General features: G+C 44.4%; 1 protein-coding gene across 1 annotated transcript; it reads right to left on the bottom strand.

Moving 5' to 3' along the window:
* Positions 1 to 59,761: 59,761 nt before the first annotated feature.
* On the bottom strand, positions 59,762 to 245,392 carry IGSF8 (immunoglobulin superfamily member 8). Its single transcript, XM_078671220.1, has 7 exons — positions 244,982 to 245,392; positions 169,096 to 169,470; positions 112,163 to 112,624; positions 106,684 to 107,106; positions 78,472 to 78,873; positions 73,681 to 73,835; positions 59,762 to 62,644 (listed from the first exon to the last, which is right to left on the bottom strand). Exons 1-6 carry the CDS (start codon positions 245,031 to 245,033, stop codon positions 73,714 to 73,716), a joined length of 1,836 nt encoding a protein of 611 aa, XP_078527346.1. The 5' UTR covers positions 245,034 to 245,392; the 3' UTR covers positions 59,762 to 62,644; positions 73,681 to 73,713.
* Between the last annotated feature and the right edge of the window lie 42,966 nt (positions 245,393 to 288,358).

Raw genomic sequence — 288,358 nt, 5'->3', positions numbered from 1 at the left:
TTTACTAACTGTGCATGTTGATTTATGTAACTCGTGCCTAACTTCAAAGCAATATAGTGCTGTACTTTTTTTGTTTTTTACAATTTAAATAGCACAGCCTCAACCCACGGGCATTGCATTGCTTTGCACAAGCACCAATTACATTACACTAGGTGAGATTCATTTTTTAAAATATTGTTTTTTTACTCCGGGGAGATTAAGTGGAATTATAGGATGTTTGAGGGGGACCGTTTACGTATCGAGGAGTGAGTGAGGGCGGGATGTGGGCAGGAGACTGCAGACAGGTGGAAAGAAGGCCTCGTCCACCGTGGGAAGCGTTGTAGAGTTAGCATCGGACTTCTCATGCTTGGAAGGTGCCCTGGGTGCACATGTAGTATTGTGAATGTTTGGAATGTTCGTTCAGTGTTGTGATTCAGTTGTGTACCCGCGCATGGAGCGAACGCTGGTAGAAAGGTTCGAATGGCATGGGCAGTTGCGGTTCGACCTTCAGACCAGAGAGTCGTTCCATGTCGTGGGTGAAGGCTATTAAGAAGAAAACACATTTGAAGCAGATAATGGTGTGAGCCTACTACTCTTACTGCATTTGGCAACGATTAGGGAATTTGCTTCACCCACCGACGGACCTCACACTGATCAAAACAGCCTGAGGATTCCTGGTGAGCTGCGGCCGGGCACAGGAGGTCAAGTGCTGCCCCGCGCGTCAAGAATCAATGGGATACAGGAGAAATACCTCCCGCTCCTGCTTTTGGTGAGGGACACAGATTCCGTAGTTCCCGCATTTATGACGGCCTGAATGCGCTCCTTGTGTGTCAGTTCAAGCACCTGCATGTGGAGAAGCCTGGCTGAGGTCTGATGTATCTGTGGCTCCGACGCTGCGGTTGCCGAACGTCAGTTTGCCGGCAGGGAGGAAAACAGAGACTTTTAACAAGTCAGAGAGAGCAACAAAATATCTAATTAGTCCCTTCCAGGAAGGTCGTGAGAGGTGTCTGATGGGTCAATTACCTACAGGTGCAACACAGAAGGAAGGGTGAGTGCTTCAGTGGTGTGGTGGAATCGGCACACTTAAGTGAGGCTTCTGGTTTAATCTTCACGTGGCGCTGTTCAAGATTTTAAGCAAAACAAGTAATCTGAGACGACAATGCTAAAGAAAATACGGCTGTGAAAGTAATATCACGCGCTGTAAGGGTGCCTGAAAATGAAGCTGACGAAGACGGAGGAGGAGAAGGGAGGGGGTAGTGAGAGCAGAGAGACAGAGGGGGTGAAGGAGCATTGTAAGGCTACATGAGCGATTACAAAAGCCAGATGGCCTGTGCACTTTCACACGCGTGTGCCGGCAAGCTTGAGGCCAGCAAAAGCCTCTCTGGTAGCACTTTGAAAAACCGCCTACTAAATTTCTCACAGAGCAGCGCATGCGCTGGCTTGGCGAGACCTAAAAACACGCATCTCCTCACTGGATGCCAGGATATTGTTCCTGCAGCCTGGACCATAGGACTTCAAAGATGAGTGCACGCCCACACTTACAGGTATGCTTGACTATAGTCCAAAGTTTTAAAAATGCGAAACACTTTAATTGCTGCGTTTGCTTAATCGCCCATTCTCTCGCTCGCTGTGTCATAATGTAATTATACTGTAAATATTAGTTGTTAATATCACTCAACGTATTGGCACTCAAATGTTCATTTGTTTGGTGTCACCCATACCATAGTATTGATGCGAGTGTCTCGGCCTCAATTAAATCGATAAATTTGACAAATGGTTGAAAACAATATACAAACAGGCAGATTAAATAAAGTTACTGCTTTAGCAGATACATATGTGGCTCAGCATTACCAGAAATGTTTGTTGTAACTCTTTGGTAGCTCTAGGTCTGTGAGTGCATTTTGTTATATTCAGTTCAGTGTAAAACCACGCCATTATAATCAATGAAAATCAAATTAATTTATCATCAGGTCACAGATTTGTCAGTGAAGAAGACAAGACCTGGGCGTGAAGTATAACTACTGCTTTTGTGTCTTCGTTATTGCTTTGTAGTGGGACAGAGCGTGCAGCGCCAAACATGCCTGACAATTGCAGCTTCTGCGCACTCTGCACCCAGACAGTGGATGTCTTTTACTACTGCCTCCCACTCCTTCCGTGGGGGCAGTGAGGCCCGCTGTCTGGCTTGTTCTAGGGACTGTGACATCCTGCATGATAGAAAAGGGGCGGGTGCTGTTCCTCTGCAGAATAGGTGCCTCTGAGGTTTATCTTTGCGAGCAGCATCTGGGAAGTGCTAAGTTCACCCAGCTGTCACGCCCTGTGTGGGTTTTATGTGTCACAGCAGAACAAGGAGGAGCTGATGTGGGCCCTCAGGTCGAAGTCCAGCAGTAAAAGGAACAGCTGTGCACTTGTATTGAACAGTGATGCACCTGCTACAAATGTTTATGAATGCAAAAAGAACAGTTGATGGACAGAATGCTGATCAATGTCAAACATTCACCCTAGTACAGAGATCCGGGCCTAAATACATCATTTTTTTGCTCACCATGCCATTCCAGTTTGGACCCAGCCATATGCAAATCAGTCTTGACCCTGTGCCCAATGGGAAGAGTCCATCCGGAACTGCCAGGCCAGGTTCTCGCTGGACTGGAAACAAGCATCCTGGGACTGGTTTCGGGGCATCACCTCTCATCAGCCAGGCTAGCTTGAATCCAGTGGCATGGAGAGCACGGGACCCACGTCTGGGCATACCCGTCCCACTCAGGGTGACAAATGCAAAAAGAACAATTGATGGACGGAATGCAGAACAATGTCAAACATTCACCCCAGTGCAGAGATGTGGGCCAAATGTTTATGGAGCATGCCTATAACTGGTTGAAATCCAGATGATATTGACTTTAGCTTAAATGCCTCTGTGGTCAACCAATAAAGTAATATTTAACATAGTGTTATTAACACCTACACATGGCTATGAGAGGGAGTAAAATAAGGATATCTTGTGCTCGGTGCTGTACAGTGTGGCAAAGTGCAACTTCCAGTTGTGTTTCTGACTGACCTTGACGGGGAGGTATCAGCAAAGCCTCTCAGTGGCTCTGCTCCTTGGAAAGACGTTGCACTCAGCAAAACCATCCTCGTCGTCCAGCACCTTGGCCAGTATCCACTGCGAACAAGCAGACATTTAGGGTAAAAGTTTGGCCGCATCAGCCCCCTGATCATTGGTTTTCGCTTACGAGCCGAGTCTTAAAAATGTTTTGTCTGAATTACTGGAATGGCTAGAGACTTGCATTCATATTCTTAAAATATAAAAGCCTCCCTCCGTGAAATGTTTAGTGTCCCATTTGAGATTGCCGTTTTAGGCGGGAAAATCATTCAAAATGTGGACATACGGTCCAAAAGGAGGCTACCAATCACTTGCAAAGGACAAAAATAAGCACGCGGTACCTGTCTGAGCCCTGGCTGAATCAGACTTACTCAACCAAATGCTCTTTTCGGCCTGATGGCCTAGACGTGTAACTCTAGAATGTGACTGCTTTCTCCACTCTCCACGTTCACAATGGGGAAACATCTTTTACCCCGCATTTTTTACTCTGCAATAACGTTTACCACGCAGGGCTTTACACCGCAAAACTGTTACAACGCATTCCTCAAACTAACGTCCCCCCTTGGAGTTAGAATAGTAATTGCGTTAGAATGAGGAATGCGTTGTAATGAATTGCATTGTAAAGCCCTGCGTTGTAAAAGATTTTGCGGAGTAAAAACTGGGGCGTAAAAGCATGCGAGGTAAATGCATGCGGGGTAACGTGACATAACCTCACAATGCCATCATAGACACTGTGCATGAGGGGAAAAGCATGCCCATCATGTCTCATGGCCAATCACTGTGTGGCTTCAAAACAAAGCCACACAGTGATTGGTCATGTGTGTCTTTCCATCCCGCCTCTCACTCTGCCTTGAAAGCATGGGCTGGCGCTAGGACAGACTACCCTGTTTGGAACCAATCCAAGCATTGCTCTCATGCTTTTATTATCAAAGCGGCATGAGAGCAAAGCAAGGTTTGGTGTGGACAGGTGAAGCCATCGCTCCAAAAGAGACCAGGGGTACAGTGTTGTGTTCTCCCTGGCTCACTAACAGAGCGCTGAGCCATAGTCTGAAGTGTGCATGACTGGTTGGCTTCAGTCAGAGACATGTTCACTTGGATTGGCCATCCCACTGCACCAGTAAGTAAGTAAGGGTCAAAAAGCTAGGGGGCGGAGCACGTAGCGTTTGCGGTATGGCCTAGAAATAATCCCGCCAACCCATGAGTGTGGTCAACTGGGATTACTCGTGACTAATTGCGCACAGCCCTGTCTTTATTTTCATACCCCCACGTTACGTCACTTTGGGGCAAACCACAAACCATGGTAGGTGGTGTGTACTCCCGCCACCCTTACTTCCACCTCAACAGTGGAACACTACAGGGAACAGTCCTTGATAGGATAGGAGGCGTACCTCATTTTAAATTATTCTCTGGCACAGCCTCTCACACTGGGGGCTACGCTGCGCCCCAATACTCTAGAGAAGGAACCGCCACTGAGTCATTGGTCGAAAACAGACTAGACAGCCTTGGTATTCAGGAGCTTCAATATATACCGGCATCATCGGCTCCAGTCTTCTGAGAAAAGGTTTGGCGACTGGTACTTTTTATTCACAAATTAGGCACTGATCATGCTAGCATGGCCTAGACTTTCTACAATGGAAAATCTAGTAATGTCTTCATTTATTCATTTTGCACTTATATTTGGCCCATTCCTACCCTCCAGATATATGGATCAGTGCTCCATCCCACAGAACTACGGTCAAGCAACTCATGTTGCATAAAGAGTTTGAAATATTTTGCAATCATGAAAGCCTGAAGCACATCTTAACAAGATAAAAATGCATGAAGTAAAAAGATCCCGACAGGCCGTGTACAGTTTCAGAAATCATCCACTCCCATATTTGTAAACCACATTTTTTACTTTTCTTAAAACGCAACTATGTGGGCGAAAACTGTCGCTGTGTGGGAAGAGCATTTGGTTTCTTGATTTAAAATGGATGGCTCATGAATTAGTTTCATTTCCAGAGGGAGGTCTTTGCTTCATGTCCTCCTTTGACCTTGATCTTTTCTGCAAGATACCCAAGAGAGCAGTTAAGTGGTGCTCAAAAGCATAGTTTTAAATGGAAGTGTTCCTCTGGGCTCATCCCTCAGGAGGGATTCTCCCAACCATTACGTTTCTCCTCTGGCCCCGTTGATCCGCTCTCATGGTCTAAATTTTATGAGTGATGCAGACAACATGCAGGTTGTGGTTTCTTTGCATGAGTCTTCACCCTACCCTGTTAATTGCTGTATGCTGGCGGGAGTGCATTGGACATGTAGGGGGAGAGGATGTAGCCTAACAGGCTAGGGTGGTCGATCTCAAATCGATGGAACCGGCTGCGAGTCTCGACAATGACGCTCAACATCCTGTGATTCTGGTCAAATCACTTAATATCCCCCTACCTATCAAGATACAAAAGTGTCCTTGTGTAACGTAACAAGTGCTCTGATACCTTAGGGTCAAGTTCATGCTATATAAAAATCCTAAGAAAAAGAAAACCAAGTCCTAGGGCTTGATTTCAAGTTTGTTGGACAAGCACTTTGTCACTAACATGATGGATATCCAAGCTACTGAAAATATGAGATGCTGTGTCCTATCCCGCATAGTTATGGATTTTCTACATAGTCCATCACCTGCTGCATAATTTACAGATTTTACCCCAAAAAATGGCTTCTATTTCCAATGGATCCAAAGTTATTAAAACTTTTGTGATATGTCTGGAAGTTCAGAGTAAGGGCTTTTGTTAAGGGGTGACTTGCCATTTGTATTTCGGTGTTAAAGTGGTACTAATAACTGCATCCGTAGCCCAGAAACTGTTAGCATGTGACAAAATGATAAAGTAACGAAGTAACACTGCTACAAAAGGTGCTGCAATATGCTGCATGATTTGCCTTTCCTTGCCAAATAATTTCGTCTTCACCTGTCGCATAATTTGGTCTTCCCTGCTGCATTTTGTGAGTGGTCCTGCGGATATCCCCTCTACCTTATTGCAAGTGAATTATCTCCTAATGCACCTGTAATACGACGGTAGGGGTTATCCCTCACGTTTATGAAGGAGTACCCGTCCGCCTAACTCAAAATCTGGTCCTTAGTCATTCCTATACAAAGCTCGGCTTCTATTCGACCTAGGGCATTCTGGCCATTCCAGATTGGTAGGGCCCCTAGTTCAAAGCTGTCCGTCTGGAAATTCAGCTTCCAGTTTGATCATGATCTGCCAACAAAGCTAGCTTCCACCAGATTTCTTATGATGAAGTTACCTTGTAAGATCTTAACTTGTATACCGGCGCACACCAGAACTTAAGTGGTTCAAGCCAACATTTTAGGTCCGAGGTCATCAATTTTCTACAGAAAATTGATTTCTTAGCAGGTACAAAAAATAATTCCAAATGTAAATTATATTGCACCTTCTGTTGAATAATCTTTATCTAAGGCCTAACAGTGACCTCATATGCCATTTTTATAGACTTTTCCTTCTACGCATATTCTTGTGTTTTCCTGGATTTCAAGCATGAAAATTGCTCTATATTTCTATCTTCAATCATCTTCAGCATTTTCAAAACCAGCAACTCATGTTGCCTTGGAGCTTTCAAGCTGCTCCTCTGCATGGTCATCCCTACGGGCATAACACTGGCAGCCGGGTTGGAGAGAGGACTCTTGTAAAAGCCTTGTGTGTTGTTTTCAGAGCTTTCCATTGCTATGGTTCCTTCTACCTGCTAAAAGCAGTTAATAATTTTCCGTCTGCCAGGAATCTTTTATCATCTGGTGACTGCCTTGTGGCTGTTCCAAGGATTTGATGTGTTCATTTTGGTGGCAGAGTATTCACAGTCAGGGTGGCCAGGACTTGGAACTCACTGCCACTTTATCTTCATCTTACCAAGTACTTACTGCCTTTTTGTAAAGCACTAAAAACATGCTTTTTCCTCCAACTTCATGTACCTACTAATTAAAGCCGGGTGCCACTTCTTGTTAACAGGGCGTTCTACAAGTCTTCTTTTTTACATTATTTTACAATACTGTAAGAGACCGGATTATTATTTGGGGTGGGTAATTACCCACCTCAAGGAAAAATGACAGTCCTTGTCAGGGTGAACTCAAACCCGCTAAATTAACATGATTTCAACCATCTCACATCATGTATCTATGCACAGAGCAGACAGGCTTAACTTGGGCGATGTGTAAAGTTTTATGCAGTTTAGTGCATAAATTAGTAGTAAAGTCAAAATGCAAAACAATAAAAATCCTAAACTGAATTAAAAAAATGGTGTAAAATGTAATAAACTGACACAAAAATTACAAAAATACTATAAGTTTAACAGGAGATATGAATTAAAAAAAATATGTAAGTAGGAATAATGCCCAGAAACACAAAATGCTAATGATAGTCAATGGTTGTGGTATACTGGAGCCTAGTCACACTATGAGACTGGCCAGAATAGATCATGGGTCAAAACACCAAATACGTTTGTCCTGGTCAAAGATGTTACCTTCTGACTTTATTTCTTTCAGTTGCCATCCACCACAGGAGTACACCTCTAAAGCCTGCAGGACCCCAGGGGAGGCACTAAGATATTTAGAGGGTGTCAGGCTGAGGACAACAGCAGGGTTCAGTCCAGTTTTAATTGCCACTGGTCAGCTGGGTAGGTGCAGAAAAGACCTCTTGTGGTTGATGTATCCTTATAAGTTGAACTGGAGGCCAGCCACTGACCCTGGGAGTTCACTTCTCTGTTCTGCGTACAAGAGGGAAGAGAAGGCAGGTTCCATTCTTCAGGGCTCCTCTCAGGCCACAGACAGCAGATCCATTACTCTTCTGTTCTTTCTCAGGTCCAACAGTGTTCTGAAGTGGTTGTCGGGGTGCCACAATTATGCCTGCCACTAGCTAGTGGGTTGGAATGATTTCTGGACACGCCTTAACCAATGTGGTAAAAGTTCCCAGGGCCAACCCTATCCACTTCGGCCATTTTCAATATGGCGAAAGTCTTCGTCCACACCAAACGTGCACTCAAAGGGTTAGTGGTGTGTGTTGAGAGTGTACCAGGGCATTCCTAGTGTCCTCTCACATCGAACAGTAAAATATGGTTTGAGGTAGCCAATGAATCCACAATGGGAGACAGCATTTACAACGCTGTGAGTACAACACGCGTTGGTAACAATGTGGATGTTACATAGTCAGCGTTGTTACCACGCATGGCATTACATTGCAAGTCGTTTCTACGACTTGCGCTAGATGGCGCGCAACACCAGGAGATGTGCTGGATTTTAAGTCCAACACATTCCCTGCTGTTGCGCTAAGTGGAGTAGGAATAGTAAATTATACTATTCCTAATTCCAGCGTGCCATCTAGTGCAAGTCATAGAAACGACTTGCGCTGTAATGCCATGCGTAGTAACAACGCGGACGATGTAACGTCCGCGTTGTTACCTACCGCGATGAAATATGTGGTGTTGTAGCGTCACATATTCATCCACAATAAACCCAGAGACAGAGATCTGGTAGAAAAACAACAGGATTCTTTAGGAACCAGACTGTGAATACACAAGAATCATCCTTCTACTGTTCCCTTTCTTTCAAGTGCTCCCAAGAGTTAAAAGTAAAAACCAGAGGGAGAACTCTAGTACTACAAAGGCAGGGGTTTCCAGCACCCAGACAGTAGATGCACAAGAATTTTCACAAACAACTGTATGTGTCAAAACCAATTAAATAAGGCATCGTTCCATCTCAGCATTAGGCTGGGGGAATTTAATTTAACTTATGTCTTCACTGGAACTTTGTTTTTGTGCCTTTCTCCTTTAAACATGGGTAAATGTCTCAAAACAAATTGTCATATTTAACTTACCATAAGTCCCTAGTGAAGTTGTACTACATGCATCCAGGGCTTGTAAATTAAATGCTACTAGTGTGCATGCAGCACTTTTTGTGCGACCACTTAAGTAGCCCTTTAAGCATGTACCAGGCCTGCCATTACAGTCTGGGTGTGCAAATTTAAACAGGCATTGGGACCTGGCAATATTTCAGCACAACATAAATAATCTATCACGCATTGTACCACCATGCTGTGGGTGCCAGGTTTATGTAGGTATATATTCCAAAAGTCCTTAAGCCTGATGTTAAGGTTTAGAAGCATGGCTGCTGTAATGACATGCTGATTGCTACAATATTCAGCGTGGCATATATAACTGACAGAGTACTGTGTAAACAGGTATCAGGGATAGTTTTGTGTTTGGGTTTGCTGTATGTATAGTAAGATCAGAAACCCACAGATGTAAAGAAGGGTAAACCTTTTGGATTTTCTCCTTCAAGACATATGAAGCTGGGTTTATTGAAGAAATCGAATGGGTTGAAACTCCTCAGATCAATCGAACGATCGATCTATCTATCTATATCTATATCTATCTATCTATATCTATATCTATATCTATATCTATCTATATCTATATCTATATCTATATCTATCTATCTATCTATCTATCTATCTATCTATCTATCTATCTATCTATCTATATCTATCTATCTATCTATCTATCTATCTATCTATCTATCTATCTATCTATATCTATATCTATATCTATATCTATATCTATATCTATATCTATCTATATCTATATCTATATCTATATCTATCTATCTATCTATCTATCTATCTATCTATCTATCTATCTATCTATCTATCTATCTATCTATCTATCTATCTATCTATCTATCTATCTATCTATCTATCTATCTATCTATCTATCTATCTATCTATCTATCTATCCATACATACATACATACATACATACATACATACATACATACATACATACATATATATATATATATATATATATATGTTGGACAGGCCTCGTAGCCGGGCCGTCCCCCCCCCCTACGCACAACAGGGCCCGGACCCCGGCTCTCCCTGAATCCCCAGCAAGAGCCACCCCGGCAACCCCCCGAGGTAATCCACAACCCGTCCACACCGGGACTCCAGCTCCTGAACCCTCCCGTACCGGCTGGCCGGGTCCCCGTCAGCACCATGGCCCCGGCCCGGCAGCCATCTTTGGACACTACAACACGAGGCCACGTGGCCTCGACTCGACCCCAACCCTGGGCCTGGCCCGGCCCCGACATCGTGGCACCAACCTCCACACAGGAGGTAAAGAGACCACTTGGCAGGTCAATGGAAGAAGAAGGCGTCAACGGCTCTCCTCCGCCGGGTGTCGATCACCCCCGGCCTCCCTGGGCGCTGGCTCCAACCCCCTGCTGGGTGTCGGGACTCCCTCATTCCGGACCTCCCGACCTCAAGGCGCGAGGGTCCGGACATCAAAGGGAACCAGACCTATAACTGGGGCAGCCCCAGACCAGGAAGGGAGTTGTATCCTGGAGTCGAGAGACACCGAGAAGAACTCATCCTTGGCGGACTGCTGGCGCTGCCGCAGCCCTGCTCTGTGAACCCTTCGTCTTGGCCTGCTGGCGCTGCCGCGGCCCTCTGCAGTGTGAACCATCATCTTGGCCTGTTGGCGCTGCCGCGGCCCCCTGCTACGTGAACCATCATCTTGGCCTGCTGGCGCTGCCGCGGCCCCCTGTTACGTGAACCATCATCTTGGCCTGCTGGCGCTGCCGCGGCCCTCTGCAACTTGAACCATCATCTTGGCCTGCTGGCGCTGCCGCGGCCCTCCGCCATTTGAACCATCGCCTCGGCCTGCTGGCGCTGCCGCGGCCCAACCTTGCAGACTCTTAAGCTCGAGGATTGTGAGCTTCCCTCCTGCCACCTCCTGTACCGATCCGGTACCAAGACTGTCCCGCTACCCCCTTTTCCCTACAGAGACTAGAATTGAGAGGACCCTCGAGTCCTGAATCTCCTGTACCGCTGATAACCTTGCCGCAAGAACCCTATATAAAGAGTGTTGATCTCATCCTTGTGTGGTGTCTATCTGTGGGGAGGGAAGTGACTTGTCTGTACGATCGCCGGAGACGGCCCTCATCGGAGGCCTCTCCCCCAGTATTCGGCCGACCCTCTGGGTCCCCGTCTAACATTGGTGGCCAGCGGCGCGATCCGAACCTACGCATAATCGTACAGAGGGTCACTCGCCCCACGACACACAACCACCATGACAACAAAAGAGAGCGGAGCAACGGAAAAATTCCAGATGGAAAAGCTGGAAGAATACAACCACAGAGAACTGAAACAATTTTGCATAGAATTAGGCATTTCAACCACAGGACTGAGCACGAAAGAGGACTTCAAACGAGCCCTGGAATCTTGGGCGGAGACGGGTACGACCGTACCCCAAACACGAAGCCACGAGACACCCGAAACAAGCCCCACGCCGACGGAAGAAAGAAGATCGGGTCTCTCCCCAGAAGAGGTCCGGAAACGGGAAAAAAGCAGGCTCCATGAATTAGAACTGGCACGACTTCCCTTAGATGGAGAGCTCAAATTGGCGGAACAAAAAAGAACGTTGGAACACTTACGGCTCCGAGAGGAGCGAGAAGAGAAACAAAGGCAGAGAGAGCTAGAAGAGAAGAAGCTAACCTACGAACATGAGCGCAACCTCAAAGAACTAGAGATTCGGAAGCAGAACAAGGAACTCGGGGTCCCCAAGCGCACGAACACTCCTGCCCCTACAGACCCCAAAGTCCACATACCCAAAGATGTCGTCAGAGAGTACTACAAGAACGATGATATCCAGCAATGGTTCAAAGCGTACGAGGTAGCCATGACCTCCCACCGGATTCCCCGGAGCGACTGGGGAGCCGGGTTATGGGGGAGGTTAGTCAACGAAGGGCGAGACGCCCTGCTGCAACTCCCGGACCATCTGATGACATCCTACGACCACATGAAAGCCGCCCTCCTCACTCGATACGGACTCACACCCGAGATGTACCGCCAGCGGTTCCGCGACTGCAAACGGATCCCGGGTACAACTTGGGTGGAGTACGTGAACTTCTTTAGCCAGGCCTTCGAGGGGTGGATCAAGGGCAGCAACGTGACCACCTACGAGCAGCTCTTTGACCTTGTTGTGTGGGATCACCTTTCTAACAACTGCTTCATCGAACTCAGGCAGCACCTCCTGGACAGTAAACTAACGGAACCTCGGCAACTCGCCGCCGAAGCTGACCGATGGGAAAGCACCTGAGTTGGCCGAAACGGACCCAGCGAAGCGCACAGAACTGCCCAAGGGCCCCATCGCCCCCGTGGAGGAGGAGGCCAGGGTCGGGGTAGGGACACCGGCCCGGTGACTCCCGCCAGCAACCCCCCGCCCCCGGCCGGCAGGGGAAACCCCCCGATGCGACCCGGCTTCCGAGCCAACATTACTTGCCACCGGTGCCAGCGACCCGGCCACTACGCAAATGATCCCAATTGCCCAAAGAACCTGAACCCTTTACCCCGCCAGGTCGCTGCTGCAGCCCTGGGGGAAGAGCAAACCCCAGAAGACAAAGAAGAGTACGAAACCGACCAGCCTGAGTGGGAACCGGCCGCCATGTCCCTGGTTTGCTTAGGGGAACGAGACCTGATCCCTCGGGCCCCCCTTCCCGCCAACACGCAGAAGTACAGCCAGTGGGTCAACATTAATGGCCGCCGGGCTGAAGCCCTCCGCGACACAGGGGCCAGTGTGACCGCAGTCCGCTGTCATCTGGTGGCCCCGGACCAGATCTTGCCGAACATTCTTTGCCCTGTCCGGTCGGCCGACAACTCAGAAAGTCTATGTCAAATGGCCTACGTCCCCTTCGAATGGGGAGGAGTATCAGGGATGCTGAAAGTGACTGTCCGCGATGATGCCCCCGTGGACTGCCTCCTGGGGAACGATCTCGAAAGTTCTCCCTGGGCAGCAGTCGAACGGAGAGAGCACCTGGGGATGCTGGGCCTCCCCGAATGGGTCTGTGACACGACCCGGTCCATGTCCGCCCGTGCCGTCCCCAGTCCAGAGGAACCGAGTGGCCGGAGCCTCCTCCCGCGATTGTCCCAGAGGAGGCCACCCCAGAAGCAAGTCCCCCGGTTCAAACCAAAGAAGGACCCGGTCGGCTCCCGGACCTCCCCGACCTGGCCCAGTGGCGTCAAGAGGGGGGTCCCACCAAGGAACAATTCCAACAAGAACAAAGAACCTGTCCCTCCCTCGAGGGACTCCGGCAGCAAGCCCTTGCCCAGAGCGCAGGGGACACCTCGGGGGCCCACTGGATCTACTGGGACAATGACCTGCTCTACAGTGAGCAAAGGATTGCAGAACTGGGGGCCAGTCGGGTGCTGGTGGTGCCCCTCCGCTTCAGAGATTTCCTCTTGAACTTAGCCCAAGATATACCCCTTGCCGGACACCTGGGACAGGACAAAACGTACGACCGCCTGGTGACCCACTTTTACTGGCCCCGAATGCAAAAAGATGTCACCAACCACTGCAAGGCCTGCCCCACCTGCCAGGCCAGCGGAAAAAGTGGCCGAAAAACCAAAGCACCCTTGCAGCCTTTTCCCGTCGTCACCACCCCGTTCGAACGGGTGGGAATAGACATTGTGGGGCCCCTGGACCCCCGAACCGCCCAAGGACACCGGTTCATCCTGGTCCTGGTGGACCACGCCACCCGCTATCCCGAGGCTATCCCTCTTCGAACCGTGACGGCGCCTGTGGTAGGCCGAGCCCTGATGGGGATCTTCTCCCGGGTGGGCTTTCCCCGGGAGGTCGTCAGCGACAGGGGCACGAACTTCATCTCGAAATACATGAAGTCTCTCTGGCAACAGTGCGGGGTCACCTACAAATTCACGACCCCCTATCACCCACAAGGAAATGGATTGGTCGAGCGGTTTAACCGCACTCTCAAAGGAATGATCATGGGCCTAGAAGAGCCCCTCCATCGCCAGTGGGACGTGCTACTCCCGTGCCTCCTGTTCGCCTACCGAGAGGTCCCTCAAAAATCCCTAGGCTTCAGGCCATTTGAACTCCTGTACGGGCACCCCGTCCGGGGTCCCCTCAGCCTAGTCAAAGAAGGTTGGGAGAGGCCCCCCCAGGAAACTCCCCCGGATGTATACAAATACCTCTTGGCCCTTCGCAACCAGACCCGGCGATTCAGGGAGATCGCCAAAGTCAACCTTGAAGCCAGTCAGGAAGACATGAAGAAATGATATGATCAGCACGCCTCCTCCCTCGAGTTCGAGCCGGGACAGCAGGTCTGGGTGATGTCCCCGGTTGAACCCTGTGCCCTACAGGACAAATGGTCCGGACCCTTCAAGGTGATCGAACGCAAGGGGCCCGTCACCTACTTAATCGACATGGAAACTTCCCGGAACCCCCTACGGGTCCTCCACGCCAACAGACTCAAGCCCCATTTTGTACGCTCAGAACTCAGTCTCCTGATGGCTACCGATAATGGGGCGGAAGAAGACTCCGAGCCCCTTCCGGACCTGCTGAGGACCCTCGAGCAGGATGGCTCCGCGGAAGGGGTCAGACTCTCCGAGGCCTTGTCCCCGGAGCAACGCCAAGACTGTCAAGCTCTCCTGACACGATTCGCATCCTTGTTCTCTCTCACCCCTGGGGTCACCCCCTGGTGCCTTCACGATGTGGACACCGGGGACAGCCCCCCTATTCGCCACAGGGCGTACCGCGTACCAGATCGGGTGCGCGCCTGCATCCAGACCGAGGTGTCCAAGATGCTGACACTGGGAGTGATCGAACCCTCGGACAGCCCCTGGGCCAGCCCCGTCGTCCTGGTCCCCAAGGCCGCCGCCCCGGGCGTTGCCCCTGAGCTCCGGTTCTGTGTGGACTACCGGGGACTGAATGCCGTTACCAGGACCGACGCTCACCCTATCCCCGGGCAGATGAGCTAATTGACCGTATGGGGGCCGCCCGCTACCTGAGCATCTTCGATTTAACAGCGGGCTACTGGCAAATCGGCCTTACCCCCAGGGCCCAAGAACGATCCGCCTTCTCTACCCCGGACGGTCACTACCACTTCAGGGTGATGCCATTCGGCATGAAAAACGCTCCGGCAACATTTCAACGACTCGTGAACCAGGTACTGGCGGGCCTCGAAGGATTCAGCGCCGCCTACCTGGACGACATCGCTGTGTACAGTCACCACTGGACCGACCACCTCCGCCACCTGCGGGAAGTTCTACACGCCCTCCAGCAGGCCGGGCTCACCCTCAAGGCCAGCAAATGTCAGGTGGGCCAAGGGTCCGTGACCTACCTAGGACACCAAGTGGGAAGCGGTCTGGTGGCCCCCCTCCAGCTCAAGATCGCTGCCATCCAGGCCTGGCAACCCCCTTACGACCCAAACCGAGGTCCGGGCCTTCCTGGGGCTCACCGGGTACTACCGGCGGTTTGTGAAGGACTATGGCTGCATCGTGGGTCCCCTCACGGAGCTCACATCCAAGAAGAACCCCAAAACAGTCAACTGGACTCCGGACTGCCAATCGGCCTACGAGAAGCTGAAGGCCGCCATGTGCACTGCCCCCGTGCTCCAGGCTCCCGACTACGGCCGGGAATTCATCGTACAGACGGACGCCTCCGATCATGGCGTGGGGGCCGTCCTCTCCCAACTCAACACCGAGGGAGTCGATCAGCCAGTGGCATTCATCAGCCGACGCCTGCTGGCCCGGGAACAGCGCTGGAGCACCATCGAGAGGGAGGCCTTCGCCGTAGTATGGGCCCTCAAGAAGCTCCGGCCCTACCTCTTCGGCACCCCCTTTCGGGTGCAGACAAACCACCGACCCCTGCAATGGCTGATGCAGATGCGGGGGGAGAACCCAAAACTGTTGCGCTGGTCCATCTCCTTACAGGGGATGGACTTCACTGTGGAGCATCGTCCAGGCCAGGACCACGCCAACGCAGACGGCCTGTCACGCTTTTTCAGCCTCGGCGAGGAGAGTCCCCAAGAGGATGGCTGACTCTCCCTGCCTTCAGCTGGGGGGGACGCATGTTGGACAGGCCTCGTAGCCGGGCCGTCCCCCCCCTACGCACAACAGGGCCCGGACCCCGGCTCTCCCTGAATCCCCAGCAAGAGCCACCCCGGCAACCCCCCGAGGTAATCCACAACCCGTCCACACCGGGACTCCAGCTCCTGAACCCTCCCGTACCGGCTGGCCGGGTCCCCGTCAGCACCATGGCCCCGGCCCGGCAGCCATCTTTGGACACTACAACACGAGGCCACGTGGCCTCGACTCGACCCCGACCCTGGGCCTGGCCCGGCCCCGACATCGTGGCACCAACCTCCACACAGGAGGTAAAGAGACCACTTGGCAGGTCAATGGAAGAAGAAGGCGTCAACGGCTCTCCTCCGCCGGGTGTCGATCACCCCGGCCTCCCTGGGCGCTGGCTCCAACCCCCTGCTGGGTGTCGGGACTCCCTCATTCCGGACCTCCCGACCTTAAGGCGCGAGGGTCCGGACATCAAAGGGAACCAGACCTATAACTGGGGCAGCCCCAGACCAGGAAGGGAGTTGTATCCTGGAGTCGAGAGACACCGAGAAGAACTCATCCTTGGCGGACTGCTGGCGCTGCCGCAGCCCTGCTCTGTGAACCCTTCGTCTTGGCCTGCTGGCGCTGCCGCGGCCCTCTGCAACGTGAACCATCATCTTGGCCTGCTGGCGCTGCCGCGGCCCCCTGCTACGTGAACCATCATCTTGGCCTGCTGGCGCTGCCGCGGCCCCCTGTTACGTGAACCATCATCTTGGCCTGCTGGCGCTGCCGCGGCCCTCTGCAACTTGAACCATCATCTTGGCCTGCTGGCGCTGCCGCGGCCCTCCGCCATTTGAACCATCGCCTCGGCCTGCTGGCGCTGCCGCGGCCCGACCTTGCAGACTCTTAAGCTCGAGGATTGTGAGCTTCCCTCCTGCCACCTCCTGTACCGATCCGGTACCAAGACTGTCCCGCTACCCCCTTTTCCCTACAGAGACTAGAATTGAGAGGACCCTCGAGTCCTGAATCTCCTGTACCGCTGATAACCTTGCCGCAAGAACCCTATATAAAGAGTGTTGATCTCATCCTTGTGTGGTGTCTATCTGTGGGGAGGGAAGTGACTTGTCTGTACGATCGCCGGAGACGGCCCTCATCGGAGGCCTCTCCCCCAGTATTCGGCCGACCCTCTGGGTCCCCGTCTAACAATATATATATATATCCCACCACTTCCGGCGTGCGGCGAGGAAGGAACTCAAACCACCACAGCGAGTCAGGCAAAATGCAGATTTTATTTGCGCTTCTTCTCCAGCCTGCAACAAATATATATATTACCTACTGGCGGTCGCCAGTAGGTATATATAGTTAGGATTTTTTCTCTATGGGATTTTTGAAAATTCTATGTCTAATAACTTTGGCGTTTGTGGACGGAATTGGCTGAAATTTTCAGGAAAATTGAACATTTTGTTTCCGAGCAGCCCCTGAAAATTTGGGGGGGTTTCGTCAAGGGGGGGCCGAGAAAAAAGGGGGGTCCCAAAACGTGTTTTTAACATTGAGTTTTCCATAGGGCGGTTGGCCTCACTTTTAGCCCGAACGGCTGAATGGATTTGCACGAAACTTGGCAAAATTGTAGGGACTGGTAGCCCGATGTGCCTTTGCTAGGTCTCAGTATATGTGCTCCAGTGGATTTTGAGAAATTAACGTTAAAAAAAAGATATATATCTGTAACAGCGGACCAGGCAGCTCTCCAGTTCGCGTACTTTTCGCGTTACGGAGCTTTGTGAAGCGAAGCTGATTGGTTCTCCGGCGTCTGTAAACATTCCAAACAGTCCGTAGCGGCCGCCATCTTGTCTCTCGGTAGGATCGAGAGACAAGAGGAGGCCAAAGCGAAGGGGCAAATGACCATAAGGGGGCATAGTAGATCCTCCCTGACCCTCTAGGTTTGATGTGGAGGTTTTAAAAGGGCCCCGCGGGGCAAAAAATAAAAATAATAATAATAATCGAACGGCTGAATGGATTTGCACGAAACTTGGCAAAATTGTAGGGACTGGTAGCCCGATGTGCCTTTGCTAGGTCTCAATATATGTGCTCCAGTGGATTTTGAGAAATTAACATTCAAAAAAAGATATATATCTGTAACAGCGCTCCGCTTCGCGTACTTTTCGCGTAACGGAGCTTTGCGAAGCTGATTGGTTCTCCGGCGTCTGTAAACATTGCAAACAGTCCGTAGCGGCCGCCATCTTGTCTCTCGGTAGGATCGAGAGACAAGAGGAGGCCAAAGCGAAGGGGCAAATGACCATAAGGGGGCATAGTAGATCCTCCCTGACCTCTTAGGTTTGATTGTTCCCCAGGGCTCCTCGCTAAGCCCGACGCTGTTTAATATCTATGCGTCAGACTTGGCGAGGGTGATAAAATCTTATGGAATTGCCCTCACTACCTACGCCGATGATACCCAATATCTATGCGTCGGACTTGGCGAGGGTGATAAAATCTTATGGAATTGCCCTCACTACCTACGCCGATGATACCCAACTTGTATTATCGGTGCATAATAATGGAACATCCATAGCAGCCAACTTCCAGGAGGGAATGAAGGCGATAAGCTCCTGGATGTCATCAAATTGCCTCAAGCTTAACTCTGATAAAACGGAGGTGATGACATTCGGGAGCTTGCGCCCAGCATGGTCTCCTCAGTGGTGGCCACCTCAGTTGGGGCCCCCACCCCAGCCGGTGGCAAAGGTCCGCAACTTGGGAGTCATCTTTGACAACAAGCTGACGTTTTACCACCATGCCAACGCCGCTGTCTCATCTGCTTTCTATACCCTCAAAAAAATAAAAAAATTGCTTCCTTACCTTCCAAAATCAGCAGGAAAAACTCTCATCAGCACATTAGTGTTCTTGAGAACCGATTACTGCAATTCACTTCTCTTGAATGCGCAGGAAGGAGTTCTCAATAAATTACAAACAGTACAAAATGCTGCAGCCAGAACGCTACTGTCTATCCCTAAATTCTCATCCGTTTCCCCATATATCAGAAAACTCCACTGGCTCCCCATCAGGAGCCGAATCAAATTTAAAGCTATGTGTATAGCTTATAAGACCCTGAACAACACAGGACCACAGTTTTTAAAAGAATCTCTCCGTCCACCTGAACAACATAGGATTCTACGGTCATCTTCAGCCTCTCTGTTGAAAGTCCATCGAACAAGGAGGGTTAACTGGGGAGACAGACGATTCACTATTGCCACGGCCAAACTGTGGAACACTCTACCTCTCCACATCAAAACTGCCCCCACGCTTCTAAAATTTCGTAAAAACCTCAAGACATGGCTATTCTCCTCCTCCTAAACCCCCTGTCTCAGACACCGCTATCCTCCTCCTAACTCCCCTAACACCTCCTAGTGAGTTCTGTGAATTTAGCGCCGAGACACCCTTATGGGTATTTGTTTGCGCTTTAAAAATTGCTATAAATAAATAAATAAATAAAATGTACCATTTTGCCAAGTTTGGTGTAATTCCGTTCAGCCATTCAGGCTGTAGACGTATCTAAATGTCCTATGGAAAATTGCATGGGGAAAACACATTTGAAAGTGTTGAAATTTAGAACCAATTAAAATGTTACTTTGGTTTTGTATTTGTGTGTGATGAAAGTTAATTGGTTATGTATATATCTAAAATGAGAGGAAACCACAGCCATTTTGTGATACTACTGTCTGAGGTACATTTGTGAGGAATTTTTGGTGCTCAATTTCTGGTGTTTGGTTTACACAGTACTAACACTTCTCCTACTTTTAAAAAGGTGAGTTGTTAATTTGTAAGGGGAACTATGTTGTACACTTTAAGATAATTTGAAAAATGTTTTCTGTTATTTATTTACAGTCCTTCTGTTATACTAAATACTTGATAAAGTTAGTTTTATATTATGTATTACTAAAAACGATAAATGAAAGTGATTATTTTTTTCTGCAATTTACAGCAAGCAATTTCAAAATAAAATGGCTCACAATGAAGAGACCGTGGCAATTTCTTTTGAATTATCCACTACATTTATTGAAATTGACAGCACCAATAATGAAATATTCTCACAAGGAGGAGATGACTTGAATGATTTTTTTTATCAATCTCTTGATGGCGAATTTATCGAATGTTTGGAGACCATAGAGTTACAAGAATCATCATTGCAGACTTTTCATGAGGAGATTCCAGATGAGATGATTGAAGAGGAAATTCCTGATGAGGACATGTTACTAGTTCTTTCAAATTTTGAAAATTCAGAAGAATAAATTTATATTTAGAAATACAAAAATTGTTTGAGACATTATTCATTTTTAATTTATGAGGTTGTAGCGAAGTGATTGTAGTATAAAATGAGACTTATAGTATAGAGTGGAACATTTTTATGTTACATGGTAAGTTTACTCATATTTACTTCCCTTCTTCCACTATATTATCTCCAATGTGTATTTGACATCTCTTCTTCATCTCCGGCCTCCTTTCTCTCACTGTCTGTCTCTGATGCATCTTATCGCTGCCATTTTGTGTAATTACAGAAGAGCGTAAAATAAAATAGTTCGGAACGTGAAAAGGGGGCAAAGTAGAGTACCCCTCACCCCCTAGGCCTTCTCAGGCGGTCCCAAAAGGATCAGTTTCTGCTTTCCTGAGAGATTATGGTATGAGTTCCATATACCACAATAACTTGCATTACAACATGCAAGATATCTATCTCCTATTACCAACTTTTGGAGATATTCGCGCTAAGCGCGAATATCTCCAAAAACTAACACCTGCCCTGAGCAGTTCTTAGCCATGTTATCCAATGGGAGGTGGATAACATGGCTAAGAGCATTAGCTCGGTAATGCATGAATATCGCTGACTTTTTAGCGATATTCATGCATTGCGGCCGTTTTTTATCGCATTTGCGATAAACCTTGATAATAGCAAGGTTTATCTTCAATAATTTCTGACGATGCTTAGCGGTAAAAAAATTCGTTGCTAAGCATCGTTAGCGATAAATATCGCTTAACTTTGGCATTATGCACCAACGTCTGTTAACGTTCGATTCGAAGGAAATGAGGAAGTGTTGAAAAACATTGTCTGCGCCATCTTGCCTTTTTTGAAATGCCACACTTTTGTTGTGCACGGCAGCCATTTTAGATGCCTTGACCAGACCCACTCTCTGCACGCTGTCGATTCGTAGCATGGCTCCCCACCCTCGCAAGCATCTTCCCCAGGCACTGCTCACCCCCGCTCTCTGTCTTATGCATGGGCAATAAACCTCCCCCCATCTGCGCTGCTCTTCCCTGAGAATCACACTCTGTGCCCGCCCGACACCTCCCTTTCGCCCTATTCACTACCGCACCCTCTGACACTCCTCTTCCTCTGTGTCCGATTGTCCAGGCCGGTCCTAGGCTATCAGCTAGGCCTGCAGATGTAGTTTATGGCCCCAGCTGTAAAGAATCACCCCTCTTCAAAGGAGTTATAGTAGATCAAGGCCCACACCCGATGAGATCCGTCACACCACACGTGTTCATACTATCTGAAAACCATCCTGTATTGTGATTGGGGAGGGGACCGAGCCTGAAGCGGAAGATTCCAGGGATGACTCTTTGTACATCAAAGTTTTTACAATTATGTGTCACATTAAAAATATATAGCACTCCAACAAAGTAGTAGGAATATAAAACTTTAATAACTTATAAATATATACAACAAAACAAAAACAGTAAAAACATTTAAACAATGAAGAGACCGTGGCAATTTCTTTTGAATTATCCACTACATTTAATGAAATTGACAGCACCAATAATGAAATATTCTCACAAGGAGGAGATGACTTGAATGATTTTTTTGATCAATCTCTTGATGGCGAATTTATCGAATGTTTGGAGACCATAGAGTTACAAGAATCATCATTGCAGACTTTTCATGAGGAGATTCCTGATGAGATGATTGAAGAGGAAATTCCTGATGAGGACATGTTACTAGTTCTTTCAAATTATGAAAATTCAGAAGATGTTGCCTGGGGGTGGGTCGTCAGTAGCAGTCTGTTGTGCGAATAGTTCCAAGGCAGCAGAACGCGCTGAAATCTAGATGGCACGAAGGTGATGTCTAGTAAGTTGCCGCCCAGCAAATAACGGCGTGGGGCGCCGCGGGGGGGGGGGGGAGGCAGTCCAAAGTTCTGTTAAAAGGGCAAAGGAAAGGATCGGTGGTTTGAACCATCAGTCAAAAAGGGGAGGGGGTGCAACAATTTTTCCTACCTGGTCACACTGTGCTTTCACCGGAACTGAGGTCTGCAGGATTCTAGTCATTCAAACTGAGGCTGGCGCCAGCATGGGAGCGCCGACGTCCCGCGGCTACAGTTTCGTCACTCCACGGGCGATCATGGCAGTCATTCCCCATCGGGGGTGTCTGCGGGGGTCGGGGACTCCCGCGGCTCCTCTAGAATCTTCAAGGTCGTGGAGGACTACGGTGGTGGAGTCAACCAGTGACCGGGCCATTTCTTTATGCTGGGCCCGCTCTTGCCAGGTCGACCGCCATTTTGAGAGTTCCGTAGCTACTGGCGATCGCGGGGTCAAATGAGCGGACGGGCTCCACCCTGCCGGGCGAGACGTTGCAGCATCGCCACAGTGGAAGAACCCTTTTCCGGGCGCCTGGAGCGCTGAGGGTGCAGGTGGGAAGCCTCCACCTGGGGAGGCGGGAGAGGCCTGTTCGCACCGTCTCTCCCTCCCAGTGCACCCCACGGCGTCTCGCTTGAGATTTGTTATGGCCGGACCAGGCGATGAGGACGAGAGGGGGGGGGGGTCGGAGGCATGTGCAAGACATCCCCCCCCCAGGGTTGTTGCAGCAATTATTCAAGAAAGAAGAAATGTCCCGTCCGTCTTTGGGCCGGACCTCCGGTGGATGGCGGCCGGACGCCCTTTGCTCTGGCCCCATGAACGGGTTCCTTGGCTCATCGGCTGCAGCCGGATCCCGTCGGCCCCAGCCCCCGGCCGTTGGTGGCCGGACCGGGAGAGAGTGTGGAGGGACAACCTGCAACTCTCAAGGGCCACCGCGGCCGGACTGGGAGAGAGAGGGGAGGGTCGAGGACACGGGCATTCCCCCCCTAAAACTCTCCAGTGTTGTCAATCCCCCTGGCCGGGTCCCGCTGGCCTCGGCCTCTCCTCCGGCTACACCCTACGTGATGATCTCCTGGCCGAGGCGTGGCAGCAGGACCCGCCTTATATGTGTTGCTTCCGGCTGGGCGTAGCAGAAAACTTGTTGCCCTTTGGAAGTTTCTAGAATGGGGCGGATGTCTGCTGACTTCTATCTTTCCCAGTTTGCCGTTATTTGGCCGTGGCAGGCGGTGGGACAGACACGTTTTGGGGCAGTGAGGGGCGATGTTTTCAGGTTTCTTATTACGGGCTTACTTCTAACGTTTCTTGTTTCTAGGACAATAATAGGTTTTATCATTACGTATTGTTATCGTTTCTTTGTTTGTTATTTAATAAAAAGTTCATCAGTGGCCTACTGATTTTCGTTTTCCTATTCTTTTCTTTCCAGGTTGTTTCATGCTAAAGTTTCTGTTAACAGGATACAGTGATCACTTCGTTATTATTGCATATGTCCTTTTCACTAGGGGTGCTCTCTTGTCGGGCCAGATGACCTATCTCTAGCAAATGGTCCGGGTGAAACAGGTGCATCAATCAGTGGGGAGTAGATAGGCATGACAGATTACAACGGGGGAGAAAGGTCTGCATTACGTACCCTTTCACTACTTGCAAAGATTTTCCTACGTTTATTTGCAAACAGGGAATACCTCCAAAAAGAACTAATTCCCAAACAGTCAATGTTCGGACAATCAATCAATCAATGAGGAATGAAATAGGTACGACGTGTTAAAGGCTTGCGTTACCTACCCTTCACTATCTGCAAAGGGAGAGAGAATATTCCTATTCTTCCTCGTTTGCAGGCAGAGAAGATCCTTAAGAGAACCAACTTCGAACAATTCAATGCTCGATTCAAACAATCAACAAGGGGTACTGTGAACACAAATGAACTCCGCTTATGTACATACACATTGCTATTTTCAACAGGTTGTTCCTAATGTTTCTATTTTAGCGAGGTCAAAAAGAGATCCCATTAGTGGCCTACTGATTTTGCTCGATTCCTTTTGTTTTTTTACACGATTTTTCGCTATCTGCAAAGACTAAACAGAGTATTGCGACTCTGTGCGTGTTTGTAAATAGAGAATGAACCAAAGAGAACAATCAATCAAATGGAGAGAGAAGCAGGCACGACGGATTACAACGGGGGCAAAGGCCTGTGTTAACTACCCTTCACTATCTGCAAAGAGAGAGTACTCCTAATACAAATGAGGGGTGGGGGGCAGCATTCAAAGCAGATCAGTGTGCATAAACACGAAAATGTTTTTACTTACCACGTACTTGACATTCGACAGCTTATGATATTTGCTATTAAAAAACCATTGAAATTCACTGAAAAAACCATAGGTTATAGACCATATATAGTTAGGAATTAGCATTTACAAAACCTTGAAAATTCACTGAAAAAACCATAGGTTATAGACCATATATAGTTAGGAATTAGCATTTACAAAACCTTGAAAATTCACTGAAAAAACCATAGGTTATAGACCATATATCGTTAGGAATTAGCATTTAAAAAACCTTATTTTACTCACACAAAACCATTGAAATTCCATATATAGTTAGTTGCACTAACTATATATCGCGCACCCGCAATCCACTGCTGATGATGTCACATATTACATCATTCATGACATGGTCAGTGACATCACTGATGACATCACTGATGACATCTCAAATGACATCACTGATGACATCACTGATGACATCTCATTTGACATCAATGACCACATCACTGATGATATCATTCATGTGACAATACAATGCATCTCCTCACATTTTAATATAACCTTTGTTACACCCAGTGTTAAATACAGAGTATAATTTTTGAAACCATTCACACACCAATACTAGTTACTACATACGCACTCACTGATTCCTACGTCTACACACACATTCACTTATTCACCCATACAATCATTCATACATACAATCACTCATCTTTACAACACTATCATATGCACTCATACACCTATACAGATACTCACACTCTGCCACTCATCCATGGAGTTACTCACACACCTAGTCAGTCCTGTAAAGAATCAATCACACTTCCATTTTTTAATCTATACAGTTAAACATAGAGCACCTTACATTTTCAAACACATACTTACTCTCTTATACAATCATTGATACAAGTACACATTGATCTGCACAGAGTCACACACCTCCCAGCCAGCCACACACACACTCAGTCTCCCATACAAATACTTGAGCAATCAATCAATAACCCATATAGTTACTCATATAGCTACTGATCAACACATGCAGCAGTTTACAGAACAACAGACATAATGATGCACAAATTAAGACAGTTTAGTCACTAACCTATGCACTCAGTGAGACACATTTAATCACTCACTCATACAGTCAGTCACGCACCTACTAAATCCTTCATCCAGACACTTCTACATCTACTCATTCTTCAATATGTAAAACATATTTAAACTTTACAGAAACACACAGTCACTGGATGATGTCATCAGTGATGTCATCAGTGATGTCATTTGAGATGTCATCAGTGATGTCACTGACCATGTCATGAATGATGTAATATGTGACATCATCAGCAGTGGATTGCGGGTGCGTGATATATAGTTAGTGCAACTAACTATATATGGAATTTCAATGGTTTTGTGTGAGTAAAATAAGGTTTTTTAAATGCTAATTCCTAACGATATATGGTCTATAACCTATGGTTTTTTCAGTGAATTTTCAAGGTTTTGTAAATGCTAATTCCTAACTATATATGGTCTATAACCTATGGTTTTTTCAGTGAATATATATATATATATGTTAAACATGAATAGTATCAAAGAAATAACCAGAAATTAAGCATACTGTACATATACTCCTGTACAGTGTGGTTCCTTTCAAGGGAGTTGAATTAATAATCTATTCGTTCTGTTGTTCTCCAGATGCTGAACACAATTAAAGTTTGACATACCAATTTCGAGCGGATTTAGATTGCAAAAGCAAAAGTTATCCTCACAACAAATATTTTAAATCAAAAAGCACAAACGTCAACTTGTACAGTAGCCTCAAATGCACTTGGCACAGGATTTATAAAAAAATATGCTCACGGCACAAAATATGGAGAATAAATACAAAAGCAACGTTTCGCAAAGTTTTAATTCCTTTTGAAAGGTTTAAATTATAGCTAAATTTGATATTCACTTCATAAATTACCCGACACATCAAGCAAAATAAAACCGACAGATTTACAAATGTAAACAAGCATACAGTATTTAGCATTTTTACTGGAGTTGTTATCAACAGCTTGCAAGGTTTATTTGTTGCTGCTATGGAAGCTGTTCTGGTTAATTAAAGAACACTAGTCCCACCTGGGGGATTAGGGAAGCATTTTTAGCTGTCTTTACCTCTAAGGACTGGTCTGTGGCAGCAAATCACGTATACCAGATAATGCGAAATTGAAGAGTTCTTTCTCTTAAGTTTTTCTTTATTTTTTTCATCTGTTTTTTAAACTGTATTTTTCATGACAATATTATGAAAATTTAGGTAAAAAAGAAGGCCACAAACAACAAATCACTTCGAGAGGAATTTGTCTATTTTTAACATGCCTGATCTGAAATATTGGCTTTGTTACTCAGAGGCACGATTTAAGTTTACAAAACCGGGTCTAGTCAGGTAGTTACGTTCTTATATTTTTTATATGACAGCAAATACTTGTAAATTTAGCTTCGTACCTTTCAAGCTTTGGATTCTAGAGTTGTTTTAGGGCTCCTGTTTTATGTGCATGAATAGTAAATTCTAATGAAAACGAAACATACCTCATTACAGTATGTCATTGATAGTAATAAACTCACAAACATTCTAAGTTCCAAATTATACAGATACTTTTCAGTATGCCATCTCCTCCAATCTCAATCCAATTCAAACTTAAATGTATCGCACTTATCCACCACTCAAATTACTTTCATATTTCACTATACTAATTCAACACTAATCCTAAATGGGTTCCGGAGAAGCGTGCTACTCGCCGAAAAAGCGCTTTGATGCCTTGTCAGGGGTAGTAAGCGCTATACAAATACAATTACAATACCAGAAACACACATAGGAGGATTTTTGGGCTATGTTGATTCTGGCAAGAAAGGCATTTCAGAAAAAGTGAGATGGATCGCTACCGCCCAGACTTTAGGACTGAAAGAGCAAAATGTTTCAGATCCTTTCTGAAAGACACTGTAGAATGGCAGAGACCATGACTCCAAAGGCCCTGCCACCACCTCTGGCCTTCTTAGTTCGTGAAATTTGAAGACTGCAAGCACTGGCAAGGTCAATAGGCATAGGCCGTGAAACTGGTCACAGACCTATCGGCTGTGCCAGTATTTTTTTTCCATGGTTGCCTTGATTGTGTACGTCCATCTTGCAACGATTTTTTTTCACATGTAGAAGTAGCGTTCCATGATGGCAGTCAAGCGTATGCATGTATACATGCCTGGTGGACATCTAGGAATAGTGTGACTTTTGCTTTACGAAAAAACATTCCAAGGTGGCCACTGTGCATGGGCAGTGGCCATCTTGGAATCCCCTTGCAATTCCTCATTATTAAATGTACACAAGATAAGGGATCCTGATTTAACCTCTGGTAGCTTCCCCCCTCCCGATTTACCAGTACGATGCCTCTGGAATTTTACCTGCATGTGGCCCAGTTACAGGGCATAACTTCAGGTTACTTGTAGTGAAGCACATTGGCTTAAAAAGTCTATCTTTACTGGCAGAGAGACAGTACAAATGGTCTAGGATGCACAAACCAAGCAGAAGCTGTTCAGTGGCATTTTGAAAACATTGCCTTAAAACTCACAAAAGTCTGAAAATATATGCTATTGCCGTAGTCCAGAGCAAGCTTGAAAGAAAACATTTCCTGCCGGTACTCGATGAACAGTCTCTAGCTGATGGATGATCTTGCTAGGGAGATCTCAGAGTACAAAGGAGTTTTTACCACCAGTGAAACGCGTATTTCCATGGAAATGTCCTTGTCCACAAAGATCCTCATATTTCTTGCAACTTCCACTGGAGCAGGAAAAACAGTCAAGGAAGTGAGCAAGCCATCTAGGACCCAAACCAGAGAGATCAAGGTGGTAAGCAACATTTTTGAATACTACTAGTCGAATTTTCTCTTGGATCAGATGGAGAAATGACTGGAGGCCCTCTCTAAGACAGGTCAGGGATGGACAGAATAGGAGTTCTCCCGCAAACACCAACAGGAAGACTACTTCAAAAGGAATGCATGTTGAAACAATCATCAAAGAGAGCAATCTGCCGCAAAAATCAAGGGCGTCCACAATAAAACAGAATAGACCTACTTCTCATATGCGTAGTCTGAGACATGCCAAATGATGCTGTCTCACCACCTTGAAGCAATGCATCTTTTCAACAATGCTGTTTCTCCTTATTATTCAGTGCAAACATTGGGTCGTTGCTGTCAACAATGAAAATTGAGTCTTGTAAGCCAGCCTGAATGTTCAGTTATTTATACTCACAATTACTATTGGCCTTCAACGTGTCCCCATACCCAAAATTGACAGATATGGAAGCTGAGGGAAAGAGAAATAAAGCTATTTGCTTAGGATTGATTCTGAGCTTGACTTTGTGCTCAGCCTGGTTTGGGATAGTGCTGGCCTGACTGAGCTTAGAGAAAGAGGAATAATGCAGGATCTTGGCTAGACTGGATTTTTGGTTGAGCTCCAGGTTGGACTAAGCCCAAGTCATGGAAGACTTTCTTTGAGCTCTTGGCTTGCCGTAGATGCATTATGGGATGAGCATGGCTGAGCGGGCTGCTAATATTGATCATGAGCTGGGCTTTTGGGAAGACGGCTAGACAAAATTTGGTTCCAACTGAACCTGTCTCTGGGTTGGAATAGTTACCATTAGGCAGACTTGGGTATGGAAATGGTTTGGCCATCATTAATGAATGGGTGTTATTTTTTTTCTTAATCACACGTTAAACATAAAATCAGGTGACATACTTCAATCGGGGCCTTCATTTACGTTTTGGCGGGTGGCATGACAGCCCACCAATTCAGCTGAGGCGGTAGTCAGAGCTCCAATGGGAGAGAACCAACTGGCCACAATCTCTTTGCCTTCCATGCACCTGCTTGTAAGGTAATGCAGTGAATACACAGAATAATACAGAGCAGGCACAGTGTTTGTTTAAAACACAGCAGGAAAATGTAGAGAGGGTCCAAGGGAAAATATTTATAGACCTGCAAGAAGTGTATCCCCATTTACAGTAATCAAAAACACAGAACTTCCCGGGTCTTCAGAAAAAGTGTGATGAAAAGAGTGTCTCTCAGAATAGGCCCTCTGGGGAGCAATCCCTTTTAGGACGAATGCCCTCACTCACCATAGGTGACATGCTTCATCATATGGGCATCTCCTCCCAGTGGAAAAACCTACTTCCACTGAGGGCTACAACTACCTCACTGTAGGAGCTCTGGGATGTTTTATCAATGTACACTAAGCATCCTTAGTCCAACATAGGGTACATTGATAAAACATCCTCAGAGGGCCTTTTCTGAGAAACACTCTTTTTATCACATTTTTTCTGAAGACCCGAGAAGTTCTGTATTTTTGATTACAGTGTTTGTTTAGCCTGCTCATCATCATTTTATTCTGAAACTAACTCCCAAATCTGGGGTCAGTTTCATAAAAATAAAAACGTGGCGGTTTTGAAACACAGGGAGTTGTACCCCTACATATCAGGGGTATTGCTTGTTTGACTTGCCTGGCTCCATCATGCATCATATGACAAACCAGAGAATGGAAAATCCATGGCTATGTCCCCACCCTAACTAAAACTGGCTTTGGTACTGTGACTAAGTGGTACTGTGGCAGACAGGTAGCCAGGTCACGTGTTTCTGCCATAAGAGCCCCAGCGGCCCCCCAATCCTATATGAGGCGGAGAACCTGCAAGTTTGGAAGAGCAGAAGGACTGCAAGCTTCTGCTCGGCCAAACATTAAACGAGGAATGAAGTGTCCACCCATTGACCCAAACGTCACAGATGTCGTGAGAGGTGCCAAATTAGTGTCTCATCTTTCAAAGGGCAGTAGAATGAGAACAATTCATTTGGGTAATGATGTCACACACTAAATGGGTAATAATGTACTATGCCCGTTATGAAGTTCTCAATGTGTTCCTTATGATTAATATTATTATGGAAAGTAAAATGAGAAATAAAATTCTCATTAATCAAGTCAAACAAGATATGGGAGTGGATCTTTGTAGCATCACATTTTAATTATCCATGGCAATGCACCTGTGCATAAGGCCTGCATCCAATTATGCTTGATGTATTAATCAAATTTCAGCTTTGACATTTAGGTTGTAAAAGATTTTGAAGGTACCAAACTTCAGAGATGATAAAAGTCACTGGGCTGTCTGTTCTCAGGCTTCTTCATCCTCTGGCAGCTCTGTCATAGAGACCTTCTGTGAAAAGGCAAAGTCTATCAAACTCATGCTAGCTCGTCTCTGCTTTACAGAGTCCCTACAATCTATTAGGATTGCGGGCACTCAAGAAAGTTCTGAGTGCATGAGTCTGCCTTTGGTATCAACATACGTTTACCTCAGTGAACATGCATGCCACTTGACGTCAATTTGGACTATCGTTGTAAATAAACAACTGAATCCTACAATTATAATAATTGTGTGCCACTGCCCTGGAGGGGTTGTCCTCCTTACTAAAGGACTGGGTTCAATCAGTTGCTCTTCCCCCACATAGCTCTTCTACGGTTCAATTAGATTGCGATGTACCACAGGGATCTTCCATATCCCCTAATTTGTTTAAGCTATACATTCCTCCTCTAATACATTCCCTCTGGGAGCAAAAGGTGAAAATATATAATTATGCTGATGACATGCAGCTGCTTTTCACTATCGACAACAACACGGAATCCAAGGCATTCTTTCAAACCACCATACTTTATATATGGGACTTGATGAATTTTCATCAGATGAAGTTAAACTCCGATAAAACAAAATTTGTGGCTACTTGGGCAGAATTTGCGTAATTTCTTGTTGGCAATGCTTTTTTACTGTTCGAAATGGCTGTTTGCTTGCTCGGGGGGATATATCTCACGAACACGCATTTGAGAATGCGAACAAGCAAAAAATGTTGCGAAGTGGCTGAATGAAGAATTTTGGGCAATTTTGCGTTCTCCGCGGAACGCCAAATTACCCAAATTCCGCAAACAGAACACAATTTTACACCCAGGCCTACTAATAACCTGATTCCATGGAATCCCTCCATTTGGAGCCCCTGAATCCCTCCTACGCTCACGAAAGCAGTGAAAAGCCCTTGGATTCTTTTGGTGAGGGCCTATCCCTCAAACATCAGATTGGAGGTGTGTCATCCTCTTTCTACTTCCAACTTCGGAGAATAAGGCCAATCGGGAGAGATTTTACGGAGGAAGCTGTCATCCAAATTCATAACGCTCTTGTGCTACATCGGATTGATTATGCCAACACTCTTTACTTGGGACTTCCTACTGACTTAACCAACAGGCTGCAACTAGTGCAAAATCAGGCAGCCCGGCTGGTGTTTCACCAGCCACAACACTGTCATACTGGAAGCCACTGATGAAAAAGATCCACTGCTTCCAGTGGTTCAGAGGAACATCTTTAAAACAGCTTGAACTATTTTTAAGGCTCTTCATGGGAAAGAGCCTGCCTTTGTATCCGCCAGAATTCAGCGCTACACCCCCACTCGCCATCTTAGATCGGCTCACCACAATTTACTTACGGTGCCAAGAAGCAAAAGAAAAAGATTAGGAGGGGTTAGATTTTCCGCACTAGCCCCCCTCAAGTAGAACACTCTCCCCCTGGAGATCAGATCATCATCCAACTTTGTGAGTTTCAGAAAACTTTTAAAAACCTAGTTGTTTTGAGAAGCTTATGTCTAACCCAGATGCTAGTTGCTGTCTTTTGCTACATAGCGCTAAGAGCCCTTACGCTCTACAAGATTCCTACAACTTAACATAGCATAATTGGAATTAAAATGCTAACATAGAAAAAAGATGTATAGAGGCTTTTCTCCCAGATTGGTTAAGTTGTAGGGACCACCCAGCAATATAAAAGGTGAGATTACACGTGTTCCATGCTTTGCAGTTTGCTAGGCACTTAGTCTGAGACAAAGTTGACTTCCAAAGTCTCTATGACTCTCCGGGTTAGCTTGATGGAGCCGTCAAGTCCCAGCTTAAAGGAGGAGGTGTGCAGGTTGTGACTATATGCATTATGATACAATTATCAAAACCTGAGTAAAGATTTGGGGTCCACAGACTTGCAACTTAGTTATCATAACAACGCTTTAATAACACTTTACACTTTGCATGGGAAAGATCAATCAACCAAACAATAGGAAATTACTCAAGATAAACACAAAAAGGACCAGTAACGAATACACAGTGTCATTCCTTGGTAAGCATTTAAAAAAAAAATCATTAATAGGATACGCAATCCTTTAGCCTCAGTAGGACTTAGAATGTATGCTGTAACAGAAATCCAAACTAAAAGAAGGATTTTTAATCGATTGGGCTGTGTATAATCTTTATTGTCTTTAATATGATAGAAATAGGATTTATGAACAGATTAAAATTTGGTGGACAGATACTCCTGCCTTATTACAAGTGCATTAGGATATCCCGTCCATCTTATTTCAAGTGCACGAGGATGCCACCTAAATCAATTCCGAGTCCTATGATGTTAATGCATTATTTATAGATGAGAAGAGGACGGGTATATTTTTAATTTCAGCTTTTACCAAAAACCAGTACAATATTTTTTTTTGCTGTGACATGAGATTCCTTCACTTTTCTTAAAAAGCCGCATTGTTTTTGTTAGTTGTTGCACATATACTATAAATATTCCACAGAGGAAAGTCTAGCTTCTTGTGCCAAGCTCACAAGTGTGAGTCTACTCTCTAGGATCAGATTGCAGTGGTACCTCAGACACAGCAATAACAGGACTTTGGTCAACATCCTTCCTTTATTTAGCAATCACTATTTGCAGAAAATAATGTTTAGAATCAGCCATTACAAAAATGGGGTTACCCAATTATGGTCCTGGACCTAGGTTCAATGTGGTACAAAAGACAATGGTCCTAGACCTTTTCTTTTAAACGATATGTATTATACCTATACTTAATGTTAAAAAACAGTTTCTTGAGCATGCACAATGTTAGCTCGCAGTAGTTAATACAGTAAATAGACCAAAGTGCAACAACCAAAGGGTATTTTACCAAGGATTTATTCCAAATCATAATCAGATGAACTGTAGATTACTTACTGAAACAGACAAAGGGGAAGGGAAGGGGGAAGGTTGCTCCAGTGGAACGTGCGGAAAGAGAGAGTGCTCTGGTGTAGAAGCGGTGAAAAAGAATTTCAGGTAGTGTAATAGGGGAAACAAAAAAAACATTCATATGCTGGACTGATAGACAAATATCGGTCTACGGCAGAATCAGCCAGGGGTAATCATAGAGACTGCTGTACATGATAGAGAGCATTGATACCCTTTTCAAGTTAGAGCCTAATTTAATGGACATATCAGTCACCGTCTTAAAGCAATGAGGTGAGGAGGGCATTTATGGTCTCGAAAGGTGGCTTTGGTGTGCCTTATATTCCGGCTTTGGAAGGCACTTAGATTTTGGACCTCTTAAACGTACTCAAACAGTGGAAAATGCAGTGGAACATGTAGGAACATGGAAAAAAGGAATGCATGGCCAGGTAGAGGAGACATAGCGCATGTCAGAGGTGGGTCCCCGGCTAAGGCAGCGGAGTGTCACCCACTGCTCTCAGAGCAGTCGAAAATGGAAAAATAAAATGATAACAACGTTATTATCAATGTACTTTTCGTAGCTACAGGGCTAGGTTAGGGTGGGATGGGCTGGTGTCATAGGGAGGAGGAGTTGTTTGTGCACAATAAGTACGCATGATGGTTTGGCCGGCCGTCTTGGGCTGACCAAACAGTCATGCGCACTTGGTATGTTCTCCACCAGCTGTACTGCACAGCCGGGGTGTAGAACATGCACAGGCTCATAGTCCCCGTCTGAGCGCCGAACCACAGCGCTCAGAGCGTTCACAACGCTGCTGTCATGGTGACAGTAGCGTCGTAATTGGCTTAGGGGAGCCTGTGAGCTTCCGGACTCAGAGTCAGGAAGAGAAGTGGAGAGACGACGGGGGAGGGACGGTGGAAGAGGTAAGTGTTTTAATTTTTAAAAAGATATATTATGTTGTTTTCAACCCCCTTGCCTCCATCCCCGTTCCCTACCTCCCGCCACTGACACATGGCTGGGGACGCTACTCCTAACAAGCGTTATAGGGGCTCTTGTTTTCAATAGGCGAAGCCTGAAGCAACTCATCGCCATGCCCTCCCTGATTATTTTTATTGTTGTCTTCTAGACATGGGCTATTTGAACTTCTGGGGAGGTGGTGCCTTCTAGCTAGCTCCAAATTGCAGGTGTATTTTCCTAAAAATCCAAAATTATGTTGAGATTAAATATATATATTTGGTACTTTGATAAGTCAGCTATAATGTATGTACAAGTTTGATGCAAAGGCACATGGGCCAAATCACAGATGTTTGCACGAAGTGGTTCACCGCTTATATCTAGAGAAAATGTAGAATGGGCTGAAGCAGCAGCTGTGGGTGTAGGAGTCTGAAGGTATGTGTTTAAAAGACAAAAGAACCGTGTGCACTGCAAGATTTAACGCTTTAGTAAGAGAGCTTTAAATGGGCTTAAAACATTTACATTAGATGGATATGTTTCAAATCTATAGATGTGAACTCAGAAACATTTAAAAAGAGAACATACCTGAAAATGACATTTTGTCTTAACACGTTTTATATTTTTCGACACATAAAAATACAAGCTCAGCTTTTGAAGAGTATAAGTAAATAAGAATGGAAAAAGAGGAACGCGTCAAGGCAGAAGGTTTTGATTATCAACACAGGAGCGTTATAAGCTGCCATATTGAATGCTTCGGCTTTATCTACTGCTAACAGGACGTATAATCTCTTTTCATGGGAAAAGCCCATGTGGATGACATCTAATTATTTATTACTAGAGTTTTATATAGCGCCGGCTAGACCCAGAGGTATCAGAGCGCTTTACATGAGGAAAGTTACATCGGTTACAAAAAACATTGTTTCCAATCTGTTGATTAGTGGTGCGTAGAAGGGTGAGGGGGGTAAACTAAAAGGGTAAACTAAAAGGGTAACCGGACGGGGATATGGAAGAGAGACGAAGGAAAGTCAGCCCAATGTCCGGCTGGGTAGTGACAGTCGAGGGGGAAGTCCGCAGGCCATCTCCTCTATAGCTAACAAGGTAGCTCCACCGGGCAACATACCTCTCCTTGTCTCTTCAGGGACCTTTCCGGTTAGCCAAATATAGCAAAAAAGTGATTTAGCATTTGGTACATTTCCTCTTACCTAGCAACCACTGCCTATTGCACATGCAACAATGTGCAACATTGAGTGTCTGCCAATGTTTATTGCTTAGACCCTCATTACTAGTAGAACGAGATATTCAGAACTTTGCGGTAAATACAGTTTCACAGGTATCTTACTTACTTCACACCACATTGTCTCAGGGGTCCTGTATCCAACTGTCCAGCTTCAAATCCTTGCAGTACAATGGGCTCAAGCAAGGCATGCCCCACACACCAGCCACATCTCCATGTGAACAGAAACTGTGGCTCTTGTTCCCTTTGAGCGAAAACTCCTTCCGGCCAACAGATAAGAGGCAAATGTGTCTTGGAGAAGTGGGGATTCCTTTTACCCTTTAGGAGGCAGGAGTAGACTGGCCGCAGCTGAAGTTAGGAGAGCGGGAGAGAAATTTGAGAAAAAAACATTGTGCCGCCATCTTTGTTCGCTGGAGGATAAAAGATACAGGGATACCTCTTACAATGAAGTAACTATTTGAAACATAAACTATGTCATACTTTGGTAAAACATGAACGGGGAAGCTGCAAGAATTTTATTTTGATTTGCTTGGGAGTGGTGACAAATTACAGCTGCATTTTAAAACAGAAACACTTTAAACATACTCCAAGAAAAGAAGGAGGCAGGAAGAGAAACTAAAATGGCAGGAAACAGCTTTTACAAGGAGGTTTTTACCACATTGTGCCTTTACCACGCTTTTTTTGGCACATGTTTTTACCATGTGTATGTTTTTACAACACATGTCTTTACCACACATTTAAGGTAAGTTGGGGTTCGGGGGTCTCCGCCTACAAATGCATTGTTTTTATTTATATTAACAATGTGTGGTAATGGCATACGTTGTAAAAGAATAAGCATTGTAAAAAATGTGGGGTCAAAAATACTTGGTTACGGCATGCAATGTATTTCCCTGCGTTGTTCAGTCATACAATCAAAATGGCTGACTGCTCGGTACTGCTGTACAGAGTACTGTGGCAAGAATTGAACTTGAGTTTTATCCTGAGTGTTTGGGCTGAAGGGCAGCTCCAATGTCAAAGGGCTCCAGCTGCTGGCCAGAGGAGCCTGCTTATCTGTTAAAACGTATCTTGTCAAGTGGGAGAGGGGACAAGGAGCTGAATACAAAGGTGGTAATTTCTTTTATCCCTTAGGAGGCAGGAGTCATCTGCAAATGAACCACCAAACCAGTTGCAACTTGACATTTGGCTCTGGAAATGAGTGGGAGTTGTGGAAAGCCTCTCTGCAACTTGGACCCAGGGCCTGGTACACAAAAATATTTTTTTGAAAGTTTGGTGACATTCACAGTATCAAGTAAGAATTTCGAAACCTAGTAAAGCATGTACCGCATGTTCCATTGATGATTCTTATTCAGCCCATTAATGCAAGTAACAAGTACTCCGTGGGGATCCCTAACGCGTTATTAGGCTCATTGAGGCTTGCACTGTAGGGACTCCTAGAGCATGTCACTGCATGAATGAAAGCACGCACTCTGGGACCATTGGTGCTTCCTTTACTAATGGCATTGATGCATGCACTGTGTGGGGCAAGTGACGTATCAGTGGGTGGGGAAATCGATTGTCATTACTCAGCCCAGTGACGCATATCCTATGTGGGGCCTCTCGTAATGGAGTGACTAAGGCAGGTCACCAGGCTAATTGATGCATGTTCTGTGGCCAGCCATGGGTGCTTATTTCTAAGCCAATTAATACATGCACGGTGTGGGGCTAATGATGCTAATTTCAAAGTGCACTGATGCATGCACTGTGTGGGCCCACTGTCATTCATTACCAGACCCATTGAGTTATGCACTTTGGGTGTTACTGATGCTCATTACTGGCCTATTGATTAATATACAGTGTCCGTCCACTGTTACATGTTACCTGACCCAGTAAAGCATGCACTGTGTGTGGCCATTGATGCTTCTCACTAGGCCCATCAATACGAGAACAGACACCTAGCACTTGTTACTAGGCCCATTGAGGCTTGCACTGCGTGGGTCTACAAAAGTGTGTTACTACGTGAATGAAAGCATGCACTCTTTGGGGCCAGTGATGCTCTGGTCACTAGTTGCAATAATGCATATACTGTGTGGAGCCACTGATGCTCCTCATCAGGACTATTGATGCATGTACCATGTGGAATCAGTAATGTTCATTACTGGCCTACTGATGTATGCACTGGACGGGGACACTGATTGTCATTACTAGGTCCATTGATGCATGGCATGTGTAAGGCCATTGACACCCTTTATTATTCTCACTGATGCACAAGTTGGGTAGATGGCCTCGTTGCTTGCTACTACGCCAATGAAACTACTCTGTTGGGCACATTAATTGGCCCAATAATGCATGTACTGTGTTGGACCACTGATGTTTTTTACTAGGCCATTTAATGAATGTACTATGTGAGGCGATTGATGATTTTAACTAGGTCCAGACATTTATTAACTGCATGTACCAAATATGTTCATTATCAAGCTGAAAAATAGATGTGTGACTATGAGTAATTTGGCACAAAAATCCTACTTCGGGAGCAAAGGAACACCAAACTTAGTGAGTGTGAATGGCTACTGCTCTTAATGTTCTGTTGCATTTAGAGTAAAAGGCATTCCTCGGGTCCTTTGTGCATGCAAGAGTTCAATTTGTGAAAACAGCGCTAAATGTTGAGTTATGCTCCTTGCCTAGTTCTGTGTAATCTCGCATAATTTTGCTGTAAATTTGTGTAATTATGCTACAGCAAATGATGTGAGTTACGCCCACCCCTAGATAGCAACAGATTTTCCTAATTTACTGTGCCTAAGCCAACAATTCAAAGAGAGAGGCGGTAGGGCAGTGTGCTGAACCATTGGTGGGGTGATTGTTGCAGCTTTCATTACACAAATGACTGCAAAGTCTACAGGCTCAAAATAAGACAGCCCTATTGGTTTTGACAATGCAGTTTATCAAACAGTGTCACCGCCATGAGAGCTCACAGCCTTAAACAAAATGTACAGCCTCTCTCTCTCTCTTTCTTGGTGTTAGCTTCATTAGCACATAATTCACTGCAACATTTGAATGTAGCTAAGAGGGATAAATGTCCCAGAGGCCTTTCTGATGAGGCTGTGGGAGGGAGCGGAAGATTAGTTCTGCTCTGTCTAGATAAACGAGGACTTTAAGAAGCAAATCCCAACACTGTCCCTAACCAAGCCTATGTGCTGGAGAAATCTAGCAATGCATATATAAAATACAATTTTCCAACATGCATAGTTGCAGGTATTCCCATCAATGCTGGGAAGGAATCTTGTCCTGGCCACCATGGGGTGATGCATAATGCACAATTCCAGCACATGAAAATATAGATCTGTAAATTAATGTGCATGTCCACTTGCTTATTTATTATGTACTTCCAGAATTCACCCAGTTTCTAAGCATGCCCACTATTGGTAAATGTGTTAACTAAGGCACACTGCTGGGGTGGAGCACTGGGCTGAGTGCTGGGCTGGGCAAATCCTGTGCTGGTGACATCAGCTAAAAAATGTTATTACACAAATTGCCCCAGGGGTGCAATGGATGTTTTTGCCCACTTTGCATGCCCCGGGGCACTTTGGTATTACAGAAGGGGTCGCTGATACTTGTTTGGCCCCTTCTGTAATACTGAACGTGCTGGCGCACATACACTGCCAGCGCTTTCTCAAGAGTGTGTTCCCTCATTTGCATGGGGGTGTGGCCCATATGCAAATGAATGAATTCCTTTGCCTCTGAGCCGGCACCATATTATAGACGTGGGCACAGAAACAAATAAGCTGTAAGGGGGGCACTGACAGTGTGCCACCTAAAAGGTGGCACTCTGTCAGTACGCCCCCGATAGCAGCCCTCTGGGGGGCGTAAGGGGGTCCTTTGGAACCCCCAGACATCTCCTTGCTGACAGTGCAGTCACTCACAGCATCCCCCTGCAAGTGGCTCTCTAATCCACTTTAAAAGTGCCTCCTGCAAAGTGAAAACACAGAGAGGCTGCTTCCAAGCTGCTCTGTTTTTCACCTGAATGCGCTGCCCCCAGGGGAGTGCGAGTTTGCGGCTGCCCTAGGGCCAGCGCATTATATGTTAGAGGGCACACTTTCCCTGTTTGCACCTGGCGCACCCATTTTAAGGTAAGGGAAAGTGCGCCCCATACATAATAGGGCCGCTGGTATGTGCATGGGTTCATGCTTTGTTATAAAAAGTGGAAGACAAACACAAATATATTCTGAAACTTTCTTTGTTATCATCTCCACCAGACATTGGGTCAAAACACTAGAAGCTTTCTTTGCATGAGGTAATGATAATTATGATGCAAGGGCTGTGCAATCAATTTGAGCAGGGGGAAATATTAATAAGTTAAAGATATTACACTGGCAGCAGAAGCAGCAATGTACTTGTAGTTCAATCAGCCTGTCATAGGTAACGGTGGGCGGTGAACTCCGCTTCGCTGGCGGAGTTAGCGGAGTTTTGCCACTCTGCGCTCCGCTTTAAGTAATGGAGTTCAGCAGAAAAAACTCTGCCACCCGCCGACGAAGCAGACTTTTCCGGCGTGCTACTGCTAACCCCTTTTACCTTACATTGCTCTTGCAGCTGGTTCTTGTCTGGGTTGATCAGGATCTGATGCCCCACTACCTTCATTTTCAGCCTGAAATCTTTCATCTGAAAGGGGATAAAAAAAAACTCAAGAAAAAAATGGCTGTGTCAGCACGCGCCAATAAGAGCATAAAATGGAGGCATGTGATAAATGCACAGCGCAAGGAGCTGAAACAGTTAAACTCATGTCTTCATTGCTAGGGGGCTTGGCTTTGAAAAAAGGGCCAGCTCTGGAGGGATCAATGGAAGGGGTTAGGTTTGCTATGAAAGAAGAAAAAAAGCGCTTGAGAAAACGACAAGCAGCGGGTCCCTTCCCTTTGCCCTACCGTGAGTCACCCAGACAATAGCAGGGCTGGGAGGCAGCCTGTGCTAGAACCCAGGGCACGCTCTGGATGGAGAGGGAGATGGAGGGAAGAAAAGGGCGAGAAGCTCCCAGCACGAAGAAGAGGCTCCCTTCTCGCCCCCTCATGGGCAGGGCCTGGTCTTATAAGAGCCCTGCTGGAGGAACCGTGATGGAGGGGCTGCTCCAGTCCCAACTCTGGTGGACCAAGGCTAGTTCATTCGTTAAAGTGTAGTGCTTTAGCAGGTCGCTTGAGTGATTTGAGTGTACCATGGCATGAACGTCTTCAGGAGGGGAAGGGGGGTAAAGGTCATAAGAGTTTATTAATGGGGGATGGGACCAGAATGCTGCACAAAGGCCTGGTTGGCCTTCTAGAATGTTCAGGCATGTGGGGTGGTGACCCCGTCTGCATACGGAACTCTGCGGAAGTTCACAGAGTATTTTGGGCACTCCGTGGAACTCTGCGGAATGGAACTCCATGAGCTCCGCCCACCGAAGGCTATTTTTGTTTTCCTAATAACTTTGGCACAGTTTGATGAATCTACTCTACCCCTTTTTTGCTCTTTCAAGTTTTGCACTGATCAAGAAAAAGGGGATCCCAAAAGTGTGATTTCCCATTTTAATTCCCATTGGAAAGTGTGCTCTCCGATACAGAAAAAAGGATGAAAAAAATTACAGAATATATGGCAAAAAGTTAGCACTTTATCCAAAAAGCATGCATTTTGGTATTTGGTGTCAGTGAGTTCAGTAGTTTTTTCAAAATTTGCTTTAGAAAGGTGCTCAATGAGCATAAAGGGGCTAACTTTGCCAAAAGTTACAGATATCTGGACTGTTAGCTAAATGTAAAAACATAAGAAGAGTCTGCTCGTAGAATGGCCCCTGCAGCCAAGCCTTATGCAGGCTCAGGCCATGCGCAGTGGGTTGACCCCGCCGCACACATCAGCCATAGGGTTTGCAGCAGCTGAATAGCTTTGACAGTGTACTAAAGCACTTTTATGAGTTAGGACGCACTCTGACATTGCATATATGTTTGATCTAATTGTTCTTTGACAACTTGGAACGGTATTATTTGGTGCAAATTTGATTGTCTTGTAAAATCACACTGAAATGAGTAAATCCTAGATCTGTGGGGGTCTTATACGAAGACGCGTCCGTGATTCTTGTACTACATGGGGTAAAAATACGATTGAAGAGGGTAGCTTCTTCGGCAATAACAATTGGTAAAAATATGTTTTGTCCAATTTAGAGTTTGTCAGACTGATGATTTAATCATGGTGGCTACCACTTCAGCCGCATAGTGATTTGGGGATATGGTGGGAGAATAAACTAAGATCCATCTAATCAAGATCTATTAAACATAAATAACATTTTAACCTACATAAATGACATTTAAATTCTATAAGAACTAACCATTTTACTGCTTTTAAGAGAAAATCCTATGAGTGCGTTTCAATCCCTTAAAGCTCTCACAGCCACTTTGCCGACAAGTAGGCTGAGATATATTTCATGTTAAGTTCAATTGGCAAACAGGTAACAGAACCTAAATGTAGGCTGTAGAGGACCCCAGACTAGGTCATACGTGCTAATTTTCTTGTTTAATATTTGCACACAAAGCTCACATTTTATGCCTTCGAACATAACCATTAATTTGCCTTGCAGTGTCTCATTGCACATGAATAAGACAACCTCTAATCACAGAATGTCCATAATTAGAGCAATTACTACCTTTCTTTTTGGCCTGACAATTTTACTGTGCCTCTCAGTGCCTCCTTCAAAAGCAGTTGAAGTCTAAATTTAAATTAAAAATGGCATTGCTGTGGCTCAAAAGAAAGTAAAGAAGCTTGCTCAAAGAACACTTAACTCAGCATGCCACAATTTGGTCTAATTATGCTTCCAAGGGGGTCAACAGCCCTACCTCATAATGACAGATAAAGAAAAGCGCTGACGATTTAGCTAAGTACATCTTGGCTTTTTCTAGCTGAAGACAAAATTAGGAAAAAAAACATTTCTTTTTGGAATATATTTGTATTGAGTTTTAAATTTACAAAGTTGACCAACTGACATTGCAACCCAAAAAAAACTGTAATAAAACAAATCAAATCGGTCACAGAGATATCCGGTCTCATTTCTCCTGTTTTCTCCCACGCACCCCTCTCATACACTACGCTCCGCATAAGTCACACCATTCCAACATGTTTTCCCTCCATCTTATCTCCAGTATGAGAGTTGGTTCCCCCATTTGTCTTTGGGGATTCTGCTGAGTGGGGGGTAAATCTCTCAGTTGACCCTAAGGGTATGGTTCTAGATCTCACATCTTGCTTGTCCCCAGTGGTCCACCCTCATTCCTTTTCAAATTTGTGGGGAAGGCCACCCTCATACACTTTTTTCCTTCTTGTTCTACATATCCATGCCCCTTGTCCAGTCTCGACGTCCTTGGCATATCGCGCTTCCCTATTTCCTATCAATTTCCCTTTTAGCTAGTAGGAAGCTAGGGACTGATGAGTGGTCTCTTGTAGTATGTGGCCTCAGATTCCTGCCACATTCCCAGTAAAACCAGTGGGTCTTGGGTTCCATAGTCACTCCTGTGGCTTCTTCCAGTTTAGTTGTCACTACTTCCCAGAAGGGTTGGAGATAGGGGCATTCCCACAATGTGTGTAGGAAGGTTTCCCTCTGTCCACACGGCCTCAGGCATGAGTCATCCCTTGTTCTGCCTGTTTTGAGTTGTAGTGTTCTGGAGTAGTGCGTTCTATGCAATATTTTGAGTTCGATGAAGCTGGACGTTGCTTTTATGGCAACTTCTCTAGGGAATTGTAGTGCATCACTCTAGTCGTCAACGTTCAGTTCCCCTATATCTGTTTGCCCTCAAGCCCATATTCGCTCAAGGTTGCCCTGCATGTTCTCAATAAGAGTGGAGTGTGAAAGGGAAGAAATAGCTTTGACTGTCATGTGGCCGTCCAAGAGTCTCTGCTCCAGCGGGGAGTCCTCTTGGGTTTCCGCCCCTTCTGGTATTGTTGCCTGTAGTGCGTGTCGTAGTTGGAGATATTTAAAAGTTTGTGTTGTTACCATTTTATATTCAATTGCCACGGCTGCTTTGGGTTCCCAGTCCGGCGTTTCGTGATTTTATGATAAATGTTTGTTCCATTTCTTTGAATATGTTAATATTTTCACGTGTATGCACCACAACCAGTTCATGATTTAAAAAGTTCATTGTGCATGTGCTATAGGTATAAAGAAGTCTAAGCAATGTCTTGTACTTAGAATTGTGCATAAGTTTTGTCTCACTATGTTAATTTTGTTATGTTTTCAACTAAATGATTTCATGACATTTTTAGGCCCAGATATAGGTGTGTGAGTACCATGAAACCACCTTTTGAAGAATGCAAATTGCACTGTTGAGTAATTATGTAGCAACTGCAACTATCAAAGAATCTATGGTGTAGAGGGTGACTTCTGTTTGTATAGTATTAACAGCGTAGGCCACTCAGAGAAGACAACCTTATTTGCCACAAGGGCAAGATGGAGGGAAGCAGGAAGCACAAATGCACATCAGAAGTAAAGTGGTTGCTTAGAAAAAGCATAGCAGGATACCGCAGCAATGTTGGCTGGCAGCCTAAAACAGTATATGCAGCAGGGGAAGAGACCACAGTGCATTAGAGAAACAAATGAGCTATCCAAATGAATCAGAGGTGCCCTCCTCTCCGAGTTGTTTTATACCGATTTTCTTGCTGCGCCAGACAAGCTGTTTAAGTTTCCACATGAAAGCCAGTGATTCATTTTCTCATAAAACAGGTTGGTGCTACAAAATTTTACAAGCCTTTAGAGAGGAAGGGATGTCATGGAGCTAGAAAAAAGAGTAAGATCAATTTTATTGGACTCTGGTATTTTCATATGAATCTAAACCTGTGGGAAGATTGAAAAGGTTTTTCCTTGCACAGCCATTTCGCATCAAATACATGATTATACTTTCACGTATTACATAAATGTTTTTCTTTTATTTTTTTACGTCAAATACGTATTTTTCCTTTTGATAATTGGCTGTATTTTTTTTTTAAATGCTCGAAGAAAGACAAGTGGTTTGTCATGTACAATAGGTTACATACTGCTGTTGCAGTTGTCTGATTTTACAGGAAGACCTTGAGTGTAGGAAACTGAGACATACTGCCAGGGCAATAAAATTACAAGCATTTGCAATGCAATCGGTCTCGCATTTATGAGAGTTTGAGCTATTGGCATTGTAAATGAAAATGCCTTTTATTTATGTGTCGTTTTTAAAACAGAAAATGAAAAGGCATTGTCATTTACAATGCCAATAGCTTGAACTCCTCGCAAATGTGAGACCTATTGATTTACAAATGCATGCTATAATTTTTTAAAAAGCGTTAGGAGAGGCCGTGTCCTGCCTGAAACACCAGGCAGGACAACGCTGTTTGAGAAAATAGTGCTCGGAGGCTGTAATTAAAGCCTACAGAGCAACAACACACATAAGAGGGTGTATTGCCATGGGAGGTTACAAAATGAGACAAGGCGGTACTAAGGAGGAACTACTAAGCCCTCTGACCAATAAACAGCCACAGTTTACAGTGGACAATGACACAAGCCAATAAAAAATGTGGGTGGAGAGTGGGCGGGGCTTCCAGACCCTACCTCAAAACAGCATGCCTCGCAGAGCAGCACACATGCAGCCCAGGCTCGACCTAAAAAGGGTACACCGTTATAGGTGGGATAGGAATGGCTGTTTCGCACCCTTCAACTAACAAAGTTACCACTGAACAATAAGTAACATTATTGGCAAAATCTATTTTGATAGCTTGCGGTTCTGTGCAGTAGCAGGTGTTGGTGGGTATGTTTACTTTGTTATGGCTGGGCGAGGGCCTGCGAGATTGCTGAGAAGGAAGAGTAAGCCATTGGTTGGTAATAGAGACCAAGATGTCAGGCCATGGACTTACCTTTGAAAAGGCATCAGGGAAATTGTGAGGACATCCCCTTGCAGTGAAGTTACCAAAAAGAAGGGGGAACTAAGTGATCTAATGTTGAATTGTAACATGTATTGTGGCGCTCCATCAGGAATCAGGGAGAATGAAGAAGAGGTTGGTCGTAATAAGTGGTATTCTTCTTGGGTCTCAGACCTTCCAGTATTTACCTTAAACATGAACAAAACGCGAACCTCAAAATGTCTGGTTCTGACATGAGTGGTTTATGACATTACTCCATCAGCACTGAAATCCAGTTAGGGATCAGGCATTACCACCACCAGTGAAATCCTGTTAGGGATCACAACACTGGGCAGAGTTGGAGGTGGGGCTCATTTTCAAGGGGTATACTTCAGGAACAAAGAATGAAGATGTGAGACAATAGAATGCATTGTATGAAATGTTAGACAGTTGGACCCAGGCACAGTGTGCGACCCGCACCGCCTCCTTCTTATCCTGTACACATCCTGCCTGAGTAAACACTTTAGTATTTAATTTTGTCCTTAACTTCTCTTCACTGGCAATCAGCGAGGACTTCAATTGATCCAGGAAAAAACAAAATTTGACAAGTCGATTGAGTCTCGCGAGTGCATTTAAAGGGAGAAGCTGCAGAAAAACTTAAGACCTACTGGCTTAGGACCTCACTTCAAATGAGGTGGTTGATGGAGGCTTGGACGGGTGCCATACGTGCCACCCCCCAAGCAGCTACAAAAGGGGTCAAGCTTCCACGGTTTTGGGCAGATGTATTGTACTGCCACATTGCGCTCCTGTTTGTCGACTCTGAGTGACCACCCAATAAAGGTACGAATAGTTTGAAGTGACAGCAATCTAGCAGTAACAATGCAAACAATTAAAGGTCTAATACACTATTCCATGGAGAAAAGGAATACTCATCCAACTAATAGGAAAGTTGCTCGCATTATTTGTGAAGTGAAAGAAAATGTGGGAAAAGGAGCAACAGGAACGGTTTTGGTAATGCATTTTTAGAAGTGAAATACAACTATCTACACTACTGCAGCACCAAAAGGGTATTTTCTTTAACAGGAATACTATTTCACACATAATTTTCAAAATGTTTAACATCACTGCAACACTGCCTTTTATGATAACTCCAGGTAAACCTAACAAACTGGTGCAAGTGGACAACATGTTTTTTACACTGTCCAAGGGTGGGTGACACTAGTCACTGACCTGAAAGGCAAACATTTTTACTAATGCACTGTTTCAGAGTAGATGGGGCAAAACCCTTTTAAAAATCTGTTGGATCCAGGCCCAAACTAGGTGCTAGTATTGAAAGGTTATGAAAGTGTGTAAGCTCAAACTAAACAAGCACTATTTACCTAAAGTGTGCACAAGGATAGGGAGACATCACGTTGGCATACAAAATCAAAGGGAAGGCAAGGGGCGTTGAACAATTTCTGACTGCATTGAGGAAACTAGCCTCAATTTGGAAATTTGGATCAGCCATGGATAAGAGAATTAAGAGTCAGTTTTTGTTCAAAAGCAGGAGTGACGGTCACAGTGGAGACGTGGTTAAAAGATGACTCACTGTCCAGTTAAGTTCTAGTGGTGGCAAAAAATTAACATTCTCTGGCATGCACAGAGGAAATTAAGAAAGCAAATAACAGCAAAGATCTGGGTTCAATAAGTGCAAAATGAGGATAGGTGATACAAATTTTGGAGAGTAAACAGCATTACATTGAAAGCCAAAGAGAGTATGAGGTCAAGTGAAGGTGACAGAGTGGCTAGTCCCAGTGGTTGTAGCTTACAGCATAGAAGAGAGACATCTCTGCATAATGTGGATTATTTGACTTTGCAAATACTTATAGACAGGTAACCCTCACCAAATAATTTGGATGGAAACAGTGACACTTTCACAAGAGGGAAAACATATTTTGCATGTTTGATATGACTTCGGCATACGTTCAGGCAGAATTCCATTTGGTCTTCTGACAGCAGACTCAGGGATTCTAAGGATCACAGAAGTTAAAGAAATTGACAAGAAATCTTTAGCTGTGACACGAGGAATCAGAAAGTTTAAGAATGTTGTATGGGGAAATATATTTAGGGCCACATGCATCAAGCATTTTACCACTCGCAAACGGACCGATTCGCAGAATCAGCCAGTTTGCGACCGGTAAAATGCCTTTTCCAATGCATCAAAGGGAATGCATTTATTACGATAACCTAATTTGCGAATGCATTTAGGGAATCACAAATTGCGGTTCCCTATTTGAGATGCATAAAGCCTTTCCTAAATGCGACTTCGCATTTAGGAAACACTAATTACCATCAACTTCAAATAGATGGTAATTTGCAAAATCTTTGAAAAATGCGCAAAAGTGAATTTTTCAAAGAGAAATGTGCAGCACACACATGCTCTTATGGCATATGTGTGCGCCACATGTGCACACTTTCCTTTTGGGGGGTGAATCGGGGGGGCCTTAGGCCCCCAGGCACCCTTGTAATTGTATTTGCAGTTACCAATTTTGTAATCGCAAATTGCGAATGCATTCCCATTAACTCCTATGGGCCTACAGTGAATGGAATGACATTAGCTAATAGCGATTGACAATTTGCGAATTGCTATTAGGTAAAGTGTAGGAATCACAATTTATTTTGCGATTCCTACATGCATAGGCAATTGTTATTCCTTTTAAGCGATTCCTTAAAAATCGCTATTTAGGAATCGCAATCCCTTAGCGTACAAATGTATCATAAACCTGTGAGAGAGATATTTTGCAAGAAAAGTCTCAACAATAATTCATTAAGTATTTCAAAGTGATAGCGTCCATGCAATAATACATGTTTGATGTTGGCTATCTTTCTGGAATCAAGAATGGAACAGCAGACTGTTTAAGCAGATTACCAGGTGGATTTGAGGAAATAGATGAGTTAAAGATGATGTGGTGCAATGTCAAAGTTTGTTAAGAAGCAGAATGGTGCATCAGAGATGAGAAAACACAGCAGGAGATGGAGAAGGGTACACTACTTAAGAGGGCAAGACAGTGGATTGGAATTAAGTGGCCCACTTGAAAAGAATTTAGAACGAATGATATTAGATTTTGCAAGGTGTGGCTTGCTGTTTAGGGGAATGAGACTAATACTGCAGATGAGCTCAACAGCAAGATTACGTGAAGCAGTTCACAAACGACATTTAAGCATGAGTAACACAAAAGAGGGAATAGGGCATATATCAGACACCATAAGACATAGAAGAGAATATATTGTGAGTTTTGGTAGCTAGGACAAAACCTGATGGTAGAAAGAAACATTAGATAATGTAGGGTATGCCAATGAGTGTTTAAAAAAAAGTAAGGGCACCTCAATGGTGTGCAGAGAACATCGTCAAAGGCCATGGGAAGAAGTACGTCTGGACATTTTAAGATCAATACAAATGTGAGAGTATCTAAGCTATTTAACTGCATTAAAAGACTTCTTTGCACGGGGGCCAGTAATGGAGAAAGTGTCTGAGTTAAGTACTGGCATACTGATATCGTTTATGGATCAGATGTTTATTTATTAGGGATTTCCCAGTGTGTAACTCACTGACAAAGGGGGGTAACTGACCTCGAAAGAAATGGAAACGTTTAAGGGAAAGACAGATATAAAATAGAAGAAGGCCTTATCGTACCAAAAACAGATGAATCATGTAGCAATAGAATTCAATTGCACAGTAAAAGAAGTGGGATGAAAAAGAGATCTTACGTTTTGAAACAACTGTAGACTTACAGAGTGGACCCTCACAGTACAAGGGAAAGCAGCGCCTTAAAACTTTTCAATGGGAGGAAACCAAACATAACACTGTATCCAAGCTGGATGGATATATGGGAACAAGTGCTGGTGATGGATTGGTATACATGGTGAGCAGATGAAGAGAGAATTGCTGGAGCAAAGATAAGTACTGCTTTAACACTCTGAAGCAGTTGGATTCGCAAAGATTGTTGAGGGGGATATTGTGGTCCTGAAAGTCCCCAATGGAGGTAGACTACTCCCCAAGTTTACAGAGCATCTGAGAGCAGTGAAAGAGTACAGTAGTGCTGACAAAACAAAAGATGGAAGGATCTGAAATTTGAATACATTTGTCAACTATAATTTCCAAGTTGGGTAAGAACAATAGGATCTTGAAAAGGGGAATACTCAGTGCAGTTTCGGATCATATTACTGTCTGTACCTGGTTAGTATTCTCCCTAAGATTAGAATTCACTCACCAGGTGGCAGTCATTGAAACCTAAATATCTAGAAAACTATAGGCGTCATGTACCAAAAATACATCCTGAAAAAGTGGTTGCAATCTGCACAATGCTTCTTACCGAATGATTTTCTATTTTGTGAACTGACATATATTCTCAGATTGGTTCACAAAATACAGAATCGCAGTGAACTGCAATTCGACCTACCTCATAAATATTAACGAGGTAGGCCGCAAATTGCAACCCACTACGACTGGCTACTGGGGTTAGCAGACCACCATGTCTGTGATTGCTTTTAAATAAAGCAATCTTGTTTTTGTTAAATGCAGCCTGTTTTACCGAATGGAAGACGAGATGCGTTTAAAAAAACATCTTATTAGTAACAGTGGTACAGTAGACCACAGCCTACTACTCATAAAAAAAATTTTTTAAACATTCGAAAGGGGAATGGGCCCCATGGGGATGTTTCCACTTGCATATGGATTAACACTTCCTTTGAGGTGGTGGTAAAATATGAATGATTTGCAACTGGATTTGGGTCACAAAACATCAATACATACCATAAGGAATCCCTATTTGGAAGGGACCCCCTTAGCACGCCCCTTTCAAATAGCAATTAGTAAGGATTTCGAAAACTAACGATTCTGAAAATATTTTTCAAATCGTTTTAAAAATAGTGTCAGCATTCGCAAATCCTCTGATTTACCGAATCGGAGGGTTTGCAAATGCTAAAAGAGTTAGTTCTTCAGGCCCAATGTTTGAATGTAGTTCACATACTGTCGCTGCGAAGCTGTGCACCGACGTGCCTGTTTTAAGTCAGCTGAATGCTATTTAAGAGATGTAGGTCTTTCAATATTTGTGTTAAGTAACGACGAAGGAGTGTGGTATTCACATTCATTCTGGAACATAGAATCTAGATTTGAGACAGCCGAATACATTGCAAGGAATGATAGGCAGTTGGATGCAGGCAGAGTGTGCAACCTGGACTGCCCTCGCTGCTCCTGTATGCATCTGGCTTGAATAAACCTTTTGATACCTAACTCTATTCATGACGTCTCTTTCAATGCCCTCGTGCAACTGATAACTCGTAGCAGACACCCATACTCGGTGGTGTATTGCTCTGATAAAGTTTCCCAAGCAGCAGACCTCGCGCCTGCCTCTGGCTACTCCTCTGAAATGGGCAGTACAGCATAGGAGTCTTTGTTTAATCAAATTCCAAAAACTTCAAAAGCACAGTTGAGAAACTACACATGGGGTAAGTAATGGCAAAAGTCACAAATCTAAATTCAATAACCTAGCACAGTGACCACATAAGGGATTGTATAATAAGGTTGGGTTAGCGACACAATCTGGGATCTAACACAAACATTTCTGAACGTTATGAAATTAACTTAGCTTTAAATTGAAGATATAGAACTCACATACATGCAGTTATTCATTATGATGGGCATGTGCAATATTGCCAACCCACTTGTCATTGCTGGCAACCATGATAATCTTCAGGTCATATGATTGGCTTTGGATCTCACCCACTAACACCTTTTGCTTCTCCTTACGCCATGTGACCCGCCTCTTGTTCCTTACACTCCGCTGAACACGTTACTCACCATTTCACTTTTGAGTGAAATTTAAATTCTCCCCCTCTATTCTCTGTAACGTCCAGAACTACCCAAGCCTCACTCTGCCACTTCTTGTGTTGCCAAATACTAAATCACGTACTTGATGGTTTGTCCTATCCCGGCTGCTTTTACATTCGAGTCCTTCTGCCCACATATCTACCTATGAACAATTACTACTCTAGGTAGAAGCTTTACCTAACCTATTATTAAGTATGTCTTCCACTGGAAGCCTCTATAGTGAATATTAATTTCTAAAGTTGGCTATTTACTGCAATGATGTAGGAACATAGGGAAATAAAAGTTACTTCCCACTGTTAGTCCATCATAAAGAATTTCAAGGTCACTCTGACAGGGATCTTTGAGAGACGTTCAGTGCAGGCTCTAACACAGCTTTGGGAAGAGGGTTTTTAAAAATTTTTTTTACATTTGGGACCATGAAGAGAGGCCATGTTTTGCATAGTTTCCCTATTACTGCTCTAGCCCGTAAAAAGTGAATAACTTGCTTTTTCCCACCTTGGGGTTCTGAGTAAACATTACAGACAACTTGAGCTACGCTCTCATCTATTTGTCATCACTCAGAATCCCTATGTGTAACTTCCTATCTATTCATTGGCACACATCTATGATTCTATATGTTATATATAGGTTGCATACCAATCCAGTATCATGACCAAGCCTTTCAAAACACTTATCAGCTTTGGCTCCATCAAAGGAATGAGAAACACAGCTTCTTTTCCACTTCTGTGGTATAAAAATGCTTAGCACTTAAGACTGCATCATTCAGTCCAAGTTTATTTCTCGGTTTAATATGCCAAATTTCAACGAGCATATTCTGAGGATTGGACGGGTTTAGTACCCATAGATAACATAAAATAATAGATGGATGACGGAGTAAGAAGGATGATATTACTTCAGGGTTCTAACTGACAAACAATTCATGCCTTGCTCTCGTTGTCTATTTGACTCACAACCACTCGTTGGAAAACATCCATCAACCTTTACCTATTTATAATTCTACAAATATCTTTATAGTTCCTTTTAAATCTGCACCTCTTTTCAACAGTTTTCGTAAGTGGGTTACTTCTAACAATCTCAGTAGTAGAGCCCAATCCCCTTCTTTCATCTATTCAATCAGGATTTCGTTTATGCCATTCTCTGGTGAAAGAGCTTCCTGTGTAACCGATCATCTGCAGAATACAAACATTAATCTCCTATAATAATTCACGGACACTAGAGGAATTAGATATCAAACAATTACATTTTACATCTCTTTTATGCACACAGCCACCCATGCATGCAACCATAACCACAGTTTAAACCTACCTTATTTTTATCCCCACTCTATCCTTCTCCGCTTCATCATTCTGAAAAGAAAAGATGTTCATTGGATGGATGGCGCCCAAAAAACACCAATGCTATTCTTGCCATTCATCAAAGATTTGTTTCTTCCTTTACTTCATTTCTTCAAGGGATCACTTGAAACTTTGAAAATACAATTTCATCTCATGAACATGTTCCACTTTCAACATAATTTACTCATGGCTTATGGTTCTGTACACATACTAAACAACCCCATTCTCAGCTATTATATCTTAGACTGATTTTATATCTCTTGTAAACAATGGGATTCTATCAATGTGAGTGGTGACTAATTTTATATGATAATGTGTATTCTCTAAACTGGTGAAAACACTACAATGTGAAAATTAGGCCTCTCTGCGGGTGGCAGAGTGAGGGCACTGTGTGTTTTTCAAATACCCCTCACACACTATGAATCCCATAGTGTAATTCTCCCATCATTGGGGTCTTCCCGTCCCTCTACGGGGCGGGGCGTGCTTCAACCTACGAGTGACGCGGGAGCACTTATATTTTTTGATAATAGGCTATGTGATGTGATGAGGATAGTGGTATGTGTTAGGGAGTGTAGGGACCTATTTAAGTGAATGGTGGTGTAAAAAACAGTTAAAAATTCCCAGGCTAGTTGAAAAAATTCATTTTAATGGCTTCGCAGGCTGGGAACATCATTAAAAAGGGGGTTAGCAAGTAGAATTACAAGTGTGGTCTACTTTGTCGACATGACACGTTTCATAGGCAGACCCCTCCTGCCTACTCATCAGGACCTCTGTTGATCCCTACAAAAAACTCAATTCTAAACTAAATGTTAAATGCCTATAGTCCTAAACCTTAACGGAAAAAATCAGCTGCTAGGTTTTGCCTCTGGGCTTGAGTTGGCCCTTAGTGAGGCATTATCATGAAAGAATTTTCAAGAAAAATGACCTAATATGGTCTCTGTGGAAAGACAAAAGGGAGAAAAAGGGTACATGGTTGCAGAATTACAATTTGTCAAGCACAATTCATACATGGCTCATTTATGCGTGAGTCACAATGTGGCTTAGTATCCCCAATTATTCTCAACATTAATTATGTATATGACCTGATGAACTGCTATTCGCCATCGTGGCCAAAGGGTATGAACCCTTGGAAAACTTCAACACAAAGCGTGATACACACTTCAGACACAAACACATATTCACAATCCAAAACAACCCATCTGGTGGTGGGTTTTTAAACAAGCAAGGGTGTGGGCCTTGCAGTTCCAGGACAAGTGTCTAATCAAGAAAAACGTCTCACTAGCGGCGTGACATCAAAACATCCACTCATGATACTAATCAGTGGGTCATTTATCACACATGCCGGTTGATGTATTATTCGTGAATAAAAACGGCAAATTATGGCTTAATGCCTCCTAGACATCAGCCTAATAAACTCCCAAAATGCGCCGTAGTCAAACATGCTGGTTGAAATAATGATCGTAAAGACGAGCAAAACCAAATGATGGCATGCTACAGTTGATACATACATTTGAAGCCTGTTGATATGACCTCATGAGCCTGCGTCTTAGGGTGATTAGTTGACTGGTTACTAAGGAGGAAAATTTAAACATAGTCACTCACGCTGTTTTTGGGCGGCAGAATCTCACTGTCAGAGACGCACCCCTCCGCTATCACAAGACCAAGTTTTTAAAGACCCATGGTCAGGGTCTCACTTACGTGACCGCATGCCTAATCTGGCTTTATTCCATACCCTTCAGCAGCTCCGTGGATGTGACCGGAGTACTGTCTCGGCTTGTGTTCTTATGCCGGAAAAAGCCTAGTCATGATTGCCTCTGGAGAAAGACTAGAGAGCTGACCCAAAATGGCGGCCCCCATCAGGACACTGCTGGTCTATAGTCTGTCATCTATTTTTTCTTCTCTCAATCGTGTTTTTTTGGAAAATTTACACAGTACTTTCTAAATGCATCTCATTCATGCCGCAACATCTTAAATTAATTTAGAAGCGATTTTTGTTTTTATTTCATTATTAAGTAGTCTGCCAGGGGGCTCACTGAATGTGATAGGCGGGCTCGAACTTTGTTAAATGTGAAAGGTGTTTTATTGAATGCATGAACCATATTCCCATGGTGGTCAGAGTCTATGCACTGTCTTTGAGCAATGGGTAGCTATTCATGGGTCCTTCCGCAAGATATGTTGCACTATGTTCGTCAATATTATGCTGAGTCTCACATTAGCCCATATTCCAATTGTTTTTTTTCTATCTGCTGAAACTATAATACGGATAGCCTAATAGTTTAGGATCTCAAGGTATCATCGTTCACGTGTCATCATGATTACTGTTGCTGTGGCATTCCATACGGTGGGTATCTGGCGCAATCATTCATGTGGTGGATGGCCGTGCCAAACGTGAGAGTTGGCCCCATGGGATATCATCATTAAGGCCGCAGTTGTTAGAACAAAGGTGGGTGTTCCGCTTGGACACTTTCTCCAAGAGCATATGTTCCCTGGATACCTGCTCTATCACTGTCCATGAGATATCATCAGGCCTGTGTCCCTTTTCAAAAAAAGTGAGCGGTCAGCTTAGTACTAGCTCTTTGGCATCTGATTGTGCTCTTGTGTTCCCCTATCCTGGTCTTGATTGCCCTGCTCGTCAAATGTGCTCCCCATGCTGGTCCCATGTTTTTGTAAGTACAGAGTCCCGTCATATTCGAAGAAATTCTCCTTCAAGGCGAGGGGGCGATGGTGCAACGAACGCACTAGTACATACCTCAGGGATACTAAGGATGTACTGAATTTGCTGGAAGACCTCCCTTTTGATCCAAATTGCCAACTAATGATCAGTTGTGATGTGGAGAGTCTCTACACGAGTCTCCCCCACAATGAGACGCTCAGTATCATTGAAGACGTCCTATTTGATGACGACTGGGAATACCAGACACCAAGGAACATCGTGATGGAGTGCTGCTCCCTCGCCTTGAAGGAGAATTTCTTTGAATATGACGGGACTCTGTACTTACAAAAACATGGGACCAGCATGGGGAGCACATTTGCTCCCAGCATAGCTGGTCTTTACGTACACAATTTGGAAACCAGGAGGATCCTACACCCCAACAACCCATTCAGACAAAGGATAAAAGTCTGGAAGAGATACATCGACGATATTCTGATCATTTGGGATGGGGATGAGGATACATCAAAACAATTCCTAACATGGTTGAACTTCCAAGACGATTTTCTCAAGTTCACCAGCACGGTCTCCAGAACCAGTCTGGTGTTCCTTGACCTGAACATCTTCCCAAGAGATGGAAGGCTAATGACGACAACACATTTCAAAAGTACAGCCAGGAACTGCCTCCTCTTGTACCAGAGTTTCCACCCCAAACATCTCCGAGATAACCTACCCTACGGACAATTCCTCCGTCTAAGACGGAATTGCACGGAAATTGAGAGTTTCAAGGTCCAATCAAAGGATCTGAAGAAGAAACTAGCAGTCTGCCAATATCCAGAAAGGATAATAGATCAGGCATGTAAGAGGGCACGGAATAATTGCAGGGAGAGCCTCCTGGAAGAAAAGACACCCAAAGAAGAGGAACAGAGACCCATATGCATTACCACATTCAATACCTGTTCAGATAGGGTTTCGAAAGTCATCAAAAAACATTGGAGTATTCTAAACAGTGGGGGACTCCAGTTACCTAAACCTATGTTCTCCCACAGGAGGGGGAGGAGCATACGGGACATCCTTGTACACACTAGACCAAAGACCAACAACAATAACCAAGGACGGAACACTAACTTTGTGAAAGGCCACCATCCATGTGGTCAATGTAAAGTATGTTGCCTGACAAAGAAGACCAACAACCTGGTTTTTAGAAATGGATCTACCTGGGAACAGCGAAACTTCACAACGTGCAACAGTTGCAACGTAGTGTACCTCATCACGTGCCCCTGCCGCCTCGAATATGTGGGAATGACGAGCAGGGCAATCAAGACCAGGATAGGGGAACACAAGAGCACAATCAGATGCCAAAGAGCTAGTACTAAGCTGACCGCTCACTTTTTGGACAAGGGACACAGGCCTGATGATATCTCATGGACAGTGATAGAGCAGGTATCCAGGGAACATATGCTCTTGGAGAAAGTGTCCAAGCGGAACACCCACCTTTGTTCTAACAACTGCGGCCTTAATGATGATATCCCATGGGGCCAACTCTGACGTTTGGCACGGCCATCCACCACATCAATGATTGCGCCAGATACCCACCGTATGGAATGCCACAGCAACAGTAATCATGATGACACGTGAACGATGATACCTTGAGATCCTAAACTATTAGGCTATCCGTATTATAGTTTCAGCAGATAGAAAAAAACCAATTGGAATATGGGCTAATGTGAGACTCAGCATAATATTGACGAACATAGTGCAACATATCTTGCGGAAGGACCCATGAATAGCTACCCATTGCTCAAAGACAGTGCATAGACTCTGACCACCCTGGGAATATGGTTCATGCATTCAATAAAACACCTTTCACATTTAACAAAGTTCGAGCCCGCCTATCACATTCAGTGAGCCCCCTGGCAGACTAATTAATAATGAAATAAAAACAAAAATCGCTTCTAAATTAATTTAAGATGTTGCGGCATGAATGAGATGCATTTAGAAAGTACTGTGTAAATTTTCCAAAAAACACGATCGAGAGAAGAAAAAATAGATGACAGACTATAGACCAGCAGTGTCCTGATGGGGGCCGCCATTTTGGGTCAGCTCTCTAGTCTTTCTCCAGAGGCAATCATGACTAGGCTTTTTTCCGGCATAAGAACACAAGCCGAGACAGTACTCCGGTCACATCCACGGAGCTGCTGAAGGGTATGGAATAAAGCCAGATTAGGCATGCGGTCACGTAAGTGAGACCCTGACCATGGGTCTTTAAAAACTTGGTCTTGTGATAGCGGAGGGGTGCGTCTCTGACAGTGAGACTCTGCCGCCCAAAAACAGCGTGAGTGACTATGTTTAAATTTTCCTCCTTAGTAACCAGTCAACTAATCACCCTAAGACGCAGGCTCATGAGGTCATATCAACAGGCTTCAAATGTATGTATCAACTGTAGCATGCTTGCACATTTGGAGGCATTTGCCATCATTTGGTTTTGCTCGTCTTTACGATCATTATTTCAACCAGCATGTTTGACTACGGCGCATTTTGGGAGTTTATTAGGCTGATGTCTAGGAGGCATTAAGCCATAATTAGCCGTTTTTATTCACGAATAATACATCAACCGGCATGTGTGATAAATGACCCACTGATTAGTATCATGAGTGGATGTTTTGATGTCACGCCGCTAGTGAGACGTTTTTCTTGATTAGACACTTGTCCTGGAACTGCAAGGCCCACACCCTTGCTTGTTTAAAAACCCACCACCAGATGGGTCGTTTTGGATTGTGAATATGTGTTTGTGTCTGAAGTGTGTATCACGCTTTGTGTTGAAGTTTTCCAAGGGTTCATACCCTTTGGCCACGATGGCGAATAGCAGTTTATCAGGTCATATACATAATTAATGTTGAGAATACTTGGGGATACTAAGCCACATTGTGACTCACGCATAAATGAGCCATGTATGAATTGTGCTTGACAAATTGTAATTCTACAACCATGTACCCTTTTTCTCTCTTTTGTCTTTCCACAGAGACCATATTAGGTCATTTTTCTTGAAAATTCTTTCATGATAATGCCTCACTAAGGGCCAACTCAAGCCCAGAGGCAAAACCTAGCAGCTGATTTTTGCTGTTAAGGTTTAGGACTATAGGCATTTAACATTTAGTTTAGAATTGAGTTTTTTGTAGGGATCAACAGAGGTCCTGATGAGTAGGCAGGAGGGGTCTGCCTAGGAAACATGTCATGTCGACAAAGTAGACCACACTTGAAATTCTACTTACTAACCCCCTTTTTAATGTTCCCAGCCTGCGAAGCCATTAAAATAAATTTTTTCGACTAGCCTGGGAATTTTTAACTTTTTTTACACCACCATTCACTTAAATAGGTCCCTACACTCCCTAACACATACCACTATCCTCATCACATCACATAGCCTATTATCAAAAAATATAAGTGCTCCCGCGTCACTCGTAGGTTGAAGCACGCCCCGCCCCGTAGAGGGACGGGAAGACCCCAATGATGGGAGAATGACACTATGGGATTCATAGTGTGTGAGGGGTATTTTAAAAACACACAGTGCCCTCACTCGCCACCCGCAGAGAGGCCTAATTTTCACATTGTAGTGTTTTCACCAGTTTAGAGAATACACATTATCATATAAAATTAGTCACCACTCACATTGATAGAATCCCATTGTTTACAAGTCTAGTTCAGGAGGGTGATTCTATCATTTCCTCTTCACTTCCCCAATTGATTTTTTGATTTTATATCTCACCAAATTCAACTGTAAGAAATGTATGTTGTTTCCTCCAATAATGAAAAAACAACACCATTTCTTCTGTCTAGAATTACACTTCTTGCCTCTTACTTTAACCTTTATATCCCATCCTACACTTTATCATTCACTCCACACATTACTCTATTTCTTAAGCATAAGCGTAATTTTGGCTCATTAACGTATCAACCTCTGTTATTACTTAAATCTTTGAAAAATCATTAAATTTCTGTCCTGCTGAGAATACTCACACATATACTTTCGTCTGTATCCACTAAATCCCTAATCTGCATCTTGGGCAGTATATTTTACTTCATCTGATACTTAACTCAGCAGTCCAGTTCCTGATACCTCCATTCCATTTGTGCCTTTAATTAGTTCGACTCACCTGCCTTCGACACATTGTTTTTTTCCTAGTATGTCTATTTTTGCTTCCACTTTCCTGATCCAGCACGGTTTTCAACATTATCTCTGGTTCACTCTTGCATGTAGTCACTGAGCTCTGAAAGTGTTTTAACTTCATACGCCCGTTCTTCAACTGCTCTCATGTGTTTTATTCTCCCCTCAAACCCTACCCACTAGCTCAGGTAATTCCTTCTTCTCCCTCAAATCACAATTTTTAGCTGAGGTGTTTCATGGGGTTAGGATGTGTTAAACTGCTTTTAATGGGCTTTGCTCAAAAGTGGTACCATGAGTAAAAATCTAAATAAAAAATAAATTTTACTACGCAGACGTGAACATTGACTTTCTTTACTGTATTGCTCCATACACATGTCAAACATTTACGACACCAACAGTTGCTTGGCGATGCATTTTAGGTCAAGACTCAATGCTCCACAAAAAATAAAACCAGAAGAGAGACTCTGTTGATCTTTCCATGAATGCTGGTGGCAATAGGGAGCGGAGATAAAAGTAAATTATAATTCTATGTGTCATGCGCAGTGTTTTCAAGCTTCCAAACAACAAACTTCCCTTTGTTGGAACAAACAATAAGTTCAGCATGTGCCTCATATATTCTACTTAAGTAGCAGCTTGTCATGTTGCTATTTTCAACCAGAAAATTATTTTTTAATTTCCTCTCTAACTAAAATAGGGGTAAGTCCACACACACACAGTTTAGTACAATTTACTAAGGTACAGCCAATTTAGAACCATTTAAGAAACTCCTATTGATCACTTCCAGAAAACTGGTACATTTGTGGAATGTTCCATTTAACTGCTACTCTTACGCGGAGAAAATGTGGAGCACCAAGCCCTTTGAGATTAGTCCTTTTTTGTCCTGGGTGATGAAAATATACACCAATATCTTGTCTTGGCTTAGCTTTTAGCTCTCATTCACATTATTCCAAAGCGTGTTTGGTCTGAGCGGCTCTGATATGTTAAAGAGAATAGGTGTGATTTCCAAGGATTATTCTTACAAGTGAAAAAGTGGACTCTCTGGACAAAAAGTCCCAGATCAGGTTTGCAAAATTAGGACCTGAAGTAATTTCTGTGTGGAGAATGTTCCAAAAATGGCAGAAAATATGCAAGATTCTCCCGTTGTAGATGAAATCAAACAGGAAGGAAATCACTTTCTCCTGTGGAGTGTCATGTTACTGTGCTATGCAAATGTTGTGAACATCCACATAGACAGAAATCTATTTGAATTCAGAAATATTTTCAATGACCTTACACACTTAATGCAGTTCTAAATTTATACCTCAAAGTAGTAATAAGTGCATGTGGGCATGTGCTATTAAAGTACTACTTTTCAGGAGTAAAGTGCAAGGTATTATTTATTATTCACAAGTTAAAATAAACTGGACTGGAAAATAAGAATGAAAACTGGCTCAAATGCACTTATTTATTAACCCTACACCTTCTGATTGTCCACTAGTCAGTCACCAAATAATCATATGGTAGCCATTTCTCTAACCCTGCATCAGCATTTCAGGGATAGCAAATAAAATACATAAAAATGTGTGTCATGTGTAGATGAAATTATACCTACTGGGCATGTTGATATTTTATGTCAATAGGCCAAATAATAATGTTAATTAAATATAATGTAGGAGGCCTATAATTCAGGTTGTAAAAAAGCTCTATCAATGCACCGCCCCTCTTGAGAATATTCCTTCCTGGTCATAACAAACTGAGTTGGATTAAAGATGACTGGATAGTAAGATAGGGGGAGGTGTGGCGCCACGGCCAGGGTGACTGACTCCAGAATCACGGTTCGATCCCCGGGGCCGGTGGCAGATTAGCCCAGCACCATGTGACTCTGGGCAATAGCTTGCTTAATCTTCCCGACGGCCCCCAGCACCTAGAGACCCTAACGGGTGATGGTTCGCACTTTACAAATGTAGATCATTATTATTAACCGCAATGGTGCGGCGCATTTTTCCGCTGTGCGCTAAGGAAGGTAGAATCCCACGGTTCATGACGAGCTCAGCTCGTCATGAGCGTACAAGAGGTGTACTTCATGACGAGCTGAGCTCGTCATGATCGTCGAAGGGGTTAAGATACGTTTTGACATTTGTACAGGCCTTTATACAAGTATGGCATCACACCTCGATCTTTGTCTAAGAACTCTTTCGTAGGTTCTAGATATGCAAAAATGTGAATATGAAGGTTGTTAATCAGTGTTCAGGTTGAGTAATGCCAGAAGAGTGCTTGTTGAATGCTTAGCTTAAACAAGTTTTTCTGGTTTGGCGTGGAAGTAAAATTAGCTTGATGAAGCGAAGGATTATGTTGTAGTGTTTTATGTTTAATGGTAGGTGTGACTGGAGTTTTGTCTTGTAAACTTAGAGGAGGTAGGTACCAAAATGACCCGGGCTGTAGACAATCTACCTGTTAACTGTTTGCTTACCCATGTAAAAAAATAAAATAAAACAAATCCTGTTATAAAAATCATGGGTCCATCAAGGTTTAAATTACAAACATTTCAAATTAAATATTGCAAAACTGGCTTCTTCATCTTTTGCACTTAGCTGGAGTAATTTAGTTGAGCCGGTCTCATGAAATGTTAGCCACATTATGAAAAATGTCCAGAATGTAGTATTCTAGTATTGAGTAGATATGGGGCAGCGCCACATTGCCCCTTGTGCTAGCTTCTCTTTCATTAACAAAGAAACCAAACCTATACAAATGATGCAATAACAAATACAAAACTACTTTCTTCAAGAACATGTTCAAAATAAATTTCACAATCAGTGTTTGGTTTCCACAGTTTCTGTGCTGCAGATATCCGCCAAGTACTCTTCAGTGCAGCAGGTGAATGAATTGAGAATTCAAAGGTTGCTTGCAGAGAGTCATATCTACAGGCGTTGGCGGGAAAAAACTCAGATGGCTGAGCGCATCATGAAATATGGCTTTCAGTTCTTCCTGGTTCCGTGTTTTTCTTGCAGTTTTTGTTGAATGTTGTCCTTCATGCCATCCCAGGGAAGCAGAGACCATTGTAAACTCAGGACGTACCACGTAATTATTAATTTCAAGTCCTTCAAATAAGTGACCACTGAAGAAAGAACAGCGGCGTTCTCCAAAAAGTTGAAATGACGTCACCATCAACTGGGTAGGACTCGCAGGCAAAAATAAATAAGGGGGCTGTCTTTGGGCAGGATTAGGAAGAGCAGACACAACTGTGGAGAAAAAACAAAAAGCTTTTATATGACATCTGAACTACCATTACAAGCTATGTTGATACACGTTCAATTATAAAACTGAGATATGTTAATACATATGCCACTTATAAGATGACTTTGGTTTAGGGTGACATTCATTATTCTTTTACCCCATTTCCCTTCAAATTAAGTTGCACTTGTATGAGATTGGAGATATTTTAAAGTCAAGGCATGAACTATTACTATCTTCTCAGTTTAACGGTTCATTTTTAAAATGGCGTGGTTTAACCTTAACCCTGTGCTTCTTCACCAATCTAAGGTTTTAGCAGTAAATGAATATGACAGTGTAAACCACTTGTAGCTGCTCTATCCAGCTAGGTCATATCTCCATCTCTGGCACTCTCATTAGACAAAGACATCCACCATGACCCGGGGATAATAAAATGCCACTCTGTTGCACGCGTACGTTTCTGAATGTGTATATGTCAAGCATCAGTACATTTATGCTGAAGAGCAGTTTTTTTGTTTTTGCCTTTTAATGGGGAAAATTACGTTGTTCTACAACACATCAAATTCAGAAGAATTCTCGCCTCTCTTTTCCACCCTGAAACTGATTTACTCCCCATCTGTAACAGGAGAAAAGATGCAACTGTTTTCACAGTGTCCATCGTGTGCGCACACAACCTACCCAATAGGGATCTTAACTCGTTCTTAAAATTATGTAATAACTGTCTCAATTTCAGGGGCACTTGCTGTATTTTGAAAGTGCTGAAGCTGGAAATTCCTGCCTTGAAGTTGGCTGAGGGAGTGGAGAGAGGAAGCTTGACACCCTGCAGGGGAGTGTGCAGTAGGAATAAGTAGGAGAGAGACTGTGGGTTCGGGAGGTCAGAAAATTAAAAAAAACAGAAAGGGTACTAATGAAATATTCCATTATTTGCATGGTTTGCAGTCAAAGCTTAACCCCCCTAAATCTTGGGGGATTCTCATTCTCAAGAAAACCTTGGACAAATGCTTGAAAAATAAGTTTGTATCAAACAGCCAAGTAGCTATTAGTATTACTAACAGTTTACAAAATCTGGGATTGCAATTTCATTTGGTCTCCCAATTTTCAAACTTACACATCCTTCCTGACTTCTTCATTCCACTTGCTTTCAATATTCAATCCTGCCCTTCCCAGATTGATTTTCTGTAGGTTATGTCTGGCAATGTACTTGAAAGAGTCAGTACGGAAAAAATGTATTGAAATGTCACTATTCCAACCCTAGACTGCAGAACTAGACATCTTACAGGTTTCATGCAGCAGTTTGTATCATTAAATTTACAGATAACTATCAGGATCAGATATAAGGCAGACACCAATGTTATGTTCTCAGGCCACAGTAGTGATGATTTAATAAACAACTTTAATGAGCCAGATAATGAAATTAAACCATAAATCACATGCTATGAAATTTAGAACTTTTTAATAAAAAACTGGCTATAAATTGCCAGACTGATTTGAGCACAACAGCATTGTAATGTTTTTGTAGATAGGGAGGGCATTATGCAAAGTGCTGTAGAGTTGGCAAAACCAGCTAGAAAGTGTGTGAGATCTCCTCTGAATTGAATGAGTTGTGCTTCAGGTGAAGGAAACTGTGTGTGGCAATAATGTGGTGAAGTGTGAGAATCCAATGGATGTAGTTTACTTGAATAGTGGAAATATGTTATGATGGATTCAGGGGCATGTCTTATCATAGTTTCTGACGGAGATTTTGAAGAAATGTTTAAAGGAAAATTAATCTTGAAAGATCCGGATGTTCAACCTTATAGCTATGATAAAAAAAACTATAGATCTCATAGGATACTTATTTGTCAAGCCTGAGTTTAGGTGGTGATTAAAGAGAAGGTAGGTAACACCATGGTAAGTTGGACGCATCTGAAGATACTTGGAATATCCCTTTATCCCCATGCCACACCACAGGTTCGAGTGAATTTGCAAAGTGAAATGATTAAGGAATTTCCAAAGGTATTTCTAAAGGACATTGGATAATTGATGGGATATGCTCATTACATACAACTCAGTTGCCTTCTGTGAGTTATATAAGGAGAAGCTCAGAGGAAATCCTCCTCAGTACGAGAGATGCTGTTAGGAGAGAGTTGGCTACATTGTGTGTGGATAACATTATCGATAGCTACAGAAAGGTTGGCATCTGTTATGGTAGCATGTAAGGCTGGGGGTAATATCGGATTTGTTAAACAAACAAGGAGAAAGGAATGGAATGATAAACGCAATGCTGTGAAGGATGTTTAAGTGAGAGTGGATAATAAGGTAGTAGTAAGGTCGCCAAAAGCGCAGAAAGAGCCATTCGAATAAGGTACACCTTCTAAGGTGATCAATTTGTTCAACGGGGCTGAACAGCTTGAAGATGGCTGCATCTGGAACCTCAGTCGTGGTTCTGCATTCAAGAGTTGATTGTTCCAAGACATGTTCCATGCTTTTTACTCTCTAGAGGTTTGTTTTTCTTTTATTGGGTTTCTGCTATTTATTAACAGCATTATATGTTTCCCTTTTCTTAGGGGCTTTTCTTTTGGCATGTTATGCCGGGTTGTCTTTCGTGTTATTTATGCCCATTCTGTTGTTATCCTTATATTCCCTGTTTCTTCATCCCTGTGTGTCTTTGTGTTTTGGGAAGGGTGTGTGTGTGGTATCCTGGACTAGTGTTTCTAGTCTTTGTGTTCTCTATCACCTTAGGTTCATTATGGAATATGTTTCTGTGATCTGGTTTGAGATTCTCTGTGGGGAGTTATGTTCCACAGGCTTCTGAGAGGGCTGATGGATGTAGCCTCTTTTATTGAATAAAGCCTATCTGTGACTACTGCACCACCAGTGCGTCTTGTCTTTGGAATCTACAACAGTAGCCACTTATATCATGTTATAATGGCAATGTTATAATGGCAATGGGATACAACGTAAAGTGGGAGGGGCTACTGAAAGGCATGGTAAAGACAGACGAAGGGCAATGTACAGTATAAAAAGGGACACACTTTCGACCTCTACTTTCTAAAGTTACTATACATTTCTGTGGTGTGTTTTATAACAGATCGCAATTTTTAAAGAGTCAGGGATATAATGAAACTATAATTGATTAAAGTTTCTCGGTTTGTGTATAATCCCCAAATTATGGGTAGTCTTCTTAAGAAGCACTCACTGCATGCCTTCCACTTCAGAAGATGCCTCAGTGTTTAGAAAGAGCACCTTTTGTTTTTAAACAATGCACCCATATACAGTTAACCGCCCCTATCTTTTTACCGGAAATAGAGAGAGGACTACCAAGGGCTGCCACAGCTTCACAGGCACTTTGCTTATTATCGCTAAGTGTAAAGTGACATCACAGCTCACCAATCCCAGCATTAGTTGCTAGCTGTGATGTCATACAGAGGATTATAAAGAGATTGACTACACAAATATCACATCACAGACCCTTTGCTGCCCGGCTGGACTCCATCTACCAGCATTCCTTGCCCGTGGAGAGGGCGGGGCCCAGGAAATGCGATCTTAAGTGTTGCAGCTACCCCGCTGAAGACCAGACCAACAGCCGGCCCGTCTGCACCAGATTGAGATCGGGCCCGGCTACATTTCTTGGCTGTCATCCGCGCCTTCACTTTCACCATGGGTACGCGGAAATCTTCACCGGCTCACACCACTCACAAAAGAGTCGGCAATGAACAGAGTATTTTAACCTTTTTAAATATGGGGTAGGAGTCATTCCCGAGGAGATCACCTCAGTGGAAGCGGAACTTGGACTGACTACCAACCCCCTTCTGTGGGACCCTTTTTACTTTTACTGACCCTCTATTAAAGAATGTTACTATCTTATCAAAAGATCTTACTCTTGTAACACCTAGTGCCCCTTCCTCTTGTGCTAGGATCACTGCGGACCGACTGTCCACCAGCAATCTGATATTAACATTTCAGATCCTTGTGACCTGACAAGAAGGAAGAGAAGAGGGAAAGTCACTGCGCAGGGCAAGGCCCCATCACACTAAACAGGGGCTGGCTGTGATTCCTGTCTCTTATGCAACTCTCAATTGGCCAAGATACTAAAGAAGATTGAACAACTTATCATAAAATACTTTAAGGAGCCAGACTGTCCAGTATTGAAAGAATGGTCAGTGTCCTCTCAGCCGCCTCATTCACCTCCTCTGCCAGTAACCTGCTGCCTACAACTCCAGCAGTCTCTGTTGCTACAAGTACCCTCTATATGAGCTCTACATCGGCCCATAATACGCCCCCAAGGAACTTGTTTCAAAGAGCATGGATCCGAATTTGAAGGCTTGTGCCTCTATGCCGGATTTCCTTACTGGGCAACATGTGACTTCTCCTGTGTGCGATCATCTGATGATTTTTTTACAAACCAGTACTTTGCCTGGTGTGGAGCACAATTCAAGCTATAGAGTATATACGTCCAACTGAGACTTCATGCGTTCAGATCGCCCTCCGGCATCTCATTTATTTATAAAGTTATATATAGCGCGAACAAGATCCCGAGGCATATCACAGCGATTTACAATATGATGGGAGGAAGGACAAAAATGCAATATCTATATCAAATAGGAGGGAGAAAAAACAGAAATGGTCGCAGATTACAAGTCAATCTTAACTGTGTATTGTAGTTTTGACCAATGTCCCCAAATTGAAGTGCAGCTCTACTGAAGACTGTTACCAACTCAGAAATAAGGCAATTCACTGGCTTCACAGTCACGGTCAGCTGGGCTCCACTCTGTACTTATTTAATCAGATCAACATGGCCAAATGTGTTTACTGATTAGAAAAGGGTCCTAAAACTAGGCTGGAGAGTGCATACTCATTCATTTTAATTAGGTAATGTGTCAAAGGAACATTCTCCGGGCATTATACCTGCAGCGTAGCGAAGACACAGGCATCACCCCAGTACCTCTGGATTATTTTACAAGCATCTCCACACGCATACCAGAGGTCATTACACAGCTGCTGTCCTTCGTTGCACTGATACTTACTCTGTTTGCCCAGCTCATCCTCAAAGTGGCTTGTTCAATGTACCCACATCAAACTATTTTGAACCTTTGAGCACCTTAGACGCTATTCATTGACTATCGACTGTAACTTCTATGTCTCAGGAACCATCCCCTTCAGAGACCAAGATCAGCATCACTAATACTTCCACATGCTTGGCATTCTTTCTTGTAACAATGCTGGCATTGCAGGTCTTAGGGATGATTCTTCCTGGTGGACTTCCTTATGGAGCTTTGAAATCCTCTGTCTTCAGGAAGCCCGTGAAACTGGTCATACCCTTTTCTATGAAGGTTACAGCTGTTTCTTTGTACCCGAACTGAGTTCTCAGTCAGGGAAGGCCAAGGGTGGTCTTTTGACATTAGACTCTCTTGCCCCTCAATGTAAAATAGACCAACTAGATATTGGCTTTCCTAAGTTTGAAGTTTTGGGGTTGTCTTTTTCCAGTTTGTGCAGCCTGCTAGTCATTAATTTTTATAATACTAATAGTTCCCATTCTACTGCCAATCGTGTCAGTATACTTAGACCTCTGTTTGATGGATGTTATAATTCTGTAACTGTTTTTACTCATGTGTTTTTAATGGCTGATTTTAACTTGCATCCTTGCAGAGACTGTAGGTCTACCGATAAGATTTTACATCCTTCCTCAAACAGTCACTTTGAACACACTGTTCAAGGTGAGCTGTTTAATGCCCTAGTGAGTGACTATAACTTGTCTGCTCTGGGTGGGAGTGAGACGAAATCTGGTGATTGTGGTTCTACCCTCACATTTACATGCAGAGGTGCTCGCACCATCATAGACTTTATCTTCGTCTCAGCTGCCTTGGTGCCGTTGCTGAATAATTATAACATACTATGGGACACAAGAAGTGATCCTAACCCTCTAGTAGCCACTCTACATTGGAGGCAGCATTTGGGGCTCGCCAAGAATTTAACCCATGAGCAGTTGACCACACATGACCAAGGAGGTAGAGTAGACTTAGGTGGAAGGATATTGAACCCGACTTTTCATCGCAACTTGTTTGGCCACTGCTCTGGTGCCATTACCTCATGTCTTCATCTCCTATGTTCGGACAATATCCATATTATCTCATATGAGCTTATAAGTAGCTATGTGGCGGTCCTTCTAACTTCCTTTCGACCGCACTCAACTACTCAAGTTAAATAGTTTGACCGGTCTTGTACAAGGGCAATCTTTTGACAGCTCTCTGGTTTCTTTTAAGAAAATCAAATAAAGCTGACTATGAGTATGACAGCCCTCAAGGAAAAGCCTAGGGTATATGTTAAGTCGCTTCTCTTAGAACCTTGTATAAAACCACCTTACTGAGTAGGACGCATGCCTTGAAACAAGAGGCTTGGCAGGATCTTATCTTTGTCTCTGCCCCCAAATCTAGTGTCAACGTTTGGGAGATGATGAATCATCCACTATTTACTTTCAGCCTGGAAAGCCCACTATTGCAGCATACATCGGCCTGATATGTGAGTTCAACACTTTCAAACCATTTATGATAGGCCTTGTTTTAATGATCAATGACTAACCCTGTAACTCTTAATCAACAAATACACTGTTGCCAGATCCTGAGCCCTACACTGGTCTTTGATTTAAGCTCCGTCTTTGACAGGGTTAACAGAGATAATCTGTGGTCTATTATGCTTGATACTGGGATCGATAAAAATATAGGTTTTTTTTCTCACGCAACTTGCACCTTAACCTGAGCGCCTTTGACAGTTATAGCCCAAGCGAAGGCACTGAGCACTTTACATTTAATAGAGGGGCCAGTCAGACAAGGTAGCATTCTGGCCCCTTTTTTAGGTCGAGCCTAGGCAGCGCATGCGCTGTCTCTTCGCGACATGCTGTATTCTGTTTGTGGGTGCGGGCTTACAACCCACCCCATGGCTTTTATTTGTGCGGTTGTTAAAAATTGTTTGCTTGCTAGTGGCTAATCTCTAGTTTGACCCTCCTTTTCATCGTTTGTTGATGCCCACAGAGTAGGGACTAACTACGGTATGTTTCTACTTGTGGGTTTAAGTGTATTGGTTCAGGAACTCTTTTTTTTCTTTCCTGTTCATGTTTGATGGGCGTGCACGACTTGTTCGCAGCTCCTTTAATGCTTAAACAAAGACCACATTTTAAAGACAACTAATGTGATTACAATTTTAACAATGCTATGTGCACGACTTGTTTGAAGTTCCTTTTTTGCGTAAATTTAGACTTCATTTTAAAGACAACTAATGTGATTGGAACAATGCATTTCATGTTCACTGGCATTCCAAAACAGTTTAGTTAGTCTGCAGTGCTGCACAGCTGATATATATGAACAAACAAGAGCAACTTTTGACTGCTGTTTGTATTCACCGCTATTGTACAGAAGACGGACCTTCGTTTGTTAGGTGTGGTCAGAAGCTCTCGTTTGCCTCACACCCAGTGGTTTGCAAAGAGACCAGCAAACTAGGACATGTTTTTGATGGCCGAATTAGACTGGTTTGATGCTTCACAGTGTTTGCAAATTTGAGTTTATTTTGTCTTGCTGGTAGTGCTTGCCTGGCTCACACCCCCCGATATTTGGAAAGGAAAAAACACCAACAAAAACAAACATGTTTTGGACGGCTGCGTTAGACTGCGTTGATGCTCCATGGTGATTGTGCACATGATTTTGTTTTGTGTTGACGGAAGCCCTATTCAGCCTTACATCCTGTTGTTTGTACGGGAAACACCAAAATGGAACACGTTTTAGACAAAAATGGATGAGTTAGACTTGTTTGATGCTTCATGGTGATTGCGTGTATGTGTGGAGTGGTGGCATGTACATATGTGTGGCAGTTGGGTGTGAATACTACAGTGTGTAACTTTAAATAGTGTTTTTAATTTGTCTTTCGTAAGCAGTTTGACTTTAGTAAACATATTTGCAGTTTCTTTTGTTTTGAGTGTTTATGTTTGACAGTAACTTTATTAAACTGATTCTTTTCTTTTTTTTATTTAACATATCTTAGGTAAGTTATAATTGCCAATATACAAAACTCCAATCTCTCTCCAGCAGTAACATTTTTTAATAGAAGTTTTTTTGGTACTATTATAGCTGCTTGCAAACCATTGGGAAAAGAAGGAACTGTGCCTTTTAAAAAAAATTATGCACCGCTACAAACCCGGGTCCCCACTATAAAAGTGACCCCCCCCTTCACTCAGCTTCCCGGGAAACGCATGATGCCCGATACGGCCATTGCTGCTCTATTTCTTTGTTATTTACACTGATATGAAATGTTAAAGACTGCTTACAGGATTGTAGAGCTACCACAGGCTAAAAATAGGCTATTTTGCAGCTGGAGAAGATAGACCTTAATCCAGCTCTGGATGTTTCATCAGTTATTGTTTATAGCTGCTTTTTTGTTTGGGCATGCTCTGTGATCTGTATAGTAGAGGTTGTTTTCAACAGATATTTTAACCTTTTGTACTATGTTAGATGAGCTTTAATGGCCAAAACATAAAACCTTGAACTCTCCCCAGCAGGTACAAGAATTAGTTGAAGAATTTTGGCACTTTTATAGTTGCGCAAACACTGTTTGAAATTTAAGGCACTCTGAAGTTGCTTTTAAAATAACGCAGTTGTACAATATTGCCCTTCCGCTCAAAAGCGCCCCCCGTCTTGCAGCTTCACGGGGAAATACATGATGCTCAGTAGACCTAGTGTGCTTATACTCAGGCACATACACACACACCTATGATTGCAGCACAAAGAATCATCTGCAATGCTGCCAGTGCTCTCCCTCCTGGACTTATGCGTAAAGAAACACCTTGGCTGATGCATGGATAGCCGGACGCCCAGGACATATTGTTTGGGGTCAAGGTCAGCAGGTTTTCATGAGTATTTTGTCATTGGGACAAGTAGGTCCAACCCCCTACTGCACAAACCCTTTAGCTGCCACTTTACAGTACCACATTATGGATCAGGGAAGGGCAATGTCTACAGTTAAGGTAATATGCGTGTCCAGGTGTTTATGCTGTTCAAACTTGTATTTATGGTTCATTAATGCAAAGCCTTTATTATTAGGGTGTGCACTAAAAGTAAATGTTGTAAGCTGTGCTACACTACTGACGGTGGTTCCAGTATAAATGTGTACACATGTTTTCAAAGTTTAGTTATATGAAGCTATGTATAATGCTCCCAGAATGCTCTCTGATTATATGCAAATATTTGTAGAAGCTTGAAAGCGAGAGTGATGATTCTTTTCTTTCAAAATAAAATGTTCACTAAAAAATGCAAGTAGGAAAAAAATCATTTTGCTAAACTACTGTAAGATTTTAGGTACCATATCCTTGCAGCTTTATTTAGTAACATGTTGATACATGCATGTATTTCCCAAAAATATTCATAATGGAAAATCAGTGTAAACAGTTTAAATACGATGATGGGAAACAAAAATAACCAAGCATTGGCAAAGGCAGTAGGTCAGAAATTAGTGGTCAGCTTTTTGGTTTTGTCAATGCGTGAATTGTTTTGGCATGGGGTTTGTAAAACGTTATCGGTGTGGGAGCTGTTGGGACCTCACCAGTCTAACAAGCATTGGCAAAAGCAAAAATTGTTTTTGGTCTCAAAAAGCACACATTGCCACAGCAGTTCCAGGCACTGAACAACACTACTTTGTGTGCCAATATGCTCCTTGTAAAAGAGCAGAATATGTAACTCACAGTGAAGCCAGCTGATAGACAGACAGAGAGAGACAGAACTGTATTAAATACAAAAGGTCATGGTTAACGCCAGGCCTAATTTGAGGCCCAATTATTAAAGAAAGTCACAAAAGTGCATCCATGGTATATATCCTTGTATTAAGTGCATATATACAGTTTCCATGAATTCATAAGAATTTACAGAAGCAGGCCTAGAAATAGCACTCCTAGAAAATATTTGTGAACTACATTTTAGCATGAGCAAATGTGCATGCGTAGATTTGCTCATGTGAACATCTGAATGTTTCAAGTTCACTTTTCCTCCAACCACTTTTTTCCCAACCCTGGAAAATGATTTATGTCTGCCACTGTCAGGAGTAAATGTCCAACCTTTTTTCAATATGGTAAAAGATTAGAAAAGGGTTGATGAAAACCCTTAAAACATGCAAGTTAGTAGGTTTGCACAGACTCAAAAGTGCATTCCAACCCGTGAACTATTGCTAACCACTACCTTCAGCCCCAGTACGTAGATCTGCAGAAACGTAGCAACATAAGGGAATTGCTAATATTCAAACCCTATGGTACGAGCACTTGCATAATAGAGAGGCTATATCAGAACTCATATAATAAGATTGCTGCCGTAATTTGTTGCCGCATTACATGGCACAAAAGGGACAAGTGGATTTTGTTTCAGTACAAGTAGATTTATGAAGCAACCTGCCCCATGGACAAGTAGATATTTTATTAAATTCCACACCCCTGCTGATGTACCTCAAGTCTGCGCCAACACTTGACTTCACAGTGGTTAAACCCATCTGTGGCTCTGCCATTCCTGTTCAGTAGCATTCATGACGTTTCAATATTTGGACTCACACGAAGTGTGCACCTGTGCCTTCTAGCACAATGCTTAGACACATGAATTACTTTGAAAATGTCCCTCAATCCTGCAACATCATCTGCTAACTAGATGGCTACTCATCACAAAGACTAGAACTACACATACAAGGCATGGTGCCCACACCTCATGGAACAAGCATCAGTGTACAAGGAAGGAAATAGCTCTGTGCACTAGATCACCAATGAGTAGTAGTGCATTTACTTGTAAACACATACAACTACCACAATTGATGTTGTGCAGTACTTGTCAATGTATTTATTAAGGTCGGGCTAACGTCAAACTACACCCCAATATGCATGCGGCACTTTTTTAAATCATGTGTAAAAAAAGCAAATATATGGATGGGCTCCTACGATTGATGGGTCAATATTTTCTCTTGCCCTACATTTCAGATATACAACTACATTATAATGAAGAGTAATCAATGTTCTTCACACAAACACACACAAGAGAGCCCAACTTACTTGTATTACCAATAGAATCTCCTTTCGATGCATTCACCTCTTGCGGTTTCGAAGCCTCTTCATGTAGCAACACGTCACAGTGGAAAGAATGACAATGCCAACAAAGAGGGCACTGGAGATGCCAACAATCAAGGGTAGGAACAGCAAGTCCATGGCTAAAAGAAAGAAGGTCATATGAACAGCATTTCTACAGCCAACAGCCTTGATACATGTTACTACAACAAAATCTGACCCACAAACTACTCGCTTGATTCTTTCTTGAACACGTCCATCTTTGTTGAGCCGTGCCAAACTAATGTAGGAAGAAACACAAAGCTGATGGGTGTGCCTCTGGCCTGCAGCCATCTTTGTTGAGAGGTTTTCAAACAAAATGACAGGGAAGTGTTCTATTGAGACATTGTGCCTGGAGTATTTACGTTGTAGATTTGAAAACTGGATTTGTTATCCGTAATATTGGGCTACCTCAAATTCACTAATTTTTGTTTTAAACATTTTTATGTAATTTCTGGATGGTGGAGATGGAGAGTAAAAAAAAAATATTGCAATTAGACATTTTCTACTCAAACCCATTTTCTGGCGGTAGCTTGTGTGAATTTGTTTTAATGTATGGAATACCCTCACCTGAAAGATATGCCAGTTACTGAAATGTCATATTTAACTCTAAAAGTATAATGTTAACCTTTTGTAAAAGCAAATTAGGTGATTTAGCACACTGCTAAGACTCACTAATGTGAGCTCATGCAGTTTTGTGATCATTTTGATAACCTAATGTACAGAAACAACCGGGGGCCGTATTATAGAAAGTGCCTTGGGGGCGCAAAGTGCATGTGAGCCCGCTTTGCAAGCCTCTGGGACACTTTGGTATTGCAGAAAGGACCACAGGCGCTTGTGTGGCCCTTTCTGTAATACAGATAATGCTGGTGCACATATAGCGCCAGAGCTATCACCGGAGTGTTCCATCATTTTCAGGGGGGCATGTCCCCATGCAAATGAAGGAATCCCTTTGCCTCTGAGCCTGTGCTATATTATAGACTAGTATTTACAACAAGGGGTGGTGATGGACAGAGTCTCTGAATTAAGCAGAGTACTCTCACCCAGTCAAGAGATCAGGGCTAGATCCAACACCGTTTTTTAGCTCATTGCACCATCCCAGTTTCAGAACCTGGCTGTATGCAAATTAGTCTGTCCCTGGCCCAGTGCATCATGGGAACAGGGCAGACCAGACTACAAAAGCCAATTCTTACACTGGGAAGGAAACAAGCTTCCGGGGACCGGTTTCTGCCATTTCAGGCGTCTTCGGCCCGGCTTGCTTGAATCCTGATGGTGCAATGAGCAAGGGACTCACATCTGAGTATACCCTTCCACGCTTAGGGTGGACAAAATTATTTACAACAAGGGGTGGTGATGGACAGAGTCTCTGAATTAAGCAGAGTACTCTCACCCAGTCAAGAGATCAGGGCTAGATCCAACACCGTTTTTTAGCTCATTGCACCATCCCAGTTTCAGAACCTGGCTGTATGCAAATTAGTCTGTCCCTGGCCCAGTGCATCATGGGAACAGGGCAGACCAGACTACAAAAGCCAATTCTTACACTGGGAAGGAAACAAGCTTCCGGGGACCGGTTTCTGCTATTTCAGGCGTCTTCGGCCCGGCTTGCTTGAATCCTGATGGTGCAATGAGCAAGGGACTCACATCTGAGTATACCCTTCCACGCTTAGGGTGGACAAAATTATTTACAACAAGGGGTGGTGATGGACAGAGTCTCTGAATTAAGCAGAGTACTCTCACCCAGTCAAGAGATCAGGGCTAGATCCAACACCGTTTTTTAGCTCATTGCACCATCCCAGTTTCAGAACCTGGCTGTATGCAAATTAGTCTGTCCCTGGCCCAGTGCATCATGGGAACAGGGCAGACCAGACTACAAAAGCCAATTCTTACACTGGGAAGGAAACAAGCTTCCGGGGACCGGTTTCTGCCATTTCAGGCGTCTAAGAGAGAGGCTGAAATGCCAGAAACCGGTCCCCGGTAGCTTGTCTCCTTTCTGGTGAAGAATTGGCTTGGTAGTTTGGTCTGCCCTGTTCCCATGATGCACTGGGCCAGGGACAGACTAATTTGCATATAGCCAGGTTCTGAGCTGGGATGGGGCAGTGAGATAAATAACGGTGATGGATCAAGCCCTGATCTTTGGACTGGGTAAGAGTGGTCTGCTTAATTCAGACACTCTGTTCATCACCACCCCCTTTTCTGTATCATATTATAGACTAGAGCACAGAGGCAAAGAAGCTGTCAGTAGGCGCACTAACAGTGCGCCACCGAACAGCTGACACACTGGTTGTATGGCCCCTCTTCGCAGCCCTCTGGAAGAGGGAAAGGGGGTCGTATCGACTCCCCAGACCTCCCCTTGCATGTGGGTGCAGTCACTCACTGCACCCACTTTCAAGGAGATCTCTAATTCCCCTTAAAAGTGCAGACAGGCTGTGATCTGCACAGTGAAACATGGAGTAGCTTTGAAGCAGCCGCTCTCTATTTCACTTGAAAGTGCTTGCCCCCGGGGAAGCACGAGTTTGCAGCTTGCCGGAGTGCAGCGCAATACGGCATACTCTCCTTGTTAGTGCACCTTTTGCTCAGCGCTAACAAGGAAAATGCACCGCTTGGCATAATACTATCCCTGGACTTCATTATACAATGCATTGCAGGTCTAAGCTATGGTGTTGGGTGTTTATTAGAACTGCATAATCCTGGACTGTTTCTTCATATTATACACTACATGTTCCTATGTACTGGGCTTGGGCCAAGTTAAAGAAAACAAACAGTTAAATGTTCAAATGTTTCACTCCTGTGAAATGGGAAAATGAACATACAAACCTTCAATTGTACAGTCTAACAAAAACAAAATAAGTGCATACAAGCAAGGAGAAAGTCTCCACATTATATCCAAATTAGACTTCTCTACCCGATGAAAGAATTGTCCATTTCAGAATATACTATGAAAGCCTGTCTGAATACATGTCTGCAAAATTAGCATCTGAAAATATTCATTAGCAAGACATGAGTTTAATTCTTGCAAGACTCTCTCTTTTTTAAAATAAAAATGAATATATATATATATATATATATATATATATAATTATTTTTTTTAAATAAATCTATAATTTCAGTAAAGAAAACTCTCAGGGTAGGAGACTCCTCCGTTTGCCTTGGGTGTAATCTGGCTCATCAACAATTTAAGGTGTAGTAGATCTATTGCAGCGTTATCTGCCCAGGTGAAAAGGAAGTTTGACAGATAAGCAATATCAAGAGCACCAAAGAGAACGTGTCTTAGGTCGCAGTGCTTCCAACAGATCCAGGGGTAGACACTCACAGTGTGCAGGCCTATCGAGTACGATTTATATTTGTTAAGGAACCGTTTTTGGAGGAAATTAATGTGGCGCAGAGGCAAATTCATGGAGCATCTGACCACCTAGGACTGGCTGACTTTGTAGGGATTCCCAAACTGGCAGACTAAGATGGTAAGAGACATCAGGGAGAGCTGTGAGGGCTGGAATAAATCTGCTAATTAAAACATCAAATACCAAACACTTGTAGAGTTTGCAGAAATTCATCATCACTCCAGTTAGTAAGTGACTTTCAAATGATTCCACCTGCTGGGGTTTGTGGTCCACGTTACTGAATAGGATGAGCTACATTACAACATCCAATCACATTTTAAAACTGGGAAAGTATGTTCACATGAATAGTGTAAAATATCCTTACCAATCAAGAAACTGGCAGAATTTAAAGCTCATTATTGTTCCACAAAACTCTACTCTTACCCATGTCTCCACAGGGAAATTCCATTGTCTACATTAACTGGATCTATTTTGTTTTTAGGGATCCGCCGATACACTTGCACTGAATCCATTTAGGGATCTGCAGATCCGGGGACCTTTTCTTTTTAGAAATAGGGTGGTCTTGTGAGTCCCTCCAGTGTGCCGTGGGGTCAGGGTGTCCCTCCCTGCCCACTTATATATTTTCTTTTCTAACTGATGGATGTTGGCTGTGCCCAATGTCCTGAAACAGCAGAATCATGGATCCAGCTTTGAATTCACAAACCTGAAAGTGGTGACAGGATAAAAGGTTCCCTCGTCTAGTCATATCCCTCTGTATTTAATATCTTGTGTTTGCAAATAATTAAAAAAACTCAAACAGCTCAGATACACAAAAGTGTTCGCCCCTTGGCAACTTTTTAAAATGCTTTTAATTCGAAAACGGCATGTGGATTAATACTAAACCAAGGAATAAGATGTTATGAGTAAAGTCTACTTTAAAGGGACTTCTGGTGAAAATCTATTTAGCGCTTTGCGCTGTAAGCACATGTAAAATGTCTTATGGGAGCTAAATGTCCTCTCTTTCAACTTATGTATCCCTCTGTGTGGATCTCCAAGAAACGTGGCATGTCAAACCTTAGTTGACTGTGCAAATATAGAGGCTCATCAAAAACACCTTTTAAAATAAATGAATATGTGTGTGTTTATGTATGTATCTGTATTATTCGTTCAAGGTGATGGTGCCACAGCTAAAGCTGCATGTAGGCCAGACCTAAAAATTTAATAAAAACATTCAAAACTTTACTTGATAAACTACTTCATAAACGATTTCTTTTCTTACCATTAAGACATAAAATGATGTCATCTAGCAAATATTGTGATGCAATACTGAATAATGTATGAATACTAAAACTAAATAAATTAACTAATCAACCAAAGGCTTTCACTGAGATGTTGATTTTAACACCTACACATTCATACTCACCAAGAGCATAAGGATACACAAGCACAGAGTTGGATTTTACAGACGCAGCGTTGTACCAACTTCGATCCGGGTACTGGACCCAGGCAGTGACGGCGCAGTGGTACTTCCCCTCATCTGAATGCTGGATGCCGTGTATTCGCAACCGGTAGCACAGCACTCCAACCTTGTCTGTACTCACTTCTCCCTCAGGGGTCCGGCTGCCCAGTTCCGCCACTCCGTCCCGGTTCAAGGAAGCCAGCAACTTGGCGGCGGGGTTTGGCTCCCCATCCAGCTCCGCCCACCAGCCGACTGCGATGCGCACATTCTGGGTTGTTTCAAAGGAGATGTTGCACAGGAGCTCCGCTGTGTCACCGCGGTAAAGGGAGTGAGGAGCCATCGAAGAGTATGCCTCAACCACCACAGCTGCAAAGGATTTTAACAAAGAGGTACAGAAAAATATTGTCATATTTGAAATTCAACAGTAAGCTTTCAGACATGACCCTGGTGTCTCTTTTAGTGTATATGTAACAAGGACCCCCTGTATACAGTAAGAATCAGATTCCTAGACCAGGGATAAACAAAGGTTGATATGTAACAATCTAGGCAATCATAAAAAACAAATCCACTCTCAGTAATAATAGAATCAAGGAAATTAAGCTACAACAAATTTATAAAGTTACAGTATTTTATTAATGATTAGACATGAGATCATATTTCAAGACCTTTAAAATTCATATTAAAAAAATCAACAATTAGAAAGGTGACATAATAATGAAAACATTTCACATATTAAAACATTCTTATTGTTGAGAGTGGATTTGTTTTTTATGATTGCCTAGATTGTTACATATCAACCCCTGGTGTCTCTTTTTACATGTGTACTCAGAATGACACGGTGTAATTTCATTAAGTTAAAGTGCTTGATACACATTACATCCAAAGTATGTTGAGTCTACAACTTATTACGCTTTTATGAATACGTTTACTATCTCAAACATTAAGTTGACTAACATTGACAGTGTGTTAGTAAATTCCCAATTGATATTTGAATTTACCTTATTTGAAAAGGTTTAAAAACTCAAAGATGTTTCACAAATTTAAAAAAAATCTGCAAAAGTATTTTTTTATTTAGTTAGCACTCAACACCTATTTTTGTGAGTTTATCCACATTTGTGTTTGAAAACATTAATGAATTGAATTACATTTATAAAGTGTTTCTAAAATAATGAGGAAGTAAAATCATGATATTTTCTATGGCCCCTCCCAATATGAGCGTAAACTTACAGTCCAACAAGAATGGTTTGATTCCCAATGTTGCCTGACAGACAAATAACCATTAATGGCACGTGTTCTATGCGCTACGCATTTGTAGTGCGAGTCTTCCTGCAGGAGATTCTCTACACAAACACAAACACAAAAACACACACAAAAACACACACAAAAACACACACACACACACACACACACACACACACACACACACACACACACACACACACACACACACACACACACACACACACACACACACACACACACACACACACACACACACACACACACACACACACACACACACACACACACACACACACACACACACACACACACACACACACACACACACACACACACACACACACACACACACACACACACACACACACACACACACACACACACACACACACACACACACACACACACACACACACACACACACACACACACACACACACACACACACACACACACACACACACACACACTCTCTCTCTTCTGAGAAGGCAGTCATGTTATTTTTAGGTCGAGCATTCAAGACCTTTTGTATATACTTCAGTAGATACTTATATGTGTATGTACTTTGTGGGCTCTGGAGAGCAGCACTGGAACGTACCCGCTTCTGCTTATGTTAAAAGAATTTGTAAAGCGTGGGTGCACCAAACGGTTTCATGGCGCTAGAGTCAAGGGGGAGGCTGCAACAAAGGGCAAATTGATTAGTTATACGCCTGGGAGAACAGCCAGGTCTTAAGCTGTTTCCTAAACTGTGCATAAGAAGTTACAGACCTCCGCTCCGCAGGGAGAGAGTTCCAAAATTGTGGGGCCAAGACCGCAAATCATAGTCCCCCATGTTTGTTTCGTTTGAAAGAAGGGGTGCCCAGCAGATTCAGATGGGAAGACAGCAAGTCCAGAGGGGAAATGTAAAGCTGGATCCTAGAAGAAATAAATGCTGGACTATTACCAGAAAGAGCTTTGAAAATGGTACATCCGAGCTTGAAGGTGCAGCGTTTTCCCACAGGAAGCCAGTGTAGGCTTTTCATTAAAGATCTGACATGATGCCATTTGGGCTGGTGAAAGATCAGCCTAGCTGCTTGGGTCTGCACCAACTGTAGGAGACGTAATTGATAGGCTGGGATGCCGACTTACAATGAGTTGGCGTAATCAATGCGGGAGATAACCAGAGCCAGGATAACTAGGGTCAGGGCTTCAGTGGTCAGGAATCTACTGATCTTCTTAATTCTACGTAATTGAAAGAAGCAGGAGGAGACCACAGAGCCAATTTGCGCCTTCATGGACAAATCATTGCTGATCATTATGCCCAGACTTTTGGTAGAGCATGCTGGAAGTTGGGGGGGGTTACCAAGAGTGGAGGCCAGAAATTGGAATTCCACGGGTTGGCTGCCCCGCCTGTAAGAATCAGCTTGGTTTTATCAGGGTTCAGCTTAAGTTGGATGTGATTCACCCATTCACTGATAAAGTTCATGGTGGACTGGAAGTTGGACACAGAAGATGCCGATTGATTGATATCAAATACAAGTTGGAGGTTGTCAGCATAGTTAAAAGTTCCAACCTTCCTTTCTCTCAAGGAGCGGATCAGGGGTAATAAGTACAAATTAAAAAGGAGCAAGGAGAGGGAAGAGCCCTGGGTAACCCCTCAAGTCAATTTCATTTTCCTTGGAGGAGAAGTTAACGAGGCGAACCGCTTGAGACCGGTTGCTGGGAAAAGAAGAGCGGTACAAAAGGGGGTGGTGATGGACGGAGCATCTGAATCAATCAAACACTCACACCCAGTCAAAAGATCTTTTGACTGGGTGTGAGTGTTTGATTGGTTCAGATGCTCCGTCCATCACCACCCCCTTTTGTACCGCGAGAAAAGAAGAGAGCAACTTCAGCGCCAGACCCTGGATCCCGGCATTGTTGACACGGTCAATCAGAAGATTGTGATCGAATGCCACTGACAGATCAAGAAATACGAGGGCCTGGGTGATGTTCTTTTCTGCCCCCCTCTAAGCTCGTCCATGACTGTGAGAATGACCGACTCTGTTGAATGTGCCGGTCTGAAGTCTGCTTGATCATGAGCATCAAGGAACTGGGAGCATTCAGAATCAGAATTAGCTTTATTCGATTTTTGATTAAAAAATCATAAAAGCAGCAGCAAAACACAAATAAAATACATCCATGTTACATTACATGTCACTTATAAAAAACAAGATTAAATTGATAAAACGAATCAGCTAATCAATATAAAACGAAAAAGACACAAAGCAGGACTCTGTCAGCAGTTATTTCTGAATAGTGCTCGGGAAGTACAGAATTTCAACAGGGGTTCAGATCTGTTAGGGGCTGCAAAACAGAACTACGGGCATTAAACGCACAAAGTCCCCCTCCCCAAACATTATACTTCTTTACTGCCGTTCTTGATGGCTGGATAGGTGGGATGCTCGGATAAAAGTCGTGTAAATCCCAAATGCGAATTGGGCCATCCCCCTCTTGCTGCTTGCATGATCGTAAATAAGGGACTATTTCCCTGTGCTTGAATTTAATTAGCACCAAGTCCCCAGGGATGGCTTTTGGCATTGCACCCAACCACCCCACCCTCCTAATGTTTAGAATCCCCCCATCTAAGTCAGGAGGCAGAGGTCTATTGGTCTGTAACCAGGGCATGACCTTATTAAGCAGGTCTTGACGTGTTTCAAGATTTCCATGGTTTAGTGGTAGAATCCCAGAGACAACAGTCACGTAAGGGGCGGCTTCAGGGGGTAAGTTGATTCGAGGCAATCTAACAGGTTCGAGTTCTGGTTTGGCCTCAAGACGGTTTATTAACGGACGTATTTTGGGCAGTTTGAAACCTGTTGTAGACGGTGAAGTTTGTGTATGCTTTGGTTTTACCGAGATAGTGAGGGGAATAGGAGGGTCTGTTGGTATCGGTTTGGTACTTAAAATATGCGTTTTAATTGTCAGTTCCATACCAGATAACCTGTCTCCCAGGTCGTTTATTTTGGCCACCAATGGTGATATGAGAGATGTTAGTAGGTTCTCAAGCTGTGCCAATAAGGTTGGTTGAAGGGGTGATGAAAGGTTTTCTACTTCTCCACGCACCATATCCCCCGATACTGTGGTTAAATTGGTGTGGAGTAGAGAGGGGCTGGGGCATGGGTTTTGGAATATGGCTTGCTTCTCTTTACCAAAGTCATCCCCGTACTTCCTTTTTGTGTTGGTCCCCCCCGAGAGTACATTTGCTGGGGATCGGTATTTATTAAAGTGAAGAGGTGAGTTCTGCAGGGTGGCCATAACACCCTCATAGCTGGCCGTGCTTATAGTGGGTAATATGTCCGGGACGTATTTGGTTCCGCACAGGGCGTTCAGCTCCTCCCACATTGACATGATATAATGCGGGTCGCCACAGTAGGTCAATAGTAAATAAATATAAAGAATATTCCCAGTACCTCTTAAAAGAAAATGTCAGTGGTATGGGCCATCCCGTCCTCCTTAGGCCTCTGAGGGCCACAGAGGGCCCGCCCTTGTCCCGGGCTTCTCCCGGCGCTACCCGCGCGCTACCCGCGATGCTGGGGCTGCAGGCTTCCGCCGCTAAGGACGCCGGGAAATGTAGTCCGGTGGCAACAGCGTCTGTAACCCGGTGCAGTGACCAGCGTCACCCGGGTAAGTTCAGCAGTTTTCAAAGGCCCCCACAAATGCCCCCAAAGGTTAGAAGCACCCCCGCTCCACCGGGGCTGCAGGCCGATTTATAGCGCCTCCGGGCGCGGTTCTGACAATCTGCGGCTTCCGCCGCTAAGGACGCCGGGAAATGTAGTCCGGTGGCAACAGCGTCTGTAACCCGGTGCAGTGACCAGCGTCACCCGGGTAAGTTCAGCAGTTTTCAAAGGCCCCCACAAATGCCCCCAAAGGTTAGAAGCACCCCCTGGGAGCATTCAATAATAGAGCTAAGGCAGCTCGTCACGTGAACCTCTAGAATTTTGCCTAAGTAGGGCAACAGGGAAATGGGAATATAATTGCTGAGAACCAGGGGGTCAGAGCCAGGTTTCTTTCAGATAGGGATGATTTACGCATCTTTAAATATGTTTGGGATTATACCCAGCTTGAGAGAGTTGTTCAGAAGCGAGAGAGGGGGGTCCGGGCAGTGAGAAAGGCTTCCCGTAATATGTAAGGTGGGCAGCAGTCAGTAGGGGAACCGGAATCAACCTTCTTGAACAGACCAAAGAAGGCATCCCTTGATCCGCTTATGGACTTTATTTTCTGTACAACTGCATCTATTTAACGGTCTTGATAGAAAACGACCAGTAGAGGTCAGTAAAATACCAGAATTTCTTCCTGCTTGGGGACTTTCTTTTTTTTATTTTTCTGGAAACTGCCTCTATTTAACTTTTTTGATAGAAAACAACCAGCAGAGGTCAGTAAAATACCAGAATCACTTTAGCATTCTCTTTAGCATTCGCCGCAGTCTATTTTAGCATTCACTTTAGCATTTAAAGTATTCACTTTAGCATTCACTTTAGCATTCTCTAGATTCCAGTCCATAGAAATGGTCTTCCACGAGCACCAGTGGACAATAATATTTTTGTCATTCCTATTTTTGTCAAATCTTTTATTTTCAGTGCTATGACCACTGAATGCCCTGATTTTATATTAAAAACAGAGATTTGAACTATACCATTTCCCGCTGAAAGGCAATATTTGCAAACTGGCAAGTCCTTTGCAGACAGGCGAATAAACAGAATGCCACATTAGTAAGCAGATAGAGCTGCTCATACATAATTGTTTCCGTGAAAAATGCTCTCTTATCTACGGTGAAACAGGGCTCTCTTTCCATGACAGGTATAGCGGGTCTCCATTAACACACATTGCCATGGGAATCAGCGGGGTATGGAAAATAATGAAAACAAGACAACTGTTAATATAGAGATAGGAAGAAGGTGTGCGCTTCAAGAGAATAATGAAAGCCGCTACAAAAAAAAAAAAAAGACTCCAACGAGCAGCTAGGTATGCAAGCATTTGCATCTGGGAAAACCGTGAATGCAATTCTTAGAAACCCCTAACAGGTATTCAGCTAGATGAAAAGTCATGCTTTATTCATAGCCTCATTCTCTACCACGTTATCCCTCTCCCCGCCCCCTACCTGGTGAAATTTCTATTACACCGTAATCTTCTGAAATTTCGTGAATTTCATATTATGCAAAATATATCAATGTTGCCTGTGCTCATGTCACCTAAAATGGTTATCTATATCAATGACGCAGAGACGCGTATTCAAATGTATGTGCCTACTACTTACGGTGCAAATTCCATTGGCTTTTTGGGTAGAAGAATGCAAATTTACAGGTCTTCAAGGTCAAAATGGGACTTTTTAGTACCTGAGCAGTGTCAGATTGGGAACTCCTGGAAAAAAGTTCAAACCTGTCGATGGACATCGAGTGCGCAAGTGTACCGACAAGCCTGTATCTGTTGGTTGTGTGCATGTCTAGGGGGGTGCTTCAACAAATTATGTTTTAAAGAAAAGTAAATGGGCTTAAGAGGTGCAAAATAACTCGCAGTTTTTCAGATATGCAAGCTAAGCACATTAGGGTTGGACCGTGACAGCCAATAAAGGCCTTGAAAACAGGCCACTAATTAGTTGAAAATGCCAGAGCACCCAAAAGGCCAGTCCAGACCCATATCTGGGCAAAAAGAGCAGGAGCCGGCAAAAGAGCTGTTTGCGTAGCAGCTGCCAAACTGCAGATCGTGCTTCCAAGAATTATGTGAGCACACAGAAAATTCAAATATTCCCATTTAAAACGTATTAGTTTCCTACTTCGAATAAGCACTTTCTCATGGTCTGTCCTCTGTTCTGAATAAAGAGTGCCAAGAAATTTAAGTGAACGTACACTAAATAAATACCTAAAAACGGATGTGTGTGTGAATTAATGGAAAACGAAAACTGAGAAACCACACTGCAGGAAACCAAATCATGGAAAAATAACTTTAAGGAAATCCCAAAAAATCAAAATAAAGGAAAATTTTTAAAGGAAAGGCACGTTTAAGGAAAAATCCTGTGTGGTTGGGGGCTCTAGGGGGCAGGGATTGATGGTGTTTAGGGGTTGTGAGGGGTGAGTGAATTAAAAGCATCTGTAGTAATTGCTTGACAATGTAAACAATCTCAATATAAAATAATATCCCCTGAAGTTAAGCACTAAATTAATATCGCCGACAAAACGGTTTCTGAAAGTACGACCTGCAACCACTGCATTTACACCTAAAAAATAAGCACTCAAAAGCCAATTTCTAAGCACTCAAAGGGCAATTTCGACCAAAAAGACATTCTATGAATCTGTTTGAACGGCAAGGTAAATGCCATTCATTCCGAAAATTCCCATTAAACAGATTAGATGAAATGGTTTCTCAGTAAAGGTATTATATGAAATAACTTTACTATGAAATCACATACAACCCCTAAAAACCTATGTTTAGATGCGCTTTTTAAAAACAGCAAATGGTATTTTCGAGCCAATGTAGCTATAATTTTTACTGGCACTTAAAGAGATTATCTTGATTAGATGAATTTCTATCGACTGAACTGCTGACACAATGCAATTAAAACTGACGTTGAAAGGTCGAACAGTGTTTTTTGGTGCAGTCTCACTATCTGGGTGCCAATCTTCCTATATCCATGCAGTCTTATAATAATTAATTTTATTTTTATTAAGTTACTTATGATTAATTTATAGAAAGGCCTACATATCACCCCTCATATACAGAAGGAAAAAAGATATTACACAGCAAATGCTCACTATTTGAGCATTTAGCACAGTATGTCATTCTTCCATCCTCTATGGAGATGTTTAATGTATATGAAAGTCTGTTTAAAAAGTTTGGTTTTGGGGAGTTCTAAATTAAGGATGGCAAGCATCCCTCTGAAATTAGTGGCTGAATCTCGTTCACATTTCTTTCCATGAGCCCCAAAAGATCTTCCTCCTTATTTTAGCCTCTGCCGACTTTCTTTGAGGCATAACATATTTTGGTGTGCTTTTGTCTTTATTTAATTCAATCTATGCTTATGTAGAAATTAGTGTGCAATCTTTGCGTTTTCCAAATGCCCACATTTACAAATCACACACACACAAAGTGAATACTTCTATGAAACCCAAAAGGTTAAGGGCGCACTTAACTCTCTTTTAAACCCTTGGGCGCGGCCGCGATTCTGCGCCTGTGCGGCCGTTTTGAAGAGTGGGCGGGTTCATGACGGCCCCCAGCCGTCATCAGCACACGAGCACTGTGATGCATGACGGACGGGGGCCGTCATCCGCACGCAAGGGGTTAAAAATGCAGCGTACTGTTCGGGGTTTCAAATCCCTGATGTGTGGAAAAGTAAATTTTGCCATGTTCTGTGTCCCTACGTGTCATCCATCATATGTTATGTGTGCATGATTAAATATGCATATGCATTCCCCATGTTCGATTAATGACGCAATTATAGTTGTGTCCACCTCTAGTATGTCAGTTTCCAGTTCTCGTGAATACTACGAATATCAGGCCTATGTAAAGCTACGTTGCCACGTTTCTCAGTGTGCACGTTATTTCATTGTAAAGTCCCCGTTTCTAGGCCTCAAAAGGGCCTGGACACAAGATTCAGCTCCTGTCTCCTGAAACTTCGCTGAGGAGCGATACAGCCCCCACCTGTATCCTCGACCCTTCACTTACTTCCTGCCTCGCAGTGCCCGGTTCAGCCTGGCTCTGCCTCTGAGTCTGCCAAAAGTATGTTATAGTTCCAGTTATCAGTTCAGTCCTCCTTCTCTGCATTCCTAAGCTACTGAATCGCATCAATAGTTTCCGTCATTGTCTAGCCTTCACGTCTCCACGTTAGAGAAATACTGCATTTAATGGTCATTTAATATTCTTCATCACGTACTACATGTAGAATAATGCATGGTCCAGTCTTAGAATCATCAAGTCAGCCTTTCCCCTCCTAACTTCTAGTTTATATCAACATGTTCTCTAAACATCAGATACTAGATACTGTTTAGGTACATGTCGCCCTGACTCTCCAGACTTCAGTCTCTGCTCCTAGCACAGAGTTCGAAGCCCCCAGCTTCTCCTAGTGATACGTCATTGCGAGTTTGCGCGCACCATCAGGTTAGAGGTCCCGGCTCCTCAGGTAGCCCCCTCCATGGTTTCCGCCCCATTCATGACATATTCTGTTACGTTTGCATCACATGTCTATGTATACGCCCCGTTACACCTCTTTTCACCCTTATCTTTCGCGACTGCTACGCGTCACGCCTTTTGCTCCACCCACTGCTACGCCTATTGTAATGTAATGCTATGTGTCTGCGTTATGTATATATGCTCATGTATTGTTATTAAAAATCATTCCTTTTCCTTGTCCCGATCCTGACACCAGCAGCGCTGCTGGGCCCTGCCATCCTATTCCTATGCAGGTTGTCCTGTTCCTGTCCTTTATGCTGTAATAAACCTGCGAAACTCCTACTACCTCGAATTTTGACTCTTATTTATTGAGCTATCTGTTATTCATTTATACATTCAAAAATAGGGTATTATTTATTTATTTACCACATAATGGCGCCCGAATAGGGACTTGCCCTTTCCCCACGCGTCGGTGAAGCCACGCCGACCCCCTGACCCTCTGCAGTCGTGACGGAACTCTTCTGCGCACCGGCAGATATTTCTGCTTCAAGTATCCCTCAGGCCCACGGAGGAGACGGAGGAGGCGGTCCAGCATCCAAACGAGACGGTGGAGGAACGCGGCGAGTCCCGACCAGAGCCCAAGCCGAGAGTTCAAGGTCCGAGGTATCCGGAGGCCCACCCGTAACAGAAGTCCGAAGTTCGTCCGTCCGACGTCGAGGCAGTCCAGTCCAGTCTGAGGCCTTCCGTTCTTGCTGCCCGGTGAGTACCGTTACTGGGGTGGTATCTAGACAGGGTCAATCTAATTGACTCTGGTCCGTGGGTTGGTGGTACACAGACCCACAAACGAAGTGTCCACTTCGGTGGATGCGGGTCCTGACGTGTCTCTTTATGAGACCGGTAAGTTTTGTACTGTTTCAGCAGTGCATCTAGTTCCTGTTCTAGTCAGTTCTGTTCTCGAGAAAATTCATGTATTCTGTGTTCCGTATTCCAGGTAGTATTCTGTTCGAACTGTTATTTTTAAATGTTCTTCATGTATTTTAATGTCGTGGTATGAATGGGGAATAAGTATCGTGTTTATTGTGTATTGTATTGTGTCTAGATTATAGTTCAGTCATGCCGCTCTTTTCGAAATTACGTCAGTTAAAAACCAGAAAGGGTCTGCTGGAAGCAGCAGTTCCAGTTCCGCCTAGGGACAGTCCAGGTCATTTTATGTATCAGAAGCATGGCATAAGCGCCATATTGTATCTAGATTTGTGGGTAGAGTATACCAAACAGTTAGAAGAAAAGTATAGATGGCCCGTATCGGGTACATGGGATGCCGAATGCATCATGCGAGTAGAAGAAGCATTATGGAAAAAGAAAGCCAGACAGTCACAGAAAGATGCCATCGAGTTATGGCGCAAAGAAGCTCATAAAAGAACTGAAAAGGAAATCAGAAAGTCAGAATTAAGTAGAGAATCCTTAGAACGAGCACAAGAAAAAGAACTAATCGAGATAGGTGAACAAGTCAAAGCCGAACAGTCAGACAGACAGAGGCATGCCCTTATTAGGGGTATGTATCCTCTCCTTGCCGAGGGCTTGCCAAAAGCGACCCCAGAGGCATCCAGTAATTTCCCGCCACCATTAGTTCCGACCAAACTACGTCACAAACAGACCGCAGCTGATATTTTTATTTCGTCCTATTTGGACGACACAGTCCCAGAATATGCAAATCCTGTTCGCGCTCCGCCAGTCCCTGTAAATCAGGCACTTCCCGCTCCTCCAGACACCGGAGTACCTGTTACGGTACCCCCGGTCCAGCCCGCCATACAAGTCCAGCCTGCATTTCCATTTCCCACTCTGCCAGGACGAAGAGCCTCAGTAGACGACTCTAGTTTAGGGGCCGCAGGGGGAGGTACTCCTCAAACCCCGCCGCCACACAAGCGTTTAACGACAGCCGAATTACATGCACAAGCGTCACAGCGTACGCCCAGACATCAGACTGTAGCAGAAATAAGAAAATCCCTTGCCGAATGCGGCTATGATCCAGTCCCAGGCGAGGATAATATGGTTTTATATTCATTCCGCGTAAGAAAGGTGGCCGAGTATCTAGTCACCTTACCGAATATGAAAGAAGATCTAGACAGAATATATCGTTTCATCCGTACAGGGGATGATCCAGAAAGTATTAGCGAGGCCATGTCTCAAAGGAAAGCCGAGATCCAGCTCATGATATTAAAGTTTCTGATCAATTGTCTAATAAGAGAACAAGATTACCCGTCTAAAGATCCGGCTGAAATGAGAACCCTGACAAGGTGGAGTGATAATATAGCCGAGGGTAAGCACAAGACCGTCGGTGCTATGGAGAGTATGTACAAGAAAATCCGTAAAGAAATAATAAAATTACACGAACAGCGTAAAGCAGCACAAGTAAGCGAGAAAGAAAGTAACTCTGATACTGAAGAGGTAGAGGACGAGAATCCCGCCAGAATAGCGTATGTAGGAAAATCTAGATTTCCAGATCGCCATTTACGCCTAGAACACAAGTCTATTTTTCATTCTCCAGCACCAGAACAAGGTTCTCTAGAACAAGTATTCCAAGCTACCGATCACATTCTGAAATCACGAATCGGTTACAGTGAGTTAAGTACCATGCATGAACAAGAACTAGCCCGATCAGCAGTCCGATGGATTACTGATTCTACCACTTTTCCAGACGAAATAGTGGCACAGCTGTTTCTGAAAATGCCCCCAGCCGAACAACGACTGGTGGGTATGTATATGATTCAGCACCTCATTACATTGTATGAGGGTCAGCACTCTGATCCAGGCCCGTTACATGATGTCCTGAACGAGTTACTCCAGTATAGATGGAAAGGTCTAGGTACCGATTTAATTAGTGTCATTCTAGAACAGCGTCACAAATATAGAACGTTTTTGAATCCGCATTTTGTTCCTGCCTCACCCCCAGAAGGTAAACCATTTTACATGGAGAGACAGAATCCGTTACGAGAAGTCCACCCAGTCAGAGGAACGGGTGGCGAACTAGAACGAGTGTTTGTTTACACTCCGATTACAAAGATGGAACTCCTCGAGATGAAGAAATTAATTCCCTGTCATGACAAAGATCCAGCAGGGTTCCATAGAGAATTAAAAGACATGCTCCGTATGGGAGAATACACGTATCCAGATATAATTAAAATGTTAAAGGTTCTGCTGCCCGCAGGGGTGTATGAAAAGCTCAAGGAAAAAGAATGGGAGGTGGGGGAGAAAAAGATCGATTGGGCAGTTCTAGAAGCTGAAGATAAGGCACGAGTACCAGGTACCGGTCTTGGAGATAAATGTAAAGAATTACCGGAATTATTAATACAAGTTTTACCCAGATTATTGACAACTAGAAAAGAAGACTGGGATGCAATCTCAGCCTGTAAACAGAAACAAGACGAAGATATTAGTGATTTTTATTCTAGATTTGAAAAATGTTTTAGCATCAACAGTGGCCTCAAGACAAGTAGTGAGTCATACCCTCACCTTTTTGTTACTAAATTAGTCGAGAATTCAAGCCCACAAATTAAAAATCGAGTTTTGAAAGTCGAAAGTACCTGGCAAGCTAATACCCCGTCCCAGATGTTGCAGATGCTTCAATACCACCAGAATAGAATCAGAGAAGAACAAGAACACGAAAGAAAACGTATGAAAGACACGAAGATGAAAGTACTAGTTGCACAATCTGTTCCTCAAGACAGTCAGAAGAGGGGTCCGAATCAAGCCAGTCATCCTGCAGCTCCCGTTAAAGGGAACTGCAATTATTGTAAACAGCCAGGTCATTTTATAAATGAGTGTGCAGTTCTGAAACACAACATAGCTACTGGTAAGACTAAAGAAAGACCACGTCCGCCTAGACAAGAACAAGTTTCACAGATTCCTCAGCCACAGAATGCGCCACAGACAGTTACAGCTCCGCAGCCTATCGCTGCAACACAGCACGTCACACAGCAGATGTACCAGTATGCACAGTCTGAGTATCCAGAGTACCAGCAGTATTCATGAAACAGCCTAGAGAGGGAGGTAGGCTTGCCTCTCATCGAGATACCTGTAGATCAAGAAGGTCCCTATGTTCACAGTCAAGTATTAGGGAAAGACAGAAAGTTTTTGATTGATACAGGGGCAAGTAGGACCACAATTAGTCACGCCGAAGTTCCAGGGGCTCCGCTCTCAGGCTCAAGAAATGTTTCCCTTGGATTTTCAGGAAAACCTATCGTAAATGAGATTTCAAAACCAGTTTCTCTAGAAGTAGGTCCATTGTCCCGCACTACTGATCTGTTACTTACTAAGTCATGTCCAGAAAATCTATTAGGCATTAAAACACTGAAAGAGTTAGGTGCAGTTATATGCTGTTCCCCAGAGGGAATACGATTGTTCCTACGTGACTTTAAGGGTCACTATGTATTACGAGATTTTGATTCAAGACTGTCTAATGTCCCGCAGCACTTATGGGCGCAAGGTCCAACTGATGTAGGTTACATGCAAATCACACCCTATCGTGTGACTCTCAAGCCAGGTGTAGTGTTACCACGAATCAGACAGTACAGATTGCCACCTGAGGCTGTAGCAGCCTTATCCAAAATTATTGACGAGCTCATGGCTCAAGGAGTGGTTGTAGAAACTGACTCCAATGTATGTAATTCTCCGATCATTCCAGTCATGAAACGTACTGATCCAAATGCACCCCCAGTATATCGATTAGTGATTGACCTACGAGAGCTTAATAAATGTATTATTCCGCAGTACCCAGTTGTCCCAGACATCTCTTCCCTATTAACGGCCATTGATTCCGAAGCCACGTTCTTCACTGTCATAGACCTCAAGAACGCATTTTTCAGTGTTCCTATTCATCCAGACAGCCAGTTCCTTTTCGGATTTTGTTTAAATGGAAGGAGCTATATGTTCACACGCGCTCCTCAAGGTTTCACAGAAAGTCCTAGTATTTACAGTCAAGCACTCAAGAGACAACTAGACAACATTCACATGCCAACTGACACTGCCCTGCTCCAGTATGTCGATGATCTACTGATCACAGCCCGTTCTGAACGTGCTTGCGAGCAAGCATCACTGACAGTTCTGTATTTCCTAGCCGAGATGGGGCACAAGGTGTCCCCTTCTAAGCTTCAATTCTGTGTCCAGCAAGTGGTCTACTTAGGACACTTACTGTCCAAGAGGGGTAGACAGTTGACACCAGACCGTATCCAGTTAATAGCGAGTCTTCCTCAGCCCAAGACCCAGAAGGAGGTACGTGCTTTTATTGGCCTTACTTCTTATTGCAGACAATGGATTCCTCAGTATGCATTTCTAGCCAAGCCACTGATACAGTTAACGACACAGGAGGCAGCCGTATCGACTGTCCTCCCTTGGACATCTGAACATACACTTAGTTTCAATGAGTTAAAGAAAGCCCTATGCCAAGCTCCAGTTCTAGCGACACCGGACTACAGTAAGCCTTTTACACTTTTCGTTACTGAACGCGAAGGTACAGCATTATCTGTTCTCACACAAGATCAAGCAGGACAATACAAGCCCTGTGCTTATTTTTCGAGCACATTAGATCCTGTAGCCCAGGCTCTGCCTGCGTGCCTCAAGTCAGTTGCAGCCACAGCACTAGCTATCAGACAAAGTGATTCCATAGTCTTAGGACACTCCTTGACAGTACAAGTTCCACATTCCGTGGAAGTTCTTTTAAACCGAACACAAACTCAGCACTTGACAATTGCACGTTTAACAGGTTATGAATTGACACTGTTCCAGCCACACATAGAAATCAGACGCTGCAACGTTTTAAATCCTGCTACACTGTTACCATCAGTTAATTCAAATCCAGCCACACATGATTGCGTGGAAGTAGTTAACATTACGACAAAGCCAAGACAAGATCTGACAGATTGAATATGCTACTTACCAGTATGCATCTGTTCTTGGCATGTAGGGCTGCTAACATTCATATCTTAGCATTAGATCGCCGCCTAGTGTTGGGCTCGGATGATTGCACATTGTTGTCCTGGAAGAGTCTTCGAAGTATCCTGAGATAGGTGGCTCCTCCCCTGGACTACAGTGCGCATGGGCATCGGCTCCATCCCCAGATTGTTTTTCGCCATTGTGGCAGGAGATGGAGTGAAAGTGTAAAGGATGTCCATGCTAATGAATAAATACAATAGTATGTCTGCAGCCGCGACAGGCACCGGGGAGGAGGGCGGGCGATATGAATGTTAGCAGCCCTACATGCCAAGAACAGATGCATACTGGTAAGTAGCATATTCAGTTCGAGGCATGTGGGCTGCTAAATTCATATCTTAGCATAGAATACATAGCAGTCCCTCCATCAGCGGCGGTTGCCTGTGCCAGCTGCAGAAACCTGAAAAAGTGTCTTGAGAACAGCCTGTCCTACAGCTGCTTGCTGCTTGGAATGCACATCAACACAGTAGTGTTTTGTGAAGGTATGTGGTGTGACCCACGTGGCTGCTCTGCAAATATCCTCTAAAGGAATGTTCCCTAGGAAAGCCATGGATGCCCCCAGTTTGCGTGTGGAGTGCGCTCTGGGGGGTATTGTTAAAGTGCGCTTGGCTTTCTGATAACATATCTGGATGCACTTAACAATCCACCTGGCTATCCCTGCTTTAGAAATTGGGTTGCCTTTGTGTTGTGGTGCGAAGGCAACAAAGAGTTGTTTTGTCTTTCTAAAGGGTTGTGTTCTGTCTATGTAGTACATCAACGCCCTCCGCACATCTAAGGTATGGAGCATTCTTTCCGCCACCGTTTGCGGGTTTTGAAAGAATGCTGGCAAGTCAATAGTTTGATTAAGATGAAACTGTGACACCACCTTAGGAAGGAATTTAGGGTTAGTGCGTAGCACCACCCTATTTGGGTGAATTTGAATGAACGGCTCTTGTATGGTGAGCGCTTGCAGCTCACTGACACGCCTCAGAGACGTAATAGCTATCAGAAAGGCCACTTTCCACGTAAGGAATTGGAGCTCACACGAGTGCAGTGGCTCAAATGGTGGCCCCATCAGTCTGGTGAGAACGACGTTGAGGTTCCACACCGGAGCTGGTGGAGTTCTTGGGGGAATGACTCTCTTCAGACCTTCAAGGAAGGCTTTAATGGCGGGCACCCTGAAGACAGAGAGGTGCTGCCTGTTCTGAAGATAAGCCGCTATGGCCGAGAGATGTATCCTAATGGAAGTGTACGCCAGATTGCACTTGTAGAGATGTAACAGATAACAGATGATGTTGGGAATAGATGCATCTAGCGGGTTGATGTCATTGGACGTACAGTAGATGACAAAACGCTTCCACTTAGCAGCATAGCATGCTCTAGTAGTAGGTTTCCTCGCCTCCTTGATGATACTCATGCATTCTGGAGGTAGGTTAAGGTATCCAAACTCTAGGACTTCAGGAGCCAGATCGCCAGGTTGAGCTGTCGTGGATCTGGATGCTGAATGTCTCCATGGTTCTGCGTCAAAAGACTGGGTGTGAGGCGCAGTCTTTGATGCGGCACCACCGAGAGTTCGAGGAACGTGGTGTACCAAGCTTGGCGCGCCCACGTTGGAGCAACCAGGACGAGAGTCATGGAGTGCTGCCTTAGCTTTCTTGCGACCAGCGGTATTAGAGGGGCTGGCGGAAAAGCGTATGCAAATTTGCCTGACCAGTTCATCCATATCGCATTCCCCTGCGACTGTGGGTGAGGGAACCTGGCGGCAAAGAGTCGGCATTTTGCGTTCTCCTTTGTTGCGAACAGGTCTATCTCCGGATGACCCCACTTTTGGAAGAACGGGTGGAGAACAGAAGGGTGTATCTCCCACTCGTGCATCTGATGGCTGTATCTGCTGAGCAGATCCGCCATCTGATTGTCCTTGCCCGGGAGGTGTTCTGCCATGAGGAAGATGTTCCTCTGAATGGCCCACTTCCACATGCTCTGAGCCAGATGAGACAGCTGTGGCGAGTGGGTGCCTCCCTGCTTTTGAATGTAGTACATCGCGGTCATGTTGTCCGTCCGGACTAGCACGACCTTGTTGCTCAGATGTACAATGAAGGACTTGAGCGCCATGAAGATTGCCATCAGTTCCAGATAGTTGATGTGCATCTTCTGTTGCTGCGTCGTCCATAGTCCCTGCACTGTGTAAGTGAGCACATGAGCTCCCCATCCCTGGAGAGATGCGTCCGTTGTCAGGATAATCTGCGGCACAGGCTCTTGGAACAGTCGGCCCTTGCAAAGGTTGTGTGGAGTCCACCAATGCAGAGAGTCGTATGCCCGACTGGTAACCAACACTAGGTCTGTCAATTGCCCACGAGCCTGTGTCCACTGATTCGCTAAGCACTCCTGGAGCGGGCGCATATGCAACCGTGCGTGAGGGACTATGAAGATGCAGGAGGCCATCATGCCTATCAACTGCATGAACACTCTCGCTGGCAGGGAGTGTTGTGGTCTGAATCGTTGGATCAGCGACTGAATGCTGTCGATTCTGACTTGGTTTGGCTGAGCCATGGCTGTCAGGGTGTTGATCGTAGCACCCAGGAACTGCCGGACATGTGCCGGCTGGAGATGCGATTTTGGGTAGTTCAGGGAGAAACCCAGATCGTGAAGCAGGCGAATTGTAGTCGACATGTCTGCGGCGCACTGTTGCTCCGACTTGGCTTGTACGAGCCAGTCGTCTAGGTAGGGGTAGACATGGATATTCCGCCTCCTGAGGTGCGCCGCCACTGTCGCTAGACACTTGGTGAACACCCTCGGGGCTGTTGTGACTCCGAAGGGTAGGACTTTGAACTGGTAGTGCCTGCCTTGAATAGTGAACCTGAGGTATTTCCTGTGTGACGGGTGTAGTGGAATATGGAAATAAGCATCCTTGAGATCTAAGGTTGCTAAGAAGTCTCCCTGGTTTAGCAAGGGAAGAATCTGCTGCAGTGTAAGCATGTGGAAATGTTCCGATAGTATGTACAGGTTGAGGGGACGTAGATCGAGAATGGGCCTGAGAGAACCGTCCTTCTTTGGAATAAGGAAGTACAGGGAATATACCCCTGTGCCTTCCTCCCCCACCGGCACGAGCTCGATTGCGCCTTTTTGCAGCATCGCCACTACTTCCTGCTGCAATAAGTGCAAGTGCTCTGCGGACATAGGCCTTTGCCTTGGTGGGATGTTGGGTGGAGTGGACTTCAACTCTAGGCAATAACCATACTGAACTAATTGTCGCACCCACCTGTCTGTGGTGATGTTTCTCCAGACGGGCAGGAACTGCTGCAGTCTCCCCCCGACAGGTGTTAGGTGGTCGGGGGGCAGTGACAGAGAGTCACTGTTTGCTCGGAGTAGAGGTGCGGGAGCTGTTGTTTCCTCTGCCGCGACCTCTGTTGCTGTTGTTCCTATAACCTCCCTTGGTCTGCTTAGTGAACGAGGCTTGCGCCCCACCCTTGGAGAACTGGGATTGTTGACCCATCTGTCCTCTGGTGACTCCACGTGCACCTGAGCGACGAAAATTGCCGCCACGAAACTGTTGGGACTGCAGAGCCCCCATAGATGTAGCAGTTTCCGTGTCCTTCTTTATCTTCTCTAAGGTGGTGTCAACATCCGGACCAAACAGACTATCAGGATTGACCGGCTGATTCAGAATCGTCGTCTGAATATCCTGCTTGAACCCTGAGATGCGGAGCCAGGCTTGTCTTCTCAGCATAACGCTAGTGTTGATAGCCCTAGCAGCTGTGTCCGCAGCGTCAAGTGCACACTTGATGGCTGCGTTTGATATTAGCTTCCCTTCCTCAATAAGCATCTTGGTGCCTTCTTGGAACTGTGGGGGCAGGTGTTGTATAATTTGTTCTAGGGTGTCGTAGTGCGCCCTATCATAACGCGCCAGGAGCGCCTGTGTATTTGCGATGCGCCAAAAGTTTGCCGCCTGTGCAGCCACTCTTTTGCCTCCTGCCTCAAGCACTTTGGACTCCTTGTCCGGGGGAGGAGCTTCACCCGTTGTCTGGGAGTTGGCACGTTTCCTGGCATTGGCAACCACAAGAGAGTCCAGTGGCAACTGTCCCCGGATGTAGACGGGGTCCGCAGGAGCAGGCCTGTACTTCTTTTCAATGCGAGGGTTGACCACTCTAGCCCTCGTAGGCTCCTTAAAAATGTCTCCAGCATGTTTGAGAACACCTTTCAGCATAGGAAGTGTTTTTACTGTCCTCTCAGATATGGCAAAGGTGTCAAAAAGGAAGTCTTCCTCAACCGGGTCGGCATGCATGTCCACATCATGATTGGCCGCCGCCCGTTCAATTAGTGCATGAAATCCTGCTGAGTCCTCAGTCGGGGATGCACGTGCATTAAAGGTCTGCGGGTCCTGGCCCGCCCCCTGGGTGTTTTGGTCACCAGAGTCGTCGTATGAATCTTGTTGTACATCAGGGTCATCGATGGGGAAATTGTACTGTTCATCCTCATCATCTTCCTCACCCACAGAGTGTTCTGGGGAGGGAGTAGGGCTCCGTCTTGGAGGAGGCTGAATCGGCTCCGTGAGGCCTACGGCGTCAAGGGGCACCCTCTTCTTCTTCAACGGGATGACGTAGGGGTCCACCGGCTCCGAAGTGATCTTCCGTTTATAGAGGGTCAGCTTGCCGGTGGCAGCATCGATGAAATGCTCTGAATCGTCCACCGATTCGAGTACACGACGTGGAAGAGGGTCTGGCAGTGAGGAAACCTGCTTCGGAGCCGATTTCGTCGAAAACGCTTTCGGCGCCTCCTTAGGTGGCAAGAGAAAAAGGAGTTTCCCCGAAGGCTTAGCCGGAGCGTCCTTTTGCGGCTGCGGTGATGGCATCGGAGCCGATGGAGCAAGGGCCTTCTCCCTGATTCTCTGCAGTGACTCCGCAATAGGGGACGGTACACTGCCAGTTGGTTTTGTCGCCGACAAGGATGCTTTGAGCGGTCCCTCGGATCCGACGCCCTCGCGGGCCTTGTGCGGTTTGGGCGCGGAAACCTTCTTCGGGTCCTCCGAATCTTGAGGCCGGGGCGCCGACTTCTTGGGCGTAGCCTCTTTGGAGCCGACCTTGGCGGGCTTGGACGGCGCCGGAGCCGTTGATCCGAGCCGACTATCTTTCTTGGGGGGCCCTCCATCGGGCGTCGGCTTCGATTTCGGAGCGTCGGAATCGACCGACTTCCTCGGCTTCTGCGGACCGGAGGTCGACGGAGCCGACGGGGTGACGGGCACCGACTTCTTCACAGGCACGGCAGCCATCTTAGGATCACTCGAGTCCTTTGGTTTCAGTTTCGATTTCGGGTCGGCCATTTTAGGTGTTGACGACCCCGACGGTTTCAGTTTCGGTTTCGAAACATCGTGCCCAGCAAGTGAGTCCGAAGCCGGGCCTGAAGGCGGGGCTGTGGCTTGCGGCAACGGGTCCAGGGTAAGGCCGACAGGCGATCCCGTGTCCCGGTCGTCCTCGAAACTTTCGGGGCAGAGCTCGTCCGCAGAGCTGTCCGCCGCGGCCCCATAAATTTCATCGTCGTCTCCTACCTCTTCGACGTACTCGAGGACCGGACCCGCGACTCCGTCGTCGTCACCCGGATCCGCCTCGACCTCCGACTGTGAGGGGGAGATTTGTAGAAGGTGACCCTGGACCTCTTCTTCCGGGTCGCCGAAGATGTTCTCCGGATCCGGGGCCGCTTGCCTAGCTTCCAAGCGCACCGCGCGCCGAAGCTTGAGAGTTTTCTTGGAGCGGAACTGTGCACAGGCCTTGCACTTGCCGTCGTCGTGGTCCGGTGAAAGGCACTTGTTACACACAGGGTGTAGATCGATGTGTGGGTACTTAGACCCACAGAGCGGGCAGTACTTGAACGGGCTCCGCTCCATGTCCGTAAAGGCTTGCTGTCGTGTCGCGATGAGAAGGCCTCAAAGTTTAGAAAGCGAAGAAAACTCCGCTTATTCCGGCTTCAAGAGACGGAAGACTCGAGACCGAGCGCAGACAATACCGACGCAAGAAAATCGAGGCCTTTTGGCCGGTAAAAGATAGTTTTACTTGGTTCCGACAGTAAGACGTCGAAACCACATCCGAACCCAATGGCGGAAAAAAACAATCTGGGGATGGAGCCGATGCCCATGCGCACTGTAGTCCAGGGGAGGAGCCACCTATCTCAGGATACTTCGAAGACTCTTCCAGGACAACAATGTGCAATCATCCGAGCCCAACACTAGGCGGCGATCTAATGCTAAGATATGAATTTAGCAGCCCACATGCCTCGAACACTCCGTTACCAGACCCCGACCTGACACTTTATGTGGATGGTTCATGTATGAGAACAAGTACAGGAGAACTAGTCGCCGCGTATGCAGTGACTACTGACACTGAAGTTATTGAAACACACCGTATTGATACCCTGTCCGCTCAAGCAGCAGAGCTAGTTGCTCTGACACAAGCCTGCATACACGCCAAGAACTTGAAAGTTAATGTTTACACAGATTCACGTTACGCATTTGGAGTTGTACACGACTTCGGAGTGCTCTGGCAGGAGAGAGGTTTCATGACTTCTCATGGAACCAAGATTCAGCATGGTCTCCTTATTCAAGCTCTGTTAGATGCCATACATTTACCGACATCTATCGCTATCATGAAGTGCAAAGCACATACGAAAGTTACTGACACCATTTCTCAAGGTAACGATCTAGCAGATCGCACAGCCAAGCTCACAGCACAGACTCTAGACATTCCAGTTAACATGACACACACTCCAGATCCGATTACATGCATGACAGTTAAGGACCCTACACAAGATGTCATAGATATCCAGTTACATGCTACTCCCGAAGAAATCAAGAAATGGTCCGAACAAGGAGGGGTCCAGATAGATCAAGGATGGTTAACAAAGGGTAGAGCCACATGGTTTCTCCCCGACTCTATGGTTCAAGTCATTATTAATACCGCACATAGTCCAGCACATTTAGGAGAAAAAGCTATGTTAGACAGTATCCAGAACATTTGGTTCAACAAGCATTTACGAGCTGCAGCCAAGCAGAAAGTCCGTACCTGTATGATATGTTGTCAGTTTAATCCAGGTAAAAGTGTCCCGGTGGAACAAGGTGGATTCCAGCCCCCTGACCACCCTTTTGAAGTCCTCCAGATGGATTATATTCAGATGGAGCGATGTCGAGGTTTCAAGTATGTCCTTGTAGTTGTATGCGCTTTGTCCAGGTGGACAGAAGCATATCCAGTCCCAGATTACACAGCCGCGACCACTGCTAAGCAGTTGGTTCGTGAGTTCTTCCCCCGTTATGGACTCCCTAGAGTCGTATATTCTGACAACGGCCAGCCATTCTCATCTGAACTCATGAAGCATGTTTCCCTGTTGTTAGGGTACCAGTGGAAGTTTCATTGTGTACGCCATCCTGAAGCAGCCGGTCTTGTAGAGAGACATAATCAGACTCTGAAAATCCGAATTGCAAAAGTGTGTAAAGAGAAAGGTGTGGACTGGCTGGTAGCTCTACCAGTCGCTTTATTTTATATGCGCATGGTCGCACATTCCAGATCAGGTCTGTCCCCGTATGAGGTCGTTTTCGGCCGCCCCCCTAACATGTGGGGTACTCCTAGACCCCGAAGTATTACCGATGTTTCAAGTAATATGCTGACAGATTACCTAGCTTCCTTGATGTCTGCCCTCAACTCATGTCGTTCACAGGTTGCCGCCGCATTTCCAGACAATACCGAGGTGGCACCGCATGAAATCGTTCCAGGATCCATGGTGTTGGTGAGGAATTTTGACAGATCAAGTCCGCTGGAGCCTCGCTGGAAAGAGCCCCGACAGGTCCTCCTCACCACCCGTACAGCCGTGAAGTTGGAAGGTCGCAAAGGCTGGGTGCACCTTTCTCATGTAAAACAGTTTAATGGACTGAAACCCGTCTTAAAGAACATTTCCCAGGATTTGAAGGATTGCCAAAATATTGTTCTCAAGGACTGTCCCGCAAAAGACATTGCTACAAACCCTCCCCTGTTAGAGAAAACTCCGCAACAGGAGTATAAGTTAAAACTCCGGTCTAGTAAAATAAGTCAGTCAGTTTGATTGTCTAAGTCCTCCCCTAGGTGAAACGGTTAGACTGTTTCTGACATGTATAAAATAGACCCCCATAGTGAGAGAGTTAGTCAAAACTCAATTCGATGTATCGTTTTTCTATGTTTCATATTGTTTCTCAGCATTATGATTTCCTGCACCAGTTATGCATTTTTCTTGTATTTCCCAGTTCTTCATGTAAATAAGTCTGCTAATGCTACAGTAGAGCACACGTTTAGTGATCTGCCTCCTCATGAACTCTCTTACCGCCTCGCTATGCGAAATAACTCATTCATCCGCATGTTACATTACTCACACCAGTCCAGCAATGCCACTAATTGTTGGGTGTGTGGTCGACTCCCCCCTTTCCAGACACCGAAGGGAGTTCTGCCACTTTTTCCTTATCCATTCTCACATAATGGTTCGTGTGGAGCATGGTCCACGTTAACGTCATCCTCAACAGATATGTCTTTTCTTAACAATACATGTTTTCCAGACAAGCAAGGTCTTCCCCACAGAACAGGGTTAGATCTAGAAAATGAAGTGTATAATTTAGGTAATTATTCTTCGAATTTCATGGTCTTGAATGTTCAGTCTGATACTACTCCAGACTTACCTGCTATTTCAGTACTGCCAGTCAGAGGTGAATTATGTGTCCGAAATAATGGTTCCGTACATGTAGGACATAGTGATTGTACTACTATTGTCAAGTATAGTGACAGTGGGAAATCTATCTTCAAAGCTTCACGTCATTCTTATTTTATTTGTGGTCAAACTGCATATGTTCGTCTGCCCCTCGATTGGGAGGGAACCTGTTACATTGCCTTCCTACTGCCACCAGTTTTCCTAGCCCCATCTGATTATCACAGAAACACACATCTAGTACACGTTAGACATAGAAGGGAGTCCCCAATTGTCGATTATACTGAAACTGCTCTAGAACAGTATACAGATTTCAACAGAGGTTTCTTTTTCTTTATAGGACCTATCCAGAATAGTAAGCTAATCCGTAGGTTAACCAGAACCCTTGAAGCAGTAGTCAATGAGACTGCTTCTGCTCTAGGTAATTTAACTGAAGAGCAATCTGCTATGAGATTTGTCGTTTTACAGAATCGTCTCGTCCTTGACGTCATACTGGCCGATAGGGGCGGGGCCTGTGGAGTCATCGGATCTAGTTGCTGCATTTTCATTCCAAATAACGCGCCGTCTGTTTATTCAGCTATAACCAGACTCCATAAAATTGCCCATCTGTTACACCAAGATCCAGGCACCTGGACATGGTCCGGTTGGTTCTGGAATATAATTTCCGCATGGGGATGGAAAATATTGTCCTTCCTAGGTATTGCAGTAGCGATCATATTCAGCTGCTGTCTCTGTATACAATGTGGCCCTGCGATTTGCGGCATTTGTGCTACCTCTTGTATTCCTAGTCCCAAGCCCCGTCCTAAATCCCGTTCCAGGATAATTCGAGACGAGCAAATGATACTGTATGAAATGATAGATGGTATCATGAATATTGATGTTTCCTGATGGAAACGTAGTGACAAGGAGGGAATGTGGAAAAGTAAATTTTGCCATGTTCTGTGTCCCTACGTGTCATCCATCATATGTTATGTGTGCATGATTAAATATGCATATGCATTCCCCATGTTCGATTAATGACGCAATTATAGTTGTGTCCACCTCTAGTATGTCAGTTTCCAGTTCTCGTGAATACTACGAATATCAGGCCTATGTAAAGCTACGTTGCCACGTTTCTCAGTGTGCACGTTATTTCATTGTAAAGTCCCCGTTTCTAGGCCTCAAAAGGGCCTGGACACAAGATTCAGCTCCTGTCTCCTGAAACTTCGCTGAGGAGCGATACAGCCCCCACCTGTATCCTCGACCCTTCACTTACTTCCTGCCTCGCAGTGCCCGGTTCAGCCTGGCTCTGCCTCTGAGTCTGCCAAAAGTATGTTATAGTTCCAGTTATCAGTTCAGTCCTCCTTCTCTGCATTCCTAAGCTACTGAATCGCATCAATAGTTTCCGTCATTGTCTAGCCTTCACGTCTCCACGTTAGAGAAATACTGCATTTAATGGTCATTTAATATTCTTCATCACGTACTACATGTAGAATAATGCATGGTCCAGTCTTAGAATCAAGTCAGCCTTTCCCCTCCTAACTTCTAGTTTATATCAACATGTTCTCTAAACATCAGATACTAGATACTGTTTAGGTACATGTCGCCCTGACTCTCCAGACTTCAGTCTCTGCTCCTAGCACAGAGTTCGAAGCCCCCAGCTTCTCCTAGTGATACGTCATTGCGAGTTTGCGCGCACCATCAGGTTAGAGGTCCCGGCTCCTCAGGTAGCCCCCTCCATGGTTTCCGCCCCATTCATGACATATTCTGTTACGTTTGCATCACATGTCTATGTATACGCCCCGTTACACCTCTTTTCACCCTTATCTTTCGCGACTGCTACGCGTCACGCCTTTTGCTCCACCCACTGCTACGCCTATTGTAATGTAATGCTATGTGTCTGCGTTATGTATATATGCTCATGTATTGTTATTAAAAATCATTCCTTTTCCTTGTCCCGATCCTGACACCAGCAGCGCTGCTGGGCCCTGCCATCCTATTCCTATGCAGGTTGTCCTGTTCCTGTCCTTTATGCTGTAATAAACCTGCGAAACTCCTACTACCTCGAATTTTGACTCTTATTTATTGAGCTATCTGTTATTCATTTATACATTCAAAAATAGGGTATTATTTATTTATTTACCACAATGGGTAAGAGCACAGAGAGCCTGAGTATGGAACCAAAGTCCCAGAAACAGCTTCCGAATTCTGTGGCGTCCTTCATTAAACAACAAGAAATCAATCTAATTTTATCAAATATAATTTCTCCTCGAATTTTGCGTTTGTAGGTTAAATATAATAATATGATGAAGAATGGGGTCATGGTTTAACTTATGCATTCATATTAGTGGCAATTTCAGTAAGTAAATCAGACGGTAGGGTGTCAAAATTTAGCTCTAAGAAAGTGAGTGAATTGAAAGTTAAGTGGTTAGAGAGTAGCCCTCGCCGAGTGCGATGCAGCACGTGCAATGTATATAGTCTAATTTACTTATCTTACTCCTGTCCGTCGTGTGTCGGATTCCACTACCCCCCCACCCTGCCCTTCCCCCGCCCGCAGCACTCCCTCGGCGAGCCGCCACTGCATGCCCACTATCTACAATTTTGGTTTCTCTCACGTGCTTTCTCCTTTTCTCCTTTGATTAATTATGTAAAAAGAATTATAAGTGTTAGGGAAACTTTGGAGAGGAGAAAGCATCATATTGTTAACTGCTTGGAGAGGCAAAGTTCTGTCTATCTTTGATCCCATATCCTTATTTTTGCTTCATAAAAGTGTTTTAGACTTCACGGTGGCTTGCAGCCACTTTTTCTTTAACTTTGGTCGTCTGCATTTTGAAAAGTTGAGAACATAAGGGGAATTCAGCATAACCGTCAAACCATGAATATTACAAGACATTTATGACTTCCTATTTACTTTTGGACCTTTATAAGTCCTTACTAGTTAAGGGTTCTTAATAGCTATTTTCTCCTAGCATACACAGTAGAAGTAGCAGACGCATGTGAAGATAAGGAGTATAAGATAAGGAGTATAAAAATATACAATATAAATATTGAAAAGTATAGACTACCAAAAAAAAAGACAATGAATTATATGTGATCTTGCAAAATTAATGACATGCACCAATTTTCACCATCAAGCACCTGATCCTAAAATACATCTACTAGAAATAAAACTAGTAATTACCCCAGTGAGGCTCTATGTGTTAAAAGAGCTTAGCTTACCTTGGGAATCTAAATTCGACAAAATATGTTTTTGATTGGTTTTTATGTCTACTGTCTACAATTAATTCTATATTTTGGCTTGGAGCCAACATACTCATGGCTAAAAGATTCAGGGCCTGATATATTTTCGGATAGACTGAATATTCTCCGTTGGCACGGCAGAGTACTTTACACCCGCCACGCCAAGACTACTTGTCAAACAGATTTATAAATGACCAACAAGCAGGCAGTCATTTATAAAGGCATTGGCAGGAACCGCTGTCACCGTGTTTCATGTCAAAGCAGTATTACTTTTCAATCCTGAAACTGGATTTCCTTTATTAAAAGAAAAAAGTTATGCTCCCCTCACCTTGTGACTCTTTTCCTATGGCGAAGAGACCATTAGAATGATGTTACTGTTCCGAACCTGGCAGTAAAAAAATGCCTACACGTCCACCCATCTAAATTGGGTGGGCAGACGTGTAGTCATTTCCCCGACAATCCTTACTCCCAAGTGCTGTCGGAGGAGATTTATCCGGACAGAGTAGTCTCCACTGATCAACCGTAAGGTCTGCCTTCATGTAAACGCGGCAGTCGAACCACTATATTGGCGGGCAGGGAACTTCGTCACCGTTGGAAGGAGTACCTCTCCGCCAATATAAGACAGCCCTTAATCTTAAACAACTAGCAGACAGTAGCCACTACATTACATTGGCTACCAAGAAATAAGGAACATTTATAAAGGGAGCTTGTTTCTTTATTTCAAACAACTGCATTCAGCCCATGGATATAAATCCAAAAGCTGGGGGTGGATATTGCCTAAAACATATCACATGCATGTTAAATCATGAAAGATCCAGGCTATTTGTAGTTCGTGACCCCTACAATTGGATAGGCGTTAAATAATTCCACATATCCTACACTTCACATTGAATAAAGAAAGTGGTGCTATTCAAATTCAGTTACCTTCTGATTTCAGAGACACTTCCAGCCCTTCTGACTTCTTGTGTGCCACCACTTTCAGGCTCAGGTTGGGGTATTTCACAAATGCCTTTACCCTACAGCTGTATGCCCCTAGGTCTCCAGGCTGAGCGGAGTGGATTCTGAGACGGTAAGATCCTGGCAATGGTGGTAGTTTTTCTAGTGAGATGTGGCGACTGCCAACTTCATTGTTCGCATATTCTGCGCCGAGAGTAACAATTCCATCCGCACTCAGTCGGGCCACAATCTGTCCACCTGGTATCTTGTCACTGGTCATCTCCCACTCAACTGAATAGACCACATCGGGCAGCGGGGAAGCCACGTCTGTGACATTGCAGGTGAGTTCTAGCGTATCTCCAGAACTGACCTTGATGTCCCGAGGACCTACTGTTACTACCAACTGACTGGCTGGAAAAAATAGAAGCATAGGTTAGCAATTTAGATGCAACAACATAATTTGCAGATTTTTTTATAACAGCATTTTGATACATCTTTAGAAATAAACACTATTGTATGGTGGTCTCAGAACACTGCAGTTTTATTCATTCGTCCCCGCATATTAGAACAACATTGTCTTTTTGTGGTTATTTTCAGCTCTCTTGTGATCTTACTCATGACTGACTTCGTCAAATCACTCCTGTGGTATACAGCCTTTACAACGAAACTTTTACAACGAACTACCATTACAACGAAACTTTTACAACGCAAACCATTACAACGCATAGCGCTGGGGGGCGCTCTAGGATAGGGAATATGTTTAATGTACTATCCAACACCTTCCCTACTATCCACGGGGACTGGAGTTGGAATAGTAAATTAAACTAATTACTATCCAGCGCCCAAAAGCATTATGCGTTGTAATGGTATGCGTTGTAAAACTTACAATGTAAAGGTAGGCGTTGTAAAAGTATGCGTTGTAACGTCATACATCCCACTCCTGTATTTAAATAATACTAACACAGAAGGGATGTGAAATATCAACTGTTACTGGCTGCCAGCCAAAGAAACATGGCTAGCTCTGTGGGGACAAAATATACAAAATATAGTACAGTCAGAGGCAAAACGGATCGAACGTTTGTGGTGGCTCGTGGGGATTGGCAAGATGGCTAACGGGGCGAGAGGGAAAATGAAAGAATTTGCTAAACAATGGGGGCTTTTGTGGCAATACTTTCAAATAGGCCTTAAGGAATTGACATGTTGAAAAGATTGAGAGGTGGGGGTGGGAAGGGGATATCAAGAGAGGGAGGGGAATGGGGTTGGTTAAAGATGGTGGAGATTGACATTTCTTGCTCTGGAAAACGTGTTGGAAACTAATACAAATGTATTCAAACCTAAATAATACTAAAAAATAACAGATTTTTGATCTTAAAAACAATTCATAAGTTGATGCCTGATTTATTTTTTGATTATTTACTGTTATGTTAAAATGTGAGGCTTTTTCTCAAGGACCTTAGAGACTCTGGGGTACTGGACAACCCCTGTGAGTAGTCCTGCCTGCTATGGCTGGAACACATTGTGCAGCTCACTGAAATGCCAATCAGCCTCTACTCTGCGTTCTTCCAACTGGCAAGATCAAGTATAAGACTTACTCCTGGGACGTGATACAGGTTTATAAACTCATACAGAGTAAACACTTTTTAATAAAATTAAAAAAAAGCTCAATAAATTGAATGTACAATAAATACTGGAATTTAAAACACATAGGTAAGCAATAGTTCAGTAAAACTAATTGACAAATTATGAATTCCACCCTAAGTGGACCAAATATACTCTTTAGAGGGTAACAACCAACTAATGCTGATTCAGAAAAGTATTTATGAGTATGGAAGTAGTACTACTACAGGAGTACTCTTTGTGTATTCTTCCATGCCTTTGGATTCAGCCCCAAACTAACTGTATAAGACTATGACACACATATTCCCATTTTAGATGTTTTGAGGCGAGTACAGAGACACATGCAAGATTATGAAAAAACAATATTCAAGAATACTCCTTTACATAATCTTACGTGCATCAGTCTCTTAACTTTTTAAAGCTAAGTTCTAGCAAAGCAAAGCGGGAACACCTATTTGCTGTTATTATTAGGGCATTTATGCACTGCAGTCTGGTAGGGAATGATCACATTAGAATGGTTTCCTAGCAAATTTTAATTCAGTCCCACTGATTCATCATTGTGTATTGTCACAATACGTGCAGTTCTGTAGTGAGCAGGGTGATTGCGCTAATAATTGTTTGGTGCTTACAAACCGAGCACCATAAGATAATCATTGTGACTGCTCTGATTATGTCCACAAGTATTGTGGTGGTCAGCATCAGGATGCTTGATCTTTCGGGGGGAAACCGCAATAACAGTAAAAGGGATGCATGGCCTATAAGGGTGGCTGTCTCACTGGAACGCTGTCTTGTGAAGCAAACTTCACAGACTATGTGCAGCTTGGTGGATTTTAAGCTGACTTTAAATGTAATCTTTTGACTCAGTCTTGTGTTATTTTATTTTCCAGCGTGTATCCTTCACTGCCTTGATGAAGACCAAGCAAAATACATCCACGGTATTGAAACGTTGACAATCTACCAAACACTGGATAGGCATCTGACACTAGATGTGGTTCTTATGGGATTCTTGCATGAAGCGCATAGATTTTTTTCATAAAAGGTTATAACCACTGGCAACCAAGTTACGCCTTTATTTGTGTATAATAAGCTGTTTGTCACTGATCACATCTCACGGGAACTGATACCATACTAAAAGCCACTAGTAACAAAAAGCATATTGACTGGTACAACATTATTATTACATGATGTAACAATAGCCACGCACCCGAACGTACACCTGAAAACTACATCAAGTACAAGTCCAGTATCATCAGGGATGGCTCTTCCGTTCAGGAGCTACTAATTCTTTCCCTGGAAGGCAGTGAACCGGAGCTGAATTCATCGAGGGAGAGTACCCCCCGCTAGGGAGATCACCCCCATTTGCCCCACCACTTTACCACCATTGTGAGCAGAGTTAGTCCTGCACCCTCTCCTTGAACGGGCCTGCACCATGTTTATTTTCCATTTCTTTTAGGGATCTGTTGTCAGTCAATCCCAAGTGGAGCGCTTTCCCTTTATTGCTGGTGGCCCGCGTCATGTGCCTCAACTCAAAGTGGCTACATTGTTCCTTACTCCATTAATCCCCAGGGTTCTCAGCCATGCTGCTCACCAGTTGTAGGCCTTCTCTTTGCCGAACAGGCGCGTCTCCACGGCCATCTTGGAAGTGGAATGCGATGATTTACACATCTACGTCACCCCACTGGAGGGCCAGAAAGGAGGCCCAAGATCAGGGATCTTCACTTTCAACCAGCTGTCGGCCATCACTTCACCCTTGCTCCACCTGATGGTATGTATGTATGTATTTAATGCTTGTTAAGCGCAGCTGTCACCCGAAAGGGTATCCTGGCGCTGAGACCGTATCTAACCATCAGGTGAGGTGTAATTTTACAATGCTCTTGGGAACAGGTAGGTCTATTCAGGTATGGTCCATTCGCTCATTCCTGCTTCCTTTTCACCGGCGCTGGTCTGCTCCAGTGCCGCTCTCACCATCCCACAGAGGTGCCAGACGGAGTGGTGCCTCAGTGACATGTGGTTATGGGGCTTCAGCTCATACCAGAGCACTGGTAAAAAGGATGAGATGGGGAGGAAGATCCTTTGCACACGTAGTACCGAAGTTGTGGAACAATCTTCCACCCAGTCTCGGAGCACCGGAAAATGAACTTTCGTTCAGGAAGAAACTGAAGACATGGCAGTTTCCCAGTAAATGTACCAGCGGCCCTACTCTCAGCACAGTAGTCACCAGAGCGGGGAAGCCTTCGGGTAGCCATGTGCTTTACAAAACATAAACATGCCCTCTGTCTGACCTCACAGTTAATGGCTAGGGGGGTTCATGTGCCTTTTTTTTGCTAGGGGTCATTGGAGGCGTGAAGGCCCTCTATGCTGCCAGCTTCATCGGAAATCTAAAGTTTAATATTATTGATGGAGGGATGTCATTAAATCTCACAATAAAAAATAAAACAAGCCACATTAGTGCTAAACATAATTAATGAAGCAACGCCATTAGCGTAGAATTGGAGCATGGCTTGGCTGATTCGTTGACAAGTTTTATATGTTTGAAACATGTTATCCATTTACAAAGCAAATGGTCTATGCACTGGCGCCACTCTATCTTAACATGGCTGAATGTCAAACATATAGATGTTGCCTTCATTTGACCTCTATATGGTGGCATTGAGAGTTATGGTTGTTAGAGATTCTTTGAAAGTTTAAACTGGAATTTAACACAATTCGGAACTTTTGTTAAAATGTCCTTAGTGCAGTCAAACTAGCTGGTTAATAAGACAATATTCTTTAGTTTACTATCACTGAAGGCGGATAATCGACTTAAAACCGTTAGAATGTTGAGGTCTTCCATAATTTCGGTCTCTGCCCAGAACTTTTTGAGGCACGCATACTGAATAACTTGCCTGTTACTATTTGCCTTTTATTTAATAACTTCCGAAAAATTCCCCTCAAAACAAAAATGTACACACTCTATTTAAACACATTAGTAATAGAAGATGACAGATCATCTAGGTAGAACATAGAGCTGTACATGAAAGAGATCTGTAAACAGAAAATGCTCCATAACGAGTGATACGTTAAGGAAATCAAATCTTAATGTATGTCAAGGGGAAAAAAATGAATATTGAAGAGGGTGTAACTGGATAGCAGTGTGTCATGGAGGAAATATAGACCTTTTTAACGTTAGCTCTATGCTGTAAACATATGTTTATGTATGGTGCAAATCTTTTAAGCATTTTAAAGACAAATACATATTTGGTTTGAATGCAACCATTAAAGTGGCTGGTAGCCAGGCATTTACAGACAAATCCCTTCTAAGCCTTAACATCAGAATGGTGAGGCTACCTAAGACGTAGGGACCAGTCTGCTTCCATCCTGTTCTACCACCGACTGCCTCAAACCCAGTTGGTGCCCACTGGGATATCACTACAGAGAAGTGATTGTGGCTATGTGGACACTTGCCCATAGCTACTTAGAGCAAGAGCGCAAACTCTTCAATAGAAATACCAAACAGCAGCCAGCTAGCTACTATATTTGACTTGGCGGGGTTTCAGAAGACAACCCAAGTGCAAGACTGCTAGGTGCATAAACACCAGGCTCTCCACAAACAACATATTGTGAGTGGAAGAGATCCTTGCTCTGTGACTGCAAAGAGCTTTCAAATTCATTTGTGCGTTAGGTTGGTATTTCTTTTAAGGATAAGAAACGTATATGGATGGACATTTCAATTTCAGTTTGGTCAACCTGAGTTTAAAAAGAACCGGGAAATTGATTTGAAACTTTGATGCAACAAGTCTACGAGAGCAATTTTTTCATTAAACAGTTGCACAGAGCACTAATACAAAGCTATTACAGTTTTGTTCCATACCAATTGTCTGAACGTTGAGCTGTGCCAAAACGGAGCGCTTCTCTACAATTTTCTTCCAGCTCCCATCAGGGTCCTGGATCCATTCTCCAACCGTGCAATGGTAGGTCCCTGCATCATCAGGTTGTGCCCTGGTGATCACCATCTTGTATTTGTCGCCTCCAGACTTTTCTACACGAAGCTCGCCCTTCTGATAGCGGTCAGCATACATCTGATTGCCTTCCGAACCCTGAACGCTGAAATCATGCCGCACTGCAATGATCTCCTGCAAATTCTGGAGTCCCACTGGTGATACCTGTGAGGAGAAGCCGAAAGAGACGGAAAGATGCGTGTGCTGTTCGGACTCGGTCGAAGCTGTGCACGTGAGCTGGACCTCCTTGCTCTCTGGAGTATTCAGCGTCAGGGGTGAAGACAACTGTCTGCCCTTCGGAAGGGAAGGAGAGACCCGGAGAACATCTGGAATGACTGTATAGACAAAAAGAGGAAGAACATCCTTTAGGCTTTAGGTATGCATGCACTACTTCAAATTAGCAATTATTAGTTAACAGCTTGTAAACAGCTTACACCAAATTGTGGTATTCAGCATCTGGGACTATTTCCGAGTGTAAGAATTTACAAAATTATAAATGTTGAGATTCAGGGGATATCCAGAATTTCTGTGGGACAGAAAAAACAGCATGCAAACTACCCTGTTTCTCATCTACGATTATGTGAGGAAACCATATTCTCAGAAACCGCTGTAATCGGAATATGCCACTTGTTTAACCAATTTAATAAAAATTAACTTACAACTTAGCACACTGTAATGTTGAACACTTATTTTCTGTTACTGTGCATGTCTAAATTAGAAATTAACGTTCATTGTCTCACACCTAAAGTAATACTGTGCCCTGTGTACAGACCTAAGCTACATCCTTAATATGAGTATTATTTGAATTACAGAACAATTGATAGAGGAGTGTTTGAACTAATCTCAGCCACTGGCAATTACTCAGGACTCATCCCAGTCCACTGTTTGTTTGTCCACAATGCTGCCTCAGAGAAGAACTAGCCATAGGAAAATCACCCTTGGTCCTGCCCATACTGCCAGGCCAGGTTCCCTCTGAACGGGAATCCAAGCAATCACAGAAAGGTTTCATCCAAAATAGGCCTCGTTAGCGCGGTGTAGCTTTAGTCTTGTGGAACAGTAAGCACAGAACCCATGTCTGGGCATACCCGCCACACTTAGGACAACACATTGAGGGAGCCAAAAAAAGCAATGGGTGGAATTTGTGAATTAATCTCAAACATTAGTAATTACTCACTTCCTCGTTCCAGTATTATTTTTTGCCCAAAATGTCAGCTTAGACAGCAACAAGTCATACTCAAATCAGCTTTCGCCCTGCTCCACTAGGACAGTCCTACGCACACTACCAGGACAGGTCCGCTCTGAATGGGAACAGAAGCAACCCAGACCGGCTATGACCCAATTAGGCTCAGTGAGGTATATGTTGTGTCCTGTAGCACAGAGAACATGAGACGCCCATCTGGGCATACCTATCGCACTTAGGGTGCGGCAATGATGAAAAAAATAAAGTGATGGATGGAGTGGTTAAATCAGGGCCGGCTCCTTCGAAATGGTGGAGGAGCATCGTCAGAGTCAGTAACAGAAAAATAAAATGATAATGAAACAATATAATTTTATTTTTCTGTGACTGACTCAGACATCCGTGCAGGGCGGGGTCGGGGTATGAGAGGCACGTGGTGGACGCTTAGAAGTGAGCATATATGTTTGGCTGGCCAATCTAGGCTGGCCAAACATATATGCACACTTCTGTTTCTCCAACACAGATGTGTTAACAGTCGGGTTGGAGAAAAGCCACAGGCTACACATCAGTGTCTGAGCGGCAGAGCAGGCCGCTCAGACCTATCCTGCCGCTGCTCTCCCAGCAGGAGAAAAGCGCCAAGATTGGCTAAGCAACCTCTGCCTTCCCAGAGACTGCTGGGAGAGCTCAAAGATGGCTGCCGGAGACTGTGGCGAAAGGCAAGATGTTAAAAATTATTATTTTCTCTTCACACCCTCCTCCTGTCCATCCCCCGTTGTTGTGGCAGCCGCCACTCGGTTGAATTAATCTCAACCATTGGTAATGACTCAATGCCACTTCTCAATCAATCATTTGTTTGCCCGCCATGCCACCACAAACAGGAACTGCCAAACTGCCAGTTTCTATACCAGGAAAAGGGAAATATTCTGGAGGAAAACATTTGCACTAATGGTTACCTAATTTATCATTTAAACATTTTTGGGGGTTAGGAAGTAAAAAGCCCATCTTGTTCATCTGTAGCCAATTTCATAAAATATATGTTTCAAAGGTAGGCATCGACTTTTCCATTGAATGTCACCCCAGTACCGGTCTTAGCTCTCCCTCGTGTTGTGACTCTTTCAAAATGGCTGCATCAGGCTTAGGATACAGAAAGTAGGGAGATTCCTCTTGACTGCTCAACCTCCCATTATGTATCAGAGCCTCCTCCTCTCTTGAATTGCGCAAGACGCTCGGCGAGTAAGCCCCTCCTCCAGCCCTTCGAGACAAGGTTTTTACACAAGCTCAGGACAAGTATACTCTTCTGGAGATAGCACGCGTTACAAATACACATAAAATAAATAAAAAGGCAAAATCAGCAATAAAATCGTAAAAAAGGAATGTAACCATATTCCCTTGATTTCAGTCACAGTATGAGTTAATGTTCACTGCCCCGCAACTAAAGGGATACTGTGCACTATACAGATCTAAACTTAAACTTAATAAGAAATAATGTTTCACATTTAAATTAAGAGTATATAGTAATTTAAAGAAGTGTTAATAATGTACCCTGACTTATAACATTCATGCCACCTTTAACTGCTACAGTATTTACTCTTGAACTGTATTACCTTTATCTTTCAAATAAAATTATATATTTTTTGGCCTTCATTAATTCTTGGTGCGGTCAAAAGAGCCTTAAACAATACTGTGTCCCTGAAATGTCTAACCACTCCTCCTTTGGTTACCAAAGCACGACATGGACTTATTAATGTTGGATGAGTGCATTCCTATAGGTGCATTTTTATTACAAAAATATAATAAAGAAATATGCATACTTAGAGAATTGTGCTAATAAGATATTCATTATAAATAGAAAGAATTCTTCCCTAACTTTTTTCCTTGCAAATTAAGTGAGAATATTCTAACTGAACGCAGCCTTTTCTGAATGCATTTTGACTGAATCTGCTGCATTTTCATTCATATGTAGCATTATTTACAATTAAATTGTTCTATATAGTAATGTTCAAAGCATTGTAGTTCGAATTAACTCAATGAATCTTGGGAATTGGAACTATCCCTTAAAAATCCCAGGTCAGGTGTTCAGATTAAACCAGAATTTGGATTAAGGAAAAGAAAGGTAAAGAATATGTAACCCCATCTCTCTAGCACACTCTTTGTCAATAACCTTGTCTGCTATGTAGGATCAATCCAAAGAAATATTCAAATTGGAATGATTTGCAGAGTTACGAAATTCCAAACAATTCTGATTTTTGTTTCCTGAGAGTTCCAGTAACAGTAAGATTCAACCAAAGAAAAGATGCAAACTCATGTGGTATTTGTTCTGTAGTAGTGACTTGAATGTATTTTTGTGCCACTTTTTATATTTCTTTTATAAGTTTGTGATATTGTTTTATAACATTGATGTGATTTGGTCTGAATAACGTTTGGATACAATTTTTTTTTAATGCAACATGTACTTTCTATGTAATTATGTTAATAAAAAGCAGAACCTGAATTGTTTAAGTGTTACCTCTCTCCCTTGCCATTGCACAGGCAAGTCATCATACATTTTTTAATGCAACATGTACTTTCTATGTAATTATGTTAATAAAAAGCAGAACCTGAATTGTTTAAGTGTTACCTCTCTCCCTTGTCATTGCACAGGCAAGTCATTATAAATTGCCTAGGTTGTTATTTTTCATATACTATTGTTCTGTAGTGAACATCAAGTTATTACGCTAAATCTAACTTTACTATCTCAGAATGCAAATGCTGTCGCTGAATCTCATGTACTAAAATAGGAACTGTTGGTATTTTTGATGCAAAATGAAAGTAGGGAATTCTATGTTCAGGATCAGGGATTCAACATGAGATTTTTAGGGTTTCTGATTTTCTTATAATGTATTTCAATATTTTAGAACCAATTTATTTTGGATATATTAGTTTTAATTCTTAACAAAATATTGAGAATGTTTAACCTATCTAAATGCACTAGGCCATAATCAATTACTTGTCGAGGGGAGGATCTTTTTTATTTTTACTGTGCCTCACCACCAGGATATTTCTGGTGGTGATGGACTATAAAAAAAAATGTAAAAACATCCAACCACCCTCTCTAAATAGGGTGAAGAGTCAATGACTTACCTTCAAAGGTGCGTACCCCATCTGGCTGTTGGAGGAAGGTTTATGCTGCTGACTTACATCTGTGTAAATCTGGCAGTCTGTCAGACTCAAAATTGGGCGGGCGGGCGGACCAAGAGTTCGGTGGACAGTGTACTCCGTTGCCATTGCAATAGAATGCCCTGTCTGCCAAACTATAAATCAGGCCCTTCAGGGGTAGTCCCAAGAAAGACCGAGATGAATTCAGACTCATACACAACCACTCTGCTCTTAGGGGCAGGTTGGTCAACAATGTAACTGATCCTACCCTGTGCATTATAAGTTACGCTTTTGTGGCTATTTATAATGCTCCCAGAATGCTGCTAGATTATATGTAACTGCATGACGAATAGAAGCAAGATTGGTTTCAAAAGCGGACGAAATTTACAGAAAGTTTTACTAATCTTTTGTCAAATTTTAATGGACAACATTAAATGCCATTTTTCTAAGACATCTATTAAAAACAAGTTTGGTGTATGCTAGCATTAAAAAAAATCTATTAGCAAAGGGTCAGTGTAAAACCAATATGGATAACATATAAAGACCAAGTAAACTATAGGCCTCATTCTATAAAAAAATTCACAATGTGCAACTGAAGTCTATGACCCTACATTGGTGCAGACATCTGACTTTCAGTAATTGACAGGTTTACCTACAGAAGTAGCCCTGGAACCCATACCCCAAGCAAACGGTTGTGAATTAAATTTTGGAATGATCAAATAGGCAGATACATTTGCTGATGCCAAAACCTGCATAGCGAGTGCAAAGTCAGTTGTTAAAACGGTTCTTTTTTTTTTTCCCCATTGGAAAAATATTTTGCCTTGTTAAGAAACTCCTTTCCCTAGACAACCACTGTATTTTTGGGAGTTGTAGATCCCTTGCAAACCATTTTACTCTTGCCATTGTCCAGAGTAAATTTCCAACCTTTTCCACGGTGGGAATAGGTTGGAGGGAGAGAAGCTGGCGAATGTCCTCAAACATGAAGATTTGTGGGTGGTAACCTACTAGGCATCTAGGCCTTAGAAGTTGTACTTTCCACCTGCTTCCAGTCCCTATGACTAGATTTGCTCACTCAAGAATTTCCATGTGAGTAAATCCATTCAAAAGCTTAAATCCAACTTTTGCAAACTAAACCCACGCCTACGTGAATTTGAGAATCAGGGCCATAACCTTTTTGCCTCGGACAAGACCATGCAGAGCTCATCATCATCATCAAATCTTTATTCGGTTATTAAAATAGAACAACCATAAAAGTACAATAAAAATTACAGTTTACAGAATCTCATCATAAAATACAGATACTTTATCACCAATCAGGATATAATAGACTTTCTTGATCTAAAAACATTTTTTAAAAACGTTGAAATAGATACAACAGTTAAAATATTATCCAAACTTTGAACAGCCAAAAAGGCAGGACGGCAACGATTCATTTCCATAGTCTTTAACAGGGGAATAATCCATCTTCGTCTAGGGATCGAATAAAATTTGCAAAGGAAAAGGATATGGATATCTGATTGTTCGGAAATTTCATCACATGGGCATTTAGGTAAACTTTTTGTCCAGTCATTCATATTGGGGAAGCTAAGTGACCTGAATATTAGATTTAATCTAAAACGAGTTAGAAAAAATCTCTCATGATCGCTCATTTGCAACTTTAGATATGGCTGCATTTTTATTGTGATTATTGTCAACTGATGAGCAACCACCGTTTATTTCACCATCTCGTTAGTTATTCTACACTTTTCTAGATGGCTCATACACTTTTCCTTGAGATCTGTTCTAGAAATGTCACACACAGACAGGGGTTCAGTGAAATAATTTTCAAAACCTGCAGTGAGAAAATTCCTTACATAACTTAACCAACCAAACCTTCCACCATTGTCTAACCTCATCACGTCATTCAAGATGGAATGGTTTAATTTACATTCTTCAGTGGTCCAGGCCCTATGCCATAACAGAACTGGAGAGACCTTTATTGTGTCTTCTAAATATGGTTCTCCAAGTTCAGTATGGCAAACATATGTAGATACGCTTTCTGGGACAGTTAAAAGATACTTCATAAAGGAGTTTTCCACCACCTGTAATGTTCTCACATTAGCATGCCCCCACAGTCCAGCACCATATGTGACAGTTGCCTCGCAGGTCGCTCTATATACAGTAAGCATCTCCCCAATTGGTTTTCTACCCATTCGTTTACTAACATTTTTTAATGCCATTATTGATTTACTAAATAGTAACCTTCTTGTTTTATTTGTTATTCCATCGACCGTTATGGTTGAATAACACGCCTAGGTACGGAAAAGTTAAGGTACTGTCAACTGGACTCGAGGAGACAAAAGTTGTCCTTCTCTTTCTAGCTGCCCCATGGCCCCAATACATGCTAAAGGTCTTAGCGCAATTTATCCTTAAGTCCAATTTGATCATAAAATCAGTAAAGGAAGTGACTATGGTTTGCATAGCCATTGGTGTTCTTGCCATAAGGACAGCGTCATCTGCGTTTAATAACGCTGGGATTGATCTTTTACCCACCATCGGCATGTCCTTGCACTCCTGTAATAATTTTCTCTCCACCTCATTGATGTATAGTGCGAAGAGAAAAGGGGCAAGAACACAACCTTGTCGTACTCCCCCATGCAGAGTTAATCTAATTGTAAAATATGCACCAGATTATAGCAAACAAGCGAAAAAACTGTGAGATGGTATGATTTGCCCAAGAATTCCACCATGTGCTCTATTGGAGAAGGTCAAACTGTGGAACGATCATTGATCCTGCATTGGCAGCCTAGTCACTAGACCACAAATCTGTTTTTTTAACAGTAATATTTTGTGAAATTGAGTGAACTATTAAAAGTAAATTTACCAAAGTATTTCACATGACATTTCCTTGGGAACTAACATTAAAAAGTAATAGAACAGTTGTAACAACAGTATTCTGAATTCTGAAATAATTAAACCTATGACATAAAAAAGAGCTGCCATATTATAGCCTGCCGTAGCGGGCTATACCGGCTATTAAAGGCCCGCCGCAGCGTTGAAGGCCCAAGTTGAAGGCGAGGGACTTTAACAAGGCAGCGGGACTTTAAAAGCCGGTATAGCCCTACTACGAAGGGCTATAAGGCTATTAGAACATTCTGGTACTAGAGGGCAGAAAGTTCTAACAAATAAAACAAAACCTTCGGGGAGCGCAGAGGGGATTGAAATCCCCTCAGGCTCCCTGAAGCCTTTGTTCACAGCCAGAGCTGTGAACAAAGAAACATTGGAATGTTGGAGCTCCGGGCTTATACCAGCCATTATAAGCCCGGAGCACTTCATTGTTTTCAATGGAGCTTCCAACGTTCCAATGTTCTAATACGTTTTACTGTGATCAAAAAGCTGCCTTTCACAGAAGCCATTCGAAAACAGAACCTGTGACTATACAGGATTCAAGATAGCCTGGCTGATGAGGATTATGAATCCGAAACCGGTCCCAGGATGCTTGTTTCCGGTCCATGAAAGACATGGCTTGGCAGTTCGGGCTGGACTGTTCCCACGAGGCACAGGGTCAGACTTATTTGCATATAGCCATGTCTGAAATGGGGTGGCTGAGTGGGCTAAAGAATGGTGATGGATTAAACCCAGATCAGTTGACTGGGGGTGAGTGTTTGATTTGCTCAAACGCTCCGTCCATCATCCCCTTTTGTATCGCTTTGTTCGCCCTAAGTGTGGCAGGGTATGCTCAGACGTGAGTCCCTTGCTCACTTGGCCACTGGATTCAAGATAGCCTGGCTGATGAGGATTATGAATCCGAAACCGGTCCCAGGATGCTTGTTTCCGGTCCATGAAAGACATGGCTTGGCAGTTCGGGCTGGACTGTTCCCACGAGGCACAGGGTCAGACTTATTTGCAAATAGCCATGTCTGAAATGGGGTGGCTGAGTGGGCTAAAGAATGGTGATGGATTAAACCCAGATCAGTTGACTGGGGGTGAGTGTTTGATTTGCTCAAACGCTCCGTCCATCATCCCCTTTTGTATCGTTTTGTTCGCCCCAAGTGTGGCAGGGTATGCTCAGACGTGAGTCCCTTGCTCACTTGGCCACTGGATTCAAGATAGCCTGGCTGATGAGGATTATGAATCCGAAACCGGTCCCAGGATGCTTGTTTCCGGTCCATGAAAGACATGGATTGGCAGTTCGGGCTGGACTGTTCCCACGAGGCACAGGGTCAGACTTATTTGCATATAGCCATTTCTGAAATGGGGTGGCTGAGTGGGTTAAAGAATGGTGATGGATTAAACCCAGATCAGTTGACTGGGGGTGAGTGTTTGATTTGCTCAAACGCTCCGTCCATCATCCCCTTTTGTATCGCTTTGTTTGCCCTAAGTGTGGCAGGGTATGCTCAGACGTGAGTCCCTTGCTCACTTGGCCACTGGATTCAAGATAGCCTGGCTGATGAGGATTATGAATCCAAAACCGGTCCCAGGATGCTTGTTTCCGGTCCATGAAAGACATGGCTTGGCAGTTCGGGCTGGACTGTTCCCACGAGGCACAGGGTCAGACTTATTTGCATATAGCCATGTCTGAAATGGGGTGGCTGAGTGGGCTAAAGAATGGTGATGGATTAAACCCAGATCAGTTGACTGGGGGTGAGTGTTTGATTTGCTCAAACGCTCCGTCCATCATCCCCTTTTGTATCGCTTTGTTCGCCCTAAGTGTGGCAGGGTATGCTCAGACGTGAGTCCCTTGCTCACTTGGCCACTGGATTCAAGATAGCCTGGCTGATGAGGATTATGAATCCGAAACCGGTCCCAGGATGCTTGTTTCCGGTCCATGAAAGACATGGCTTGGCAGTTCGGGCTGGACTGTTCCCACGAGGCACATGGTCAGACTTATTTGCATATAGCCATGTCTGAAATGGGGTGGCTGAGTGGGCTAAAGAATGGTGATGGATTAAACCCAGATCAGTTGACTGGGGGTGAGTGTTTGATTTGCTCAAACGCTCCGTCCATCATCCCCTTTTGTATCGCTTTGTTCGCCCTAAGTGTGGCAGGGTATGCTCAGACGTGAGTCCCTTGCTCACTTGGCCACTGGATTCAAGATAGCCTGGCTGATGAGGATTATGAATCCGAAACCGGTCCCAGGATGCTTGTTTCAGGTCCATGAAAGACATGGCTTGGCAGTTCGGGCTGGACTGTTCCCACGAGGCACAGGGTCAGACTTATTTGCATATAGCCATGTCTGAAATGGGGTGGCTGAGTGGGCTAAAGAATGGTGATGGATTAAACCCAGATCAGTTGACTGGGGGTGAGTGTTTGATTTGCTCAAACGCTCCGTCCATCATCCCCTTTTGTATCGCTTTGTTCGCCCTAAGTGTGGCAGGGTATGCTCAGACGTGAGTCCCTTGCTCACTTGGCCACTGGATTCAAGATAGCCTGGCTGATGAGGATTATGAATCCGAAACCGGTCCCAGGATGCTTGTTTCCGGTCCATGAAAGACATGGCTTGGCAGTTCGGGCTGGACTGTTCCCACGAGGCACAGGGTCAGACTTATTTGCATATAGCCATTTCTGAAATGGGGTGGCTGAGTGGGTTAAAGAATGGTGATGGATTAAACCCAGATCAGTTGACTGGGGGTGAGTGTTTGATTTGCTCAAACGCTCCGTCCATCATCCCCTTTTGTATCGCTTTGTTCGCCCTAAGTGTGGCAGGGTATGCTCAGACGTGAGTCCCTTGCTCACTTGGCCACTGGATTCAAGATAGCCTGGCTGATGAGGATTATGAATCCAAAACCGGTCCCAGGATGCTTGTTTCCGGTCCATGAAAGACATGGCTTGGCAGTTCGGGCTGGACTGTTCCCACGAGGCACAGGGTCAGACTTATTTGCATATAGCCATGTCTGAAATGGGGTGGCTGAGTGGGCTAAAGAATGGTGATGGATTAAACCCAGATCAGTTGACTGGGGGTGAGTGTTTGATTTGCTCAAACGCTCCGTCCATCATCCCCTTTTGTATCGCTTTGTTCGCCCTAAGTGTGGCAGGGTATGCTCAGACGTGAGTCCCTTGCTCACTTGGCCACTGGATTCAAGATAGCCTGGCTGATGAGGATTATGAATCCGAAACCGGTCCCAGGATGCTTGTTTCCGGTCCATGAAAGACATGGCTTGGCAGTTCGGGCTGGACTGTTCCCACGAGGCACAGGGTCAGACTTATTTGCATATAGCCATGTCTGAAATGGGGTGGCTGAGTGGGCTAAAGAATGGTGATGGATTAAACCCAGATCAGTTGACTGGGGGTGAGTGTTTGATTTGCTCAAACGCTCCGTCCATCATCCCCTTTTGTATCGCTTTGTTCGCCCTAAGTGTGGCCGGGTATGCTCAGACGTGAGTCCCTTGCTCACTTGGCCACTGGATTCAAGATAGCCTGGCTGATGAGGATTATGAATCCGAAACCGGTCCCAGGATGCTTGTTTCAGGTCCATGAAAGACATGGCTTGGCAGTTCGGGCTGGACTGTTCCCACGAGGCACAGGGTCAGACTTATTTGCATATAGCCATGTCTGAAATGGGGTGGCTGAGTGGGCTAAAGAATGGTGATGGATTAAACCCAGATCAGTTGACTGGGGGTGAGTGTTTGATTTGCTCAAACGCTCCGTCCATCATCCCCTTTTGTATACAGATATGTGACATCAATAGAACCTTGGTAGGTTCAACCTTCAGTGCAATTGGGAATGTGGCATGGCCAGAGCCTTCGTAGAGTCCCAACCCTGACATAACATGAGCCCTGGCATACTATGAGAGGACACTTTGAGAGTTGAATTATGAGAACGAAGGCACAATTTGTCACCTTAGTGCATGGCATCAAATTGGACAACTGGATTTTTATACAGGGCCTCTAGATTTATGACGCCCTTTGCACAAGTAGATATTTTATAAACTTCCACGCCTCTGTAACAAATGCAAACTAGTATAACCAGAAAATGTTGCATGTATTGAAAAGTCAAAATCAGAGTAGTAGAAAATTGCTAGATTTGATTTACATCAGTTTTTCTTTCTGTAGTAGAGAGGACATGATTCCAAAAGGTAGCCCGGTCATTTTCGGGAAAATGCATTTGATATGTACACTCTGCTTTATAAGTTAGGACAGCGAGGTGATTGGCAGTTCTAAAAACACTTTACAAGAACAAGCTGTATACAGCTGACCTCTCCCTCGACTCCATGAGACAGGTAAAAATGAGAAAATCAAGTGAGGGTAAAAACTGTGTGTGTGTGTCATAACCACAAAATAGGTGTGGTGGTCTAGTTATGTAGTCAAGTCATAAAATCATTCGCCTACATTGTTTTCAAGATATAATTAGTCAAGGCTTTTGTTTAAATATAGCAGTACCCCTTTTTCTTTATTGTATTGTCATTTAGCGAATTTTGGTGGGAAAGAGATACATTTATGGCAACTGTCCCTCAGATGCCACAGTATGTTATTAAACTTAAAAAGGTCCAATTACAAATGGCCCTTATTTATTTTTCAGTTTGCTCTACCTTTAAAAATGGCGGGCCTAGAATGAGGAAAGTGGATTATTTATTAAACATCCGAGGATTAAAGCTATGCAGCTGAAAACTCCTAACCCTGGGGATTCAACACTTTTCTCGGTTAGTGTTAAATGGATGAACTAAAACTGCTGATCGATGCACTTTCAAACAAGCTTCAATATTTATTGCTTTTTGAGTGCAGTCCGCAGCCCAGCTCAGTGTTGCTAAGCAATAGTAGCTCATGAGCAATTACAATCTTTTGTCTGAACAATACGTTTTTCTGTGGTTTATCATTTCTCTCAAATATAATGCTGCAACTGCTCATCAGATCGTTGATGAGATTAGGATAAGGGTAATAAAGTGTGTCAGACCTTCCAACTCACACGGTGTCACCTTGGGCTACATGATATGGTCTCCCATCACAAAGTCACCCGGTGAGGAGCCGATACCACAGGGTGTGCATACAATTAGCTGAAACCCCCTGCAGAGAGCAGGTTTCCAGCTAATTGTTTGGAAGTTCTGCTCAGCCGATGTCCATTACGAGCTGTAAACAGGGGTGGCTGGCACGTCTATGCACCGGTGGGGCAAGTGCGCGGGCAGGCAACTAAGTGGTGGATAGGTAGCTGAGTGCAGGCAAGACGAGCGTCAAATAATGGAAAAAAGTCACTTACCTTGCCTGCTGCCCATCCGACGTGGTCCTCCGTCCCTCCTCTGTCGGCTCCGCAGGCTCCACCTTCCAGGGAATTATACTAACCAATCCCGCCGCTACTCTCACCAGCATGAGAGCAGCACCAGGATTGGATGGAGCGTCCCGACGGTACACTCCTTCAGGCCCTTTAGGCCTGTGCTTGGTCTGTACGCAGCTGTCTAAGACAGCTAAGTGGAGAGCTGCAAAGTGTGCATGTCACTTTGGCCAGCTCAAGAGAGCAGGCCAGACTGATATGCATACTTTTAAGGGTCCATCTTGCTCCTCCAGAGGATAAGCCCCCGTTTATCCCGGCTGGAAGCTGCTGAATGCTAAATGTGAAAAATAAAATGGCAATGAAATTATTTCATTGCCACTTTTTTTTTCACATTTAGCGCCGCTGCTGCGGGTGTGCGGGTGACGCCCCCTTGCCCTCACAAAGAATCCGCCCCTGGCAATAAAACGGCCCCAGGACATCGGCGGCAGCCTCAAAAGCTTTGTTTTTGGTTTTGGCCAGGGTAGCTGGGGGGAGTGGGGAGTTCGGGGAAGGGGACTTTAAGGCAGTGAATTGAAAGGTCCTCGGGCTGCACTCAGCACTAAGCCTTGCCCCTTCAAGGTCCCGCTCCCTCCTTACATAATGAAAAAGTTTCAAGAGTTGGCAGGTCTGGTGTGTGGTTGCAAAAGCAAAGAGACAGTGCATACCAAGAGGGCACCTTAGCTGCAGAAAAGTGCCAGGAGCAGGATAATACTTATAAAGTATAATGCTTATAAAGGCTACTTCAGTATTATCACAATCTCTACAAGAAGTTGGTTCTTTCTTCCAGTAGGACTTGCTTCCTACACCATCTTAACGGTACATGGGATACCAGCACAGTGTCTGCTGTTCTGTAATTAAACTATTTCTGCTACTCAATCTCTTTTCTTTACTGAACTCTTAACAAAATATGATGTCATGTAATGTAATTGCGTTTTGTACAGCACAACAATTATCAATAAGCTGTCCTGGACAACTGAACCTACAACTAGAGAATGACCTAATTTAGGGAATAGCCAAGTCTTCAAAGCCACATAGAACCCAGGTAAACTGCTTTGCGGCCTTAAAAGCCAAGGTACCTAGTGCCACAGCTTGGCCGCTGCCACCAAAGTCTGACGAATTCTAGGTACTGTCACGAGGAGAGCATCAGCTGATGTTAGACTATGAGTGACAAGATACTGACAGAATCTGTCTTGTATCTATATGGGCCCTGTTCTATGAAAAGCCTTTGTATTAAGTGGCACAACACGTCGATGTAAGTTAAAAGCTTTATTCAGATAAAGTTACAAGTACCCTTGACCGCTCCAGGCAAGGATCACCGAGCCAATGGTCATTCTCTCGAACTCTGTGAAAGACGGCGTTCCAGAGCAGCATGCACAGGTAATTAAGAATCATCAACAAGCAGTACATAAGTAATAGAAGACAACACTACAGCCTTGTATACTAGGCACATGCGAGGTCTTAAATTCAATTCGTTCGTGTATAGAGTCAATGAAGATTAAGAAGCTGAGGAAAGCCAGGCAAATTTGAGGCCAAGCGGGGATCGCAACATTTTTAATATGTTGCGAGCGATATAAGAAAGTTGCCGTAGTCAAGACGATTCAAATGTTGGCTCTCGCTACCAAAGGTCTAGTCTGAACTGCTGGGAAGGCCACAATTTTCTGTAATACTCTTATTAAAATAAAACAAAATGAAGAGACCCTGCTCACATGGCTGGCGCTGGTGTTGGCTGGGGACCCAGCAGTTCCAGCCAGAATCCAGGAAGCAAGGTCTTAGATAAGGTTTTGCCTGCAATCATCAACATTTTTGTTTGATCAGAACTCAGTTTTAATTAATTCATAAGCATTTATTTGGTCACTGCCAGCATGCATTGATTAAAGGCTGGCCCAGAGTCCTTCCATCTTCGACCAACTGAAATCAACAGTTGAGTATCATCCACTTAACAGGCAACATTCAAGCCAAAGGAGTAAATTAGTCCATGCATAGGTTGTACATCCTAGTTGAACAAGGGTGGACTGAAGGCGATACCTTAAGGAATGCCCTGGCCAACCAACTTAAAGCAGATTGAGATCAAACTTTCACCAATGCAACCGTACACAAATATTTTTTGTTAACACAAGAATGCCAAAACCCATGATTCACCTTTTTGTTATGGACCCATCCTAACGGATCTTTTGAATTCAGCCCTAGGGAGGTACCAGTCCCTGGGGCTGCGTGACCCCCCCCACATTTAAGATAATTAGCCCCTGGTAGTTGGCAGTCTTCAGGGCTGTGTGGGGGGGTCTGGGCAGGATCCCCCCCATGCATTTATTTTGAAAATAAAGCCCCCGGGAGGTAGAGGTCCCCAGGGCTGCATGGGGGGGCAGAAGCACCCCTCACATATTATTTTTTCTTATACAAGGCCCTGTTAGAAGGAGGTCCCCGGGGGGCCCTCGTAGCCCTCTCGCATTGGATGGATAAGCCCCAGGGAGGTGGCGGTCCCCGGGGCTGCGGACCCCCGCATCTATTTTAATCATTGCACCCAGGTCCTGGCCCACACGGGGGCTTAAAGAAAACGAAACGCAATAGCCCGCCCTTCATCTTTAAAAAATGAAAATTCGGCCAGATTCGCGGATCCAACGCAAATACGTTTTTGGGCTCTGGGGGTCCCAGCAGACCTAGGGAGTCAGGGTGTTTCTACCCCTGCCCCCTTTTCTTGAATTTTAACAATTTTTGACCTTTTTTCTTGTGACTCGGTTGCACTTGCACTTTATAAAATGAAACTGTTATTGCATTTTATTAACCCTCTATAAGATGGCCGCCACACAAATTGTTATTATTAGTTCTGGTCAAAAGTCCATCTTTTGTCTTCATGGTTATGATGACGTTTTGGAGGGTTTAAAATGGTTGATTCACTATATGCTAATCGACATTGAAAAAGCCGCGAGGCGAAACGCGTTTGTCGAAGGGGATACGGGGGAGAGGACTTATGCACCGAATAAAGCATCTTTAGCTTTATAACGAACTCCGTGTGTGCTTTTCATTGCTGCAACCCAGAACATCGTTTGCCTTGTGAAGGAAATACTTAGCGAGTCACCGTCGCTGAAGTGAGCACCCGGAAGTACAGAGCGGCGGCGGTGAAGTTCTGTTCGAGAAATCAATATGGCCGCCAGCCCGGAGGCTTTGTAATTTTCAGTAACGCCGATGGAAATGCGGGCGTGAAAAAAGAGAGCATTCTCCGTGAAAAGAACCTACGGACTGGCTGATTTAGGAACTCCTAGGTGGCAGTGACGAACCGTTGGAAAAGTGACACGACTTCCGTGAGGGAGCTGCGGCGCCGACCTTGGTGAGTCTTTGCTCCACGTGTGTTTTCCGTAACTGCTAATTGTCAAATGCCTCAAGTCTCTATTCCGAGGAGTATAAAAGCAGTGCGTTACAACCCTCTCCCCCTCCCCGTTTTAGACAACCAGTGCAAGTGCTACTGAGGGCGCTCTCATATCACGCCTATTACGTTAATTATCTTCACGACATGTCTAGCGTCAAGGAACGCGAAGAAATGGCTACAGGGATGTTCAAGCCTAATTCCGGTGGACGGCCCAAACAAAACACAAATAAGTCAAGCACAGCGACTCCTGCCAGTAATTTATCCACACTTTTCCAAGCATTAGAAAAAGCCCACGAGCGAGAATTAAGAAAGTGGTGGGAAGCCACTTCCCTACAGGGATATGTAGATTGTGACCGAATTCCAAGGGGACTTAGAATTTACACGGTACCGGCCTACGAGAACCCGGACCCCCAACTCCTGAAAGATTGGGCAGTCTATACCGCTGAATCCGCGAAAGGCATGGTAAAGATGTTAATACACTATGCTTGGAGCGACAGGAAAAAGGCTCTTGTCGAAATAGAACGACTGGAGGATTTAATTGGGAAAGAGCAAGATACCGGGAATATAACTGACCTAAAAGCCACTATGCTCAAAAGACTAAAGGATTATGAACAGACGAAGAAAACAAAGCAAGTTTGATCGCGATGAACAGGACTACTCCACAGGACGTATTCTGACCTTCGCAAGGAAATATGACAATGCCCGAAAGAAATTAAATAAAGCTGGAGCAACTGTCACGGAAGGCCAAGAAACATCAGAGTCGGAAGGGGAGTTATCCGAAGATGAACGAGCATCTGGAGAAAGTGGTCAGAGCGGACGTAATGCAGAAATTGAGACAGACCCCCCGTTTTTTCAGGAATACAAGCTGATCAGGGAAAGTCGTCAAAGAACAACACAACAGACACATACCCCGGTACAGCAAAAATCGAAAAACCAAAAAGGAAAACAAGGCGGGGTAAGAAAGGAGGCAGAAGAAATGCCAACGCAGAGAGAAACCAGAAGTCAACGGAAGAAGAACAAAAACTGAATAGTAAACTGGCACAAACAGTGGTCAATCTCTGTGATAGAACTTTAATGGAAGAAGAACAAAAAGTTTTAGAATTAGGTCCTACCTTCTGTCCAACTACAGGATACGACTACGCAGGTGTCCGCATAGACCTCTTCAAGTTCATTCGAAAATTAAAATTTCAAAAGATCTTTCTTATCAACCCAAAAATTGAAACATCTATACCCAATTCCGCTACTGTTAATGAGGAAATAACAGAGACACCATCCACAGTAAATACTTTTCGAACAATGTCAACCATGCAAGCATTAGAAAGTTTAGGTGCTGGTGAATCTACAGCACCCAACACACAGGAATATCTGGAACTTGCAGGAATTAAACAAGTAAGCGGAAATAGTGAGTTCAAAAGGAAATCAAGAAAGATCCCACAGGAGGAGCCAAGATGGCGACCGAGATGGCTGCATAGACGCCCGGCTCCGTGAGCCTTCTCACCCCGCGCATATATCCTGGCAACTATCCTGAGCCGTAACGACATATTTAAGGTGGCGAAGGACAACTTTCACTGACCGTTTGCTCCTGAGGCTTTTACGTGTGGCAGACCCGTGGAAATGTCCCCGACTGTTTTGCGGCCTTCACAGAGCCGGGCCTGGGGTGTCGAGTGAGGAGGGTCGCCGGCCGCAAATGCAACAACAGCGGCCTCTGGTGGAGGTGAGGAGTCGGCCGGAGGAAACCGGAGATCTGATGGGCCGATGGTGACAGTACCGACCCAGTCCATCTAGCGGAGTGCCGTGTGGGATGTGCGAAACAGCAGGAACGAGGGGAATGCACGATACTTGGCCCCCTTTCCAGTGTTGTGTCCGGGCATGATTATTGACTTCTCCCGGGATCGACGGGCGGCTCCCAGCGAGCGGCGGAGATTTTGTTTAGCCCTTCGGTGACCCTCCGCTGGGAAGCCTGCCTTGACTTTCGGGATCCTCGTGGTTCCTCCTGTTGCCCCCTGGTGTGGGGCCCGGTCCCGAGGTGAGGTGGAGAAGGACGAGGCCGGATCAACTAAGATGGCAGATGGCGTCCTCTTATGCACACCACACCCAGGCAGAGAAGCTACTGTGTGGGAGAGTCCTGGGGTATGGCGACACGAGAAAGAACCCACGTCCAGAGATATCCTGGCTGCGCTAACAACCCTGCATTTGACCCTGATCCGGGACGCCCTGGATCTGTGAAGAAGGATGGCCGCCATTGTTGTCCCGCCGATCCACGCGGGCATGGCTCGATCTCTGGGGGGCGCCGATGTGCCCGCCTCTGCGTCAGTGATGAGTGCCCCAGCTACGCCTATGTTCGTGGAGACGCTGGAAGACCCGGTTCATGAGATCGCTTTGGACAGTTCTGTTGTACATGTGAGTGACTTGTCGGCACACTTCTCTATTCGGTGGCTGGGGCAATAGCGTCGATCTATGGTTTGGACTGCCCCGGCGGTGTTTCGGCGCTTACCGGAAGGTGTGACTCTCTCTCCCTGGTTGGTGAGACTGTGTTCGGATTGGAGGATGTTTTCGGGGTCGATCTTGACACAGACGGATTTCCGCCATACATCTTTGGCTGGGTTTTGGTGGCTGAAGTCCCAAGGAGTAACAACACTATCCGGTCCGCCCGGATCACTCGGACCCTCCACGCTGCTCTGTATGCCGATTGATAAGTGGATGTATGTTGGTACTACTGATAGGAAAGGCCAGGGGTGAGACCGTCTGGGACACGGTGGACCTTATTGTTGGCTGACGGTGATTTGGGGGACACTCTGCGGGGATGTTATTGATTGTGCTATTGGTGATTACTGTTTTCCGTGGCTATTCTGATCTTGCTTTTAGGATGTTTACTGTGCGCGGTGGTGGAGGGGGGCCGGGTAGCTAGATCTGCGGCCCTTCCCCACATTTTTTCCTCTTTTTCTTCTTTTTCTCTTCTTCTATATTTCGGGTCTCTTATTTAGGGTGACAGGCACGCTGCTGGGGGGGGATAGGCCGTAGCCTTCTGCAGGGGTGCAGGGTAGGGGGATGGGGTTTGTTAATTGGTCCTTTCTTTGTTTCTATGGCCCTTTGTCTTTCTTCCTTTTTGGTGTCGTCTTTTTTCATGTTTCCTACAGTATGTTTCGTTTTGAGGGGTGGGGTGCAGCTCGCTATGAAACGTGTTTGTTTTTACATTTATCCTGCCTTGTATGCCTTACCCCCAATACTTCAAACGTATTTGCACTGTTAGCGGATTTCCTGCTTCATGCTTGCTATTGTAGGACCATGTATGACCGTATGGCATTGATTCTTTTTCTTTATTGTAAAATGAACCTTCTCGAATCCTAAATCTTACACAGTACGCTTGAATACAAGTTATATCCTGGACACTTATTAGACCCCGATTTTCGGGCTGCTGTCTTTTTCTATATTGATTTGCTGTACTTACGACTTGACTAGCGGCCGGCCGGGGAGGTTGTAGGCCCATGCTTGTATTTACTTTAAGTGACAATAAAGGTTCTCAAAAAAAAAAAAAAGAAAGATCCCACATACATCCTTTGATGCCATAGATGTTTTTAATGAAGCTGTCATCACTGACCTAAAAAATCTTGCCAAAAAATGCCACAAAGGAATTGAACATTACAATATTGCACGGAAATATTGGGAAGCATTACAAACATTGAAAAGTGACAAGTCCATAGAGATAAAACCTTCAGACAAAGGTGGTAATATGGTGATTTTTAATAAAGAACACTATCAAAGAGAAGCAATGAGGCAACTGGAAGATACTGAATGTTACAATAAAATCAATCGTACCATTTATGTGGAAAGTATCACTAGATACCACCAACTACTGGGACAATGGAAAGAGGAAGGCATGCTAAATAACGACGAGTATCTCTTCCTGATTTGCGAAGAACCTACCCTACCCACATTCTACCACTTGCCAAAAATTCAAAAAACATCCGAAAAACCCACCAGGAAGACCTATTGTGGCCTCCAACAACAGTCTTTTGGAGAACACAGCAATATATGTGGACTCATTCCTATCTCCCTTTGTAAAGAACCTGGCATCATATATACAGGACACCCAGGACTTTTTGAGAAGTATTGAAGGGATTAGATGGGAAGAGAATTTATTGCTCATAACCTTAGATATCACAAGTTTATACACCTGTATTTGTCACTCGGATGGTTTGAATGCAATAAGATGGTTCCTAGGCCAGAAACATTCCAAATTCACTCAACACAATGAAATGCTGCTTCAGATGGTCACATACTGTCTTCACAACAACATCTTTGTGTTTGATGGGCAACTGTACCTACAAAATCGTGGTACAGCTATGGGTACGTGCTTCTCCCCCAGCTACGCGAATCTCTTCGTGGGCTGGTGGGAGAAGCACGTAGCCTGGGGGGATGCCAACGACCAATGGCTGGATAGGATTGTGCATTGGTCGCGTTACATCGACGACTTGTTTATTATATGGAGAGGCGATCGACCCTCAGCTGAGGAGTACATCGCATCACTAAATAATAACAATCTCAATCTCATATTTACTGGAAATATCAGTAATCAAATGGTCGATTATCTAGACCTACAGGTCTATATTGAAAATAATGCCCTATCAACTCGTCTTCTTAGAAAACCCACTGCGGGTAAGGCAGTGTTGCACGCGGGCAGTCACCATCCAACTAGCCTAATTAAAAGCATACCCTACGGGGAACTCTTGCGCATAAAGCGCAATTGCTCCACCGAGGAAAGCTATACAAGTGCCAAAAATGATGCATTAACACGCTTTGCAGACAGAGGTTATAGGAAAGGTCACTTAAAAACTGCTGAATCTAAGGTGCAGAAGATTGAGAGGAAAACACTACTTTCTTCTAAAAATGTAAAAACTAGACAATCTAAGACTGAGAATAATGTTGTACGAATGATAACAACGTACAATGATCAATCTGCACAAATTGTACAAATTTTCAAAAAGAATTGGCATATCCTCCAAACAGATAATGTTCTAAAAACTCACATTCCAGAACGCCCGCCCATCACTTATAAAAAATGTCCTTCTATAGGAGACCATCTAATACATAGCCACTTTACTAAATTGAATACCACGCAGAAAAAAAGAAAAAAAAATATTATATATATATATATTGTAAATCCAAAGTTTTCCCTGCGCGGAAACAGCTCGTCACAGCTCGCACAGGGAACACAATGCACGGACCAGATTCTGCGATGCTCAAAATTTCTTTAATCGCATGCCGGCTTTCTCATAACGTTTCGGCACTCAGGTGCCTTGCTCACATGACAGCGAACTAAAGTGAGAGTGATTAATTTAAAGTGCAAGTGCTAAGTTCTGATTGGGCTCCAACATGTAGATCTAAAAAACAGACTCAATAAGTGTCATCGTCTAATACAAAGCGATCATAGATCTTTCAGGTGAAATACTCATTAATATTCTGTAAAATACATTAATGATGAGGAAAAGACGTATCGCATATCACATATGATAAAAGTTTCAAAATTCACAATTATCATATAAAATGGTTACTAAATAAATGTGAAATACCTTAGTTCCTAAAAACCATTAACCATACATAAATTCATTTTTCCATGTCTGTTCAAACAAGATTATCAAAATATTCCACTAATGAGGAGCCCACGTCACATAGTGTTAAAAGAAAAAGTGCTGTTAGGTGTTTCAACGAAAAGTGCATTGTGCCTAAAATTCATGTATTGAACACATGTACCAATCTATCTACCCAAGGCACCCCACCGACTGAGCCCAGTCAGCGAGGTGGAATGGATGACCATCACACATTATTTGATAAATAAGAACTAATATGCAAGAAATTCACGGATTTAAATTAATATAGTTCACGTGAAATTGAGAAATATCAGCAGTCAAATACAATTCAATACAATATAATTAATATCATCCTGAAGTCAACCACGTAATTCAATTATTTACAGTCCCAAAGTCACTTAAGTCCAAGAGTCAAAGAACTTCAACCAACTCAAAGTCAAGATAGTATTAAATCTCAATATATATATATCCATACTAATATAATAAAGAGAGAGCCTAAACCTTTGAGGCGGGTAATCTCAAAAACCACAGCACCAATCACAACACCTAATACACCGTTGGAAAGGGCAGTTGCAGCAGAAGGACATAGGCTATGCAGACGCCCACCATATACATTTAAAAGGTAAAAGAACGTGCCAGCAAAGTAGTCCCTTGTGGGCATGTCTGCGTTGTGCTGTGGGCATGTGCTGGGGGCGTGTGGTACGTTCCGCCCTTCATGCCATGTCTCATATCGTGTGCTGTGGGCGTCTGCTGGGGGCGTGGGCGTGTGCGGGGCGCGGGATTACGGAAAAAAAAGTGAGAGTTGTGGCCAATATTTCATTGTTTTTTCTTCTCAGGTTCTGTACATTCCAGCTCCGGGTGTCCACCCTGCTCCCTTTAAATACCCCTGCACCCCATAATCATAACCCACCCTTACTCCTTAAAATACCCCAACACCCTTAAACACTAACCCATCTTAACCCTATAAATATACCCTGTACCCCAAACCTATCCCTAAATCCTAAAAATACCCCTGTACCCCAAAACCCAAACCTACCCCTGAACCCTAAAAATACTCCTGTACCCCCAAACCTAGCCCTGAACCCTAAAAATACCCCTGTAACCCAAACCTACCCCTGAACACTAAAATACCCCTGTACCCCAAACCCCAAACCTAGCCCTGAACCCTTAAAATACCCCTGTACCCCAAAACCCAAACCTACCCCTGAACCCTAAAATACCCCTGTACCCCAAAACCCAAACCTAGCCCTGAACCATAAAAATCCCCCTGTACCCCAAAACCCAAACCTAGCCCTGAACCCTTAAAATACCCCTGTACCCCAAACCTAGCCCTGAACCCTAAAAATACCCCTATACCCCAAAACCCAAACCTAGCCCTGAACCCTAAAAATACTCCTGTACCCCAAAACCCATATCTATACCTAAACCCTAAAACTACCCCTGTACCCCATAACCCAAAACGATATCTGAACCCTTAAAATACCCAAACACCCCAAAATATATACCTCAGTACCCCAAAACATATACCCCTATACCCATACTTACCTTATCCAAACATTTTAAAAAAAACATGCTTTTACCATTCATGCATTTACAACGAATTTCGTTGTAAATGTATGTGTGGTAAAAGCATATAAAATGTAATGCCATGCGTTATAATGGCATTGCGGAGTCATGGTACTTTTGTAATGAAAGTATGTGGAGTGATGGTATGCGGGAAGAAAGTTGCAGAATAATGGGTGTTTACCCTCCCCCGGTAAGTACATTGGTGGCACGGCGGCCCACATCTCCAGCAACATACTCCTATTTTTTCACCACCGATTTGAAAAATGCACAGGTCTCTCTCATTTATGGCCAGCACCGACATACACTTTTAGACACACCTCCCGCCACAAGTTTTAGAATTGCAAACTTTAGAGCTGGGGAGCTACGTTCGAATCTCGGCATCAGCTCAACATCCTTTGATTCCAGGCAAATCACTTTGTCTCCCCGTGCCTACCACAAATGAATGTGTTCTTCTGTAATGTAAATTGTGCTCATGCCATGTTGTCGATTTTGCGCTATATAATATAGCAAGGAAAAATAAAGTAGGGAAACTCGAGTTCACACACTACTGACCGCGCACTCTTAAGTGCATCAGCAGTGCACTGTGAATCGGAGCGTTTCACAGGCCTGTCACAGATAGAAATGCTATCAAAACGAAATCCTACAAAGCAATATACTACTGGCAGGCAGCAATTCATACCCGGACAACGTCGGGACGGGAATATATATATATATATATATATATATATATATATATATATCACACACAGACATACACACACACAATATATATTTAAATAAAATAATAGGTTTTGCATTCAGCTTCTCTGTTCAGCAAGAAATAAAAACTACAAATGGTACATAATGATTTTCAGCAACAGTTCAAGCCCGCTTTGGAACCCGGGGAAAGGAGTTGGTGGTGATGAGGTCATCCGACCTTGCTTTGGGCTGCCTGCACTGTCAGCGTAGCCCCTGCCGCATGCATTCCCTGGAACCTGAAGCTGAGGTGGTACGGGGAGCCAAGGAGGACTTTTAATGGATTACAAACCCACAGAATTTAAACCGTTTCATTTTGGTTTTTTTCTTCTTTTGGGCACACATTGCGGTAATTCCGCCGAGCACAGTGGATCTCTTTCCACCGATCCTTCCCCCGAGCAACATCCCTGGGGACCCGCAACACAGGACTCTGGGACATGTAGTTTCCTTTAACATTTGAGGACTCTGCACAGGTGTGCTTCACGTTTCAGGGGGCGGTGCGAACTCGCTACCACTAGTTCAGAAAAGGCGGCGCTCACCAGCAGAGTGCATCCCATCTTTGGAGGTTTGTGGCGCTGACGACGGCCAAACATCGGCTAGAAATGCATCCGCCATCACTTTTCATTAAAAAGCCTCCAACAGTTCCCCTGGGTCTCTGCTCGTTCTTTCGGGAGGAGTTTGTGGCAAGTAAACCGTGCATCGGCCAGAGGTGCACTTCAGAGACCCCTGCCTCGTTTGGGCGAGAACAACACTGGCACCTATTGTGGCATTCCCTTGCTACAATCAACCTTTTTCAAGAGCACCTTGAAACAGTTCAAGCCCGCTTTGGAACCCGGAGAAAGGAGTTGGTGGTGATGAGGTCATCCGACCTTGCTTTGGGCTGCCTGCACTGTCAGCGTAGCCCCTGCCGCATGCATTCCCTGGAACCTGAAGCTGAGGTGGTACGGGGAGCCAAGGAGGACTTTTAATGGATTACAAACCCACAGAATTTAAACCGTTTCATTTTGGTTTTTTTCTTCTTTTGGGCACACATTGCGGTAATTCCGCCGAACACAGTGGATCTCTTTCCACCGATCCTTCCCCCGAGCAACATCCCTGGGGACCCGCAACACAGGACTCTGGGACATGTAGTTTCCTTTAACATTTGAGGACTCTGCACAGGTGTGCTTCACGTTTGAGGGGGCGGTGCGAACTCGCTACCACGAGTTCAGAAAAGGCGGCGCTCACCAGCAGAGTGCATCCCATCTTTGGAGGTTTGTGGCGCTGACGACGGCCAAACATCGGCTAGAAATGCATCCGCCATCACTTTTCATTAAAAAGCCTCCAACAGTTCCCCTGGGTCTCTGCTCGTTCTTTCGGGAGGAGTTTGTGGCAAGTAAACCGTGCATCGGCCAGAGGTGTACTTCAGAGACCCCTGCCTCGTTTGGGCGAGAACAACACTGGCACCTATTGTGGCATTCCCTTGCTACAATCAACCTTTTTCAAGAGCACCTTGAAACAGTTCAAGCCCGCTTTGGAACCCGGGGAAAGGAGTTGGTGGTGATGAGGTCATCCGACCTTGCTTTGGGCTGCCTGCACTGTCAGCGTAGCCCCTGCCGCATGCATTCCCTGGAACCTGAAGCTGAGGTGGTACGGGGAGCCAAGGAGGACTTTTAATGGATTACAAACCCACAGAATTTAAACCGTTTCATTTGGGGTTTTTTCTTCTTTTGGGCACACATTGCGGTAATTCCCCCGAGCACAGTGGATCTCTTTCCACCGATCCTTCCCCCGAGCAACATCCCTGGGGACCCGCAACACAGGACTCTGGGACATGTAGTTTCCTTTAACATTTGAGGACTCTGCACAGGTGTGCTTCACGTTTGAGGGGGCGGTGCGAACTCGCTACCACGAGTTCAGAAAAGGCGGCGCTCGCCAGCAGAGTGCATCCCATCTTTGGAGGTTTGTGGCGCTGACGACGGCCAAACATCGGCTAGAAATGCATCCGCCATCACTTTTCATTAAAAAGCCTCCAACAGTTCCCCTGGGTCTCTGCTCGTTCTTTCGGGAGGAGTTTGTGGCATATATATATATATATATATATATATATATATATATATATATATATATATATATATATATATATATATATATATATATATATATATATATATATATATATATATATATATATATATATATATATATATATATATATATATATATATATATATATATATATATATATATATATATATATATATATATATATATATATATATATATATATATATATATATATATATATATATATATATATATATATATATATATATATATATATATATATATATATATATATATATATATATATCACACACAGACATACACACACACAATATATATTTAAATAAAATAATAGGTTTTGCATTCAGCTTCTCTGTTCAGCAAGAAATAAAAACTACAAATGGTACATAATGATTTTCAGCAGACAGTGTAATTAAACACTTTACTAGCAGCGCAACGGACCTGCAGCTTCACTCCCTAATATATATTTAGCAAATAGAAGTAAAAAATAACATCATATATCTTTGCAATTTTTATTTATTGCAGCCGGTGGGTGATGTTAAAGAATGCCAGCAGGGAGTTACTGAAATCAGTTGCACAGACTGTTTGCACTCAAAGACTAAGAAACTTCAGATAACTCATAGGCCATATTTTTAAAATAACTTCGAATTAGTCACTGCAACAAACTTTAAGTAAGCAGCTGCCATCTCACAACTTTTTCTAATCATTTTTTAGACTATGTATCAGCTTGTGGTTTGGGGAATTACTTTGTGCTGCTGGAGGAGAGTTACAAATTACTCTTGTTGGCAGTTTTCATTACGACGATCTGGTGGAGTATGAGGCCTGTAGTAAAGTGATAGGGTTCAATCCACTAAACATGGGGTTCCACACCTTATTTATGAGTAGGGGAGCTATTAATTACCCGATAGTGTACCTTTCAAAGGGTGTTATGACAGTCAATCAATGACAGTGGATTATCCTCGCTAGCAGATTGGGACAAGCCTGTAAAAGCACTAATAGGCACAAGGGTGCAAGATAAGGGGGAAATTCAAGAACTACAAGTCGGTACGTATAATGGTAAAATAAGTCTTCAAATGTTTTCAGAATTTTAAGAGCCAGTTCTTGACGTCTAATCTTAGACATCAGGGGCCGTGATACATATACTGTGCAGTTTCCTTGTCAGAACCACATATAATCGGTGTGTAGGGTGCAAGCAGGGAAATTGTGCCCTATTACAGTAAATGCGCTGCTCCCAGGGCAGTCGTATACTCGTGCTGTCCTGGGGCAGCGCGTTTGAGTGAAATATGGAGCAGATTCTTCAAACCTGTTCCATGTTTCGCTGTGTCGGCAGCTACCTACCAGTTTAAAGAGGGATTAAAGATCCCTTTGCAGGCGGGTGCAGTGAGTGACTGAACCTGCATGCAAGGTTATATCTGGGCAGTCCATAGGACCCTTTTAACCACCTCCAGAGAGCTGCCATCGGGGGGGGGGCACACTGACAGTGTCCCACTTTTTTGTGCTGACAGCTTCTTTGCCTTTGCAGCCATGCCCATAATGCAGCCCAAGCGCAGAGGTAAAGAGATTGCCTCATTTTCACAGGGCCATGCCCCCATGCAATTGAGGAAATGCCCTCTTGAGATATCGCTGGTGCTACATGTGCACCAGAGCTACCTGTATTACAGAAGGGGCAGCACAAACCTTTCACCAAGCTAATTAATGGCCTGATTGAAGAGTGAAAACTGCCCCCAGAGCTGAGACAAATACATGGTTGTGGGAAGGAGTTTTTGTTCCTTTAACAGGAAAACCAGATGGGCTGTGCACAGGATCCTAATTTACTTCAAAGGAGATTTCTCTTTCACAAGGAGATGTCGGATAATACCTGTTCAGGTGTTCTTTTGTCCTCCCAGCCAGACAGGCACAAAACTCAGTGGGGGACAGCTACCCCCAGAACTGGTTTGGAGTGAACAGAGGAGGGCCTGTTTATTGCCTAGGCCACACCTCCAGGGGACACCCAGGTTCTGCACAAGTGAACAAGGTATTCACCATTTTAGGCATGTGAGGCACTGTGAGATTGTTTGCAGTCGGGTAGACAGAAACTGCTGCAAAAGTGGGTAGGGTTATCCACCGGAAGGTTTAGCTCACTGATTATGGAGGGGCTAAAAGACTCCAACAAGCTAGTGCCAAGAACAAATGTGGTATTCTAAGACACCTTCTTCAGAATTCTACTCAAACGTAGGAGAAAGAACAGAAGACCGGACCTGCTGTCTGTGACTTTAGACGAGCCCTAAAGTACTGGAACTGGACCCAGAACAAAAAAGTGGATTCCAAGTGTCAGTTGGCTGGCTTCCTCTTTGGCTACAGAGCAATAACAAACTGCAAGATGCCATTTCCTGCATCTCCCAGCTGACCATTACCAACTGGGATGCACTTGAACCCTGTTGGTGGCTTCTGTAGGATTAAGTGTTGTTTCTGAGGTCTTAAGACCCTTGACTGTGTCAAGCAGGACGTCTACAAACACTACTGAAAACCTGGAATTTGTTGGACTTACAGACCTCCAGAGGACCAGGACCAACCTATCAAGCCGGTCCACCCAAGGTATGATGCTGCTGAGCCAAAGAAGGAATGGTGAGGTAAAAGGGGACATTGCTGGCAAGGAGCAGCATAAATTCCTTCCTGTGCCTTGGTACAGGGTATGGGGAAGGTCCAGGACCAAGCTGCACTGCTGCCCACTAACAATATGATTTTACCAACCAGATTTTCAGGCTAGTAAAATCAGGTTTAGTGCTGCCACACGCCGGACACCCAGAAATTCAGCTCCACTAAACTTGTAATCAAGGCTTATGTGGCATATCTGAGTTGGGTGCATAAGAGTGACATCTGTCTAATGTGTTCTGTTGGATGTTCACGTGTTTTGTGTAGGTGCATCTGATAGGTGTCTGTACTGTACTGGATGCATGTAAGATGTTCTAGTCAGTTCTCTGGGGTGTTTGTCTAGTGGCTATAATTTTCTCACCAAACAGAAACCCCAGACATTTAAGAACAACCCAACTTTGGCAATCAAGTAGTTTTAAAAATAAATATAGTTACCCATGTTGCCAGGACCTTTCTCTTGCCCCCATGGGACATCTAAAGAGAAGTGGGCAACACTAGCGAGCATCATGGGAGTACACAGTCTGTGCCCATGCCCCTCTAATATCCAGATATCCCCAGAATCTCCAATGTACTACTTCAATGAAACTTCGGCCTATAGTTCCCAGAACAGTCTACCACACCAGTCTCAAAGTTGTTTGTGTCAAAGCAGCTCCGTGGGAAGTCCTTGCATTGAGCATAGGAGAAAGACCAGTATGTATGTAAGATAATTATAAAATGAGACCCTAGGGGCAAAATATGTTGCTCACAATATCGTTGAGGGGGTAGACCTTAAACAAGAGGTAAGGAAAGCTGAACCCTAGAGGCCCTTAGAAGCAGGAATATTACTGGTGTTGCAGAAAAGTCCCTGCAATGTATAGCGATGATGCAGAACATCCCCTTGGGACAGATCGATGGTCTTCAAGAATGAGAACCGGTCCAGTAGTACCAAGATCCGGCAGAGTGATCACACTAGGCGCGCAATAGGCTGCCTTTGCTCATGAAAAACACTATAAGGGAGCTCAGTATCTGGGGGAAATCCAAGTGATCCCTAACTGAGCTCTCACCTCACTGGACATAGACCTTGATAGTATAGACTAGATTAGAAAGCTATGGGTAGTTTGAGAGGGTTGAGGTGTCTAAAGAGACCTGTAAGAGAAATGGAGTGATAGTTGTTCGTTTCTGTGGACAGACCCAATTCCTTTCCTAAAAGAACACTTCATCACATACAGTTGCCTGGATTTAACAATAAAACATCACCCTAGCAAAGGCTGGTTTGGTTCACTTGAGTCCATTACCAAAAAATCGCCGTGTTCCAGAGAATAATACCTAACTTGGAAAAATGGTGCATCACAAAAGTGTCATCATGACAAAGTATTGATGATTGTGAAGATATTTTAATAAGTGATTCCCTAAAAATATTTTTATTGAATAGATAGTGAAATAAAGGCCTTTAAATCTTAAAGGTGTTGGACATTGCACAGACAGCTTAAATCATCTATGATGCACAATAATTGTGGTTGCTGTGGACGTTTAGTTTGTCTTGTATCTATTTGCCTATGTATGTCAGAGACTGTTCCAAACTGCTGTGTGGAGGGCCGAAAGAGAGAGAGAATTTGGGTTACACACTAATGCAACAATGGCATTTTTTGGAGTCTCCTACTAGACAGCACATGTGCTCTCTGTTATGAGACGTAGTCCGCCCATTCCTCACCATTGGTTGGTGTCACTGTCACTCTCATCTGCAGCCTTCTTTTTTTCTTTAGTAGGCGCACGCTTAGTTGTGTTTGTCCCTACGCAGATCATAGTTACTGTGTCTCTTCACAGCTCACTTTCTCAGGTCCTACTCTTTTTTTTTATTAAGCACTCCACAAGAGTGCATATGTTTTCAAGCTGTCTCCCTTGTGTGCTTCTATTCCCCTCTCCAAGCTGCTCTTGCCAGTGTGCTTCTCCAAGTCACTGCCCTCATGTGCTCCCCCAAACCGGGTTGCTTTCTTGCGCTCCAAGTTAATCCCGCTCATTTGGATTTATCCCTTGCCCTCTGCATTCCTCACACTCGCTTGCTCCCTCATGTTTCCTTTCCCCCACTCTCACCCTCCATGTTGCTTCTGGAAGGACCTGTGTTGCGTCAGCCTCCACTTTGCTCCAGTGTTGCTTCTGCACCCCACCATCCGTGTTGCTCTCCCCCAAACCCCTTTCCCCCAAAATAATTATTAAAAGCATTCCAGTTTTTCTTTTGCTGGTCTGAGTTGGATCGGCAAAGAAATGGCTTGGGCATTTTTGATGAGTTCATGTCCAAATCCACCCTTTTTAGGTCGAGCCTCGGTAGCACAAGCACTGCTCTGCGTGGCATGCTGTACTGGAGTATGGACTTGAAGTCCCGCCCACTTTCCACTCATATTTGTCATGGCTTGCGTCATTGAACTTTGTAAATGCGGGCTTCTGAATTGCTAATAGGCTTGTTAGTCCCTCCTTCGTACTGCCTTGTCTTCATTTGTAACCTCCCATTAGGACTGGCCCTTTTACTTCGGTTGGTACACAGTAAATGTTATTTAGTCTGTAAGCACTATTTTCTTTCATGAGTTTCTCCTAATGCAGGCACTACATGCGTTCCTGCAACATTCAGCGAGCTTTTTACGGGACGCTTTCACAAAAAAGAAGCATTTTTTGTCAACTTGACAAACAAATGTTTTTTGGTAAAAGCCTCCATCTACACTTTCACTTTAATAGCGGCCGTAGACCTTTCTTTAGACACGGTTTGTCTAAAGAAAGGGGAGTGGCCTTTGCTAATGTGAAAGCGCAGCATGGGCTGCTTGTAATCAACAAGCATTTGCAATGCAATAGGTCTTGCATTTAAGAAACTTTGACCTCTTGGTATTATAAATGAGAATACCTTTTAGTTATGTGTTGTTTTTTAAACACATAGATAAAAGCACTGTCTTTTACAATGCCAATAGCTAAAAATCTCACAATTGCAAGACCTATTGCATGCAAATGTTTTTTCTAGTAAGTGCATAAAACAGATTTTGGTGTTTTTTTTTTAAAACAACCTCCACACTACAGGAGCACTAAAAAGAACTCTGATTTCCATTCTGTTTGCATTTTCATTTACAATTTCACCCACTTCTACCGAGCCTATGGGAAAAAAAAGTAAACACCACCACAGCTGAGAGACCAGAGAGTATTCCTATCTGAAATTCAAATTCCAACTACACATATGTTTTTTAAAGCAGTAAATCCAGTTTTACAGGTTCACGGGTACAAAAGAATTCTTGTGGTCAATTACATACAGCAGTGCAGCAACATTTTAGGAGAGGAATATCCATTTTTCAGCACTGAGGTTTCAACACATACCTACAACATTAATTCAGGATCCAGCATCAGAGGTGGGCGAGCCACTGATAGCTTGAGCCACACTCAAGCCTAGTACCTGTCTCTGACTCAACTTGTGGTTTTCCTAGAACCTCGAGCCCAAAACAAGCCTAACCTTCATGTGGCTACTGCCGACCACCCACGCTCTAACATCATGCACCAAGAATTAAAGACAAATAATGAACCTTTGATGTAAAACAGGAAAAGGAGATACCCATACAGTATCAAAATTGCACAATGTGAAACCCGAAAAAATTGAATCAGTTTCAGCTTCCTGCTTGACAAATTGTGGGAGACTTGGCAAATATTTTATTTCACCATGACTCCTTTTTAGGTCGAGCCTCCTAGTGCATGCACTGTCATTTGCAAGACGTATTGTGGTATACCAAGAACATAGGGGTCTTGGAGCAGGTCTATTGCTACCATTGGTTGTCTTTCCTTGTCACTCTCATTTGTCTACTGCTTATTCCTTCGATCTTGTCAATCTTGTGTTTGTCCTTCCCAAGGAGCATTGCCTCTTTAGAATCTCTTTGATTGACAGCCATCTGTGCTTCTGCTAGCTTTTCAAGCACTACTTTTTAGGTCGAGCCTAGCGGCAGCGTGCATGCGCTGCTCGATCTGCGAGGCATGCTGTATTAGGGTATGCACTGGAAGCCCCGCCCTCTCTCCTCCCATATTTGTAATTGGTTTGTGTCATTGGCCTTCTTAAATACTGACTTCTGATTTGTAAGTAGGCTTGTTAGTCCCTCCTTGGTACCGCCTTGTCTTCATTTGTGACCTCTAATGAGGACTGGCACTAATTACATGTGTCCTAACGCAGGAGCTTCCATTAGCAGTTTAAAGAACTATTTACCTAATTAAGGTGCACAGTACTCGCGGAATGCCAGCAGTGGCAGACGCTTCATGTATTAGCAGTGCACCATGTGTGCTTTCACTCTGGTCACAAACCCCCCACCCCCCTTTCCCTACACCCCCCAGCACTTGTGGGACACCGGCCATTGCAAATTATAATGGCATACAACACTATTAAGTAGGCGAAGGAAAAACTGCGACAACTTCATTTAAATGAGATGTCAACTCGCTCTCCCAACGCACCCTATATATTAATGTACCCTGCTGTCTGCTTTCACTTGCAGCTGCATGGCTTGCGCATCTTATAAACCTGGGCGCCACGCTTTAATAAAGGACAGCGCTCATGTTGATATTGTGAAAGCGGGCGACATGCTGCAGCATAAAGTTTATACTGAAGTGTGGCGCCCGCTTTCATATAATCAACATAGGTGCCACGCTTTAATAAAGAGTGGCACGCTTGTTGCAGGTCTAACAGCTTGGTGAAAAAATCTACTCCCTTTCGCTCTTACAAGAGGCTGTGAAGTCTAGGCAGCCTAGCCTGTGTTCTGGTTCCACCCTTCAAAGACAACTTTTCTGTTCATGAGGTTTTTGCGAGGCCAGTAAATAGTAGCAAATATTACTCTATTTCACAAAGATTTGTTGCCTGTAAATGTAATGAAACTCAAAGATGCAGACCACATCGAGTCACACTGCCAGGACCTGACATCATTTATGCTTAAAATAAACCATCAGTCGTCATTTTAATCCAGTCCAGACATTCTTTTCCGATGCCCAGATTTATTTGAAGGAGGATTGAGTGTCTGTATTCTCTTTTCAGAGACATTTGCAAGTCTGGAGGTCTGTTTATTAAATCTTCTGTACTGAGGCTTTATGGAAGCATTTCTGGCGGGATCGATCGTCTTCATTATTGTCATGTCTGTGAGTGCTGTGATGCCTGTACCAGTGTTTGTACTCTTTGTTGAGGAGGGAGATATATTCTATCTAGCATATTTGTAAACATTTTTTTTGTTTTTACATTTCTTCCTACCAAAATTAATTTTTACCTCATTTGATGTTCAATATAAATGTCTCTAGATTTTGCTCTTGGAGCTTTCATGCTAAAGCAGAGCTTTTTGGATTTATTTCTATTTTGGTTGGTGGTGTTGACTCAGGAACAATTGTGCGACGTTCCACACAATTTTCCTAGGCATCTTTCCAAAACCTCTCATGCTTTACAGGTGCCACTAAGAGTTTGAGCTATGGGCATTAAAAATAACAATGCCTTTTATATATGTGTTGCTTTAAAAAACACATTAATAATGCAAGACCTATTGCATTGAAAATGCTTGTTTCTTTTGTGTTAAGCACAGCATGAGAGTGCATGTCCTTTCGATCCATCCTACCTGTGTACGTCTCTTCACTTCAGACCTTGTTGCTCTCTTGGTGCTTATCTCTCCCTCGTCGTTCTTGTGCTCGCCCGTGTACTTCTCCCCATTGTTTCCCCCACCCGCACAATCCGTGTGGCTTTTCCTTAACCCCTGTGTTGCTTCTGCGTCTCTTCCCCCCTTCCCGTGTTAGTTTTCAGCCCCTCCTGTGTTGCCTCAGCGTTCCCTCCGTTACCCGTGTTCCTCTCCTGTTCCGACCACCCTCCGCAATGTTGTTTCCGCTCCCCAACTTTAAAAAAACCAAAACAACTTTCACATGTTTTATTTTCGCTTTAGTTTCCGATCCAACTTGGACTGATAACTAAAAAAGCAACTATGTAATTTTGTAGGAGCGTGCATGAGTGGTGTATGTGCCAACAAAAGGACGCAGGCGGCCGCGTCTAAGGCCTCTTTTATTGAAACTTAACTTTAGGCACACTACACAGCGTCCTGGATACTGTGCAGGGACTAAAAACCATTGGCAAAACCAATAGGTTACAAAAGCAAGACCTATTTGTCCTGCCAGTGCTTGTTCTTTATTACAACTTGAGAGAGCACCTTGAAATGGTAAACAACCTTTACCCGGAAACTATTTCCCCGCAGGGAATCACAATGCGGTCGTTACAACGACCGCGTTGTGAATCCGCATACCATTACTCCGCAAGTCAGAACAACGACTTGCGGAGGGAGGGTGAGGTGTTGGATTTTAAATCCAACACCTTCCCTAGTGTCCGCACAAACTGGAGTTGGAATAGTGAATTATACTATTCCAACATCCAGCGCCCCCCCTCCGCAAGTCGTTCCGACTTGCGGAGTAATGGTAAGCGGAAGCACAACGCAGTTGTTGTAACAATCGTGTTGTGATTCCCTGCGGGGGAAAAGGCTGCGGGATTTCAACATAGATTCCCTTGAAATACATTAGTTCAGGATGTGTGCTGTACAAAAACGTTTCTTGTGTTTGATTTAATAAATTATAGAATTGCTCCATGTATAGTAAGATTCTAGGACACACATATACGGGTTACATGACAACAACCTTGTCTCTTAGTTCACTTATAGCATTATTGTTAGGCCAAGGCACAGAGTGGGCGCGTTAACGGTTTTAAGCTCATGATTAAAAACTATTACTAAATAAATGCCTCTCGCTGTGGTGATATAATCTGATGCACTAAAGTGAAACCGTCCTACACGTTAAAGAAATACCCTTTCTTGAATTTTGAAGAGGCTATCGCATCATGTTTGTTGCATGATTTACATTCCACGTATTTCCAAGGCTTGGCTTGGGCACCAGTTCTTAAGAGCCAAGCGGTTGGCACAGTTCTCCCTATTAATTTGTTGGTCACGCGCCTCTATCCAGCACTGTTACTTCAAAAGTGAGTTTTCAGTGAAAGACAGACATCTGTTAAATACAGGAAATGATCACATATATTATTATTTTTTGAGCCTTTACAGACTGATGTGTTGCACTTGCTTGGAGTTTAATTAGCCTTGAGGGCACAAATTCAAAAATATTATGTTATGAGTAGGTGTTATGTGCTCACATTTGCAGTACTCCTTTCTTACGGTAAGGAATTCAGGAGTAAGCCAGGAATAGCACAAGAATGATAACAGCAAACTCATTGGAAAGGGACAGAGTACTGACTAACAGTAATGCGTGATATTCAAAGCGCTTACTCATGGCAGTATTGTGGTACAAAACACTATATTAAAATAGGCCATCATTTTACGTTTTTGTGTGTGTATATTTGATTATTTTATGACTCGTATACATATGTTTTACTTTTCATTTTCATTCTCATTTGTTGTTATTGCTTTTTTTTTTATTCTCTCAATAAAAATGATTTGAATTAAAAAAAAAAAATAGAGGCCATCATTATAGGCTCTTATATTTGGCACAGTAGACTAATATCCAAAACTAACAGTGCTTAGCAAAAAGCAAGATCAGCTTAGGATGACTTTAGAACGTTTGCCACGTGTTCCACATCGTCTGACTCATACGAGTTTCCTCATGACCAGCCATAACCACATTACATAATGTCTCATTTCCCTTCTTATGTGGCACTGTCCCGAGACTTTGGGTCTGTTTTTTGTTCCGACTCTCACATGTAAAAACAAGCATTAGAAATGCAATCGGGCTCGGATTTATTTGACTTTGAGCTAATGGCATTGTAAATGGCAATGTCTTTTCGCCATGTGTTATGGAGTGTGTGCATGTGGTGTGTAGTGGAATTATGTGAGTTAGATTTGAATTGTAGCAATGGTGGCATGCTGTGCTTTACATGAATATGCTTAAAAGTAAAGTGTAGCATACTGAGATTGCTACAATAGTTAATTGTGGATGCGTTAACAATTGACGCGTGCACTGATGGCTGGTGGTGTGTGTGACTATGACGCACTGGTGCCACTGCACCTGCTGCACAATGGTAGCTACGCCACACTGGTGGTACTACACCTGCTGCGCAATCATAGCTAAGTAACACTGATAACACCTCACCTGCTCCACGAATGGTAACTACGCCACACACTGGTGCCACTGCACCTGCTGCACAATCATAGCTAAGCAACACTACCACTGCACCAGGTCCACCAATGGTAGCTACCAATCACCGGTACCACTGCACATGCTGCACCAATGATAGCTACGCCACACTGGTGCCACTGCACCTGCTGCACAATCATAGCTAAGTAACACTGATAACACTACACCTGCTACACAACGCCATCTACCACACACTGGTGCCACTGCACACACTGAGGTTTACAGACACACACAGACATACACTCTGCGGTTTACACACACACGCACGCACACACACACAATGAATAGTAAGGTTTGAAGCACATACATCACACACGCGCCCCCACACACACAAACACACAGAATGAATAATGAGATTTGTAACACACACACACACATACACATCACACCATAACACACAGGCACACACACACCGACACAATGAAGAATGAGGTTTGAAACACACACACACATACACACACACTTTTTCTATGTCTCCAATGGAATTGTCGGGTATTTGATACGACGGAGGCTTCACAGGGTTTTCCGTCCAGGCACGAGGTGACCTTGGTCCCTGGGTCGGACAGGCCACCGGCAGCCATGGCACCCCCACTCTGCCGCCTCGAGCATTGAAAGATCCTTTGCCCCGCTGGTCCGGTAGGTGAATCGTTGCAGAGTGGAACCAAGCTGTACTTGACCCCTGCCTTTATGAGCGCCTCAGTGTTTGTCTAAAACGCAATCGGGCCTGACAATAGAGATTGCTACCGTGTGACACGGACCATTCAACAGATAGATGTCCACCGCCACACACCACCGCGGCGGAATCACAGCCAGCTTAAGTATTTGTTTCAAAATCAGAAAAAAACGCCATAGGTTAATGTCCGAGGAAGGGAGTGCTCCTTAAAAGAAAGGGTGGGAGTGTTTACATTTGCTGCATGTCTAGTTTCTAATATTGCAGAATTGAATGCAGCTGAGGTGACCACACCCACCCCCAGCATCCACCCAAGCCCCGCCCCCACACACCCACTTGCCTCGTCTTTTCCACTCCTATAACTGTGGAAACCTGTGGAATTGCTGCACTGTTTGGCATCTTTAGTCAAGTTATCGACCTTGGAAGGATGGAGGGCTGAGCGGCACCTCTGGCACGGTGCCCTTCACCTGCGCAGGTCACTTGGCCAGCCGCAGACGTATCTCGAGCGCCCGGACCCAGAGAACTGAGTGCCAGTCGATACCCCACTGCGCCCCAGGCCGCGTGCGGTGAACCCTCCGTGTTTGCGCTTCTTTGCACTGTACCCGCTATGTGTGCATAGGGTGCAACGGCGGCAGGCAGGCGACTCCGTTCACACAGTGGCAGTCAGTGCCCCCGGCGCCCCACTGTCCCCACGTGCAGTTAGGCCTCATGTTTCTGCTTCTTGCTGTGCCCGCTCTGTGTGCATAGGGTGCAGCGGCGCCCTGGCAGAGCAGCTGCACTCACACACTGCCCGTGTCAGACATGCTCTTGCAGTCCGTGGTGCTTGGTGTGTGTAGGGGGGGTGGGGGCAGCAGACAAAGGGGCTTGAAAAGACACAGCTGAAGCAGCACATCTTTACGGTGTGTTTATTAAAATAAGGTGTTTGCTAAAGGGCATGGTGTTCCTGGAAACTTAGACACGGCGGCGCTTTCTTTTATAATGAACACCACTTCAGACAGCAAGGAGTGCAGAGGGTGCAGCGGTGCCCGGGCAGGGCGGCTGCATTCACACACTGCCCGTGTCAGACGTGCTCTTGCAGTCCGTGGTGGGTTGTTTGCATAGGGTGCACCGGCACCCGGGCAGAGCGGCTGCACTCACACACTGCCCGTGTAAGACGTGCTCTTGCAGTCCGTGGTGCTTTGTGTGTGTAGGGAGGGGGGGCCGGGGGCGGCAGACAAAAGGGCTTGAAAAGCCGCAGCTGAAACAGCACACCTTTAGGGTGTGTTTATTAAAATAAGGTGTTTGCTAAAGGGCATGGTGTTCCTGGCAACTAAGACATGGCGGCGCTTTCTTTTATAATGAACACCACTTCAGACAGCAAGGAGTGCAGAGGGTGCAGCGGTGCCCAGCCAGGGCGGCTGCATTCACACACTGCCGGTGTCAGACGTGTTCTTGCAGTCCGTGGTGGGTTGTGTGCATAGCGTGCAGCGGCGCCCAGGCACCGGCCGCACGTGTGGTGAGGCCTCCGTGTTTGTGCTTCTTTGCGTTGTGCCCGCTCTGTGTGCATAGGGTGCAGCGGCACCCGGGCCCCGGCCCCACGTGCGGTGAGGCCTCTGTGTTTGTGCTTCTTTGCGCTGTGCCCGCTCTATGTGCAGAGGGTGCAGCGGCGCCCTGGCAGGGCGGCTGCATTTACACACTGCCGGTGTCAGACGTGTCCTTGCAGTCCGTGGTGGGTTGTGTGCATAGGGTGCAGCGGCGCACTGGCAAAGCGGCTGCACTCAGACACTGCCCGTGTCAGACGTGCTCTTGCAGTCCGTGGTGGGTTGTTTGCATAGGGTGCACCGGCACCCGGGCAGAGCGGCTGCACTCACACACTGCCCGTGTAAGACGTGCTCTTGCAGTCCGTGGTGCTTTGTGTGTGTAGGGGGGGGGCCGGGGGCGGCAGACAAAAGGGCTTGAAAAGCCGCAGCTGAAACAGCACACCTTTAGGGTGTGTTTATTAAAAGAAGGTGTTTGCTAAAGGGCATGGTGTTCCTGGAAACTTAGACACGGCAGCGCTTTCTTTTATAATGAACACCACTTCAGACAGCAAGGAAATGAGAAATGCAAGAGATCGAAAGCGAACGCCACCTACAAAAAACAAGAAAGACAGTGTGGACGAGCACGTATGAGTCATCTTCTGTGAGCCTCGCCTGCTGCCTCGCCTCTCGTCATTTTACATTGAACGCGCTCACCGCTCAGACCATCTGGATTGCATTACACGGGCACTCTGACAGCTCCTAATTAAAATTAATGGTCTGCCGTGCGCGTAACCGCACAGAATATGGCAAAAATGGCCGACTAACATTACATATGCCCTATCGCATCAAGACTACTAACAAAACAGCACCGCGACGACCAATCACTATTCAGATAATAAAATAGCGCACTGAAAATGCACGAGCAAAGAAAAATGTATCCAGCACGAACGAGAAACCTGCTACAATACGGCTCGCAGCTCCTCCCCACTTCGTGGTGACGTCGCCGAGCCCGTAAAAAAACGTGGAATGAATGTAACCGATCTTCTTTCCCCAGGAGTTGCATCATGTGCAAACAGAAAGCAAACAAGCACTGGCAAAGCCAATAGGCCTTGCCTACTGCCGTGCACCATGACTGAAAATGTAAAATAAAAATAAAAAGATTTAAATTGGGCTAATAAGTGGTGAGTGAAAGCCGGGTAATAGGACTGGCAGGAGGGTGTAGCCTTGTTGAAAGTAAAAATTTAAAAAAAACGCTATGACGAGGCCAAAGCAGGCTGTGACATGGCTTTTTTTTGGGGGGTGGGTGTGGGGGGTTGAGCTGGCAGGAGGCTGACAGTTAAATAAAAATAGGTGCTATGGCACGACTAGCACTTGCCACAGCATAGCTCTTTTTTAAATAACTTCTTGGACAAGAAAATTATTTAGCCATGTCGGACCACAGGCAACACCAGGGCAGAGCGTCTACGAAGGGCAACAGGGACAATGGAGGGAGGGATGGAGAGCGCGAGGGGCAACAAGAACAACAAAGGGAGAGTGAGTGGTGGGGGCAACCCAGATAACAGAGGGATAGGGAGGGCATCACAAAAGATAGCAGGGGTCGCCAGGCAGGAAGAACATGGAAGGGGGAGAAGTAAATGAGTGAGGCTGCTAAAAAGGGCATGCTCCGGTAGAGTGCCTAAACACAAAGAAAAACGTAGTGCCTAAAAAAATAAGCAGTGGAAGCTCACAAGTGATGTGCTATGCTCCAAGGGAAAACAAAAATATGAAGAGGAAGGAAGCCTATGGCAGCTGACCAATAAGAAGCAAGCAAATGAGAGTGACAAGGAAGTCAACCAATATTACGTAGCAGTCGGCTTCCAAGGCCCGGGTTTCAAAACAATATCTCAGCACACATCTTAGGCGAGACCTAAAACTCCCCAGTGCATCCCCTGAGTAGCAGGGCCACAAAAGCTATACACATCACCAGAGCGAAATGTTCCGACATGCACCCTTTCTAAATGTTATGTAGTTCTCAAAATAATCACCCAGTGTTTCATAGAAAATTAAGTTTTGATCCATACTCACAACTGAACCATTCAATGAACCTGCATTAAATTTAGCATAAGCTTGGTCCTTATGACTTTTATCCCAAATTTACCACAGATCAGACAGGGGGGCCGGAGATCAAACATTATGGGCCAGATGTAGGTAGGGTTTTACCGGTCGGTAACGGCCGAATTCGGCCGTTACCGACCGGTAAATGGAATTTGAGATGTAGGGGCAGATATTTACAGAATCGGTAAATTTACCGTTCGGTAAATTTACCGATTCTGTAAATTTACCGATCGGTATTTTTACCGATTAGGTAAATATGATATGTAGGTGGGACTCTTCTGAGTCCCACAAGCCTTACAGATTCGGTATTTTACCATCAAATTCTATTTGATGGTAAAATACCGAATCGGGTGTGCATGCACATGTGTGCATGCACACCTGTGCCATATGACAGGCAGACCTGCCCTTAGGGCAGGTATGCCTGCCACATGGCACCCGGACCTGTTTTGGGGGTGCTAGAGGGTGTCAAAGTGACACGCCCTGCACCCTTGTGAAAATCGGTATTTACCGAATCGGTAAATACCGATTCGGTAATGCCCATTCATTCCTATGGGCTTCAAAGCCCATAGGAATAAATGGGCATTACCGGTCGGTATTTACCGAATCGGTAAATACCGACTTTTAAAGATTCGGTAAATCCACATCTGGATTTACCTACATCTCGGTACTTCTATTTTACCGATTCATAAATACCGAATCGGTAAAATTCTGTATTTATGAGTCGGTAAAATAGAATTACCTACATCTGGCCCCTAGTCTCAAAACATTGTTGGGGGTGAGCAAATTCCCCAGGTTAATATTTCTTCTTTTGTTTTGCACAAACTATTTAACCGCATGCGCGCTAGCGGTTTTCCCGCTGCGCGCTGCGATTCGCAAAAACCCTCGTTACATGACAAGGTCAGCTCGTCACACGCGCAGCGCAGGTAACGCCCATGACGAGCTGACCTTGTCACGCGCGTCGAAAGGGTTAATACCATATTTGGCATTAAGTCAACGAATTTTCTAGTGAGGTTCTATTTTGTTGTAAATCTAATACAAAATTCGACAATACACACACAGGCAAGGATTAATTGTGTGTGTGTATATATATTCCTTGTCGTACCGAGTACCCGCCGGGCAGCCACAAACACACGAGGTCGAAAGAAACAACAACCTGAAAGAACGGCATATCTTCAAGCATCCAGGTCACAACTGTGAGGCCACAAGTGCAGAGCGTCCCTGGGACGTTTGCTGTATTTTGCGGCATCATCGGCGCGCCTGAATCAGACGAAGCGCCAGGTAAAAACTGACCCGGAACTGGAACAGGAACGCGGAAGCCAAGCACAAGGGCAATTCCGCCTGACCTGTCTGTATCCAGGAAGAGAGCAACGACCGGAGTGTGTGGCAGCCTAGAGTTCGCGTGAGCCAGCCGGCTCAAGACGCGAGCAGTACAAGACAGTACACAGTGCAAACAAGCACTGCAAAAACCAAACGTAAACCTTCAAAAACAATGGCAGAATATGTTAAAGGACGGGAGGAATCGGCAAAGGCGATTTTTTCTAAGGCACAGAGAAACCCCCAACAAACAGGGGCAGCAACTACAAGTACACCAACATCCAATTTGCGCCAAAAAGGAAATAACCTGGAGCGCTTGAGGCGCAGGGAGATCAGCAGATGGTGGGAGGCGACATCATTGACAAACTACTTGGAGGTGAACCGCATCCCAAGAGGACTACGTATTTTTGTCACCCCCACACTGGAAGACCAAGTCCAAAGGTACTACAGGACTGGGTAGAAAATACAACAGCATGCTTCAAACGCATGTTAGAGATCCTAATTAACAATGCATGGGAAGAACAGAAACTTCTCATTACCCAAATACAAGATGTCCTAGATGACCTGAAACAAGAAAAGAACCAACAAGAAGTAACAAGAATAATCAAAAGTGTGGAGGATAAAATGCTGGCCTTCGAGAGAGATGTGGAAGCCAGAAAGCAAAGAAAATTCTTGCGAGATGAACGTGATTATGCAGCAGGGCGCATTCTAACATTCGCCAGAAAATATGATAAAATCAGAACAGATCTCAAAAAGGACAAAACTCTGAAATTACTTGAACCAAACAAAGACGGATCAGTAACTGATGTGAGTTCTGACCAGGACTCATTGGACAGTGTGACATACGGAACCCCAGAGCAGCAGTCTTTTTCTCGGGAGCACCTCCTAATACAAAAAGAGAGAGAACATTCTGGGAGAGGGTGGCCGAGAGGAAAAGGGGCAGCACACGCAAGCAAAACCGGAGAAGAAACACAAGGCGCAAGCAGCTTAAGAACAACTGGCATGGGAACCAGAGGCCAGACAGCGAAAAGACAATGATGGAGTCCAACACCCAAAAACTCACGGTAATAAACCTTAGTAATAAAACATTATCTAGTGCTGAACAAGAAGTACTTGAACTAGGCCTATCATTTTGCCCAGACAAAGGCATAGATTATGCACAAGTAAGGGTTGATTTGTACAAATTCGAGCGGAAATTGGAACTGAGCAAAATGCATGCTTGTAAAAAGAAAAGGATAGAATCCACCGCACAGCCCACCCCCACTCAAGGAATAGGCATTAGCATTAGGGATGTCCCGGCACTACAAGCAATCATCGACTTAGCTGCACAAACACCACATGACACTGCCAGTTACGACAAAGACCCATTAGATCCCATGATGTCAAGAGACATCCCAGATAACCTAGGGGTGGAGAGAGGGGAAACTCCCCGCACTGACTTTAGAGGCAAGTCCAAATACATCCCGGTACTACCCAGGGACAACATAGACATCTTCAGTGAACTAGTCGCCAACGACTTACTTACCCTGATAGGGAATTCCCCCAAGAGAAAGAATCTGACCAAGGCCCAATGGGAAGCAATCAATGACCTCCAGAAAGATAGCAACACGATCATAAAACCCTCAGACAAGGGGGGAAACATTGTCTTACTGACAAGAGAGATGTATCTCAAAGAAGCACACCGCCAACTGACTGACCCCACCTGTTACACCAAGATAGATAGGAAATACCTCCTTTCACTGAAAGATACTTACCACGACAAACTTAAAACCTGGCATGAACAGGGGCTCCTGAGCTGGGACGAAAAACAATTCCTCACCAACAATACACCAACCACACCAACCTTGTACCTCCTACCCAAAGTCCACAAAAATGACACCAACCCACCAGGACGATCCATAGTGTCCTCAAAGAATAGTCTGATGGAAAAAACAGTATGTTTGTGGACCATTTCTTATTTCAGTATGTTAAGGGTCTCAAAAAATCAGAAACACGACAATGGGGGAGGGTGATTAGCTTGTTTGCTTAGACGTGGAAGCACTATATACGAGCATAAGACATGCAGATGGCATCAAAGCCTGCAAATATTTCCTTAGAGACCGCAAAGTGGAGTATCTCCAACATACGATGATGTTACTTGAAATGATTTATGTATGTCTCAAAGAGAATGTATTTATGTTTGAGAATGCGCACTACAAACAACTGCAGGGGACTTCCATGGGCACCTGCTTTGCCCCCAGCTACGCCAATCTTATGGTAGGCTGGTGGGAGAAGCAGGTGCTCTGGAACGACCATACAGAAAAATGGGCACTGAATGTCAAACAATGGCTGCGCTATATAGACGACGTTTTCTTTGTGTGGAACGGATCAGAAAACGAATTGAATCTATTTATTGATTGTATCAATGTTGACAATGTGAACCTGCGTTATACCAGACACTACAGCCAATCCCAGATTGATTTCCTAGATCTAAGACTCAGCATAGAAGGAGGGAGAATCAGTACTAATCTCTTCCGAAAAGCCACAGCAGGGAATTCCATATTACACTCCACTAGTGCACATCCTCCTAGTTTCAGATGGGGTATCCCCTACAGCGAGTTCCTCAGAGCAAAATGAAACTGTAGCTCGGAGGGGGCATACAAACAGACCGTTAGTGAAATGAAACTCAGATTTAAGGAAAGAGGATACTCCAGCAAGGCATTGCACCAAGCAGAGAGAAAAGTAGAAACCCAAGACTGGGAGCAGGCATTGGAAGGTAACCCCACCCACACCAACGACACTCAAGGACAAAACACCAAACAAATTAAACAAATTAGATTTATCACGAAATTTTGTAGCCATTCCAACCAGATACGCAACATCCTCAGAAAGAGGTGGGACATTCTCAGGCAAGACCCTATTCTAAGAAATGAGATAGGGGCCAGACCTTCAGTGAATTACAAAATAAATGAGTCCTTAAGAGATATGCTGGTACAAAGCCACTTCCAGAGCAAAAAGCCGAATTGGTTTCAAATAACCAAAGGCTTTTATAAATGCGGAAACTGCAAGGCGTGCACACACCGCTCCAACGTCAGGGAGGTCACCTTAGAAAGAACTAAAACCACATGGAAAATTCCAACTCTCATTAATTGCAACACTGAGTATGTAATTTACGTGATCACATGCCCCTGCGGCTTATGGTACATTGGGTCAACCACCTTTGCTGTGAAAAAAATGCATCCTTGAGCACTGGCGAGCGATTACAAATAGAGACAACAGCAATAGCACAGCCAGGCACTTCGCTAGGGAACATGATGCAGACTGGACCAAAGCAAAATTCTTTGCCCTGGACAGTATCAGCGTGAATCCAAGAGGTGGCAATCGCCTAGCAGCACTCAGAAAGCGCGAATCGCAGGCAGGCACTAAATTTCCATTTGGTTTAAATCAGGATGAGGAGCTGTACAGTCATCTGTAGAATACCTATGTTCCTAGTACATATATACTTTTTATGTATCGCATGTAACTTACCGATTTCTCATTCACTCCTTTCTTTTAATCAACCACACCTCTCACCTCTCCCTCACTGCACACCATTTTAAACCCAGGTACTGTTTTCCAAACTAGCATATCATGAACTGAAATGTATTTTATCAATATGTTCCTAAGCACTAATGATTTGTCTTTAATTCCGCAGGATTATACCACTCACATGGGGCTGCGCAATCTCACCATTCGTGGCAAGCGTAAGAGCACCGGAGTCATGGACATCAGTTCAAACTCTTAGTCACCGCAACGAATTAAGACACCCGGGTACTACACCGGCACTAAAAGGTACTATACCTGAACCATATTGCACCCCTTATTGACGCAAACGACTGATGGAACTACTCATGTTTGTGAATAAAACAAATATGCTGATTGAAAAAATGTACTACACATACAAACAAATCTAAACAGCACCTTTTCTTTTAAACAGTCAAATGTCAGGACAATTGTTTAATGTGTGATGTAACACTTAACTACGCTTTGGCAAAAAAGTACTGTACCTTTAAAGCTAAAATGTTCTTTACAAAGCTGTAAACTAAAGAAAGCCTTTTTTCTATGTCTGTGACTATGCACTTGAGCACCTATATATATGTATGCACTCGGAGACGTAGGTCATTTGACCAAGACCACGGACGAAACGCGTCGTCCTATCTGCCAAGAAAAATAAAGACTGCAACTGCTGTGGGCTCGCCTGAATTCCTTGTATCTGGAATCCTTGGAGATATATATATATATATATATATATATATATATATATAGAGAGAGAGAGAGAGAGAGAGAGAGAGAGATAGATAGATAGATAGATAGATAGATAGATAGATAGATAGATAGATAGATATAGATATATATAGATAGATATATCCCATTAGATCCATAGGCCACCAATCAACTTACTTTCTCCACCAACCTGCCTGATTCCGATTAGCTGGTCTCGGCTACAGACAGCTTTAGGATTACAGGCCTGCTGTAATGTTAAATCCTAGTTCCCAGTGGATGGGCAATATGCTTTACTGGCTGATAACCAATGCTGAAATCACCACTAACATTATACAGCAAGGCCACAGTGATTGTGTTTGTGGTACTTCTGACAACCCAAAAAGTAAAGCCTTTGTCAGAAATAGGCTGACTTTAGTGTCCACCTTTCAATCAGGGAGACAGCACGTTTCTTTCCTGATCTACAAATATTTATTGATGCACAGTGGGTGCAATATTCTCGTTTGGTGAAATTATGGTTTTAAGAGCTGATGCAATGTATTCACTTAACAGTTTGAAGCCTTAAAATTGTACTGTTTTACCAAGTCACTGCCCAATGTACGTTGAAATTTCCTGATAGGAGCAAAATAATACTCATATCAACCAAAGGTCTTTCGGAGAGCACGACGGGCAGAGGCAAGATGGCTGCCGTGCAGAAGGCTGTGTGAGCAGCTCGCTCCCTGGCTCCAGGCGTCCAGCGTTCGGGAGGAAGGAGAAAATTCGTTTTTTTACCATGAGGAGAATCTTTGCTTCGCAACGACCTTGAGCTTCATGATTTGAGCGGCGCTCCGCGACCGCATTCAGCTGTATTCGATTATTCACTCTGCTGGCTGCACCGGCCGGATTGGCGTTTTTCTTCTGCTGGACATTTTCAACGGACGGAGGCCGTTCGAGGTGTTGCCCGTTTCCGGTTGCTACTCTGAGTTCGAGCGTTGCAATCAGGCGGCTTCAGCGGTTTGGAGAACGGCAAGAGGAAGCATTGCTGGGCAGGCTGTTTGGAAGCCGTCGGCGTATATTAGAACGTGATACGTGATACGCGATACAAAGTATCTCGTGAAAGAAAACACGAATGTTGCTGAATTTCTGCGAGCTCAAACGGCGGTCCCCGCTGTGGCGTGCTACAGTTTGTTTATTTTGGGCACAGAGCGCTGTCTTTCCTGGCAGAAGCGGAGGTGGAGGTGGCACACGGAAGGGGAAGAAAAAGGCACCGCTACCCTCATCAGTTAGCACTCGCAGTAACAAGAAAACTGACGCGGGTCAAGCAGAGAAAAACGCGGATCTGAGTCTGGGTGTTTTGGGACCTGCTATGGCTGAGGCTTTGGAGTCTTCGAGCTTAATCCCTGCTAACAACGTAAGCAAACAGGGTAAGAATACTGGCAAATTACAAGCTAAATCTAATGAGACTGCAAGTGTTAAGGACGCTATGTTACAGACTCTGCCAGCTCTATTCGAGAAGCAAGCGGCTAGAAAAAAAACAATAATCGATAATAATGCGCAAGGCAGTGATGTGATGGCTACCCAGCATGAGCAACTTACTATTCCAGCAGCAATTGATAATGAGTCAGAAAATAATTCTTCAAATATGCCGTCGGCTAATCTCTTAACGAAGGGTATTATGGGAGAGATAGTCCATGGTGTTGCTGGTATTACTCGCTCTTGCTCGCTGCCCATGTTATTGGTGTCAATACCAGCAGAAAGTGAACAGTCTAAGATACTGGTAGACCCGGTAGACTCGACAGTGCATACTAATTTAGAGGCCTCGGAGAAGTTTTTTTCCCTCTCAGAACTCCCTTCGGATGAGACGACCGGACTCCACAAAGATTGGGCTGAGATTAGCTGCGAGAGCCTATCTTCAGACGGTGAATATAGTATGAGTCCTGATGTTAACACGACCACTATCATTAAAAAAAAACTTTGGAAAAAACGGTCACTACGTGTGGGTGGCAAGGAAGTCACTGCTAATCCGTATAAAGAGAGGTCTATTCTATCTGCAAGTATGTCTCCTGGTCTGGAACCCGCTTCTGCTACTGATGCCACGGATTTTGTGGGAGCCACATCAGATCTTGTTTCTGTCTCCGCTTCTGACTTGGTCACTGTACAAGATACTAGTGAAGAACCTGAGGAGATAACCTTGAAGATGATTTATGACACCATGATGAACCACAGGGCTGAAAGCAAGGCAGAAAATATACGCACGCAGGTTACCTGTGCCAAGGTTAAAAATTCAGTTCGCCGGGCTATCAAGATGTGCTCTGAGACCACCGACAGAGTTATAGAAACGGAGAATAGAATAGCAGTTCTGGAAGAAGAAACCATGGCACAGAGACAAGAAGTCGGTGATTTTTTGGCCTTAAAAGAGGACTTGTCTGATAAGATTGCCAACTTGGAGAACCAGGCCCGAAGAAGCAATTTACGCTTTCTGGGAATTCCGGAAAACAAAGAGGGATCTGATCCACGGCGGTTCATTGTTAGTCTATTGAAGGATGCGTTTCCTGATATGGTAGAGTGGGACTGGGCTCGAGAAGTACAACGAGCGCACAGGTTCCCTTTTAATGTGCGGGGTCCTCGCCAAGGCCAAGCAAACTATCCTAGGGCTATTCTGGTCTCATTTAATAATTTTCTTGCTCGTGAAGCTATTTATGTATCAGCAAGACCAGATAAGAAAGCGGATGGACTTGGCTGCCAGTTCTTTGTTCGACCGGATTATTGCCAGGCTACAGTGGCTCAACGATGGAGGCTGAGACAATTGATTCCCGATTTCCAAAAGAAGGAAGTTGGTGTATTTCTTCAAGGTCCTGCAAAGTTAAAGACCGTGTTTAAAGGCACAGTTAAATATTTCATCTCAGAGATTAAAGCCAAAGAATATTTGGATTCTATTTGACGCACAATCCGATATGGTCTATATGGTCTATATGGCTAAAAAGGTTAAAAGGGCTGTTTGTTTAAGTAAACCTTGCTGAAGCTGTGCCTTTTCTCTTTTTTTCTCTTTCTCTTTTCTCTTCTTGTGGTTTCTATCTCTTTCTCTCTTTCTTCTTGTTTTTTCTCTAATTTTTTTAAATTTTTTCTTCAACTTTTCTCTTCTTTTTCTAATGGTTTCTCATCTTCCTCTCTCTGTCTGGACGTTATGGCCCAGGGACACGGCACCCATTCGTTTTAGGAACTGATAGTTCCTATGCCTCCTATAATGGGGAGGGTGGGGGGAGGGGCTTTGGGGAAATGGGTGGGGGTGGGAATGGGTAAGGGTTGGTGGTGGGGGTGTAAAGCAGAGGTACTCATTGCAAGGATGTTAATTTTGTATTCTAGTTTGTACTTAAGTTGCTGTATTGAGGACTTTATATTGTGGAGATCTGCTAATCTTTTTCTCTTTACTTTAAAATGGTGGGAAAGATGATTAAGTTGAAAATATGTACAATCAATATTAATGGGCTCAATGACTTTAAAAAGATTGCAGCGTTTCGCTCTTTGATACAGGCATTGTCTATCGACTTATTATGTATACAAGAAACTCATGTTGCCTGGGATAAACGTTCATTGTTAGATAAGTTGGGTCTGGATGTACTGCTTGTTTCTAAGCAGATGGGTATAAAAAGAGGTATAGCTATTTGTATGCGAAAGGGAGCTGCGAAGTGCTTGAAAACTTTAGCCGATAAATGGGGCAGATGGGGACTTGCTGAATTAGTTATTGGTGGGTCTAAATTTACTTTATGTTGTTTATACGGGCCGAATTTAGATGATGCGGAAGTTTTTAATACCATTAATGCAGAATTAGCTACGTGGGTACAACCTATGATAATATGTGGGGATTTAAATATTCATCTGCCGGCCGATTGGAATATTAATTCAGGAAGGAGGTATATCGGCCATAAATCTAACACCTATTTTGCCCTTCGCGAGCTAGTTTTGAATAACGGATTAATGGATGTGTGGCATAAAAAGTATTCTAATGATCCTGGCTATACCTTTTATTCCTATCCACATCGCAAGTTTGCCCGATTAGATTATTTTTTTACGTCCCTGCAGTTTTTGGAGACAATCAGTCTTGAAATTCTTCCCCAAGTAATGTCAGACCATAATCCTATAATTGCCAAGATTGAGGTTTCAACAGAACTTCTGAACTCAAGCAGCTCCTGGTCATTTCAGAGAAACCTGTTACTAGATGATGATTATTTACATTTCATGGCGACTGTTATTAATGACTATTTCTCTATAAATAACGACTCAGCCTCCCCACCAGTGGTGTGGGACGCTTTTAAATCAATAATACGTGGAGAGACAATTAGCTTTGCAAACTTCAAGAGAAAAAAAACACAAACAGAATTTAAGGAGAGATTGAATAAGATTAGGTCAGCTGAGATGGATTTAATGACGGCGTGTAAAGATAATGTTGGTATAGAAGAGGCACAATTACGTCTTGTAATTGAACGTTCTGGGTTACGGACCCATATTGCCGATAAAGTAGCATCAGACTTTAAGCTGTTCAAAACTGAACGTTATGAATATAGCGAGCGCACAGGTAAAATCTTAGCACAGCGTTTACGACAGAAATCTTCTTTTAATGAAATTAAGGGTATTAATGATATTGATGGTAATTATCATGAATGTAGGGAAGGAATTCTAGAGGCATTTTTGGGGTTTTATAAAACATTGTATAATGATCTAAACAATGAGGTGGACAAGACTTTGAATCCTGTAGATTATCTTACCGGTACTAATCAATTAGTATTGGGAAGTGAAAAGACTGATTCATTTGGATGTTCAATAAGCTGGGATGAGATTGAGCAAGCTATTCTGAGCCTTGCTGCAGGTAAAGCGATGGGATGTGATCAGATACCTCTTGAATTTTATCGCACATTTCGACATATGCTGAAGCCAGAACTGGTAAAGATCTTTAATTGTGCATTTTCAGGGAAACCACCTGATTCCTGGTCTACTGCTATTATAGTGGTGTTTGTGAAGAAGAATAAGGATCCGAAAGAATTAGGCTCATATCGACCTATATCTCTTATTACGGCTGATAGTAAAATCTATTCTAAAATTCTTGCAAATAGGCTTAACCAGGTAATGTCTAGTTTAGTCTCTAATATTCAACACGGTTTTATTAGAGGGAGAGATACTACTGACCATGTGAGTCGTGTTATCACACTTTTAGATTGGGCTCAGGCAAAGGAGTCCCCAGTCGGGGTGGTCTTACTCGATGCTGAAAAAGCGTTTGATAGAGTAGACTGGGGATTCCTTTGGGCTGTGCTAGAAGGGAAGGCGTTCCCTTTACAATTTATTCAGGCGGTTCGGTCACTGTATTCGGGTCCTAAAGGCATTATAAGGCTGGGTACTGATTATTCAAAACCTTTCCCAATAACGAGAGGGACGAGACAAGGATGCCCCTGCTCCCCGCTTTTATTTGCATTATATTTGGAATCTTATTTAAGCAGACTTATTTCTGAACCGAATATTCCACCAGTTCATCTTTTTGGAGTAGACCATAAAGTTCTAGCGTATGCGGATGACGTCGCAATTGTTACTTCTGACGTCTCCTCTGCGCTACCCACAATAATCAATTTAGCCAACGAGTTTGGAAAGGTTTCTGGCTATAAGTTGAACATTACTAAAACCCAGATTATTAATTCAGAGAAGGGTAAGCCTATGGATATTCCATTAAATACTACTGGCTCTTACCTTGGTGTTACTCTATCCTCCAAGGTTGAGGATACTGTGGCACTAAATGTAGATCCTTTGCTCATATCCTCTAATAGATTGTTAGAAAGATTTAACAATCTACATTTGTCATTATATGGCCGTACTAACGTTATCAAGATGATGATTTTCCCTAAATTTTTGTATTTTTTCCGAACCATCCCTCTTTTCTTCCCAATGTCTCTTTTCAATAGAATAGATAGAATGGTGTCTAGGTTTTTGTGGGGATATCATCGTGCTAGAAGATCTTTAAAATGGTGTACTCTACCATTAGAGTTTGCTGGTCTGGGGCTCCCGAATTTTAGATTATATTACTGGGCTATTGCTTTGAAAACCTTTCGGGTGTTGCTTTTTCATGATTATGCTCTAGATCCAGCTATGAGACCCTCTATTTTTGAAATGCTTCTAGGCGCTGATGCAAGGCAATGTTTGGTGAAAATTATTGAACCTAGCTATTACAAAAAAACAAAATTTAAGATAGTCCTCTCGGCAGGCTTAATATGGAGGCAAATGAACAAAACTTTATGTTTAGTTTTAAAACTGAATTATTATACACCTTTGTTTGACAATAAGTCATTACCTGTTATCTTTCAAGACATGGTAATTCAACGATGGTACTCGAGACAGATCTATTCACTTGGTCAATTGTATCAAAATGGGTGTCTCCTGTCCTTTGATAAATTACAAGAGATTTTTGGTTTATCTAGGAATGATTTTTTTAAATATTTACAGATTCGTAGTTTTTTGGGGAAAAAAAATGTTTTGTTTACTGATACTATGGAAACTGTCGATATTTTAGAAAGCTCTAGGAAAAATAGTCGTATTGGTATTATTTATCAATTAATGATTGGTAGGATGCAGAACGATCTGGATCATCATACTCGGAAATGGGAGAGGAAGCTTGGTGTCGTAGGGATCGATCTGGTAAAAGCATTCGAGCTGAGTAAAAAGACGTTAATTAATAGCTCTCTTAAGAGTCAACATTTTATGTCTACCCTAGATCTTTATTACACACCTGCAAAACTGGTCAAATGGAATGCTGTAAAGGGTATCAACTGCAGTCGTTGTGGTACTTTAGCAGCCGACTCAATCCATATGTTTTATAGTTGTTCTAAACTTGTTGATTACATCACGAAGATTGAAAAGTTTTTATCTAATCTGTTACAGGTCCGGATTACGCTGCATCCTACTGTTATTATTTTCGGTGTATATTTCCCTCCTCAGGATTTTACAATAGATCAAGAACATTTTCTGTTTATCGGAATGTCTATTTATCGAGCCTGTATTACATCTAGATGGCTGGATGTAGATCCTCCAACGTTTGAGTTATGGTTGGGAAAATTATTAAATGTTTACAGAATGGATAAAGCAGTTTACAAATTGAAAGGACTCAGAAAGCAGACCTTTGGTCGGAAGTTATGGTCACCAATTGATAATTGGATTTGATTTGTATCATTGTCTCTTTATGTAAAGAATTGTGTTTGACTTTGTATTTTCTTTTTTTTCATATTTTTTTGGTTATGTCCTTGTATGTTTTACCTCTGCGAAAAAAAAAAAAAAAAAAAAAAAATCAACCAAAGGTCTAGAAGACTATGGCCCTGATGTACGACCCTCACATTTTGCTACTCGCAAATTGTGTTGCTTTGCGACTCGCGATTTGCGACTCGCAAAATAAAATGTACAACAGCAATTCCCAATGGGGTCTCAAATTGCATGCCTCATCAATATTCATGAGGCAAGCGTAATTTGCGCCCCCATTGAGAATGGCTAGCACTCCCAGGGATGGCGGCCTGCTGGGGTCAGAATTTCACCATGTCTGGGACTGGTTTTTAAATAAAGCAGTTTTTAAAAAATAAATGTAGCCCATTTCCCTTAAAGGAAAACAGGATGCATTTTAAAAAGAAACATGAAACGTTTCAGTCTTATTGTTTAAGGGTAGGCAGTGGTCCCTGGGACCACTGCCTGTCCTTCAAAATTATTTTTTCACACACTCACAAAATGGAAGGGGTCCCCTTGGGACTCCTTTCCATTTGCAAGTGGTTTACCACCTACTTGAAGTAGGTGGTAAACTACGAGTGTATTGCGGTCGCAAAACGACAGAACATGGCAGTGAGTCTCGCTATTAGGAAGGGAAGCCTCTTCCTTATAGTGAGAGACGCAAAAGCTATTTTGCGAGTCAGTGACTCGCAAAATAGCGTTTGTACATGCCATGACCCTTTTTTGCAGTCACAAACGGCACGATCTCCTGTTTGCGAGCGCAATAAAGGGTCATACATTTGGCCTTATATTTCACCACGTACTCCCCCTGGCAGGAGGACTGTTACTATGGGGAGCAGGGTTAATATTGATACGCAGAAGGTGTGCCTCTGCCTACAGTGGCGCAATGGAGGATGCGCGATGGGTTGCGATGCTACCCTGAGAGCTTACCTGTGGTTTAGACTTTTTGCAAACATTCCTCCCATCAACCTGTAGGTGTTTTTTCTCTTTCCTTGATAAACATCACCTCAGCCTTTTGCCAGCCTGAGGTATAAACAATGACTATGCTTGGTTTTTGTACTTACCTCTAGGCAGCAAACATGGTGATAAAGAAAGATCAATAGTATAGTGCTACTGTATCAATAATTGTGGCTACCCACTTCACCCATGGTGTGACACTACAGAGTGCACTAATGGAAGAACTAAGCTAGCAGCCGACTTAGGCTCTGTTCCTTTACAGTTTCTTCTAGACTTGGCTTTCAGGCCCTGAGTCACGTAGCTTCTTTGATTCGTCGGACGGCCCCCGGCTGTCCGACGTCACAGTGGGCGTGTGCGGAGGTCGGCCGGGGGCCGCTGAACCGCGCACGCATTTTATTTTTCAGCACCGCGGCAGAATGTCCGCCATGGTGAAGAGGTTAAATAGGATGAAATGGAATAATGTTATATACAGATATAAAACGACTTTATTGTTCCCGCTTGGCAAAGCTTATAGTGTAGCAAACTGTCAAAGTTATACCTGCTGAGACAGTCGCAAGACTCTTTCCATTAGGCCCACCTGGGTGGCGGTTCTAGAACAGAGAGCCATGATTTAAGTAGTGCCTGAAGAAGCTAAATTGTAAACCTGACAGCTTTCAAGCACATGCCCTAGCGGTGTGAGCTTTATCAGTCAATCATGTTGTTGCCATGGATACAAGATTCAGCTGAACAAGTGCCAAGGACTGCAGCAATCACGCCTGAAAACCTTTCCCTGGATCAGATCACATTTACGACCTTGCAGAGAGCTAATTGGCGATCAGCGAACCAAGAATGCAAACTTTTAGGACCTGGGACTATTTTACTCTTGCAACACAGATCCTTACCACACACCGGATGGAAGGTTACATATGGATACAGAAATAATTAAGTGGGAAGGGGGGACATGTTCACCAGTGGTCAGAGCTGTTGAGTAGGGAACCAGGTTTGAGGCACGGTGTCGATTCAACATCCTGCGATTCTGAGCAGATCATTTAATCTACCTGTGCCTAAAAAAAATGATCTGACCTTATATAATGTAATCTGGTGCTCATGTAAAGCGCTCCAATGCCCTTAGGCCAAATTTGTGCTATATAGAGCATATACAAAAGATTTTATTCCATCACATTATTAAGACCTACATTCAGATTCCTTTGGCAATAAAACACGGAAAGACACAACACCTAATATATGAGGACAAGATTTAAATCCCTGCCCACAAAACAGGATTTAGAGTTTGGTGGAAAGGTACCCCATCGCATTTATTTGGAGATGGGTGGTCCTTAAGTTACCCTTAGTCCAATTGCCCTATGGAGTAGGGGCAGTCGGAGGAAAGAGATTACACCACTTTCCCTATTTACGGTGGACCACGTAAAGTATTTTCGGCAAAAAAACCCATACTTTGGAAGTTTGCGGATAAAAAATTTAAAAAAAATGGTGAACTGGTGGCAAACCCCACAATGGCCATCCACCAAACGTTTCGCACATTGAAACAGATGGCAATTCCTTTCAATATATAGCGATTACTTTGATCACCTTAAAGTATGAAGAGGGAATGTTCACCGCCGCCCTGAGGGATAGAGTTCCATGCACCAAACTGTCAATCAGACCCTAAATATTTACATGCCTGCAAAAATAAGTATCTCGCCCCTGCCTTCAGGCCTAAAATGATCTATGCAAAAGGGTCTTTCTGGGATGAACTGGCCAACAAAATGAAGTACTGATGCTTCACATCACATTGTTAAAAAATATGGACGATGCTGTAATAAGATGCTTTGTGCAAGGGGCTGCACTTGGTGGCACAGATTCTAATTTCTGCAGACATTGACCAGTTTTTCATCACAGAACATTGAGAAAGCTAAAGAGAAAGGTGGAGAAGGGAAAAAGCAAGAAGAATAGAAACACAGGAAAAGCAAGAGAAACATTGAAAGGAGGGGTTAGAAATGAACCCACAAGAATAAGAGAAAGAGAAAGAAAGTGCTGGGGTGTTAAAAAGAGGCATGAGGTTGAATCAAGATTGGGTAGACTTGGCATTCGGAAACATTCAGTGGTGTTACAGCAGGCTCTTCAGGAAAATTTTGAGCCAATGCAGTCAGATTTTCCTTTTTTTTGCTTTAACACATTAAACACTACTTAAGAGACAGCACATACCTTTTATCACAACTTTTCTGCTGTAAGTGCCAAAGTACTTGGCGTCAGTGGTAGGAGTGTAGCACTCGTAAACACCATCATCCTCGGCTCTCAGCTGCTTGATACGGAGTTCCACACTATCACCCTGGACACGGTGAATGTATACTTCCCCACTCTTCACGCGGGGTCCAAAGACAGCATAGGAGAAATTAGGGTCCTTGGTGCTGATGATACCGATTGATATATCTGGATTTGCCGGGCGATACAGAAACCACTCAAAATCTTGAAGAGATGCTCCCTCATACTGGGAGACATTGCACGGAATCGAAATTGCTGTACCTTCCACGCGATAGAGGGGTCCTTGGGGTACGCGGACCTCACGAGCTCGACAAATCACTACGGACAAGAAAAAGAAAAACAGAAGGAATATTAGATTCTTCAGCTTCTTTCGCTGATGACCTAAATGGTTTCTCATAGCAAGATAAACAGCGAAATTTAAAAAAAATTGTGTATCTTACAATTATGAATAGCAGCTGTCAGGACAACAGAAATAACTGGTAATTGTAGAATATGATACCTTTTATTGACTCACAATAATTTTTTTAGGATATATAACATTTTTATTTAGGATTCAAAAAAGTATATCACAGGATCTTACCTATACAGAGCTTTCATCAGTTTTCTGATCAAGGATACACATTAAGTACTATTACATTAACCCCTTCCGTGCTCATGATGAGCTCAGCTCGTCATGAGGCACGGTCGCGCTGTGCTCATGACGAGCTGAGCTCGTCATGACACGTGTGGCGCTCACCCACGGGGCTAATTCCCCCACTGTGCTGCACGTTCTATAGAAATGGGCGAGGTCATGATGAGCTGAGCTCGTCATGAGCACAGCGCCACCGTGCTGCGTGACGAGCTGAGCTCGTCGCGAGCACCACGCGCGCCCCGCTCCCCCCAGCACAGCGAGGAAATTAGCCCAGCGGGGAAGGGGTTAAACCATTTCAGCGCCAAGACATTAGACGCTGTACCCATTATTAGTGTACTAGAACACAGTGGCTCCCCATTATGAGATTACAGCGAGTGACCTAGGGCCTGATTAAGTGTTTGGCGGATAGGATACTCCATCACAAACGTGACCGGTATTACAAGATTACAGTGGACAGGATATTTGTGACGGTGGATCCCATCTGCCAAACTCGTAATCGGGCCTCAAGAGAGCGGGTTAGTAGATGGGTGCATGAAAGCACCAGTGGGTGAGTGGCTGGGTGTGATCATGTCTGATCATTTCAATAGCAAGGAACCATGGAGTAAGCTTGGTGGAGCGGATGAATGCTTTGGCGCGGCCGTGAGGTTGTTAGAGCAGATATTAGAGACACATTGTGTCCTCATTATGAACGCCCATAATCATTCCTGTAATTTATCCACCTATTATTATTATTATTATTATTAAGCGTTCTTATATAGCGCTTGATTACCCGTAGGCATCTCGGCGCTTGCCTTGGGAACCCGTCCTGGTTTTTCCCTGTGAGATACTAGTACTGGGCATCCCCAAGGTGAAAGCCAGGCATCCCGCCGCAGGGGGGCCGTAGTGGAGATTAAGCAAGCTAAAGCCCAGAGCTGCAGAGTGTGAACCTGTGACTCGAGTAGGCACCGAAACGAGAATTATCGAGTCCGTGGATATTTGGGCTCAAGACCCTGCCGCGTCGGGAATTGAACCCTGGTCCCGGGTCTGACCTCTGCTTCAGGGTCTGCCGCCTCTAACCAGTGAGCCACACTTCTCCACCTAGATTTTACCATTACTGGAAATCCTGCTAAATCAGGGGCAGGAAATAACAGAACATATGGGGTTTTCGCAAGTAACATGCAAAAATTGTACATACCAAGCCAATTTCATAAGCTTTTCTCAAGGTTGAAGCAGGTGAAGTCTCTGGGTGGAATACAACTCATCAGCAGTGTTTTCCCTATATCCCAATTCCGATGGGCCAGTAACTCAGGGCCCAATTGCAGTAAGTCCCCACTCTTAATGAGGACCTGAACAGAATGTCTCACACCAGTGCCCTCATAACTGAGTACAGAAATCGTTGCTGGCGTAGTATTAAGCCTACCAAACAGTTTTAGAAGAATATGCTCCTTCTAGGAAGCCAAGCAGTAACCCTTAAGGATTCAATACTTCGGCCAAAACTTCATCCAGCAAGCAGTGCGTTCATCACTTGGACATTTAAACCCTCGAAAAAATGTATTAATCTAAAAATGATTAACCAAGTTAATAAGGGGACACCAGAGACACTCTGGTTTCTGTTGCTGGGGTGGGACTACGTCCCCCAGAAACCACCTAGCAAGCCCAGGAGGAGGGGCATGCAGTACACACAGTGCCGGCACATCCAGCACTACAAAAGGGCCTGGTTATTCCAGTGGCACTGGACGCGAGAGGCACTGAGGTTTCTGTTGCTGGGACTACGTCCCCCAGTAACCACCTAGCAAGCCCAGGAGAGGGGCATGCCGGTACACCAGGCACCAGCGCACCCGGCACTAATAAAGCGCCTCGTTATTGCTGCACCGCACATGTGAGAGACACTCTGGTTTCTGTTGCTGGGGTGGGACTACATCCCAAGCAACCACCTAGCAAGCCCAGGAGGAGAGGCACGCCAGTACACCTGGCACCAGCACACCCTGCACTATAAACACTTCATTTGTCCCCCACTGGAGTAGTACCTAAGATGAAGCCTGGCCAGTTTCAGCTCATTCGGCACCTCTCCTAGCCGGAAGGACAGTCAGTCACTAACTTCATCCCTTCTGAGCTAGGGACAGTGACATATTCCTTTGTAAACATAGCATAGACACTGGTTGAGTAGGTTGGACATGGGGCACTCACAGTGCTGGACTGGGATCCAAAACCGGCCCTGGCAAAGTGTTCCGCCGGCCCCCCTCCCCACTATGGGTGGAGGGAGGGGGGACTTGTAGGTGCCGCCGAGTTCTTTGCCAGGCCAGTTTTCAGCCGATTTTGTTACAGGGCCGATTTTGCAGCTAGCTGCAAAACAGGCCCTGCAACAAAATCGGCCTCGGGGGCCCAAAACCGCCCCCCACCCGTGCGGCGCACCGGGGAATTGCCCTGTGCCCGCTACGGCCAGTCCGGCCCTGGGCACTGATGGCTAAGAGTGACATTAAGTCTGCCTTCCATTTGTTGCCGGTAAAACCTGCAGACTTTTCATTGCTGGGCATACAATTTGCAGGGAAATGGTGAGTGGATAAAGCGCTCCCAATGGGATGTTTCATTTTGTGTGCCTTATTTGAATGCTTTAGCACAGTGTATCCCAAACTGGGGTCCGTGGACCCCCAGGGGTCCGTGACACATTCCCAGGGGGTCCGCAGGAAGTAGTTTTAAAAGCACTGCAAAGTTCCTTGTAGAATCAGCAGTTTTGGAGCAACAATAAAAGTGTCAAGATAACACCAGTGATTAATGTGTCCTGCTGTAGAGAGATGAGAGTTTTGTCCAGTGGCAGGTTTGACTCATCTAATGTAGCACAGAGGGTTAATATGCCTCCTGCAAATAACGTGTACCATGCATTTTAAAAAACAGTATTTTATGTGCATAGGTCAGTGGGTTACTGCTTTTGACACAGAGATTATTGTGTTACTCTGCAGCTCATAGGAGACAATCATGATCCAGCACAGTGACCTATAAACTGTCATCAAAGAGCTACTTACACACTGCATGGTACAAGTTAGTAACTTATGTTTTTTCCCAGTCTTTCACTATCCTGATGCTCTTAAAGGAGTTTATTTGGGTGGAAATACATTTTTATTGTTAGTCAATAATAACCACTGTGTTATGTTCTGAATCCTGAGTTTGGGCTTTTCCAGACCAAGCACTCTTTAAAAATGCCTACCAGTATGAATGACATGTGAATCCTACACCTTGCAGTCCCCTTTACCTTATGTAACATTTTCTCTACACTGATTTACAAGTATGATTAATTGTCTCTATATGTGTGTGATGCAAAGTGTTCTGACATCCTACAATGGTATAAGAGATGCTATAAAACAAATGAAGTACATGTGACAGGTATGCTATGGAGAAATGAGAGGCACTGTTGAAGGGTGTTAATAAGGGAATCATTGAAGAACCCCAACAAAGATTGTTGTATCCTGGTGAATAGTAAGATCATCATTTACTATTCTTTAAAAGCTAATACAATTCAATATGTAATGATAAATGTGTTGTAGAATGCACCATTGTATCCTACATTTTCTTGGGGGGAGAGCCTTCTGAAGCCCCTTTGTATTGGTCACTGCACTTGGTGTGCACTTATTTGGGACTGGCCTGAAAATATTTGCCAGGGCTGCTTTGGGTTTCCACTCTGGCCCTGGCAGGAGCAGGAGCCTTGTACTGCGAAATAAAACTAACCATTTAAAATGTAATCACGGAGATGCAGCACCAACCTCCCCATTAAAATGTTATTTTTTTTTACAAAATGTTTCAATCTAAAATAGTAAAATCCTTAGTAATTTGAGTATTTGTTTTGTGTGCACGTGTGTTTATTTTTTTTATTACTCTTTTAATGTTTGGAAATTAAAATCAGACAAATTGCTGGGGTCCCTTGCTTCCAGTGGTGAGTCAATGGGGGTACTCAGGAGTCAAAAGTTTGGGAACCACTGCTTTAGCATATTTCTCCAGTGGCTTTTCATTTGGCACACAGGACATCACCGTGAGACACACTACTTGGACAATTTCTTTTTAGGTTGACCCTGGGCAGCACATGCGCTGCGAGGCATGCTGTATTCAGGTACGGACTTGAAGCTCCGCCCACTCCCTGGACATATTTTTCATTGGCTCGTCTCATTGTCCACTGTAAACTGTAGCTGTTCATTGGCCAATAGGCTTAGTAGTCCCTCCTTAGTACTGCTCGTCTCATTTTGTAACCTCCAATGGCAACACCCCCTGTTATGTGTGTTGTTACTCGGCAGGCTTTAATTACAACCTCCAAGCACTATTTCCTCAAATAGCTTTGTCTAGCCTGCTGTTGAAGGCAGGGCACGCTCTCTCCATAAGCTTTTTTTAAATTTGCAATGTAATAGGTCTCGCATTTGCGACAGTTTAAGCTATTGGAATTGTAAATGACAATGCCTTTTATTTATCTGTTTTAAAAACAACACATAAATAAAAGGCATTGTCATTTACAATGCCACCAGCTCAAACTCTCGTAAATGCGAGACCTATTGCATTGCAGATGCTGGTTTGTAGGTGCTCCCAGTTCAGGAGACTGCCAGCTTGATGGTTAGCTTCCAAGCACTAATGGGTGATATAGCCATTCCCTTGGCAGTCGAGAACACATTAGGAACAAATAAGGTCTTATCCTTTCTAGGTATTTAGATGGACTTCACAGCCATGGAGGCTAGGTAACTTGACAACAAAAAGCTTCACGTGCTGAACCTGCTGAACACAATGCTGTGTAAGCAGAAGGTGACAGTGAAGGAGATACAGGTGTTGCTCGTCTATCTGAACTTCACCTACAGGGTAGTGAGAGCAAGGAGGACTGCTAGTTTTGAACCTCACAGGCCTGCCCTTACCGCTGTATCATGTCAGTTGTCAGCAGGAGTGAAGGAGGATCTGAGAATGTGGAGGGCTTCTTTAGTCATTCAATGGTATCCCTTTGGCAGCCCTGACAAGTTTGGAATGGGACACACAACTATTCTCAGACGGTGCGGGGGGGTTACGGCTTTGGCCTGTATTGGCAGGGCCATTGGTGTGCGGAGGAGTGGCTTGAAAAGTGGAAAGAGGGTTGCTTTAGTGGTACCGGTGATGCTCCTGGGGGGAGCATCTGGCCCACAAGAGAGTTCTGTTTCTCATGGACATGTCAGTCGAGCACACATGAACAGACATTCAGCAAGGGAGCTGCAGCTTCTGATGGTTTTTGTATTGCATTACTTGAGTCTTGACATTACTTTCAGAGCCAGGCACGTTCCGGGGGTGGACAAAGACATTGCTGATGCTTTGTCTTGTTCACAGTGGGAGAGGTTCCATGGGATGGCCACAGAGGTAGATCAGATAAAGACATGGATGTCACAAGAACTCTAGTCATTAGGAGGAAAAGGGTGCTCCAATTGGTGGCTGAGTCTTAAGCTATTTGCATGAGGAGGGCGTACCATCAAGCATGGTCTGAATTCTTGTCAGGGGGGGCCACAAGGAGGTCACAGGAGTGGGAGAGGGTTGAGGGTGTAGTACAATTTATACTCTTCCTCATAGAAAAGGGCCAGTTAAAAGTTACAATCGTGGCAAGTTGTCTGGTATTGCATTAATGAGCAAGCTCCTATGGGGCTACGCCCCCACAGCGGGGGGATTGGGGACCAGGATTCAGGAGGGTTGGGTGTGGGAAACAGGGCATGGAACATGCAGGCGGAGGCCTTTGACCTTATAGGTCTTGACCAAGGTGATTATGTCCCTGAAGACAGTGTGCTCTGGGGGGAAATTGTGCTCTTTTCACCCTCATGTCCTGGATTTTTTTGGGGCCTTCAGGGTATCAGAGCTTTTGGAGGGTAGGGGAAGTAGGGGTCTGCCGTGGGAGGAGGTGCTTTTTAGTGAAAAAGGTGTACAAGTTAGGCTGTACAAGTCCAAGACTGACCAACGGAGGAAGGGGAGAACTGTGCTCCTTAGACTTTATCCTACAGAAATCATCTGCCCGGTTCGGCGGGCTAATACTCTAGCTTTGGGATGCCAAGGAAGGGACGGTGTTTCAGCATGAGGATGGTAAGTTCATGACTTATTTCCAATTGTTGGCAGTTTTGCGTATGGCCTTGTGGGCGAGTGGCTTGGATCTGTGTGGGTTTGGGGCTCACTCCTTTAGGATAGAGGCAGCGACAGAAGCGTGCTTTAGGGTTGGGATCAAGAGAACATTATGGAGCTGGGCAGGTATTCGTCAAATTGCTTTCGCAGATATATCACTAAAGGGGAAAACTGGGGGGGGGGGGAGTAAGTGCGCAGGTTGTCAACTTTATTTCTGTCACAGGTTTCGTCCTCGGACCACAGGAGGCAGGTATGAACACCTCGACCACTCCTTCGTGAAGTGGGCGGAGAGGAAAGTGTGAGACACAAGCCATGGCAAGAATCTGGGGTGTGACAGGTTGCTCTATACTATAAAATGGGTAGAAAAAGGGGGGATGTGTTGGGAGGAGCTCATCCCCTGCCTGAATAGGTTTCTGGTGGGTGGGAAATGTCCAGACGTGCTCATTCTTCATCTTGGTAGTTCAGAAGGGTTTGGCACTTATTAAGGCCTTGAAGGAGGACCTGAAAGAGATATGCAGGTTATGGGCTGCATGCCATGCCATGTAATGTGGACCAAATTCATCCCTCTGAGAGCCTGGCATGGGGCAATTAGGCTAGCGGCCATAAATGAGGTGGGAGGAAACTAAACAAAGAGATGCTCAGATTCTGCAGGGACACAGGGATCGGCAGAACACACCATTAGATCTCGGTTACAAGGATGGTGAATTTCCAAAGGTGATAGGGTACAATTCTCATTGAAAGGAGTTACACTTATTGCAGGTGAAAGTGGCTCTCACTAAAGTACTGGGCATTCCTTGAGGGTGTACATTTCCCCTTGTCCTTACAAGGAAGAGCGACGATGTAGAGGTGTGGGGGGGTCAGAGAAAGGTGGGGGTAGGGAGTGTTTTAACTTCTTTGTCCCCCCCCACTTTCTCTGGGAGGCAGTGGGCTGCGAAGCTGCCATGATTTACAAAAGCTTATTGTTTGTTAGCTGAAGTTCAGGCTAAAAGGGAGCGGGTTGGCAAGTTCAACCCTGGAAGACATAGGAAGTTCAATGGGGTTCAAAGGGTTACTGAGGTAGGAAAACGGAAGGGATTTTAGAGGTCCCACTTAGCTCTGATGCAAGTAGTATTTTATTGAGGTTTTAAGATTGGTAATGGGGAGGGGTATGTTGGGGGGTAGCTTATCGTAGGTGATTAAAGATGTATAGTGAGGATATAGTTTTATAAGGCAAAGGCCCAGGTTATGTTGTAAGGTGTGCCTGCTTGAATAAAGCGCCTTTCTCCACACACAATACTGGTGTCTGTGCTGTTCCCCTTTTTCCCAATAGACTTGGGGAAGTGGTGCAGTCCAGCGAATGCACCGGGTATATTGGGCTTCAAATGGGCTGCTTTTGTAGCCCAACACCTATATAGGGCTACATTTTAAGGTACCAACCATCGTTCTGTCTTGGTGACAAGTTGGCTGGTACCTAGGCAGGACATTTTTGCCCTCTGTCCCTGTTTTTAGGCTTTCAGCGAGTTTCAGTCAGTTGAGTGGCTCATATTCACGGGGTCCAGGTTGCTTTAATTGATACAGGTGTGCAAGGGGTTATAGATGTGTCTAGATTGTCGCTTGATTCAGGTGCACAACAGTTGGCTGAGAAGTTGCCATGATTTACAGAAGTTTATTGTTTGTCAGCGACAGTTCAGGCTGAAACGGGCAGGCAAGTTCACGCCTGGACGACATAGGAAGTTCAGGGTTAGGTAGGAAGATCAATGGGGTTCAAAGGGTAATTGAGGTAGGAAAAAGGAAGAGATTTTAGAGGTCCCAGTACAGTCGATTAGCTCTGATGCAAGTATTTTATTGAGGTTTTAAGACTGTTATGGGGGAGGGGTATGTTATGGGTGAGAGAAAGTAGATGATTAAAGATGTATAGTGAGGTTATAGTTTTGTAAGGCAAAAGCCAAGGTTATGTTGTAATGTGCACCTGTTTCAATGAAGCTGCCTTTTTCACACACAATACTGGGGACTGTGGTCTGTGCTGCTCCCCTCCTCCCAAATATCCTATGGAATTTAGATTTCGGCGGACGGGATATCCGTCACCGTTTTGGCGGAGTAACGAGTTGCCGAGTTCTAAATCAGGTCCAAAGTCTTTTTGGCTGGAACATCAGGTGCCAGCATATATATAAACAGGACGGGCAAAAATGTAAATATTCGCTCATACTTAAACTTATTTTTCATGTAAATCAGGCCCACGGGATTCATTTTGTAACGCTCAGAAGGAAAGCTGCCTTAATATCCCTGCCAAATCATATGGCCCCGAACTGCAGACTCCGCACATCTTCAGCGGTTGCAAAACGATCTTGAAACTTTATCGCCTCTTTGGATTCTGTTGCCCTGCTGCCTGAAAAAAATGTATATAGTTATCATCGAGCCGTTCAATGGAATGACCCGCTGTAAGAATAGATGTTTTCAGATAAGAATGTCAATAAACCCAGCTACAGGTTAACCCCTTGCATGCGGATGACGGCCCCCAGCTGTCATGCACTACGGTGCTCGTGTGCTGATGACGGCTGGGGGCCGTCATGACCGCACCCGCGATCGGAATGTGCGCACAGGCGCAGAATCGCGGCAGCATGCAAGGGGTTAATATTCTAGCAAGCAGAGTAGAACTGTTGTAAACTCATAACCTATACGACGCCGGGCCAGATGCAGCTATTTATTAACCGCAGGAGCGATGATTATGTTAATATAAGTGGACAGGCCAGGCTCTCTGCACTTGTAAAGCACTCAAAAGAAATCAATGGCAGGCCTTTGGGATTACAAGTATCATGCTGCAGAAAGAAACACGAAAATAACCAATAAACAAAGGTTTCTCAATCAAAAACGGAAAATTAAGTACTTCTCCTATATTCCCATGATGCACTGGTGCATAGGGCATGGAGTATTTTAATATTTTGTCTATTAATACCATCAAATGGTCACTGAACCAGTTTTGTGGGCTGTGGAGGGTATCATTTCTTCCCCCAATGCAAGCTGCGACAACTACAAAATCGGCATATCTCTTAAGTGTCCAACTAAATATACATTTCATTAATGTCAGTATATTTCCTTCATAATTCGATTGATGAAGAACGAAACAGGTATTGAATCTCTTAAATTCAAAACTAAAAAAATATTGCGATTATGTAAGACACAATTTTACTGCGGATATGTGTACCAGTTAACGTACAACGCAATCATTTTTTAACAATGTTATGGAATTATTCATAAAAAAGGTTTTTAAGTTGCTCAAATTTCAAAATTCAAGTCCGACATGATGCTTTATCCCTTACTTCATATATAGGTCACAATTTATTGAAAATAAGTGTATAAAGCAGAATGTTCACAGGTATAAGGTCCATCTTCTTTCTGTCGAGTGCTTAAAAGCGGAGGTCCCACTGGGCATTTAATGACAACTGCTGCAACGTCATTATTTGCCTCTCTGCCATTAAAACTTGGAAGAGTCAACATTTCCTCCAAATGAACACTGCCAGGATCATGATGTGGTGGTGGCACCTCCTTTTGCAAGGCCTGAACATACATGGTTGTCCTGGTTCCTTTGGGTAGGTTAGAGTCGATCTCAGGGTACCAATACATAAGCAGGAACAGGAATTGAATCCCTAATGCAAACTTGATCATGTAACCCTAGACTGCAAATGTGGTCAAGGCACATTTTCCATCTTTGGGAGATACAAATGATTTACCATAAATCTTCTTGATAGAGTTCAGTGAGAAATGGCTAGGAGATGGACTGAAAGAAATCAGTACCTATATTGGCGTAATGCATCGAGATCAAGTAATCCCACCAATCCGATTGTTTCCCAGCAATAAGGCACCCTGATATCTAAGTGTGCTTACATACTTGGGCATCTTATTGGCAAATTTGCAGCATGAGGAACAACATTCTTAAGCTGCCTTCTGTGCAGTGTCAATGTACATGGGCACTTTAAATCCCATGACACCAAAAGGTAAGATATGAGGCATAGTATTATCTGGCTCCAAGCCAGATGCTATGGGTGAGGAAACTAACAGAAAAAGAAATACAACAAACACTGGTGAAATAGTCTGAAGCCCCAGAATTGCATGACCACTGCAGGAGTGGGAAGACTAGGCCAAATCAGTCATCTTTGACAATGTGATTTGGGACTTCGGTCACGGAACAGGGTGGAAGTGGTCTACTTCAATTTCAGAGTGGCTTATGACATGGTCAAAAGAGAAAACGTTTATGAACTGAGAAAGCTCAATGTAAGTCCCAGGAAAGTCATGCTGATTTCATACGAGGAACGCTCCAGGAGATGAATTGAGCTTGTGGGATTGGAGTGATCAAAAGAGTATCTTAAAGACCAACAGTAGGGTTTTTTATGTGCATGTAGGTAGTATTGCGGAAGCACAGAAATTGAAGATTCACTTTTTGTGGATAACCATAGGATCATCAACAAAATCGAACCCTGCTTACTTTCAGTCAACATGTTTCAGTGCTGGACTATAACACCGTGAGTACAGTCGGCTTCCTCAGGAACGCAGGTGCTTCCCATAAGTATTGTGATACTGTCCCCGGCTCATAGGTCATGTACACTACAGTACATGTACAGAAAGGTACTTGAGACTGCAAAATGCACACCAGATACCTAAGCATGTCCTGCCTCAGTTAGTGTATTTTGGAAATGATAGCTGGCTATCATAGTTCTCCAATGCTCTGTCCATGTTCCATCCTGTCTGGAAAAGCAGTGTCATGGAGCTCCTAACTCAGACTGGCCCTCCCATCCTGCTGCAAGTGTCATTGACTGGCATGGTATTGATAGCTTATGTATGAACTTACACATTAAAAATAAAAAGTCTATTTTGCATTGTTTCACTTTACTACTATATATCACTATACTGAGTAGCCTTTATTAGAATAAAACAATTACACTCCCTTCTGGCCCGATGATTTTATTAATCACTCAAACGGCAAGTCAGTTGATTGGTTTCTCCTATATAAATCTTTATTGGTATAGTAGGAGCAAAATTATGGTTTACTAAACCTCACAGAAGTTTTTGTACATTCTGAACTGAATTACTTCAAGGTGCTGTCGGATGTGATGATCATATAAATGGAGGCACAGGGAAGATAAGTAATTGCCTGGGATCATACAGTTTAGTCAGCTAGGAAGCCGGGATTGAAATCAAGTTACTTGATTAGACATTGTACTTGTAGGACCCAGGGCTATATCTCATTCTTACCTCTTCTGCCCTGCTAACAATTTTATTAGTGACTGTTGAGGCAAGTCTAAAGTTGTGTGCCTCCTATGCAAACCCTTTATTGTTATAGATGGCGCAACATTATACTTTAATAAACTGTATACAAGGGAGGTTTGTGTACAATGCGCATCCTGAACTGAATGACGTCAAGGTGCTCTCACAAATGATTATCATGGAAAATAAGGCCAAGAAAACTAACAGCCAGATTCATCAAACAAAAATCCGCTCGCAAAGGGTTGCGAGCGGTATTTTTGCATTTGGGATGCATCATCCCAAATGCAAAAATCGCTAATTAACAATTCGCTAAATTGCGATTCTTTGCATTTAAGGAATCTCAAATTGAGATTCCTTAAATGCAATGCATGAAAGTGAAAAAAATAGCGAATTCGCTATTAGGGCACGCAAATTACCATGAAGTACAACTTCATGGTAATTTACAAAAACTTTGAAAAATGCACTAAAGTGCATTTTTCAAAGTTTCATGTTGCGCACACACATGCCCTAAGGGCATGTGTGTGCGCAACATATGTGCACTCATCATTTCAGGGGTGCAACAGAGTGTCCTTTGGACACCCCTGCACCCTTGAAATCGCAATCTCAATTTGCGAATCGCTAATTGCGATTCGCAAATTGAGATTGTCTTCCCATTAATTCCTATGGGCCTCTATAGATATTCCTTAATTGCGACTCGCAATTAAGGAATTATTAGAAATCGCTATTTTTTTTAGTGATTTCTTGATGCATAGCATTTTGCTATTCCTTAATAGCGATTCGGTATTTTTCGCTATTAAGGATTAGCAAAATGTGTTCTTGAAGAATCTGGGGGGAAATGCCCAGGATCACACAGTATGGTCAAGCTGGGAAACCCGGATTGAAAACCCAACCTCTAGACTGGTCCAAGTTTCATTGCTCAGAAAACGAGTACAGTTCAGGAGTGTCACATAGATTTGCAGTCAGATCTCTGGAGCTGGTACTTAAGAGAGTGAGACAACCATTCTCACATGATATTCTAGGTCACTCTGAAAGCTCCACTGTTGTCACTTTGAGACCTGCTGTTTGGGTGGCTTCTTTGATTTCCATTTATTGTGAAGTAGTTGTAATCTAGTGAATAATTGGTTTTTAGAGCAGCCAAGCCACAGTCTAAGTAACTATGCCGTAGACAGGCACATAGGTGCCAGCCGCTTCAAAAAGGTTTTAAATGTGCACCGACCAGAATTATTTATTTTATTTCCCCTCGTTATCGTCAGTCAAAATCTCCCCACCCGGCCCCACCGCTCTTACCTGCATGGGCCGCGGCTGGTTTTATATAGTGCGAACTCGACCCGAAGGTATTGGAGCGCTTTACATGAGCACCAGTGGAATTACACATGGACACACTCATTTTTTGGTAGGAACAGAGAGATTAAATGATTTTGCCCAGAATGACAGGATGTTTGAGCCCATGCCAGACTCAAACCTGGTTCCCCAGCTTCAAAGTCGGCCGCCCTAGCCGTTAAGCCACACCCTCTCCCCATTGCCTTGGTGCTGCATCTGTTAAAAATGCTGAGGACCACCACAGCTGTGCCTTGATTCAATTCTGAACGAACTCTCTTCCACCGGATATACGCAGAATCTCCTCAACGATTGCTTTCAAACTGGAAGTCAAAAGATTCTTAATGAACAAATTCCTACCTTAATTGGGCTAGGTGCACATGCTCAAGGTCATTGATCATTGGATGCTGCACTTCTTTATCTCATAGTGTGCCCCCGTTTAGTCCACTATGTACCTGCTTATTGTATTACTCTCCTTTGACCCAAGTGTCTTGTAATTATGTGATTATTATTGCTTTTATTCCTACTTAATGTCGATATTGTATGTATTATCCTCCTTCCATCCTTTTTGTAAAGTGCTCTGATATCCTTCGGGATCTTGTTCGCGCTATATAAAACTTTATAAATAATAAATTAATAAATGGTTTAGAGGTCTGCAGAGTGGGGGCGGGTTACACCTGGTTGTGCTGTCCCTCCATGAAGGCATGTGTTCAGTGAGTAAACTCTGAAAGGTCTGATTCAATCTCCAATGTGTCCAGCTGCTCAGCCTCACCCTGCCAAGAGTGCTGTGTATTAATGCTGACTGTAAAACACTTATTAAAGCTGACATCGAAGACTCCTTGAAGGAACTGTGGGGGGACACATGTCAATCTGTGAGCCTCAGACACAACTACTGCTGGCAACCCTGAGCCAGGCAATTTACAGCCTTGAACCAAGGCCAAAGCAGAGCAACACACAAGTGTCAAAAAATGATTCTATCAAAAACGTCTTAAACTAGGATTTAACAATTTAGCGTCTAAAGGATCGCCCAAAAACATTTTTTTTTTAAATATGGCTGTCAAAACTAATAAAATGCAGCTCTCATTCACTCAAAACACACACAATCAGGAATTTAAAAAGCACTGGTAAAGGCAGTAGGTCTACCCCCGGCCAGTTGGTACCAAGGTACTGTTTTAACTTCAAGCATATGCCACAAATATAAAAAGAAAACAAAATGAAAGCCAGAGTGCATATGTTTGCATGCAATAAAAAACAAAATAAATATATTACCATCACATATAATTTGAACAGAGCAGTACAGGTGCTTCCTTGAAGGCAGTTATGCTTGGAAAAGTTATAGAACCCCTTCATTTGAATACATGGCTCAGAAAAATACTGTTCTTATTGGTGCACATAAAGGTTTTTATTGGTTTTTAATCAATGTACCCGGAAAACATAGTTTACACATGCAATGATGACGAGTAAAATAACCAGCATTGGCAAAGTCAATACAACTCGCTTATGCAAGAAATTGACTTTGTCGATGTTTTTGCTGTCATTGTACAGCAGCCCGGATGCTGTGCAGCATAGCGGAAAGCTAAAATATGAGGCCATTGGTGGCTGTGTCATAGTGTGCTTTTGTAATGCTAGCGGGATGGTGGTCAAGGCAGAGGCAACACAGAGGACGGATGGAGGGAAAAAAGCTGTGTGACGCGTCCAGCGGTATCTGCGTCATAGCACTTTTTTTGCTATCACGGTGGGGGGCAAGCAACAATGGAAAGTGGGAGGAGTGCGTGTGCAGAGGAGACAGCACGGGAAAATAGTTCTACAATGCTTTTTTCTATAGGTGCAAGCACAATACAGTGAGAGAGGCAAGGTGGGGCAAGCAACAATGGATTGGGGGCAAGCAATAATGGAGGGAGGATGAGTAGGCGCAAGCAACAGTGGAGGGAGGGCTGGAGGGGGTAAGCAACGGAGGAGGGAGGGCAGGTGGGTGTAAGCAACAATGGAGGAGATAATGCAGGTGGGGCTAAGCAACAATGGAGGAGGGAGGGTAGGTGGGCCTAAGCAACAATGGGGGAGGGAAAGCGGGGTGGGTAAACAACAATGGAGGAGGGAGGAGGGGTGGGGGTAAAAAACAATGGAGGATGGAAAGCAACAATGGAGGAGGGAGGGCAGGTGGGCGCAAGCAACAATGGACAGGTGTAAGAAACAATGGAGGAGGTAGTGCAGGTGGGGATAAGCAACAATGAAGTAGGGAGGGCGGGTGAAGATAAGCAACAATGGAGGAGGGAGAGCAGGTGGGGATAAGCAACAATGGAGGATGGAGGGCAGGTGGGGATAAGCAACAATGGAGGAGGGAGGCCGAATGGGGGTACGTAACAATGGAGTATGGAGGGCAGGTGGGGATAAGCAACAATGGAGTATGGAGGGCAGGTGGGGATAAGCAACAATGGATTAGGGAGGGCGGGTGGTAAGCAACAATGGAGGAGGGAGGGCGGGTGGGGATAAGCAACAATGGAGGAGGGAGGGTGGGTGGGGATAAGCAACAATGGAGGAGGGAGGGTGGGTGGGGATAAGCAACAATGGAGGAGGGAGGGTGGGTGGGGATAAGCAACAATGGAGGAGGGAAGGTGGGTGGGGATAAGCAACAATGGAGGAGGGAGGGTGGGTGGGGATAAGCAACAATGGAGGAGGGAGGGTGGGTGGGGATAAGCAACAATGGAGGAGGGAGGGTGAGTGGGGATAAGCAACAATGGAGGAGGGAGGGTGGGTGGGGATAAGCAACAATGGAGGAGGGAGGGTGGGTGGGGATAAGCAACAATGGAGGAGGGAGGGTGGGTGGGGATAAGCAACAATGGAGGAGGGTGGGTGGGTGGGGATAAGCAACAATGGAGGAGGGAGGGTGGGTGGGTGGGGATAAGCAACAATGGAGGAGGGAGGGCGGGTGGGGATAAGCAACAATGGAGGAGGGAGGGCGGGTGGGGATAAGCAACAATGGAGGAGGGAGGGCGGGTGGGGATAAGCAACAATGGAGGAGGGAGGGCGGGTGGGGATAAGCAACAATGGAGGAGGGAGGGCGGGTGGGGATAAGCAACAATGGAGGAGGGAGGGCGGGTGGGGATAAGCAACAATGGAGGAGGGAGGGCGGGTGGGGATAAGCAACAATGGAGGAGGGAGGGCGGGTGGGGATAAGCAACAATGGAGTAGGGAGGGCGGGTGGGGATAAGCAACAATGGAGTAGGGAGGGCGGGTGGGGATAAGCAACAATGGAGTAGGGAGGGCGGGTGGGGATAAGCAACAATGGAGTAGGGAGGGCGGGTGGGGATAAGCAACAATGGAGTAGGGAGGGCGGGTGGGGATAAGCAACAATGGAGTAGGGAGGGCGGGTGGGGATAAGCAACAATGGAGTAGGGAGGGCGGGTGGGGATAAGCAACAATGGAGTAGGGAGGGCGGGTGGGGATAAGCAACAATGGAGTAGGGAGGGTGGGTGGGGATAAGCAACAATGGAGTAGGGAGGGTGGGTGGGGATAAGCAACAATGGAGTAGGGAGGGTGGGTGGGGATAAGCAACGATGGAGAAGGGAGGGCGGGTGGGGTAAGCAAAAATGGAGGAGGGAGGTCAGGTGAGGGCAAGCAACAATGGAGGGAAGGAGGGCTGGTGGGTGCAAGCAACAATGAAGGTAGCTTATTATTGGCTTATTACGGCCGAGCAAGCAACAATGGCAGGAGTAAGGGCGAGAGCAGGAAGCAACAATTGGTGGAAGGTGAATCAGGCCAAGCAACAATGGAGGAAGGGCATGTGTGGGCAAGAAGATGGACAGCAGAGACGAAGTACACGAGGGAGCCTACTGAAAAGGTGCCCTCTGGTAGAGTGCTTAAACTCAAAGAAAAAAGTAGCTCCTACAAAAATGAGTAGTGAAAAAATACAAATAATGTAACTACGCTCGATGCGAAGAACAAACCCATGAAGAAGAAAGGAGCCTAGGGCAGTGACCAATAAGAAGCAAAAACGAAAATAACTAATGGTAAGCAAACCTACATACAGAAAGCTAAAGGTCTCAAAGAGACAGCGCAGGCATGGCCTGGGCGAGACCTAAAAAAGGTCAAAGAAGGGGGGAAATAAGCATTGGTAGTATAAAGAATTTGCCCACAGCCCTGAAGCGCACTTCTTTTTTGGCAGATTTGCGCATGTGATGAGCTAAAAATCCATCTCTCACTTTAAAAGAGTCAGTGGCTGAAGTGGCCCAACCCCTTACCCCAAGCTGTATGCTGTGGTCGGCAGAGGGATAATGTGAATGACGGCTGAACAGACCAATGAACGAATAGGGTCACCCAAAGTCTCTCAATGTACGCACAAATGTACGCATTTGGGGCCAGATGTAGGTCGGCAAATACCGGTCGGTAACGGCCGATTTCGTCCGTTACCAACCGGTATTTGCAAATGGAGATGTAGGGGGCATTTTATTTACAGATTCGGTATATTTAGCGATTCGGTAAATTAACGAATCGGTAAATATACAGAATTCTGCAAATCAATATGTAGGTGGCACTTCAAAGAGTGCCACAGGCCTTTTAGGAGTCGGTATTTACCACCCAATCCTAATGGGTGGTAAAATATCGAATTCCAGTGTACATGCATATCTGTGCATGTACACCTATGCCATGTGGCACACAGACATGCCCTTAGGGCATGTATGTGTGCCACATGGCACACAAGCCTGCAATTGGGGTGCTACAGGGTGTCAAAGTGACACCCCGTTCCCCCTGCCAGGATTCGGTATTTACCGATTCGGTAAATACCGAAATCGGTATTTCCCATTGATTCCTGAGGGCTTGAAGGCCCATAGGAATCAATGGGAAATACCGATTCGGTATTTACCGAATCTGTAAATACCGAATCTTACAGAATCGGTAATTGTAAAAGAAAAATTACCTACATCTGCCTACTTCCAATTTACCTACTCTTAAATACCGAATCGGTATGATTCGGTATTTAAGAGTAGGTAAATCGGAAATACCTACATCTGGCCCTTGGTTTTTACAATTATTTTTTTACTACATAAGGAAGCCAGATTGCAAATGTTGTCTCTCAGTCAGACATAAAAAAGGAACCACATTAGACAACAAAACAAAGAAAAACATTTCCAAGAACCAAGTTAATATTTATTTATAATTATGGGCTAATGTGCGATTCAGTTGGTTTATCTGCCTATAGAAATGTCACCCCATTGAAGAACAACTGGAGCATGTGATTAGAGACGAGCACTGCTTACAGCACGGGTGCAGCTGCTAGACAAAGACCCTTTATTTTAAGTCAACAGACAGCGACGGATCGGCCAGCGGACACACTGTTGTGGTGGGGTGTGCAGCACTGGCAGAGCCAAAACCTTCAAGTAAAGAAACTCACCTAAAAATAAAAACGAACAAAATGTGCCAATGCAGGGCTCATTCTTAATTGTATCTGGGAATCCCAAATATAACGAACGCATAGCCCTCCGCATGACACCATAATTCCACGAGTTTTCACTCAACTCAGGAATACAAGAGTTTTGTGAAAACCGTAATCCACGTTTCGTTTCTTCCTGCAGATTTTGGCGGGCAAAAACCTGGCTAAATATTCCCTGTCTAAAAGGCTGTGGAAAAATTAAAAAAACAGGCGGGAAGTGGTGCGAAGATATAATTCTCGTCATATCTTAAGTCAATTTTCAACCTTTGACCTTCATCCTCGGGGCAAGGAACACAAGAATAAGGTTATAATCTTTTTTTTCTCCCTATGCCCCGCGGTGCTTTGAGGCAACCTCGGGCACTATACGAACCAGTAACTAGCCTCCCCTCTTGGGCTTCAGACGCAGAGGGACGTCAGATGAGCCCTTAAAGCTTAAATATGACCCTACTGTAAAGAAAGAGGGTGGCAAAAATACACTTGACATTTCTATCAAAGATCTGTACACCGGTTCTACATAGGGAGTTCAGATCGACATTCTATACAAGCATTTACAATGCAATAGGTCTCGCAGCATTAAAGTTTGAGCTATTGGCATTGTATATTACAATGTGTTGCATTAATTTGTTATCAAACTCTGAATTGTTATATAAAGATGATTTTCAAACTGTCAAATGTTGCTGAATATTAAGCAACGTTGTGAATAATATTGTTTGCTAGTCACCCTTGGGTACCAGAGTACTTCACTTGAGGCAGAGGTATTATCTTTAGACTACAGGTGCCGGTGCCGCTTGAGCTAGAAACAGGGCCAGCCACTCACTACTCGGCACTCACTACTCTGCGCACTCACTACTCACTACTCTGCGCACTCACTACTCACTACTCTGCGCACTCACTACTCACTACTCTGCGCACTCACTACTCACTACTCTGCACACTCACTACTCGGCACTCACTACTCTGCACACTCACTACTCGGCACTCACTACTCGGCACTCACTACTCGGCACTCACTACTCGGCACTCACTACTCGGCACTCACTACTCTGCACTCACTACTCACTACTCACTACTCTGCACACTCACTACTCTGCACTCACTACTCACTACTCTGCACACTCACTCTGCACTCACTACTCTGCACTCACTACTCTGCACTCACTACTCTGCACTCACTACTCTGCACTCACTACTCTGCACCCACTACTCTGCACCCACTACTCTGCACCCACTACTCTGCACCCACTACTCTGCACCCACTACTCTGCACCCACTACTCTGCACTCACTACTCTGCACTCACTACTCTGCACTCACTACTCACTACTCTGCACTCACTACTCTGTACTCACTACTCACTACTCTGCACTCACTACTCACCAGTCACTACTCACTACTCTGCACACTCACTCTGCACTCACTACTCACTACTCTGCACACTCACTCTGCACTCACTACTCAGCACACTCACTACTCTGCACTCACTACTCTGCACTCACTACTCTGCACTCACTACTCACTACTCTGCACTCACTACTCTGCACTCACTACTCACTACTCTGAGTAGTGAGTGCAGAGTAGTGAGTGCAGAGTAGTGAGTACACTACTCTGCACCCACTACTCTGCACTCACTACTCTGCACTCACTACTCTGCACCCACTACTCTGCACCCACTACTCTGCACTCACTACTCTGCACTCACTACTCACTACTCTGCACTCACTACTCACTACTCTGCACCCACTACTCTGTACGCACTACTCTGCACACTCACTCTGCACTCACTACTCACTACTCTGCACTCACTACTCAGCACTCACTACTCACTACTCTACACTCACTACTCACTACTCTGCACTCACTACTCATTACTTTGCACACTCACTCTGCACTGACTACTCTGCACTCACTACTCACTACTCTGCACTCACTACTCTGCACTCACTACTCTGCATTCACTACTCTGCACTCACTACTCTGCACTCACTACTCTGCACTCACTACTCTGCACTCACTACTCACTACTATGCACTCAATACTCAGCACTCACTACTCTGCACACTCAAATAAAGTCCTTTCCGAGCACCAAAGTATCAATAAACAACAGTCTTCCAGTATTGGTTTTCACGCTTGTGTCTTTTTCAATTTATTGTTTCTTCTTTTCCACAGCGCAGCCAACACGTGTTTCGTCAAGTCAATATTATGACATCTGACTTCCTCAGGGCCTCTCGCCGAATTGTTTGGGAGCGAGTTGGAAACAGAGAACGCGAACACGCGTCATTTTGGGAATAACTTTTTGAATGGATTGGAGACGGGCTTGGAAGACTTAGGTGTAAGATAAGATATCGTGCCCGTACTTGCGTGCTGCCCGAAAAGAGATAAAGACAGACACATATTCGATTCTAAGGGACTATTGCTGTATTATAATTTGCATTTAGAAGTATCAACATTGAAGAATACAGAACGCAACTAGAGTGATTGGAATAACCGGATTGAGGCCCTGAGGAAGTCAGATGTCATAATATTGACTTGACGAAACACGTGTTGGCTGCGCTGTGGAAAAGAAGAAACAATAAATTGAAAAAGACACAAGCGTGAAAACCAATACTGGAAGACTGTTGTTTATTGATACTTTGAGTGCTCGGAAAGGACTTTATTTACGTTGTGAAACTGAACCACGTGCTGACTCAGCTGTTGAGTCGTGGTAACCGGCTCTTTCCTTCTTGGAGCACCAAACTGACTGTGTTTATTGAATACGTACCTAAAATTGCTGTGCGCTCATTGTAACTGTTACCGAATTTTTAGGACTCTGCACACTCACTCTGCACTCACTACTCACTACTCTGCACTCACTACTCAGCACTCACTACTCACTACTCTACACTCACTACTCACTACTCTGCACTCACTACTCACTACTCTGCACACTCACTCTGCACTCACTACTCACTACTCTGCACACTCACTCTGCACTCACTACTCTGCACACTCACTCTGCACTCACTACTCTGCACTCTGAACACTCACTCTGCACTCACTACTCTGCACTCACTACTCACTACTTTGCACTCACTGCACACTCACAGCAGCATTGAAAAACAAGGGTTTGCCATTATTGAAATAGTTCACTGCAATAACCTACTTTTCTTAGACTTTGACATGTACTTTACTAAGAACCGGCATGTTAATAAATATATAAATACGTGCGACGGCAATAAAGCAGCATTGAAAAACAAGGGTTTGCCATTATTGAAATAGTTCACTGCAATAACCTACTTTTCTTAGCCTTTGACATGTACTTTACTAAGAACCGGCACGTTAATAAATATATAAATACGTGCGACGGCAATAAAGCCGCATTGAAAAACAAATAACTCTTACTGCCCCCGGAATTCCGCCGCGGCCTCACCGGAAGTCAGGCAAGGTCGCCTGTGACGGGGGCGGGGCCGCGTCCGGACCGGAAGAGGAAGCAGGCGGAGGAAATGCGTCGAGCGGCCCGGGGCTCCTGTGAGCGGTGGAGAGCCCCGGGGCCGACAACAGGATGTTGCGCACGTGTTGCGGGGCTCCCTTGACCAAGAGGGAACCCCGGGAAAGGAGACGCAGCGTCAACTCTGCGGAGGGGGCACGAGGCACATGCCCGCTGCCTGCCCGGCCGTGCTGAGAGCGGAGTCCCCCAGATTGCCACAGTAAGTTGAAAAGGAGGGGGGGGGCGGTGCACTCGTGTGTGTGTGTGTGCGCGCGTGTGTGTATGCGTGGGGGGGGGTTCTGTATGGATGTGCGTGCGTGTGCGCTTGTGTGTGTGTTTCTGTGTATGCGCATGTTGTGTGGGAGCTTCGCGCAGCGCTCGTACTTGTGCGCGTGCCAGTTTCGAATCGCCTGCGCGCGGCCAGGATTGTCTCCTGGAAAGCAGACACGGCAACAAAAGGTTCTCGGCGAGAACGCGCTTCCGCGCGCTTAGCCGAGACCTAATAAAAGGAGCTTCCTTTAGGTCCACGCTGTAATTGTGATTTCATTCGGAACTGCCCAATTCTGAAATTGCTTTAATATTATTTTTAAAAATATGGCAACGTTCAATTGGTGCATCTTTCCCTCACCACTAGCCTCTTTTGCCCTGAATTTCAGACCTCAGCAATGTCATTACCAGGGCCACTGGAATGATTGTACGTACGGCCACAACACTTTTCGCATAATTATAGATTTGACATATTTCCCACATAATGCACCATCTCCTGCATAATCTACAGATATTAACAAAAAAAAAATAGTTTCTAGCTCACACGGTACAAAAGTTACTAAAAACGCACCCGCATGTGTTGGGGACCAGTGGAAGGCCTTTTGCAAAGGTTGACTGGCCACCTTTGCGTTGCTTATTGCTGTATTTGGTTATTAACAGGTACTATGGAGGTGCACACAATGCCCAGACGGTGTTCCCAAGTGTAAAAAAGTAGAAAATTAAGAAATACTATTTAAAAATGTACCGCATTACTCTGCATAATTTGCCTTTTCTCGCCACATAATTTACTCAACCATGCCGCATAGTTTGTCCCACTCCTGAGGCATAATTCCAGTGACCCGGCCATTACCATATACGTCCTCATTAAAAGTGGCCTGTTAGTTTGTGTGGTAATACTACGCTCTGTTAAAAACAGATACTTTAGAGTGCAGCCTTTACTTGAATGGTATTGCCTTCGTATTTCAAGTTTTCCTGCTCTGCTACTGAAATCAATAGACACCATTTCATATCAATAATCACTTGAAAGTTGCAGGTGGAATTTGCATGAATCTTCTCAATAGTAATTGATGGCATGTGTACTCAAAAATCTAGCACGGCATGTAGATTCAGCGAAAACCATTAATTTCTCGTCTGTCTATCTTCGGGATGTATATTTCCAAGATACGTGGACGTGAAGAACAGAAAATATTTAACTAGCTCAGCGATATAGTAATAGTCTTTATTCCGGAGTCCAAGTTGAAATTCTCGATTTGACATTTTGATATCCAACCTCCAAAGATGCATATTTTCTTTTGTGCTGCATCCCCCATCTCTTTAATTACTGGAGACCGGGACCCCAAATAGATACACAGAATTTGGCGCGAAAATGTTGCTGCAGACATATTTTCCTGCCAAACTGAGTTGAAAACAGGAGTACGGAACTTCGGAATGTGGCAGAGACTTCTATGCACCTCTTCACGTTAAGAGACTGGATGATGCATACAAACATCTGGGCAATGTTGTGCTGCTTACATCTGTAGATCTATCTCAAATCTAGATTTGCACTGTTAGCTTTTACCACACTTGTGCTGCACTACAAGCAGAAAAAACAAGCATTTACAAAGCAATAGGTCTCGCATTTACAAGAGTTTGAGCTATTGGCATTGTAAAGGACAATGCCTTTTATTTATCGGTTTTGATAATTAACACATAAATCAAAGGCATTGCCGTTTACAATGCCAATAGATCAAACTCTTGTAAATGCGGGACCTATTTTATTTCAAGGAAGCAGACTCCATTGTCCCAGGCTGCTTGGAAAGTGAAAGCACGCGTGGCGAACTGAATAATGCAGAAATGCAAGTTGTGCCTGCAGTACCAGAAACTCATTAAAGAAAATAGTGCTTACAGACTAAATAAGACGTACCGTGTAAAAACAGAACTAAAAGGGCGAGTCCTCATGGGGGGTTACAAATAAAGATAAGGTGGTACTAAGGAGGGACTAACAAGGCTATTAACAAATCGGAAGCCAGCATTTACAAAGGACATTGACACAAACCAATGACAAATATAGGCGGAGAGTGGGCGGGGCTTCAAATCTATACTCGAATACAGCATGCCTAGCAGAGCAGCACATGAGCTGCGCAGGCTCGACCTAAAAATGAAATCACTGCCCTGCTGAGCACCTGTGCCCTCAAGGACATTTGAGCCAGGTAGAGACATGCAAAAACATTCCCCACCCTCTCAAGTGTGCGCCTACTTTTTTGAGCCACAAGGGGCTCCAGTGGAAAAAACAGGGGCTGTGGGCTAAAAATCGGTGCAGCAGCAGGTCATTCATAACATAGCACTTAAATGCAGCATTGTGCTTCGGAGCCAGGAAAGGCAGCATCTGAAAATGCTGTTCCTAACCAAAGATCACTGCTTGCTAACCACAAATATAAGCCGCACCAAACAAAAACACTTCTACTGCCTCTACGCATCAATTTCACTTCTTTCCCATGAAGTTCAAAACCCTGGTCAAAATTACGAGGACCAGCAGAGATTATATTTTTTTGCAGTGTATTGTAGTATTTATCATGTGTTTCACGTCCCTGACGAGGTCGCTCAGTGGTCAGATTTGCATCAGGTTCCTGGGTACCCTTTCGAAGTGTGTGGGTGGAGGGGTGTTGACTGCAGGTTGCCCAATACATGAGATATTGGGAGAGGTGTGTGAAGTTAGATGTGCTCAAACATGGTGCGTCAAACATTGCTGTACATAAGCAAGTGGTGTTTTACAGTGCGTGTGAAGGCATGCCCATCATTTCTGTAATGGTCAGTAGGCTATTGGGCCTATCAATAATTAATAATACGCAAACAAAACATGGACAAAACATATTTTCACAACATACTCCACTACAATTCCCACAAGGGAAGCAAGTACGAAACATAAGTTTATCAGCCCAAGGCTGCCAAGTAGATTACACAAGATTCTCAACAATGCACTCCAAGCTGGTATATGTCTGCAAACACAACAAGATGATGGACAGAGCAGAGTGCTGACGCTTTTCAACCACTCACACCTGGTCAAGAGATCTGTGTTGAAACCATTTACTCAGTATGTCACCTCAGTTTGGACCCAGCCGTATGTAATTCAGTCTTGACCCTGCTCCCCATGGGAACAGTCCAGCCCGAAATGTCAGGCCAGGTCCTCCCTGGACCGGAAACATGCATCCTGGGACCGGGTTAGGGGTGTTACCCCTCGTCGTCTTTGATTATCTTACTACTAGGCCAGCCATTTCAGACTTACCACAAAAGATTACACCAGCAGACCAAGTTGGTCTGATGCTGAAAATACCCAGGAGTTTGAGTGCTGCAGGTGAGTTATCTACCACCATCCAGTGGAGCCCGATACGGAGTGGTATTTCAAAACATACAACTAGTCCTGCATGTAACCTAGCCAGGAACCATTCAGAGCACTTTAGATATGAAGCACCCGCATTACTGCTTTTGGGTATATTACACTCTCAGGTGAACAAATAGATGACAAGAAGAGGTGTGGTTAGGTGCCCACCAGATCTTCTGGAGGAGTGAACTCCACCAGCCACCTCCTGCTCAACCCTCTTAGCCAACTGTTCCCCTGGTGAGAGGGCCAATAATACACACAAGAACCTGCTTTTGTAATGCTTCTCATGTCCATTGAGAACTAAGGATGGGCGTAATTCGCAACATTTGCCTTTGCGTAATATAGTTACATTTCGACAAAATTACACAAAATTACGCTTAATTATGTGAAATGCAAATACGACATTTAGTGCGATCTTTAAATGCACCCTGGTGTCAAATTTTTTGCTAAAAAAGTTTTTAAAAGACAAGTGCAGAGATCCACAGCTGCTCTCGTTCTGGTTGTTCATATTGTTTCTGCACTATAATTTTGCCAAGAATGGCAGCTTAATTTTGGGATGTGTGTAATGAATTTTGCATTTAGGCCCTCATACTCTCAAGTTGGCACCAAAAGATTTATTTACAAACTCTGTCGGCAGCGTTTGATACAGTGTCACATAAGATCCTTCTGGACAGGCTCAGGCAGCTGGGAGTGATGGGAACCACCATATCTTGGTTCAGCTTCTTTCTTGAAGGCAGGTCCCAGAAAATTCTGCTGCATCCCCACACCTAATCCCCTTGACCCCTGGTTTGTGGAGTCCCTCAGGCATCGGCCTTAAGCCCAACTCTTTTTAGTATTTACCTTGCCTCTCCTGCCCCACTAGTAGAGCAGCACGGTGTAAGTGTTGTCTCATACGCTGATGATACCCAGCTTGTGTTCTCCTTCAGGGATCACTCTGAGGAAGCAGTTACCAACTTTAAACAGTGTTTGATTGACATCTCAGCTTGGATGACTGACAACTGATAAAACGGAGGTTCTGTTCTTCAATCAGCCATCCCCTCCACAATCTGACATATAATGGCCGTCAGAGCTTAATCCTCCCCCTCAACCAGTCTCCTCTGCTAGGAACTTGGGGTTCAAATTTGACTTTACCCTCTCTTGCAAGACCCAGATAAGTCATGTTTCTTCGTTCTGTTTTTGGAAAATGACGTCCTTAGGGAGATTTCTTCATCTCCTACCTATGAACTGTAGGAAAACGGGTCCATGAATTGATCACGTCTGAGCTGGACTACGCAGTTTGCACTCGGTTTGCCAGCCTACCTGATCAGGAAACTACAAACCATACAGAATGCAGCCGCCAGGCTCATCAGAAATGTCCTGCTATGACACCACATATCCCCCCACCTGCGCAGCCTACACTGGCTGCCAGTTAAATGGAGGATAGAATTTAAGGCTTTGTCTCTCGCTTACAGAGCAGTCAGAGATACTGGCCCTGAATACCTGATGAAGAGACTCCGTAAATACCATCAGACGAGGGTCCTGAGGTCCAATTGTCAAGGATACCCAGTCACTCCCCGCTTTGCAAAAGCCAGGCTGGGTGGGCGGTCATTTACGGTGAGAATTGCTTCTCTTTGGAACTCCATGCACAAACATATTAGGTAGGCCAACTCAGAATCTGTATTCCGGAAATTCCTCAAGACCTGGCTTTTTGGCCTTCCTTAGCACCTGGAGCGTGCGGTAATCTGCCCATACCTCTTTTGTATCCGTTGCTAGCGCTCTATAAGCTTCAAATAAATAAAATTAATAGACATACATCCAAATACCAAACTGACCTTCACACTCTTTAATCAGCATGCAAATCATGGAAACAACACCACTGACCAAGAACGCTAGTACCTTACAAAGTAGGCATCTATCCAGGAGGATCACATAGTGCTCTAATCCCTTACATGCCCTCTCAACCCTCACACTATATACAAATTCACTGTCATCCATATGAATACTGTAAACAATAAAATTGACATGGGACAAAACAGGACATAACCAACTAAACAACAGGAAAACATCACATTCCTCCCAGCACCACCAGCAACCGGCAGTCCTAATAGCCCCTGGCAAAACACTAACCGATGTTTAACAATTGTTAAATGTAACCGGTTATGATAATAACGGACCCCCTTCCTCAATCTTCACAGATCTACATTAGAGGGATTCCAATCTCCCAGGAGGGGGGTGGGCAAACACTGCCTCACACTCCAGCAGGAAATCTCCTACCTGGACATACATCTTCAACTCTTTCCTCCTGAAAGGCGTCTTCCACTCCATCCTATCAACAAAATAATTCACCCTTTCTCAAAAATCTCACACTCAGTTGCATTTAACTAAAACCTTACGGACAAACGTCATTCTGAGGAAAAATCCCCAAATAGGCAGTTGCTAAACAGCCCTAAAAGACCATAAACCTTAATAACATTCTCCAATGTTATCAGTTTAGGCTTCATTTTGCAATTGGTGTAGTTTCTTCAATACCCCTTGCAATCTGGTAGTAATAAAACATCCTCCAGTCACAAATCAGCATTATTGATAGCATTCTAAACTGGCTTACCACCTACATCTCAATAATCAAGCACTTTATCTAAATGGTTTTCTCAAGAATCCCACCTCTCCTTTTCACGCTTGGTATTCTTTGAGGCTCAATATTTTCCCGATCCTTTTCAGTTCTTACACGGAGTAGTACTACTTTGCCAACAAAACACTGCTTTCAACTAATACCGAAACACAAACAATATCATCAACTACAGCCACTACAAACCCAAGGAAGTCTGGACACTGTTATGTTATGGCTGTCAAGTGTTTACTTCAAACAAAACTCTACAAACTAGGAGTTAATTTCTAATCGAGTGGATCATTCCAGCTGATATTCAGAGAAGCTCACCGACTTGAACCTGGATCGCTTATCTCCAAGGCTTCCCCCTGTGAGAAACCTTGGACTTCCAAAGACAATTACCACATGTCCTTTAAAGACCAGAACGACGCTGTAGAAAGTGATTACCTGGCATCAACTCCATTCTCTCTCAAATCAATTCCCTATGTACATTCCTGGCCCTCTTACTTTCCACATATTGATGCAGGCAATTCCTTACACATCTCCACCCCAGATTACAATCTAACAAAATTCAAGCCTTATTACATTCAGTCTAATTTATCACCCTGAAATACTATAGGAAAGTGGAATTTCATAAACTTGTCAAATTGCTACTTAGGATTGATACCCAAGAAATTACGGATAATCACAAAAACAAGAAAGTCAAAGCCTTCGCTATAGTTTCATAAGGTTCACTAATGGCCAGCGTCCTGTTAAAGGCATATTATCAGTGACTAAAGGAAGCCTCGTTAATTAGAAAAAAAGTTTACAATTACAAGAAAAAGGCATAATACATTTTAACCTGAATCAGAACTTGATAAATAACTGTTTTTGCTGCATCATCATGCTCAAATGATTAATGGGCAGTGTTTTCTTCTAATTAATGTATTTAGTTCACGTTGTATATTGTCTTGAAACCGTGTTTTTTTCCCACTTCAATGTGCCACCTTTAAATGTAATGACCATATAAAATTGCAATATGTTTGCTTTAAAATATGCTACAAAGTGCGTTTGTTTTGCTTGGATCAGCACCACCTCCACCCTCAGCCCACATTATTTGTAGATGGTTGCGTTAGAGGGGGGATAGAGGAAATTTAGGAAGATGTGTGTAATCACATATTTGAATCCAAATGCTCACAGAGTCCAGCCACTGGGCATTGCTATTTCTGGGATGTTTGTCTTACGTTATGAGACTGCATGAGTTTATTAATGCAGTACTTTTCCGCAACCTTGACTGCAACCTTATGGCCGGAAGGAGGGTGTTCCATTTTTTTTTTTTTTTGCAGTGTTTTATATAGCGCGAACTAGACCTGAACTGAATCAGGTATCAGAGCGCTTTACATAGCACCAGTTACGTTACATGAGGACACGCATTCCCAGAATCACAGGAGGTTTTTGGCGTTGTTACCGAGACTCGAACCCAGATCCCCAGGTCCGAGGTCGAGCGCCCTAGCCGTTAGGCCAACCAAAGTTCCATTGATTTTCACCCTGCATTCCCCAGGGTTCTTCCCAGTGTTACAGGAAGAATTTGACCTGGATGGTCAGGAACTCCAGCAAACTGGAGGTTCCTTATCTAGACAAAACATGGGCCTCTTCTGCTTATGTTTTGTGCCCTTCGACTGAAAACTTTGTGCATGGTGCACAGAACTTTGAATCAGATCTAGGCTGCCTTAACATAAAGTTGAGAAACATGTAGGGCTCTATAAATTCTGCACTGTTTTCTCCAACTGACCACCAGCTTTATTATGGGGCTTTCTATATGGTGTAGGCAGTTGATGAGCTTCTTCAGAAGACGGCTGTAGACCACATACCAATAGTTCAACCTAGATTTCACCAGTGATCTGTTGGAACTTAGAATAGTGAACTAAAAACCAATGTACACTCATTTCTGGATTAGAAAGAATACATTTTAAGATGTTTCCATAGTTAAAGGCCTCCTTCATCAGCAGGTAGCAAAAAGTAACTTTAATGACAGACATCTCAGATATCAACTAGGGGTCTTATTACAAGTTCTCCAAATTTAGGGTGGTGATACTTTAGGGCCAGAATTTCAGACTCAGTATTTTCACACCTATATTCAGGGATTATAAATGATCTCCCCCACTATGGCGAGTAATACATGAACCCAGGAATCTGCAAAAAGTCAGCACACATTTACCGTCTGCTTGAAGCTGTTGGTAAATAGGGTGCGGGCTCCCCATGGTAGTTGGTGGGACAGCAAAATAGGGGAAGGGGTGCATTTGCGTCTCCCCTCACTCTGCAAAAGTGTGGGCAACGACAGGAGCCGAATATCACTGCAGCTATCCTGAATGTGCCAGAATTTTTCATCTTACGCCTGAAATAAGATATTCTTAGAAAAGGTGTGTGATATCGTCATGTGCTTAATATGTGTATCTGTTCCTTTAATATATTAGAGTCCTTAATGTCAGTATTCTAGGCTCAAGAGAGATTCTGGAATGTATCCTGACGCTAGGAGTCAGTTGAAGATGTATCCTGTGGCTGAGGCATTAATTAAAGTTACTCTTCTATTCTCTAAGCTAATCTTCAATTATTTATATTAAGTGACACCACATTATATTGGCGACGATCGGGTGAACCCAAAGCATTGCCTCAACACGGGAAAAAGGAAAGAAAAGTCAACTCGCGCACTCCTCCAGCGGCTGCACTTATTACATAAATGTGAAAGGAAGCGGAGACTTCCCAGCGGCAGTATTGCTTACAGAAATAATTGCGGTGAGGAGTTTGGCGGGCGGATTATCTATAAATGTATTTTATTAGGAAATAAAGGGACAAACGCATTTGAGCTAAGCAACGTATTCCTCTCGCGCTCAGCTTTAAATAGACGCGCGGTGTCTGCTCGCGCCGAGACTTCACTCGCGCTGAAGCTGTCACCGCTCGTGATGAAATCTGACACGCGCTGGTGTTTTCATTACTCGCGCTGAAGTCTGACTGCGCTGAAGTCAAAGGAATCTATGAGTGGATGATATTCTACTCCTTTGTTGAAGAGTTCTAGGAATGTTAATTATTTGGATTCAACATCTTTGAGCACTAAAGGAATACTCACTAGAGGAAACATTCTTCTCTATTTTTTTTACATGAACTGAAGGTTCTGTTTGACATCACAAAGCAGGATCTACATCATAATTACTTTCAAAGGGCTTAGTACAAGAATACTGTGAGTAAGTCTAAAAAAAAAAAAAAAAAGAAAAATGCAGAATGTGACTCAGCCTGCTTTCTTTTAAATACCCCAGGAGAACCAAGCATTAAATGGAAAAAATGGAAGAAAATTTTTGCAAACTATGCAAGGGTATGTGGAACTAACTTGAGTGCAGAAAGAAAACTTTCTCTTCTTCTCCATTGTTTGGGAGGGGAAGGACAGGATGTACTGGAACATCTTCCTGATTTATCTGCTGGAGAACAACGCAACTTAAATGAGTATGAAATTGCGATTGCTCAGCTTGATAAACATTATCTTCCAAGGATCAGCACTATAATGGAACGTTACCATTTTGGTTTGAGAGAGCAAAAAGGAGATGAGACTGTGGAAGATTACGTTTCTTCATTGAGAAAGTTGGCGTCCTCTTGTAATTTTGGTTTAACCCTTGATGAAAGAATAAGGGATCAGTTTGTACTTAGATGTGCACATGATGAGATTAGAAAAGAACTTTGGTTAAAAGATGAACCACCACTTGAAGAGGTATTGGCCATAGCAAAACAAGTGGAACATATGACAAAGTGTGTAGGCGAATTAAAGAAAGAAAAGGATAAAGTGTCTCTTAATGAAAAAAAAGAAGAAACAAAAGTGGAAGAAATTGTTTGTCAAGTTAAGAAGAATGATGAGACTCAAACTAGTTTTGGAAAAGAGAACTTGGCTTCAGGATCGGCAAATCAAAACAATTTTATACAACAGGGTAACAGGTTTTCATGTTTCAGGTGTGGCCAAATAGGTCACTTAGCCAACTCTCCAATTTGTCCTGCATTAAAGATTTTATGTAATGTATGTGGGAAGAGGGGACATTAAGGAAAATGTTGTAGAACAAAAGTATTTAGACCAGAATTAACAAAGAAACGTTGGAGTCAATCACATCCTCAAGTTAGAACCATTACTTTTGAGATAAAATGTGATATATCTGATCATCCAAAACACGATGTAAAAGTAGGAAATGTTATAATTAACTTCAAATTTGATTCATGTTCTCGTATAACTTTGATAGATGAGGAATTATTTAGAACACATTTTGCTGGGAAAGTAAGAATGATGAAATCTGATGTGAGACCACTTGGATATTCAGACAATCCAATTAGAATGGTTGGTTGTTTCATGGCTGAGATAGAACTTGGGTGCAAGACCATTGTGGGAAAAATGTATGTTGCCAAAATGGGTGATACTTTATTAGGTTGGGTACATCAAGGTCAACTTGGTGTAACTCTGAATCCCAATGCCAATCCCCAAGTTCAGATTCATCAGATAGACACAGTAGACATTAAGGATGTGGGAAAAGACCTGTGTGAAGATTTGACAAATAAATTTCCTGATGTGTTTAGAGAAGGTTTAGGGTGCTTAAAGGGTTACAAACATCGCATCAGATTAAGGGATGGTGCCATTCCCATAGTAGCAAAAGTGAGAAGAATACCATTGATGGAACAAGAGAAGGTGAAAGAGGAGATTGAAAAATTGTTGAAGAATGGAGTGATTGAACAAGTGGAGGCTACTGAGTGGTTAGCTCCTGTTGTGGTGGTTAAGAAACCAACTGGTGAAATCAGACTCTGTGTTGATCTCAGAGCGCTAAATAAAGAGGTAGTGGTTGACAGATTTCCTCTTCCAAACATAGATGAAATGGTGAGTACATTAGAAGGGGCTAGATTTTTCACCACTTTAGATTTGGCATCAGCCTATCACCAGGTTGTCTTGGATGAACATTCTCAAGAATTGACAGCTTTCATCACTCCCATGGGCACTTACAAATATAAAAGAATGCCATTTGGCCTTATATCGGCAGCTTCGGTGTTCCAAAGAATTATGGCTAAAATTTTAAAAGGGTTACCAGGTGTCAGGTGTTATCAAGATGACTTACTAATTTATGGCAACAGTATGGAGGAACATTATGGTCGTGTGTGTGCTGTACTTAGACGTTTGGAAGTTGCGGGTATGACACTTAAAAGAAGCAAGTGTAAATTTGGGGTAAATGAGGTAAATTACTTGGGTCATAGAATAACTGATAGAGGGATTTTTCCAAAAAAAGAATTAGTGGAGACTATTAATAAGGTTAAAGAGCCAGTGAATAAAGAAGAATTAATTTCCTTCCTTGGCATGGTGGAGTTTTATGGTAAATTTATTTATAATTTTGCGGATAAAACTCAGTCGTTGAGGAGGTTTACAGCACGAAATGTTGAATATATATGGTCTGATTTGTGTAAGAAGGAATTTGATGATATTAAATCTGAATTGAATAAGGCTCCTTCTCTTCAGGCATTCACACCAGGGTTGCCCACTGTGTTGTTCACAGATGCAAGTGAAAAAGGTCTCGGTGCTGTTTTAATTCAGAAGAGGAAAGGAAAAGATTGTTTCATTTGCTGCTCTTCCAGGTGTTTGAGGGGTTCAGAATTAAACTATTCTGTAATAGAGGGAGGCTCTTGCCATCTATTGGGCACTGAGGAAATTAAAGAACCTGATTTGGGGAACTAAAGTGTCTGTTCTTTCAGATCATAAACCATTGAAAGAAGTTTTTGATAAGAAGGGTCTGGATGCGATCTCCTCAAGAATTAGAAAATGGATAGTATCCTTACAAGAGTTTGATTTCTCTGTTGATTATATTCCTGGATTATCAAACAAATCGGCAGATTGTTTATCAAGAATGGTAGATAAGGAAAATTTTGTAGAAGAAGATGAATCTGGTTGTTCGGATGAATTCATAAATGTATGTGAGATAACAGAAGGAGCCATTGAAGAGAAAGAATGGAGAGATGAACTTGAGAAGGATGAGGAGATAAAAAAGGGTTATGTTATCTTTGAGTAATAATTCTCACTTAGAGAAACCCTGGACTTTAGTTTCTGACGAACTTTCTACAAATTCAGGATTTTTAACTCGTGGTACAAAGATGGTACCGCCTTTAGGTATTAGAAAGAAACTGTTGTATCATGCCCATTCTGGTCATCTTGGCATTGTTAAAACCAAAGAAAGTTTACGCATGCAGTTTTGGTGGCCTGGCATGGACTTGGAGATTGAGAGATTAGTGAGGGATTGCCCAGAGTGCTGTGCAAGTGATAAGATATTGAAAACTAAACAGATGCCTATGGTTAAGAGAAAGTTGCCAAGTCATCCTTGGGATGAAGTAGCTATCGACATAGCTGGCCCTTTGTCAGGTGTGAGTGATACCCCTTATCTATTAGTTTTAATGGATTTATACTCCAGATGGATAGAGGTGTCTACTGTTAGAGAGATCACTTCAGAAGAGGTAATAAAATTTCTGGATGCTCTTTTTAAGAAAGAGAGTTTTCCAAATAGTCTTCTTTCTGACAATGGACCACAATTTTGTTCTAGGATTTTTGAGGAATATATGAAGAAGTCTGGAATACTACATAAAAAATGTTCTTTGTATCATCCTGAGACTAATGGTGCAGTTGAGAGAGTTAATAAAACTTTGAAGGAGGCTATACAATTAGCAAGGTCATCTAATTTGAATTGGAAATCAGTTTTACAGGAAAGAATATCTGCCTATCGCTTTGCACCCCATTCGACAACTGGGAAATCTCCATTTGTTTTGTTCAAAGGGAGGGCTCCCAACACTTGGTTGTGTCCCAGTTGGATAGATCTCAACAAGGGTTTGGTTGATAATACAATTGGTGAGTGGCGTGAGAAAGAAGAAAGGAAGTTAAATGAAAGAAAAGTTTACTTTGATAAAAGAAATTGTGTAAATGTACAGAAGATATTAGTTGGTGATCTAGTTCGAATAAAAGCTCCAGTTGGTTGCAGAACTTGGTCAAAATATACTGAGGTGAGAGCGGTAGTGAAAGTGTTTAGAAATGCTGTTAAAACAGAGGATGGGAGAATTTGGAACAAGAGCAGAGTGGTTGTCGTTAAGTCAAGAATTCCGTTACGTGAATCTTTGGGTGAAAGACAAAGATTACTTTCTTCTACTCCCAGTTTTGCTGATGGTGCAAATTTATCCTCACCTTCTTTTAGGAGTCAAAGAATACGTAGACCTCCCAGTTATTTAAGAGACTATGTATCATAGCTCATGTCTTTTCAATTGTTTAATAACTGTAATATGAAGTTTTATTGTTACTTTTGCAGTTTTAATATTGTTGCTTAAACTTTCTTTAGGAGGGAGATATGTGATATCGTCATGTGCTTAATATGTGTATCTGTTCCTTTAATATATTAGAGTCCTTAATGTCAGTATTCTAGGCTCAAGAGAGATTCTGGAATGTATCCTGACGCTAGGAGTCAGTTGAAGATGTATCCTGTGGCTGAGGCATTAATTAAAGTTACTCTTCTATTCTCTAAGCTAATCTTCAATTATTTATATTAAGTGACACCACATTATAAGGTGCACCTTCCACTACAATTTAAATTTGGGCCAGACGATGCTGAGTGAAGTTTATTAAGAATTTCATTTTCAAATGTGGGACCATCACAAAGGAGACAAAGGAGCTAGATAGTGTGGGCATGAAAATTTAAATAAAATGAGAACCCAATTTAATGTCCTACGGGACCCAAAAAGGGACCCTAAAATAAACATGTGTTGCGCCTCCTCTCGAAGGGGTGAATGCTCCAAAGGTGTCACAAAACTAAGCTGTTTATAGCACACATCCCAACTCCAACAACAGAAGTTAAAACTGGAATTAAAACATGAACTGTAGACAGCACATCTTGGCAAAGAGGACCAGTCATTGACTCTCAATGTTTGTGAGTTGTGCTGTCTGAGCACATGTTCTAAGGCGTTGTGTTGTGCTGCACACAGAACGCTCTTGGAAATAAGGGGTGCCTCCCATCACTCTGCAGCTGTGCTTAGGAGCAGGGCATTACTCAGGAGGAGGGATATTTGTGATATGCTGGGACTTTTAGAGAAGGATCTTCTCCAAGCTACACAGCCACATTCTGAGTTCCTACAATTTACCCCAAAGTTTCATGGCTGTCCTAAGATATAGCATTTTCTCAACGTTGACTCTGGAGTATACTGTTGAACAAATAACTGTCCGTGGCAACAGGTCTTTCATCACTTCAATTATGTATTTTACTTTTCAGATTATGGACTGTTCTACAATGTTTTAGGTAGAAAAACACGGGGATGAGCCACTATCTTACTTCTATTCTAATACTATACAATATTCTATTTGGTGGCATGTAGACACTAAGGGCCAGATGTACGACCCTTTTTTGCGAACACAAAAAAGGCTCATGGCATGTACAAACGCTATTTTGCGAGTCACTGACTCGCAAAATAGCGTGTGCATCTCTCACTATTAGGAAGGGGCGTACCTTCCTAATAGTGAGACTCAATGGCATTTGCTATTGTTTTGCGACGTTATTTGCGGCCGCAAAACACTCGCAGTTTACCACCTACTTCAAGTAGGTGGTAAACTACTCGCAAACGGGAAGGGGTCCCCAGGGGACCCCTTCCCCTTTGTGAATAGGTGCGTAAATATTTTTTAAGAACAGGTCAGTGGTCCCAGGGACCACTGCCTGCTCTTAAAAAAATGAAACTGAAAAGTTTCATTTTTCTTTTTTTAAATGCATCCTGTTTTTCTTTAAGGAAAACGGGCTGCATTTTAACAAAAAAACTGCTTTATTCAAAAAGCAGTCCCAGACATGGTGGTCTGCTGACCCCAGCATGCCACCATCCCTGGGAGTGCCAGCCATTCCCAATGGGGTCGCAAATTGCGCTTGCCTCATGAATATTAATGAGGCATGCAATTTGAGCCCCCACTGGGAATTGCTAACAGTGTTTGAGACACTGTTGTACATTCATTTTGCGAGTAGCAATTTGACGCAATTTGCGACTTGCAAAAGTGAATGGTCGTACATCTGGCCATAAAACTTTTTGGGAGAAGCCTCTTGCTCAACACAATGTGGCAAATGTTTTTTTAACACAATGTCGAGGATGAGAATCCACACAAATTCTTTTGTTGAAACTGCACTAAGCTTTCTATCAACATCACTCGCCATTTCCTTTTGGTGCAATCACTATGAAAGACAACCAGAAGAATCACATTATTAATATAGTTCATATTTCGGTAAAATGCCTTCCGAATTCTGTCCATATACTAAAAGTCATATTACATAAGCGCTCCTTGACAGGAATGGCCCTTCTTGTGTCAGTAACACTTCACAGTTTACTGAAAAAGGGATAGAACACATTGGTTTCAGGGTTAAGTGTCTATCTGGAAGTTTTTCTTTTCTGTAAAGGTGAGCATTGAACCTCATCTTGGCTTGAGAATACTTCTAAGGTCGCCTGAGCCTTACCCTCAAAACGGCAAAGCCATTCTTACTCACATATACTTTCCCCTACATAAACTGCTAAAAAAAACAACATATTATGGGAATTTTACCAGCCCATGTGCACACAGTTCTTTAATTTTGGTTTCACATGCAATCGAAATCCTTGATCATCAATCAGACCGTATTTGGTTTTTACAAACTCTCCCATGAATTTTGATCAATGCAATGTTTATGGAGTCTCCCACTCATATTTCCTACCTTGCTTTTTTAGTTCTAAACATTCTATCCTCCCTTCATGCCCCGAGCATTGCAACATATAGCATGAACACTGTCATGCCTGATAAAACCACCTTAACTCAAGCGGCGGCTTCTCCGCTAAGGCGGAGGAGCATGAGCGCACTGTGCAGGCCAACAAGGAAAAACTAAAATGATAATAACTCATTGTTATTATCATTTTAATTTTCATCCTTGCTCAGCTGGGTAGGGGCGGGGATGCTCTGCTCGCAGGGCAGGAATGGTTTTCCCACTCCAAGTGTGCAAGACGCTTCGTCCGGCCGTCCACGGCCCGCCAAACCGTCATGCGCACTTTGCATGTTCTCCACCCAGGCTGCATTACAGCCTGGGTACAGAACATGCCCAGACTCCCATTACCTGGCTGAGCCCCGAACCACAGTGCTCAGACCAATCACCAAGCTGCATTGTAGCATTGTGATTGGATATGGGGAGCCAGGTACCACCTGCTTCCTGGCCTGGACTCAGGCGAAGAGGACGAAAGGCGGCGGTGGCAACATATAAGTGTTTGAATTTTTGTTTCATTCCTTTCCCCCACGACTCACCCCTCCACTGCTGTTAAATACCGGCCGCCACTGTTTAACTCACAATTGTAATAGGCTTCAACTTCCCTCTTTCCCTACACTGCTTATTTGCTGCAGGGTACATACAGTATGAAATTGTACTCCTGTACTCTCTTTTTACTTTCCTAGAATATTGCTTGCCTCTAATATGTTTTCGAGCTGAATCAATGGGCTCTGATTTTATTGTTAAATTCTTTAAAAGATGTATGTGACTATTCAATGCCTCACAAAATTCCATACTTTGTGTTTTTTTTAAGAAGCTAAAGCCCGTTGTAGTGCTTTTCTTGCATTATAACGTTTTAAAATGCGAGCTTCTGCTAATAACATTGCAAACTTTCCAAACTCCAACTATACTTCTGAGCCCACACAAAACAGTGCACTCTCAAGCCTTGAGAAGCCTCAATGCTGAGTGCATGTTTCTCTAGGCACTTTACAGAGTCCTTGAACTTCTCAAGTTCAAAGGTGGAAATGTGCAACTCACTCAGCCTCATAAAACCAGGACTGCACCAACAAACCTACTATAAAGCTCAAACGTCCTAGATAAATATTAAACGCTCTGAACCACACCTTCATTTCAGGCTTGCCTGGTGTACGGGGATAAGAAGCTTGTGCCTACAATTTCCTCTTCGTTGTCTGAAGTAGAAAGTACTCAAACTACACATGCTAATACCAACAAATATGCCCTGGGTGCTGGGAAAAAAACACTGGTTTCCTGCTACAAGTAACCCCATATTAGCACATAGTACATGCAGTATTCCAATGCAAATAACCCAATCATACTCAATCAAATGCCTTTTGTGGATGGTTGTAGTAGGGAGAGTGAGCTGTTGAAAGATACAGCTAAAAGAAATAGTGATACAGCAGGCAGGTCACTTAAAATAGTTATAATACCATGCACTCACAAATGCCACACTTATCAGTCTGACTGACCACATGGTAGGTCAAATGTTCACTAGCCAAGCACTGTCTTAAGCGATCGCTGTGAATGGTCATGCACATACAGAAAAAAAAAATCGGTGTTGAAGGGAAGAACTAGAGTGAAAAGGACCACGTCCACGCACAAATGAATAGTCAAATATAAGCAGGCAATTCTAGCTCACCGACAATGAGGCAAGAGTACAAAGAGAAATAAACATAGTTGCGGCCACAGCGAGTGGGCACTGAATGCGTGGTTGTAAGGTGTGGCCCCACAGAAAGTTCTTCAGGGGGTGTCCAGTGCGATGCTCAACATGGAGGAAACACTGGGGTGGTAAATTGGCAAAGCTTAGCATTAGCAATATAAAGCTCACACCTGCAATTTCTCTCCAGCATTCAAAACAAACATTCTATAGAAAATGGAACCACATAGTTGTAGGGGATGCATTCAGGCGATCATGAAGCAAGAGAAAAAAACAATCAGGCTACTTCTATTTATGAGCCAAAATAATATGAAACCTGCCAACCATATATTAACTTAACCCTAGGAGTATTGGATGGAAATTCATTAGTACAAAGGGAGGTATTTTAAGGAATGTTCTTCCATCTGATTATTCCTGCCACACTGGTAACCATTCTGGAAATCATGAATTCTATGGTCCTCTTCCTCGTCCCAGTTCTTAGGTTGTATGCCGGGAGCCTCTATTGATGTTAGAAAAGTATCCATCGTAAAGGATAACGCTATCCACATCAACCGGGTGCCATTAATAGAGCCAGTTATGCCACGATTTATGCAGATTTCTATGACTACTTTGGTGACCCTCTTTTTATTTTGAGAGGCAACTACCACTGTACCAGGATACATGATGCGGCCACTCAATTTCTCTGTTGGGTAATGGAAGTGGATTCAGGGTGTGCCCACGAGCAGTGCCTCTCTCAGTCTCTACAATGGGGTGCAGGCCCTGGGGGAGTGCTAGCTGATCATACTCAATTTAGGATTTCAAAAGGAGCAAACGACGACCTCCAATTTACCACTCTGGACTATGGTTGGAGTCATCCTACTTGGTCCCTACAAGAGGAAGGGTCCAAGTTGAGAGCACAGTAGATGCTCCATGGTGAATGTTATATGACGGGATTTACTAGTCAAGCAAAGGACCCGACTATTGAAAGTGAGCACAGGTCTCTCACTTGCATTTTTCTCCCCCTAATCTGGTGAGTGCAGGGTTGGGTGTGCCCTCTGTTTCTTGGTGGTAAGGCAATGCTTGGATGTGTCCCAGTTTTAGCTCTTAGTAGGAGAGCACCACTGTACTAATGGAGCTGTCCTTGCAGTAACAGCCTTATACAGCATATCTGATCATGTAGCACAGTGTGGACCGGAAGATCCTCTCTAAGGAGCTTCTGTTAATATCAGGGAATACAATGTCAATGTACACCATGAAATGTGCAGTTGCACCAGCGGAAATACCAGTAAATGCAATGCAATGTACACCATAAACGATGCACGCATAGCAATGTAAAAACTAGTAAAAGCAATGTTGATGTACACTGACACAACTGTACGCATAATAATGAGAATGTCGATAAATATGATATCAATAATCGCCATGTTCTATGCACACGCAACAACAAGCTAATATCATTGTTGTCAAATTCACACAGATGACATCTCTATCAACCCCGAGTCAGACAGTCCTTGCAACCCAAACCCAGGCCTACTGATTGATAGGTCACAGATAGGGGTTACACTCACCCCGAAGACAAATGTGCAAGGGAAAACCCTGATCGATCCACAGATTGGCAGCTATATCACAAACATGTCAGAGTAAATTGGCCCCAATAAAACACTTTGGGCAAAAAGCTCATGGTCCCAAAATCCCACAACGTTAGATGCCACATGTAATTAGAAACACTCAGCCAATCAGGACATAGCATGCACACCTCCGCCGCCTTTGACACGGTGGACCATACCATCCTACTTTCACGTGTCAGGGCGGCGGGAATAGAGGGCTCAGCCCTGGTCTGGCTCTCCTCCTTCCTGAGGGACCGCACCCAGGCGGTTCGGCTTGGGGATTTCACTTCCACACCTTTACAAGTCACTTGTGGTGTCCCTCAGGGTTCTTCTCTTTCTCCCTTATTGTTTAATCTTTATATCTTTCCTCTAATCTTTGCACTTCAGCAGCTGGAGGTCACCGTGTACAATTACGCGGATGACCTCCAGCTCATCTTCAATCTTTCTTCTTCACCCCTCTCTATCTTAAACTTCCAATCTATTATGATTTTCATCAGGGACTGGATGAACCACAACCATCTCAAACTGAACCCGGATAAAACCGAGTTGGTTCTCACTGGTGGTTCTTCCAGTCCCTGGAATTCTCTCTTCTGGCCTTCTTCTTTTGGTACTTCCCCCACTCCGTCTTCCACAGTCAAAACCTTGGGTGTCAAAATAAATAACCAACTCACTCTACACTCACAAATCAGTTCAGTTGTCTCTTCCTGTTTTCTCACTCTTCGAACCATTCGCACTGTCTCCCGTTTCTTTTCCCCCCAAGCACTTAAGCTGATCATGTCCGCATTGGTGATTTCGCGGCTGGACTATGCCAATGCCATATATAACGGCATCCCTGCATACAGCCTGCGGAAGCTCCAGGTGATCCAGAACCAAGCGGCCCGGTTGGTGTACGGTCTCCCCCGCTCTCACCATTCCACACCCCTCTTGAAGGAGCTTCATTGGCTCCCTGTTAAGGAACGTTCCCTTTTCAAAACCGGCTGTATGGTTTTTCAGGCTCGCCAGGGCACTGCCCCTGCCTTCATTTCCTCTCTGATCCACGATTATGTCCCGATCAGAGAGCTTCGCTCCTCCTCTAAATCCCTCGTTTTAAGCGTAAAAAGTGGGGTGGAGCCAATTTTTCAACTTTGGCTCCCACTTTCTGGAACTCCCTCCCTGATCACCTACGCTCGGCCACACAATACTCATCCTTCCGCAAAGATTTAAAAACGTTCTTGTTTCAACAGGCTTTTCCCTTGTAACCTGCCCATTCTCTTTGCGCCTGGTTCTTTTCGCCCTCAGTTGCTGGACCTACCACTATAGCGCCAAGAAACCGCATGGTGAACGCTGCGCTCTACAAATGTTTTAAATTCCAAATTCCACACAACACATAGTGATCACATGCTCCTCATGCCGGACTTCTGGACACATACACACTGGCCCACACTAGCTCTCCCCGAGGTCAAGAGCCATCTGTGTCCCCGTTATCAGATGGATGTACTTATAATTTATGACTAGGCCCAGAGACATATTTCTTTTAGAAATGTGTGAAGCCTTTGCTTAATTTGCAAAATATATATTGGTAATGAACCTATTAATGGGTGCAATCAATGCTTGGCTTTTCATTCACCTTTAACATATTCTCTCCATAGCTGAACCAATTTCAAGCCTACACATCCGGTACATGTATTTTTACCATAGTACCACCAGTGGCGGCTCCTCCCCATTGCCCCACTGCTAATTCAGCAGTGCACTAAAGAAAAAGATAATAATATTATGTTACTTTATTTTTCTATGCGGAGCTCAGAGTCAGGTGGGGGCGAGCTGGGCTCTGAGATACCAAGCAGACTGAGGAGTGGTTTGCACTCCTCTAAGTGAACGTGACAGTTTGGCCGGAACCTCTTGGGCCGGTCAAACAGTCATGTGCACTTGGCATGTTCTCTATGGAGAACAAGCCCAGCCTCCCCAGGCACTACCTGAGCACCCAAACAGGACACTAAGACCAATCACGACACTGCTCCTGCGGCATCGTGATTGGCCGGGAGAGTTCGGAAGCCTGAGTGCTTCCGGTGCTTCTTGCAGATCGTGAGAAAGAGGAGAGATATGCGGCGGCGCTGCGGCGAAGGAAAAGGTAAGTTCCTTTTTTTATTCTTTTTTTTGTAATCCAATCATAACACTTAAACAGACTTTCAATAACTTATATTGCACTACTATCCACCAAACTACAACTTACAACAAAAAACAAATTATTATTAATCACATAACATGTCCACTGCTCAAATTAAATTTCATATTTCCCTATACTAATTCCCCACTAATCTTGTTTGAGTTTTGGGGTAGGGTGCTACTCGCTGAAAAGTGTTTCAACACTTCATCAGGGATAGCAAGCGCTATATAAAATCAAACCTTTCCCTCTTTCATCACTCCACTATCCTTCTCAATCCAAACAAAATTATTATTATATAATTAAATAACAGACATTCATCACACAAATTAATTTCATATTTCACTATACTAATTCACGACTAATCATTTTGGGTTCCGGAGTCCTGCTGCTCGCCGAAGAATCGCTCCAACACCTCGTCAGGGGTGGTAAGCACTATATAAATGCAATTACAATACAATGGCGAAACTTAATGCATGTACCGATGCTTGTTTAATTTATTTGTAATTAATCCTCCACAGCTCACATGCTGCTCCCTCGCCCACCCCCTATTGCTTCACCCTTCTTGCTCCTTCATTGCACCTCCAACTCATTGCGTTCTTAAAATATATATATATTTTATTTTAATTTTTTTTGAGAAGCAGTCAACTCTAATTTGCCACTGGGCCACGAACATTTTAAAAAGTGCACTTTTACGGACGTGAGCACTATTTTTTTATTTACTGCTTTTATTTTACTTACTGCTCCAAGTAGCACATTCTCTAACCAGATATAATCGGAGGGATTGAAACAGAAAAGCAGAGTATGCACACATAATCTATCGTTGTGGACAATACAGTGATCACTGAAGTGGGAAAAGTCCTTGATTGAATACATAAATATTGCATTAATCTTCACATTTCCACGCTGTTCAATTATATGGAAATTACATTCTACGGTTGTGTGCAAGGTGGTTGACTTCTTGTGCCTTGCTTCTTTCTTGAACATGAAAGTCTCACAGTCCTTAACATTAGTGGACTTAAAAATAAATCCAAATTCATTCCTGATAGTGTCCTATTACCACCTGAAATATCTATTTTTGAAAATCAGGTACTGAGAGAGTTAGATCTACTCCAAAGTAAGAAATGCTTCTACAGATCAAATTGTAACAATTGGAATTCCTTGCACTAAAAAATCTATCCCAAAACTCCAAAATAACTGTAAAGCCTGCGGATAAAGGCGGGGGAATTGTGCTGTGGGATACCGCTCTATATGAAGAAGAGATTGTTAGACAATTATCTAACCTAATGTTCTACAGGCCATTAGATACAAACCCTACCTTGCGTCTGAAAGAACAAATTAGGAATGTTACACAGGAAGGTTTGGACTGTGGTTGGCTATGCAAAAGTGAATTTGAATTTTTGAACAGTGAGCAGAACAAAATTCCCAACATATATGTTCTGCCAAAAATTCACAAACCGTTGACGAATCCACCAGGGAGACCCATTGTGGCAGCGTGTGGATCCCTGTTGGAACCGTTAGCCCAATATGTGGACATATTTTTGTTCCCATTAGTTAAGGAAATACCAGCGTACATTAGAGATACGATGCATTTGATATCGAAAGTGGAAGGGTTGGAATTCGATCCTAGTAAACAATTACTCTCCACTTTCGATATCGAATCGCTGTATACAAATATACCTCAGGAGGATGCTCTGAGTGTGTGTGAATTTGTTTTAGACTCCAGACCTCGTCCACATCAAGTACCGACCAAATTCATTGTCCAATTAGCCCGAATTTGTTTGAAGAACAATTTTTTCAACTTTAAAGATCAATTGTACCTTCAGGTCTCAGGGGTGGCCATGGGCTGTAGCTTTTCGCCTGAAATTGCCAATCTAGTAATGGGACAATTTGAGCAAAGATGGATATATGGCGACACCAACCCATTCTTACATCTGGTGGGTCTTTGGTGTCGCTATATAGATGATATCTTTATGATATGGAATGGGGATTCAGAACAACTTATCGAATTTCACTCCTGGCTCAATAATAGAACACAGGAGTTTAAGTTTACAATATCAAGTGATCATCACAAAATCAATTTCTTAGATGTAAATATTGAACATGAGGATGGTAAACTATCTGTCAGCTTATATACTAAGCCTACAGATCGTAACACCCTTTTACATTTTAATAGTGGCCATCCCAGATCACTTAAAGAGAACTTGCCGTACGGCCAGTTCCTCCGTATTCGGAGGAACTGTACCAATAAAGAACAATACTTCACCCATGCCAACCTGTTCAGAGAAAAATTGATTTTGCGAGGTTACCCTAAAAGATTGGTAAAGGAGTCACTAAAAAGAGCTTGGTATACACCGCGAGAGACTTTGCTGGTACCCAACGAGAAAGATGCAAGTAACATTCCCTTAACCTGTGTTTTAACTTATGGTCCAAGGGCAAATAAGGTGAAAAAGTTGATCTTGAACAACTGGAAACTGCTAGGTGAAATCAACATTCCGAAACCATTATTTGCTTTTAAGAAGGGCCGCAATATTCGTAATCATCTTGTAAGAGCGAAAACTGCTGTACCTACACAGGCTCTTAAAACTACGAGGGGATTGTTGGGATTGCCCCCTGTTGTGGGTCACTTCAGGTGCCACAATTGTGTGGCATGTGAGATGACGCTTGATTCAAAGGAAGTTAACATCAATGGAAATGTGCACACCCAAAAGGTATTTTCCAATTGTAACTCCAAAAATCTGGTATATTGTATCAAGTGTCCATGTAATCAAGTATATATTGGATAGACTACTCAAACTATCAAAACGAGGGTCCTTCAACATAGATCACGTATCAAATGCATGACCATTGGGGCTCCTTTGGTCAGCCATTACCAAAGTCACAATCATTCATTTAACGATATATACTGGACAGTATTATATGTGGTATCTAACAGAAACACCTTAGATACTGAAACTAAATTAAATCAATTGGAAGCCAGATTTATTGAAAAATATCAGACTTCCAAAACTGGACTGAACGACAGGGATGAAATGTGGTCACTTATCTGCTAAAGGGCTTTGACTGATGCACACTGCTGTATAAATATTACCTTCTGGTAACCTTTCCTATATATATATGAGTACTGAGTATGTTTTAGTGTATGTTTAACTCACTAATAATGTATATATTGTATATATTGTGTTTTTTACAGCATGAAACTGTATTTTAGAATGGAAAAGGCATATGGTATCACACTGGTATTTGGGTTGCTCGTTTTGACTTTCTCTTCAAATTGCTAAATTTCCTTCTTGGATGTGTTTGGACATGGATTGACTTTCTTTCCTGAATGATTCCCTTTATATTTAATTTTATTTTTTATTTTTTAATAGGAATCAGTGAGTGGGTGGATAGATTAATCAAGTATAAATGGGTCATGAGTAAGAGTATACGGCAGCCATGTTGGTTGAGTGGTGTGAATGTTCGTAGTCCGTTGTTTGTTTCCTTGGATCTGTAGTTGCCTGGTTGGTCCAATCAGGACAGGCTGGTATCAGCCCGGGAAGTTAACTAGCCCGATAGTTCCTCTTCCGGTAACTGTTTTACACGCAAAGAAACAGGAGACTCTGGCTCGCCTCTTAAATGGGAGTTGGGTTTAAATACCCTGCGGTTGCCGGTAAGCACAATTTTGTTCGTTTTAGCAAGCTGGATCTCACGCTATAGATTTGTGTATGTCTCTTTCCTAGTTCGGTGTCCTTGGAGACATGCTATATTTGGCACGCACGTTACGTTTTAGATAGGGACACTTTTGAGTTATTGAACTCTAATGTTTAACATTTAACTTAGCGGACTCGGACGTGCTTGTGATTTTTCGCCACCTTTTCTTTAATTTAGGTGATTACATCTCTGGCATAAGAGTCTTATGAAATCTGGATAAATACAGGAGTGGCTTATATAGGAAGTTCGTCCTGATTTGTGTGATACTTTGGAACTACTTTTACAACATTGGAGGACCCTATATTTTCTGTTATTTGGATTATACTTTTGGTATGTATAGCATAATTGATTAGTGGTTATTGGTTGTTTTTCCGTGCATTACCTTATGTTTGGGCATTTGACACGGTGATGAAAGAGTCTGCAGGTTGAATGATGGTTTTTATTTAATTTCTATTTAATTTAATAAGTGTATGAGAAAATATATTGATCTTTGGTGATGGCTTTCTGATCACATTTTCCCTTTTCCGGTGTGTAAATAGCCTTCTTGATACCTAAACCTTGAGTATGTTCTCCTCGCATAGTGTTAGTGGTCCCCACGGGGGCCTGTGTCCGTGGAACAGACTGTTTATAATTTGAATAATTTGTTATAATTTTGTGTAAAGTGTTTATTATGATTGAGTTTTATTAATTGTGGTACATTTCTGTTTTTCGTAGGATCATTTAAAAGTATTTTGTTGCCCTTTGTCCTGATGAGGCCTAATACTAATTGAAAGGCCGAAACGCGTCGACAGTTATTATTAATTTCGGCACCTGGTTTTGATTTGGAAACTGAATGGATATATTTCCCAGGAGCATCATTGATTGTTGAAGCCAAAAAATTAATTGGGCTTCCTTTGCTTCTGTCTAATTTGGTGTCAGAAATAAGGAAATAAGGCCGAGAAAAGACAATGCCATGTTTTCCTTGTAAATAAACCATCGGGCTGCTTACATAAACTTTGGATTAAGGGTCCACAACAATAAGACATTTGGTACCACCTGGATTTAGATTACAGATTTTGTTTTTTTTGGGAATTTCACACGTCAATCCTTACAAGATTAAATATTGTTTGGTCGACTGATTTATATTTAAAATGTATAAAATGAAAAAGGATCTTTAAAACAATTCACAAATTATATTACTGTTTTGTTGTGTGGTATTTTCTTCATTTTTCTTTATTTATTTATTTGTATTTGCATTTTTGGTAATAACCATTGGATGAACGTCTTAACAAATGAGAGATATATATCATACAACTTAGGTTGTGAAGAGACAAATAATTGACAGTTTTTTGTCCTTATAATTAACTTTCTTTATAGTAAATACCTTGGCATCACCTTTTTTGTAATTCATTGTTCTCACCCAGATGCCTTTTGGTTTACCGTGTACCCCCTGTTATTAATAATAATTGCTTCTGGAAAATGCATCTGTATTTACCCCGAGTACGGTCCTGGCAAAATATTAGCTCAAAATGTCCTTTAATCATATGTTATGTGATCAAAGATGTGTTTGAATGCCTTGTGCATTAGCCTTCAGAAGATGCTGTTATAAGTAACCGCGCTGAAACCAGCAGTGACGTTAAAAAAAATATATATTAACTATGTAAGAGATCGTTATTAACAAATGAGCCAATGAAAGATAATTCTCTAATGAGCTGGGATACAAAAATGTATATTTGCATGGCCAAATGTATCCAAGTAGGTTAACCCTACAGACTACAATAATATGTGAAATGCATTCTTTTGTTTACCTGTGGTGGCTGCCTCGGAACGGCATCGGTGGGACGAGCGTGGGAGGTGGGGTGGATAAAAAAGAAAACGAAAAAAAAAAAAAAATTACTTTCACTTTTGCGACCGTTCCACAGCACACCTCTCCTCTGTCCTCTTCATCTTCTGGTAGCACCGGAAGCACCCAGGGTCCCGTACTCTACCAGCCAATCACAACGGTGCTCATGCAGCGTCGTGATTGGCCTGAACTGATGTTTGGCCGCTCAGGCAGTGGCTGGGAGCCTGGGCATGTTCTCCACGGGAATGTGCAACACAGCCCGGTGGGGAACATGCTAAGTGAGCACGACAGATTGCCCGGCCTAAGATGGCCGGCCAAACCGCCATGCGCACTTAGAGGAAGTGCAAACACCTCCTCACACTGCTCGGGCGTCAAAGAGTCCAGCCCCGCCACAACCTGGATCAAAGCCCCACATAGAAAAATAAAATGATAATAATGTCCTGTTATTATCAGATTCTTTTGTGCACTGCTGAAATAGCAGTGGGGCGATGCTCCTCTGCCTTAGCGGAGAACCCGCCACTGTTAACGCTCGAGGTACCCTGTACCTTGGCAAAACCTAATTGGAACATACCTCAACGTGCTCCAATTCAAACAGGCCCGTTCCTGTTGTTTATATAATTACTCCCAAGCTGATGCAACGGTTCTAACTGTAGCCAAGTGCCTCACAAAATAAAGCAGTTCATTTCCTTGGGTGTACTCTTTCCTAAAAATCGTTCTGCATTCGACCACTTTTCCAGGTAGAAAACCTCACGCACTTTGTATCCTGGCCTTAAACAATACATGCAAAACTCCTCCTTCAAGGGTTTTAGATGAGAAGTGCCCACACTTGATGCATAAACAAAATGTACTTGGATTGTCTAAAGCATAGACAGGAAAATAAAATTACACATGGCGCTCAACTTGAAGCTTAAAGTATGAGGGTGCTATTCCTTGTACACGCAGCAATTAAAAATACAAGGGGGGGCCAATAGGCCCCCACGCAAGCATGGCGGGGCCCGGTCCCTCCCACACCCCGTCCCTTTCGGGGCCGCTTTCCCCGCCCCCTCGCCCCGGAAGTACTGGTGTGCTTCCGGGGCGAGGGGGCGGGGTCGCGGAGGCGAAAGGGTTAAAAGCCTGGGGAGCGCGGGAAGCGGCCTCTTTGTGCCCGCGCTCCCAGGCTCGCTCCTCGCCCCACCGTGGGGCCGTTTAATTTTCTCTGTTTATTTTTCAGGTGTAATTTTCAGGTGTCGTCGTGAGTGCAGCCGGAAGCGACACAAGTCCAGAGGAGCGGTTGGCGGGGTTGCGGAGAACAAAGGAAACACGCCATACTAGGAGCAAGCCGAGCGGGAGCCTCTGCGTGGTCCGGTGGTCCGTGGAAGCGGCGGTGGCCAGGATTGCCCGCGGAGGATATCGGAAGGGCAGAGGTAGCGGTGGAACGTCGAGTCGCTCATCGGAGTGCGAGAGCCAGCCAGCGGGACACGAGGTATTGTGCGGGGCGGGCGAAGGGCTCTGCAGCGGCTCAGGATCCGCCGCATGAAGCAGGGAATACTACGGTTTACCGGCAGGTTCCTCATTTAAAGATAAGCTGACCGGTTTTGGGGCATTTAACGTCGTGCAAGGTTAGGGGTTACAATTCGTGTTACACAGCCTGGAATAAGGGTTAAGAACTTGCAAATAGTTACGCGGACGCTTCAGTGCGTGGTAGTTTGGTTGATTCAACAACAAAAGCGAAGCAGGGGCAGCTAGGGCAGAAGCCGGATGGGAGACCAAACTCCCTTATGAATGGAAAAGAGCGCAACGAAGTGCTAAAGTGGACTGTTTTATGTGAATTCATACGCTAAAGGGGCCCTGCACGTTTTTTATGTTGGGTTCTTGCTTTATATTGCTGTTTTGTAATTTAACTAAGGTTACAGGCAAAAGGGTACCCTGCTGGTTTATGTGGGGAATTATTACTGCTTTTTAATTATTATAACCGATTTGGCACGCTAAAGGTGCCCTACCTGTGTAGGAAAAAATTTTATTGCCACTGAATACTGCTTTTTAATTTTATCTGAAGTGGCATGCTAAAGTCTAACAAATGTGATTTATTGCCTCTTTTTACTGCTTGGTATGTTAACTGAATTGGCACGCTAAAGGTGTCCTGCCGGTTTACGTTGTGATTGATTGCCAAATAATTTGTAGAACTGAATGATTACAGAAAAGGGGCACTTCCTGTGTATTTGGTATTTTACTGTTTCGCATTTCTAAGTTTACAGATACAGCAGCTAGAGATAAAGAAAGTGGGTGGTTAAAGTTTTCTAAAAGGTTTACCTTGACTTGTACCGCCGAGAAGGGTGATCTGATTGCCTGTATTTGCTTGTTTGAATAAGAAATAACGTACTTTCTAATTTCAGGGGGACAAGCCTGGGACCTAGGTCTGTGTGATCCAGCTCGGGCACCTTCAACTGGGTCAGGTACGGAGCACGGTGTGCTCAGAAATATGTCTCAAAGAAGGGGGCGTGTCAATCCAAATGTGGGTGTAATGTTACAAAAAATGATGCGCAGAATGTCTGCAATGGATAAGAGACTGGGGAAGGTTGATAAAATGGATAAGGCTTTAGCGGACCTGGGGGCCAAAGTAGATGCCCAGGCCGGTCCATCTGGAAGACCCAAGCGGACGATAGTACCGCCCAAGCCAAGGGGCGTCTTTGTGACACCACCCAGGCGGGCAAGAAATAAGAGGGTGGGGGGGCAGCCACAGAGTATTACTCCCATCCTACCTCCTGCTGCACCAATTCTGCCACCACAGGTACCCCCGGCTGCTCCACTCCCGCCACCTCAGGTCCCGGTGCCCGTTCCAGCCCCGGTGCCCCAGTTGCCAGTGGCAGTACCAAATGTGCCAGTAATACCGGCGGCAGCACCAGTGCCACCCGTCGCGCCACCACAGGCTCCGGTGCCCCTAGGTGCGGGCCCTACTCCCATTCCCGCGCCAGGGCCAGGGCCAATAGACCTGGCAGCTCAGGTGGCGGCTATTCTCCCTTGGTTAGGGGGGGGTGCGTTGCCGGTCAATACTGCTCTGACAACGGAGCAACAAACATTGCTGACTCAGATATTGTTGGCTAGTGGTAGGGGCGCAACGCCGCCTGCACCGGTTTCTCCCCAAACAGGTCCAGCGAATGATGGAGGCAGTGCCAAGACCGCGGAGGCAACGTTACCCAACGACAATGGGAATGGTAAGGAGATTGCCCTTCCTTTGCTGGGCGAAGGAACATTGCCCTCTAGGGGTGAGTGCTTAGCACAGCATGTGTCACAGAGTGTAAAGGAAATGATATGGGCTGACAAGTATGTGAACATGTTTTCATTGCTGATAGATAACAGGGAATGGGAATATGCAAAATCACAGAAGGAAATGTTGTTGCCCAGTGAATGGAGAGCGAAGTTGTACAAGTTTAGGGTAGAAGAAAACCTCATCAACTGGCTGAGGGCTTTTGCAGTGTTCGGCGCAGTAATGGGCGAACGTTTTAAGGGAATGCAACCAGCCATGAACTGCTATCAAAGTAGGATAACAATGTTCCATGAGAATCATGCAGGGGATGTATGGAAGGAATATGATGTCGCTTTTAGAAAGTCCAAAGAATTTGATAAAACTTTATCATGGGACAAGGTGGATTCTATCTCATGGCACAATCAATTCGAGAAGGGTCAGGGGGCAAGCACAAGCACAAATGCGGGTAGAGGTTATTTCCCCAGGCCGCAGCAGCCGTTTCAACAGCCCTTTCGATCAGCACCGGGAGGGGAGACGGCCCAAAAGCAGAGAGCAAATGGAGGGGCGAAGGGGGTATGTTGGGACTTCAATAGGCGGACATGCAACAGGGCACCAGGTACCTGTAAGTTCAGGCACGCATGCAGCGTATGTGGCCACCCTTCCCACCCCGAAACAACATGCCGAAATAAAAATAGTGGTGCAGGAAACAGGGGTAGGAGGAAACCTGAATAGTAAGATCCACCCTCTAATAACTCATTCACCCATTCAGTTGTCAGCGTTGATCCCCTGGTTGAACAGGTACCCTAATCACACGTCTGCTAGGTTATTACAAGAGGGTTTCACACATGGTTTTCGAATTCCTGCTGGGGGGTATGTCGGGAGACCACAGTGTAGGAATCAGCTATCAGTCCTTGCCAATCCAACAGTGGTGTCAACAAAAATAGCTAAAGAAGTGCGTTTGGGGAGGGTAGCGGGACCATTTCACGTCATTCCCACGCAGAATTTTGTGTGCTCTCCTCTGGGGGTGGTGCCTAAGAAAGAACAAGGGGAATTTAGGCTCATCCACAACTTGTCCGCACCGAGGGGGACATCATTGAATGATGCTATTGATGATACAATTTGCTCTGTGAAGTATGCGTCCTTCGATCAGGCAGCGGGGGCATGCTGAGGAGTTTGGGCGCGGGAACACTGATGGCTAAGTCAGACATTGAGTCAGCCTTTAGACTACTCCCGGTTCACCCAGAGGACCAGCACCTGCTGGGTTTCTCCTTTAAGGGGAAGTACTACATGGATAAGTGTATGCCCATGGGTTGCTCAATTTCATGTGCTTATTTTGAACAGTTTAGCTCCTTTTTGGAATGGGCATTAAGACAACGTACGGGTAACCAGTGGGTGATGCACTACCTGGATGACTTTCTTTTTCTGGGCCCGGCGGGTTCACGGGAGTGTGCGTCAGCATTGCAGGAATTTTGCGTGCTCATGCGCTCTTTCGGGGTCCCGTTGGCACAGGGGAAGACAGTTGGACCAGTGACATGCCTGGAATTTTTAGGCATTGAACTGGATTCTGTTGAGGGTTGTTTTAGATTACCAGCAGAAAAGATCCAAAAGTTCAAACAGACTCTAGGACTGTGCTTACAAGCGAAGAAGGTGAATTTAGGACTGTTGCAGCAGACAGTGGGACAGTTGAATTTTGCGTTGAGAGTAATACCTATGGCTCGCCCATTTTCACGCTCAATTGCACAGGCCATGAGGGGTCTTCGTGAAAAACATCACCGGACACGGCTGTCTGCTGAGGTGCGCCAGGACATGCGGATATGGATGGCATTCCTGGCGGATTTCAATGGAAGAGTGCTGTGGGGTGCACCCACGGTGTCTTCGGAGGACATTGGTTTATGGACCGATGCGGCGGGCAGTGTTGGGTTTGGTGCCATCCTTGGCAAGAAATGGGTGGCGCAGAGGTGGCCCGCCTGGTGGGAGGAGAGCGGGCTGACGGTGAACATTGGTTTCCTCGAGCTCTTCCCAATCTGGGTGGCACTGAAAGTCTGGCCCGAGGAGTTGGCCAACAGATCGGTAATATTCTGGTCAGACAATATGTCAGTGGTTGAATGCATCAACCAACAAGCTGCAAGGTGTCCACTCATTTTACGCTTGATCAAAGAGATTGTGCTGTGTTGCATGACGAGGAATGTACTTTTCAGAGCAAAACATGTCCCAGGGGTGTTAAACAATGCAGCTGATGCCCTTTCTCGCTTTAAGATGCAGGTGTTCAGGGATCACTTGCCGGAGGCAGAGACAACGCCAGCTCAATTCCCGGCGATTCTTTGGCAAATTGGTGCCCCCAACTACATGACCTCGTGGCAGCCAGCCTAGCACCCAAGACAAGGACGGCATACGAAGGGGCGTTCAGGTCTTACTGTCACTTTCTGGGACAGGGCTGGGAGAGTAGTTGGACTATGGAGGCTAGCTTCAATGGGTATTTAGGCAGCCTACACAAGGAAGGGCGCACGGTGGCAACAGCCAACAGGCACAAGGCCGCTATCTCCTTTTTCGCACGGGCACGAGGGGGCAGGGACCCTACGCACAGCTTCCAGGCCCAGAGGGCATTGAAAGGATGGCGGCGCATGCAGCCGCCCTCCATAGATTCTAGGAAACCCATAGGTTTTGAACGTCTATCAGCTGTTCTCCTCGCGCTGCCGGACACATGTAGCTCTACATCTGAGGTGGGCCTATTTAAAGCTGCTTTCTCTTTAGCCTTCTATGGGGCATTCAGGGTAGGTGAACTCGTGGCGGCCAACAAAGGTGATAAGATAGGCGGCCTTCAGCTGCGGGATATCAGCATAAGGGGCGACACTATGTGGATCAGCATCAGGAAATCTAAAACTGATCAGGACGCTAGGGGCCAAAGTTTGGCGTTACATCGGGCAAGGAACAATCCCTGCTGCCCGGTGACACATGTGGAGGAACTGATAAGACAGCGGGCACAGGAGTGTGTGGGGTCACTGCTAATGCATGGGGATGGGACTCCTCTTACCAGATTTCAGTTCCAGAGGGTACTAGCCATGAGCATGGCAAAAGCTGGTTATAACCACAAAGAGTTTGGGACACACTCCTTCCGGATAGGGGCAGCCACAGAAGCAACAGCCAGGGGTTTGACCACAAATAGTGTGCAAAGAATTGGGAGATGGTCCTCAAGCGCTTATAAACGCTACGTGCGGTTGCACATGTTGTGAGAGCTGCCGCCATGTGGAGTATTGCTAATACCTGCTGTTTTTCTGGTTATTTACAGTTTCACGGGCCTGTGACGCAGGACGGAAACTACCCATGGATCATCAAGGCAACTTTACTACGGCATGGAGGAACCAGGAGGACAGACAGAAGACCGTAGTCATTTGGGTAGTGGGGCATTCATATGTCAAACGTGCTAACCAAATTTTTCTTGCAGGTTCAGGCAAACAAAGGGTGGAAAGTAGGGGGTGCAAGGTCTCCTTCCATGGCAGGGGGGGGCTCCGCCTCAATCAGTTCAGGGACTATATGTCGGACTTACTAGCGCGACATACTACACCACCCTCGGCGGTAATACTTCATTTAGGGGGGAATGATCTGGCAGGTCTGGGCAGAAGGGTCCTCCTTGAAGAAATTATATCTGCAGCGGGTTGGCTAGCAAAGCGGTTACCAGGTAGTGTTGTAGTATGGTCACAACTGATACCAAGGATGCAATGGAGGGGGGGAAACTCAGTCAGCGCGTTGAACAGCTCGTTAAAGAGGGTCAACAACAAGCTGGACAGGTTATTTAGGACTCCGGTCTTACAGACCATCCCTCACGGTTGCATTTGGGGGGAACACTTCTACCTGCGGGACGGGGTTCACTTAACAGAGGAGGGGAATGCCCTTTTTATAAGAAACATCCTGGCATGGGTGGAAGTTTTTGCAGGAAGAGTATGACCTTTCTAGAAGGGGGGTGTTCTGGGGGGGGGGCCAGATAGTCTGTTAACTACCTGGCCTGTGGCGGTAAGGTCATTAATCGGTGAGCAGCATTTTAAGGTCCTTACGGGGGGGGCGGACCCATTCACGAAAGGGGCCGCCCGCGGGAGGGGCCATTTGGTCTCTCTCAGAACTTCAGGGGCAGGATATGATCTCCATTAATTTAAAGGGTGCGGGGGAGGGAGTCTACGCTTTCCTCAGGCTGGTAGCCACCCCTCACAACACTATGACGTCACTAAGGTGCGCGAGTGTCTGGGCCCTCCTGTTATGGTTAAATGGAGTTCGGGGAGCGCACGTGGGTGTAACGTGCCCTGGGTTGCGCATGCGCATCTTCAACGTGAGAGCGCAGCTGTAAAAGGATCTGACACCGGTTGGCGACCTTGCCGTAGGACTTTATTAAAGTTATTAAAAGTATTAAAAATATTAGAATGCAGTTTAATTTTCAGGATGATTAGATTACGTTAGGAGACACGCTGTATTAGCTATTTGTTAAGGTTAGCCCATCATACCATGTCGAAACGGATGTCAATCTAATATTCTGAAAAGTGTGCATTTTAATAATTGTCAGAAATGTTTATTTGATTAAAATTTTTTGATTTGTTTTTATATTTTAATAAATACGGCCAGGGGGGGGGCCCCGTACCCCCCCTTGACTTCCAAAGACCCCCATGTGTTGACTGGTTGAATTGGGTAATTCAGTCGGTGTTCAAGGGGGGAGGTGGCCGGCAGTCCAAGACCATGATACAAGGGGGGGCCAATAGGCCCCCACGCAAGCATGGCGGGCCCGGTCCCTCCCACACCCCGTCCCTTTCGGGGCCGCTTTCCCCGCCCCCTCGCCCCGGAAGTACTGGTGTGCTTCCGGGGCGAGGGGGCGGGGTCACGGCGGCGAAAGGGTTAAAAGCCTGGGGAGCGCGGGAAGCGGCCTCTTTGTGCCCGCGCTCCCAGGCTCGCTCCTCGCCCCACCGTGGGGCCGTTTAATTTTCCCCACCCTCCATCCCTTATTAGCAGACCTTGGGGCTTGGCAAATGGTGAGTATCAGGTTTGTCAATGTGCCGGAACATAGATGTAAGGGGGGCTTGATCCAGTAGGCCTTGAATTTCCTGTTTACTGGAAGGAAGAACAGAATTTAAACTTTTGGTGCAGTGCCGTGATATTTAACTAATTCTTTCCTTAGGCCCTTTTTTTTCCCGCTTACAGGAGTAACTATATATGTAGATGTTTGTGCTTTGCTGTGTGTTAACAATTTTATCCTTAGGCCTTTTTTCCTTTTAGAATAGCAATGTCGTATTTATTATGTGTGTCTGGCGGTAAGGTCATTAATCGGTGAGCAGCATTTTAAGGTCCTTACGGGGGGGGCGGACCCATTCACGAAAGGGGCCGCCCGCGGGAGGGGCCATTTGGTCTCTCTCAGAACTTCAGGGGCAGGATATGATCTCCATTAATTTAAAGGGTGCGGGGGAGGGAGTCTACGCTTTCCTCAGGCTGGTAGCCACCCCTCAACACTATGACGTCACTAAGGTGCGCGAGTGTCTGGGCCCTCCTGTTATGGTTAAATGGAGTTCGGGGAGCGCACGTGGGTGTAACGTGCCCTGGGTTGCGCATGCGCATCTTCAACGTGAGAGCGCAGCTGTAAAAGGATCTGACACCGGTTGGCGACCTTGCCGTAGGACTTTATTAAAGTTATTAAAAGTATAAAAAATATTAGAATGCAGTTTAATTTTCAGGATGATTAGATTACGTTAGGAGACACGCTGTATTAGCTATTTGTTAAGGTTAGCCCATCATACCATGTCGAAACGGATGTCAATCTAATATTCTGAAAAGTGTGCATTTTAATAATTGTCAGAAATGTTTATTTGATTAAAATTTTTTGATTTGTTTTTATATTTTAATAAATACGGCCAGGGGGGGGGGCCCGTACCCCCCCTTGACTTCCAAAGACCCCCATGTGTTGACTGGTTGAATTGGGTAATTCAGTCGGTGTTCAAGGGGGGAGGTGGCCGGCAGTCCAAGACCATGCGTGTGCGGGCAGCTGCGTGTGCAACTTCGAGTCATTAAAATTAGTTCTTGCTGTTCTGCAAATGACAAGTCGCAGGAAGCTTGGCAGATGTTACAAGGTAGGATTACAAAAATCACGGATTTATTTCCAGCCAACTGTCATATTAAACCAATGGCAGTGTGTTTTTGGCACTCCGTGGTAATAACCAAATAGAGACTCTGCTTTGGATTCTCGTGCTGGGAAAATTTCCGTTTTTTGAGTTTCAAAGAGAACATTTCAGAAAACTAGTGGACGAAGCTGGTGGCAGAAGTAAAAAGAAAAAAACCCCAATAATTATAAATAAATAAATAAAGGAGTATTTTAAACACAGTCTCCCGATAGGAAATCTTAGTTTACATAGTTCTCACGCCTACATAATTGCATGAAAATTATAAACCCAATCGCATGATTTTCAGTCTGGCTGTAGGCACCTTTAGCTGTATGAAATAACTAATGCAAACAACACGCAATATAAGAAACCATTGGCAGTTTGTCTGCCATTGTTTGTTGTAAGTGCAGTTCTAATTTTTGGAACAGCTCATCCTTCAGACATTAATTGATTGAAGAGTCAGCCATGATCAATCAATCAATCAGGGTTTTGTAAAGCGCACTACTAACCCTTGAGGGTATCAATGCACGGGGGTGGGGGGCGGGGTGAGCAGCTCCGTTAGAGTCATTCGAAGAGCCAGGGCTCTAGATCCTTTCTGAATTTGAGCAGCGTCTGGCTTCGTCGGAGTTGAAGGGGGAGTTAGTTCCAGGTCTTGGCTGCAAGGTAGAAGAAGGATCTTCCACCTACTCTGGTTCTGCGGAAACGAGGGACGGTGGCTACGGTGAGGACGGCTGAGCGGAGGTTTCTCTTGGGGACATGGAAGGAGATTTGATTGTTGAGGTATTCGGGTCCGGTGTTGTGGAGGGCTTTGTAGGCGCATGTGAGCAACTTGAAGATTATTTTTTTTGCGACGGGTAGCCCGTTGAGGTCGCGGAGGTGTTGCGTGATGTGGTTGTGTTGTGGGATTTCGAGGATGAGTCTGGCTGCGGCATTCTGGACTGTCCGGAGTTTGTGGAGGAGTTTTTTGTTGATTCCGGCGTAGAAAGCGTTGCCGTAGTCCAGTCTGCTGGTGATGGGTGCGTGGGTGACGGCTCTCCTGGAATCTGGGGGGGGATCCACTTGAACGTCTTGCGAAGTATGCAGAGGGTGTTGAAGCATGCGGAGGATAGAGCGTTGACTGGCGATTCATGGTGAGTGAAGAGACGAGAATGATGCGGAGGTTGCATGCGTGGTCCGTTGGGGTGGGTGGGTTTTCGAGGGCAGGGGGCCACCAGGTGTTGTCCCATGCGGGAGGGGTGGAGCCAAGGATGAGGACTTTTGTTTTTTCCGAGTTGAGCTTCAGGCAGCTGTTGCTCATCCAAGTTGCAATAGCTTTCATCCCTTCTTGGAAGTTGCGCCGGGTGATGTTGGGTTGTCGTTGGCGTAGGAGACTATATTGAGGCCGTGTTTTTGGACGTTGGTTGCGAGAGGGGCCATGTAAACATTGAAGAGAATGGAGCGGAGGGAGGATTCTTGGGGTACTCCGCATCTGATCTCTGTCCGTTCGGAGAGGATGGGCGGAAGTCTTATTCTCTGTGTTCTGCCTGAGCGGAAAGATCGTATTCAGTCTAAGGATTTTCCTTGAATGCCGGCGACGTGGAGTCTGGTGGCTAGTGTGCGGTGGGAGACTGTGTCAAAGGCTGCCGGTCCAGGAGGGTGACAGTGTGGCCTTGGTCGAGAAGCAGGCGTATGTCATCGGTGGCGGTGAGGAGGGCGGTCTCGGTGCTGTGGAATCCAGATTGAGAGGTGTCTAGGACGCTGTTGATTTCTATGTGTGCTAGCTGGGCGTGGACAGCCTTTTCAATGACTTTGGCAACAAAAGGAAGCAGTGAGATGGGCCTGAAGTACTTGAGGTCCGTCGGATCTGCGGAGGGCTTCTTTAGGAGGAGATTGACTTTGGCGCACTTTCAGTTGTCGAGGAATGTGGCATTCTCGAGGGAGCTGTTGATAGTTCGGCGTAGCTCGGGTGCGACGGCACTGTGGAATGTGTTCAACGGGCAGGGGTCAGAAGGTGCTCTGAAGTGGATGCTCTTCATTGTCTTTAAGGTATCTTCTGTGGCGATAGAGGGCCAGGTGAGAAGGTTCTGTTGAATGGCGTCGTTGGGGGTGGCAGTTCCTGCGCTTCCGTGGTCTTGGTTGTCAAAGTTGTTGTAGAACGTCTTGAGGTGAAAGAAGGGCTGAATTTGTTGCAGAGGTCTTGGGAGGGAGGGATGTCGGTTGTTTCGCTGTTTGGTTTGGCAAAGTCCTGTAGGATTGCAAAGAGTTCCTTGGAGTTGTGGGCGTTGGAGAGGATTCTGTCATGGATGAAGTTTTTCTTTGTTGATTTGATGGGTTGGTGGTGTGCTGTGATGACTGTTTTGTAGGTGGAGCGTGCTTCTGCGTTTCTGCTGTTTCTCCACGTTTTCTCCAGTTGTCGGCAGGAGCACTTGGATTCTCGGGGATCTGTGGTGAACCAGTTGGCTTTCTTGTTGTGTTATCTCGTGGTGTTCTGGAGGGGGGCGAGAGTGTTGGTTCAGTTGGCAATCCATCCGTGGAGGTTGCTTGCAGCTGTGTTGGTGTCTGTCATAGTAGGGGGAGGAGTGCAGGTGAGGTGAGGTGTTCTTCAGAGACTTTGTTCCAGCTTCTGCGTGGGAGGTGGCGCGTGTACTTGTGTGCGGTGGGTTTCGTGCTGGAGAAGTGGATGCAGTGGTGGTCTGTCCAGAGCAGTTCCGAATGCTTTTCCCTCCGGCAAAGATGGGGCGAGTGTGTTTCCCACTGTGTGAGTGGGGGTGGAGACCAGTTGCTTTAGTCCTATGTTGGTGAGGTTCTCCAGGAGGACGGAGGTGTTGGGATTGCTGTGGTTGTCCAGATCCAAGTTCAGGTCTCAGAGTTTTATGTAGTCCGTAGAGGTGAGGGCGCACTCCCCTCACCATACCTTGTTTTGAACTCCCCGCGGTGCCGAATTCAGGGCTGCGGCGGGTCGAAGTTCATGGCGCCAGATTCAGAGCGAGCACAAGCCACGCCCACTGACGCTGGCCACGCCCCCTTCCACACTCTTAGAAAATGTGCCCTCCACAAACGCGCAGCGGACGCGCGCAGAAGGCGCGCCTAAGGCAAGCCCGTCTGCGCCCGTCCGCGCCAAGACCGGGCCCAGGGCCACATCCCCTGTCCAAAACAATGGCGAGAAAAGACTACGGAAATACTCCAGTCAAGAACTTCAGAAACTAAGACCACGCGTTCTTTGCGCCCGGATAGACCCACACAAAGAAGGTAAAAACTGTCCTACATGCTCACAAATCTTTGATTTCTCCCCCATGAACAGTCTGGCCATTACTAGAATACCAGAATACAGACAGCACAATCTGAAAATTGCATTGCTTAACGTAAGATCATTAGTCAAACACAACATAGAAACAGCGGAACTAATAGATAATCATAAAATCGATATACTGCTTGTTACCGAAACATGGGCAGATGAAGCCTCAGACGCCGATCTGTCACTGGCCATTCCGGAAGGCTACTCCTTCTCCAGAGCGGATAGAAAAATAAAACGTGGAGGAGGATTAGCAATTATAGCAAAAAAAGACTATAACATCAAAACTTCAGATAAAGGAAGTACCCCAGACTGTGAAACCCTAACATTTCAAATAAAAATTACGAACACATACGTTCAATGGCTTACTTATATATAGACCACCAAGTGCAAAAACGCCGTTGATTGAGCTAATAAGCCAGTTTCTCGAATCCAGTGTGACTAGTTCAGACTACACAGTTTTAGGGGATTTTAACCTCCATCTAGAAAAAATCTCCAACTCGAAGATAGCCCCATTCATTGATGCAATGTCAAACTTTGATCTAAAACAAAAAGTACACATGGATACCCATGTTGCCGGCCACACATTGGACGGTATTTTCACTTCATGTACAAATCTAATAAAAACAGATACCATCCCTATCCCGTGGTCAGACCACAAATTAATTAGATCTACTTTACAAATCAAAGAAAACACCGGAAGACCTTTGGAACATATCAAACAAACAACGTACCTTGATTGGTCCAAACTGGATGATCAGGCATTCATTGATACACTTCAATCATCATACCCGGCACTTCACGAAAATTGTAATATAGCCTGCAAACAATTTAACGAATGGATAGAGAATGCAGTGGAGACAACTGTCCCACGAAAGAAAGCTACTCTAAAAAGAAAAACCCCCTCAAAGCCATGGTTCTCTGAAGCTCTAAAAATCCAGAAACAGACATGTAGAAAAGCGGAGAAAAAATGGAGAACTAACTATGACACCCATCTTAAACAAGAATATAAAGCCACATTAGCATATTATAAAAAACTAATTATAACAGAAAAAAGTAAATACTTTATCCATAAAATCAATGAATCTAAAAATTCAAGCAAAACTCTATTCGACACGGTTAAAAAACTATCAAAATTTGAGAATAACAACTCAGAAGTACTATCTTCAGACTTCTGCAATGTGTTAGGGGAATTTTTTGTCAGCAAAGTATCACTAGTATATGACTCCTTTAAAAACCATAACACAGAATTATCAAAGGGGGACAAAGTACAGACAATTACCCCAGTGAGCAAGGACCCAAACTCTACCGCCTCTTTCCTTTTCACTCCCCCGACAATGGAAGAGATCCAAAAAGAGATCCAAACCATTAACTCGGGGAGCCCAATGGACCCCTGTCCATCCAAAATAATGCATATTTGCTCTGAACAACTGAGTATAATACTAGAAAAACTCTTTTCCCAAATCATTAAAACCAACATCTTCCCCGATGATTGGAAAATGATATCGATCAGACCACTTCTAAAAAAGCCTAACTTGGACGGCGAAAACCCGAACAACTACAGACCAATAGCCAGGATCCCTTTTGCCGCCAAAGTTTTAGAGAAACTACTAAACAAACAATTATCCCGATACCTACTGGACGGCAACTGGTTGGACCATTCGCAGTTCGGTTTCCGTGAAGGGCACGGAACAGAAACTGCTCTCATTACAGCAGTGGAGGAACTCAGGCAAGTACTGGACAACGGATCGAAGGCCGCCTTGATATTACTTGATCTATCGGCGGCCTTCGATACAGTCAGCCACGAAATCCTCATAACACGTCTGAAAACAGCACAACTACATGAATCGGCTTGTGCACTCATCACCTCCTATCTAGAGAATAGAACCTTCTCAATAGAATCGGGAGAGGTAAAATCCAACCAATTTAATCTACCATGTGGAGTCCCGCAGGGCTCTTCAATGAGCCCCACTCTTTTTAATTTGTACGTAACCCCCCTTGCACAACTAATAAGGAACTGCGGCTTCACCCCAATATCCTACGCTGACGATACCCAAATTGTGGTCTCAATAAATAAAGACGTAGAGAACACAGCAGAAAAATTTCAAATCTGCATGGTACAAATCAGCCAATGGATGAAAACAAATTGTCTAAAACTAAACAGGGATAAAAGTGAGGTCATGATATTGGGAGGGGACACAAAAATATGGTCCCACTCATGGTGGCCAAAAGAACTAGGAGGATGTCCCGAACCAACAGAAAAGGTGAAAAATCTAGGAATCACTTTAGATACAAATCTCTCCTTTGATGCCCAAACAAATAAACTGGCATCATCACTGTGGTACATTCTAAAAATGATAAAAAAAATTCTACCCTACCTACCACATGACTCACGTAAGACAGTGGTGACAGCATTAGCTTTGTCCAGACTGGACTACGGGAATGGCCTATATGCTGGAGCTAGGAAGAAAATCTTAGTCAAACTCCAACGTCTGCAGAATGCAGCAGCCAGACTGATATTAGGAATACCAAAATTCGAAAGAATCAGCCATAAACTCAGAGATCTACATTGGTTGCCAATCGAAAAGAGGATACAATTCAAAACATTATGCCTAGCATATAAAGCAATCAATGGAACTGGATCGCAATTTTTAAAAACTCATCTAAAACTATATGAACCAAATAGACCTCTCAGATCCAGCCAAAAGAAGACAATCGCGGTACCAAGATTCAAGAGAGCGAACTGGGGCGGAAGAAGTTTCCTGGTACACACAGCAAGAACCTGGAACCTACTACCGCTAGATATAAAAAACTGTCCATCATTAAAATCATTTAGAAAGGAAGTTAAAACGTGGCTTTTCTCAGCATATCCCTAATTAACATCTTCAAGAGTCAGAGGTAAATCACAGCGCCAAGACGCCCTTGGGCATTCGCGCGCTCTACAAATGGATAAATCAATCAATCAAATCAATCAATAGGGTGCAATGTGGTCGGTAATGTTCTTGATGAAGGGGGTACGGGTCCAGGAGGTCGGTAGGCGAGTGTTCAGCGGAGCATCATTCTGGGGTTGAGCTGGAAGTGGATGTATTCCATGGGGGGGCCAGGCGTCATCAGAGTTGGTGTTTGCGAGTCGGAGGGAGCTTTTGTGGACGATGGCAATTGGTGAGGTCTTTTCGCAGGATCTTGTATCCGTCAGGGATGGCGTTTGCGGTGTCGGGCGTAGCTGGCATTGGTCCAGGTCTCTGTGAGGACGGCTGGCATGTGAGTGTTGAGGTAGTCCCAGATTTCTACAGCGTGTCTGTGCAGGGAGCGTATGCTGAGGTGTATGCATCTCCGTGGCTTGAGTGCAGTGGCATTCGGAGTGTTAGGGGTAGGTGCCTGGGCCCGGAGGTGGGTGAAGGTGCGGCAGCAGTGTCGGCCGGAGGTTGGGTCTTGGCTGTTGCTCAGCATTGAGTGCTGGCAGTTGCTGTTGCATCTGGGGTTGAGTGCTTGGAGACTGCTGGGGTCGTACCGGTGGAGGGGGGTGGGGGGGGGGGGGTGGGTAACTAGGTTCTCTGGCGCTGGTCGCGGACGGTTGCAGACGGGCTTGCCTTTGGTGCACCAGCGGCGCGGCTGCACACTGGCGCCATTAAGTAGGGGTCGAGGGGAGGGTGAAAAGCTGGGAGGCGGAAGCGTCACGCTGGGGGGGAGGTGCTGCAGGGGCAACAGCGGAGGGGAGCATGCGGGAAAAGGGGCCAGAGGAAAAAGAGCAAGAAACAAGAGGCAATGAAAGGAAAAAGCAGAGGAAAGAAAGGCAAACAGAAAAAAGTCAAACAAAAAAAGATGACACACACAGAGCGGACAAGCAGAAGAGCAACCTCATTCACTAGACCAACAGGGATGCGGCCCAAGCAGGAGCCTGTGTGTGGAGGAGGGTCTCGAACACCTACCCTACCTGGCAAGGAGTTTGAGCGGCGCTAAGGGCAGTTCCTCAACAGTGGAGCTGCGCGGGGGAGAGCAGTGACTCTGACCAGGAGGTCAGAGGTAGTACGTATAGCTTCATAGCTTTACAAGCAATACATTGGTGGATTAGGCACATGAGTTTGCACAACTATGGTAGTTCAGTGTGTCAGTGGTGTAACAATAGCCCCCGCTGTGCATGGAGGCCCCTAGCTCCAAGGGGACTCCTCTGGCACTGTACAAGGGTGGGCCTGAGAGTTCTTGACTGGGTTGGTGGCCCCCTCCATACACTGTGCAGGGGCCCCCCTCAAGTTTCATTACACGGCTGCTGTGAGTCAGCCTGTACGGTAGGTGAAGTCAATTCTGGTCATGGAGCTCATAGGATCGTTGCATACTGCACTCCAACATGCTCAAATAAGGCATGTCCTGTTATTTCTGCTGCATTTGCATCAATCCAATTGCTTCTGTCACATTCACATCAGGCCACCCCAGGAAGACACAAAGGCCCCTCTTGGGACGTCAGATGGAGGCTTTGTAAGGCGATTCCTTTGGGTGTGTAGGGCTATTCTTTTTCTCCAGCTTGTACCCCTACATCAGCAGTGGCTGCTCCAAACCCTAATGTGGTGACTGGATTGTAATATACACAGATTTCAAAACAGGACATTAGGTTTCAAGATGGCCACCACATCCGCATTCCGGTTGCAGTTTACAATGGGAATCAGTCTTGTATTAGGCAATCCTGAAGGGTCCAGGTCAGTGCCGTTGATGTGGACCTTTTCAACTGAATATCAATCCTTCACCCATTGCTTGTCAGTCCTGAGATTTGTACTGCTTAGCACAAGTCCTTTCACGTGTCTGCTCTACTTGGATTGTTGGCGATCCAGGATTAGAGTGGAGAATACCCAGGTCTCAGAGAGAAGAATGTGGGAAAGGCAGGTGGGGAGACAGACCTCTGGCTCAGTAGCAGATGGCGTGTATCACAAACCGTGTCACTTAGCCCCAACAGACTTCATTTAAAGCACAAGTGTGCGTTTTCTCTTTTCATTTTTAAGGACGCGACTGGTGCACATACAATGTGGTTCCCAGGTTTTTACCTGCAGAATGTGTTTTTCGCTTTTAATGGATCCTCAAGGTGACCTCATCACCTTTTTGAACACTCACTGGGTTGGTATAATGCAGAATTTAATGGATCCATGGGAAGCCCCTGGACTTTCCTATTCAACCTGTAGACACCACAAGGGCACACCAGGCTTCAAGAACAATAAAGAATATTGCTCAATATCAGCTACATAGGTTTGGTATTGTCCTGTGAGGGGTATCGATTCCATTTTAGTTGACGGTAGTGTACTCAAAATGATGAATCCAACATAGCCTTGCTTGAAGACATTTACTGGGAACAAATAAAACAACAACTTGAAACCTCCTACTTGCAGGCAGGTCCAAATAAACAGACCTGGAAACCCGATTCAAGCATTTCAGCAATGTATCTCTATATCTAACATTCTGGGCTGATCAAGGATGTCAGAGCCACAGAGCATGACCCATCACCCTTCCTCCAAGAACCAGAATAAATACATAACACAATGGACCAACAGATAAAAGACAATTGGAAACACAAGACCAAAAAGGCAAAACAAATGCAGTTGACATATAGAAAATCTGCACAAGAAGAACAGACAGGAAAAACAGTATGAACTCCAAACATGAATCAAAGACTTGACCCAGGCATAATGTCAACAAAAAATCATAGGCAATCCCCACATTGGACTAAGATTAAGCCCCAAACATAGTCTTTAAACCATAGCAGTTACCTTGATTCATCTTTACATTGCAAAACCCCTTGTCTGTGGCTTCTCAACACTTCCCGGCCCATCTTCATTTCCAATTCCTCTAACAGTTAAAGCATCATCCGTGTCCACTCTGACTACATTCTTCCTGACTTCAGTCATAATAAAATGACCAGGGTAACCAAAAACAACCTTACTTCCTTAACAGCCTGGGTTTTTCCACCAGAACTTATTCTCCAACATGCCACACATTCGCTTTGACACCATGTAAAATGGTCGGAAGTTGATGCTTCCGCATCTGTACCGCATTGCTCAGCACCATCCTATTCTTACATCCACATCACAACCCTTCACTATACATCTTGGTTTACATAGATTGTACCCACTGTTTGTCTGCTCTTGAAATTGATCAACCTTAGGGAATAGCTAATCAGGTCAATGGCGCAGTCCTCCTACCCAAAAGGATTACTGGCCAGTTCACATAACTCAATATTGTCCTTCCCATACACATATACCAAATCTTGTACCGCTCTAAATCGAAAGGTGACCCTGAATCAGCCAAAACCACCATTTTTTTTCTTTCCAAATACAACATTGTGCACAGGCATGATTTTGCCAACATCACAATCATCCATTAGGTCCTTAAAATCACTCATATTTAACGTCATATTCTTTACTCCATTCTGGAACTCTTCAATTTGCAGTACAACTCACACCTCCTCTTGTTCTCGATTAAGAACATTCTTACAGGGGGCAGTGTAATGACATCTCTAGCTGTACTTCATGTGGGGGAGTTCTTTGCAAAGCACGAGGGCAATTTGCAAAATGTATATAGCTGCCACATCTGTGGGATTTACATCTGTTGCTACCAGACACAAACGTGGGTTCTTTAACAACGTATTTGTCTTTAAAACATCCTCAATGCTGCCTGTCCCAACCCTTGCAACTTTTAGGAGCCTCTGGTCCTCTTTTTCTCATTTCCCTCACCCGATCTGGCATGCGCTTCTTCCCCTTTATATGGCAATGGCCTGTTTGAGCTCAGGATTTTTAGATAGGAGTTTTTCCTGAATTTTTAGATTATTCATAAAACACTCTGACTGGTCCCTAATTAGAGTTCCCCAAACATACAATTCCATGCCATACTACTTAAGCTTCAAACATAGTTACTTACTTTCATCAGTCTTGCACTACTGACATTAAAAAAACAAGCTTCCGAATGAAAGAAAATGTCTCTTCATCAATCGCCACTAGATATGAATCAACTAATTTTTTCCACCTTGCCCATGGAATTAGGGCTCACCAGTCTTGAAAAGAAACTGTGGTGCATGAGGCATCCTTGTAATTGCCATACCCAAAGGAACTTCAAAAACAATCAACACAACAAGCTCGTTCAATAGCATAAAACAACTAGCTGAAATAATTAACTATAATAACAGGGAGATAACTAAATGGATTGTATGTAGTGCCAATACATTAGTACAATGTCACTTTCCCATGTGCACCAAACTCAAAATAGACAGTCAATGTTCAAGACAATTTACGTGACAGTGCAATGTTTAATACAGATTACAGTATACAGACCTCATTCATCTGAGACTGTTTGCAAATCCACCTAGAACTTTAACACAGCAAAGAACACTCACTGGAATTTCCAATCACGAGCATTATCCAATAAATCTCCTCCTATAGCCTGACGAGGCATTTAGCAAATCTATGTATGGGGGTGATAATTTAATATGAATGGTTGTGATTCAAATTACAACATAATCTAATGATTATGTTAATTTTAAAACAATTATTACATGACGTGGAGGTATGCCCAAGATGGCAGCCGTTGCCGACGCAGCTTGAGGAGTTCCACAGTCCACCCGTCGAGTATCCAGCATTTCTCCTGCCCATCCCGCTGCTGCATGTTGGCACCACTGCCCCCCGGACAGAGTCGAGAGTGGGGGGCAAGAGGAGCAGAGTTCTGCGGCAGGGGGCACTGATTTTGTGACTTCCTGGTGCCTGCAGCCTGGGCGGATCAGGCCGCGCGCTGGGAGTGACCAGCTTGGTTGGGCCTCACGCTGAGGGTTGGATCATGCCTGGGGCCTACTCGTTGGAGACAGGGGTAGACTGCGTGCGCCTTGATGGCCCGAGCCTAGCTGAGCGAGGCGTTGGTGATCAGCGGACAGAGTCCGCTGCAACAGGGCTGCGCCTGAGGTCTCCTGTGACAGCTGATCTCCCCGCGGGGACACCTGGAGAAAGCGGGGATTGTCGGCTCGGCTAAATTGCCTGGGCCTACACTCAGACTACGCGGATGCAGTGAGTAGACTGAGCGCCTAACACTGGGTCGCTTTTGCATCACTACATCTGGCTCTGGCCACGGTTAGGAGTTCGGTGGAGCTATGGATCGAGTTGGCTAGCCGGGCCCCCGGGGGTCCTGTACCGTGATCTGGTCAGGGCCGGTGAGTGCAGTGGGAAGCCAGGAAGACCCCTTTGTGGGACGGGCCCTACTGGGAGTCCCGGCGCATTGCTAATGAAGAGTTGCTGTGGACACTGATTCCTCTACCCGTTGGACGCAACAAACGCTACTGAAGACCAGAGGAGGGTGGAAATCGCCTCAATAGAGACACCTGGACTCCGTTGTACTGATCCAGAACCGATATTGGCCACGAGGTAGGGAACGACTCCCACCTGGGGTAGCCCGGATCTATGGCATCTTCTCCCTAACGTCCCTTCTGTGGCTGGGTGACCCCCGGCGATCCTTGCGATTATCGCCATTGTGGAAATGTACTGGTAGATTGCACCACGGGACTGGTAAAGTGGATAGGAGACTGCTGTGGTAATAGGGATGTTATCTCAGCTACTATTTGCATTTTACTATACGTTCTCTACCTGGCATTGACTAAACAGCTCCGCTAATTTGCCTCTTGGATGACTAGGCGGCGCCCACGCTCTTGGATAAATGCCATAACAGAGTTGTTGGTGCACGCAAGTCTGTAGGTGCGCTGAAAGGGAATTTGGTGATTGTACGTCGTGCATTCGGGGGCCATCGCGGTGGGCTGCACTGGGATCTGCCATTGCTCACCTGAGGCGGTTCTCCTGGATATGCAGCCCGCCCCTAAGTTGTGTTGCTCTGTGCAGATAGTGATGTCATATTCGTGACACATTGATTCCGCTCATACTTATTCCGCTACTAGGAACGTATAGACATGGCAAGGACAGACCACGGAGAGGGGCTCAACAAATGAAGATGGGTCAGTACACGGCCCAGGGGGGCCGCCTCAAAGACAGATACCCTATATGAGTCTCTCCCAGGGTGCAAAAAAAAGCAGGCTGATCCTACTGGAGCCCAAATACTTACATCTATAGAGGCCTCTAGCGTGGTCGTGCAGGACAAGATTGATGCGATGTCCCTAGATGTCTGGCTTTTACGAGTTGACCTTCGCACTGCAATGGAAAGATCCCTTGCCACTGAACAGGCTGTGACTGAATTGCTAGGGAGATCTCTCCCTTGAAGGCGGCCCACACTGATTTATCCGTCAAAGTCTGGAACGGCGAGCTGAGGATGCAGAGGGCCGTTCGCGAAGATGTAATCTTCGATTTGTTGGATTTTCGGAGGGGGCGGAAGGGGGAACCCCGGTACTTTTTCTTGAGAAATTGATTAATTAAGCATTCCTTATGGTGGAACTGTCTGCGATCTTTGTGATCGAACATGCACATCGGGCACTTGTACCGCCTCCCCTTGTGGGTGCCCTGCCCTGAACTCTTATCGCAAAGGTCCTCAACTACAGGGATTGTGACTGTATCCTCACAGCCACCCGCCGAGAGGGCGACCCCACCTTCGAAAATCATGTAATTCGAATTTTTCCAGACTACACACGTCTGGTGCAGCAACAGAGGGTGTCCTTTGATGGCTGAAGCAGAAATTGAGGGCGATGAATCTCCAGTACATGCTTCCTTATCCCGCTAAGCTGAGAGTCATACATGGAGACCGTGCCCTGGTTGGAGGTGCGAGGCGAAGGGAGAACTTTGCACTGGGGATGGCGGTTGCACAGGTCTGGCTCAAAAAAGGGCACGGAAATATGGTGCACGGGGAAGACTAGCCAGGTGAGCTTCTTGTTTGACCCAGCGTGAGTTGAGGCCAAGGCCAGGAGGGTGCTGTTGGGGCGATTCACAGCATGACAGTACCACACACCAGCCCAACCTGACGCTGAGTATTTTTCAATGGCTGATTGTGAAGTGCACGGAAGCATGATGATTAGCGCAATTCACTGTCTATTGAGTGCCTGGGTGGTGACTGGTGTTGTTTTATATTTTTTCCAAGCTGTGATTTATTGTTCATCCTTCACCTTCGTTGGGTGTGTGGGCATAGTTTCTGTGTATTTATGGGGATTGGGGACATGGGATGTTATGAAGGAGTTGGAAATAATTGGGGATACAGAACTTGATTTTGCTGTATATACCCGAGGGGTCTGGAGTTTCAGTTTTTAATCTTATGTTTTTTGGTGGCAGCGATGGTGGCGTAGAGGTGGGAAGACGGAGCAGGGGTGACCCCCGGTTATGAGAGATGGGGCAATTTAAATTTGTAACGTGGAATGTGCTGGGGCTCAACTCTTTTATGTAGCGTTACAGGGTCCAGACCTACCCACACAGACAGGGGTCCCATGTAGCGATGTTGCAGGAGACACACCTGTCAGACCCCAAAAGTTACATAGGAAATGGAGGGGACAGATGTTCTCCGCCACTTACTCCACATATGCAAAAGGGGTGGTGATTTGGGGGGCCCCACAGGTCCTGTTCCAAGTATATGGCTATAGTGGGAAGATATGGGGTGGTGCATGGCACACTAGATGGTGTGGCAGTCTGTCTGATGAAAATCTATTCCCTGAATGGAGATAATAGCGAGTTTTACCTGCATCTAGAGAAGCTGCTATTTCCTTACTTGGTTGTGCCGATAACATGGGCAGGAGATTTTAAGTGTGTGCTGGACGGTAATTTGGATAGACATCCCCGAGGCTGCATACTTAGCCCAATATGACGGCAGCTTTGCTGAAAGTGATGGATCGCTTACACTGCATCAACATCTGGTGTGAGATGCACCCTGAAGTGAGAGGATATACTTCCTACACGCCCTCCAGAGCTGTTTCTAGTAGACTTGTTCGTTTTTTCACTCAAGGGGAGGCCTCTTATTGGTCAGTTTCCTGTCAGACCATGCCCCGGTACTATTGGAGTGGGGGTTAGACCAGAGCAGACTGGGGGTTCCATTGAGGTGCCAGCATCCGGAGGCTCTACGAGATAGTGTTCCAGGAGTAGATTAGGGTGCCATCGCAGGATTTGTTTTACCCCAATTGGTCATCCACAGCCAGTAGGGGAGTGGAGTGGGATACTCTAAAGGTGGTGACACGAGGAGAATGTTTGTCTAAAGTTGGGGTTTCACAGCGACGTCTGGAGAGGGAGCTTACCGAGGTGGAGGACGCGCTGGACGAATTGCAGCATAGGGGACAAGAGCCAGAGCCACGCAACAAATCACTTCTGCGGGAAAAGTGCTGAGTTGAAGAGGTGTGGGACAGGCTAGACTGCTTCACTAGGCGAGAATACCGCCAGCTATTGCCTAGAGAAGGCAACAAGTGAGGGAGACTGTTGGCGTGGCTGCTGAAGCGGAAACAACCTCCCCCTCATACAGACGTTAAGGCGCTCTGATGGTACCACCTGCTGCGAGACCATCTGGCTGCAGGCCCTTGTGCTGCTCTGACTGAGGTTCCAAAGTTTCTAAACGATGTGCTCCTCCCCCGCCTCAGTGAGGAACAGGCGACTGATATGGGCATTGCGATTCAACTTGATGAACTGCGGGAGGCAGTGCAGAGTATGGCACGCTGTAAATCCCCGGGACCTGATGGCCTCCCGGTAGATTTTCACCAGACCTATGCTAACCTACTACTTTCCCGATTATTGGAGACCTTGCAAGAGGCCAAGCGATTAGGAGTTTTGCCACAGTCTATAAGAGAGGCGCAGATTGTTATGCTCCTGAAGCCTGGAAGGACGTGTACGACCCTGGCTCATACAGACCTCGGTCGATGTTGGAGGTCAATGCCAAATTGCTCGCAAAGGTATTGCAGACAGTCTGGGCAGAGTGGTAACACACCTGGTCCACGAAGACCAATGCGGATTCATGCCGGGAAGAAGGTCACACATGAATGTATGTTGCCTCTCAGGCAGCAGTTGTCGCCCTGGACATCGAGAAAGCGTTTGACACCATACGGTGGGAGTATCTGTGGAAAGTTTTGAGGAGAATGGGGCTGGGTCGTGAGTTTATATCCTGGGTCCGCCTCCTCTATTGCCAACCGAGGGCTCGAGTCCGTAATGGTGGCCTGATATCAGAGAGCCTGTTCACTGAGAGGGGCACAAGGCAGGGGTGTCTGTTGTCCCCGCTTCTTTTCGCCCTGGAAATGGAACCAATGGCGATATGGCTACGGCGGGATATGGCCCAGTGGGGTATCACTGTTGATGGTCGTACCCATGTAATCTCTTTGTATGCAGATGATGCCCTTCTCTACATTTTCCAACCAGAAGAGGCAGTACCTGCATTCCTGGACATTTTGGCATCCTTCTGAACAGTATTAGGCCTACATATTAACAGCTGGAAGTCAGTCATATTCCCACTGGCATGGGGGGATGTTGTGGATCTCCCCACTGTGGAGCTTGGTTGGGAGTGTGACCATTTTCGCTACCTGGGCATACAGGTGGCTCACTTGCTGGATGCTCAGTATTCCCTCAACATGGGAGCAGTCATTTCAGGTTTGAAGGAATCCATCCGGTTCTGAAACAGACACCCCCTCTCGGTTGTGGGACGAGTGGCCCTGGCAAGGATGGTTATGCTTCCCCGTTGTCTTTCCGCCCTCCAGAACTCCTTCTGCTGTATCCCAAAATCCACTTTTGACACCTTGAACAGTCTCCTGGTCTCGTTGGTGTGTGCCGGAGGACGCAGCAGGGTAGAACTTGAGATACTCAAGTTGGATATGGATTTTGGGGGTCTAGGTCTTCCGGACTTTAGACTCTATTACTTTGTGGGGCTGCTGCAGTATGCGGCGCAGTGGTGTGCTGAGGGCCTCAATGTAGAGAAGGGGTGGGAACGACTAGGGCTGCAGGGTCGGCAAAAGGCGGTTGTGCCCGTTTCCCCAATATACCACAAATGGTGTCCTAACTTGGCTTCCGACATGTTTCATTATTCCCGCAAACTGCACTGTCTTGGTCTGCTGCCGAGGTGGTGACTCTTGAAGACCGCCCACTTCAACATAATGTAGTGACCCTCACTGGAGAGTAGACGGCCTTGACCTTGTACATTCTGAATTCTCAGCCTGCCGCTCTATAATTCTGTTTTCTTTTTGGGCCGGGCTGCGCCACCAGTCGCTGCCAAGGTTCTCACTCTTCTTTTTTCTTGTTTCTTTTATAACAAGTTATATTAGCTAATTCTGCACAAATTCCTTCTTTGTAGGGACTGTTCTGTGTGCCGCACAATTGCCACGCGCCAAGCAAAGAAGCTACTGAGCGGAGCATATGATTATCAATGCAGACCGCTGTGACACAATGTACTGCTACTTAGCTTTTCCTGAACCCTCTCTGATGCACTGCGAACTGAAGGGTTAACATGTTTGCGATGTCTGTGCAGTACTGAAATAAAAACAAGTTAAAAAAAGTATTACATGACGTGTATCTCAAAACTCCAATAAATCTTACTGTATGGCAATAGACATCAAGACTAAATATAAGACGATTTTTTTTTCAGAAAATAGGATTTGTCCCGCTTTCAGCCCATTTATGGTCAAAGTCCTTAATTTCCATTATATGTATCAGCTAAAAAATACCAGGATGCGAAATGTGACCGAAAAAAAAGTACTGACTGGTGGAGGGTGTCATACGTCATATGAGGCACTTGGGAGCTAAGCTGAATACATATAATTATAGTCTGGAAAAGCCACTAACAGGCACAACCTCAGCCTGGTTAAAAACAGCCTAAAAAGGAGTGCGATCATATGCAAGGGCCTCTAAATGAAGTATAGTCTGAAAAATGTGTGCCCTTGCTTAGCACAGTGCATGCACGGACATAATATAGATTTGGAAGGGCAGTTTAAAAGGCACTGAGATGGTATCGGATAAATATATATCATTGCCCTGCCCACCTAAGAGTGAAGAATATCTACTATTTGTTCAACAGCTTTATAAACTGCACGTACGTGCTGAGATTTGCATTGCAGCCTAATACATAACGCAAACATTTCTCACTGTTTTACAAAATGATCAAATATATCGACATGGATACGTTTTTCCTTTAAATTAAAAAAAAAATAGGGAAACGGCAGTACAGCGTAGCCATGCTTCCGATTTTCCGTTTACAAACGCAGACGTTGGATATGGTTAGAATAAATGGTAAAAATCAATCTCACCCAGTGTTGCAGCCACCAGCCAGCAAAACTGCAACCTCCTCAGCACCTCCATGCCAGCTGCCTTCGAAAACAATGTAAAATAACGAAGGGTGCTTTAAAAATGAAACATACAAAATCAAGAGAAGTCTAGGATAGGCGATGGGGTGTGATTTGCATCGGTGCAGGGAGCCGCTCCCGCCTCCTCCTCGCCAGGCAGTCACGTCCTCTCCCTGACAGCAGACTTCAATCCCCGACTCTGGCAACTGCAAGAACCAGCCAAGAAAAATACTACGACATCTAAACGATGCTATAAACACAGGTTCATTTCGGGGTGAAATAACTGTGATAGAAAAAGATTTAAAGCTAAAAACGAAAGCAGAAGCAGCCTGCAGCTTGGCCCTTCCCACTTTCTTTCCCTTTTGGTTTGTCCCCGCCCAGTCTCATGTTACTTAATTAAATTGTTCAGAGAGGTGTCTTATTGCGTCACGATTGCCCAATGCCCTTACATCATTCGGTGGTATCAGAGCAGTGAGATGTTGCAAAGGACTGGGAAGAGGCTAAAATTAACCGTTTTTCACAGGACCCGTTTCACCACCCCCATCACACCCCTACCCCTTAAAAAAAAAAAGTTGATGCTGCTTTTGTCAAAATGGTACATTTCCAAAGACCTAGAAAAGGAAGAGAAAACTATTGTAAATAGTCAAATGTGCTTCTCGTTACACACCACACATCAAAAGAAACTGGAATAATATACTGTCTTTATAAATGCAACTTCTGTACATGTAGAACCTCCATTGTATGAGGGTTTCAGTAAGAATAGCGCCACCAGCAGCTGGCACTTCTTGACACAGTGTGGCACAGACAGACATCGTTTCAACGGCCGCCGAGGAGCCCGCCTTTTTTCCCCATGGAGAGTCTGGGTGACTACGACAGCCTCGGCCAGCCAGCGGCTAGACACATTTGATTTACACGTCAGTGATGTGAAAGCGAGGGTTGACACGCAGGAAACGCTTTTTTCACAAACGAAAATATGGTAGCCATTTTACAATTCACTGATTACCGCTTAAGATACGTTATAGGCTAGCTTTCTTTGAACTGGAAATGTTTTAAACTATATATTTTATATGAAAAATAGATATGATGTAATACTTCACTCTGTTGCATAGTAGTTTCATAAAGCATAATTTATTCAACATTTTGAAAAGTAGTACGGTTTCGTATCTAATTTAACTATAATGATTTTAATTTAAAACCGTTGGGCGTGGTTTTACAATTTTGCCTTTTTACATCCGGCTGGAATGGATCACTGAAATTCCGAGACGGCTGCCTCTGTTAGAGACTGGCTGCGCATATCTTTCTTCTGTGTCGGTTCTTCGTTTTATATTTAAATCAGGCTAGCAACCATCACCCCCTGCTTTTCACTCTATCCTTTCATTCTGTATCAGGGTGATTGTCAGCAGTTTATGAGTATGAGGGAAACTGCTACAGTAATTTACTAAGGGGGGGGGGGGGGGGTTACCTTAGCATATTAGCATTTTCACTGGGGCGACAGGCAATATGTATTTATTTATATTTAACCACTTCTCTGCTAGGACCCCAGTGCTAAGTCTTTTTTGGGCTATTTGGGTTAGTTCACGCATGACTGACCCCTGTAACTTTCTGTCCACATAAGGTAGCCATGCTAAATTTGCAACCTTTCCGTTAAACATCTTGAGGATTCTAAAGGTACCCAGGGTTTGTGTATTCCCCTGGAGGGGACCGAGAAATTGGCAAAAATACAGCAAATTTTGAGTGTGTTTTCCAGAAACATGGGAAAAGTGCTGCAAAAGAAAGTGTATGTTTTTTTCCCTGCAGAAGGTATCAACAAAGGGGTTGTAGTGCTAAAATCGGCATCTTCCCAGCTTTCAGGAACAGGCAGACTTTTGTCAGAAAACCAAAACTTTCTACACAGTTTTGACAGTTTACATTGCCTATTTTTCCTATGATTTGTGCTTTCAACCTCCTTCAAGTTAGTGGTTGAAATGGATGTGAAAGCAATAATGTATCCCGCTACTATATATTTCTAAAAAGTAGACAATATTACTAATTTAGCAAGATGTCACTTGTTCTTCAAGGTTTTTATTTATAGAAACTAACAGTTGAAATAAAAAATATTGAAATTGAAATGAAAAAAACTGCCATTTGTGCCAACGTTTTCACCTGTAACTTCTTTGAAGTATGGCAGATTTTTGAAAGCAATATACCGTTGCGTCCACTGGACCTTTCTGGTTGCAGGGAAATATAGGCCTTGTAGGTTCACCAAGAACCCAAGGAACACAGAGCCAATAACTGAGCTGCGTCTTGCAATGGTTTTTCATTGTGTACCGGGTATGTGGCAATTCATTTGGTGAAATATAAAGAGTGAAAAATAGGTATCAAGGAAACCTTTATATTTCCGAAATGGGAACAAAATATAGAGTTCAGAAGCAGTGGTTATTTCTAAACAAAATGTGTTCAGAGCACCACCACTATAAAACAATTGCAAGGTCCATATTTTCTGTGGGTCTTTTCAGTGGTGTTCAACAGTATACATTGGTAGGTATACAAAAAAGCCAATGGAAAGTTCCAAATTCTTTATTTGTTCACAATCCAGCTCGAACACAAAGCCGACACGTGTTTCGTTGAGAGACGAATTTTTCAAGGCTTAAACAGAGCTGTAGTTAGAAAGAAGGTAAACAGCATGAAGCGTTGGTATACTTATCGTCATCAAAGGAAGTAAATTAGTCCAGGACTTTGGCCAAAGACAAACTCGCGTTCCACCCACCCAGCATTCCCCAAAATCTTTCAATAAAAATGGCACCTCGTTTATGTGGGTAGGCCTAGTACCCGCAATAGGAAACAGTCCAAAATGTAACGTGGATCCCACATTTTCCAGCAAAAACTGACCCTTTGCTTCGCAATGTGCCTAGCTGTGAATGTTGGACCCTAACTCTGCCAGTACCTAGGGAAACCTAGCAAACCTATACATTTTTGAAAACTAGACACCCAGGTAAATTCAGGATGGGGTGACTTTTGTGCCTCCACAGGACCTTTGTGCTGGTGTGGTGATCCCAGACAGAAATGTAGGGAAAATGTTGATGTCTCCGCAATACGTTTTGGGCCCTTTTACTACTGTTCAGACTGCCAAGGGCAGTGGACTGATTATGCCTAAGATTCCAGTGCATCCACATGTGCACCCTTGGCCCAGACCTCAGGCTGGGCACCTGGTCATTAAACTGACCTTGTGTCCCAACCATCCAGGCGGGGGAAAGGGGAAGTCAATGCACCACGCGGTACCTGGTGGCAGCTCCCCTGAGCTTCCTGTCCTTTCTGTCTGTAGCCTGAAGGACAAAGGCTCTTTCTTACTTGGGCCCTTGTCTCTGGAACAAACTGCCTGCTACCCTCAGGCTTTTTACTAATCATCTAGCATTTAGGAAACTGTTGAAAACTTTCTTGTTTCAAATGTAGCTCCTTCTCTAGATCTTAAGAGTATTGCTTTCAACCTGCTAGGTGAATTGAGCGCAGAGATACTCCTTCGGGAGTCGATTCCAGCGCTATATTAGCCTATAAATAAGTAAATAAATAAAATGACATGTGCAGCCAGGGAAAAAAGCCTGCCTTAGATGATAATATCCATTGGAGGGCTGCTCGGCTTCTTATAAAACCCTTGCCCAGAATCAGGTCACCCCAGAATGATTAAGTTCAGGCTTCCCCACAAGCATGAGATGGGCTAGGGAGTACAGAGATAGGGCTCTTTTTTTCTTCCTGCAGTCTTGAGGCAAGTTGCTCTGAATCCAGGACAGGGGATGGCTATCCCAGGCCAAGCAATACTTTATAGCACCCCAGAACCGTCACAGTGTAGGAGGATTCTGATTTAAAGGTGTTCACTCATAATCCCACAGATAGTGAGCAACTGTCTTTTTGTTTTTTTCTACACAGCCTAGAAGAGAAGGACCAGGACAGGCAAGAAAAAGTAGCTAAAAAGCCAAAATAAAGGTATGGAATGAGAAGAGGCGGCAGGTGACGTGAGGAAGTGGCGCTAGAGCTGAAAACAGAGGAAAAGAGTTTGGTTTGAGAAGTGTAGACCAGGAGGGGTGCATGATAACAAGGGCAGAGGAATAAAAAATAGAAGAGATGACGGCACTGAGTGGAAAAGACAATGGAGGGCAGCAATAAGTATAGGAAGAAAGGGAACAGGGGTGGGGAGACGCCTATGAAACATAAACACGGAAGAGCAAAACCTGGACAAATTCAAAAGACTTCAAATGAAATAAAGGGACAGAAAAAACCCTAGAGAATAGCAAGCCAGCTTCTAAGACATTCTCATCAAGAAAGCCTTTCAGCAGGTTAGTTTTATCAGCCTCATGAATTCCTTTCAAAGTGGAAATTACGATTAAACTAGTTCAACGGAAATAGTGATCAGAATCAGTTTCAGCAGCTGTAGATCAATTTAACTACCATAAGCCAATTCAAGGCAGATATTAAAGTTCTCATATATGACTGAAATATCACTCACCACTGTCTGAGATCTAGCAAAGGCTGGGACTATTTGTCAGGGATACAAGCTGAGTTCAGGAAAAAACAAGATAATGGGGCGATTGATCTATTCTGGGACAAAGTATGGTTAGAGAATAGGTTAGATATAAACAAAAGAGTACCTGGAGGCTGGGACGGAGGCGGGACAGAAACAGGTTAGGACAGGCAGTGAATAGGGAACAGGATGTATGTAGGGGAACTATGAAGCTAACGTAAGTACAATTGACAGGAACATAAATGCAAGGAAACAATAGGCAAACTATGATAAATTATAGATTGTTTGCTCCTCCGAAGTGATCTCTCTTTGAGGTGAAAAAGATCTTACAAGAAGGCAAGGCACAGATCAATCTTACAGTGTTCAAGGAGGCACTCAGGGGCTCCTATGGAGAAGGAGTGCTGGGTGGATCTCTGTGCCAAAAGCTCAAGCCTTAGAGTCTGACTTCCACCCTGGGAAGCAATGAAAGCCAGATAATCATGTAAACATATAAGAAGACAAAGGAGAACAGTGGAAGGCACACAGATGTTGAAACTGGGCTCAGGGAAATCTGAACTGGAATAAGGGTCAGGATTCACAGGACTGAAATACACAAAACTGAATATATTAGAAATCTAAACATTAACTAGGACACGAATAGGCAGTTGGAACAGGAACACAGAAATACAAGACAATGAATCTGCATATGCAAGACAGGTCTGGATGTGTGTAGTCTGAACTAGAAACGAGGCAACTAAGAAAAAAAGAGACAGAATAAACAAGAGAAAGGCAACAGACACAACAACGAATCAGAATAGAAACATGGAATCAAACAACGGTGAAAACAGAAATCAAATGGCAGGTGTGGAGTATAGAAACAGGATCAGAGAGCAAGGGGCCTCAGCAGCAAGGTCAGTTGAAAGACACTGCACTCTAGGTTCACCAGGCAGAAATAACAGGAGACTCAGGGGAGGAGCACAGGTACAGGAACCAACAAGGGGCAAGGAATCAGGAAAGCACCAATGAAGGGAAGACAGAGCAGGGACTTGGAAAGGGGAAGTCTTGGTAAACCAGCAGACACAAGACAGGACACAGGAAATTCAGGAATGGAGTATGGGTTGGAACAAGGATAGTGAAAAGTGCACAGGGTAGGTATAAAGAAGTCAGATAGACTGCAGAATCTGTAAGTCAAGTAAGACAATAGAACAGCACCACCAGGATGTGAACGGGGCAGGGTTTGGAGACCGAAAGGGCCACAGGGACCATAATGCATCAGGGAGGTGGAGCGGAAGCCTGAACTGCAATTTTAAGTGTATCTGGGCATGCAAAGTGTGGTAGTGTATATAATCTTATTCACGGAAAAGGCAGGGTCCCAGAGGGCCTTCGTGAGTGCCACCTAGTGGCCAGACGTTAAATTCCTAACAACCATAGTTTTACAGACCATGGAGGATATCACTTCAGGCTTTCTTGTTTCACCTTAATTGTTTATTATATGAGTTTTTTTGTAAAGCAGCTGTCTACATTTTTTCGCTCTGTCATTTGGAATGCTCAGAGATTTTGCTAAGCCTTTCAGTCTGATGCAGTTGGGTTTTTTGGAGAAGGCCCAGGAAATATGACTTGTTGTTTCACAAACATCCTTACAATATCAACAGGTTGCAAAGTTTCTGTTTCTTCCTTCAGTGGTGATTTCCACAGCACTGGTGATGTGGGATCTCAACACAAGAGCTGCAACATTTTAATTTTCTTTCATTTTACTGTACGTATTTAACCAGAAGGGAGAACCTGGGTTATTCTCAAGATAGTTGGTAGCATCTCCACTCATAGTGAGATTTTTTAATATATCGTTTTCATCTATGCGGTAGTCACAACTTAGTGAACCCTAGTAGAGCCAGTGCTGGACTATGGCATGGACGAAAGCCAAATTGCGAGCCGTGAAAAAGAAGAAGGTTGTACTCCAATCCAGACTTTATCATTATAGAGGAAAGAGAGCAACAACCCAATTTGAGTTTCCGCAAAGGAGCAGAGTCAGATGGAGATCCTTATTTAATAGAGTCAAGCAGTGATTCAAAACTGTGACAGTCATTTAAGTTAAATGACTCAATGGAAATACTTCCACCTGATTCTGCAACCACATCGACTTTTTCCGTGACCGCATGAAGGAGTCCCTCGTATGCCTCAAATGAGTTATAGATGTTAGCAACTTTATCAAAGTAGAAATTAGCCAGTTCCTTGCATCTTTCTGAAGATAGTGGAGCCTCTGGAGCCATACCTGCTGGTTCAGACAGGGCTTTAACTATCCAAAACCTCCTTGGCCGGATTCTTAGAGCAGTTCATTTTATTATTGAAATAGTTTGCATGCGCTTCTCAGCAAGACTTGTGGTAAAGTTTCAATTAATTCAGGTACTTCCGTTTATCATCATTGTTCTAATATCTGTGCCATGTACGATCCGCGCACTTAAAACATTTTATTAGTGCAAGATGCTGGGAAGAGAACCAGGGTGCTAGAGCACAAGACCTATTTTTCGTTTTCACACTTTTTGGGAGGAGGGTATCAAGCGTGGGTTCCGCCCATTTATTATCTTGCAGCACCATATTATCGATAGAGCCCTCCAACCTCCGGGTATTTTGAAGAGATGGCGATTTAATGCTAACAGGTCAAGCAGTGCCCGATAACGCCTGGGTGTGCCAACATTCTTCTGTGTGGTAGCCATGCTCTTGACCACTAACTTGGCCAAGATAATGAGGTGATCCGTCTGCGGCAAAGGGATGAGCGGTTCAAACTCAAGCAAGGATAGGTTAGAGAAAATTGCATTTAAGGTATGGCCTGCTATTTTTCTAGAGCCCTATACTAATTGATCCAGCATGAGCATTTTTAGATCTTCCACAAAATGGGATGTCAAGGTGCTAAGTGAGTCGTCCAAATGAAAATTGAGATAATTGAGTATTGTAAAATTGGAAAACCTAATAATGTACGAGGAGATAACATCTGGGGAGATAACATCTGAGAAGGAAGAAAGGAAGAAATCGACTTAGTGGCCAGTCCCGGCGATCGATAAACCAAGAGTTCTGAAAGAGTGAAATTGTTAGACATTTTCAGCGAAAAGAACAAGACTTCTTAATCAGGAATATCTAGTTTTTCAGTTAGGCAAGCAAAAGTTAACATAAATATAATAGCAAGCCCACCCCCAGATTTGCCCTGGTGATTATATGTGGGGATACCGTAGCCAGTAGGCAATACTAGTGCAATGGTGGGCAAGGAGGAATCATTTGACCAAGTCTCAGTTAAAAAAACAATGTCCAGATCAAAATCAAATATAATATTAAAAAGCTCCAAATTTTGTTTAACCAGAGAGCGACAACTCAGACCCATAAAATGAACTAACTCCTGAAGGGAAGTTGTGCCTGGAGCAGCCAGGACCATATTATTCACTTCATTTCCTATTTTAATTGAGAAATTGCAAAAAAACACTACATGGCACCCTTTCAAATGGGCACATATAATGTTGGCACTTACTAGAGATCGGTCACCTACATTCCAAAGGTTTAGCTACCGATTAAACCCGGCGACAATCCGAAGTTTCAGGAAGACAGCCAGAGTTCTTGGCCCATTGGCCCATTCAGGCGTGGACTGGTTTGCCTTTGGCTTGCCAGCAGCACCTCCACTGTGTGCCTGTGCTATGATGCCGTTTATATACCCTTACAGCCCTCAACAGGGCTGTAAAGCTGTAAAGCCATAAAACTAGAGCGCATCTTGGAGGTTTCTACATTTTACCCTCAAGATAGCTGCTTGCCCTTCTACCCAACTAACACTGCGGGAGAGGGAAAAATAGTGCAGCACAAAAACCCCCCAAACAGTCCTTTAAAAAAGTATCGGCCAAAAAAGGTACGTGAAAACAATGAAATGAGCAGTTAAGAACCTAAAAGCAGACACAGTCTAGTCTCTCTGTTGCAGGCTCGCGATATGACGCCAATTTTATCGTGTATGAACCCTCCACACGGCTGTAAGGCCATAAAACCAGAGCACACCTTGTAGGTTTACAGATTTTACCCCCAAGATGGCTGCTTGTTCTTCTACCCGACTAACAATGCGGGAGAGGGAAAAATAGTGCAACACAAAAGCCCCCAAACAGTCCCCCAACAAAGTATCTGCCAAAAAAGGGAAGTAAAAACAATGAAATGAGCAGTTAACAAAAACCTAAAATCTGGCACAACAGCAGCTGATCTAAACATAATTGCCTGTGTGAAGCCACACGTGCAGCACCGACGCAGAAATGATTTTAGTCATCAACAGCACCTCTGTGTCATAAATAAGTGAGATGCCTAACTGCTACTTCTGTTTAACGTTTCACTGCATTCAACATTGTAGACCACCAGGCACTCATTGCCAGCATTTCTCCAAACCTTTTATGCTTTTTATGCTCTATTTCTCCCATTCTCTTCCTTGTGCTTTAAGGAATGCCTGTCATAGTCACCACTTTTAATTGGTTTCATTTGTTTTGTTAATTCTTATTTCACCGAATATTCAAGTTGTTATTTTACCTATCTTTTGTTTATTGCTTTTAAAATTTGTGATAATTATTTTTGTTTTACCGTAGATGCTCTAGCTATGTGAAAGGCCTTGTGTTGTTTTGCTTTTCAGTGAAGCAGCACACTCATTCGCATCTGGTTGCTAGGAGACCAGGCACAAGTCCCAGGAAAAATGGTGGGGTGCTAATTAGCTTATGTGATGCACAGTGGGGTCACTGGAAGTAACTCCACAACAAGTAACGATATAACCTTAAAATATTCCTTACATAAAATTGAAAACTGCTAAACCTAAGAATAAGAGTAATTTATTCTTAGTAATAAGAGACAGTGCACTCCTTTGCAGTCCAATCTCCTTCCCGAAATTCATCATGCTACAGTTTACAAATTTACATTTTGGAACTTCTTGAGGAAGGACATTTCTTTCCGGCACCGAAAGAACCCCTCTAAGAAGCTGATCATGTTCACTTTTATCTTTTCCCATTACAAGGATGTCTTCTTAGAAAAAAAATGCCTTCCAACGTCTTAAAAATTTCATACATGAGTCTCTAAAACACGAATGCGGCACATATAAGACCAAAAGGCATCCTGACAAATTGGAACCAGCCCACATGTTTAATAAATGCTGTTATCTATAATTGGAACCAGCTCACATTTTTAATAAATGCTGTTAATCTATAATTGGAACCAGCCCACATGCTTAATAAATTATGTTAATCTATAATTGGAACCAGCTCACATTTTTAATAAATGCTGTTACTCTATAATTGGAACCAGCTCACATTTTTATTAAATGCTGTTAATCTATTATTGGAACCAGCTCACATTTTTTATAAATGCTGTTAATCTATAATTGGAACCAGCCCATATTTTTAATAAATAGTGTTAATCTATAATTGGAACCAGCTTGCATTTTTAATAAATGCTGTTAATCTATAATTGGAACCAGCTCATATTGTTAATAAATGCTGTTAATCTATAATTGGAACCAGCTCACATTTTTAGTAAATGCTGTTAATCTATAATTGGAACCAGCTCACATGTTTAATAAATGCTGTTAATCTATAATTGGAACCAGCTCACATTTTTAATAAATGCTGTTAATCTATAATTGTAACCAGCTCACATTTTTAATAAATGCTGTTAATCTATAATTAGAACCAGCTCACATTTTTAGTAAATGCTGTTAATCTATAATTGGAACCAGCTCACATGTTTAATAAATGCTGTTGATCTATAATTGGAACCAGCTCACATTTTTAGTAAATGCTGTTAATCTATAATTGGAACCAGCTCACATGTTTAATAAATGCTGTTAATCTATAATTGGAACCAGCTCACATTTTTAGTAAATGCTGTTAATCTATTATTGGAACCCGTTCACATTTTTAATAAATGCTGTTAATCTATAATTGGAACCAGCCCACATGTTTAATAAATGCTGTTAATCTATAATTCGAACCAGCTCACATTTTTAGTAAATGCTGTTAATCTATAATTGGAACCAGCTCACATTTGTAATAAATGCTGTTAATCTATAATTGGAACCAGCTCACATTTTTAATAAATGCTGTTAATCTATAATTGGAACCAGCTCACATTTTTAATAAATGCTGTTAATCTATAATTGGAACCAGCACATATTTGTAATAAATGCTGTTAATCTATAATTGGAACCAGCTCACATGTTTAATAAATGCTGTTACTCTGTAATTGGAACCAGCTCACATTTTTAATAAATGCTGTTAATCAATAATCTGAACCAGCTCACATGTTTAATAAATGCTGTTAATCTGTAATTTCAACCAGCTCACATGTTTAATAAATGCTGTTAATCTATAATTGGAACCAGCTCACATGTTTAATAAATGCTGTTACTCTGTAATTGGAACCAGCTCACATTTTTAATAAATGCTGTTACTCTGTAATTGGAACCAGCTCACATTTTTAATAAATGCTGTTACTCAATAATTGGAACCAGCTCACATGTTTAATAAATGCTGTTAATCTGTAATTTCAACCAGCTCACATGTTTAATAAATGCTGTTAATCTGTAATTTCAACCAGCTCACATGTTTAATAAATACTGTTAATCTATAATTGGAACCAGCTCACATGTTTAATAAATGTTGTTACTCTGTAATTGGAACCAGCTCACATTTTTAATAAATGCTGTTACTCTGTAATTGGAACCAGCTCACATTTTTAATAAATGCTGTTAATCAATAATTGGAACCAGCTCACATGTTTAATAAATGCTGTTAATCTATAATTGGAACTAGCTCACATTTTTAATAAATGCTGTTAATCTGTAATTTCAACCAGCTCACATTTTTAATAAATGCTGTTAATCTATAATTGGAACCAGCTCATATTTTTAATAAATGCTGTTAATCTATAATTGGAACCAGCTCACATTTCTAATGAATGCTGTTAATCTATAATTGGAACCAGCTCACATGTTTAATAAATGCTGTTACTCTGTAATTAGAACCAGCTCACATTTTTAATAAATGCTGTTAACCCCTTCCATGCCCATGACGAGCTCAGCTCATCATGCAGTACACTGCTTGTGTGCTCATGACGAGCTGAGCTCGTCATGAACAATGGAAATAATGGATCTGCAGCACAGAGGATGAATTGCTGTAGCATTCATGTGGTTAATCTATAATTGGAACCAGCACACATTTTTAATAAATGCTGTTAACCCCTTCCATGCCCATGACGAGCTCAGCTCATCATGCAGTACACTGCTTGTGTGCTCATGACGAGCTGAGCTCGTCATGAACAATGGAAATAATGGATCTGCAGCACAGAGGATGAATTGCTGTAGCATTCATGTGGTTAATCTATAATTGGAACCAGCCCACATTTTTAATAAATGCTGTTAATCTGTAATTGGAACCAGCTCACATTTTTAATAAATGCTGTTACTCTGTAATTGGAACCAGTTCGCATTTTTAATAAATGCTGTTAATCTATAATTGGAACCAGCTCACATTTTTAATAAATGCTGTTAATCTATAATTGGAACCAGCTCACATTTTTAATAAATGCTGTTAATCTATAATTGGAACCAGCTCACATTTTTAATAAATGCTGTTAATCTATAATTGGAACCCGCTCAAATTTTTAATAAATGCTTTTAATCTATAATTGGAACCAGCTCACATTTTTAATAAATGCTGTTAATCTATAATTGGAACCAGCTCACATTTTTAATAAATGCTGTTACTCTGTAATTGGAACCCGCTCACATGTTTTATAAATGCTGTTAATCTTTAATTGGAACCAGCTCACATTTTTAATAAATGCTGTTCATCTATAATTGGAACCAGCTCACATTTTTTATAAATGCTGTTAATCTATAATTGGAACCAGCTCACATTTTTAATAAATGCTGTTAATCTATAATTGGAACCCGCTCACATTTTTAATAAATGCTGTTAATCTATAATTGGAACCAGCTCACATTTTTAGGTCGAGCCTATCCCATTCCGTAGGAATGGATAGGGGAGAATTTTAGTGGCCAAAATAGGTTCTCAAACCATCAGCGGATTTAAGACAGTTCACGTGGGTCACGTGGACACAAGCAAGCGCATTTCCACCACATCAAAGCCATCAGCCTCCCTCCCACAGGCTTCCCCAGCGTGTGCGCTGGCCTCACTTCTCCCCCCCCTCTAATTGCTTTTTTCACGTCCGCCAGGCCGTGAGCTACATCAAAGGGTTCGGCTCCCCGCCCCTGCTTCATGGACGCTTCTCATGCCACCAGCCTGCCCAATACTTGGTTTTTTTTGCCGTGCGGCGCCAATGCTTGTTTTTCCATGGCGCCTGGCTCGCCCCCTTGCTCATCGTTGTTCTGTTGGCTGAGGTCTTCCAGTCTGTACAGGAAGCCGTGCCGGCTCTGCTTGTACTTGTTGTTTTAAACACGTGCTTTTTAATGTATTTTATGTATTTAATATTTAAATAGCAGGGCGCGCTTTAACTTTAGCAGCTGTACCCCTTCTATAATTAGCTTGTTTGTCTCGCGTGCTGCTGACCGGCATGTGCAGTGAATGCCTCTCCTCCCACAGCCAGCCCGGCCCCCTTTCTGTTCTGTTTTCTCCCGAGCCTCCTCGGCTCCTCCTCTTGTGTTGGGCACCAGGTCTCATCTTCAGCAGGCGAATGAGCCCCTCCTCTCCTCCGGGATTATTGCCGCTCTCCAGTCTTGTTGGGTTTGAGGTGATCATGTGTTGTATTTTAAAAGCATCGCAGGGCACGTATTTAGCAGATTGGAACATTGTAAGCAGACGCAGAAACCACACAGACTTACCGGTGGCTTTGTTGACACCTGGCGGCTCCTGGTAGTTTGTTTCTGTTCTCCCGCCCGTGGTTGCCTGGTGGTGTTTTTTTTTGGCAGTTACACGTTTGTTGTATGTGCCTGTATGATATTCTCCCGATCTTTTCCTCTTGTGATCTCGTGCTTACTGCCCTCCCTCTCTCTACCATTTAGGCTCCGTTTCTGCCCCCCTTCTCCCTCCCCAATCCATCTCCGTTCCTCTCTCCCTCACACTCCTCCCACCCTACTTGTTGCCCCTGCTTGGGAGGGGGGGTGAGGGGGGGTGAAGCAGACCAGGACAAGGAATATGTGGAAAAGGCCGCTTTTATTGGAACAGGTGCGCATCACATATTAAATAAACCTCGGCAAAAGCCTACCAAAACTAAACCTCACTAAATACGTAACATCCCTAACCCCGCCCCCTCCCCTAAAATTTCACGACCCCGCCCCCACCCATACAATACAGCATTTCAAACATTACAAAAACATTACATCCCCATATCAACCATTATAACCTATAAATACAAGCCCTCCGTTAACCAACTCCCATGCCTGCCCCTTCACATCTGTCAATCCCCCAAAACGTGTAACCAAACTAAAAACAACCAACCTATCCTTTCCCTGTCGATAACACAACTTACCCATTAATCAACAAACCTCTGCCAAAAACTGCCCAAAAACAAATAGACCCCGCACGGCACCTGCTCCAAGTGACAGAATACAGCAAAAAAACTCCTGCTCCCCTGTTCCAACGAAACCAACCGAACCACTAACCCACTGAGAAAAAACTATAAAAATAAAAGACAAAAACACTAACTGGCTGAAGGGAAGAAAAACATGAAATATAGAAAAAATGGGAGGGTGGGTGGGAAAAAATTCCTGCCTGAGCTCCCAGCCACCAGGTCACCAAACCTAAAATGGTGGCTGGGAGCAAGGAGCCCAAAGCATTTATGCTTGGGCTCCTTTTGGGCTACAGACTAGGAGAAGCCCAAAAACTGAAATGGCCGCTGCCCTGCCCAATAAACCCCCCCTCACAGCCCCTCCTAAATCGGCCGGGGGGACCACCCTTCGGTCGGCTGCCCCCCACCCCCCCCAGTCCCCCTTGAGAGGGAGGGGTGAGGGGGGGTGAAGCAGACCAGGACAAGGAATATGTGGAAAAGGCCGCTTTTATTGGAACAGGTGCGCATCACATATTAAATAAACCTCGGCAAAAGCCTTCCAAAACGAAACCTCACTAAATACGTAACATCCCTAACCCCGCCCCCTCCCCTAAAATTTCATGACCCCGCCCCCACCCATACAATACAACATTTCAAACATTACAAAAACATTGCATCCCCATATCAACCATTATAACCTATAAATACAAGCCCTCCGTTAACCAACTCCCATGACTGCCCCTTCACATCTGTCAATCCCCCAAAACGTGTAACCAAACTAAAAACAACCAACCTATCCTTTCCCTGTCGATAACACAACTTACCCATTAATCAACAAACCTCTGCCAAAATCTGCCAAAAAACAAATAGACCCCGCCACCCAGAAAGGCGGGGGAGGGAAACTACCCCCCCTTTCTGCCCCCCCAGTAGGAACAATTCTAAAACCCTTCACTTCTGAACCTTCAAGCATCTAGACAAAACTTCTCTGAACTCCAGCAAATAAAGGTCCATACCCAACCTGGATAAATGAACTTCATCCTCACGAAAAAACTCAACTGACTCAAAGCGGATATCCCAACTGACGGCAAAACTTAAAACTCTCTGAATTCACCTACTTCCTAGCCCTGTCAATTGCTCTAGGGTTCACTGCCCCCCTCCAGATCTTTCAAGGCACTAATTCTGACCATAACACATGTCAACCAGACCAACGCTCTTCAATTAAAGATAAATCCTTCTTAATAGCCAGCAACAAAACCACTCCTTTTACCCCACAAACATCATTCTCTCCCAGGTGTATCAAGAAAATATCCAGACATAGTCCTCTCACCATCGCCTTATTCAAACACGAAATGAGTTCCCTCCAAAGAATACCCCCTTTCCCCTTCCACACAATATCGAACATTTGATCAGTAAAACCCAACATTTCAAAAATAACTTTGGGCTGCCTGCACCTGGGCCCCTTTGATGAACGGATGCCCCATTATCCAAACCGTCACTTCTTTAGACTGGGGCCCAGCTACAGAACCTGTAAAAAGAAAAATACAATGAATCTCAAATCAAGGAGGATGACGCATGCACCTCCCCCGCGTTGCTCCTCACATAACGCTGGAAACAATTTGACAACCAGCGCCCTAACCACATGATTTCCCCTTGAGACCATCCCCTATTATGTGTTTCAGACGCTGCTCCAATCCTAAAAGAGTGCGTTCCATATTGCTCCCCATCCAACCTAATCTTCTGCAAGCTTTACGCAACACCATGCACAGTTGATATGCTGTAACTAGCGCCCCATTAAATGAGCTGAAAACAGTATTGCCGTCTAACCCCCGTGCCAATGTCTTCCAGCGGCGGGCCAACGCCATGGACAAGTAACCCGAGGAGCCCTCGCTTCCAACCAGACCCCTTTCCCCAACTTCCCCTGATCGGTTTTAGAACTAGAAAACCAAACTTGCACCCCTTCTTCAAGGAAAAACACTTCTTACCAAGAGATTCCCTTTTTTGATTTGAAAACCTGATAACTCCGAGACTCGAAAAGCCCCAAAAAACACGAATGCCTGCAAACCAAAGGTAAAGCTTCCAACAACGAGCCAATTACTGCCACGAAAGGGGAGAACGGGACAACTGAACACTTCCCCGCTCACTAGCCCAACCTTCAAGCATTCTCTTCCCGACTTCGCCAGCCAAAGGAGGATAAGGATGAAAAGCCTCTCTCTAAAAATCCATAATGAACTGTACAACATCCTCGGAACGCCGCCAAGCTCCTTCACGCCTACCTGCCCCACACGCCGAAAAATTCCTTCCATGCCAGGGCATATGCTGTTCGCGTGGACGCAGACAAAGAACCTACCACCAGGTGTAATACCCTACGTTGCCTACATACTACAGATGGTACGGCATTGGGATCGGTGTCCTGTCCGCCTCTTTGTCCAGCCCACGGAATCCCCCCCACTGCGAACGAGACAACGCATCAGCTATGTCAATGTCCACACCCGGCATGTGAAAAGCTCGAAATGTAAAATCATGTTTCAGGCAGCCTAGAACAAAAACACTCATTAACTTCAAATTCTGTTCATCTCTAGTTGATTGCCCGTGGAAGATCTCAACCACTGCCATGTTGTCCACCCAAAAAAGGACCTTCTTGTGTGCCAGTTCCTGCCCCCAAAGGGTCAATGCCACTAACAATGGAAAAGGCTCAAGAAATGTTACGCACCTCCCTCCATCCCTCCAGTCCTGTGCCCACTTTTCTGCACACCACCTGCCGCACCAGTATAAGCCAAAACCGTCACAGCCCGCTGTATCTGACAACATTTGTACATCCCACTGAACATCTTCCTCCCTGACCCATGGCACACCATTAAATGAAGTAAGAAAACAAAAGGACCACCTACGCAAACCCTCCATCACTCCCCTGACAACCAGACACGGTGATGAGGCAAATGCCGACCAGCCAAAGCTCTTCCCAATCTCTTACAGAAAATCCTCCCTGCCCTGACTGCCCTGCAAGCGAAGTTAAGATGTCCCAGCAACACTTGAATCTCCTTCACCTCCACCTTCTATTTTGACAGCATACTGACCAGTAATTCTATCATTTTCAGCTTTTTGTCAACCGGCAAGCGAGCCCGCATTGCCACTGAATCGATTGCAATACCCAAAAAGGATAATACTGTAGCTGGTCCCTTTGTTGTTTCAGGAGCCAAGGGCATTCCCAAGTCCTTCATGAGCTCATGGAACGTGTCCAGTGCTGACTGGCACTCCGCGGACCCCGGGGAACTAACAAAGAAAAATCAACCAAATCGTGTGTTACCCATAAATGACCTGTGTAGTGCGTGAAATACCATTGCCCAAAAGGTGCTGAAACATTCAAATAGAGCACATGACATGGAGCAACCCATCGATAATGCTTTGTCCACGTACCATTTATCCTTGAAATGGATACTCAGAAGATCCCAATCATCTGGATGGACTGGAAGCAACAGAAAAACAAACTTAATATCAAATGTTTGCCATCTTTGCAGTTGCGCCTGCGGTCACCACTAGTGACATGGCCACGTCAACTGAGGAATATGTAACTGAGGCACTCTCCTCATCAATGAAATCATTCACCGAAGACCCCTCAGGCCATGACAAAGGCTGAATTAGCCCATATTGCCCGTGTTCTTTTTTGGGCACCACTCCAATAGGTGATAATATCAATTTCAGGATCGGCCAATCAATAAAAAGGGCCTGCCATCCTTCCTTCATGCACTTCTTTGCTCAGTTTTTCTCGTACCCCCCCGCTATGTTCTGACGCTGACTTCAAGTTATCCGCCCACCTTCTTCCTTGGTCCCAGATATCCCAAATGAAAACCATATTGAAAACCTTCTAAAAGCTTCTATTTCACTCCTATCTCCTCATAACCATGAAGTGCCTGTTCTAGCTTTGACAGCCTAACTGGCGTAGGAGCCCTTTGTTCCAGATCCCTGTGCCCCTCTACCTCCCCAACCCCCTTGAAACTGCTGTGTGGTGCCAGATGTACCTGCCCCTGACTGATTCCCTTACTGACTACCTGGTGGTTTTGGCTCCCAACATTTAACAAGGGGATGGCACTTACCACAGTTGGAGCATTCGTGTCTGTACTTGCAATACTCCCTAGTGCATAGCCCTTTGGTGAAGTCCCAGCATGTTCCAGTTCCAGCCTGTGTAGCCGATCCACTTCCCACCCCACCCCGGGTGGGCTTCCCCGAAAAGGGGCGATAAATTAACGGCAAACCATCAACTGTAAAAATAGTTTTGCCACCTGCAGCCGCCACCATGGTATGCTGCCATAAAACTATATGTAACTCCCCCCACTTTGCTTCTGGAACCCATGCCATCTGAGCCCGAAACTCCTCAACGTATTGGGCCCATGCATAACCTCCCCCCGTACGCTGGGCTTTCGAATCACATCCATATATTTAAAGATAGACATGCTGCGGTCCAGGAATGTCTCACAATATATGCTTGCACATATTAGAAACGCTGCTGTCCAGTTCTCAATAGTCAATGTCACTTTAGGGCGCTTAGCCAATTCATACTTTTCCTCCTTAGAACCTTCTTTTAACCTGACCTCCCTGTAAAGGAGTTTCAATATCTCAACATACTCACCCTTCCAAAAGCGCTCTTTTGTTGCCAACATTAAATGAGCACCCAACGGCTTAGTTACCCCCATGTAAGGCAGCTTTTTAATTTTCACTTCTTTACTATCAAGTGGCTCTTTAACCTTCTTTGCTTTATCCGTATTAGTCCCGCTCTCCACCTTATTGTCCAAGGCCACATTTCCATCCTGGATCACTGAAAGAATATCGACGGACAGAATATCGACCATCAAAAATATCGTTGAGAAAATATCGACAGTCAAAATATCGAGTTTCTATCTACAAACAGGTAAGTACAAAAATATCGAGTTAAAAATATCGTTTACAAAAATATAGTTGTAAAAAATATCGTATTTACTAAAAGCAGTGTTAAATTAAATTAATATTAATAATTAATTACTAAAATATACTTAAAATTACTTAAATTAACTTATAATAATTAAATAATTAATGAAAGTTAAATAAATATTTTTTTATTTCATATTTATTAAACATATATATATAGTAATAAAATATAATAAAATAATACCCAAAAACTGAAAACTGACCCTGAACCCTAAAAATACCCCTTTACCCAAAAACTGAAAACTGACCCTGAACCCTAAAAATACCCCTTTGCCCAAAAACTGAAAACTGACCCTGAACCCTAAAAATACCCCTTTGCCCAAAAACCCAAAACTGACCCTGAACCCTAAAAATACCCCTTTACCCAAAAACCCAAAACTGACCCTGAACCCTAAAAATAAAAACGATATTACTTCACTTACCTTAAAAACGATATTTTGGCTGTCTATATTCTGTCCTGTCGATATTTTCTCCAAACGATATTTTGGAGTCGATATTATGTCTGTGCACCTTCCATCCTCAGTGCCCACTCCCGTGACCTTGACATATCTACCCTCGAGCAGTCTACCCTCCAACTCCCCCCCGACCCCCTCCTCCCCAGTCCCCACAGACACCATTTTTGCGTGAGAGGGCCCTCCCCCCTCCATATCCTACAAGTCCCCTTCCTCGGAGCTGTCTTCATCATAATCAAGCAAACTCGGCTCCATCACCTGAAGCCCCTTATTATCAAATGCAACCTCACGGGTCCTACCAAAACCCGCATCAACAGTACTGTCCTTTATGTACACTTGGCGTTCCTTTGGCGGGGGAGCCGACTGTACCCGCCGGTACTCCCCCAAGCGTTGACTCTGAAGCTCCATAGCCGACGGTAAGGTAGACCACCTACACCTGCTATTCGTTGGGGCCAGCGAGGTCGCGTCGGACCTTTGTGCGCTGACCGTGACGGGGTCCTTCGGCGGTACGGAAAGTGCCGCGCAAATCTCTGTCCTCCCTTCACCTCGGTGCAGCTGGGCTGAACTGCGCCCTACCGAGTCTGCTGCGCCGCGCTGATCTGAATCCTGAAAGTAAAAGTTTGGACTGATGTGCTGGGACCCCTAATAGAAAAAACTGACTCTGGGGACTTTTCTAACTCTGCCGCCACCGCCGAGAGTCACTTGTTGGCAGCCAGGAAGGAGCGGGGACACCCAGAGAGCGCGCAACAGCGCCGCAGGCCACAGCATCGCCGCAGCCGCGCTGGGACTACATTTCCCAGCAGTCCTAGCGGCGCGGCGCAATGGACTGACCACCCGCGTAGCTAGGGGGGGGGGGCGAGGGGGGCAGACCGCCCCAGGCGGCACTATTTTGGGGCGGCCGCGCGGCACTAGTGGCCCGTTGCAGCCACCTTTATAATTTATTTGGGGACACTGTCAGTGTCCCCAAATAAATTATAAAGGCCGTCGCAACGGGCCACTAGTGCCGCGCGCGCGGCTCCGTTTCCATTTCAAAGTGCATGCTCATTGCTGCCTATTGCCGCCGAGGCGTACCGCCTAATTGGCCAGTGTGTGTAAGTGCAACCGCACTGCACACACCACCCAAGGATATGGAACAAGTTTCTTTGGGTCCCAGGGCCGTCAATCAGTTCAGGAAAGCGCTACCAATGACGGCCCTGCAAACTTTATACTTCGAGCCCGCCCCGCCTTCGGCAGTGAACAGTGCTGAAATTGAGCTTGCACCACGCACGTGATGGTGTGTGCATGCGTCCAGGGATCAACAGGAACATAACTGATTCCCGGTTTTGGACCAGGAGTGAGTGACTTGTCATCGAAGCAAAACCAAGTAAGTTTTCTCCATTGATTTTGCACTGGCTTTGATGGTGGTACTTCATCTAGATGCGGTCACTTTTGGTGGTGAGGTAAGTGAAAGGACACAGCACCGAATAGAAGTGTTTCCATGTGTAGAATGAGTGTGTTGCAGGTTCTGGCCTTAACTTTGAACATGGCGCAGTGCTTTAAATATGGGCCAGTACTCACCAGTACGGAGTAGCAGCACTTTTAAATTTTGTTCTTGTGAGTAACGGAGAATTCATTAGACACGGAGAGTACCAGTACACACAGAGGCCTTACAGCATGCAGGTATTACTGCCTCCAGGTCTGTTTGTGGTTGAATCATAGGTCACCTCACTAGCTGGCTACAGTGTGTGTTTGCGTAGAAGAGCTTGTGCTGCAATCACCAGAGAGCAGTGTTGTCACTTGCCTCGATGTTTGAGCAGTGTGCACGTTTAACGCGTCTTGCATCATTATTCTGTACATAACCGCCAATTCCCCTTATTATATGAAGAGGAGGCTTGATGCGCAGACTGTTGTATGCATGATCTGTCTGCCCGTCCTGTTCTATGCATTGTAACCCCTTGGAGCAGGTCGACTGTCTGCCCCGCCATAGGGCGCACTTTAATAGCCACAGGTATTCTGGCTGCGGATCTCACCAATGCTAATCTTCATTGAGGTTTGTCCTGCCTGTCATGTTGGCCAGAGAGGAAAGGGGTAGGCCTGCTCCTCTCAACAACAGTTCGGAATATAGAGAGAAAAAGGAAGAGAGGTAGACTGATAGAGTGATGGAGAAACAGGACGGAGTGAGAGGTAAAACAATGGGAAAAGAACTGACAAAAGAAACTTGAGGAAGAGAATGAAGAAAGGCAACTGAGCGAAGGAGGAGAGAAACATAGACAAGGAAGAGACAGGACGTGGGAGAATAAGACAAACAAGCTAGACGAGAAAAAGGGGGACTGGATAAAGAAAATATATGGCAGCGTAAACAGGTGCAAGACGGGAGGTACAGGAAAGAGAAATTGGCATGGTAAAGGTTTAGGTATGTGAGACAGACAAAAGGCAAGAGGAGAGATTGAATAACCATTGAAAAGAGAAGTAATGAAGGTAGGAGGAGAGGAGACAGCAGGTGGTGGTAAGGGAGCAGGAAGAAAATGTGGGGAAAATGTGTGTGGAGACCGTGTAGCAATGCATCAGGAAGGGAGACTCAAACAAAGTCTCTATTAATTTGTTTAAGTTGGTCATCTGGCTACTCTTACATAACATTTAAGTGGTTAAGCATTTAAATATGATCCCTGCAAGAATTTTGAAGGGGTGCAAGCAATCCATTCTAATATAGGTGCATCATACCCTTTGCTGCTATTATTTGAATGCTGATCTATAAACAAATATAAAGGATATAACTAAGTATAAAATCTGATACAAATGGAAAACACTTTTTTTTCCTGAGAGTTTTATTCTCATCAATAACTGTTCCACAGTTTCAACCTTCAAAACAGGTGGCCCTGTACTTTGCTCATTTCAATAGCACATTGCCCTGTCCATCACTCCTTATACTAACTTGCAGTGAGGCAACTTTTCTATTGCCCTCACGATTTTCAAATCTCCTAACTAATAAAAAAGGGATAATTGCTTAACATTATGCTTGTATCTTTCACAAATTGCTCCCAGTATCAATAATCGTGCATAATGTGAACATACAAATAGCTTTCATGTGCCGTATCTGCAGAGGCATATTATATTGCTCACGTTCGTTTTTTATGTAGCTAGATAAATGGGTTACTGCTTTGAACACAGATCCTTTTGTTACTTGCAGTTCGTAAAATGTAAGTCTTCTAATATTGCACAGTGAGCTATGTAGAATGCGACTGCTACACCTTTTAACCCTCACTGACTCATGCAACGCATCTTGTACACTGATTTACACACTTGTATGATTTAATGTCAATGTGTATGTTATGTAAAGCGCTCTGACACCCTGCATTGGGATGAGTAGCACTATAAAAGAAATACAATAGTGCTATTTAAATTAGGTGTGTAAATGCTGGGACAGACCAACACATTGCACATTCTTAAAGTGCATGCGGTTACATAAATGGACTGAACAAAGTAAAAAGCATGCCACTCTTAAGTACCTGTGAAGTGATAACAAGCTGTGTGCTTTTGTTTCCCCTCCGTCGCATTTGCATTTAAGTGTGGGTTAATGGCCCCTTAACTTGGCCATTATCTTTGGCCCAGCTGGATGTGAAAATAACAAGCTGAATGTGTCCCAGTGTCTGAAAATGACATGGGGACAAGTTCATCATATTTCTGGGGGACCCAACTTCTTGGTAGGGTGGACGGTGTTCACCAAGTGAAAATAGTGGGTGGACGCTGTGTAGCTGCATGTACCCTAGATTTGTGCCCTGGTTGGTGTCTTCCAGTGGCTGCATGGTTGTTTCAGTCCGAGTCCTAGCAATTCACAAATAAAAACTAACCTAGACTTTTAAAGGCACATCTGCTAATGTAACAGACAGGCTGAAGCCCTGAGTAGGAAATTGAATAACTATTTGTACAACATCCTGAGTAGTAGTTTTTGCAAAATTAATTCACATAACCTTTTGGACTTTGGAGTGTATTTTTGTCCAGGGCTAGGGGTTAGTAGACCGGAGGCTCTGTCAATTTCTTTTGGTCATTGAAGTCAAGGTGTATGATAGGACAAGGTCTCGGATTGCTTTTTGACTTCATATATTTTGACTCTTTCATCTAGAGATCTTTGCATTTTTGCAGTTTGACAAGCTAGTTCTAATATTAAGTTTGCTGATTTTCTTTATTCAGTACAAATACTCTCACCAGTGGCATTAGGGCAGGTGCTCAGTTAACCCCCTCCCACTATCTGTGTATTGAATAGAATTTATATTAATCCTTAAAATGGTTTCTGATGACTATTTCTGCATAATTTGAGAGTTGCTACAAAGTTAGGCAGTCAGCAAATTACATCATGACACGTGCCATCCATAGCTGCCACGGTTTCAGATTGCTATGTGTGACATGTTCATAATTTCAGTGTGGTTATGAGTGACATTTCAACCACTATGAGTGATACTTTCTTGCGAGCAAAAAGCAAGCAATGAAGATCAGGAAACATAAATATCAGAAATGAGACCCATTTGAACAACGAGAAACTCTCTGAAGATCTAACACTGCTGCAAATGCCTGCTGCAGCGGACTATAATTAAAATGACAGCTATGGACAGCTAGAAAGCAGGTCACATAGCTCCACTAAGAATTAACACCAAAAAAAGAGCAAGGACCTGCGGCTAGGCTGTAGAACTATTAGCGGCGATACTATGTGTCTCTCGGACCTCTTTTAAGTGCTCGCTGTCCTTTTTCCCCAGCACCCCTCCCCCCAGGGGCGGCAATCTGAGGGATAGCCCCGGGCGCCACAAGCTCTAGCTACGCCCCTGGTCCTGACACCACGAGATCGCGCCAGGAGGCGCACTTAACCAGGGCAGCCCGCCAAGGAGCGGGGACTTTTCTAGCTCTGCCGCCACCGCCGAGAGTCACTTGTTGGCAGCCAGGAAGGAGCGGGGACAACCACAGAAAGCGCAACAGCGCCGCAGGCCACAGCATCGCCGCAGCCGCGCTGGGACTACATTTCCCAGCAGTCCTAGCGGCGCGGCGCAACGGACTGACGCCACGAGATCGCGCCAGGAGGTGCACTTAACCGGGACAGCCCGCCAAGGAGCGGGGACTTTTCTAACTCTGCCGCCACCGCCGAGAGTCACTTGTTGGCAGCCAGGAAGGAGTGGGGACACCCACAGAGCGCGCAACAGCGCCGCAGGCCACAGCATCGCCGCAGCCGCGCTGGGACTACATTTCCCAGCAGTCCTAGAGGCGCGGCGCAACGGACTGACGCCATGAGATCGCGCCAGGAGGCGCACTTAACCGGGGCAGCCCGCCAAGGAGCGGGGACTTTTCTAACTCTGCCGCCACCGCCGAGAGTCACTTGTTGGCAGCCAGGAAGGAGCGGGGACACCCACAGAGCGCGCAACAGCGCCGCAGGCCACAGCATCGCCGCAGCCGCGCTGGGACTACATTTCCCAGCAGTCCTAGAGGCGCGGCGCAACGGACTGACGCCACGAGATCGCGCCAGGAGGCGCACTTAACCGGGGCAGCCCACCAAGGAGCGGGGACTTTTCTAACTCTGCCGCCACCGCCGACAGTCACTTGTTGGCAGCCAGGAAGGAGCCGGGGACACCCACAGAGCGCGCAACAGCACCGCAGGCCACAGCATCTCCGCAGCCGCGCTGGGACTACATTTCCCAGCAGTCCTAGCGGCGCGGCGCAACGGACTGACGCCACGAGATCGCGCCAGGAGGCGCACTTAACCGGGGCAGCCCGCCAAGGAGCGGGGACTTTTCTAACTCTGCCGCCACCGCCGAGAGTCACTTGTTGGCAGCCAGGAAGGAGCGGGGACACCCACAGAGCGCGCAACAGCGCCGCAGGCCACAGCATCGCCGCAGCCGCGCTGGGACTACATTTCCCAGCAGTCCTAGCGGCGCGGCGCAACGGACTGACGCCACGAGATCGCGCCAGGAGGCGCACTTAACCGGGGCAGCCCGCCAAGGAGCGGGGACTTTTCTAACTCTGCCGCCACCACCGAGAGTCACTTGTTGGCAGCCAGGAAGGAGCGGGGACACCCATAGAGCGCGCAACAGCGCCGCAGGCCACATCATCGCCGCAGCCGCGCTGGGACTACATTTCCCAGCAGTCCTAGCGGCGCGGCGCAACGGACTGACGCCACGAGTTTGCGCCAGGAGGCGCACTTAACCGGGGCCGCCCGCCAAGGAGCGGGGACTTTTCTAAATCTGCCGCCACCGCCGAGAGTCACTTGTTGGCAGCCAGGAAGGAGCGGAGACACCCACAGAGCGTGCAACAGCGCCGCAGGCCACAGCATCGACGCAGCCGCGCTGGGACTACATTTCCCAGCAGTCCTAGCGGCGCGGCGCAACGGACTGACGCCACGAGATCGCGCCAGGAGACGCACTTAACCGGGGCAGCCCGCCAAGGAGCGGGGACTTTTCTAACTCTGCCGCCACCGCCGAGAGTCACTTGTTGGCCGCCAGGAAGGAGCGGGGACACCCACAGAGCGCGCAACAGTCCACAGCATGCCGCAGCCGCGCTAGGACTACATTTCCCAGCAGTCCTAGCGGCGCGGCGCAACGGACTGACGCCACGAGATCGCGCCAGGAGGCGCACTTGGACACCCACAGAGCGCGCAACAGCGCCGCAGGCCACAGCATCGCCGCAGCCGCGCTGGGACTACATTTCCCAGCAGTCCTAGCGGCGCGGCGCAACGGACTGATGCCACGAGATCGCGCCAGGAGGCGCACTTAACCGGGGCAGCCCCCCGCGTCGCGGAACGCCGGGCGAAGCCCGGGCCAAGGGCGGGCCTGTTTGAGCCCGTTAGAGACCGCTTGTGACCGGACCGGGCCCCCTCTCTTGGTTTCCTGGTATTTGTTCCGTACCCGCTTTGGAGACTTGACATTTGCACGTTTCATTTTACCTATAAGGTACCAGTTGATAATATGTCCACAAGGGGAAGCAGAAGTAAAACTGCGGCGGGAGGAGGTCAGATAATTGGGTCATTGGATAACTTTATTACAAGGGTGAATGAAACTATAGATCAGGGCATCATTCTCCTTGAACGCAGAGTATCCCAAGACCTAGAAATAGCTAGGCGCTCATCCTTGGGACTCCTCGCACTAGCAAGAACCCCAGTACAAACTCAGGATTCAGGTGCCTTGAATGATGTTAGAATAGAAAGATTTAGTTTGCCAAATATAGTTGACCTGTCTGCATCCCAACTCTTATCAGATTCCCAACTAAGTCTAGCTTTAGAAAAATCACCTGATTTACTTATTAATCACACGCCAGACGAAGCAGGGAATAGACAGTCACGGGGTAAGAGAGAGGGTGCTATACCAAAGCAAAAGAAACAAGCTAAAGCGGCATTGGTTAAGGAGAAAAATGCACCAACGAAAAAGTCTAGCAAAGTAAAAAATCACCAAACAAAAAATGGGAATAGCAGATTAACCCCTGGTGAGACTACTGAGGATTTGGAATTAGGAAGTATAGAGACCCTTGTAGTAGGGGGGGACACGCATAACTGTTATGAAGCAACCAGCAGCCTGCTAGTAAAAATTGGGGAACTTTTTAGATCTTATTTTACCCCGATAGAGACTAGACTCTCAACTATCGAAAAACAACTAGCTGGGCTGCATGCTTCATCAAAAATTACCCCTAAGACTGCCACGAACACACCTAACCCCAGGCCCTCTTTAATAGGTGGGACCAAAACTAAAACTGGAAATAACAATACTGTAGGTCCAGGGCCCAAGAAGACCACAGCACAAGTGTTGAGTACTACCGTAACAACCAGGACATCAACAGCCCAAGTAAATAAAAACCCAGCGAAACCGACAAATGATTCTGCACCTCCCCAACCCACTAAACAAACAGAAAGCCAAGTTAAGTCAACACCTCTGCCCCCGGATAAGGACCAGAAGAAGGGAGAAAAAGAGCATAGACGCACGGTTCATCTCCCTCCAGAGGCAAGCTCATTAGTAGTAGTCATGACCGGGGTCCCAGAGGTAGCTGATCATATCACTGAAACCAGCTGGTCTCTAAAAAATAAAGTACAACATTGGCTTAATGTCAACCGACCACTACCTTTACACTACACTACTAGGATTCTAACAGTCCGCAGAGTACCCTGGATAGGAAAAGAACGCAAAACTATCCAGGGCGACTGTGTTATAATTAACTTTGAGGATCCTCGTACTGTAGACTACATATGTTCTTGGAATACACAAGGCTCCTATAAACACATAGAAACAAAATGACTCTCTTTTTTCTATCCTCCCAGGAGTCGTGTGTGCCCAGGCAATGATAGGAATTGGAGTAGATCGGGCTACCAAGACTGGGGTGAAGAATGGGGAAGCTGGGGAGGGAACTTGGGTAACTGGGGAGGAAATATGGGAAGAGACGTTGGCCCCATGGATAATTTCATGGGGCTTCCTACCTACAACAGATATAGCTGTTTAGAGATGGTCGACTGACTGATACCAACCATCAACCCATATAAAGAACAGGGTGGTTATAAGAAGTACAACAGTAGAAATAATCAGCAGCTCAATGTCTATCAGACTCCCCCCCCCCCACCCACGAGGATAAATAATGACAAACAGAAAATAATAATACCAACAACAAGCAGCAGCAAGGGTATAGATAGCATGCCACCCGCAAGGGAAACCCCACCAGAAAGAATTGTAATTGCCGAAAGCACCATAGATGTCAGCACTAACATACTTAACATACCAACTAAGTCTAATTCTGATCTAGCGATCCTTAGTTGGAATGTGGCCGGCCTGGAGCCAAGATTGTCTGACCTAAATTGGTTAGAGACTCTTTCTAACATAGACATAATTATGCTCCAGGAAACATGGGCCACTACTAACCTGCACATTGAGGGCTTTCACTGTAACAGTGTAATTGCGGGCAAACCTGATTTTGGTAGACCGATGGGCGGATTGTTAACTGGCATCAGGGTTACTGCAGGTGGGAATATCAAGGTAATACCAACTAAAAGCCCTAATATTCAGATTATCGAATATAAAAGAAAGGTCCCCTTTTATATTATTAATTTTTATAATAACGATTTCCATTCAATCCCAAACACTAATTTTATTGAACTAACCAAAATTTTGAGCAGCTTAACTGAATCCCTAGAAAATATTATAAGTGAAAGGATTATCCTAGCTGGGGATTTTAACGCTAACATTTCTAATCCAGATAGATCAGGGGCAAATATTCGTAATGACCGAGCAGATAAAAGGGGGCAAGAATTGGACTTGCTTATCCGTGAACATATGTTAACTAACATCATGGATGCAAGCCCAACTCCTAATGATAACTATGTCCCCACATTTAGAGGTAGAGATTATTCCTCAACTATAGACTACATTTTTATGTCACCCGAACTTATTGACAGTCTTACGATGGCCAAGGTTATTGAGACTGCATTCGGGGATCATAATGCACTGGTTGCGAATATAAGACTAGGGGCCCCGCCAGTATTTAAAACCACTATGGGGGCCAGAGATATAACCCCCGCTACAAATAATAATTTAAGATTAAAATGGAGGAAGGTAGATAGTGGTAGTATAACTAACCAACTCACTACCAAACATCAAAATTTAATAGATTCATGTACAACTGCCGATGGGAATCACCAAAGGGTGATCTCAGATTTTACTAATCTGTGCTCAGTTATATAAACAATTTTAACTGTCCCTAATCGTAAAATTAATACGGACCCTAAGTGGTTCGATAACAACTGCTCTGCCGCAAATAAGGCTCTACGTAATGCACTGAATGCTAAACCTAGATGTCAAATTAAGGTCAGCGAGGCAAGAAAGAGTTATGAAGCTGAAATAGGGAAACGTAAGGCAATTATTATGTCAGAACGCTGGGAGGAGCTATCAGACTCAGCCTCTGGGGAAAAAAGGCACAATTTTCTGGGCCGCTGTAAAAAACCTGCGTAATATGGGTACACAAATGTCAGCAATAAGCTGTACCATTTCCAGTCATCAATGGGAAAACCATTTCTCTAAAGTATATTCAACACCACCAAATGTTAATAATAACTTTGTATTAGGTGACTTGCGCCCTTTAGAGATTAGCCTGGGAGAGGTTATCGCCGGTATTAAACAAAGCCTCGGCAATAAAGCCCCAGGGCCGGACGGCCTCCCAATTGACATTATTAAATGGAAACCAGAACTTTGGGCACCCATTCTGTCAAACGTATTTAACAGCCTACCTTTAGTGCCTATGCCCGACACATGGTCCACAAGCATAATAGTGCCTATATATAAAAAAGGAGAGAGAACAGACCCAACGAACTACAGACCCATCTCCCTCCTACTCTCAAAATTTTGGGAAGAGTATTATACAATAGAATTAATGAGTGGGCAGATGAAACAGGGATCTTAGACTCCTGCCAAATGGGGTTTAGGAGTGGGGTTGGAACAACCGAGCAGTGTTTAAATTTAAATCTAGTAATTGGTAAATATACTATTGCTCGGTCTGTACCAATCTATCTAGCTTTTATGGATTTATCGTCCACATTGGCCTAGTAAATAGGTCTAAATTGTGGGCGATTCTTTTAGAATATGGTCTGGATGAATCACTTGTTTATTTTCTTGCGTATTTGCACACTGACACAAGGGCACAAGTAAGGATCGGGATGGGGGGGAAAGTGTCAGAACCCATAAAAGTAGAAAGAGGAGTCAGGCAGGGGTGCGTTTTAGCACCCCTGTTATTTATTATTTATATAAATGGACTAAACAAATCCCTAAAATCGATGATAACCCCAGATGTCCCGAAAATAAGGGGGAGATTGTTACCGACTCTGCTTTATGCAGATGACGCGGTGCTCATGGGTCTAACCCCGAACTCCCTGCGCAGCCTGGTAAAAGACTTTGTGCAATATATGGAAAAACTTGATCTTAAAGTAAATTAAAAAAAATCTTTTGTTATGTCCTGTGGCCCGGGTAAGAGACAATTAAGTGCTATCTCAATGGGTGTTGATAAACTTCATTCTACCAACACCTTTCCCTACTTAGGAATGGTTTTTGCTGCGAGCGGCTCGTGGAGTGGACACTTAGCCCACGCCACGAGCAAATTCTCAAAATCCATTAACTCTATTCTTAGCCTCCCACGGCCTAGGAAAGTAGACGCTACAAAAGCCATTTTAAATTTTTTAAATCACAATGTGTACCAGTAGCTACTTATGGGACAGAGATCTGGGGCCTGGGAAAAATACCGAGCATCCAGACAGAGGAAAACCGCTTCTGTAGAAAAATCCTCGGAGCACCCATTTCCTCCTCGGAATACATTTGCCACTGCGAACTGAATTTGTATTACATATCAGATTTTATTGCCTCCAGACCGGCAATGTTCTGGCTTGCTATTTGAAACAAGCATTTACAATGCAATGGTCTCGGCATCATTAAAGGTAGAGCTATTGGCATTGCTCATGACATTTTTTTTTCTTTAAATCATAAATAAATGGCATTGTCATTTACATTGTCAATACACACCACTCTGCACTCAACTGCACTCACCTGCACTGCACTCAACTGCACTCACCAGCACTGCACTCACCTGCACTCACCTGCACTGCACTCAACTGCACTCACCTGCACTGCACTCAACTGCACTCCCCTGCACTCACCTGCACTGCACTGCACTCAACTGCACTCACCTGCACTGCACTCACCTGCACTGCACTGCACTCACCTGCACTGCACTCACCTGCACTGCACTCACCTGCACTCACCAGCACTGCACTCACCTGCACTGCACTCAACTGCACTCACCTGCACTGCACTCAACTGCACTCACCTGCACTCACCTGCACTGCACTGCACTCAACTGCACTCACCTGCACTGCACTGCACTCACCTGCACTGCACTGCACTCACCTGCACTGCACTCACCTGCACTGCACTCACCTGCACTGCACTCACCTGCACTGCACTCACCTGCACTGCACTCACCTGCACTGCACTGGACTCACCTGCACTGCACTCACCTGCACTGCACTCACCTGCACTGCACTCACCTGCACTGCACTCACCTGCACTGCACTCACCTGCACTGCACTCACCTGCACTGCACTGCACTCACCTGCACTGCACTCACCTGCACTGCACTGCCCTGCACTGCACTCACCTGCACTGCACTCACCTGCACTGCACTCACCTGCACTGCACTCACCTGCACTGCACTGCACTCACCTGCACTGCACTGCACTCACCTGCACTGCACTGCACTCACCTGCACTGCACTGCACTGACCTGCACTGCACTGACCTGCACTGCACTGCACTCACCTGCACTGCACTGACCTGCACTGCACTCGCCTGCACTGCACTCGCCTGCACTGCACTCGCCTGCACTGCACTCACCTGCACTGCACTCACCTGCACTGCACTCACCTGCACTCACCTGCACTACACTGCACTCACCTGCACTCCACTGCACTCCACTGCACTCACCTGCACTGCACTGCACTCACCTGCACTGCACTCGCATGCACTGCACTGCACTCACATGCACTCCACTGCACTGCACTCGCCTGCACTGCACTCCGCTGCACTGCACTGCACTCACCTGCACTGCACTCACCTGCACTGCACTGCACTCACCTGCACTCCACTGCACTCACCTGCACTGCACTGCACTCATCTGCACTGCACTCACCTGCACTGCACTGCACTCACCTGCACTGCACTGCACTCACCTGCACTGCACTGCACTCACCTGCACTGCACTCACCTGCACTGCACTCACCTGCACTGCACTGCACTGCACTCACCTGCACTCACCTGCACTGCACTCACCTGCACTGCACTGCACTCACCTGCACTGCACTGCACTCACCTGCACTGCACTCACCTGCACTGCACTCACCTGCACTGCACTGCACATACCTGCACTGCACTGCACATACCTGCACTGCACTGCACTCTGCACTCACTACTCTGCACTCACTACTCTGCACTCTGCACTCTGCACTCACTACTCTGCACTCACTACTCTGCACTCACTACTCTGCACTCACTACTCTGCACTCTGCACTCACTACTCTGCACTCACTACTCTGCACTCACTACTCACTACTCTGCACTCACTACTCACTACTCTGCACTCACTACTCACTACTCTGCACTCACTACTCTGCATTCTGCACTCACTACTCTGCACTCACTACTCTGCACTCACTACTCACTACTCTGCACTCACTACTCTGCACTCACTACTCACTAATCTGCACTCACTACTCTGCACTCACTACTCTGCACTCACTACTCACTACTCTGCACTCACTACTCACTACTCTGCACTCACTACTCTGCACTCACTACTCACTACTCTGCACTCACTACTCTGCATTCTGCACTCACTACTCTGCACTCACTACTCTGCATTCTGCACTCACTACTCTGCACTCACTACTCTGCACTCTGCACTCACTACTCTGTACTCACTACTCTGCACTCACTACTCTGCACTCACTACTCACTACTCTGCACTCACTACTCACTACTCTGCACTCACTACTCACTACTCTGCACTCACTACTCTGCACTCACTACTCTGCACTCACTACTCTACTCTGCACTCACTACTCTGCACTCACTACTCACTACTCTGCACTCACTACTCACTACTCTGCACTCACTACTCACTACTCTGCACTCACTACTCTGCACTCACTACTCTGCACCCACTACTCTGCACTCACTACTCACTACTCAGCACTCACTACTCTGCACTCACTACTCTGCACTCACTACTCTGCACTCACTACTCTGCACTCACTACTCTGCGCACTCACTCCTCTGCACTCACTCCTCTGCACTCACTACTCTGCACACTCACTCTGCACTCACTACTCTGCACACTCTCTGCACACTCTCTCTGCCCACTCACTCTGCACTCACACTCTGCACTCACACTCTGCACTCACTACTCTGCACTCACTACTCTGCACTCACTACTCTGCACTCACTACTCTGCACTCACTACTCTGCACTCACACTCTGCACTCACACTCTGCACTCACTACTCTGCACTCACTACTCTGCACTCTGCACACTCACTCTGCACTGTGCACACCACTGATATCATGGAATCTTCCACCACACTTTCTAAAACTCTATAGTCGGAAGCATAATAGGCACAGAACCAAAAGAAGGGTAGACATTGCTTAAAATAATCTTATTGTATTTATGAGAAGCAAAAGCGAGACTGTGAAATGTGCTGAATATCAGTTTGTTACGAATCAACAGAGTGGAGTTAGAGAACCAAGAAATAGTAATTTAGAATCCGGGTTAGAAGGAGTAGTAATCACAAGCTGAGGATCAACGGGCACGAAACAGCTGGTGGGCGCGCAGGAGACGCAGCGTGAGCGTGCACATCAGCTGAAGATCGCCGGAGAAGACACCGAGCCTGCCTGCTGCCGTGACTGACCCGCTGCAGAGGGAAAGAGCCCGGTGAGTGGGGGTAGAGGGGGGGGCGGCAGAGAGGGAGTGGGCAGAGAGGGAGGGTGTGTGTGTGTGTGTGTGCGTGCGTCTGTCTGTGTGCGTGCGTGTGTCTGTCTGTGTGTGTCTGGTGTGTGCCTGCCTGCCTGCCTTTGTGTGTGCGCGTCCACAGACCCTGGTCGGCTCGTGCACCGCTCTGTACTCCCTTGCGAGCTTACTCGGCGACAATAGTTCTCGTTGCCGAGACCTAAAAATTACATGGCTGGCCTAACCCAGGACATCATAAGAGACTGCCTTTACTGTGATAAAGGGATGTTAATCCCTTGGCTCTCTGGAGTGTTCAAAAAATTAAGTAGCGTAGGCAAAGGACACCTTTTTCTTGACCCTAGTAAAATTAATTCCAAAGATAAAAATGATTTAAAATCTGCACTGTACGCACTTTATAGAGAAGAAAGATTGGCAAGGGAATTAATTAAACCTACAATCCAGGCTTATGTGAGCAAAGATCTGTATATACAACCAATCCCTCTGTACCTCACGCTTCCAATGACAAAGTGGGAAAGATCTTTGCTTTTCCGCCTCAGGGCAGGGACTGTGAGATTCTTATTATGTTTTCCACTAGGCTATACCTTTTTAAAATCTGGAAACAATTTGTGCCCATGCGATGATACTAGCCCTCAAACTGATTTACATTTCTTTTTCTTTTGTAAATTTCATCAAAAATATTTTAAATGGTTTTTAGCACCTTATTTTAAAAAGCACAGACCACTTTCTTTGGAGGAATCAAATTTGATGTTGTTGACTCTAAATAATGAAGAGTTGATATTCCACACTAGCACTTTTCTAAGAGTTATTACCCATGTTCGTAAAACAACGGAGAACCCTTAGTAAATCTGAGAATTACATTCATAATTGTTTTTTATATTGCTGTTTTTTTAACTACTGTAAATATGTTATTTGATCTGGGATTGTCTGTATTGCTTTTATGAATTTTCAAAAATTCGAATAAAGATTTTGAATTGAATTTGACTCTGGCCCCTGCCAACTAGACACCACCGGGCCCCGCTGACCGCCTTCTTACACGCCCTGACTGCACCGTCCTGCCTGTACTTGCCACAGGGAGATGTGACCCCCCTCCTCAAAATCACTCCAATCCATCCTAGACCCCAATGCTGCTGAAACTTTACCGCAACTCCTGTCCACTCTAGCAACAACACTCTCCCCTTGCTGCCTCCTGACTGGCCCACTGAAATCCAACCGGCCCCCAGATACCCCACCGGGTCATACTGTTCCACCACACCACGGCCCTTTACACCAACTGACCAAGAAGGAAAATTATCCAGGCCCTCCCAAGCTTGCCCACCACTTGCTGGCCCCAAGTCCCCTTGCACCCCCACCACTGAACTAGAAATAACACTCCCAATACTCTCAACAGGAGACATTACGCGCGCCTCACAGGTGAAACCAAGAAAGCACCATCATCACAAGAAAAACTCCCTTGAACCTGCCCTGCACCGAACCAGAAAACCCCCTTTTGACAAACCCTCCAGTTGAAGCACCTCCAAATGTCTCCCTCCTTTCTATCTGCCTCACACCCGAAAAGGAAAAACCTTCTTTACTGGAGCCCCCTTCTCCCACCTGCGCCCACTCACCATCACCTTTTAAACTCCCAACCACTTTCTAACACCTTAACGCTAAATTTAATTAAACTAGCGCTAATTACAATTACCTCATAATACCACAAAAAATTCCTGCCTGAGCTCCCAGCCACCAGGTCACCAAACCTAAAATGGTGGCTGGGAGCAAGGAGCCCAAAGCATTTATGCGTGGGCTCCTTTTGGGCTACAAACTAGGAGAAGCCCAAAAACTGAAATGGCCGCTGCCCTGCCTCACAAACCCCCCCTCACAGCCCCTCCCAAATCGCCGGGGGGGACCTCCCTTCGGTCGGCTGCCCCCCCCCCCAAGCCCCTCTTCTTCTGCTCACAAGTGTGAGGGCGCTAACACTCCTCAGACGGTCCTCAAACTTATGTGCCGAGGACCCCAATTAGACATTGTTATTTCAGACGGAGGTGGAGGTGGGCGGCGGCGGGGACACGCAGCAGGTGGGTGGAACAGCTCATCTCCTGCCTCCCATGCCACCTCCTCCCCTTCCTGCCCCAGACAGAGCTCAGGCACTGGCTTCAGGATGAGGCAGAGGAAGAAGAGGTCAGCCTTATTGCCCCAGCTGGTCCCCAGTCTTCAGGATGGGCTGCTGCACATCCAGAGGTGAGTCCGGGTGCGGGGGTACTTGAGCGCTCACTCACATCACGCATCACTTAGCACCATGCCCCTCACACCTCAGTAACACCTCACCCATCAGCACCAAGGCGTTTCTCGACCATGGCCCTCTCACCTAAGGTAAGGGGGCACCGATCCTGCTTTCACCTTTAGAATGCATATCTAAAATACCACGCGCTTTATGGAACCGGGAAAGCAACAGGAACTACATTCACTGCTGACGCTGTAACAAGGGAGGGGTAAATGAGGACTGTGCACGAAATAGATGTGCTGTAACATTTTGCTTGTGTAGTGGTGGTGCTGACACCCACAAGCGGTGTCTATATGCCATGCTGATTCAATGCTGCAATGCACTCTTCGCCTATTCTTTACATCCTTCGGAAAGGGTGTGGCGCGGGGGCGAGAGCTGCAGAATCGATAGCTGTGGATCCGGGTTCGAGCCTCTGTTGGCGGAGGGCAACAACCTGCGACTCTGGGGAAATCACTTTATCTCCCCGTGGACAGCGCCTGGATACTCTCAGGAGTGATAAGCCGCGCTATAACAATCTACAAACTTAAACTGATTCAGTTACAATGCGCTCTTCGCCTATCCATTACCACAATGCACTCTTCGCTGATTCGGTGCACTTTGGCTGATTCAGTGCTACAATACAGGTCTCGCCATTCATGATATAATTGCCGGTAACAAAAAAAAGAGGCAGTCACAGAAGTAATACCACAGTGAATAGGAACAACGAACTCTGCAAATTTAGGCCCCAGCGCGCTCTCCCGCTCACTGGGAACCTCTGGCTCGGACCTTTTCCCACACGAGGGTATATTTATCCATCTGTAACTCTTCCGCCACTCTCCTCCAGGCATTCTAGGAAGGCAATGTCACCGGGGACCAGCTGTGCCCTGCCTGGCAGGCACACAATTCCAGTCCAAAAGAATGCATGCTGCACCCACTACAAACAATTCTATGATGCTGCACAGACAGAAGTGCGTGTTTGGGTAACACTCGCACCTTTTGTTGTGTCCAATACAAACCTGGTAGATTTTGTTGAGATTTAAGCTTATGTGTCGCTGTTCCATAAAAAGCAAACACTGGCTCTGCAGAAGGGGCAAGCACATCGCGGGTGTGCGCTGCCCGCTGCTGTAGTAAGAGACTGTGAAAAGTAAGTGCCACAGGAGTGCCTTCACTGTGCATGATGAAGCGAGTTTCAGAAATGTATTCATTTCAGCTCGTGAAGTCATACTTTCATAACTGAATTAATAATACTAATGATCTGTGCTATGTGTGTATTAATTCAACCTAGTTTAAAGTTGCATTTACACAGAACACGCGGGAAACTAACGTGTGCTTATAAACGTGCAATATGTTGCATCTTCATGTTTGTGGAAATAATAAATTAATTTTGTCTATTGTCATGTCTTGATTAATTGTGGCTGTTTAATTAGTAGCATGTGGCTATTTTATGTATGCTTTTGTCTACGTGGTGTCATTTTATTCTTTTACAGGTGCATGGAAAATCCTGCTGGACTTAATGAAGAATGGTAGATATAAATGCTGCTTTAATTGTTTGCTTTTTGCTAGGTAATTTAGACTAATGGGTTAATCATTAGTAATGGAGGATGGGTAACAGAACAAACTGTATTTCTTGCATTAATTACTCTTTGTGTTTGTTTATATAATAGTTTTCGTATAAAGTGGTTCTGGGCCTAGTGCATTCGTGTTTGGCAAAATTCTGCTCGGAGAAAAGCAAGAGTCCATCATGGAAAAATTCCTTCTGCTGAAACATTTTGTCGTGATGTAAAATGAAATGTGATGAGCTGACTGTTCTTTAGTCAAGCAAGGCCAAGGCCAGGAACCGGCAGAGGAGTTTGACAGACCGAGGAAGTTATGATTTTCTCTCAGTAAATGTTGCGAACTGAAGGAAGCTTCGCAATTCGAAAGCTAAAACAATGGACTCTAAGAAAGTGACGGAACTGATGTTCAAATTTTGGAATGACACGATGGCCTGTCACTTGACAGCCAATGAGAACTCGTTTTGAGCAGAAAAAATATACTTTTACTTAGATTAGTTTAACGTAGAAAGGGTATAAAAACTCTTCCCCTGGGAAGAGAGCGCTGCTTCTTGCTGACCTTTAGATGGGTGTGTCGTGCAGACGAACTTCTCTTGGAGCACGTAAGAGACCCAAAAGACTTTTTATTCTTTATACTTTATTATAGCAAGTGTAGTTAGGGACTTAGGATTTGAATAATGCCAAACTGTTATTTTCTAATTGATTTATGCTACTGAAGTTTACTTAAACCATCGTTACCTTTTTACAAATACTTTAATAAAAATGCTGTAATAAAGATTTCTAATGCATTTTGTAAACAAATAGTTAATAAATATTTTACTTTGGAAAACAAGCTGGCCTTGTTATTTCATGAGTTTAGGTTACCATTAGCAAGATCTCATCGCCACAGTGGCTTAATTATTTGGAGGATTTGTGAAGTATGATGAAATTCATTTACCGCGGTTGTATATAAATGTATATAATTTGTGAATAGGTTAATTAGGTCACATGATTCAGTTGGTCAAAATATGTCATGTTAGATTATGGGCCTTGTGATTGATTTATGATTAATAGTGAATATTGTGGAGTTGGGTAGCATAGCTTATGACATATTTCCTATAGGCCGCTGGATCAATTTCCTGGTAGCAGACTTGATGGTTGCTATGGTAACCAACATGCTACATGGTAGTTACATAGGATCGATGTTTAACATATGTTGAGTTTGTTCACTTTTGTTACGTGTAGTCGAAAGGTTTTTTCCTGCAGTGTGAAAAATCCTAGTTGTACCGGTACAGAGTGGTGTAACAAGAGTGAAGTTACACAGTGCATTTGATCTGTTTCAGAATAGTGGTATTAATGAATATCACAAGTGTTGTGGCTGTACAACACACGTTAGGGATATAGGTGTGCTAGATAAAACTAATATATGATAGTGAGGATTGTCTATGAAATCGTAACTTTGAATATAGGGACAAAGAGCCCGTTCTAAAATTCACTGCGATGAGAGTAGTAGAATATATTCGAGCTTGAGTGTAGGGTAAGGTAACATTGTTTATCTTGCTGATGATTCAGGTTATCTGTGGCTGGTTAAAGTCCTGCCAAGATTTCGTGTATGTATGATTAGGGATACTTACCGTTTGAAAGTGCGTAAATGATTTTGTAATTCCCTTCGAGTCAAACTTTGAATTGCTACTATATGTGCATTCAGAGGGAAATGAGTTCTTTATTACCTGTTTGAAGGGTAGAGTAAAAAATTTACTTTATCGGCGGATGTATATTCTGTGAGAGTAGCGTCGTCTATTCCACGCAAAGAATTTCTTGCATGTCTGTAAAAATCTATCACTTTATTTTAGAGAAACAGACAAATGGTTTGTCCTTTTGTTGTTGTTAATCGAATTTCATTGAGAAAAAGCGTTCTTAAAATGGCGCTGTGAAAAAGTTTTTGTAAAGGAGGGGTGAGCGCTGAGAGTGAGACGCGAGAAACCGCAGCAGCTGTGTACGTCACGCGTCCGCGCTGTGATTGGGTAGCATACGTCACAGCTTGTACTCTGATTGGCTCACGTGACTTTGACAAGCTAGACGCTGATTGGCTTTTGCGGAAATCTCTGTTCTTATTGGTTGAGCAAGGTGGTGACCTGATTGGCTTGTTGGTGTGTTTCGCGCACGGATTGGTTGGTGTTGCGGAACAACCAAGAAAAATATACGATCATTTCCGACTAAGTGGATTTGGTTTAAAAATGAGTTATTTCTACAAGAACGTTGAGAAAAAGCTTACAATGCTTCAAAGATTTAACATTTTTATTTCACCTGACAAGAAAATTGAAACGCAAGGTGGTAAATTACTTCATAAATACAAGACACCTGCAGAGTATATGGAAGGTGAGTATGGTTATCATACTTGTCTATGGTTTGATGTATGGAAGCATTATACTAAAGATGACGGTGTTTTGGCTTGGCCGGATGATGGTTCATTTAACATGAAAATTTTAAGAAATTTGAGAAAAAAAATGTCAGCTCTTGTACCAAGGCCTAGACCAACACAATTCGAAGCTTTAGTTGAATGGGAGGATGAGAAAAGAAGCAAGTGGGCTAAAAAGACCTCCTAAAACATCGATTTACAAAAGAGAAACGCATGAAGATAGAATGCGTATGTGGAGACAGGCAGATATGTGTGAGGGTCTCTATTTAATAAAAGAAATGGTTTTAGGGACTCCAGGTGAAAATAATGAAGAAAAGAAAAATAATATTGTTGCAGAAAGTGAATCAGAAGATGCAGTCTTAGAAGAAATTTACACCACGAATAAAAAGCAAACTCCACTGAGACGGCCTTGTTCATGGTCCACTCCGATGGTTTCTACAGGAACCACACCAAGTGCACCTCCATTAAATGAATCACCCAAATTGTACCCAAATAATTCTGAATCTTTTGAAACTCCAGAAAGATACGAGACAAGAACAAATTCTAGTGCTTATAATGGAAGCAAACATTTTCCTGAAATTCCAATGGAAAGTGAAGACCCTAGAGATTTATCGAGAGCTGCCAGAGATGAGGAAGTTGCAAATACTTCAGAATACTTACGATCAAAAGAGGAATTAATTCGGCAGTTAACCAAGGGCATGGAAGCAGTGACAGTTCCAGTAACTATCGGTCCTGTTCAGCCTGTTTTCGATCAAAAGGAAATTAAACAGCCAGGTTTGACAATTCCATTAAATGCAGAAATTCAGAAAGTAGCTGAAAAATGTTATTCAGATTTATCTGAAATATATCGTAAGAAAACAAAATTGCCTGATTTAACTTTTAATCAAGGTTCTTTTAACCACACACCAATGGGTGCAGAGTCGGATGCTGAGACTCCTGAGAAAACAGAGTCTAATTCAAAACTTGATGTTGCAAAATTAAAAGCAGACTTGGAAGAATTAATAATTGGCACAATTGGTCCTGACAGTTTGAAGTATTATCGAGATGATGAACTCCTGTTCATCAGCAAAAGCATTCAATGGAAAACAAAAAATAAATATGAGCAATTGGAAGAACTGGCTGCTGAATTAGAAATTGACTTGAGCAGACAGAAACATTTGGGAAAACATTACAGATTAGACTTTACAGAAAAAGACATTGGGAACTTCAATACAATGGGAAAAATTATGCATATAAAGGAATTGATTGTATACATTAAAAAGTTGGGTGACTTGAGTAAATGGAGAGTGAAATGGACCAAAAAGAGAGAAGACGAAAGGTTGGATAGACTGTCTAAACAGTTTCCAATGAGAGAAATTGCAGGTGGAGGATATGTTCATGTCCCATGGTCGAGACAGGATATTTTTGCTTTTCACAAATGATTTTCCTCGGCTGAGAGAAAAGCCTGTGGAATGGTATCGACAGGTGGACAGGTTTATCAAAGTCTCAAAAGGTCTGTGGGTTGATCTGGATGGATTGTTTGACATAGTTGTCCCATCAGATCTTTGGACAGAATGTAAAATTGCTGTAAGTTTGCCCAAAGCAGAGCCAGATCGTATCAAGGAGACAGGTGCTCCAGCACCAGAGGTCATGGATCTGTATGACAAAGTGATTTACTGGTTGAAAAAGAAAATTGCCCCAAAGGAAGTTGATTGGGTAAAAATAGACAGAACAAATCAGGAACCAAAGGAATCAGTTCATTCATTTTATGAAAGGTTATTACTGGTTTTTAAACAGTACAGTGGCTATGAAAAATTAGATGAAAAGGATATGAGCCACTTTATTTACAGATTTGTTTATGGTCTTAGACCAGAAATTGGAGAAATGATTAGGAATAATATTGTCGGATGGCAATCAAATTCAGTTGATGATATCTTGAGAAAAGCAAAATACTGCAGTGATGAATTGGAAGTAAGGCAAAAGAAATTAAAAGAGAAAGCAATGTGGGCACAGGTGAAAGTGGCTGAGCAACAGATTGCAAATCTTGAAAATAAAAATATACACTTTCTTCAGAATCAGAACCAGAGTCGGGGTCAAGGAAAGTTTAAAAATAATTTTAACAAGCCAAAGTTTAATGTTAATATTGAAGAGCTTAAACAGAAATTGCCTTGTTTTAATTGCGGGGAAATTGGACACTGGAAGCGCGAGTGTAAAAACCCGCCCAGAAATTTTAAAAATACATCATTGAATTCACAGATGCAGAATGATGTTGATCTGCAGCAACAGCTACAGCTACAGCGACAATTAAATGATCTGAGTCTTCAGCAACAGCTGCAGCGACAGTTAGCACAACAGCAGAATCAGATTCCACAGCCTCCACTTCCAAATTGTGGGGGTGGTCAAAAATATAATCCAAGTACGGGATTCAGCGGAGGTGATCAGGTAATAAGAGTTCAAAGATCAAATGTGCAAAATGGATCAGGACAATTTTTGTTGACAGGAAATCAAGGAAGCGATTCTGATGACTGCTTTTGACGGTGCCCGAGAGAGGGGGAAGAGTGTGTAATTGGAGCCACTCTTGAGGTTGACCAGTCTGGTCCATATGTAAATGGGAAAGTGAATGATATAGAAACCACTTTTCTTGTGGACACTGGTGCTACCCGTTCTACTGTTAGATCAGTGTAAATTGAAAACCTACCTCTCTCTGGGGATACCATCCAAGTAGTCGGTGTAAGTAATCAACAAATTAAAACAGATTTGACTGAGCCTGTGAAAGTAGAGATTGGAAATTTTAAAGACAAACACAGGTTTGTGGTTTGCAACAGCAGTCCTGTGAACTTGCTGGGGAGAGATATATTGTGCAAGATGAATTGCAGAATATATTGCTCACCGGAAGGAATTGAATTACAAACCATAGAGGAAGATGGCTTGTACAGATTGACAATGTTAATGGTTGAAGCAGAAGAAACAAAATCATTTGCTGTATTTGACAAAGAAAATTTACCAGAAGAATTAAAAGAAACAGTCAAAGCTGAAATTTGGGATTTAACAGAAAATGAAATGGGTTTGATGAAACATGTAGACCCAGTCAAAATTACAGTGAAGCAGGGAATAGAATTTCCAAACATTCCTCAGTACAAAATGAAAGCTGAAACAATTGAAGGTGTTATTCCTGTGATTGAGAAATTCATTAAGCAAGTGTTTTGAAAGAAATTGTGAGCAGTCCTTGTAACGCACCGATTATGGGGATCAAAAAGCCAAATGGAACGTACAGAATCGTTCAGGATTTGAGAAAGGT

Source organism: Lissotriton helveticus, chromosome 12 (assembly GCF_964261635.1).
Source record: "Lissotriton helveticus chromosome 12, aLisHel1.1, whole genome shotgun sequence".
In the NCBI taxonomy this organism is placed as follows: Eukaryota; Metazoa; Chordata; class Amphibia; order Caudata; family Salamandridae; genus Lissotriton; species Lissotriton helveticus.
Note: the sequence above shows the minus strand (reverse complement) of the source record. Positions and strands in the feature narration are given on the sequence as shown.

Bases quoted from the DNA above. Each gene is read 5' to 3' on its own strand.
- IGSF8 (XM_078671220.1), bottom strand. From the start codon at position 245,033: ATGGAGGTGCTGAGGAGGTTGCAGTTTTGCTGGCTGGTGGCTGCAACA. The intron at 169,471-244,981 runs GTGAGATTGATT...TCTTGTCCGTAG, and splicing joins GCTGGTGGCTGCAACACTGG to TGATTTGTCGAGCTCGTGAG. The intron at 112,625-169,095 runs GTATGTGCTGTC...TTGTCTATACAG, and splicing joins CAGAAAAGTTGTGATAAAAG to TCATTCCAGATGTTCTCCGG.